This window comes from Salmo salar, chromosome ssa15 (assembly GCF_905237065.1).
Source record: "Salmo salar chromosome ssa15, Ssal_v3.1, whole genome shotgun sequence".
Taxonomy (NCBI): Eukaryota; Metazoa; Chordata; class Actinopteri; order Salmoniformes; family Salmonidae; genus Salmo; species Salmo salar.
The window spans coordinates 107,840,901-108,060,900 of record NC_059456.1 but is presented as its reverse complement, the minus strand read 5'-3'; the positions used below and the strand labels follow the sequence as shown (position 1 = coordinate 108,060,900).

The 220,000-nt window shown below is 44.6% G+C and overlaps 4 protein-coding genes across 4 annotated transcripts in view; all 4 read left to right on the top strand.

The window, feature by feature from the left end:
* The first annotated feature begins 11,255 nt into the window (after positions 1–11,255).
* On the top strand, positions 11,256–136,206 carry LOC106572974 (caM kinase-like vesicle-associated protein). Its single transcript, XM_045696564.1, has 11 exons — positions 11,256–11,479; positions 59,246–59,352; positions 93,989–94,120; positions 95,388–95,462; positions 97,047–97,185; positions 99,743–99,863; positions 103,238–103,313; positions 121,083–121,219; positions 122,951–123,029; positions 123,463–123,550; positions 135,226–136,206. The coding sequence occupies exons 2-11, from the start codon at positions 59,258–59,260 to the stop codon at positions 136,204–136,206; spliced, it is 1,923 nt and encodes a 640-aa protein (XP_045552520.1). The 5' UTR covers positions 11,256–11,479; positions 59,246–59,257.
* A 92-nt stretch (positions 136,207–136,298) lies between these two features.
* Positions 136,299–137,832, top strand: LOC123727385 (cyclic AMP-dependent transcription factor ATF-5-like). The gene has a single exon (XM_045696566.1). The coding sequence runs from the start codon at positions 136,299–136,301 to the stop codon at positions 136,944–136,946; it is 648 nt and encodes a 215-aa protein (XP_045552522.1). The 3' UTR covers positions 136,947–137,832.
* Positions 137,833–162,034: 24,202 nt separating this feature from the next.
* LOC106572971 (ubiquitin-like modifier-activating enzyme 1) overlaps positions 162,035–220,000 on the top strand; it is a 76,330-nt gene continuing 18,364 nt past the window's right edge. Inside the window, 22 exon segments of the mRNA XM_045696562.1 lie at positions 162,035–162,323; positions 166,679–166,795; positions 168,367–168,425; positions 171,324–171,492; positions 173,087–173,221; positions 175,710–175,907; positions 177,030–177,162; positions 179,718–179,815; positions 180,132–180,278; positions 186,836–186,889; positions 186,891–187,013; positions 194,735–194,845; positions 196,377–196,594; positions 199,815–199,996; positions 204,972–205,009; positions 205,011–205,043; positions 205,045–205,099; positions 205,102–205,169; positions 214,331–214,395; positions 214,874–215,069; positions 217,547–217,621; positions 218,359–218,548. Coding sequence (XP_045552518.1) covers positions 166,679–166,795; positions 168,367–168,425; positions 171,324–171,492; positions 173,087–173,221; positions 175,710–175,907; positions 177,030–177,162; positions 179,718–179,815; positions 180,132–180,278; positions 186,836–186,889; positions 186,891–187,013; positions 194,735–194,845; positions 196,377–196,594; positions 199,815–199,996; positions 204,972–205,009; positions 205,011–205,043; positions 205,045–205,099; positions 205,102–205,169; positions 214,331–214,395; positions 214,874–215,069; positions 217,547–217,621; positions 218,359–218,548 — 2,464 coding nt within the window. The 5' untranslated portion in view covers positions 162,035–162,323.
* On the top strand, positions 164,102–165,422 carry LOC123727384 (tetra-peptide repeat homeobox protein 1-like). The gene is made up of 2 exons (XM_045696563.1): positions 164,102–164,862; positions 165,031–165,422. Exons 1-2 carry the CDS (start codon positions 164,282–164,284, stop codon positions 165,227–165,229), a joined length of 780 nt encoding a protein of 259 aa, XP_045552519.1. The 5' UTR covers positions 164,102–164,281; the 3' UTR covers positions 165,230–165,422.

Genomic DNA, 220,000 nt, shown 5'->3' with positions numbered 1-220,000 from the left:
CCATACTATTCTCTATGTAATAACCCCATGTTCCAAACCATACTATTCTCTATGTAATAACCCCCATGTTCCAAACCATACTATTCTCTATGTAATAACCCCCATGTTCCAAACCATACTATTCTCTATGTAATAACCCCATGTTCCAAACCATACTATTCTCTATGTAATAACCCCATGTTCCAAACCATACTATTCTCTATGTAATAACCCCATGTTCCAAACCATACTATTCTCTATGTAATAACCCCATGTTCCAAACCATACTATTCTCTATGTAATAACCCCATGTTCCAAACCATACTATTCTCTATGTAATAACCCCATGTTCCAAACCATACTATTCTCTATGTAATAACCCCATGTTCCAAACCATACTATTCTCTATGTAATAACCCCATGTTCCAAACCATACTATTCTCTATGTAATAACCCCATGTTCCAAACCATACTATTCTCTATGTAATAACCCCCATGTTCCAAACCATACTATTCTCTATGTAATAACCCCCATGTTCCAAACCATACTATTCTCTATGTAATAACCCCATGTTCCAAACCATACTATTCTCTATGTAATAACCCCATGTTCCAAACCATACTATTCTCTATGTAATAACCCCATGTTCCAAACCATACTATTCTCTATGTAATAACCCCATGTTCCAAACCATACTATTCTCTATGTAATAACCCCATGTTCCAAACCATACTATTCTCTATGTAATAACCCCATGTTCCAAACCATACTATTCTCTATGTAATAACCCCATGTTCCAAACCATACTATTCTCTATGTAATAACCCCATGTTCCAAACCATACTATTCTCTATGTAATAACCCCATGTTCCAAACCATACTATTCTCTATGTAATAACCCCATGTTCCAAACCATACTATTCTCTATGTAATAACCCCATGTTCCAAACCATACTATTCTCTATGTAATAACCCCCATGTTCCAAACCATACTATTCTCTATGTAATAACCCCATGTTCCAAACCATACTATTCTCTATGTAATAACCCCATGTTCCAAACCATACTATTCTCTATGTAATAACCCCATGTTCCAAACCATACTATTCTCTATGTAATAACCCCATGTTCCAAACCATACTATTCTCTATGTAATAACCCCATGTTCCAAACCATACTATTCTCTATGTAATAACCCCATGTTCCAAACCATACTATTCTCTATGTAATAACCCCATGTTCCAAACCATACTATTCTCTATGTAATAACCCCCATGTTCCAAACCATACTATTCTCTATGTAATAACCCCCATGTTCCAAACCATACTATTCTCTATGTAATAACCCCATGTTCCAAACCATACTATTCTCTATGTAATAACCCCATGTTCCAAACCATACTATTCTCTATGTAATAACCCCATGTTCCAAACCATACTATTCTCTATGTAATAACCCCATGTTCCAAACCATACTATTCTCTATGTAATAACCCCCATGTTCCAAACCATACTATTCTCTATGTAATAACCCCATGTTCCAAACCATACTATTCTCTATGTAATAACCCCATGTTCCAAACCATACTATTCTCTATGTAATAACCCCATGTTCCAAACCATACTATTCTCTATGTAATAACCCCATGTTCCAAACCATACTATTCTCTATGTAATAACCCCCATGTTCCAAACCATACTATTCTCTATGTAATAACCCCATGTTCCAAACCATACTATTCTCTATGTAATAACCCCATGTTCCAAACCATACTATTCTCTATGTAATAACCCCATGTTCCAAACCATACTATTCTCTATGTAATAACCCCATGTTCCAAACCATACTATTCTCTATGTAATAACCCCATGTTCCAAACCATACTATTCTCTATGTAATAACCCCATGTTCCAAACCATACTATTCTCTATGTAATAACCCCATGTTCCAAACCATACTATTCTCTATGTAATAACCCCATGTTCCAAACCATACTATTCTCTATGTAATAACCCCATGTTCCAAACCATACTATTCTCTATGTAATAACCCCATGTTCCAAACCATACTATTCTCTATGTAATAACCCCATGTTCCAAACCATACTATTCTCTATGTAATAACCCCATGTTCCAAACCATACTATTCTCTATGTAATAACCCCATGTTCCAAACCATACTATTCTCTATGTAATAACCCCATGTTCCAAACCATACTATTCTCTATGTAATAACCCCATGTTCCAAACCATACTATTCTCTATGTAATAACCCCATGTTCCAAACCATACTATTCTCTATGTAATAACCCCATGTTCCAAACCATACTATTCTCTATGTAATAACCCCATGTTCCAAACCATACTATTCTCTATGTAATAACCCCATGTTCCAAACCATACTATTCTCTATGTAATAACCCCATGTTCCAAACCATACTATTCTCTATGTAATAACCCCATGTTCCAAACCATACTATTCTCTATGTAATAACCCCCATGTTCCAAACCATACTATTCTCTATGTAATAACCCCATGTTCCAAACCATACTATTCTCTATGTAATAACCCCATGTTCCAAACCATACTATTCTCTATGTAATAACCCCATGTTCCAAACCATACTATTCTCTATGTAATAACCCCATGTTCCAAACCATACTATTCTCTATGTAATAACCCCATGTTCCAAACCATACTATTCTCTATGTAATAACCCCATGTTCCAAACCATACTATTCTCTATGTAATAACCCCATGTTCCAAACCATACTATTCTCTATGTAATAACCCCATGTTCCAAACCATACTATTCTCTATGTAATAACCCCATGTTCCAAACCATACTATTCTCTATGTAATAACCCCATGTTCCAAACCATACTATTCTCTATGTAATAACCCCATGTTCCAAACCATACTATTCTCTATGTAATAACCCCCATGTTCCAAACCATACTATTCTCTATGTAATAACCCCCATGTTCCAAACCATACTATTCTCTATGTAATAACCCCATGTTCCAAACCATACTATTCTCTATGTAATAACCCCATGTTCCAAACCATACTATTCTCTATGTAATAACCCCATGTTCCAAACCATACTATTCTCTATGTAATAACCCCATGTTCCAAACCATACTATTCTCTATGTAATAACCCCCATGTTCCAAACCATACTATTCTCTATGTAATAACCCCATGTTCCAAACCATACTATTCTCTATGTAATAACCCCATGTTCCAAACCATACTATTCTCTATGTAATAACCCCATGTTCCAAACCATACTATTCTCTATGTAATAACCCCATGTTCCAAACCATACTATTCTCTATGTAATAACCCCATGTTCCAAACCATACTATTCTCTATGTAATAACCCCATGTTCCAAACCATACTATTCTCTATGTAATAACCCCCATGTTCCAAACCATACTATTCTCTATGTAATAACCCCATGTTCCAAACCATACTATTCTCTATGTAATAACCCCCATGTTCCAAACCATACTATTCTCTATGTAATAACCCCATGTTCCAAACCATACTATTCTCTATGTAATAACCCCCATGTTCCAAACCATACTATTCTCTATGTAATAACCCCATGTTCCAAACCATACTATTCTCTATGTAATAACCCCATGTTCCAAACCATACTATTCTCTATGTAATAACCCCATGTTCCAAACCATACTATTCTCTATGTAATAACCCCATGTTCCAAACCATACTATTCTCTATGTAATAACCCCATGTTCCAAACCATACTATTCTCTATGTAATAACCCCATGTTCCAAACCATACTATTCTCTATGTAATAACCCCATGTTCCAAACCATACTATTCTCTATGTAATAACCCCATGTTCCAAACCATACTATTCTCAATGTAATAACCCCATGTTCCAAACCATACTATTCTCTATGTAATAACCCCATGTTCCAAACCATACTATTCTCTATGTAATAACCCCATGTTCCAAACCATACTATTCTCTATGTAATAACCCCATGTTCCAAATCATACTATTCTCTATGTAATAACCCCATGTTCCAAACCATACTATTCTCTATGTAATAACCCCCATGTTCCAAACCATACTATTCTCTATGTAATAACCCCCATGTTCCAAACCATACTATTCTCTATGTAATAACCCCATGTTCCAAACCATAATATTCTCTATGTAATAACCCCATGTTCCAAACCATAATATTCTCTATGTAATAACCCAGTTATTACACAGGTCCATTATTAAAGAGATGTTTTCATACAGTAGAATAGCAGCAGCCTCAATGTCTCTGTGTGAATGTGTGTGGGCAAGAACTGAAGTCAGTGTTAGGACAAAAGGCTATGTCGCACTGTGTGTGTGTGTGTGTGTGTGTGTGTGTGTGTGTGTGTGTGTGTGTGTGTGTGTGTGTGTGTGTGTGTGTGTGTGTGTGTGTGTGTGTGTGTGTGTGATACCAGTTGAGATACAGCAACATCTACAGTAGAAATCATTACATTTCATATTAGCGAAAGAAGAAGAGAGATGCAGAGAGAGAGAGAGAAAGAAAGATTAATGGATTATACAGGTAAATCAAAAGATCATGTTTCTATCAAATATTTAAACCTGGATTCAATATAGTTGTCTTTAGCATATACAGAACCAGTACAGTTGGACTCTCTATATACAGAACCAGTACAGTTGGACACTCTATATACAGAACCAGTACAGTTGGACTCTCTATATACAGAACCAGTACAGTTGGACTCTCTATATACAGAACAAGTACAGATGGACACTCTATATACAGAACCAGTACAGTTGGACTCTCTATATACAGAACCAGTACAGTTGGACTCTCTATATACAGAACCAGTACAGTTGGACACTCTATATACAGAACCAGTACAGTTGGACTCTCTATATACAGAACCAGTACAGTTGGACACTCTATATACAGAACCAGTACAGTTGGACTCTCTATATACAGAACCAGTACAGTTGGACACTCTATATACAGAACCAGTACAGTTGGACTCTCTATATACAGAACCAGTACAGTTGGACACTCTATATACAGAACCAGTACAGTTGGACTCTCTATATACAGAACCAGTACAGTTGGACTCTCTATATACAGAACCAGTACAGATGGACACTCTATATACAGAACCAGTACAGTTGGACTCTCTATATACAGAACCAGTACAGTTGGACTCTCTATATACAGAACCAGTACAGTTGGACTCTCTATATACAGAACCAGTACAGATGGACACTCTATATACAGAACCAGTACAGTTGGACTCTCTATATACAGAACCAGTACAGTTGGACTCTCTATATACAGAACCAGTACAGTTGGACTCTCTATATACAGAACCAGTACAGATGAACACTCTATATACAGAACCAGTACAGTTGGACTCTCTATATACAGAACCAGTACAGATGGACACTCTATATACAGAACCAGTACAGTTGGACACTCTATATACAGAACCAGTACAGTTGGACTCTCTATATACAGAACCAGTACAGTTGGACTCTCTATATACAGAACCAGTACAGTTGGACACTCCTACACATTCATGTTTTTATTTATTTATTTAGACTATTTTCTACATTGTAGAATAACAGTGAAGACATCAAAACTCTGAAATTAAACCCTCGGGAGGTTCCCGAGTAGTGCAGTGGTCTAAGACACTGCATCTCAGTGCTACAGGCATCACTACAGACTCTGGTTCGATTCCAGGCCGTATCACAACTGGCCGTGATTGAGAGTCCAAGAGGGCGGCGCACATTTGGCCCAGCGTCGTCCAGGTTTGGCCGTCACTGTAAATAAGAATTTGTTCTTATTAACTGACTTGCCGAGTTAAATAAAAGGTTACATTAAAACATGTTATAAATAAAATAAAATATGGAATCATGTAGTCACCAAAAACGTGCTTCCATAAGCCTGTTATTGTGTTAGTTCTACCGTTAACTTTAATCAGGTTGTCCCAGTGTTTGTAACGGTTGTCGTATGTAGTAGACCAAGGCGCAGCGGGTTGAGTGCTCGTCTTAAAATTTTATTGAACACTTAATCACAAAACAAGAAAAACAAACGCACAGTATTGCAGGATAAACACAGCAGTGCAAAAACAACTTCCCACAAAAGACAGGTGATAAAAGGGCTACCTAAGTATGACTCCCAATCAGTAACAACGATGTACAGCTGTTCCTGATTGAGAGCCATACCAGGCCAACAAAGAAATACACAACATAGAAAAACCATAGAAATACAAAACATAGAACATAGAACAATACCCCAAAACCCCGGAACACATAAAACAAACACCCCTCTTACATAAATACATATCCCAACAAACCCCGAACCACATAAAACAAACACCCCCTGCCACGTCCTGACCAAACTACAATAACAAATAACCCCTTATACTGGTCAGGACGTGAAAGTGTTAGCCAGCCCACCACACACTAACTGAGACAACAACCCTGCTGATAATACCTAATCCATTTGCCGGTGTGTATCGGGAAAAATAATATGTCCTTTACATTTTTAATATCGTGATTTATTTTTAAATATAAAAGGATAATGACACATTTTTATTTTACGATCGTATAGGCCTTTCTCCAATAGAGAACCTAGGCAGATTTTTATCATTCTATATTCCTATATTCCTATATCCCAACATTAGATAATTAATAATTAATTAATTAATTATCATTAATCAACCTAGCCGTCTTGATTACTTCCTGGTCTCGTTCTTGCTGGCATCAAAAGTAAACAAAATATTAATAGAAGTCCGATCGAACCAACAGCTAATTGGACCTTCATGTCACTCTTACAGAATTTGGAAATGTCATCAAAGCCAATTGGATGACAATTTTGTTCTTAATAACTAAGAAAAAAGTATTCATAATTGACAGCAGATCTCCTTATTGTATGAGACACTTTTTAAATGTACTTTCAGAGGCCATTCAATACAAAACTCATCATTAAAACAAAAGCAGTTTAGGTTAAAAGAGATGAGACTAATATAGGAAATAGAGGAAGTAACAAAGCAGGTAGATGGTAATGGAAACTGTGCTATAGAGGCACAAAATAGGTTAGAGGAAAAACCAAAAGAAAATGGAGGAACTTATTCAAGAACAATCAAGTGTAACGTTTTACAAAAATAAAGCGAATTGGATGGAAAAATTGTGAAATTAATGCACACCATTTTTCTTGAATCTTCAACTCCGAAAATAATTGACAGAAACTCATTACAAACGATGGAGTCATCCATGATTCACCAAATTACATTTTGAAAGAGGAAGCTAAATATTTGAATATGTTTTCTTTTCAGTCTCCTCCATTTCCACTGAATGATGTAAACTGTAAGGATTTCTTTCATAATAATAATAATAATAATAATTTCAAACTAACAAATGCACAGAGAGACCTGTGTGAAGGCCAAATTACAGAGGAACTTTATGAGGCAATAAAATATTTTCAGTCTGTAAAACACAGAGGCTTGATGGTAAAATGCCAGGGCTTGATGGTAAAACCAGGGCTTGGTTGTAAAACCCCAGGGCTTGATGGTAAAACACCAGGGCTTGATGGTAAAACCCCAGGGCTTGATTGTATAATCCCAGGGCTTGATGGTATAATCCCAGGGCTTGATGGTAAAACCCCAGGGCTTGATGGTAAAACACCAGGGCTTGATGGTAAAACCCCAGGGCTTGACGGTAAAACACCAGGGCTTGATGGTAAAACACCAGGGCTTGATGGTAAAACACCAGGGCTTGATGGTAAAACACCAGGGCTTGATGGTAAAACACCAGGGCTTGATGTAAAACACCAGGGCTTGATGGTAAAACCCCAGGGCTTGATTGTATAATCCCAGGGCTTGATGGTATAATCCCAGGGCTTGATGGTAAAACCCTAGGGCTTGATGGTAAAACCCCAGGGCTTGATGGTAAAACACCAGGGCTTGATGGTATAACCCCAGGGCTTGATGGTAAAACCCCAGGGCTTGATGGTAAAACACCAGGGCTTGATGGTAAAACACCAGGGGTTGATGGTAAAACCCCAGGGCTTGATGGTAAAACCCCAGGGCTTGATGGTAAAACCCCAGTGTTGTCACAATACCAGACTTCGATATCAATACCAGGTTTAGTATCACAACTATTTTCAAGTATTGTGGCGGCAGCATCATGTTATGGGTATGTAGTGTGGTGGCAGCATCATGTTATGGGTATGTAGTGTGGTGGCAGCATCCTGTTATGGGTATGTATTGTGGTGGCAGCATCATGTTATGGGTATGTAGTGTGGTGGCAGCATCATGTTATGGGTATGTACTGTGGCGGCAGCATCATGTTATGGGTATGTATTGTGGTGGCAGCATCATGTTATGGGTATGTAGTGTGGTGGCAGCATCCTGTTATGGGTATGTATTGTGGTGGCAGCATCATGTTATGGGTATGTACTGTGGCGGCAGCATCATGTTATGGGTATGTATTGTGGTGGCAGCATCATGTTATGGGTATGTATTGTGGTGGCAGCATCATGTTATGGGTATGTATTGTGGCGGCAGCATCATGTTATGGGTATGCTTGTCATCGGCAGGGACTGGGGAGTTTGTCAGGATTGAAATAAATATGAAAGGTAAAATGTTAAAAGGAAATCCGCCTCAGTCTTCCAGTAACCTAAACCTGGGATAATTGTATATTTTTTTTTTCAGAGAGACAATTACACACTTTTTTTAACCAAAGTTACAAAAGGGTTTTCAAAAGGTGTTGAGTGGTCTCAGTCCTGACTTAAATCTTCTTATAAATATCAGAGACAAGGTTTAATTATTGCTGTTCATCAATGAGTCCCAAGCAAATTGAATGAGCTTTAGCAATTTTGAAGAAGAAAAACAAACAATGACTCATGTTGCCCTAAGAGTTGGTAAAATATTATTCCAAATTATTCACAGCAGTAATGGAAGCCAAAGGTGCTGCTACCAATTATTAACTCTGGGGGGTGGAGATCAATAAGATCCAATTATGATATTTCAGTTTATTCTTTTTTTTTTTACTTTAAAAATGTCAAGTATGTACACTACCGTTCAAAAGTTGGGGGTCACTTAGAAATGTCCTTGTTTTTGAAAGAAAAGCAAACATTTTTTATGTCCATTAAAATAACATCAAATTGATCAGAAATACAGCGTAGACATTGTTAATGTTGTAAATGACTATTGTAACTGGAAACGGCAGATTGTTTATGGAATATTTTTTTATGGAATTTCAGAGGCCCGTTATCAGCAACCATCACTCCTGTGTTCCAATGGCACGTTGTGTAAGCTGATCCAAGTTTATTATTTTAAAAAGGCTAATTGATCATTAGAAAACCCTTTTGCAATTATGTTAGCACAGCTGAAAACTGTTGTTCTCATTAAAGAAGCAATAAAACTGTCCTTCTTTAGACTAGTTTAGTATCTGGAGCATCAACATTTGTGGGTTTGATTACAGGCTCAAAATGGCCAGAAACAAAGAACTTTCTTCTGAAACTCATCAGTCTATTCTTGTTCTGAGAAATTAAGGCTATTCCATGTGAGAAATTGCCAAGAAACTCAAGATCTCGTACAACACTGTGTACTACTCTGTCACGTCCTGACCAGCAGAGGGAGCAATTGTATTAGTTTTGGTCAGGACGTGGCAGGGTTTTTGTGTGTTAAGTGGTGATTGGACTCCCAATTGAAGGCAGGTGTGTTGAGTTGCCTTTGATTTGGAGTCCTATATAGTAGTGTGTGTTTTTCTTTGGGGTTGTGGGTAGTTGTTTTTGCACTGCGTTTTGTGAGCCTGCAAAACTGTTCCTGTTGTCGTGAGTACTGTTTATTGTTTTTCCTGTGGATGCTTTGTGTGTTTTCATTAACAGAATATGAGTATCCACATACCCGCTGTGATTTGGTCTATTCAACACGGCTACACCTGTGACATACTCCCTTTAAAGAACAGTGCAAACTGGTTCTGGTATATACCAGAATAGAAAAAGGAGTGGGAGGCCCCGGTGCACAACTGAGCAAGAGGACAAGTACATTAGAGTGTCTAGTTTTGAGAAACAGATGCCTCACAAGTCCTCAACTGGCAGCTTCATGAAATAGTAACGGCAAAACACCAGTCTCAACGTCAAAAGTGAAGAGGCGACTCCGGGATGCTGGCCTTCTAGTCAGAGTTGCAAAGAAAAAGCCATATCTCAAACTGGCCAATAAAAAGAAGAGATTAAGATGGGCAAAAGAACAGACAGAGGAACTCTTCCTAGAAGGTCAGCATCCTGGAATGTGCTTTTCTTTGCAAAAGGGTTTTCTAATGATCAATTAGCCTTTTAAAATTATGAACTTGGATTAGCTAACACAATGTGCCATTGTTATTGGTAATTCACTATGTATTTGTTCCTCGTTCCACTATTTCTATTATTATTTATTAATGTTTTATCGTTAACTATTCATTGTTGAAAAAGGACCCGTAAGTAAACATTTCACTGTTTGTCTTTAAGAAGAAACTTCAGGAGAATAATAGAAGTGAATGGATGGCCGTGAGCAGCGAGATGCCAGATTTACAGAGAGAGAGAGAGAGAGAGAGAGAGACAGAGAGAGAGAGACAGAGAGAAGAGACAGAGAGAGAGAGACAGAGAGAGACAGAGAGAGAGAGAGAGAGAGAGAGACAGAGAAGAGAGAGAGAGAGAGAAACAGACACAGAGAGAGAGAGAGACAGACAGAGAGAGACAGAGAGAGACAGAGAGAGACCGAGAGAGAGAGACAGAGACAGACAGAGAGAGAGAGACAGAGACAGAAACAGAGAGAGGACAGAGAGAGAGAGAGACAGACAGAGAGAGACAGACAGACAGACAGACAGACAGACAGACAGACAGACAGACAGACAGACAGACAGACAGACAGACAGACAGACAGACAGACAGACAGACAGACAGACAGACAGACAGACAGACAGACAGACAGACAGACAGAGAGAGAGAGACAGAGACAGAGACAGACAGAGAGAGAGACAGAGACAGACAGAGAGAGAGAGACAGAGACAGAAACAGAGAGAGGACAGAGAGAGAGAGAGACAGACAGAGAGAGACAGACAGACAGACAGACAGACAGACAGACAGAGAGACAGAGAGAGACAGAGACAGACAGAGAGAGACAGAGACAGAGACAGAGAGACAGAGACAGACAGAGAGAGAGACAGACAGAGAGAGAGAGTGAGAGGAAAGGGGGCTGTTAGAGCGCGCGCTGAAACACACCAATCAGAGAAACAGACGGCATCAGTCGTGTCTGGGCTCCAGCGAGCTGCACTGTTGGTTCTTTACCAAGTGGTGAGATCAGATGATACCGAAAATATTTTATTTTTTGAAAATAACTGAACCCGAAACACCGCTACGTCCAAGGTTTGTGTTGCGGTAAAGTTTGGATTTTAGACAGCGAGTGAAGCTCCTACCGTCTCTCCCTACACCGTGTACACAGCAGGTAAAGTTCAGTCTATCTGTACCTTTTTATTCATGGTCTATCGACTTCTCTGTGATGCGTTCTGGCAGAGAGAACAAAAAGATCATCCTACCTCATCTTAAACCGCAACAGTTTGTGTCACGAACTGCGACGCAGCTGGGTTTTTCACGCTCAACAGTTCCCCGTGTGTATCAAGAATGGTCCACCACCCAAAGGACATCCAGCCAACTTGACACAACTGTGGGAAGAATTGGAGTCAACATAGGCAAGCATCCCTGTGGAAAGCTTTTGACACCTTGTAGAGTCCATGCCCCGACGAATTGAAGCTGTTCTTAATGTTTTGTGCACTCAGCTGAATGTGGTTTTATTTAGGTGAATGGGGTATTATTCAGCTGTATGGGGTATTATTCAGCTGTACGGGGTAGTATTCAGCTGTACGGGGTATTATTCAGCTGTACGGGGTATTATTCAGCTGTACGGGGTATTATTCAGCTGTACGGGGTAATATTCAGCTGTATTGGGTATTATTCAGCTGTACGGGGTATTATTCAGCTGTACGGGGTATTATTCAGCTGTATGGGGTATTATTCAGCTGTACGGGGTATTATTCAGCTGTACGGGGTATTATTCAGCTGAATGGGGTATTATTCAGCTGAATGGGGTATTATTCAGCTGTATGGGGTATTATTCAGCTGTACGGGGTAATATTCAGCTGTATTGGGTATTATTCAGCTGTTCGGGGTATTATTCAGCTCTATGGGGTATTATTCAGCTCTATGGGGTATTATTCAGCTGTACGGGGTATGGTGAATTGTTCAGCTGTACGGGGTATTATTTAGCTGTATGGGGTATTATTCAGCTGTATGGGGTATTATTCAGCTGTACGGGGTATTATTCAGCTGTACGGGGTATTATTCAGCTGTACGGGGTATTATTCAGCTGTATGGGGTATTATTCAGCTGAATGGGGTATTATTCAGCTGTATGGGGTATTATTCAGCTGTACGTGGTATTATTCAGCTGTACGGGTTATTATTCAGCTGTACGGGGTATTATTCAGCTGTACGAGGTATAATTCAGCTGTACGGGGTATTATTCAGCTGTATGGGGTATTATTCAGCTGTACGGGGTATTATTCAGCTGTACGGGGTATGGGAGATTGTTCAGCTGTACGGGGTATTATTTAGCTGTATGGGGTATTATTCAGCTGTATGGGGTATTATTCAGCTGTATGGGTTATTATTCAGCTGAATGGGTTATTATTCAGCTGTACGGGGTATTATTCAGCTGTACGGGGTATTATTAAGCTGTACGGGGTATTATTCAGCTGTACGGGGTATTATTCAGCTGTATTGGGTATTATTCAGCTGTACGGGGTATTATTTAGCTGTATGGGGTATTATTCAGCTGTATGGGGTATTATTCAGCTGTATGGGTTATTATTCAGCTGAATGGGTTATTATTCAGCTGTACGGGGTATTATTCAGCTGTACGGGGTATTATTAAGCTGTACGGGGTATTATTCAGCTGTACGGGGTATTATTCAGCTGTATTGGGTATTATTCAGCTGTACGGGGTATTATTCAGCTGTATGGGGTATTATTCAGCTGAATAGGGTATTATTCAGCTGTATGGGGTATTATTAGTATAAACGGGGTATTATTCAGCTGTATGGGGTATTATTCAGCTGTACGGGGTATTATTCAGCTGTACGGGGTATTATTAAGCTGTACGGTGTATTATTCAGCTGTACGGGGTATTATTTAGCTGTATGGGGTATTAATCAGCTGTATGGGGTATTATTCAGCTGTATGGGGTATTATTTAGCTGTATGGTGTATTATTCAGCTGTATGGGTTATTATTCAGCTGTACGTGGTATTATTCAGCTGTACGTGGTATTATTCAGCTGTACGGGGTATTATTCAGCTGTACGGGGTATTATTCAGCTGTACGAGGTATAATTCAGCTGTACGGGGTATTATTCAGCTGTATGGGGTATTATTCAGCTGTACGGGGTATTATTCAGCTGTACGGGGTATGGGGAATTGTTCAGCTGTACGGGGTATTATTTAGCTGTATGGGGTATTATTCAGCTGTATGGGGTATTATTTAGCTGTATGGGTTATTATTCAGCTGAATGGGTTATTATTCAGCTGAATGGGTTATTATTCAGCTGTACGGGGTATTATTCAGCTGTACGGGGTATTATTCAGCTGTACGGGGTATTATTCAGCTGTACGGGGTATTATTCAGCTGTACGGGGTATTATTCAGCTGTACGGGGTATTATTCAGCTGTACGGGGTATTATTTAGCTGTATGGGGTATTATTCAGCTGTACGGGGTATTATTCAGCTGTATGGGGTATTATTCAGCTGTATGGGGTATTATTCAGCTGTATGGGTTATTATCAGTTGTATGGGGTATTATTCAGCTGTACGGGGTATTATTCAGCTGTACGGGGTATTATTCAGCTGTACGGGGTATTATTCAGCTGTACGGGGTAATATTCAGCTGTATTGGGTATTATTCAGCTGTACGGGGTATGGAGAATTGTTCAGCTGTACGGGGTATTATTTAGCTGTATGGGGTATTATTCAGCTGTATGGGGTATTATTAAGCTGTACGGGGTATTATTCAGCTGTACGGGGTATTATTCAGCTGAATGGGGTATTATTCAGCTGTACGGGGTATTATTCAGCTGTACGGGGTATTATTCAGCTGTACGGGGTAATATTCAGCTGTATTGGGTATTATTCAGCTGTACGGGGTATGGAGAATTGTTCAGCTGTACGGGGTATTATTTAGCTGTATGGGGTATTATTCAGCTGTATGGGGTATTATTAAGCTGTACGGGGTATTATTCAGCTGTACGGGGTATTATTCAGCTGAATGGGGTATTATTCAGCTGTACGGGGTATTATTCAGCTGTACGTGGTATTATTCAGCTGTACGTGGTATTATTCAGCTGTACGGGGTATTATTCAGCTGTACGGGGTATTATTCAGCTGTACGAGGTATAATTCAGCTGTACGAGGTATAATTCAGCTGTACGGGGTATTATTCAGCTGTACGGGGTATTATTCAGCTGTACGGGGTATTATTCAGCTGTACGGGGTATTATTCAGCTGAATGGGGTATTATTCAGCTGTACGGGGTATTATTCAGCTGTACGTGGTATTATTCAGCTGTACGTGGTATTATTCAGCTGTACGGGGTATTATTCAGCTGTACGGGGTATTATTAAGCTGTACGGGGTATTATTCAGCTGTACGGGGTATTATTCAGCTGTATTGGGTATTATTCAGCTGTACGGGGTATTATTCAGCTGTATGGGGTATTATTCAGCTGAATAGGGTATTATTCAGCTGTATGGGGTATTATTAGTATAAACGGGGTATTATTCAGCTGTATGGGGTATTATTCAGCTGTACGGGGTATTATTCAGCTGTACGGGTATTATTCAGCTGTACGGGGTATTATTCAGCTGTACGGGGTATGGTGAATTGTTCAGCTGTACGGGGTATTATTTAGCTGTATGGTGTATTATTCAGCTGTATGGGTTATTATTCAGCTGTACGGGTTATTAGTCAGCTGTACGGGGTATTATTCAGCTGTACGGGGTATTATTCAGCTGTACGGGGTATTATTCAGCTGTACGGGGTATTATTCAGCTGTACGGGGTATTATTCAGCTGTACGGGGTATTATTCAGCTGTACGTGGTATTATTCAGCTGTACGGGGTATTATTCAGCTGTACGGGGTATTATTCAGCTGTACGAGGTATAATTCAGCTGTACGGGGTATTATTCAGCTGTATGGGGTATTATTCAGCTGTACGGGGTATTATTCAGCTGTACGGGGTATGGGGAATTGTTCAGCTGTACGGGGTATTATTTAGCTGTATGGGTTATTATTCAGCTGAATGGGTTATTATTCAGCTGTACGGGGTATTATTCAGCTGTACGGGGTATTATTCAGCTGTACGGGGTATTATTCAGCTGTACGGGGTATTATTCAGCTGTACGGGGTATTATTCAGCTGTACGGGGTATTATTCAGCTGTACGGGGTATTATTCAGCTGTACGGGGTATTATTCAGCTGTTCGCGGTATTATTCAGCTGTTCGGGGTATTATTCAGCTGTACGGGGTATTATTCAGCTGTACGGGGTATTATTCAGCTGTACGGGGTATTATTCAGCTGTACGGGGTATTAATCAGCTTTACGGGGTATTATTCAGCTGTACTGGGTATTATTCAGCTGTACGGGGTATTATTCAGCTGTATGGGGTATTAATCAGCTTTACGGGGTATTATTCAGCTGTATGGGGTATTAATAACCTGTATGGGGTATTATTCAGCTGTACGGGGTATTATTCAGCGGTACGGGGTATTATTCAGCTGTACGGGGTATTATTCAGCTGTTTGGAGTATTATTCAGCTGTACGGGTGTCACGGTTGTCGTCGGTAGAAATGGACCAAAACGCAGCAGGCATGAAGTTGTTCATTTTGAACATTTATTCCATCAGTACCCCCCCCCTTAAAGGTGCTAACCCCGGAAGCACCTTAACAAAATAACCCCAAACAACAAAACCAAAATTCCCCTCTACTAAAGGGAGGGAAGGGAGGGTGGCTGCCGTCAACGACGGCACTGTGCTACACCCCCCCCTCCCCAACCCACCTATATCTGGAGGTGGCTCTGGTTCCGGCCGTTCCAGGCTGTCGGGCCACTCTGGCATCGCCGGGGGGCAGTCGGGGCAGTCTGGCAACTCGGGGCAGTCTGGGCAGTCTGGCAACTCGGGGCAGTCTGGGCAGTCCGGCAACTCGGGACAGTCTGGGCAGTCCGGCAACTCGGGACAGTCTGGGCAGTCCGGCAACTCGGGACAGTCTGGGCAGTCCGGCAACTCGGGACAGTCTGGGCAGTCCGGCAACTCGGGGCAGTCTGGGCAGTCCGGCAACTCGGGGCAGTCTGGGCAGTCCGGCAACTCGGGGCAGTCAGGGCAGTCCGGCAACTCGGGGCAGTCAGGGCAGTCCGGCAACTCGGGGCAGTCTGGCCACTCCGGCAGTTCAGGGCAGTCTGGCCACTCCGGCAGTTCAGGGCAGTCTGGCCACTCCGGCAGTTCAGGGCAGTCTGGCCACTCCGGCAGTTCAGGGCAGTCTGGCCACTCCGGCAGTTCAGCGCAGTCTGGCAGCTCCGACGACTGTTGACTGGCGGGCAGCTCCGGCGACTGTTGACTGGCGGGCAGCTCCGACGACTGTTGACTGGCGGGCAGCTCCGACGACTGTTGACTGGCGGGCAGCTCCGACGACTGTTGACTGGCGGGCAGCTCCGACGACTGTTGACTGGCGGGCAGCTCCGACGACTGTTGACTGGCGGGCAGCTCCGACGACTGTTGACTGGCGGGCAACTCCGACGACTGTTGAGTGGCGGGCAGCTCCGACGACTGTTGACTGGCGGGCAGCTCCGACGACTGTTGACTGGCGGGCAGCTCCCACGACTGTTGACTGGCGGGCAGCTCTGACGACTGTTGACTGGCGGGCAGCTCCCACGACTGTTGACTGGCGGGCAGCTCTGACGACGACTGTTGACTGGCGGGCAGCTCTGACGACGACTGTTGACTGGCGAGGCTGGGTTGACACACTAGACTCCTGGTGCGTGGTGCTGGTACTGGGCGTACCAGATTGCGAACACGCACCTCCATGCTAGTGCGGGGAGCTGGCCTGGGGCTCCATTCTTGCCCCGCAAAACTCCCCTTGTGCCCCCCCCTAAATAATTCTTGGGGGTGCCTCCCGGTCTCCCTTACCTCGCCAGCCTTCTTCCGCTGCTTGGTCCTTTTTTGGTGGGAGATTCTGTCACGGTTGTCGTCGGTAGAAATGGACCAAAACGCAGCATCCAAAATGAACACAAAAATAACAACAGAGAACGAACGACAAAATGACAGCCTTGAAGGCAACACAGCAAATCCAAAGACAATCTCCCACAATTAGACAAACAAACACACCCAACTAATATAGGACTTCCAATCAAAGGCAACACCACACAGCTGCCTTCAATTGGAAGTCCACCCCAATTAACCAAACATAGACATACAACTAACTAGATAACACATAGAAATACATACACACAGACCATAAACCAAAAACCCGGAAACACTAAATCAAACACCCTATTTTCCAAAACACCACCCCGAACCACATAAAACAAATACCCTCTGCCACGTCCTGGCCAAACTACAATACCAATTAACCTTATACTGGCCAGGACATGACAAGGGGGTATTATTCAGCTGTACGGGGTATTATTCAGCTGAATGGGGTATTATTCAGCTGTACGGGGTATTACTCAGCTGTATGGGGTATTATTCAGCTGTATGGGGTATTAATCAGCTTTACGGGGTATTATTCAGCTGTACTGGGTATTATTCAGCTGTACGGGGTATTATTCAGCTGTATGGGGTATTAATCAGCTTTACGGGGTATTATTCAGCTGTATGGGGTATTAATCACCTGTATGGGGTATTATTCAGCTGTACGGGGTATTATTCAGCTGTATGGGGTATTATTCAGCTGTATGGGGTATTATTCAGCTGTATGGGGTATTATCAGTTGTATGGGGTATTATTCAGCTGTACGGGGTATTATTCAGCTGTACGGGGTATTATTCAGCTGTACGGGGTATTATTCAGCTGTACGGGGTAATATTCAGCTGTACTGGGTATTATTCAGCTGTACGGGGTATGGAGAATTGTTCAGCTGTACGGGGTATTATTTACCTGTATGGGGTATTATTCAGCTGTATGGGGTATTATTCAGCTGTACGGGGTATTATTCAGCTGTACGGGGTATTATTCAGCTGTATTGGGTATTATTCAGCTGAACGGGGTATTATTCAGCTGTACGGGGTATTATTCAGCTGTACGGGGTATTATTCAGCTGTACGTGGTATTATTCAGCTGTACGTGGTATTATTCAGCTGTACGGGGTATTATTCAGCTGTACGGGGTATTATTCAGCTGTACGGGGTATTATTCAGCTGTACGGGGTATTATTCAGCTGTACGGGGTATTATTCAGCTGTACGAGGTATAATTCATCTGTACGGGGTATTATTCAGCTGTACGGGGTATTATTCAGCTGTATGGGGTATTATTCAGCTGAATGGGGTATTATTCAGCTGTACGGGGTATTATTCAGCTGTACGGGGTATTATTCAGCTGTACGTGGTATTATTCAGCTGTACGGGGTATTATTCAGCTGTACGGGGTATTATTCAGCTGTACGAGGTATAATTCAGCTGTACGGGGTATTATTCTGCTGTATGGGGTATTATTCAGCTGTACGGGTTATTATTCAGCTGTACGGGGTATGGGGAATTGTTCAGCTGTACGGGGTATTATTTAGCTGTATGGGGTATTATTCAGCTGTATGGGGTATTATTTAGCTGTATGGGTTATTATTCAGCTGAATGGGTTATTATTCAGCTGAATGGGTTATTATTCAGCTGTACGGGGTATTATTCAGCTGTACGGGGTATTATTCAGCTGTACGGGGTATTATTCAGCTGTACGGGGTATTATTCAGCTCTACGGGGTATTATTCAGCTGTACGGGGTATTATTCAGCTGTACGGGGTATTATTCAGCTGTACGGGGTATTATTCAGCTGTATGGGGTATTATTCAGCTGTATGGGGTATTATTCAGCTGTATGGGGTATTATTCAGCTGTACGGGGTATTATTCAGCTGTACGGGGTATTATTCAGCTGTACGGGGTATTATTCAGCTGTATTGGGTATTATTCAGCTGTACGGGGTATGGAGAATTGTTCAGCTGTACGGGGTATTATTTACCTGTATGGGGTATTATTCAGCTGTATGGGGTATTATTCAGCTGTACGGGGTATTATTCAGCTGTACGGGGTATTATTCAGCTGTATTGGGTATTATTCAGCTGAACGGGGTATTATTCAGCTGTACGGGGTATTATTCAGCTGTACGGGGTATTATTCAGCTGTACGTGGTATTATTCAGCTGTACGTGGTATTATTCAGCTGTATGGGGTATTATTCAGCTGTACGGGGTATTATTCAGCTGTACGGGGTATTATTCAGCTGTTCGGGGTATTATTCAGCTGTTCGGGGTATTATTCAGCTGTACGAGGTATAATTCAGCTGTACGGGGTATTATTCAGCTGTACGGGGTATTATTCAGCTGTATGGGGTATTAATCAGCTGAATGGGGTATTATTCAGCTGTACGGGGTATTATTCAGCTGTACGGGGTATTATTCAGCTGTACGGGGTATTAATCAGCTTTACGGGGTATTATTCAGCTGTATGGGGTATTAATCACCTGTATGGGGTATTATTCAGCTGTACGGGGTATTATTCAGCTGTATGGGGTATTATTCAGCTGTATGGGGTATTATCAGTTGTATGGGGTATTATTCAGCTGTACGGGGTATTATTCAGCAGTACGGGGTATTATTCAGCTGTTTGGAGTATTATTCAGCTGTACGGGTGTCACGGTTGTCGTCGGTAGAAATGGACCAAAACACAGCAGGCATGCGGTTGTTCATTTTGAACATTTATTCCATCAGTACCCCCCCCTTAAAGGTGCTAACCCCGGAAGCACCTTAACAAAATAACCCCAAACAACAAAACCAAAATTCCCCTCTACTAAAGGGAGGGAAGGGAGGGTGGCTGCCGTCAACGACGGCACTGTGCTACACCCCCCCCTCCCCAACCCACCTATATCTGGAGGTGGCTCTGGTTCCGGCCGTTCCAGGCTGTCGGGCCACTCTGGCATCGCCGGGGGGCAGTCGGGGCAGTCTGGCAACTCGGGGCAGTCTGGGCAGTCCGGCAACTCGGGGCAGTCTGGGCAGTCCGGCAACTCGGGACAGTCTGGGCAGTCCGGCAACTCGGGACAGTCTGGGCAGTCCGGCAACTCGGGACAGTCTGGGCAGTCCGGCAACTCGGGACAGTCTGGGCAGTCCGGCAACTCGGGACAGTCTGGGCAGTCCGGCAACTCGGGACAGTCTGGGCAGTCCGGCAACTCGGGGCAGTCTGGGCAGTCCGGCAACTCGGGGCAGTCTGGGCAGTCCGGCAACTCGGGGCAGTCAGGGCAGTCCGGCAACTCGGGGCAGTCTGGCCACTCCGGCAGTTCAGGGCAGTCTGGCCACTCCGGCAGTTCAGGGCAGTCTGGCCACTCCGGCAGTTCAGGGCAGTCTGGCCACTCCGGCAGTTCAGGGCAGTATGGCCACTCCGGCAGTTCAGGGCAGTCTGGCCACTCCGGCAGTTCAGCGCAGTCTGGCCACTCCGGCAGTTCAGAGCAGTCTGGCAGCTCCGACGACTGTTGACTGGCGGGCAGCTCCGGCGACTGTTGACTGGCGGGCAGCTCCGACGACTGTTGACTGGCGGGCAGCTCCGACGACTGTTGACTGGCGGGCAGCTCCGACGACTGTTGACTGGCGGGCAGCTCCGACGACTGTTGACTGGCGGGCAACTCCGACGACTGTTGAGTGGCGGGCAGCTCCGACGACTGTTGACTGGCGGGCAGCTCCGACGACTGTTGACTGGCGGGCAGCTCCCACGACTGTTGACTGGCGGGCAGCTCTGACGACTGTTGACTGGCGGGCAGCTCCCACGACTGTTGACTGGCGGGCAGCTCTGACGACGACTGTTGACTGGCGGGCAGCTCTGACGACGACTGTTGACTGGCGGGCAGCTCTGACGACGACTGTTGACTGGCGAGGCTGGGTTGACACACTAGACTCCTGGTGCGTGGTGCTGGTACTGGGCGTACCAGATTGCGAACACGCACCTCCATGCTAGTGCGGGGAGCTGGCCTGGGGCTCCATTCTTGCCCCGCAAAACTCCCCTTGTGCCCCCCCCTAAATAATTCTTGGGGGTGCCTCCCGGTCTCCCTTACCTCGCCAGCCTTCTTCCGCTGCTTGGTCCTTTTTTGGTGGGAGATTCTGTCACGGTTGTCGTCGGTAGAAATGGACCAAAACGCAGCATCCAAAATGAACACAAAAATAACAACTATAGAACGAACGACAAAATGACAGCCTTGAAGGCAACACAGCAAATCCAAAGACAATCTCCCACAATTAGACAAACAAACACACCCAACTAATATAGGACTTCCAATCAAAGGCAACACCACACAGCTGCCTTCAATTGGAAGTCCACCCCAATTAACCAAACATAGACATACAACTAACTAGATAACACATAGAAATACATACACACAGACCATAAACCAAAAACCCGGAAACACTAAATCAAACACCCTATTTTCCAAAACACCACCCCGAACCACATAAAACAAATACCCTCTGCCACGTCCTGGCCAAACTACAATACCAATTAACCTTATACTGGCCAGGACATGACAAGGGGGTATTATTCAGCTGTACGGGGTATTATTCAGCTGAATGGGGTATTATTCAGCTGTATGGGGTATTATTCAGCTGAATGGGGTATTATTCAGCTGTATGGGGTATTATTCAGCTTTACGGGGTATTATTCAGCTGTACGGGGTATTATTCAGCTGTACGGGGTATTATTCAGCTGTACGTGGTATTATTCAGCTGAATGGGGTATTATTCAGCTGTATGGGGTATTATTCAGCTGTATGGGGTATTATTTTGCTCTACAGGGTTTCAGTGGTGCTCAGCGCACAGCATAGCTCAGTGATCCTCTCAGCAGCCATGACACACACACACACACACACACACACACACACACACACACACACACACACACACACACACACACACACACACACACACACACACGTCTACAGAGAGAGAGAGACAATATGATGTCTACATCTGCAGGCTGTAGGTTGTATACCATGCTAGGCTGTAGTTTGTAGAATACGCTAGGATGTAGTTTGTAGACCATGCTAGGCTGTAGTCTGTAGACCATGCTAGACTGTAGACCATGCTAGGCTGTAGACCATGCTAGGTTGTAGACCATGCTAGTCTGTAGACCATGCTAGACTGTAGTTTGTAGACCATGCTAGGCTGTAGACCATGCTAGGCTGTAGTCGGTAGACCACGCTAGGCTGTAGACCATGCTAGGCTGTAGACCATGCTAGGCTGTAGACCATGCTAGGCTGTAGACCACGCTAGGCTGTAGACCACGCTAGGCTGTAGTTTGTAGACCATGCTAGGCTGTAGACCATGCTAGGCTGTAGACCATGCTAGGTTGTAGACCATGCTAGGCTGTAGACCATGCTAGGCTGTAGACCATGCTAGGCTGTAGTCTGTAGACCATGCTAGGCTGTAGACCATGCTAGGCTGTAGACCATGCTAGGCTGTAGACCACGCTAGGCTGTAGACCACGCTAGGCTGTAGTTTGTAGACCATGCTAGGCTGTAGACCATGCTAGGCTGTAGTCTGTAGACCACGCTAGGCTGTAGACCATGCTAGGCTGTAGACCATGCTAGGTTGTAGACCATGCTAGGCTGTAGACCATGCTAGGCTGTAGACCACGCTAGGCTGTAGTTTGTAGAATACGCTAGGATGTAGTTTGTAGACCATGCAAGGCTGTAGTCTGTAGACCATGCTAGACTGTAGACCATGCTAGGCTGTAGACCATGCTAGGTTGTAGTTTGTAGAATACGCTAGGATGTAGTTTGTAGACCATGCTAGGCTGTAGTCTGTAGACCATGCTAGACTGTAGACCATGCTAGGCTGTAGACCATGCTAGGTTGTAGACCATGCTAGTCTGTAGACCATGCTAGACTGTAGTTTGTAGACCATGCTAGGCTGTAGACCATGCTAGGCTGTAGTCTGTAGACCACGCTAGGCTGTAGACCATGCTGGGTTGTAGACCATGCTAGGCTGTAGACCACGCTAGTCTGTAGACCATGCTAGGCTGTAGACCACGCTAGTCTGTAGACCACGCTAGGCTGTAGACCACGCTAGTCTGTAGACCACGCTAGGCTGTAGTTTGTAGACCATGCTAGGCTGTAGTTTGTAGAACATGCTAGGCTGTAGTTTGTAGACCATGCTAGGCTGTAGTTTGTAGACCATGCTAGGCTGTAGTTTGTAGACCATGCTAGGCTGTAGTTTGTAGACCATGCTAGGCTGTAGTTTGTAGACCATGCTAGGCTGTAGACCACGCTAGGCTGTAGTTTGTAGACCATGCTAGGCTGTAGTTTGTAGACCATGCTAGGCTGTAGTTTGTAGACCATGCTAGGCTGTAGTTTGTAGACCATGCTAGGCTGTAGTTTGTAGACCATGCTAGGCTGTAGTTTGTAGACCATGCTAGTCTGTAGGTTGTATACCATGCTAGGCTGTAGTCTGTAGACCACGCTAGGCTGTAATTTGTAGACAGCATGTGGCCCTAGAGGAGACTAATACAGTTTTAAGAGGTTCTTGTTTTATAGTGTATATTTGTGTGTTACAGAGTATATTTGTGTGTTATAATGTGTATACATTTTTGTTAGTGTATATTTGTTTGTTATAGGGTATCTTTGTGTGTTACAGTGTATCTTTGTGTGTTACAATGTATCTTTGTGTGTTACAATGTATCTTTGTGTGTTACAATGTATCTTTGTGTGTTACAATGTATCTTTGTGTGTTACAGTGTGTCTTTGTGTGTTACAGTGTATCTTTGTGTGTTACAATGTATCTTTGTTTGTTACAGTGTATCTAGCTAATTTTCCCCCAACATCGGACACTCTCTAGCGGTTAGAGGATTAAATCACCTCGAACTCAACATTTAAATGGACTGGAAAATAACGGTAAGTTTTGCGACTAAAGAAACCTTTCCAGCTAGCTGAAAACTGATTATAATTGCAATTTATGTAAGTTAAGTTAAGTTTTAGGGGTTTTCAAGTTATGTATATACACAATTTGTGGGACACGCTGTATATTGTAAAATTTGACTGCGCGACACACCATACATAATTTAATATCCAACAATTTACCTCTGAAATATAGCTAACGAATTTCAGGGAAGTCATTTTATTTATTTTTTTACCGGAAGGCTAGCCAACTAACGTTAGTCAACTACCTTGTAAACACTTTGGATATGAGGTTGGTGTCTCTTTTTTTGAACAAAATTAAACATATATATCTTGTAATTGAACAAAATAGTAAGATGGCCAATAACTGGGGACCGTATAACGATAATACGGGATGTGTTTTTTTTTTGCTAAACCGCTTATCAAAAAGCTGATGGTAGAATTTCCACTGAAATGTCAAACATACTAATTGCTAACCCGTTAGCTAACATTTTTACGACACTAATAATCACAAAACATTGATGGCTTGATCACAAGATAACACTGTTGAAGGTAATATATTTCATAAACGATGTTTAATATGCCGATAATAAGGGGTTCTACACTATATTTGTTTGTTATAGCGTATATTTGTGTGTTTTAGTGTATATTTGTTTGTTATAGTGTATATTTGTGTGTTTTAGTGTATATTTGTTTGTTATAGTGTATATTTTTGTGTTTTAGTGTATATTTGTTTGTTATAGTGTATATTTGTGTGTTATAGTGTATATTTCTGTGTTATAGTGTATATTTGTGTGTTTTAGTGTATATTTGTTTGTTATAGTGTATATTTGTGTGTTTTAGTGTATATTTGTGTGTTATAGTGTATATTTGTTTGTTATAGTGTATATTTCTGTGTTATAGTGTATATTTGTGTGTTTTAGTGTATATTTATGTGCTTTAGTGTATATTTGTGTGTTATAGTGTATATTTGTGTGTTATAGTGTATATTTGTGTGTTTTAGTGTATATTTGTGTGTTTTAGTGTATATTTGTGTGTCATAGTGTATACTTTGGTGTTATATCAATCAATCAAATGTATTTATAAAGCCCTTTTTACATCAGCCGATGTCACAAAGTGCTCTACAGAAACCCAGCCTAAAACCCCAAACAGCAAGCAATGCAGGTGTAGAAGCACAGTGTCTAGGAAAAACTCCCTAGGAGGGCAGGAACCTCTTCTGGCTGTGTCGGGTGAAGATTATAACAGTACATGGCCAAGATGTTCAAATGTTCATAGATGACCAGCTGGGTCAAATAATAATAATCCCAGTGGTTGTCGAGGGTGCAACAGGTCAGCACCTCAGGAGTAAATGTCAGTTGGCTTTTCATAGCTGATCATTCAGAGTATCTCTACCGCTCCTGCTGTCTCTAGAGAGTTGAAAACAGCAGGTCTGGGACAAGGTAGCACATCCGGTGAACAGGTCAGGGTTCAATAGCCGCAGGCAGAACAGTTGAAACTGGAGCAGCAGCACGACCAGGTGGACTGGGGACAGCAAGGAGTCATCATGCCAGGTAGTCTTGAGGTATGGTCCTAGGGCTCAGGTCCTCCGAGAGAAAGATGGAAAGAGAGAAAGATAGAAAGAGAGAGAGAGAGAATTAGAGGGAGCATACTTAAATTCACAAAGGACATCGGATAAGACAGGAGAAATACTCCAGATATAACATAACGACCCTAGCACCCCGCCACATAGACTATTGCAGCATAGATACTGGAGGCTGAGACAGGAGGGGTCGGGAGACACTGTGGCCCCGTCCGACGATACCCCTGGACAGGGCCAACCAGGCAGGATATAACCCCACCCACTTTGCCAAAGCACAGCCCCCACACCACTAGAGGGATATCTTCAACCACCAACTTACTACCCTGAGACAAGGCTGAGTATAGCCCACAAAGATCTCCCGCACGGCACGAATCCGAGGGGGGGCGCCAACCCGGACAGGAAGATCATGTCAGTGACTCAACCCACTCAAGTGACGCACCCCTCCTAGGGACGGCATGGAAGAGCACCAGTACGCCAGTGACTCAGCCCCTGTAATAGGGTTAGAGGCAGAGAATCCCAGTGGAGAGAGCTGGCCAGGCAGAGACAGCAAGGGCGGTTTGTTGCTCCAGTGCCTTTCTGTTCACTTTCACACTCCTGGGCCAGACTACACTCAATCATAGGCCCTACTGAAGAGATGAGTCTTCAATAAAGACTTATTAAAGGTCGAGACCGAGTCTGCGTCTCACATGAATAGGCAGATCATTCCATAAAAATTGAGCTCTATTGGAGAAAGTCCTGCCTCCAGTGTATTTTGGGTGTTATAGTGTGTTTGGGTGTTATAGTGTATTTCTGGGTGTTATAGTGTATATTTGGGTGTTATAGTGTATTTCTGGGTGTTATAGTGTATTTTGGGGTGTTATAGTGTATTTCTGGGTGTTATAGTGTATTTCTGGGTGTTATAGTGTATTTCTGGGTGTTATAGTGTATATTTGTATGTTATAGTGTATATTTGGTTGTTCTGGTCTATTTTTGGGTCTTATAGTGTATATTTGTTTGTTATAGTGTAGATTTGGGTGTTATAGTGTATATTTGGGTGTTATAGTGTATTTCTGGGTGTTATAGTGTATATTTGTATGTTATAGTGTATATTTGGGTGTTATAGTGTATTTCTGGGTGTTATAGTGTATTTTGGGGTGTTGTAGTGTATTTCTGGGTGTTATAGTGTATTTCTGGGTGTTATAGTGTATTTCTGGGTGTTATAGTGTATATTTGTATGTTATAGTGTATATTTGGTTGTTCTGGTCTATTTTTGGGTCTTATAGTGTATTTCTGGGTGTTATAGTGTATATTTGTATGTTATAGTGTATATTTGGTTGTTCTGGTCTATTTTTGGGTCTTATAGTGTATATTTGTTTGTTATAGTGTAGATTTGGGTGTTATAGTGTATATTTGGGTGTTATAGTGTATTTCTGGGTGTTATAGTGTATATTTGTATGTTATAGTGTATATTTGGGTGTTATAGTGTATTTCTGGGTGTTATAGTGTATTTTGGGGTGTTGTAGTGTATTTCTGGGTGTTATAGTGTATTTCTGGGTGTTATAGTGTATTTCTGGGTGTTATAGTGTATATTTGTATGTTATAGTGTATATTTGGTTGTTCTGGTCTATTTTTGGGTCTTATAGTGTATATTTGTTTGTTATAGTGTAGATTTGGGTGTTATAGTGTATATTTGGGTGTTATAGTGTATTTCTGGGTGTTATAGTGTATATTTGTATGTTATAGTGTATATTTGGTTGTTCTGGTCTATTTTTGGGTCTTATAGTGTATATTTGTTTGTTATAGTGTAGATGTGGGTGTTATAGTGTATAGTTGTTTGTTATAGTGTATTTCTGGGTGTTATAGTGTATTTTTGGGTGTTATAGTGTATTTCTGGGTGTTATAGTGTATTTCTGGGTGTTATAGTGTATTTTGGGGTGTTATAGTGTATTTTTGGGTGTTATAGTGTATTTTGGGGTGTTATAGTGTATTTCTGGGTGTTATAGTGTATTTCTGGGTGTTATAGTGTATTTCTGGGTGTTATAGTGTATATTTGGGTGTTATAGTGTATTTCTGGGTGTTATAGTGTATATTTGTATGTTATAGTGTATATTTGGTTGTTCTGGTCTATTTTTGGGTCTTATAGTGTATATTTGTTTGTTATAGTGTAGATGTGGGTGTTATAGTGTATAGTTGTTTGTTATAGTGTATTTCTGGGTGTTATAGTGTATTTGTGGGTGTTATAGTGTATTTCTGGGTGTTATAGTGTATTTCTGGGTGTTATAGTGTATTTTGGGGTGTTATAGTGTATTTTTGGGTGTTATAGTGTATTTTGGGGTGTTATAGTGTATTTCTGGGTGTTATAGTGTATTTCTGGGTGTTATAGTGTATATTTGGGTGTTATAGTGTATTTCTGGGTGTTATAGTGTATTTCTGGGTGTTATAGTGTATTTTGGGGTGTTATAGTGTATTTCTGGGTGTTATAGTGTATTTCAGGGTGTTATAGTGTATAGTTGTTTGTTATAGTGTATTTCTGGGTGTTATAGTGTATAGTTGTTTGTTATAGTCTATATTTGGGTCTTATAGTGTATTTCTGGGTGTTATAGTGTATATTTGGGTGTTATAGTGTATTTCTGGGTGTTATAGTGTATTTTGGGGTGTTATAGTGTATTTCTGGGTGTTATAGTGTATTTCTGGGTGTTATAGTGTATATTTGGGTGTTATAGTGTATTTCTGGGTGTTATAGTGTATTTTGGGGTGTTATAGTGTATTTCTGGGTGTTATAGTGTATTTCTGGGTGTTATAGTGTATAGTTGTTTGTTATAGTGTATTTCTGGGTGTTATAGTGTATAGTTGTTTGTTATAGTGTATATTTGGGTCTTATAGTGTATTTCTGGGTGTTATAGTGTATATTTGGGTGTTATAGTGTATTTCTGGGTGTTATAGTGTATTTCTGGGTGTTATAGTGTATTTCTGGGTGTTATAGTGTATTTTTGGGTATTATAGTGTATTTCTGGGTGTTATAGTGTATTTATTTTCTGGGTGTTATAGACCTTGTCCCATCACGCACTAGCGACTCCTGTGGCGGGCCGGGTGCATTGCACGCTGACACGGTCGCCAGGTGTACGGTGTTTTACTGCCAGGGCCCAATTATGGCAATATTGCTCTAGAATGTTAAGGTTCTGTTGAAGACCTTCTTTAGTTGATGATAGAAGAACCAAATCATCAGCAGGTATTTTACCTCTGTGTCGAATAGTGTGAGTCCTGGGGCTGGAGAATGGTCCAACGTCTGCTAATTCACTGATATAAATGTTGAAAAGGTTTGGACTCAAACTGCAGCCTTGTCTCACACCTCGACCTTGTGAAAATATTTTCAGTTCTTTTGGTTTTTGGGATTTTTATTGCACACTTGTTTTCTGTGTACATACATTTTATTAAGTCATACACCTCACCACCAAGCCCACTTTGGAGAATTTTGTAGAATAGCCCTTCGTGCCAAATAGAATCAAATGCTTTTTTAAAGTCAATAAAGCAAGCAAAGAATTTTCCCTCTTTTTGGGGAGAAAGACAATTTGAACATTTACTTATAATATTTATTTCTTGAAGAAAGGTTTGAATTCTTGAGTTCTGATTTGTCTCCACTTATGTGGATAGGGGAGATGAGTCCCTGGTTCCAGACATCAGGGAAGCAGCCAGAAGTTAATACCATGTTGAACAATTTAAGCACAGCATTTTTTACAACTCAGGTGTGCTGTTTTTCAGCATTTTCATTTCTGATGTTATCTAAGACCACAAGCCTTCTTTGATTTTTATAGATTTGAGCTTTGCATTTAGTAAACCGAACTAAAGAGTCCCCTTTGATTGAGGCCTAAGGCTCGACAGAGATGCACTAACTCCTTCCTTTTTTTGTTCAGTATTTGGTCAGGACTGTTTCTATTATTTATAATAGGGCTACTGTACAAGGAGGGGTGTCCAAATATGTGGTGGTTACCTCCCGCATCAGTGTAGTCAGGCTCAGAACCTGTTCTCGCATTGAAATCTCCACAAAGAAGCACTTTACCCTCTGCCTGAAATTGAATGATCTCTGTATGGAGATTAATATCATGAATCTGAAGGAGCACAAGCTGCACATATGTATACATCATTGTCACAGTAGATTGTACCTTTTTGTTACGTTTTAGCCAAACGTGTTTAGTACCTTTTTTTCATTTCATTCAGTGCTAAATCCTGCTTATACAAAACGATGATTCCACCTGTGTCCCGGCCCCATTTAACATTCCATGTTTGATTGATGGTAGTAAACGTTCTCTATAATCTGAGGGATACTGACTATCTATGTCTCCACGACACCATGTTTCCAGTAGGATTATGATGTCCTGTCCCTTGATGTTTTTAATCCATTCTGGATTTGTTGTTTGATAAACAACATGTGAAGAGGTCCTGGATATTCCTAGAGTGTAACGATCGTCGTGCAGGAAGGAAGAAGTGGACCAAGGCGCAGCTGGGAGCGAACTCATGTTATTTATTACAGACTGAAATAACACGGTCAAAACAGAGAATAAACGTATCGCTACTGCTCCAACAAAAAGAGACAACAACCCACAAACATCGTGGGGGGAAAAGGAACTTAAATATGATTCCCCAATCAGAGGCAACTAGTGACAGCTGTCTCTGATTGGGAATCGACAGAACCCAACATAGAAATACGCCCCAAAGCAAGGCTATAGCAAAAACATAGAAAATAAACTATAGAAATGCCACACCCTGACCAAAATAGAAGAGTTCACCTGGTCAGGGCGTGACATAGAGCTGATAGTTAATGATCTACTTTAGAAATGGTGATATTCACTGGTTTGAATAAAGTACATAAAAATATAAATAAATTGTTATATATATATATATATATATATATATATATATATGTATATATATATATATGTATATATATATATATATTGTCGTGGACGAATCAGAATTAGTTGGGTAACATAGATAATTAAGATGTTTTATTAGTATAATATGCTTATTTGAGGTACTTGTCATTAGAAAGTGTCCATTGGACTCTGGTGTCTTTTCAGTTGCACGTCTACCTTAGCTGGGGCTCAGACACTTGGGGCCCAGAGAGGGGAGAGGTCAGACTTGTCGTCATGGGAATGTGTCTTTACCTATTTCTTAAACCATGTGAAGGGATATGTGATTAATGGGGAACCAATGACTTGTCTCCACAATGTCTGTGAGCAAGTCACTCCCTCCTTTTCTTTATTGTGGGGAGGATTATGGCAGTAAATGGACCCTTGTATGTCCTCTCTTAGATCTCGCACTTATCCTGTGATAATATATGGCCTAGAGGCTCACTCCCCAGTGAGCCTGTCCAGGAGTGGGGTCAAGAGGGGGTTTGCTTGAGATGGGAGTATCTAGAGTTGACAATTGATATATGCCATTGGATGAAATAGTTCTGTTCAATACCGTACCAGGGAGGGAGGGTTCTAAGGAGACCAGATACTGGGCTATTCAATGAACCAGGTTGACATAGCAGTTACTGTCTGATGTGTTTTATGGATATCTGTCATACAAAACTTAACATTTGTGAACTGTTACTAAGTATCTGTGGTTTGTCAATGTACGTTGAAGGGGGTGTATCGTTGCTATAAAAGATCCCTGTAGCCATTGGGTAATCACCTTGTTCAATGGTTCATTCGAGAGAGTGCATTATTGGGGGTCAAGAACTTTTGCAAAAGTATCTTAATTAAATATTAAAGATGTAGTTTAACTCGGACTGGTGTGTTTGTAACTCTTCTCATTTGGTAATGCAGAAATTAGCCACCACAATATATATATATACACTGCTCAAAAAAATAAAGGGAACACTAAAATAACACATCCTAGATCTGAATGAATGAAATAATCTTATTAAATACTTTATTCTTTACATAGTTGAATGTGCTGACAACAAAATCACACAAAAATAATCAATGGAAATCCAATTTATCAACCCATGGAGGTCTGGATTTGGAGTCACACTCAAAATTTAAGTGGAAAACCACTCTACAGGCTGATCCAACTTTGATGTAATGTCCTTAAAACAAGTCAAAATGAGGCTCAGTAGTGTGTGTGGCCTCCACGTGCCTGTATGACCTCCCTACAACACCTGGGCATGCTCCTGATGAGGTGGCGGATGGTCTCCTGAGGGATCTCCTCCCAGACCTGGACTAAAGCATCCGCCAACTCCTGGACAGTCTGTGGTGCAACGTGGCGTTGGTGGATGGAGTGAGACATGATGTCCCAGATGTGCTCAATTGGATTCAGGTCTGGGGAACGGGCGGGCCAGTCAATAGCATCAATGCCTTCCTCTTGCAGGAACTGCTGACACACTCCAGCCACATGAGGTCTAGCATTGTCTTGCATTAGGAGGAACCCAGGGCCAACCGCACCAGCATATGGTCTCACAAGGGGTCTGAGGATCTCATCTCGGTACCTAATGGCAGTCAGGCTACCTCTGGCGAGCACATGGAGGGCTGTGCGGCCCCCCAAAGAAATGCCACCCCACACCATGACTGACCCACCGCCAAACCGGTCATGCTGGAGGATGTTGCAGGCAGCAGAACGTTCTCCACGGCGTCTCCAGACTCTGTCACGTCTGTCACATGTGCTCAGTGTGAACCTGCTTTCATCTGTGAAGAGCACAGAGCGCCAGTGGCGAATTTGCCAATCTTGGTGTTCTCTGGCAAATGCCAAACGTCCTGCACGGTGTTGGGCTGTAAGCACAACCCCCACCTGTGGACGTCGGGCCCTCATACCACCCTCATGGAGTCTATTTCTGACCGTTTGAGCAGACACATGCACATTTGTGGCCTGCTGGAGGTCATTTTGCAGGGCTCTGGCAGTGCTTCTCCTGCTCCTCCTTGCACAAAGGCGGAGGTAGCGGTCCTGCTGCTGGGTTGTTGCCCTCCTACGGCCTCCTCCACGTCTCCTGATGTACTGGCCTGTCTCCTGGTAGCGCCTCCATGCTCTGGACACTACGCTGACAGACACAGCAAACCTTCTTGCCACAGCTCGCATTGATGTGCCATCCTGGATGAGCTGCACTACCCGAGCCACTTGTGTGGGTTGTAGACTCCGTCTCATGCTACCACTAGAGTGAAAGCACCGCCAGCATTCAAAAGTGACCAAAACATCAGCTAGGAAGCATAGGAACTGAGAAGTGGTCTGTGGTCCCCACCTGCAAAACCACTCCTTTATTGGGGGTGTCTTGCTAATTGCCTATAATTTCCACATGTTGTCTATTCCATTTGCACAACAGCATGTGAAATGTATTGTCAGTCAGTGTTGCTTCCTAAGTGGACAGTTTGATTTCACAGAAGTGTGATTGACTTGGAGTTACATTGTGTTGTTTAAGTGTTCCCTTAATTTTTTTGAGCAGTGTATATACACCTTTAAGGGTATGTACTATCTCTCTCTCTATATATATACACCTTTAAGGGTATGTATTATCTCTCTCTATATATATATATACCTTTAAGGGTATGTACTATCTCTCTATATATATATATACACCTTTAAGGGTATGTACTATCTCTCTCTATATATATATATACACCTTTAAGGGTATGTACTATCTCTCTCTCTATATATATATACACACCTTTAAGGGTATGTACTATCTCTCTATATATACACCTTTAAGGGTATGTACTATCTCTCTATATATACACCTTTAAGGGTATGTACTATCTCTCTCTATATATACCTTTAAGGGTATGTACTATCTCTCTCTATATATATATATATATATATATATATATATATACACAGCTTTAAGGGTATGTACTATCTCTCTCTATATATACACAGCTTTAAGGGTATGTACTATCTCTCTCTATATATATACACCTTTAAGGGTATGTACTATCTCTCTCTATATATACACCTTTAAGGGTATGTACTATCTCTCTCTATATATATACACACCTTTAAGGGTATGTACTATCTCTCTCTCTATATATATACACACCTTTAAGGGTATGTACTATCTCTCTCTATATATATACACACCTTTAAGGGTATGTACTATCTCTCTATATATATACACAGCTTTAAGGGTATGTACTATCTCTCTCTATATATATACACCTTTAAGGGTATGTACTATCTCTCTCTATATATACACCTTTAAGGGTATGTACTATCTCTCTCTATATATACACCTTTAAGGGTATGTACTATCTCTCTCTATATACACACCTTTAAGGGTATGTACTATCTCTCTCTATATATATATACACACCTGTAAGGGTATGTACTATCTCTCTCTCTATATATATACACAGCTTTAAGGGTATGTACTATCTCTCTATATATATACACAGCTTTAAGGGTATGTACTATCTCTCTATATATATACACAGCTTTAAGGGTATGTACTATCTCTCTCTATATATACACACCTTTAAGGGTATGTACTATCTCTCTCTATATATACACACCTTTAAGGGTATGTACTATCTCTCTCTATATATACACACCTTTAAGGGTATGTACTATCTCTATATATATACACCTTTAAGGGTATGTACTATCTCTCTCTATATATACACCTTTAAGGGTATGTACTATCTCTCTCTATATATATACACCTTTAAGGGTATGTACTATCTCTCTCTATATATATACACCTTTAAGGGTATGTACTATCTCTCTCTATATATACACCTTTAAGGGTATGTACTATCTCTCTCTATATATACACACCTTTAAGGGTATGTACTATCTCTCTATATATATATATATACACACCTTTAAGGGTATGTACTATCTCTCTATATATATATATATATACACCTTTAAGGGTATGTACTATCTCTCTCTATATATATACACCTTTAAGGGTATGTACTATCTCTCTCTATATATATACACACCTTTAAGGGTATGTACTATCTCTCTCTATATATATACACACCTTTAAGGGTATGTACTATCTCTCTCTATATATATACACACCTTTAAGGGTATGTACTATCTCTCTCTATATATATACACACCTTTAAGGGTATGTACTATCTCTCTCTATATATACACCTTTAAGGGTATGTACTATCTCTCTCTATATATATATATACACACCTTTAAGGGTATGTACTATCTCTCTCTATATATATATATACACACCTTTAAGGGTATGTACTCTCTCTCTCTATATATATATATACACACCTTTAAGGGTATGTACTATCTCTCTATATATATATATATACACACCTTTAAGGGTATGTACTATCTCTCTATATATATACACAGCTTTAAGGGTATGTACTATCTCTCTCTATATATACACAGCTTTAAGGGTATGTACTATCTCTCTCTATATATATACAGCTTTAAGGGTATGTACTATCTCTCTCTATATATATACACCTTTAAGGGTATGTACTATCTCTCTCTATATATACACACCTTTAAGGGTATGTACTATCTCTCTCTATATATACACACCTTTAAGGGTATGTACTATCTCTCTCTATATATACACAGCTTTAAGGGTATGTACTATCTCTCTCTATATATACACAGCTTTAAGGGTATGTACTATCTCTCTCTATATATACACACCTTTAAGGGTATGTACTATCTCTCTCTATATATACACACCTTTAAGGGTATGTACTATCTCTCTCTATATATACACACCTTTAAGGGTATGTACTATCTCTCTCTATATATACACACCTTTAAGGGTATGTACTATCTCTCTCTATATATACACACCTTTAAGGGTATGTACTATCTCTCTCTATATATATACACACCTTTAAGGGTATGTACTATCTCTCTCTATATATATACACACCTTTAAGGGTATGTACTATCTCTCTCTATATATATACACACCTTTAAGGGTATGTACTATCTCTCTCTATATATATACACACCTTTAAGGGTATGTACTATCTCTCTCTATATATATACACACCTTTAAGGGTATGTACTATCTCTCTCTCTATATATACATACCTTTAAGGGTATGTACTATCTCTCTCTATATATACACCTTTAAGGGTATGTACTATCTCTCTCTATATATACACCTTTAAGGGTATGTACTATGTCCATCTCCTCTCTCTCTCTCTATATATATATATATATATATATATCCCTCTCTATCTCTCTCATTAGTTCAGTGTCCTATCATTATGTGTATGTACTATGTCCATCCTCTCTCTCTCTCTCTTCCTCCCTCTCTCATTAGTTCAGTGTCCTGTCATGTAGGTCAGTGGCCTGTGGGGATGGGGCAGTGAGGAGCAGTCATCTGTGTGTGTAAGGTGTGTGTGTGTGTGTGTGTGTGTGTGTGTAAGGTGTGTGTGTGTGTGTGTGTAAGTGTGTGTGTGTGTGTGTGTCACGGGAGTGTTGATCAGTGGCTGACAGGCCTAAAACCAGAACAGCCTGAGGCAGGGCCTGCAGGCACACCCACACACACCCACACACACCCACACACACACACACACACACACACTACACACACACCCACACCCACACACACACACCCACACACACACACACACACACACCTCACACACACCCCCACGCTCACACGCACCCTCACACACACACACACACACCCTCACACACACACACACACACAACACACACACACACACTCACACACACACACACACACACACACACTCACACCCCCCACACACATCCCCCCACACACACACACACCCTCACCCCCACACACACACCCTCACACACACACACACACACACCCCCACACACACACCCCCCCACACACACACACACACACACCTCACCCCCACACACACCCAAACACACACACAATTCTCAAGATACAGAGCACCACAGGGAGTATGTTCACAGCTGGAAGATGAGAGCAGTGTGTGTACACTATCAATAAAAAGTTTGGACACCTACTCATTCAAGGGGTTTTCTTTATTTTACTATTTTCTACATTGTAGAATAATAGTGAAGACATCAAAACTATGAAATAACACATGTGGAATCATGTAGTAAAAAAAAAAGTGTTAAACAAATCCAAATATATTTGAGATTTGAGATTCTTCAAAGTAGCCACCTTTTGCCTTGACAGCTTTGACAGCTTTGCACACTCTTGGCATTCTCTCAACCAGCTTCGTGAGGTAGTCACCTGGAATGCATTTCAATTAACAGGTGTGCCTTGTTAAATGTTAAATGTTTAATGAGTTGAACAAATTTCCTGTCAAAATGTTTTTTATTTTTTTATTTCACCTTTATTTAACCAGGTAGGCCAGTTGAGAACAAGTTCTCATTTAATTTGTGGAATTTATTTCCTTCTTAATGCGTTTGAGCCAATCAGTGTTATGACAAGGTAGGGGTTGTATACAGAAGATAGCCCTATTTGGTAAAAGACCAAGTCCATATTATGGCAAGAACAGCTCAAATAAGCAAAGAGAAACAACAGTCCATCATTACTTTAAGACATGAAGGTCAGTCAATCCGGAAAATGTAAAGAACTTTGAAAGTTTCTTCAAGTGCAGTCGCAAAAACCCATCAAGCGCTATGATGAAACTGGCTCTCATGAGGACCGCCACCGGAAAGGAAGACGAAGAGTTACCTCAACTGCGGAGGATAAGTTCATTAAAAAGGTACCAGCCTCAAAAATTGCAACCCAAATAAATTCTTCACAGAGTTCAAGTAACAGACACATCAACATCAACTGTTAGTTAGCCTAGTTTTGGTATAGAACGCGGCCTGCGTGTTGGCGTGGAAACGCGGCCTGCGTGTTGGCGTGGAAACGCGGCCTGCGTGTTGGCGTGGAAACGCGGCCTGCGTGTTGGCGTGGAAACGCGGCCTGCGTGTTGGCGTGGAAACGCGGCCTGCGTGTTGGGTTATAGTAATATGGATGCAGTGCTTCTGTCATGAGCATCACTTCATGAAAACCATTCATATATCAAATCAAACTTTATTTGCCACATGCGCCGAATACAACAAGACCTTCACCATGAAATGCTTACTTACAAGCCCTTAACCAACAGTGCAGTTCAAGAAGGAGAAAATATTTACCAAGTTCGCACTACCCTCTGTAGCGCCTTACGGTCAGATGGCGAGCAGTTGCCATAACTACCAGGCGGTGATGCAACCGATCAGGATTTTATTTATTTATTTATTTTCACCTTTATTTAACCAGGTAGGCTAGTTGAGAACAAAATCTAATTTGCTACTGCGACCTGGCCAAGATAAAAAGCAAAGCAGTTCAACATATACAACAACGCAGAGTTACACGTTGAATAAACAAACGTACAGTCAATAGACACAATGAATAAAGAAAAAAAATACAGTCAATAATACAGTAGAAAAAAAAGAAAACAAAAAGTCTATATACAGTGAGTGGAAATGAGGTAAGATAAGGAAGTTAAGGCAATAAATAGGCCATGGTGGCGAAGTAATTACAATATAGCAATTAAACACTGGAATGATAGATGTGCAGAAGATGAATGTGCAAGTAGAGATACTGGGGTGCAAAGGAGCAAAAAAAATACCTGTATGGGGATGAGGTAGTTGGATGGGCCGTTCACAGATGGGCTATGTACAGGTGCAGTGATCTGTGAGCTGCTCTGACAGCTGGTGCTTAAAGCTAGTGAGGGAGATATGAGTCTCCAGCTTCAGTGATTTTTGCAGTTCATTCCAGTCATTGGCAGCAGAGAACTGGAAGGAAAGGCGGCCAAAGATGAATTGGCTTTGGGGGTGACCAGTGAGATATACCTGCTGGAGCGCGTGCTACGAGTGGGTGCTGCCATGGTGACCAGTGAGCTGAAATAAGGCGGGGCTTTACCGAGCAGAGACTTGTAGATGACCTGGAGCCAGTGGGTTTGGCGACGAGAGTGAAGCGGGGACCAGCCAACGAGAGCGTACAGGTCGCAGTGGTGGGTAGTATATGGGGCTTTGGTGACAAAACGGATGGCACTGTGATAGACTGCATCCAATTTGTTGAGTAGAGTGATGGAGGCTATTTTGTAAATGACATCGCCGAAGTCGAGGATCGGTAGGATGGTCAGTTTTACGAGGGTATGTTTGACAGCATGAGTGAAGGAGGCCGATTCTATATTTAATTTTGGATTGGAGATGCTTAATGTGAGTCTGGAAGGAGAGTTTACAGGTATTTGTAGTTATCCAGGATGCTCTTGATGGTGCAGCTGTAGAACCTTTTGAGGATCTGGGGGCCCATGCCAAATCTTTTCAGTCTCCTGAGGGGAAAAGGTTTTGTCGTGCCCTCTTCATGACTGTCTTGGTATGTTTGGACCATGATACTTCGTTGGTGATGTGGACACCAAGGAACTTGAAACTCTCAACCCGCTCCACTACAGCCCCGTCGATGTTAATGGGGGCCTGTTCGGCCCGCCTTTTCCTGTTGTCCACGATCAGCTCCTTTGTCTTGCTCACATTGAGGGAGAGGTTGTTGTCCTGGCACCACACTGCCAGTTCTCTGACCTCCTCCCTATAGGCCGTCTCATCTTTGTCGGTGATCAGCCCTACCACTGTTGTGTCGTCAGCAAACTTAATGATGGTGTTGGAGTCGTGTTTGGCCACACAGTCGTGGGTGAGCAGGGAATACAGGAGGGGACTAAGTACACACCCCCTGAGGGGCCCCAGTGTTAAGGATCAGCGTGGCAGACGTGTTGTTTTGCGCGGCAGGTGTTCCTTTTGTCCAGGTGAGAAAGGGCAGTGTGGAGTGCGATTGAGATTGCGTCATCTGTGGATCTGTTGGGGTGGTATGCGAATTGGAGTGGGTCTAGGGTGTCTGGGAGGATGCTGTTGATGTGAGCCATGACCAGCCTTTCAAAGCAATTCATGGCTACCTACGTGAGTGCCACGGGGCGGTAATCATTTAGGCAGGTTACCTTCGCTTCTTTGGGCACAGGGACTATGGTGGTCTGCTTGAAACATGTAGGTATTACAGGCACGGTCAGGGAGAGGTTGAAAATGTCAGTGAAGACACTTGGCAGTTGGTCCGCACATGCTCTGAGTACATGTCCTGGTAATCCGTCTGGCCCAGCGGCTTTGTGAATGTTGACCTGTTTAAAGGTTTGATCACATCAGCTATGGAGTGCGTTATCACACAGTCGTCCAGAACAGCTGGTGCTCTCGTGCATGCTTCAGTGTTGCTTGCCTCGAAGCGAGCATAAAAGGCATTTAGCTTGTCTGGTAGGCTCGTGTCACTGGGCAGCTTGTGTCTGGGTTTCCCTTTGTAGTTCATAATAGTTTTCAAGCCCTGCCACATCCGACAAGCGTCAGAGCTAGTGTAGTAGGATTCAACCTTTATCCTGTATTGACGCTTTGCTTGTTTGATGGTTTGTCTGATGGCATAGCGTTTTTTCTTATAAGCGTCCGGATTAGTGTCCTGCTCCTTGAAAGTGACAGCTCTAGCCTTTAGCTCAATGTGGATGTTGCCTGTAATCCATGGCTTCTGGTTGGGATATGTACATACAGTCACTGTGGGGACGACATCATCGATGCACTTATTGATGAAGCCGATGACTGAGGCGGTGTATTCCTCAATGCCATTGGATGAATCCCAGAACATATTCCAGTCTGTGCTAGCAAAACAGTCCTGTAGTGTAGCATCCGCGTCATCTGACCACTTCCGTACTGAACGAGTCACTGGTACTTCCTGCTTTAGTTTTTGCTTGTAAGCAGGAATCTGGAGGATAGAATTGTGGTCAGATTTGCCAAATGGAGGACGATGGAGAGCTTTGTATGTGTCTCTGTTTATGCATTTCCCCTGCTACAGACAGGAGGGTAGAGGCTGTGGAGGAAAACCTGGACTCGCTGTGAGTCGTCAGGCTAAGGAAAACCTGGACTCGCTGTGAGTCGTCAGGCTAAGGAAAACCTGGACTCGCTGTGAGTCATCAGGCTAAGGAAAACCTGGACTCACAGTGAGTCGTCAGGCTTAGGAAAACCTGGACTCACAGTGAGTCGTCAGGCTTAGGAAAACCTGGAGTCGCTGTGAGTCGTCAGGCTAAGGAAAACCTGGACTCACTGAAATTGTTTTAATGTTCTTTAGCAGTAGCAGATGTTCAACAAACGGTCACATTTCAGCGACAGCCTGTTTTGGACCATGAAACTGCACCGTACACACACACACACACACACACACACACACAGAGAGAAAACCTTTGACAGCACGGTGTAAAATATTCATGTCAATTATCATATTCTTGGTATAATGCAGCTAGATGAAAACCGCTGTCACTCATACAGACTGGCACTTAGGTTAGCGTCCCAAATGGCACCCTATTCCCTACATAGTGCACTACTTTTAACCAGAGCCCTATACACCCTATTCCCTACATAGTGCACTACTTTTAACCAGAGCCCTATACACCCTATTCCCTACATAGTGCACTACTTTTAACCAGAGCCCTATACGCCCCATTCCCTACATATTGCACTACTTTTAACCAGAGCCCTATACACCCTATTCCCTACATAGTGCACTACTTTTAACCAGAGCCCTATACACCCTATTCCCTACACAGTGCTCTACTTTTAACCAGAGCCCTATACACCCTATTCCCTACATAGTGCACTACTTTTAACCAGAGCCACAGGTGCTATAAAGGGTGCCATTTGAGACGCAGCTATACAGTAGTCTTATACTGCTGCTGTCACTGGGGGTCACTTGGTACGTACAGCAGAATATAAAACAGACGTCAGAAATAGGGCCATGATCAGGACCTCGGTTTAGAGACAGACGTCAGAAATAGGGCCATGACTTTAATCTGTTGTACTGAGAGATTCAGGACCTCGGTTTAGAGACAGACGTCAGGAATAGGGCCATGAGGTTTAACGTCAAATCTGAAAGACAGATTGAGTTTTTCCTGGTGGGTTTTTTTAATGTATTCAGTTATGCCCACAACTCTCTTTCCTCGAGACAGAAGCTTCTCAGTGGGTTTGTTGTGAACTTTGAACTCAGAATGACATGTAGTATTGTAGTACTGTTGATCTGAATACTTCAAAGCTTTAAAGGGCACAGCCATAGTGTGCAAGGACTTAGATGAACACACTCCCCACACACACACACACACACACACCACACTATAAATATATTTCTAGTCACTGGGAGACTGGGATTCATGAAGAGAGGGAGTGTGATGGTGTGATTTCTGGCGCTTTCTCACCTTCTAAAGTAACTCAGGGAACTGATGATTCAACCATGTAGCCGTCGGCAACCACCGCTGATGAAGTCACTGAAACGCAGAACAAAGAGTTGCAGTCTGTTTTGGAATGGATAACCAGTAATAAACTGGTCCTTGAACATCTCTAAAACTAAGAGCATTGTATTTGGTACAAATCGTTCCTTAAATTCTAGACCTCAGCTGAATCTGGTAATGAATGGTGTGGCTGTTGAACAAGTTGAGGAAACTAAATTACTTGGCGTTACCTTAGATTGTAAACTGTCATGGTCAAAACATATAGATTCAATATGTGTAAAGATGGGGAGAGGTCTAGCCGTAATAAAGAGGTGCTCTGCTTTTTTGACACCACACTCCAGAAAGGAAGTTCTGCAGGCTCTAGTTTTATCTTATCTTGATTATTGTCCAGTCGTACGGTCCAGTGCTGCAAGGAAAGACCTAGTTAAGCTGCAGCTGGCCCAGATCAGAGTGACACATCTTTCTCTTCATTGTAATCAGAGGGCTGATATTATTACTATGCATGCCAGTGTCACGGCTGTCGAAAGGAGCGGACCAAAGTGCAGCGTGGTTGTAGTGCCACATTTGATTAAATCCGTGAAACTTTGCAAAACATAAATAACTGAATTGACAAAAACAACAAACCGTGACGCAGAGAGAAACAAACACTACTCAAAATATAATAACCCACAAAAACCCGGGAAGAAAAACCCCTACTTAAATATGATCTCCAATTAGAGACAACGAGGACCAGCTGCCTCCAATTGGAGATCATCCCAAACAAGCCAACATAGAAATACAAAAACTAGAACCTAAGAACATAGAAATAGAAAACATAGTAAAACACAAAACATCCCCTGTCACGCCCTGACCTACTCTAGCTAGCGGACTGTGGGGTTGTGAAGCTGGAGGACTGTGGGGTTAAGAAGCAAGATGACTGTGGGGTTGTGAAGCTAGCAGACTGTGGGGTTGTGAAGCTGGAGGACTGTGGGGTTGTGAAGCAAGATGACTGTGGGGTTGTGAAGCTAGCGGACTGTGGGGTTGTGAAGCTGGAGGACTGTGGGGTTGTGAAGCAAGATGACTGTGGGGTTGTGAAGCTAGCGGACTGTGGGGTTGTGAAGCTAGAGGACTGTGGGGTTGTGAAGCTAGAGGACTGTGGGGTTGTGAAGCTAGAGGACTGTGTGGTTGTGAAGCTAGCAGACTGTGGGGTTGTGAAGCTAGCGGACTGTGGGGTTGTGAAGCTAGCGGACTGTGGGGTTGTGAAGCTAGCGGACTGTGGGGTTGTGAAGCTAGCGGACTGTGGGGTTGTGAAGCTAGCGGACTGTGGGGTTGTGAAGCTAGCAGACTGTGGGGTGGTGAAGCTAGCGGACTGTGGGGTTGTGAGTTTAGGGGACTTTAGGCTTGTGAAGCTGGAGGATATGTGGGATTCTGTCTTTCACACTTTCTCCTGCTCTCACTTTTACTGTGTCACTAACTCACTCAGTCACTGTTTGGTAGTTGGTAGAATGTTTCGTCTATATGCAGGCAGCATCGCCTAGCTTCAAAGACACACACGTATGTATACACACACACATATACACACACATATACACACACACACACACACAGAGACATACACAGACACCACTGCCCCAATCTCATTATTCAGTGTAACTATATTCTGGTTGATGTCCACACCATGGCCACAACACTAAAACAATGTTATGGAACCATCAATTTACGTAATAGTCTTAAATAATCTAGGCTTCTGTAGGCCATTGTCCCCTCCCCCCTCACACACACACACACACACCCATCACATCCCCCCACAACTCCACACATCATATGACTACACACATTCCTATGAATAAACACACACACACACACACACACACACACACACTCCATCCCAGTAGCAGCACTCTGGATTAGAGATTAGAGATTAGGGCAGCGGGTGGGATTAAATGTTCCTCTGATGCTACGCCCCTAACCTAGTTGACCACCCTGTGTGTGTGTGTGTGTGTGTGTGTGTGTGTGTGTGTGTGTGTGTGTGTGTGTGTGTGTGTGTGTGTGTGTGTGTGTGTGTGTGTTTTGTAGGATTGTGGTTAACTGGGAGTCGTATAAAAACATTTTTTTTAAAACATTTTGACAGTATGTAATTCATAAACCTTCTTCATGTCCATCGGTCATTTCCATATAAAGCTAAGTGTTTTTTTTTTTAGGGCTTCAGAAATGTGACTGAAAAAGTGCCTCAGGTCCTGGAAAAAATAAAATTAATTTAATTGATTGAAAGTATAAAAGGGATATGAGTGAACATACCCGTGGTCAAGGCTACGACGGCGCCAGTGAAATGACCTGACTCAGGTGTTCCTGTATAGGAAGCTCTGGAGACAGGACGTCTGGATACCGGGCAGCCAATAAACTGCCAGATGCTCATATTCAACACAACAGTTAAGGGCCTGAACAACAAAAAAAGCGGATTGTGATTTCGTTCACACTGGGCAACCGACGGTTTGCTGTATCGACAGTCCCTCGTCTATTGGTATATATCTCGGCATCCATCATTCAAGAGCAATGGACATTTAATGAACAATGTCTCATACTGAGAACAGGAAACAGTCTGGGTTGGAGATACTCAGTACAGGAAACAGTCTGGGTTGGTTATACTCAGTACAGGAAACAGTCTGGGTTGGTTATACTCAGTACAGGAAACAGTCTGGGTTGGTTATACTCAGGAAACAGTCTGGGTTGGTTATACTCAGTACAGGAAACAGTCTGGGTTGGTTATACTCAGGAAACAGTCTGGGTTGGAGATACTCAGTACAGGAAACAGTCTGGGTTGGTTATACTCAGTACAGGAAACAGTCTGGGTTGGTTATACTCAGTACAGGAAACAGTCTGGGTTGGAGATACTCAGTACAGGAAACAGTCTGGGTTGGTTATACTCAGTACAGGAAACAGTCTGGGTTGGTTATACTCAGTACAGGAAACAGTCTGGGTTGGTTATACTCAGTACAGGAAACAGTCTGGGTTGGTTATACTCAGGAAACAGTCTGGGTTGGAGATACTCAGTACAGGAAACAGTCTGGGTTGGTTATACTCAGTACAGGAAACAGTCTGGGTTGGTTATACTCAGTACAGGAAACAGTCTGGGTTGGTTATACTCAGTACAGGAAACAGTCTGGGTTGGTTATACTCAGTACAGGAAACAGTCTGGGTTGGTTATACTCAGTACAGGAAACAGTCTGGGTTGGTTATACTCAGTACAGGAAACAGTCTGGGTTGGAGATACTCAGTACAGGAAACAGTCTGGGTTGGAGATACTCAGTACAGGAAACAGTCTGGGTTGGAGATACTCAGTACAGGAAACAGTCTGGGTTGGAGATACTCAGTACAGGAAACAGTCTGGGTTGGTGATACTCAGTACAGGAAACAGTCTGGGTTGGAGATACTCAGTACAGGAAACAGTCTGGGTTGGAGATACTCAGTACAGGAAACAGTCTGGGTTGGAGATACTCAGTACAGGAAACAGTCTGGGTTGGAGATACTCAGTACAGGAAACAGTCTGGGTTGGAGATACTCAGTACAGGAAACAGTCTGGGTTGGAGATACTCAGTACAGGAAACAGTCTGGGTTGGAGATACTCAGTACAGGAAACAGTCTGGGTTGGAGATACTCAGTACAGGAAACAGTCTGGGTTAGAGATACTCAGTACAGGAAACAGTCTGGGTTGGAGATACTCAGTACAGGAAACAGTCTGGGTTGGAAACACACAGGAAACAGTCTGGGTTGGTGATACTCAGTACAGGAAACAGTCTGGGTTGATGATACTCAGTACAGGAAACAGTCTGGGTTGGACACACACAGGAAACAGTCTGGGTTGGTGAGAGTCAGTACAGGAAACAGTCTGGGTTGGTGATACTCAGTACAAGAAACAGTCTGGGTTGCAGATACTCAGTACAGGAAACAGTCTGGGTTGGAGATACTCAGTACAGGAAACAGTCTGTGTTGGAGATACTCAGGAAACAGTCGATACAGGAGCAGCAAAATCCCTTTGAAATTAGACGTTTTGGAGAACCTTTGATGAATGTTTAATTCAGCGGTGAGACTGTTAGAGCTTGTTGAAAATGCAAGGCAACTCAGAAGAGCCTCAATTCGTCGGGGCATGGTGTCGAAAGCGTTCCACAGGGACGCTGGCCCATGTTGACTCCAATGCTTCCCACACTTGTGTCAAGTTGGCTGGATTTCCTTTGGGTGGTGGACATATCTTGATTCACACAGGAAACTGTTGAGCATGAAAAACCCAGCAGCATTGCAGTTCTTGACACAAACAGTTGCGCCTGGCACCTACTACCATACCCCGTTCAAAGACACTTAAATCTATTGTCTTGCCCATTCATCCTCTGATTGGCACACATACACAATCCATGTCTCAATTGTCTCAAAGCTTAAAAATCCTTCTTTAACCCTCCCCTTCATCTACACTGATTGAAGTGGATTTAACATGTGACATCAATAAGGGATCGTATCTTTCACCTGGATTCACCTGGTCAGTCTATGTCGTGAAAAGAGCGAGGTGTCCTTAATGTTTTGTACACTCAGTGTATACACTGTGGCTAGTTTATTAGGTACACCACCCCATTCACGAAAATGGTTATCTCCTACAGACAGTGAGTCCTATGGCCTTGGCTTACTATATAAAGCATGCAGACAGGCATCAAGGCATTCAGTTACTGGTCGATTGAACGTTAGAGTGGGAAAAACAAGTGACCTAAGCAACTAGGATCGTCGGTGCCAGGCTCGCCGGTTCTAGTATCTTAGAAATGGTCGGCCTCCTGTGCTTTTCAAAACACGACAGTGTCTAGGTTTTTTGCAACAAAAAAAATCGTTCGACAGACAAAAAACATCCAGTCAGCGGGCAGTCCTGTGGGCGAAAACAGCTTGTTGATGAGTGGTCGAAGGAGAATGGCAAGAATCGTGGAAGCTAACAGGAAGGCCATAAACAGGCAAATAACGACGCAGTACAACATTTGTGTGAGGAACGGCATCTCCAAATACACAACTCGTTCGTCCTTGCCGCGGATTGGCTATTGCAGCAAACGGCCACACTGGGTTCCACTCCGATCAGCTAAAAACAAGAAGAAGGGCAATTGAAGAGTGGAGGGGGGGGGGGGGGGGAAATCACCTGGTCTGACGAATCTGGATTACTGCAACTCGCTGTTGGCTGGGCTCCCTGCCTGTGCCATTAAACCCCTACAACTCATCCAGAACGCCGCAGCCCGTCTGGTGTTCAACCTTCCCAAGTTCTCTCACGTCACTCCACTCCTCCGCTCTCTCCACTGGCTTCCAGTCGAAGCTCGCATCCGCTACAAGACCATGGTGCTTGCCTACGGAGCTGTGAGGGGAACGGCACCTCCGTACCTTCAGGCTCTGATCAGGCCCTACACCCAAACAAGGGCACTGCGTTCATCCACCTCTGGCCTGCTCGCCTCCCTACCTCTGAGGAAGCACAGTTCCCGCTCAGCCCAGTCAAAACTGTTCGCTGCTCTGGCACCCCAATGGTGGAACAAGCTCCCTCACGACGCCAGGACAGCGGAGTCAATCACCACCTTCCGGAGACACCTGAAACCCCACCTCTTTAAGGAATACCTGGGATAGGATAAAGTAATCCTTCTAACCCCCCCTTAAAAGATTTAGATGCACTATTGTAAAGTGGTTGTTCCACTGGATATCATAAGGTGAATGCACCAATTTGTAAGTCGCTCTGGATAAGAGCGTCTGCTAAATGACTTAAATGTAAATGTAAATGTATTGTATAGTTGTCTAGGATTCCGGAGGACACAAAACCAGAACAAGCAGACACCAACCCAAACTTCCTGCTGATAAATGAAGGGGAAGTACGAGCATGCCTCTGTCCACATCCGGAAACCAAACAGGAAGACAGTCCCCAGACACCAGTGACACAGTCAGCCATAAGGGGAAGATTGGGAGGAAATCCAGAAAATGTAACAAGGTGATCCCACAGTAAGTCCAGTCTACACAGCAGTCAAGAATAAAGTGAGAACAGCGAGAGACCAGCTTAGGATCATGGAAGCTCCTGGCAGGAAACTTCTAGGTGAATGGGAAAGGCTGTGTTTACACCAAGGGTTTCTCTTCAGAATGCTCCTAGATCCTAGAGATTAAGAGGAAATGTGACATTTGGTAGTGCCAGAACCACTGCAGTTCCAGGCGTTTGAAGCAAAGTACGACCATGGAGGTCAATTTGAAGAAAGGAACGCCATTTCGGTGATGCGTCAGAGTTACTACTGGCCTGGTATTCTGAAGAATATCCAGACATGGGTGAAACAATGTAAACGATGTGCTTTGGCTAGAGACATGTTCCCTATGGAAAGGGAACCCATGACTTGCAGCAATGTGACGGCACCAAGAGGTTGTGGCCCTGTATTTCACGCTGTTGGAGAGGACAGCAGATGGATTTGAGAATGGCTTGGTCTTAACAGACATGTTTACCAGGTTCACCATAGCGGTTTCGATGAAGAACCAGACAGCTCGCACTACGTCTAATGCCGTGTTGCAGTATCAGATCAAATATTATGATTGTCCAGCAAGATTACATTCTGACCAAGGGAGGAGTTTTCATGGAACTATGCAATCTCTATGGTATCGGTAAAAGTTGCACTAGCCCCTACCACCCTCAGGGAAATGGTCAGTGTGAAAGGTTCAACCGTAAAATGCATGACATGTTGAGAACACTGCCCCAGGACAAGAAGCGGAAGTGGAAGGATCACACTCCGGAGTTGGTGATGGCATACAATAATCAGAACCACTCATCTACTGGATAATCCCCGTTCTACCTCATGTTCGGGACTGATGCTCACAGTTGATAATCAGGATGACTGGGTACGGGAGCACTACAAAAGGTTTAGCTCGTGCCACAGCCAAAAGAATCTTCAAGGAGGAGGAAAATAACTTACGATAGAGGGACCTCAGGGGCCCTGATCGGGCCAGGGGACCACGTGCTGCTTTGTAATCGGAAACACAGAGGCAGAAACAAGATCCAGGATAAGTGGGAATTGATGCCCTACATTGTGGTGAAGAGGAACAGTGCAGAGCTGCCGGTATGTGTTCAACCAGAGGGACGAGGAAACCCCAAGATGGTCCACAGGGAGCAGATCAAACCCTGCACTTTCAACATCCCAGCAAGGAGACAGGGGCAAAGACTCCAGATGGGCACAGAGTGCACAGAGGAAAATGAGGTTGACCCTATCGACTCCATTTGGATTTTGCATTCTGACGGTCATGTGGTTGTGCCAGCAGGGGTGCTGCAAACGTAGGTAGGCATAGAAGAGCCTGAGTTGATGTCAGGGGAGGAGGAGGAACCCCTTAAGGAGAAAGAAATCATGCACACAGAGACTGAGGCATTGCATGGTCACCGACGGTCAGTGAGGAGCTCTAGGGGTACATTGCCTGTGAGGTTCAGGGAAGGGTATGTCTTATCCTTATCCTGTGATACCGAAACTTGAAACCTGTAGAAGTTAAGTTGATGTGCACTGCAAGGTCAAGCATTTGAATTGTTAATTTCTGTGTTCAGAGGTACTCAGGCTTGGCAGGGTTTTGCAGGGGGGAATGTGGCGGAAGACTTGGCAGGGTTTTGCAGGGGGGAATGTGGCGGAAGACTTGGCAGGGTTTTGCAGGGGGGAATGTAGTGGAAGGCTTGGCAGGTTTTGCAGGGGGGAATGGGGTGGAGTCTAAGGATAGGGTCTGTTCTGTTCCGGGACTTTCCAAGACTACTATGAGCCAGGTGACGTCACGGCCGGCTCTAAACAGGGCCTGGGGAGAGGTGGCGCGAGGGAGTGCGCAGGCAAGTGTGTTGCAAAAGGAGGAGAGAGTTAGAGAACGATAAATAGAGGAGGAGCCAAATTCAGAAAGTAACTTACGTTGGAGTATCATTGGAGAAACGTTCCGGAAGAAGATTGTTCCATAGCACCGAACGACTGTCATTTTCGCCTTCGGGATTAACGTGAATTCAATCGATGCTAGCTAGCTACCATCCAGAGTGATGCTAGCTAGCTACCATCCAGAGTGATGCTAGCTAGCTACCATCCAGAGTGATGCTAGCTAGCTACCATCCAGAGTGATGCTAGCTAGCTACCATCCAGAGTGATGCTAGCTAGCTACCATCCAGAGTGATGCTAGCTAGCTACCATCCAGAGTGATGCTAGCTAGCTACCATCCAGAGTGATGCTAGCTAGCTACCTACCGGAGTGATGGATGTAAAAGAATTGTTACTGACACCAGAGAAGAGCCGTGAGTTGAAGTGATTTAGTTATAAAAGATTCCCGTGGAAGTAATCGAACTTTCTGTTTATGTCCTGAAAGAAGAGGACATCTAAAGTTTGTGGACTTTTCAGTTGTTTTGACATTACATAGTAGTGCAAATATAAGAAGGGACACTGTTAATAAGGAACATTTAGGCCTAATTAGCCATTTAAAGGAGCAGAATATTACAGTGACAACGTTGCAGGCTAGATCTATTATTTCAGTCCTTGCTGGACCTCATACAGACTCCATGAACACAGTAATGGCTGTCATTCATTTTTCTGTTTTTGTTTGTTATTGGGATATCTGATATAAATGCTGTAAGACTGCTAGGTTGTATTGTTATGTTTTCATTTGTTGTATTCAAGCTAGGCTACATGTGAGGTAGATACAGTAGGCTATTCTGTGAAATTGTGCCTGTTGTTGTCACGTTGTCTAATGATTGGAGACAGGCGCCGGACTACGTAATAGGGGGTTTTAATACTCCAACCAAAATATACAACATGCCATGAAAGGCATGGGATGAAGCCCAAAACAAACACATATAGAAAAACACAGGGATGTAAACCCAAAGAAAAGAGCGAGGTTAAACAAAACAGCCTGTTGCAGCGGCTTCGGACGGGCCAGTTGCAGCTGCAGAAGTTGCGGCAGTGTGGAAGGAACGGTTGCAGCGGCGTCGGACAAGCCAGTTGCCGCTGCCGAAGTTTGGGCGCTAACTGTTATTCAGTTTCACTTGCGTTCGCAAATTCACTCTGGCTATCTATTCCGATTTCAGAGCACTCTCATCTGAGTGTGTCAGAGCGCAGAATAACTGAGGAATTTACGAACGCTCAACACCCACTAGATATGACCGGGGTCAGTAAACATAGGCAAAAAAAAAAGTACGAGTTAGTCAAGAATGCTCTGGAAAACATGAAAACAGCCTAACCAGCTATGTTAACTAACCATGCTATGCTATGGCGAGTAAAATGGTCAGAGTGAGGTGTTCTCTCATTTGTGTCTGGAAGTAGCTAGCTTAGACAACTTTAGCCAGTTAGCTTGGGTGCTTGGTTGGGACAAGCATGCGTTGGCGCAAGCAAGTTGCTGAAGGAGGAGGAGGCTACAATTCCTCATAGTTTATTTACTGCGGTGTCTATTAATTGTCCAAACACACAGCCACTTTTTCCACTCTATATTGCTATAGAATTTTCACAAATACCTTGGTATACGTAATTCCCAAATGTGTTAAGAATTTTTGAAAATGTGAAAATGACCATATCTACGTGGTCGCTTGTTAGAAAATGTTTAATAAAGTGTCATTCTTCCTGGGGCTCTATATGAACAGATCTTAATAAGATTTCATGTTGCTAAAATTCTGTCAGTTCCACTTTAAATGTAACAATGTTTCTCACACAAGTTATTTAACAATAGCAAGCGTGCTGCAATAAAAAAAAAAAAAACAGTTTCACTCACCAGATGATCATTTGAAACATAACTTTTTTGTTCAAAGTTATTCTTGAAAATGGAGAAGCTAACAAATTAGCATTTAACATCCTCTTTTATAACAGCTGCTGCAGACTAGCCTACAACAAATGCTAGCTAGACCATGGGAAAACTACTGCTCGCTGTTGGCCTTCAAGATGGCTGAAGTGTCTATACGTTTTTGTTAAAACGGTCCCACCCATTAGGTCAAAATGTGATTGGTTGATTCCACTGTCACTCACAAATTTTGTCCTAATACAGTTGAATGGCAGATGCCTTTATCTAGATTCTGATGGCTTGGATTTATCTCCCCAGAGACCAGCAAAGAGAAATCCTGTTAACCCTTTCTTTTCCAACATGAACTGAAAAGATTAAATCAGAACATCATTGAACATCATTGAAAATTATAATATATTATAATCATTCTTTTATAAATCCTTAGCCCTTCTCTGAAGGCGTGTAGAATGCCCATTGTTCCACAGTGTTTTGGTTAGTAATAATTTGTAGAGTGGCTCTGTTTTCCCCCCAGAATGCATTTTATTTTACTATTTAGAATGTCTAATGAATCCATATGTTGTTCTGAAAATATAATTGGACAAAATTACAGTCATGGTGTTGATCTGAATTGGACTCATGCTTTTCTTCTCTCGGTCTGCCCCCCCTCAGTCTCGGTCTTGACTCGGTCTGCCCCCCCTCAGTCTCGGTCTTGACTCGGTCTGCCCCCCCTCAGTCTCGGTCTTGACTCGGTCTGCCCCCCTCAGTCTCGGTCTTGACTCGGTCTGCCCCCCCCTCCGGTCTTGGTCTTGACTCGGTCTGCCCCCCCTCAGTCTCGGTCTTGACTCGGTCTGCCCCCCCCTCCGGTCTTGGTCTTTACTCAGTCTCACCTCCCCTCCGGTCTCAGTCTTGACTCGGTTTTGCCACCCCTCGGCCTCGGTCTTGACTCGGTCTCACCCCCCTCCGGTCTTGGTCTTGACTCGGACTTGATTTGCTCCGGTCTTGGTCTTGGTCTCGCTTTAGGTGTTCTCAATCACAACACTGCTGAAATGTCTTGAGTCAATAAGTATTCAATCCTTTTGTTATGGCAAGCCTAAATAAGTTCAGGAGGAACGTTTTTGCTTAACAAGTCACATAATAAGTTGCAATCCGTCTGGATTATTGCAACTCGCTGTTGGCTGGGCTCCCTGCCTGTGCCATTAAACCCCTACAACTCATCCAGAACGCCGCAGCCCGTCTGGTGTTCAACCTTCCCAAGTTCTCTCACGTCACCCCGCTCCTCCGCTCTCTCCACTGGCTTCCAGTCGAAGCTCGCATCCGCTACAAGACCATGGTGCTTGCCTACGGAGCTGTGAGGGGAACGGCACCTCCGTACCTTCAGGCTCTGATCAGGCCCTACACCCAAACAAGGGCACTCCGTTCATCCACCTCTGGCCTGCTCGCCTCCCTACCTCTGAGGAAGCACAGTTCCCGCTCAGCCCAGTCAAAACTGTTCGCTGCTCTGGCACCCCAATGGTGGAACAAGCTCCCTCACGACGCCAGGACAGCGGAGTCAATCACCACCTTCCGGAGACACCTGAAACCCCACCTCTTCAAGGAATACCTGGGATAGGATAAAGTAATCCTTCTAACCCCCCTTAAAAGATTTAGATGCACTATTGTAAAATGGTTGTTCCACTGGATATTATAAGGTGAATGCACCAATTTGTAAGTCGCTCTGGATAAGAGCGTCTGCTAAATGACTTAAATGTAAATGTAAATGTAAATGCATGGACTGATTTTTGAATGACTACCTCATCTATGTAACCCACACATACCAATCCTGTAAGGTTCCTCAGTCAAGCAGTGAATTTCAAACACAGATTCAACCACAAAGACCAGGGAGGTTTTCCAATGCCTCACAAATAAGGACATTGAATTGAATGGCTGTGATAGGAGAAAACTGAGGTTTTATCAACAACATTGGAGTTACTCCACATTAACTAATTAACAGAGTGAAGAGAACATGCATCCTGTGTGCAACAAGGCACTACAGTAATACTGCAACAAATGTGGCAAAGCAAATAACTTTTTGTGCTAAATACAACATGTTATGTTTGGGGCAAATCCAATACAACACATTATTTAGTACCACTCTCCATATTTTCAAACATAGAGGTAGCTGCATCATGTTATGGGTATGCTTGTAATCGTTAAGGACTGGTGAGTTTTTCAGGATAAAAAAAAGAAACAGAATGGAGCTAAGCAGAGGGAAAATACTAGAGGAAAACCTGGTTCAGTCTGCTTTACACCAGACACTGGGAGGTTAATTCACCTTTCAGCAGGACAATAACCTACAACACAAGGCCAAATCTACGTGGCAAGAAAAAGTATGTGAGCCCTTTGGAATTACCTGGATTTCTACATAAATTGGTCATACAATTTGATCAGACTTTCATCTAAGTCACAACAATAGACACACACAGTCAGCTTAAACTAATATCAAATTTCAAATCAATCTAATTTATTTATATAGCCCTTCGTACATCAGCTGATATCTCAAAGTGCTGTACAGAAACCCAGCCTAAAACCCCAAACAGCAAGTAATGCATGTGAAAGAAGCACGGTGGCTAGGAAAAACTCCCTAGGAAAAACTCCCTAGAAAGGACAAAACCTAGGAAGAAACCTAGAGAGGAACCAGGCTATGAGGGGTGGCCAGTCCTCTTCTGGCTGTGCCGGGTGGATATTATAACAGAACATGGTCAAGATGTTAAAATGTTCATAAATGACCAGCATGGTCAAATAATAATAATCATAGTAGTTGTCGAGTGTGCAACAAGTCAGCAACTCCAGAGTAAGTGTCAGTTGGCTTTTTCATAGCCGATCTTTGAGAGTATCTCTACCGCTCCTGCTGTCTCTAGAGAGTTGAGAACAGCAGGTCGGGGACAGGTAGCACGTCCGGTGAACAGGTCAGGGTTCCATAGCCGCAGGCAGAACAGTGGAATAACACACAAATTATTGTATTTTTCTTGTCTATATTGAATACATAATTTAAAAATTCACAGTGTAGGTTGGAAAAAGTATGTGAACCCCCTAGGCTAATGACTTCTCCAAAAGCTTATTGGAATCAGGAGTCAGCTAACCTGGAGTCCAATCAATGAGATGAGATTGGAGATGGTTAGAGTTGGTTAGAGTTGCTCTGCCCTGTACAAAACAATCACAAAATTTGAGTTTGCTATTCACAAGAAGCATTGCCTGATGTGAACCATGCCTCAAACAAAAGAGATCTCAGAAGACATAAGATTTAGAATTGTTGACTTGCAAAAAGCTGGAAAGGGTTACAAAAGTATCTCTAAAAGCCTTGATGTTCATCAGTCCACTGTAAGACAAATTGTCTATAAATTGAGAAAGTTCAGCACTGCTGCTACTGTCCCAAGGAGTGGTCGTCCTGCAAAGATGACTGCAAGAGCACAGCGCAGAATGCTCAATGAGGTTAAGAAGAATCCTAGAGTGTCAGCTAAAGACTTACAGAAATCTCTGGAACATGCCATGATCTTATCCCGGTATAGGGATTTATTGTCAAGAGACCATTGCGGGAAATTCAAAATTCAAAACTGCAAGAATCTAATAATTTCAATTTCTCAAACAATCAACTATTTCTCACAATTTGAAAGATAAACATCTCCTAAATCCAACCACATTGTCCGATTTCAAAGAGGCTTTACGGCGAAAGCATAAAGTTAGGTTATGTTAGGAGAGTACATTGAAAATAGCTGTGTGTAATGTTTTGTCAATTCAAAGACAGGCGTCACCAAAAGCGGATAACCAGCTAGAATTATGCACTAACCTTTGACAATCTTCCTCAGATGACACTCCTAAGACATTATGTTATACAATACATGCATTTTTTGTTCCATCAAGTTCATATTTATATCCAAAAACAGCATTTTACAGTAGCGGTGAAATTCCGATTTTTTTTTCTCTCTCAAATGCTTCCGGTGAACAACGTCACAAATTACAAAATTACTATTCGATAACATTGGTAAATTATAATATTGTCATTCTAATATTCATAGTTTAACATTTCGTAAATGCTACTGCATTGCCAGATTTCAAAATAACTTTACTGGGAAATCACAATTTGCAATAAACCGGTTGCTGTGCTAAGAACAATAGGCTAGGCTATACAGGTTAGCACCATCTTGTAACCATGTAATATCAAAATTACTATTGTCAATATTCCCTTACCTTTGATTATCTTCATCCATTGGCACTTCCAGGAATCCCATGTTCACAACAAATGTGGTTTCTTTCAACAAAGTTCATAATTGATGTCCCAATAACTCCAAGTTGTTAGCGCTTCGGTAGGCTACTAAAAAGTAGCGCGGGGGGGAGTCACGGCGAAAAGTAAAAAAAATAATCTATTTACGTTCGTTCAAACATGTCAAACGTTGTTTAGCATCAATCTTTAGAGCCATTTTTAACGTGAAACATCAGTAATGTTTCAACCCGACCTCTCCTGTGTCTTGAAAAACGTCTTTGAAAAATGTATCGCATCACATGATCGCGCAGGTGCAGCAAATAATGAAGTGACGACATCCCAGGGAGGTCAACTTCCCTTCCTTGTCATCCGGTCTCTGTTGATCATAGACGCTTCAAACAACTTTATAAAGATCGTTGACATCTAGTGGAAGCCGTAGGAAGTGCGAAATGAATCCTTTCTCACTGTGGTATCTAATAACAATGACTAAAAAAAAGTAGTACAGCCACAAAATTATTTTTTTTTCTCAGGTTTTTGCCTGCCATATGAGTTTTGTTATACTTACAGACACCATTCAAACAGTTTTAGAAAATTCAGAGTGTTTTCTATCCAAATCTGGTAATAATATGCATATCCTAGCTTCTGAGTTGGTGTAGGAGGCAGTTAAAAATGGGCACATATTTTTTTCAAAATTCTCAATACTGCCCCCTAGCCCCAACAGGTTAAGAAGAATCCTAGAGTGTCAGCTAAAGACTTACAGAAATCTCTGGAACATGCCAACATCTCTGTTGACGAGTCTACAATACGTAAAACACGAAACAATAATGGTGTTCATGGGAGGACACCACGGAAGAAGCCACTGCTGTCCAAAAAAAAACATTACTGCACGTCTGAAGTTTGCAAAAGAGCACCTGGATGTTCCACAGCGCTACTGGCAAAATATTCTGTGGACAGATGAAACTACAGTTGAGTTGTTTGGAAGGAACACACAACACTATGTGTGGAGGAAAAAAAGGCACAGCACACCAACATCAAAACCTCATCCCAACTGTAAAATATAGTGGAGGGAGCATCATGGTTTGGGGCTGCTTTGCTGCCTCAGGGCCTGGACAGATTGCTATCATCGACGGAAAAATGAATTCCCTAGTTTATCAAGACTTTTTGCAGGAGAATATAAGGCTATCTGTCTGCCAATTGAAGGTCAACAGAAGTTGGGTGACGCAACAGGACAACGACCCAAAACACAGAAGTAAATCAACAACAGAATGGCTTCAACAGATGAAAATACGCCTTCTGGAGTGGCCCAGTCAGAGTCCTTACCTCAACCCGATTGAGATGCTGTGGCCTGACCTCAAGAGAGCAGTTCACACCAGACATCCCAAGAATATTGCTGAACTGAAACAGTTTTGTAAAGAGGAATGGTCCAAAATCCCTCCTGACCGTTGTGCAGGTCTGATCCACAACTACAGAAAGCGTTTTGTTGAGGTTATCGCTGCCAAAGGAGGGTCAACCAGTTATTAAATCCAAGGGTTCACATACTTCTCCCACCCTGCACTGTGAATGTTTACACGGTGTGTTCAATACAGACATGGAAACGTTGTTTGTGTGTTATTAGTTTAAGCAGTCTGTGTTTGTCTAATGTTGTGACTTAGATGAAGATCAGATCAAATTGTATGACCAATTTAAGCAGAAATCCAGGTAATTCCAAAGGGTTCACATACTTTTTCTTGCCACAGTACACTGAAGTTGCTTACCAAGAAGACAGTGAATGTTACTGCATAGCGGAGTTACAGTTTTGACTTAAATCCATTTGAAAATCTATGGCAAGACCTGAAAAATGGTTGTCTAACAATAATTAACAATCAATATGACAGAGCTTGAAGAATTGTGAAAAGAATAATGAGTAAATGTTGCACAATCCAGGTGTGTAAAGCTGTTAGAGAATTACCCAGAAAGACTCACAGCTGTAATCGCTGCCAAAGGTGATTGTAACATGTATTGACTCAGGGGTGTGAATATTTATTGAATAATAGTGTTGTTTTTTTATGTTCAAATTTTTCTTTTGACATTAACCGTATTTTGTGTAGATCAATGACCCCAAAAAAATGACAATTCAATCCATTTTAATCCCACAACAGAATGTGAAACAGTTTCTGTAGATCCTGTAACTGTTTTTCATTCCAAGAACAGATGGATATTCATCTGCTTAGGCATTAATCATGCAAAAAAAAACATTTTGTATTTTTTTTGGCATAGCTTCAGTAAGATTCAAACCTATGATCTTCTGTTCTCTATCCATGGAATTAGATTACTGCACCAACAGGATGGAGCTGGCACGCCATGTTTTTATAACTCATACCAAAGCTGTTCATTTTAGTCTATTCAAACAGACCTCGTTTTAAAAGAAACAAGCACTTATTAAGATCAGGTGTAGTGTCTTCCTACCACAGAAAGAAACATGGTTCTCAGAACGTTATGCGCTAGCTGGGTATCCTTGCACCATTTTACAGAATGTAGTGTGAAAGGTTGTATGCAAAATAACAGTAGGACAACCACGCTCTAAGAAACATATGGTTCTCAGAACGTTATGTGCTAGCTGGGGTGTCACTGACTGACTGTAGTGGGAGAAAAGTTATGAGACTAGTGTGATGATCCCAAGATGGTGGGTCCATAGGATTAGTATGGAATTACAACTCGAGTTATGAGACCAGGGACTTAGTGAAGGGATCCCAAGATGGTGGGTCCATAGAATTAGTATGGAATTACAACTCGAGTTATGACATATAATATAATCACAGCTGGTTCCTTTTCATTCTGAAGACTTCAAACTCCTGGACGGAGAGATTGGTTGGGTTTGGGTCACTAACTACTGCTGGCTCGTGAATAGTGTGCACAACAAACACTACAGAAAGGAAATTATTCACTATAAAGTGCATTTCTATCAGAAACTTTGTCTGAACTTTTTACTTTACTTGTCTGTTTTAAAGGAGTTGATTGACGCTGTAATGCTGGTTTCTTAGGAGGATGCTGTAATGCTGGTTTTGTTTCTTATTGTAGATGTGTTGATGGATGCTGTAATGCTGGTTTCTTATTGGTAGATGTGTTGATTGACGTTGTAATGCTGGTTTCTTATTGGTAGATGTGTTGATGGATGCTGTAATGCTGGTTTCTTATTGGTAGATGTATTGATTGACGCTGTAATGCTGGTTTCTTATTGGTAGATGTGTTCAATTGAAGCTGTAATACTACTCTGTGATAGGTTAATGGATTGACTGAGTGTAAATCTTGTCTCTGATAGGTGGATGCCGTCATGCCATTTGGGTGCCTTGCCCTGCGGGATGGGCGGAACTTAGACAACATCTATGATGTCACCGATAAGTATGAGATGGGACAAGTCCTTAAAGCGTAAGCGTCATTTACATATATAATCAGTAAAGACCATAGTCATTACTGCTATTCCTTCATATGATCAGTAAAGACCATAGTCATTACTGCTATTCCTTCATATGATCAGTAAAGACCATAGTCATTACTGCTATTCCTTCATATGATCAATAAAGACCATAGTCATTACTGCTATACCTTCATATGATCAATAAAGACCATAGTCATTACTGCTATTCCTTCATATGATCAATAAAGACCATAGTCATTACTGCTATTCCTTCATATGATCAATAAAGACCATAGTCATTACTGCTATTCCTTCATATGATCAATAAAGACCATAGTCATTACTGCTATTCCTTCATATGATCAATAAAGACCATAGTCATTACTGCTATTCCTTCATATGATCAGTAAAGACCATAGTCATTACTGCTATACCTTCATATGATCAGTAAAGACCATAGTCATTACTGCTATTCCTTCATATGATCAATAAAGACCATAGTCATTACTGCTATTCCTTCATATGATCAGTAAAGACCATGGACTGCTATTCCTTCATATGATCAGTAAAGACCATGGACTGCTATGCCTTTTAATGTTATACGTTGCTGATCCCTATGGGCCCTGGTCAAAAGTAGTGCATTACATTTGGGACGCAGCCTTAATGTAATGAAATCCTCCCCATATGCAGCTGTTCCACAAACAGTTTTTAATTTCATTCAGTTTCCCACGTCCTCCCCCTCTCCTCTTCTCTTCTCCCTGCTCTCCCCCTCTCCTCTTCTCTTCTCCCTGCTCTCCCCCTCTCCTCTTCTCTTCTCCCTGCTCTCCCCCTCCCTTCTCCCTGCTCTCCCCCTTTCCTCTTCCCTTCTCCCTGCTCTCCCCCTCTCCTCTTCTATTCTCCCTGCTCTCCCCCCCCTTCTCCCTGCTCTCCACCTTTCCTCTTCTCTTCTCCCTGCTCTCCCCCTCTCCTCTTCCCTTCTCCCTGCTCTCCACCTCTCCTCTTCTTCTCCCTGCTCTCCCCCTTTCCTCTTCCCTTCTCCCTGCTCTCCCCCTCTCCTCTTCTCTTCTCCCTGCTCTCCCCTCTCCTCTTCCCTTCTCCCTGCTCTCCACCTCTCCTCCTCCCTTCTCCCTGCTCTCACCCTCTCATCTCTTCCCTTCTCCCTGCTGTCCCCCTCTCCTCTTCCCTTCTCCCTGCTCTCCCCCTCTCCTCTTCCCTTCTCCCTGCTCTCCCCCTCTCCTCTTCCCTTCTCCCTGCTCTCCCCCTCTCCTCTTCCCTTCTCCCTGCTCTCCCCTCTCTTCTCTTCTCTTCTCCCTGCTCGCCCCCTCTCCTCTTCTCTTCTCCCTGCTCTCCCCCTCCCTTCTCCCTGCTTTCCCCCTTCTCTTCCTTCTGCTCTTCTCCCTGCTCGCCCCCTCTCCTCTTCTCTTCTCCCTGCTCTCCCCCTCCCTTCTCCCTGCTTTCCCCCTCTCCTCTTCCCTTCTCCCTGCTGTCCCCTCTCCTCTTCTCTTCTCCCTGCTCTCCCCCCTCCCTTCTCCCTGCTCTCCCCCTCCTTCCCTTCTCCCTGCTCTCCCCCTCTCCTCTTCCCTTCTCCCTGCTCTCCCCCTCTCCTCTTCCCTTCTCCCTGCTCTCCCCCTCTCCTCTCCCCCTCTCCTCTTCCCTTCTCCTTCTCTCCTCCTCTGCACTGCAGCTCCAGGCTCCGCTTCTTTAAACTAAAGCAGTGAAAATCTGATGCCTCCTGCACTCCACGAGTTATGACCAACACACACACACCATATGGCAACACCACCATCTGGACTTAGAGCGCTATGCCCCTGTTTTATATAACACACACACACACACACACACACACACACACACACACACACACACACACACACACACACACATACTACACACACACACACACTGCAAACATCCCATATTGTGTCATTATCCAAACTATTTCATAAACTAAAAACAAAGTGAAAACTATTATTTTGAATAATTTATGAATACTGTAGTTACAAACATACAGTGAGATTAACTCACAATGCTTTATAGTGGAGGTAGTCCATGTTTTATTGACCGTGTTTTATAGTGGAGGTAGACCATGTTTTATAGTGGAGGTAGACCATGTTTTATAGTGGGGGTAGACCATGTTTTATAGTGGTGGTAGACCATGTTTTATAGTGGGGGTAGACCATGTTTTATAGTGGGGGTAGACCATGTTTTATAGTGGGGGTAGACCATGTTTTATAGTGGGGGTAGACCATGTTTTATAGTGGAGGTAGACCATGTTTTATAGTGGGGGTAGACCATGTTTTATAGTGGAGGTAGACCATGTTTTATAGTGGTGGTAGACCATGTTTTATAGTGGGGGTAGACCATGTTTTATAGTGGGGGTAGACCATGTTGTATAGTGGGGGTGGATAGACCATGTTTTATAGTGGTGGTAGACCATGTTTTATAGTGGTGGTAGACCATGTTTTATAGTGGGGGTAGACCATGTTTTATAGTCCATGTTTTATAGTGGGGGTAGACCATGTTTTATAGTGGGGGTAGACCATGTTTTATGAAGACCATGTTTTATAGTGGAGGTAGACCATGTTTTATAGTGGGGGTAGACCATGTTTTATAGTGGGGGTAGACCATGTTTTATAGTGGTGGTAGACCATGTTTTATAGTGGGGGTAGACCATGTTTTATAGTGGGGGTAGACCATGTTTTATAGTGGGGGTAGACCATGTTTTATAGTGGGGGTAGACCATGTTTTATAGTGGTGGTAGACCATGTTTTATAGTGGAGGTAGACCATGTTTTATAGTGGGGGTAGACCATGTTTTATAGTGGGGGTAGACCATGTATAGACCATGTTTTATAGTGGGGGTAGACCATGTTTTATAGTGGGGGTAGACCATGTTTTATAGTGGGGGTAGACCATGTTTTATAGTGGTAGCCTGTTTTATAGTGGGGTAGACCATGTTTTATAGTGGGGGTAGACCATGTTTTATAGTGGAGGAAGACCATGTTTTATAGTGGAGGTAGACCATGTTTTATAGTGGAGGTAGACCATGTTTTATAGTGGGGGTAGACCATGTTTTATAGTGGAGGTAGACCATGTTTTATAGTGGAGGTAGACCATGTTTTATAGTGGAGGAAGACCATGTTTTATAGTGGGGGTAGACCATGTTTTATAGTGGGGGTAGACCATGTTTTATAGTGGGGGTAGACCATGTTTTATAGTGGGGGTAGACCATGTTTTATAGTGGGGGTAGACCATGTTTTATAGTGGGGGTAGACCATGTTTTATAGTGGGGGTAGACCATGTTTTATAGTGGGGGTAGACCATGTTTTATAGTGGGGGTAGACCATGTTTTATAGTGGGGGTAGACCATGTTTTATAGAGGACGTAGACCATGTTTTATAGTGGGGGTAGACCATGTTTTATAGTGGGGGTAGACCATGTTTATAGACCATGTTTTATAGTGGGGGTAGACCATGTTTTATAGTGGGGGTAGACCATGTTTTATAGTGGGGGTAGACCATGTTTTATAGTGGGGGTAGACCATGTTTTATAGTGGAGGTAGACCATGTTTTATAGTGGGGGTAGACCATGTTTTATAGTGGTGGTAGACCATGTTTTATAGTGGGGGTAGACCATGTTTTATAGTGGGGGTAGACCATGTTTTATAGTGGAGGTAGACCATGTTTTATAGACCATGTTTTATAGTGGGGGTAGACCATGTTTTATAGTGGGGGTAGACCATGTTTTATAGTGGGGGTAGACCATGTTTTATAGTGGGGGTAGACCATGTTTTATAGTGGGGGTAGACCATGTTTTATAGTGGGGGTAGACCATGTTTTATAGTGGGGGTAGACCATGTTTTATAGTGGGGGTAGACCATGTTTTATAGTGGTGGTAGACCATGTTATATAGTGGGGGTAAACCATGTTTTATAGTGGAGGTAGACCATGTTTTATAGTGGGGTAGACCATGTTTTATTGGTAGACCATGTTTTATAGTGGAGGTAGACCATGTTTTATAGTGGGGGTAGAACATGTTTTATAGTGGGGGTAGACCATGTTTTATAGTGGGGGTAGACCATGTTTTATAGTGGGGGTAGACCATGTTTTATAGTGGAGGTAGACCATGTTTTATAGTGGGGGTAGACCATGTTTTATAGTGGGGTAGAACATGTTTTATTGTGGGGGTAGACCATGTTTTATAGTGGGGGTAGACCATGTTTTATAGTGGGTAGACCATGTTTTATAGTGGGGGTAGACCATGTTTTATAGTGGGGGTAGACCATGTTTTATAGTGGAGGTAGACCATGTTTTATAGTGGGGGTAGACCATGTTTTATAGTGGGGGTAGACCATGTTTTATAGTGGGGGTAGACCATGTTTTATAGTGGGGGTAGACCATGTTTTATAGTGGGGGTAGACCATGTTTTATAGTGGGGGTAGACCATGTTTTATAGTCGGGGTAGACCATGTTTTATAGTGGGGGTAGACCATGTTTTATAGACCATGTTTTATAGTGTGGGTAGACCATGTTTTATAGTGGGGGTAGACCATGTGTAGACCATGTTTTATAGTGGGGGTAGACCATGTTTTATAGTGGGGGTAGACCATGTTTTATAGTGGGGTAGAACATGTTTTATAGTGGGGGTAGACCATGTTTTATAGTGGGGGTAGACCATGTTTTATAGTGGGGGTAGACCATGTTTTATAGTGGGGGTAGACCATGTTTTATAGGGGAGGTAGACCATGTTTTATAGTGGGGTAGACCATGTTTTATAGTGGGGGTAGACCATGTTTTATAGTGGGGGTAGACCATGTTTTATAGTGGGGGTAGACCATGTTTTATAGTGGGGGTAGACCATGTTTTATATTGGGGGTAGACCATGTTTTATAGTGGAGGTAGACCATGTTTTATAGTGGGGGTAGACCATGTTTTATAGTGGAGGTAGAGCATGTTTTATAGTGGGGGTAGACCATGTTTTATTGACCATGTTTTATAGTGGGGGTAGACCATGTTTTATAGTGGGGGTAGACGATGTTTTATAGTGGGGGTAGTCCATGTTTTATAGTGGGGGTAGACCATGTTTTATAGTAGGGGTAGACCATGTTTTATAGTGGGACCATGTTTTATAGTGGGGGTAGACCATGTTTTATAGTGGGGGTAGACCATGTTTTATAGTGGGGGTAGACCATGTTTTATAGTCCATGTTTTATAGTGGAGGTAGACCATGTTTTATAGTGGGGGTAGACCATGTTTTATAGTGGGGTAGACCATGTTTTATAGTGGGGGTAGACCATGTTTTATAGTGGGGGTAGACCATGTTTTATAGTGGGGGTAGACCATGTTTTATAGTGGGGGTAGACCATGTTTTATAGTGGAGGTAGACCATGTTTTATAGTGGAGGTAGACCATGTTTTATAGTGGGGGTAGACCATGATTTATAATGGGGGTAGACCATGATTTATAGTGGGGGTAGACCATGTTTTATAGTGGGGGTAGACCATGTTTTATAGTGGGGGTAGACCATGTTTTATAGTGGGGGTAGACCATGTTTTATAGTGGAGGTAGACCATGTTTTATAGTGGGGGTAGACCATGTTTTATAGAGGAGGTAGACCATGTTTTATAGTGGGGGTAGACCATGTTTTATAGAGGGGTAAACCATGTTTTATAGTGGAGGTAGACCATGTCTTATAGTGGGGGTAGACCATGTTTATAGACCATGTTTTATAGTGGGGGTAGACCATGTTTTATAGTGGAGGTAGACCATGTTTTATAGTGGGGGTAGACCATGTTTTATAGTGGTGGTAGACCATGTTTTATAGTGGAGGTAGACCATGTTTTATAGTGGGGGTAGACCATGTTTTATAGTGGAGGTAGACCATGTTTTATAGTGGGGGTAGACCATGTTTTATAGTGGGGGTAGACCATGTTTTATAGTGGGGGTAGACCATGTTTTATAGTGGGGGTAGACCATGTTTTATAGTGGTGGTAGACCGTGTTTTATAGTGGTGGTAGACCATGTTTTATAGTGGAGGTAGACCATGTTTTATATTGGGGGTAGACCATGTTTATAGTGGGGGTAGACCATGTTTTATAGTGGGGGTAGACCATGTTTTTTAGTGGGGGTAGACCATGTTTTATAGTGGGGGTAGACCATGTTTTATAGTGGGGGTAGACCATGTTTTATAGTGGGGGTAGACCATGTTTTATAGTAGGGGTAGACCATGTTTTATAGTGGGGGTAGACCATGTTTTATAGACCATGTTTTAAAGTGGAGGTAGACCATGTTTTATAGTGGGGGTAGACCATGTTTTATAGTGGGGGTAGACCATGTTTTATAGTGGAGGTAGACCATGTTTTATAGTGGGGGTAGACCATGTTTTATAGTGGTGGTAGACCATGTTATATAGTGGGGGTAGACCATGTTTTATAGTGGGGGTAGACCATGTTTTATATTGGGGGTAGACCATGTTTTATAGTGGGGGGTAGACCATGTTTTATAGTAGGGGTAGACCATGTTTTATAGTGGGGGTAGACCATGTTTTATAGACCATGTTTTATAGTGTAGGTAGACCATGTTTTATAGTGGGGGTAGACCATGTGTTTTATAGACCATGTTTTATAGTGGGGGTAGACCATGTTTTATAGTGGGGGTAGACCATGTTTTATAGTGGGGTAGACCATGTTTTATAGTGGGGGTAGACCATGTTTTATAGTGGGGGTAGACCATGTTTTATAATGGGGGTAGACCAAGTTTTATAGTGGAGGAAGACCATGTTTTATAGACCATGTTTTATAGTGGAGGTAGACCATGTTTTATAGTGGGGGTAAACCATGTTTTATAGAGGAGGTAGACCATGTTTTATAGTGGGGGTAAACCATGTTTTATAGAGGACTTAAACCATGTTTTATAGTGGAGGTAGACCATGTCTTATAGTGGGGGAAGACCATGTTTTATAGACCATGTTTTATAGTGGGGGTAGACCATGTTTTATAGTGGAGGTAGACCATGTTTTATAGTGGTGGTAGACCGTGTTTTATAGTGGTGGTAGACCATGTTTTATAGTGGAGGTAGACCATGTTTTATAGTGGTGGTAGACCATGTTTTATAGTGGGGTAGAACATGTTTTATTGTGGGGGTAGACCATGTTTTATAGTGGGGGTAGACCATGTTTTATAGTGGAGGTAGACCATGTTTTAGTAGACCATGTTTTATAGTGGGGATAGACCATGTTTTATAGTGGGGGTAGACCATGTTTTATAGTGGGGGTAGACCATGTTTTATAGTGGGGGGTAGACCATGTTTTATAGTGGGGGTAGACCATGTTTTATAGTGGGGGTAGACCATGTTTTATAGTGGAGGTAGACCATGTTTTATAGTGGGGGTAGACCATGTTTTATAGTGGTGGTAGACCATGTTATATAGTGGGGGTAGACCATGTTTTATAGTGGAGGTAGACTATGTTTTATAGTGGGGGTAGACCATGTTTTATTGTGGGGGTAGACCATGTTTTATAGTGGGGGTAGACCATGTTTTTTGTGGGGGTAGACCATGTTTTATAGTGGAGGTAGACCATGTTTTATAGTGGGGGTAGACCATGTTTTATAGTGGGGGTAGACCATGTTTTATAGTGGGGGTAGACCATGTTATATAGTGGAGGTAGACCATGTTTTATAGTGGGGGTAGACCATGTTTTATAGTGGGGGTAGACCATGTTTTATAGTGGGGGGTAGACCATGTTTTATAGACCATGTTTTATAGTGGAGGTAGACCATGTTTTATAGTGGGGGTAGACCATGTTTTATAGTGGGGGTAGACCATGTTTTATAGTGGAGGTAGACCATGTTTTATAGTGGGGGTAGACCATGTTTTATAGTGGTGGTAGACCATGTTTTATAGTGGGGGGTAGACCATGTTTTATAGTGGAGGTAGACCATGTTTTATAGTGGTGGTAGACCATGTTTTATAGTGGGGGTAGACCATGTTTTATAGTGGGGGTAGACCATGTTTTATAGTGGGGGTAGACCATGTTTTATAGACCATGTTTTATAGTGGAGGTAGACCATGTTTTATAGTGGGGGTAGACCATGTGTTATAGACCATGTTTTATAGTGGGGGTAGACCATGTTTTGTAGTGGGGGTAGACCATGTTTTATAGTGGGGTAGACCATGTTTTATAGTGGGGGTAGACCATGTTTTATAGTGGGGGTAGACCATGTTTTATAGTGGGGGTAGTCCATGTTTTATAGTGGGGGTAGACCATGTTTTATAGTGGGGGTAGACCATGTTTTATAGTGGGGTAGACCATGTTTTATAGTGGGGGTAGACCATGTTTTATAGTGGGGGTAGACCATGTTTTATAGTGGGGGTAGACCATGTTTTATAGTGGGGGTAGACCATGTTATATAGTGGGGGTAGACCATGTTTTATAGTGGGGGTAGACCATGTTTTATAGTGGGGGTAGACCATGTTTTATAGTGGGGGTAGACCATGTTTTATAGTGGGGGTAGACCATGTTTTATAGTGGAGGTAGACCATGTTTTATAGTGGGGGTAGACCATGTTTTATAGACCATGTTTTATAGTGGAGGTAGACCATGTTTTATAGTGGGGGTAGACCATGTTTTATAGTGGTGGTAGACCATGTTTATAGTGGGGGTAGACCATGTTTTATAGTGGGGGTAGACCATGTTTTATAGTGACCATGTTTTATAGTGGGGGTAGACCATGTTTTATAGTGGGGGTAGACCATGTTTTATTGTGGGGGTAGACCATGTTTTATAGTCCATGTTTTATAGTGGGGGTAGACCATGTTTTAATGGGTAGACCATTTTTTATAGTGGGGGTAGACCATGTTTTATAGTGGAGGAAGAAGATAGACCATGTTTTATAGTGGAGGTAGACCATGTTTTATAGTGGGGGGTAGACCATGTTTTATAGAGGAGGTAGACCATGTTTTATAGTGGGGGTAGACCATGTTTTATAGAGGACTTAAACCATGTTTTATAGTGGAGGTAGACCATGTCTTATAGTGGGGGAAGACCATGTTTTATAGACCATGTTTTATAGTGGGGGTAGACCATGTTTTATAGTGGAGGTAGACCATGTTTTATAGTGGGGGTATACCATGTTTTATAGTGGTGGTAGACCATGTATTATAGTGGAGGTAGACCATGTTTTATAGTGGGGGTAGACCATGTTTTATAGTGGAGGAAGACCATGTTTTATAGGGGGGGTAGACCATGTTTTATAGTGGGGGTAGACCATGTTTTATAGTGGAGGTAGACCATGTTTAGTAGACCATGTTTTATAGTGGGGATAGACCATGTTTTATAGTGGGGGTAGACCATGTTTTATAGTGGAGGTAGACCATGTTTTATAGTGGGGGTAGACCATGTTTTATAGTGGAGGTAGACCATGTTTTATAGTGGGGGTAGACCATGTTTTATAGTGGAGGTAGACCATGTTTTATAGTGGGGGTAGACCATGTTTTATAGTGGTGGTAGACCATGTTATATAGTGGGGGTAGACCATGTTTTATAGTGGGGGTAGACTATGTTTTATATTGGGGGTAGACCATGTTTTATTGTGGGGGTAGACCATGTTTTATAGTGGGGGTAGACCATGTTTTTTTGTGGGGGTAGACCATGTTTTATAGTGGAGGTAGACCATGTTTTATAGTGGGGGTAGACCATGTTTTATAGTGGGGGTAGACCCTGTTTTATAGTGGAGGTAGACCATGTTATATAGTGGAGGAAGACCATGTTTTATAGTGGGGGTAGACCATGTTTTATAGTAGGGGTAGACCATGTTTTATAGTGGGGGTAGACCATGTTTTATAGACCATGTTTTATAGTGGAGGTAGACCATGTTTTATAGTGGGGGTAGACCATGTTTTATAGTGGGGGTAGACCATGTTTTATAGTGGAGGTAGACCATGTTTTATAGTGGGGGTAGACCATGTTTTATAGTGGTGGTAGACCATGTTATATAGTGGGGGTAAACCATGTTTTATAGTGGAGGTAGACTATGTTTTATATTGGGGGTAGACCATGTTTTATAGTGGGGGTAGACCATGTTTTATAGTCGGGGTAGACCATGTTTTATAGTGGGGGTAGACCATGTTTTATAGACCATGTTTTATAGTGTAGGTAGACCATGTTTTATAGTGGGGGTAGACCATGTGTTATAGACCATGTTTTATAGTGGGGGTAGACCATGTTTTGTAGTGGGGGTAGACCATGTTTTATAGTTGGGTAGACCATGTTTTATAGTGGGGGTAGACCATGTTTTAAAGTGGGGCTAGACCATTTTTTATAGTGGGGGTAGGCCATGTTTTATAGTGGGGGTAGACCATGTTTTATAGTGGAGGAAGACCATGTTTTATAGTGGGGGTAGACCATGTTTTATAGTGGGGGTAGACCATGTTTTATAGTGGAGGTAGACCATGTTTTATAGTGGGGGTAGACCATGTTTTATAGTGGTGGTAGACCATGTTATATAGTGGGGGTAAACCATGTTTTATAGTGGAGGTAGACTATGTTTTATATTGGGGGTAGACCATGTTTTATAGTGGGGGTAGACCATGTTTTATAGTAGGGGTAGACCATGTTTTATAGTGGAGGTAGAGCATGTTTTATAGTGGGGGTAGCCGACCATGTTTTATAGTGGAGGTAGACCATGTTTTATAGTGGGGGTAGACGATGTTTTATAGTGGGGGTAGTCCATGTTTTATAGTGGGGGTAGACCATGTTTTATAGTGGGGGTAGACCATGTTTTATAGTAGTCCATGTTTTATAGTGGGGGTAGACCATGTTTTATAGTGGGGGTAGACCATGTTTTATTGTGGGGGTAGACCATGTTTTATAGTCCATGTTTTATAGTGGGGGTAGACCATGTTTTATAGTGGGGGTAGACCATGTTTTATAGTGGAGGTAGACCATGTTTTATAGTGGAGGTAGACCATGTTTTATAGTGGAGGTAGACCATGTTTTATAGTGGGGGTAGACCATGTTTTATAGTGGAGGTAGACCATGTTTTATAGTGGAGGAAGACCATGTTTTATAGTGGAGGTAGACCATGTTTTATAGTGGAGGTTGACCATGATTTATAGTGGGGGTAGACCATGATATATAGTGGGGGTAGACCATGTTTTATAGTAGGGGTAGACCATGTTTTATAGTAGGGGTAGACCATGTTTTATAGTGGAGGTAGACCATGTTTTATAGTGGAGGTAGACCATGTTTTATAGTGGGGGTAAACCATGTTTTATAGAGGAGGTAGACCATGTTTTATAGTGGGGGTAAACCATGTTTTATAGAGGAGGTAAACCATGTTTTATAGTGGAGGTAGACCATGTCTTATAGTGGGGGAAGACCATGTTTTATAGACCATGTTTTATAGTGGGGGTAGACCATGTTTTATAGTGGAGGTAGACCATGTTTTATAGTGGGGGTAGACCATGTTTTATAGTGGGGGTAGACCATGTTTTATAGTGGAGGTAGACCATGTTTTATAGTGGGGGTAGACCATGTTTTATAGTGGAGGTAGACCATGTTTTATAGTGGAGGTAGACCATGTTTTATAGTGGGGGTAGACCATGTTTTATAGTGGGGGTAGACCATGTTTTATAGTGGGGGTAGACAATGTTTTATAGTGGTGGTAGACCATGTTTTATAGTGGTTGTAGACCATGTTTTATAGTGGAGGTAGACTATGTTTTATAGTGGGGGTAGACCATGTTTTATAGTGGGGGTAGACCATGTTTTATAGTGGGGGTAGACCATGTTTTATAGTGGGGGTAGACCATGTTTTATAGTGGGGGTAGACCATGTTTTATAGTGGGGGTAGACCATGTTTTATAGTGGGGGTAGACCATTTTTTATAGTGGGGGTAGACCATGTTTTATAGTGGGGGTAGACCATGTTTTATAGACCATGTTTTATAGTGGGGGTAGACCATGTTTTATAGTGGGGGTAGACCATGTTTTATAGTGGGGGTAGACCATGTTTTATAGTGGAGGTAGACCATGTTTTATAGTGGGGGTAGACCATGTTTTATAGTGGTGGTAGACCATGTTATATAGTGGGGGTAAACCATGTTTTATAGTGGAGGTAGACTATGTTTTATATTGGGGGTAGACCATGTTTTATAGTGGGGGTAGACCATGTTTTATAGTAGGGGTAGACCATGTTTTATAGTGGGGGTAGACCATGTTTTAGGTAGACCATGTTTTATAGTGTGGGTAGACCATGTTTTATAGTGGGGGTAGACCATGTGTTTATAGACCATGTTTTATAGTGGGTGTAGACCATGTTTTATAGTGGGGGTAGACCATGTTTTATAGTGGGGGTAGACCATGTTTTATAGTGGGGGTAGACCATGTTTTATAGTGGGGGTAGACCATGTTTTATAATGGGGGTAGACCAAGTTTTATAGTGGAGGAAGACCATGTTTTATAGACCATGTTTTATAGTGGGGGTAGACCATGTTTTATAGTGGGGGGTAGACCATGTTTTATAGTGGGGTAGACCATGTTTTATAGTGGGGGTAGACCATGTTTTATAGTGGGGGTAGACCATGTTTTATAGTGGGGGTAGACCATGTTTTATAGTGGGGGTAGACCATGTTTTATAGTGGGGGTAGACCATGTTTTATAGTGGAGGTAGACCATGTTTTATAGTGGGGGTAGACCATGTTTTATAGTGGGGGTAGTCCATGTTTTATAGTGGGGGGTAGACCATGTTTTATAGTGGGGGTAGACCATGTTTTATAGTGGGGGTAGAACATGTTTTATTGTGGGGGTAGACCATGTTTTATAGTGGGGGTAGACCATGTTTTATAGTGGGGGTAGACCATGTTTTATAGTGGGGGTAGACCATGTTTTATAGTGGAGGTAGACCATGTTTTATAGTGGGGGTAGACCATGTTTTATAGTCCATGTTTTATAGTGGAGGTAGACCATGTTCTATAGTGGGGGTAGTCCATGTTTTATAGTGGGGGTAGACCATGTTTTATAGTGGAGGTAGACCATGTTTTATAGTGGGGGTAGACCATGTTTTATAGTGGAGGTAGACCATGTTTTATAGTGGGGGTAGACCATGTTTTATAGTGGGGGTAGACCATGTTTTATAGTGGAGGAAGACCATGTTTTATAGTGGGGGTAGACCATGTTTTATAGTGGAGGAAGACCATGTTTTATAGTGGAGGTAGACCATGTTTTATAGTGGGGGTAGACCATGTTTTATAGTGGGGGTAGACCATGTTTTATAGTGGGGGTAGACCATGTTTTATAGTGGGGGTAGACCATGTGTTATAGACCATGTTTTATAGTGGGGGTAGACCATGTTTTATAGTGGGGGTAGACCATGTTGTATAGTGGGGGTAGACCATGTGTTATAGACCATGTTTTATAGTGGGGGTAGACCATGTTTTATAGTAGGGGTAGACCATGTTTTATAGTGGAGGTAGACCATGTTTTATAGTGGGGGTAGACCATGTTTTATAGTGGGGGTAGCCCATGTTTTATAGTGGGGGTAGACCATGTTTATTAGTGGAGGTAAACCATGTTTTATAGTGGAGGTAGTCCATGTTTTATAGTGGGGGTAGACCATGTTTTATAGTGGGGGTAGACCATGTTTTATAGTGGGGGTAGACCATGTTTTATAGTGGGGGTAGACCATGTTTTATAGTGGGGGTAGACCATGTTTTATAGTGGTGGTAGACCATGTTTTATAGTGGAGGTAGACCATGTTTTATAGTGGGGGTAGACCATGTTTTATAGTGGGGGTAGACCATGTGTTATAGACCATGTTTTATAGTGGAGGTAGACCATGTTTTATAGTGGGGGTAGACCATGTTTTATTGACCATGTTTTATAGTGGAGGTAGACCATGTTTTATAGTGGGGGTAGACCATGTTTTATAGTGGGGGTAGTCCATGTTTTATAGTGGGGGTAGACCATGTTTTATAGTAGGGGTAGACCATGTTTTATAGTCCATGTTTATAGTGGGGGTAGACCATGTTTTATAGTGGGGGTAGACCATGTTTTATAGTGGGGGTAGACCATGTTTTATAGTGGAGGTAGACCATGTTTTATAGTGGGGGTAGACCATGTTTTATAGTGGGGGTAGACCATGTTTTATAGTGGGGGTAGACCATGTTTTATAGTCCATGTTTTATAGTGGGGGTAGACCATGTTTTATAGTGGGGGTAGACCATGTTTTATAGTGGAGGTAGACCATGTTTTATAGTGGGGGTAGACCATGTTTTATAGTGGGGGTAGACCATGTTTTATAGTGGGGGTAGACCATGTTTTATAGTGGAGGTTGACCATGATTTATAATGGGGGTAGACCATGTTATATAGTGGGGGTAGACCATGTTTTATAGTGGGGGTAGACCATGTTTTATAGCGGGGGTAGACCATGTTTTATAGTGGGGGTAGTCCATGTTTTATAGTGGGGGTAGACCATGTTTTATAGTGGGGTAGACCATGTTTTATAGAGGAGGTAGACCATGTTTTATAGTGGGGGTAAACCATGTTTTATAGAGGAGGTAGACCATGTTTTATAGTGGAGGTAGACCATGTCTTATAGTGGGGGTAGACCATGTTTTATAGACCATGTTTTATAGTGGGGGTAGACCATGTTTTATAGTGGGGGTAGACCATGTTTTAATGTAGACCATGTTTTATAGTGGAGGTAGACCATGTTTTATAGTGGGGGTAGACCATGTTATATAGTGGGGGTAGACCATGTTTTATAGTGGAGGTAGACCATGTTTTATAGTGGGGGTAGACCATGTTTTATAGTGGGGGTAGACCATGTTTTATAGTGGGGGTAGACCATGTTTTTTTGTGGGGGTAGACCATGTTTTATAGTGGGGGTAGACCATGTTTTATAGTGGGGGTAGACCATGTTTTATAGTGGGGGTAGACCCTGTTTTATAGTGGAGGTAGACCATGTTATATAGTGGAGGAAGACCATGTTTTATAGTGGGGGTAGACCATTTTTTATAGTAGGGGTAGACCATGTTTTATAGACCATGTTTTATAGTGGAGGTAGACCATGTTTTATAGTGGGGGTAGACCATGTTTTATAGTGGGGGTAGACCATGTTTTATAGTGGAGGTAGACCATGTTTTATAGTGGGGGTAGACCATGTTTTATAGTGGTGGTAGACCATGTTATATAGTGGGGGTAAACCATGTTTTATAGTGGAGGTAGACTATGTTTTATATTGGGGGTAGACCATGTTTTATAGTGGGGGTAGACCATGTTTTATAGTAGGGGTAGACCATGTTTTATAGTGGGGGTAGACCATGTTTTATAGACCATGTTTTATAGTGTAGGTAGACCATGTTTTATAGTGGGGGTAGACCATGTGTTATAGACCATGTTTTATAGTGGGGGTAGACCATGTTTAATAGTGGGGGTAGACCATGTTTTATAGTTGGGTAGACCATGTTTTATAGTGGGGGTAGACCATGTTTTACAGTGGGGCTAGACCATTTTTTATAGTGGGGGTAGACCAAATTTTATAGTGGAGGAAGACCATGTTTTATAGACCATGTTTTATAGTGGGGGTAGACCATGTTTTATAGTGGAGGAAGACCATGTTTTATAGTGGGGGTAGACCATGTTTTATAGTTGGGGTAGACCATGTTTTATAGTGGAGGTAGACCATGTTTTATAGTGGGGGTAGACCATGTTTTATAGTGGTGGTAGACCATGTTATATAGTGGGGGTAAACCATGTTTTATAGTGGAGGTAGACTATGTTTTATATTGGGGGTAGACCATGTTTTATAGTGGGGGTAGACCATGTTTTATAGTAGGGGTAGACCATGTTTTATAGTGGAGGTAGACCATGTTTTATAGTGGGGGTAGACCATGTTTTATAGTGGGGGTAGACCATGTTTTATAGTGGGGGTAGACCATGTTTTATAGTGGAGGTAGACCATGTTTTATAGTGGCGGTAGACCATGTTTTATAGTGGAGGTAGACCATGTTTTATAGTGGGGGTAGACCATGTTTTATAGTGGGGGTAGTCCATGTTTTATAGTGGGGGTAGTCCATGTTTTATAGTGGGGGTAGACCATGTTTTATAGTAGGGGTAGACCATGTTTTATAGTCCATGTTTTATAGTGGGGTAGACCATGTTTTATAGTGGGGGTAGACCATGTTTTATAGCGGAGGTAGACCATGTTTTATAGTGGAGGTAGACCATGTTTTATAGTGGGGGAAGACCATGTTTTATAGTCCATGTTTTATAGTGGGGGTAGACCATGTTTTATAGTGGAGGTAGACCATGTTTTATAGTGGGGGTAGACAATGTTTTATAGTGGAGATAGACCATGTTTTATAGTGGGGGTAGACCATGTTTTATAGTGGGGGTAGACCATGTTTTATAGTGGAGGTAGACAATGTTTTATAGTGGAGGTAGACCATGATTTATAATGGGGGTAGACCATATTATATAGTGGGGGTAGACCATGTTTTATGTTGGGGGTAGACCATGTTTTATAGTTGGGGTAGACCATGTTTTATAGTGGAGGTAGACCATGTTTTATAGTGGGGGGTAAACCATGTTTTATAGAGGAGGTAGACCATGTTTTATAGTGGGGGTATACCATGTTTTATAGAGGAGGTAAACCATGTTTTATAGTGGAGGTAGACCATGTCTTATAGTGGGGGTAGACCATGTTTTATAGTGGGGGTAGACCATGTTTTATAGTGGAGGTAGACAATGTTTTATAGTGGAGGTAGACCATGATTTATAATGGGGGTAGACCATGTTATATAGTGGGGGTAGACCATGTTTTATGTTGGGGGTAGACCATGTTTTATAGTTGGGGTAGACCATGTTTTATAGTGGAGGTAGACCATGTTTTATAGTGGAGGTAGACCATGTTTTATAGTGGGGGTAAACCATGTTTTATAGAGGAGGTAGACCATGTTTTATAGTGGGGGTAGACCATGTTTTATAGAGGAGGTAAACCATGTTTTATAGTGGAGGTAGACCATGTCTTATAGTGGGGGAAGACCATGTTTTATAGACCATGTTGTATAGTGGGGGTAGACAATGTTTTATAGTGGTTGTAGACCATGTTTTATAGTGGGTGTAGACCATGTTTTATAGTGGGGGTAGACCATGTTTTATAGTGGAGGAAGACCATGTTTTATAGTGGAGGAAGACCATGTTTTATAGTGGAGGAAGACCATGTTTTATAGTGGAGGTAGACCATGTTTTATTGTGGGGGTAGACCATGTTTTATAGACCATGTTTTATAGTGGGGGTAGTCCATGTTTTATAGTGGGGGTAGACCATGTTTTATTGTGGGGGAATAGACCATGTTTTATAGTGGTGGTAGACCATGTTTTATAGTGGGGGTAGACGATGTTGTATAGAGGGGGTAGACCATGTGTTATACGGGGGAAACCATGTTTTATAGTGGGGGTAGACCATGTTTTATAGTGGGGGTAGACCATGTTTTATAGTGGGGGTAGACCATGTTTTATAGTGGGGGTAGACCATGTTTTATAGTGGGGGTAGCCCATGTTTTATAGTGGGGGTAGACCATGTTTATTAGTGGGGGTAGACCATGTTTTATAGTGGGGGTAGTCCATGTTTTATAGTGGAGGTAGTCCATGTTTTATAGTGGGGGTAGTCCATGTTTTATTGTGGGGGTAGACCATGTTTTATAGAGGAGGTAGACCATGTTTTATAGTGGAGGTAGACCATGTCTTATAGTGGGGGTAGACCATGTTTTATAGACCATGTTGTATAGTGGGGGTAGACAATGTTTTATAGTGGTTGTAGACCATGTTTTATAGTGGGTGTAGACCATGTTTTATAGTGGGGGTAGACCATGTTTTATAGTGGAGGAAGACCATGTTTTATAGTGGAGGTAGACCATGTTTTATAGTGGAGGAAGACCATGTTTTATAGTGGGGGTAGACCATGTTTTATAGTGGGGGTAGACCATGTGTTATAGACCATGTTTTATAGTGGGGGTAGACCATGTTTTATAGTGGGGGTAGACCATGTTTTATTGTGGGGGTAGACCATGTGTTATAGACCATGTTTTATAGTGGGGGTAGACCATGTTTTATAGTGGGGGTAGACCATGTTGTATAGTGGGGGTAGACCATGTGTTATAGACCATGTTTTATAGTGGGGGTAGACCATGTTTTATAGTGGGGGTAGACCATGTTTTATAGTGGAGGTAGACCATGTTTTATAGTGGGGGTAGACCATGTTTTATAGTGGGGGTAGACCATGTTTTATAGTGGGGGTAGACCATGTTTAATAGTGGAGGTAAACCATGTTTTATAGTGGAGGTAGTCCATGTTTTATAGTGGAGGTAGTCCATGTTTTATAGTGGGGGTAGTCCATGTTTTATAGTGGGGGTAGACCATGTTTTATAGTGGGGGTAGACCATGTTTTATAGTGGGGGTAGACCACGTTTTATAGTGGTGGTAGTCCATGTTTTATAGTGGAGGTAGACCATGTTTTATAGTGGGGGTAGACCATGTTTTATATTGGGGGTAGACCATGTGTTATAGACCATGTTTTATAGTGGAGGTAGAGCATGTTTTATAGTGGGGGTAGACCATGTTTTATTGACCATGTTTTATAGTGGAGGTAGACCATGTTTTATAGTGGGGGTAGACGATGTTTTATAGTGGGGGTAGTCCATGTTTTATAGTGGGGGTAGACCATGTTTTATAGTAGGGGTAGACCATGTTTTATAGTCCATGTATTATAGTGGGGGTAGACCATGTTTTATAGTGGGGGTAGACCATGTTTTATAGTGGGGGTAGACCATGTTTTATAGTGGAGGTAGACCATGTTTTATAGTGGGGGGTAGACCATGTTTTATAGTGGGGGTAGACCATGTTTTATAGTGGGGGTAGACCATGTTTTATAGTGGGTAGACCATGTTTTATAGTGGGGGTAGACCATGTTTTATAGTGGGGGTAGACCATGTTTTATAGTGGAGGAAGACCATGTTTTATAGTGGAGGTAGACCATGTTTTATAGTGGAGGTAGACCATGTTTTATAGTGGGGGTAGAACATGTTTTATAGTAGGGGTAGACCATGTTTTATAGTGGGGGTAGACCATGTTTTATAGTGGGGGTAGCCCATGTTTTATAGTGGGGTAAACCATGTTTGATAGAGGAGGTAGACCATGTTTTATAGTGGGGGTAAACCATGTTTTATAGAGGAGGTAAACCATGTTTTATAGTGGAGGTAGACCATGTCTTATAGTGGGGGAAGACCATGTTTTATAGACCATGTTTTATAGTGGGGGTAGACCATGTTTTATAGTGGGGATAGACCATGTTTTATAGACCATGTTTTATAGTGGAGGTAGACCATGTTTTATAGTGGGGGTAGACCATGTTATATAGTGGGGGTAAACCATGTTTTATAGTGGAGGTAGACTATGTTTTATATTGGGGGTAGACCATGTTTTATAGTGGGGGTAGACCATGTTTTATAGTGGGGGTAGACCATGTTTTTTTGTGGGGGTAGACCATGTTTTATAGTGGGGGTAGACCATGTTTTATAGTGGGGGTAGACCCTGTTTTATAGTGGAGGTAGACCATGTTATATAGTGGAGGAAGACCATGTTTTATAGTGGGGGTAGACCATGTTTTATAGTAGGGGTAGACCATGTTTTATAGACCATGTTTTATAGTGGAGGTAGACCATGTTTTATAGTGGGGGTAGACCATGTTTTATAGTGGGGGTAGACCATGTTTTATAGTGGGGGTAGACCATGTTTTATAGTGGGGGTAGACCATGTTTTATAGTGGTGGTAGACCATGTTATATAGTGGGGGGTAGACCATGTTTTATAGTGGAGGTAGACTATGTTTTATATTGGGGGTAGACCATGTTTTATAGTGGGGGTAGACCATGTTTTATAGTAGGGGTAGACCATGTTTTATAGTGGGGGTAGACCATGTTTTATAGACCATGTTTTATAGTGTGGGTAGACCATGTTTTATAGTGGGGGTAGACCATGTGTTATAGACCATGTTTTATAGTGGGGGTAGACCATGTTTAATAGTGGGGGTAGACCATGTTTTATAGTTGGGTAGACCATGTTTTATAGTGGGGGTAGACCATGTTTTACAGTGGGGGTAGACCATTTTTTATAGTGGGGGTAGACCAAGTTTTATAGTGGAGGAAGACCATGTTTTATAGACCATGTTTTATAGTGGGGGTAGACCATGTTTTATAGTGGAGGTAGACCATGTTTTATAGTGGGGGTAGACCATGTTTTATAGTGGGGGTAGACCATGTTTTATAGTGGAGGTAGACCATGTTTTATAGTGGGGGTAGACCATGTTTTATAGTGGGGGTAGACCATGTTATATAGTGGGGGTAGACCATGTTTTATAGTGGAGGTAGACTATGTTTTATATTGGGGGTAGACCATGTTTTATAGTGGGGGTAGACCATGTTTTATAGTAGGGGGTAGACCATGTTTTATAGTGGAGGTAGACCATGTTTTATAGTGGGGGTAGACCATGTTTTATAGTGGGGGTAGACCATGTTTTATAGTGGGGGTAGACCATGTTTTATAGTGGGGGTAGACCATGTTTTATAGTGGGGGTAGACCATGTTTTATAGTGGAGGTAGACCATGTTTTATAGTGGGGGTAGACCATGTTTTATAGTGGGGGTAGTCCATGTTTTATAGTGGGGGTAGTCCATGTTTTATAGTGGGGGTAGACCATGTTTTATAGTAGGGGTAGACCATGTTTTATAGTCCATGTTTTATAGTGGGGTAGACCATGTTTTATAGTGGGGGTAGACCATGTTTTATAGCGGAGGTAGACCATGTTTTATAGTGGAGGTAGACCATGTTTTATAGTGGGGGAAGACCATGTTTTATAGTGTACCATGTTTTATAGTGGGGGTAGACCATGTTTTATAGTGGAGGTAGACCATGTTTTATAGTGGGGGTAGACAATGTTTTATAGTGGAGATAGACCATGTTTTATAGTGGGGGTAGACCATGTTTTATAGTGGGGGTAGACCATGTTTTATAGTGGAGGTAGACAATGTTTTATAGTGGGGGTAAACCATGTTTTATAGAGGAGGTAGACCATGTTTTATAGTGGGGGTAAACCATGTTTTATAGAGGAGGTAAACCATGTTTTATAGTGGAGGTAGACCATGTCTTATAGTGGGGGTAGACCATGTTTTATAGTGGGGGTAGACCATGTTTTATAGTGGAGGTAGACAATGTTTTATAGTGGAGGTAGACCATGATTTATAATGGGGGTAGACCATGTTATATAGTGGGGGTAGACCATGTTTTATGTTGGGGGTAGACCATGTTTTATAGTTGGGGTAGACCATGTTTTATAGTGGGGGTAGACCATGTTTTATAGTCCATGTTTTATAGTGGGGTAGACCATGTTTTATAGTGGGGGTAGACCATGTTTTATAGCGGAGGTAGACCATGTTTTATAGTGGAGGTAGACCATGTCTTATAGTGGGGGAAGACCATGTTTTATAGACCATGTTTTATAGTGGGGGTAGACCATGTTTTATAGTGGAGGTAGACCATGTTTTATAGTGGGGGTAGACAATGTTTTATAGTGGGGGTAGACCATGTTTTATAGTGGAGGTAGACCATGTTTTATAGTGGAGGTAGACCATGTTTTATAGTGGGGGTAGACCATGTTTTATAGTGGGGGTAGACCATGTTTTATAGTGGGGGTAGACCATGTTTTATAGTGGGGGTAGACCATGTTTTATAGTGGGGGTAGACCATGTTTTATAGTGGGGGTAGACCATGTTTTATAGTGGGGGTAGACCATGTTTTATAGTGGGGGTAGACCATGTTTTATAGTGGGGGTAGACCATGTTTTATATTGGGGGTAGACCATGTTTTATAGTGGGGGTAGACCATGTTTTATAGTGGAGGTAGACCATGTTTTATAGTGGGGGTAGTCCATGTTTTATAGTGGGGTAGACCATGTTTTATAGTGGGGGTAGACCATGTTTTATAGTGGGGGTAGACCATGTTGTATAGTGGGGGTAGACCATGTTTTATAGTGGGTAGACCATGTTTTATAGTGGGGGTAGACCATGTTTTATAGTAGGGGTAGACCATGTTTTATAGTGGAGGTAGACCATGTTTTATAGTGGGGGTAGACCATGTTTTATAGTGGTGGTAGACCATGTTATATAGTGGGGGTAAACCATGTTTTATAGTGGAGGTAGACAATGTTTTATATTGGGGGTAGACCATGTTTTATAGAGGGGGTAGACCATGTTTTATAGTAGGGGTAGACCATGTTTTATAGAGGAGGTAGACCATGTTTTATAGTGGGGGTAGACCATGTCTTATAGTGGGGGTAGACCATGTTTTATAGTGGGGGTAGACCATGTTTTATAGTGGAGGTAGACAATGTTTTATAGTGGAGGTAGACCATGTTTTATAATGGGGGTAGACCATGTTATATAGTGGGGGTAGACCATGTTTTATGTTGGGGGTAGACCATGTTTTATAGTTGGGGTAGACCATGTTTTATAGTGGGGGTAGACCATGTTTTATAGTCCATGTTTTATAGTGGGGTAGACCATGTTTTATAGTGGGGGTAGACCATGTTTTATAGCGGAGGTAGACCATGTTTTATAGTGGAGGTAGACCATGTTTTATAGTGGGGGAAGACCATGTTTTATAGTCCATGTTTTATAGTGGGGGTAGACCATGTTTTATAGTGGAGGTAGACCATGTTTTATAGTGGGGGTAGACAATGTTTTATAGTGGAGATAGACCATGTTTTATAGTGGGGGTAGACCATGTTTTATAGTGGGGGTAGACCATGTTTTATAGTGGAGGTAGACAATGTTTTATAGTGGAGGTAGACCATGATTTATAATGGGGGTAGACCATATTATATAGTGGGGGTAGACCATGTTTTATGTTGGGGGTAGACCATGTTTTATAGTTGGGGTAGACCATGTTTTATAGTGGAGGTAGACCATGTTTTATAGTGGGGGTAAACCATGTTTTATAGAGGAGGTAGACCATGTTTTATAGTGGGGGTAAACCATGTTTTATAGAGGAGGTAAACCATGTTTTATAGTGGAGGTAGACCATGTCTTATAGTGGGGGTAGACCATGTTTTATAGTGGGGGTAGACCATGTTTTATAGTGGAGGTAGACAATGTTTTATAGTGGAGGTAGACCATGATTTATAATGGGGGTAGACCATGTTATATAGTGGGGGTAGACCATGTTTTATGTTGGGGGTAGACCATGTTTTATAGTTGGGGTAGACCATGTTTTATAGTGGAGGTAGACCATGTTTTATAGTGGAGGTAGACCATGTTTTATAGTGGGGGTAAACCATGTTTTATAGAGGAGGTAGACCATGTTTTATAGTGGGGGTAAACCATGTTTTATAGAGGAGGTAAACCATGTTTTATAGTGGAGGTAGACCATGTCTTATAGTGGGGGAAGACCATGTTTTATAGACCATGTTTTATAGTGGGGGTAGACAATGTTTTATAGTGGTTGTAGACCATGTTTTATAGTGGGTGTAGACCATGTTTTATAGTGGGGGTAGACCATGTTTTATAGTGGAGGAAGACCATGTTTTATAGTGGAGGAAGACCATGTTTTATAGTGGAGGAAGACCATGTTTTATAGTGGAGGTAGACCATGTTTTATAGTGGGGGTAGACCATGTTTTATAGACCATGTTTTATAGTGGGGGTAGTCCATGTTTTATTGTAGGGGTAGACCATGTTTTATAGTGGAGGTAGACCATGTTTTATAGTGGTGGTAGACCATGTTTATAGTGGGGGTAGACGATGTTTTATAGAAGGGGTAGACCATGTTTTATACTGGGGGTACACCATGTTTTATAGTGGGGGTAGACCATGTTTTATAGTGGGGGTAGACCATGTTTTATATTGGGGGTAGACCATGTTTTATAGTGGGGGTAGACCGTGTTTTATAGTGGGGGTAGACCATGTTTTATAGTGGGGGTAGACCATGTTTTATATTGGGGGTAGACCATGTTTTATAGTGGGGGTAGACCATGTTTTATAGTGGAGGTAGACCATGTTTTATAGTGGGGGTAGTCCATGTTTTATTGTGGTGGTAGACCATGTTTTATAGTGGAGGTAGACCATGTTTTATAGTGGGGGTAGACCATGTTGTATAGTGGGGGTAGACCATGTGTTATAGACCATGTTTTATAGTGGGGGTAGACCATGTTTTATAGTAGGGGTAGACCATGTTTTATAGTGGAGGTAGACCATGTTTTATAGTGGGGGTAGACCATGTTTTATAGTGGGGGTAGCCCATGTTTTATAGTGCGGGTAGACCATGTTTATTAGTGGAGGTAAACCATGTTTTATAGTGGAGGTAGTCCATGTTTTATAGTGGAGGTAGTCCATGTTTTATAGTGGGGGTAGACCATGTTTTATAGTGGGGGTAGACCATGTTTTATAGTGGGGGTAGACCATGTTTTATAGTGGGGGTAGACTATGTTTTATAGTGGAGGTAGACCACGTTTTATAGTGGTGGTAGACCATGTTTTATAGTGGGGGTAGACCATGTTTTATAGTGGGGGTAGACCATGTGTTATAGACCATGTTTTATAGTGGAGGTAGAGCATGTTTTATAGTGGGGGTAGACCATGTTTTATTGACCATGTTTTATAGTGGAGGTAGACCATGTTTTATAGTGGGGGTAGACGATGTTTTATAGTGGGGGTAGTCCATGTTTTATGGGGGTAGACCATGTTTTATAGTGGGGGTAGACCATGTGTTATAGACCATGTTTTATAGTGGGGGTAGACCATGTTTTATAGTGGGGGTAGACCATGTTTTATAGTGGGAGTAGACCATGTTTTATAGTGGGGGTAGACCATGTTTTATAGTGGGGCTAGACCATTTTTTATAGTGGGGGTAGACCAAATTTTATAGTGGAGGAAGACCATGTTTTATAGACCATGTTTTATAGTGGGGGTAGACCATGTTTTATAGTGGAGGAAGACCATGTTTTATAGTTGGGTAGACCATGTTTTATAGTGGGGGTAGACCATGTTTTACAGTGGGGCTAGACCATTTTTTATAGTGGGGGTAGACCAAATTTTATAGTGGAGGAAGACCATGTTTTATAGACCATGTTTTATAGTGGGGGTAGACCATGTTTTATAGTGGAGGAAGACCATGTTTTATAGTGGGGGTAGACCATGTTTTATAGTTGGGGTAGACCATGTTTTATAGTGGAGGTAGACCATGTTTTATAGTGGGGGTAGACCATGTTTTATAGTGTGGTAGAATGTTATATAGTGGGGGTAAACCATGTTTTATAGTGGAGGTAGACTATGTTTTATATTGGGGGTAGACCATGTTTTATAGTGGGGGTAGACCATGTTTTATAGTAGGGGTAGACCATGTTTTATAGTGGAGGTAGACCATGTTTTATAGTGGGGGTAGACCATGTTTTATAGTGGGGGTAGACCATGTTTTATAGTGGGGGTAGACCATGTTTTATAGTGGAGGTAGACCATGTTTTATAGTGGCGGTAGACCATGTTTTATAGTGGAGGTAGACCATGTTTTATAGTGGGGGTAGACCATGTTTTATAGTGGGGGTAGTCCATGTTTTATAGTGGGGGTAGTCCATGTTTTATAGTGGGGGTAGACCATGTTTTATAGTAGGGGTAGACCATGTTTTATAGTCCATGTTTTATAGTGGGGGTAGACCATGTTTTATAGCGGAGGTAGACCATGTTTTATAGTGGAGGTAGACCATGTTTTATAGTGGGGGTAGACCATGTTTTATAGTCCATGTTTTATAGTGGGGGTAGACCATGTTTTATAGTGGAGGTAGACCATGTTTTATAGTGGAGGTAGACCATGTTTTATAGTGGGGGTAGACAATGTTTTATAGTGGAGATAGACCATGTTTTATAGTGGGGGTAGACCATGTTTTATAGTGGGGGTAGACCATGTTTTATAGTGGAGGTAGACCATGTTTTATAGTGGGGGTAGACCATGTTTTATAGTGGGGGTAGACCATGTTTTATAGTGGGGGTAGACCATGTTTTATAGTGGGGGTAGACAATGTTTTATAGTGGAGATAGACCATGTTTTATAGTGGGGGTAGACCATGTTTTATAGTGGGGGTAAACCATGTTTTATAGAGGAGGTAGACCATGTTTTATAGTGGGGGTAGACCATGTTTTATAGTGGGGGTAGACCATGTTTTATAGAGGAGGTAGACCATGTTTTATAGTGGGGGTAAACCATGTTTTATAGAGGAGGATGGGTAAACCATGTTTTATAGTGGAGGTAGACCATGTCTTATAGTGGGGGTAGACCATGTTTTATAGTGGGGGTAGACCATGTTTTATAGTTGGGGTAGACCATGTTTTATAGTGGAGGTAGACCATGTTTTATAGTGGAGGTAGACCATGTTTTATAGTGGGGGTAAACCATGTTTTATAGAGGAGGTAGACCATGTTTTATAGTGGGGGTAAACCATGTTTTATAGAGGAGGTAAACCATGTTTTATAGTGGAGGTAGACCATGTCTTATAGTGGGGGAAGACCATGTTTTATAGACCATGTTTTATAGTGGGGGTAGACCATGTTTTATAGTGGGGTAGACAATGTTGTATAGTGGGGGAAGACCATGTTTTATAGACCATGTTTTATAGTAGGGGTAGACCATGTTTTATAGTGGGGGTAGACAATGTTTTATAGTGGTTGTAGACCATGTTTTATAGTGGAGGTAGACCATGTTTTATAGTGGAGGAAGACCATGTTTTATAGTGGAGGAAGACCATGTTTTATAGTGGAGGTAGACCATGTTTTATAGTGGGGGTAGACCATGTTTTATAGTGGGGGTAGACCATGTGTTATAGACCATGTTTTATAGTGGGGGTAGACCATGTTTTATTGTAGGGGTAGACCATGTTTTATAGTGGAGGTAGACCATGTTTTATACTGGGGGTACACCATGTTTTATAGTGGGGGTAGACCATGTTTTATAGTGGGGTAGACCATGTTTATATAGTGGGGGTAGACCATGTTTTATAGTGGGGGTAGACCATGTTTTATAGTGGGGGTAGTCCATGTTTTATAGTGGGGGTAGACCATGTTTTATAGTGGGGGTAGACCATGTTTTATAGTGGGGGTAGACCCTGTTTTATAGTGGGGGTAGACCATGTTTTATAGTGGGGGTAGTCCATGTTTTATTGTGGTGGTAGACCATGTTTTATAGTGGAGGTAGACCATGTTTTATAGTGGGGGTAGACCATGTTTTATAGTGGGGGTAGACCATGTGTTATAGACCATGTTTTATAGTGGGGGTAGAGCATGTTTTATAGTAGGGGTAGAGTTTTAGACCATGTTTTATAGTGGAGGTAGACCATGTTTTATAGTGGGGGTAGACCATGTTTTATAGTGGGGGTAGTCCATGTTTTATAGTGGGGTAGACCATGTTTTTTAGTGGAGGTAGAATTGTATAACCATGTTTTATAGTGGGGGTAGTCCATGTTTTATAGTGGGGGTAGTCCATGTTTTATAGTGGGGGTAGACCATGTTTTATAGTGGGGGTAGACCATGTTTTATAGTGGGGGTAGACCATGTTTTATAGTGGGGGTAGACTATGTTTTATAGTGGGAGAGTAGACCATGTTTTATAGTGGGGTAGACCATGTGTAGACCATGTTTTATAGTGGAGGTAGACCATGTTTTATAGTGGAGGTAGACCATGTTTTATAGTGGAGGTAGACCATGTGTTATAGACCATGTTTTATAGTGGGGGTAGACCATGTTTTATGTGGTGGTAGACCATGTTTTATAGTGGGGGTAGACCATGTTTTATGGTGGGGGTAGACCATGTTTTATAGTGGGGAAGACCATGTTTTATAGTGGAGGAAGACCATGTTTTATAGTGGAGGAAGACCATGTTTTATAGTGGGGGTAGTCCATGTTTTATAGTGGGGGTAGACCATGTTTTATATTGGGGGTAGACCATGTTTTATAGTGGAGGAAGACCATGTTTTATAGTGGGGGTAGACAATGTTGTATAGTGGGGGTAGACCATGTTTTATAGTGGGGGTAGTCCATGTTTTATAGTGGGGGTAGTCCATGTTTTATAGTGGGGGTAGACCATGTTTTATAGTGGGGGTAGACCATGTTTTATAGTGGGGGTAGACCATGTTTTATAGTCCATGTTTTATAGTGGGGGTAGACCATGTTTTATAGGGGGGTAGACCATGTTTTATAGTGGGGGTAGTCCATGTTTTATAGTGGGGGTAGACCATGTTTTATAGTTGGGGAAGACCATGTTTTATAGACCATGTTTTATAGTGGGGGTAGACCATGTTTTATAGTGGGGGTAGACCATGTTTTATAGTGGGGGTAGACCATGTTTTATAGTGGGGGTAGACCATGTTTTATAGTGGGGGTAGACCATGTTTTATATTGGGGGTAGACCATGTGTTATAGACCATGTTTTATAGTGGGGGTAGACCATGTGTTATAGACCATGTTTTATAGTGGAGGTAGACCATGTTTTATAGTGGAGGTAGACCATGTTTTATAGTGGAGGTAGACCATGTTTTATAGACCATGTTTTATAGTGGGGGTAGACCATGTTTTATAGTGGTGGTAGACCATGTTTTATAGTGGGGGTAGACCATGTTTTATGGTGGGGGTAGACCATGTTTTATAGTGGAGGAAGACCATGTTTTATAGTGGAGGAAGACCATGTTTTATAGTGGAGGAAGACCATGTTTTATAGTGGGGGTAGTCCATGTTTTATAGTGGAGGAAGACCATGTTTTATAGTGGGGGTAGACCATGTTTTATAGTGGGGGTAGACAATGTTGTATAGTGGGGGTAGACCATGGGGGGAGTCCATGTGTTATAGTGGGAGTCCATGTTTTATAGTGGGGGTAGACCATGTTTTATAGTGGGGGTAGACCATGTTTTATAGTGGGGGTAGACCATGTTTTATAGTCCATGTTTTATAGTGGGGGTAGACCATGTTTTATAGTAGTGGTAGACCATGTTTTATAGTGGAGGTAGTCCATGTTTTATAGTGGAGGTAGACCATGTCTTATGTTGGGGGAAGACCATGTTTTATAGACCATGTTTTATAGTGGGGGTAGACCATGTTTTATATTGGGGGTAGACCATGTTTTATAGTTGTGGTAGACCATTGTTTATAGTGGGGGTAGACCATGTTTTATAGTGGAGGAAGACCATGTTTTATAGTGGGGGTAGACCATGTTTTATAGTGGGGGTAGACCATGTTTTATAGTAGGGGTAGACCATGTTTTATAGTGGGGGTAGACCATGTTTTATAGTGGGGGTAGACCATGTTTTATAGTGGGGGTAGACCATGTTTTATAGTGGAGGTAGACCATGTTTTATAGTGTTTTATAGTGGGCGTAGACCATGTTTTATAGTGGAGGTAGACCATGTTTTATAGTGGAGGTAGACCATGTTTTATAGTGGGGGTAGACCATGTTTTATAGTGGAGGTAGACCATGTTTTATAGAGGAGGTAAACCATGTTTTATAGTGGAGGTAGACCATGTCTTATGTTGGGGGAAGACCATGTTTTATAGACCATGTTTTATAGTGGGGGTAGACCATGTTTTATATTGGGGGTAGACCATGTTTTATAGTTGTGGTAGACCATGTTTTATAGTGGAGGTAGACCATGTTTTATAGTGGGGGTAGACCATGTTTTATAGTGGAGGTAGACCATGATTTATAGTGGTGGTAGACCATGTTTATAGTGGGGGTAGACCATGTTTTATAGTGGGGGTAGACCATGTTTTATAGTGGAGGTAGACCATGTTTTATAGTGGGGGTAGACCATGTTTTATAGTCCATGTTTTATAGTGGGGGTAGACCATGTTTTATAGTGGGGGTAGACCATGTTTTATAGTGGGGGTAGACCATGTTTTATAGTGGGGGTAGACCATGTGTTATAGACCATGTTTTATAGTGGGGTTAGACCATGTTTTATAGTGGGGGTATACCATGTGTTATAGACCATGTTTTATAGTGGGGGTAGACCATGTTTTATAGTGGTGGTAGACCATGTTTTATAGTGGGGGTAGACCATGTTTTATAGTGGGGGTAGATCATGTTTTATAGTGGGGGTAGACCATGTTTTATAGTGGGGGTAGACCATGTTTTATAGTGGGGGTAGACCATGTGTTATAGACCATGTTTTATAGTGGGGGTAGACCATGTTTTATAGTGGGGGTAGACCATGTGTTATAGACCATGTTTTATAGTGGGGGTAGACCATGTTTTATAGTGGGGGTAGACCATGTTTTATTGTGGGGGTAGACCATGTTTTATAGTGGAGGTAGACCATGTTTTATAGTGGGGGTAGACCATGTTTTATAGTCCATGTTTTATAGTGGGGGTAGACCATGTTTTATAGTGGGGGTAGACCATGTTTTATAGTGGGGGTAGACCATGTTTTATAGTGGGGGTAGACCATGTTTTATAGTGGGGGTAGACCATGTTTTATAGTGGTGGTAGACCATGTTTTATATTGGGGGTAGACCATGTTTTATAGTGGGGGTAGACCATGTTTTATAGTAGGGGTAGACCATGTTTTATAGTGGGGGTAGACCATGTTTTATAGTGGAGGAAGACCATGTTTTATAGACCATGTTTTATAGTGGGGGCAGGCAGAATGTGAAACAATAAGTTCTTCCCAAATTTCACCTTATTGATAAATATAGTATAGTGCACTATTTTTGACCCAATTGTACCTGTTCAAAGGTTGTATACTTAGGAATAAGGTGCTATTATATAGCACTGTTCTTCCATCTTGAGACGCCTTAGCCAATATACACTTCCTCAAAATAGTGAATGCACCAATTTGTAAGTCGCTCTGGATAAGAGCGTCTGCTAAATGACTTAAATGTAATGTAAATGTAAATGTTTCTACAACTTGATTGGAGTCCACCTGTGGTAAATTAAATTGATTGGACATGATTTGGAAAGGCACACGCCTGTCTATATGAGGTCCCACAGTTGACAGTGCATGTCAAAGCAAAAACCAAGCCATCAGGTCGAAAGATTTGTCGTTAGAGCTCAGAGACAGGATTGTGTCGAGGCACAGATCTGGGGAAGGGTACCAAAAATGTCTGCAGCATTGAAGGTCCCCAAGAACACAGTGCCCTCCATCATTATTAAATGGAAGAAGTTTGGAACCACCAAGACTCTTCCTAGAGCTGGCTGCCTGGCCAAACTGAGCAATCAGGGGAGAAGGGCCTTGGTCAGGGAGGTGACCAAGAACCCGATGGTCACTCTGACAGAGATCTGTAGTTCCTCTGTGGAGATGGGAGAACCTTCCAGAAGGACAACCATCTCTGCAGCACTCCACCAATCAGGCCTTTAAGGTAAGGTGGACAGATGGAAGCCACTCCTCTGTAAAAGGCACATAACAGCCCACAGCCCAAAGACACCTAAAGGACTCTCAAAGAAACAAGATTCTCTGATCTGATGAAACCAAGATTGAACTCTTCGGCCTGAATGCCAAGCGTCACATCCGGAAGAAACCTGGCACCATCCCTACGGTGAAGCATGGTTGTGGCAGCATCATGCTGTGGGGATGTCTTTCAGCAGCAGGGACTTGGAGACTAGTCAGGATCGAGGGAAAGATGAACGGAGCAAAGTACAGAGAGATCCTTGATGAAAACATGCTTCCGAGCGCCCAGGACCTCAGACTGGGGTGAAGGTTCACCTTCCAACAGGACAACGACCCTAAGCACACAGCCAAGACAACGCAGGAGTGGCTTCGGGACAAGTCTCTGAATGTCCTTGAGTGGCCCAGCCAGAGCCCGGACTTGAACCCTATCGAACATCTCTGAAGAGACCTCAAAATTGCTGTGCAGCGACGTTCCCCATCCAACCTGACAGAGCTTGAGAGGATCTGCAGAGAAGAATGGAAGAAACTCCCCAAATACAGGTGTGCCAAGCTTGTAGCGTCATACCCAAGAAGACTCGAGGCTGTAATCGTTGCCAAAGGTGCTTCAACAAAATACTGAGTAAAGGGTCTGAATACTTATGTAAATGTGATATTTCATTATTATTATTTTTTTTATACATTTGCAAAAATTGCTCTGTCATTATGGGGGATTGTGTGTAGATTGAGGGGAAAATGTACTTAATCCATTTTAGAATAAGGCTGTAAAGTAACAAAATGTGGAACAAGTGAAGGTGTCACGTCCTGACCAGTATAGAGTATATTTGGTTATTGTAGTTTGGTCAGGACGTGGCAGAGGGTAGTTGATGTATGTATTATGGGGTTTGTCACTGGTCTATGTCTGTGTTTCTATGTCTAGTTGATTGGGGTTGGACTCTCAATTGAAGGCAGGTGTGTTGAGTTGCCTTTGATTGGGAGTCCTATATAGTAGGGTGTAACGACCGTCGTTAGGAATGGACCAAGGCGCAGCGGGAATGTGGATACTCATGTTTATTGATAAAAAACAAGTAAAGTATCCACTGGAAAACCAAAAAAACAATACTCACAACGGCAACAGTGTGCTAAAACAAACGCAGTGCACACAAACAACTACCCACAATCCCAAAGAAAAACACACCCTTCTATATAGGACTCCCAATCAAAGGCAACTCAACACACCTGCCTTCAATTGGGAGTCCCATCCCCAACACAAACCGTTAACATACAAACAACCTGCCACATCCTGACCACAACTGATACAATACCTCCCTCTGCTGGTCAGGACGTGACAGTGTGTTTGTCTTTGTTTTTCGTGGGTAGTTGTATTTGCACTACTTGTAGTTATAGCCTGCAAATCTGTTAGCTGTCGTTCTTTGTTTATTGTTTTCCCGTGTTCGCTATAATAAATATAATTATGAGCACGCAACCCGCTGCGCCTTGGTCTCTACATTACGACACCTGTGACAGAAGGGGTCTGAATAGTTTACGAATGCACTGTACGTGTGTGTGTGTGTGTGTGTGTGTGGGTGTGCATATATGTGTATATATACACACACACTGTTAATACACACACACACAATACACACACACACACACACACACACACACACACACACACACACACACACACACACACACTGTTAATACACACACACACACACACTGTTAATACACACACACACACACGTACACACACACACACACACACACACACACACTGTTAATACACACACACACACACACTGTTAATACACACACACACACACACACTGTTAATACACACACACACACACTGTTAATACACACACACACACACACACTGTTAATACACACACACACACACAGCTCTGGAAAGAATTAAGAGCCCACTGCAAAACTATCAGTTTCTCTGGTTTTACTATTTATAGGTATGTGTTTGGGTAAAATGAACATTTTTGTTTTATTCTATAAACTACTGACAACATTTCTCCCAAATTCCAAATAAAAATATTGTAATTTAGAGCATTTATTTGCAGAAAATGACAACTGGTCAAAATAACAAAAAAAAGATGCAGTGTTGTCAGACCTCGAATAATGCAAAGAAAATAAGTTCATATTCATTTTAAAACAACACAATACTAATGTTTTAACTTAGGAAGAGTTCAGAAATCATATTTGGTGGAATAACCCAGATTTTCAATCACCAAATAAATGCTAATAAATGTTCTAAATGACAATATTTTTATTTGGAATTTGGGAGAAATGTTGTCAGTAGTTTATAGAATAAAACAATATCGGACAGGCCCTGCAAAACCTTTTTCCTTATGATTCATTGTTTTACTGTCTGTTTTGCCATTTATGAATGTGTTATTCATTTTGTTTCTATGGCCTATAGCAGTAAAGGACAAATTCAATATTTTATCCCCCAAAAAAATGACATGTTTTTTGTTACCTAAAATTCTAAATGAAATAGATAAATGATCCATGGTGTCCTCACTCTCTCTCTCTCCTCTTTCTCTCCTCTCTCTCCGTCTCTCTCTCTCCATCTCTCTCTCTCCCTCTCTCTCTCTCCCTCTCTCTCTCTCCCTCTCTCTCTCCCCCTCTCTCTCTCTCCCCTCTCTCTCTCTCTCTCTCCCCTCTCTCTCTCTCTCTCTCCCCCTCTCTCTCTCTCTCCCCCTCTCTCTCTCTGTCTCTCACTCCTCTCTCTCTATCCATCTCTCTCTCTGTCTCTCTCTCACTCCCTCTCTCTCCGTTTCTCTCTCTCCATCCCTCTCTCTCTCCGTCTCTCACTCCTCTCTCTCTATCCATCTCTCTCTCTGTCTCTCTCTCACTCCCTCTCTCTCCGTTTCTCTCTCTCCGTCTCTCTCTCTCCCCCTCTCTCCCCCTCTCTCCGTCTCTCTCCCTCTCTCCCTCTCTCCCTCTCCGTCTATCTCCCTCTCTCTCCGTCTCTCTCCGTCTCTCTCCTCTGTCTCTCTCTCTCTGTCTCTCTCTCTCCGTCTCTCTCTCTCCGTCTCTCTCTCTCCGTCCCTCTCTCTCTCTCCTCCCTCTCTCTCCTCTCTCTCTCTCTCTCCTCTCTCTCTCTCTCTCTCCATCTCTCTCTTCTCTCTCTCTCCATCTCTCTCTTCTCTCTCTCCCTCTCCGTCTCTCTCCATCTCTCTCCTCTCTCTAGGAAGGAGTTCTGTGAGCTGTGTATGGCTAAAGACCGACAAACCAACAAGGTGTTCGTCTGTAAGAAGTTTCTGAAGAAGGACGGGAGGAAAGTACGCAAGGCTGCCAAGAATGAAATCCTGATCCTCAAAATGTATGCGATCCTGTTTAAATGAGTCTTTCTTCATGTATCCGAGTGAGAGTAGAAAGCCTGACAGAACATTTGAATGCAGGCTTATCAAAGTACAGCTGACGGTTTTTGTTGACTGTTTTCTACATTGATAAGCCAGGGAGTCCACACACCTGGCATCCCAAATGAAACCCTGTGCCCTGTAGAGTCTGCTACTTTCAACGCTGGTACAGGGAACGATTTGAGATGTCCTCCTAAAGCAGGGAACCATTTGAGATGTCCTCCTAAAGCAGAGAGCCATGTGAGATGTCCTCCTAAAGCAGGGAACCATGTGAGATGTTCTCCTAAAGCAGGGAACCATTTGAGATGTCCTCCTAAAGCAGGGAACCATTTGAGATGTTCTCCTAAAGCAGGGAACCATTTGAGATGTTCTCCTAAAGCAGGGAGCCATTTGAGATGTTCTCCTAAAGCAGGGAGCCATTTGAGATGTTCTCCTAAAGCAGGGAACCATTTGAGATGCAAACCTGTTCTCCGGATCTAAAGCAGACATTCATTTAAAGGAAAAAACTGTGGTCCTAAACCTCAGCCAGTAGACCCTGTGGTCCTCAGTCCTCAGCCAGTAGACCCTGTGGTCCTCAGTCCTCAGCCAGTAGACCCTGTGGTCCTCAGCCAGTAGACCCTGTGGTCCTCAGTCCTCAGTCAGTAGACCCTGTGGTCCTCAGTCCTCAGCCAGTAGACCCTGTGGTCCTCAGTCCTCAGCCAGCAGACCCTGTGGTCCTCAGTCCTCAGCCAGCAGACACTGTGGTCCTCAGTCCTCAGCCAGCAGACACTCTGGTCCTCAGTCCTCAGCCAGCAGACACTGTGGTCCTCAGTCCTCAGCCAGCAGACCCTCTGGTCCTCAGTCCTCAGCCAGCAGACACTCTGGTCCTCAGCCAGCAGACACTCTGGTCCTCAGCCAGCAGACACTCTGGTCCTCAGTCCTCAGCCAGCAGACACTCTGGTCCTCAGTCCTCAGCCAGCAGACACTGTGGTCCTCAGTCCTCAGCCAGCAGACACTGTGGTCCTCAGTCCTCAGCCAGCAGACACTGTGGTCCTCAGTCCTCAGCCAGCAGACACTGTGGTCCTCAGTCCTCAGCCAGCAGACACTGTGGTCCTCAGTCCCCAGCAAGGCAGACACTCTGGTCCTCAGCCAAGCGTAGTCAATAGAACCCAGTTTAAGTGTCTGAATGCCTCCTCTGGTTACTGTTAATAGAAAGCTGTGTCTGAATGCCTCCTCCTCTGGCTGTTCCAGGGTCAAACATCCAAACATCCTCCAACTGATCGACACGTTTGAGACGCGGAAAGAGTACTTCATCATCCAGGAGCTGTGAGTGTGTTTCTACTGTATTCATGACCTCCAAGGCCACAGTAGGTTATTACTCTGCTCCTCTCTGCAACAGAAGAGACACACTATTTTAGCTAGAGCAGATATTTACCCTTCATAAAGTTGCTGTATTGGTGACTGCGCACACGCCCACCACTGTGTTCCTAAAGCAGTGCTCATGGATGGGTGTTAGGCAGAGACTCTCCGTGAAAATAAAAGGTTAATTTATTTATTTTTAATTGAAAATAAAAGAATAACAATCGTTATGAAAAAATCAGCATGAGCTCGCGTCTTACAGCTCATTGGCTTAGCTCTGGGCTCGGACGGCTCTTATTGGATAACTGCGATTAGTTTAAAAACAGATTGCAACAGATATAAAACAGGAGGAGTGAGACGGGAGGCGGGAGGCGTGAGGAGTGAGACGGGAGGCGGGAGGCGTGAGGCGTGAGACGGGAGGAGTGAGACGGGAGGAGTGAGACGGGAGGAGTGAGACGGGAGGCGGGAGGCGTGAGGCGGGAGGCGTGAGGAGTGAGGAGTGAGACGGGAGGCGGGAGGCGTGAGGAGTGAGACGGGAGGCGGGAGGCGTGAGGCGTGAGACGGGAGGAGTGAGACGGAAGGCGTGAGACGGGAGGAGTGAGACGGGAGGAGTGAGACGGGAGGCGGGAGGCGTGAGGAGTGAGACGGGAGGCGGGAGGAGTGAGACGGGAGACGGGAGACGGGAGGAGTGAGATGGGAGGAGTGAGACGGGAGGAGTGAGACGGGAGGAGTGAGACGGGAGGCGTGAAACAGGAGGAGTGAAACTGGAGGAGTGAGACGGGAGGCGTGAAACTGGAGGAGTGAGACGGGAGGAGTGAGATGGGAGGAGTGAGACGGGAGGAGTGAGACGGGAGGAGTGAGACGGGAGGTAATATAAAAGTAGAGTGACACAGATGCAAGCATACTAATGATGATAGAGAGACCAGGGGTCTGTTGGACCAGGGGTAATGAGAGAGAGACCTTGGGTAATCATAGAGACCAGGGGTAATGAGAGAGAGACCAGGGGTAATGAGAGAGAGACCAGGGGTAATGATAGAGAGACCAGGGGTAATGAGAGACCAGGGGTAATGAGAGAGAGACCAGGGGTAATGAGAGAGAGACCAGGGGTAATGAGAGAGACCAGGGGTAATGAGAGAGACCAGGGGTAATGATAGAGAGACCAGGGGTAATGATAGAGAGACCAGGGGTAATGAGATACACTCATCTTGCAGTCCTTGTGGACTGGGCTCCCGAGTAGCACAGCGGTCTAACTCACTGCATCTCAGTGCTTGAGGTGTCACTACAGACACCCTGGTTTGAATCCAGGCTGTATCACATCCGGCCGTGATTGGGAGTCCCATAGGGAGACTTAGATAGGATATGGTCCGGGGTAGTCCGTCATTGTAAATAAGAATTTCTTCTTATTAACTGACTTGCCTAGTTAAATAAAGGTTACATTTAAAAAAATTTAACGGACAAATAACAAGGTGTGTGTGTGTGTGTGTGTGTGTGTGTGTGTGTGTGTGTGTGTGTGTGTGTGTGTGTGTGTGTGTGTGTGTGTGTGTTTTGCAGGGCTACAGGCGGCGATGTGTTTGACTGGATTCTGGACCAGGGGAATTACACAGAGAGAGATGCTTCCAACGTGATCAAACAGGTTCTAGAGGCCGTATCCTACCTACACTCACTCAACATCGTCCACAGGAACCTCAAGGTAGGTAAAAGGGGTTTGTGTGTGTAAAACCAAGAGAGCTAACCTTGAGGAGTCCCCTCCTAACATTAAAGTATCCCTCCCCTCACAAGGACTATGGTTACATACAAACAATAATATGATTATTGTGAATAGTCCGATTAATATAATCATTTGTTTAAAAACGTTTATATTCTTTGCAAGAAGAACGATTTCCCTAGTAATTGATGACATGGACATATTCTAAAACCAGGCTACCTAAAAGGAGTTAAAAATCAGGCTACCTAAAGGGAGTTAAAATCAGGCTACCTAAAGGGAGTTAAAATCAGGCTACCTAAAGGGAGTTAAAATCAGGCTACCTAAAACATCAGGCTACCTAAAAGGAGTTAAAATCAGGCTACCTAAAAGGAGTTAAAATCAGGCTACCTGAAGGGAGTTAAAATCAGGCTACCTAAAGGGAGTTAAAATCAGGCTACCTAAAACATCAGGCTACCTAAAAGGAGTTAAAATCAGGCTACCTAAAAGGAGTTAAAATCAGGCTACCTAAAGGGAGTTAAAAATCAGGCTACCTAAAAGGAGTTAAAATCAGGCTACCTAAAGGGAGTTAAAATCAGGCTACCTAAAACATCAGGCTACCTAAAGGGAGTTAAAATCAGGCTACCTAAAGGGAGTAAAAAATCAGGCTACCTAAAGGGAGTTAAAATCAGGCTACCTAAAACATCAGGCTACCTAAAACATCAGGCTACCTAAAAGGAGTTAAAATCAGGCTACCTAAAGGGAGTTTAAAATCAGGCTACCTAAAGGGAGTTAAAATCAGGCTACCTAAAGGGAGTTAAAATCAGGCTACCTACAGGGAGTTAAAATCAGGCTACCTAAAGGGAGTTAAAATCAGGCTACCTAAAGGGAGTAAAAAATCAGGCTACTAAAGGGAGTTAAAATCAGGCTACCTAAAAGGAGTTAAAATCAGGCTACCTAAAGGGAGTTAAAATCAGGCTACCTAAAGGGAGTTAAAATCAGGCTACCTAAAACATCAGGCTACCTAAAGGGAGTTAAAATCAGGCTACCTAAAGGGAGTTAAAATCAGGCTACCTAAAACATCAGGCTACCTAAAGGGAGTTAAAAATCAGGCTACCTAAAGGGAGTTAAACATCAGGCTACCTAAAACATCAGGCTACCTAAAGGGAGATAAAATCAGGCTACCTAAAGGGAGATAAAATCAGGCTACCTAAAGGGAGTTAAAATCAGGCTACCTAAAGGGAGTTAAAATCAGGCTACCTAAAGGGAGTTAAAATCAGGCTACCTAAAGGGAGTTAAAATCAGGCTACCTAAAACATCAGGCTACCTAAAACATCAGGCTACCTACAGGGAGTTAAAATCGCCACTCTAAATAAACGTTCTACCACAGCAACCATGTGAAAACAATTTCAAAAGAGGCATACTTTCAGTTTTTCCGAACTCACTTCCCTCGTTCATAAGAGGGAGGCTAGCGGTAACACACAGCTGGAACAACGACTAAGCTGTTCACGTCCTAATCATTTGAAAGATGGCTCAGAAAGCCAGGGGTTTTAAACAGCGTTACGCTCACTTTGATTTTGACCTTAACGCCTATTAAGATCAGCAGAGTAAAGTGTTTACATGACTAGTGCCATACTCTGCCTTCTGCCATAATCGGTTTAATGTCTAATTATTAGTGTGCATGTAAACGTGCTCAGTCTCTTTTGGGACACATAGAAGAGAGATGCTATTACTTACACACACACAAACACCACACACATACACACACACATACACACACACACACACACACACACACACACACACACACACACACACACACACACACACACACACACACTCACACTCACACTCACACACACACACATACATCCCGCTATGCCCTCCGACAAACCATCAAACATACAAAGCGTCAATATGGGACCAAGATCGAATTTCGAGGCTAGCAACACTGAACCATGCATGAGAGCACCAGCTGTTCCGGACGGCTGTGTGATCATGCTTTCCGTTAGATGATGTGAGTAAGACCTTAACATTCACAAGGCCGCAGGGCCAGACGGATTACCAGGGTGTGTACTCAGTGTCTTCACTGACATTTTCAACCTCCCTGAGGGAGGGTTAGGGTTAGGGTTAACCCTAACCCTAATACCTATATGTTTTACCAGCAGACCACCATAGGCCCAAGAACGCCAAGGTAACCTTTCTAAATGACTATCGCTACCATAGCACTGACATCTGTAGTCATGAAATGCTTTGAAAGGCTGGTCATGGGCTCACATCATCCCAGACACCCTGGACCCACTCCGATTTGCATACCGCCCCAACAGATCCATGGTAAAGATATGAAGCTCTCTACCTGCTCCTGTGTGTGTGTGTGTGTGTGTGTGTGTGTGTGTGTGTGTGTGTGTGTGTGTGTGTGTGTGTGTGTGTGTGTGTGTGTGTGTGTGTGTGTGTGTGTGTGTGTGTGTGTGTGTGTGTGTGTGTGTGTGTGTGTGTGTGTGTGTGTGTGTGTGTGTGTGTGTGTGTGTGTGTGTGTGTGTGTGTGGTGTGTTTTGTGGTTCTACAGTTGGAGAACCTGATGTACTACACAGAGAACAATCACAACAAAGTGGTTCTGCGGGATTTCTACCTGTCCAAGTTTGAGAACGGTTCCATCACAGAACCCTGTGGAACACCGGAGTACCTGGGTAAGGTACCTCTCTCTCTCCCCCCTCTTTCTGCTCTCCTCCTCTCTGTATCTCCCTTCTCTCCTCCCTCTCCTCTCCTCCTCCAGTCCTCTATCTACAATAAAGGGAAGCTCAGTCATTCACACCAGAGACTAATTACATTGCCAACAAGGGTTTTGCCACCAAGTACTAAGTCATGTTTTGCAGAGGGGTCAAATACTTATTTCCCTCATTAAAATGCAAATCAATTTATAACATTTTTGACATGCGTTTTTCTGGATTTCTTTGTTGTTATTCTGTCTCTCACTGTTCAAATAAACCTACCATTAAAATTATAGACTGATAATTTCTTTGTCAGTGGGCAAACGTACAAAATCAGCAGGGGATCAAATACTTTTTTCCCCTCACTGTACGTTGATCAGATAAATAATGAGAGCTGGAGAAAGAGAGGGAGGGAAATAAATGAACTGAACTGAAACAAAGAAGTGCGGAAATAAAGGAGGGACGAGAGAGAAGAGAGAGAGGGAAGAGAGACAGGGAAGAGAAAGAGGGAAGAGAGAGAGGGAAGAGAGAGAGAGAGAGAGAGAAGAGAAATGGAAGAGAGAGGGAAGAGAAAGGGAAGAGAGAGAGGGAAGAGAGAGAGAGGGGAGAGAGGGAAGAGAGAGGGAAGAGAGAGGGAAGAGAGAGGGAAGAAAGAGAGAGAAGAGAAAGGGAAGAGAGAGGGAAGAGAGGGAGGAGAGAGGGAAGAGAGAGAGGGAAGAGAGAGGGAAGAGAGAGGGAAGAGAGAGAGGGAAGAGAGAGAAGGAAGAGAGAGAAGGAAGAGAGAGGAGAGAGAGAGGAGAGAAAGGGAAGAGAGAGGGAAGAGAGAGGGAAGAGAGAGGGAAGAGAGAGAGAGAGAGAGAGGGAAGAGAGAGGGAAGAGAGAGGGAAGAGAGAGGGAAGAGAGAGGGAAGAGAGAGAGAAGGAAGAGAGAGAAGGAAGAGAGAGAAGGAAGAGAGAGAAGGAAGAGAGAGGAGAGAGAGAGGAGAGAGAGAGGGAAGAGAAAGAGAGGGGAGAAAGGGAAGAGAGAGGGAAGAGAGAGGGAAGAGAGAGGGAAGAGAGAGGGAAGAGAGAGGGAAGAGAGAGAGAAGGAAGAGAGAGAAGGAAGAGAGAGGGAAGAGAGAGGGGAGAGAGAGGGAAGAGAGAGAGGGAAGAGAGAGAGGGAAGAGAGAGAGGGAAGAGAGAGAGAGAATAGAAAGGGAAGAGAGAGGGAAGAGAGAGTGAAGAGAGTGAAGAGAGAGGGAAGAGAGGGAAGAGAGGGAAGAGAGAGGGAAGAGAGAGGGAAGAGAGAGGGAAGAGAGAGTGAAGAGAGAGAGAAGGAGGATGCAGACTGATTCATCTAGCTGATGATTAATTAAGCAAGTGTGTTGTTTTACTCTCTGTCCCTCCCCCTCTCCATCCCACCTTAACCTTCTCTCTGTTCCTCCACCTCTCCATCACCCCTTAACCTTCTCTCTGTTCCCCCACCTCTCCATCACCCCTTAACCTTCTCTCTGTCCCTCCACCTCTCTATCACCCCTTAACCTTCTCTCTGTTCCCCCACCTCTCTATCACCCCTTAATCTTCTCTCTGTCCCTCCACCTCTCCATCACCCCTTAATCTTCTCTCTGTCCCTCCACCTCTCTATCACCCCTTAACCTTCTCTCTGTTCCTCCACCTCTCTATCACCCCTTAACCTTCTCTCTGTCCCCCCACCTCTCCATCACCCCTTAACCTTCTCTCTGTCCCTCCACCTCTCCACCTCTCCATCACCCCTTAACCTTCTCTCTGTCCCTCCACCTCTCTATCACCCCTTAATCTTCTCTCTGTCCCTCCACCTCTCCATCACCCCTTAATCTTCTCTCTGTCCCCCCACCTCTCTATCACCCCTTAACCTTCTCTCTGTTCCTCCACCTCTCCATCACCCCTTAACCTTCTCTCTGTCCCTCCACCTCTCCATCACCCCTTAACCTTCTCTCTGTTCCTCCACCTCTCTATCACCCCTTAACCTTCTCTCTGTCCCTCCACCTCTCCATCACCCCTTAACCTTCTCTCTGTTCCCCCACCTCTCTATCACCCCTTAACCTTCTCTCTGTCCCTCCACCTCTCCATCACCCCTTAACCTTCTCTCTGTCCCCCCACCTCTCTATCACCCCTTAACCTTCTCTCTGTCCCTCCACCTCTCCATCACCCCTTAACCTTCTCTCTGTTCCCCCACCTCTCTATCACCCCTTAATCTTCTCTCTGTCCCCCCACCTCTCCATCACCCCTTAACCTTCTCTCTGTTCCCCCCACCTCTCTATCACCCCTTAACCTTCTCTCTGTCCCTCCACCTCTCCATCCCCCTTAACCTTCTCTCTGTTCCCCCACCTCTCTATCACCCCTTAATCTTCTCTCTGTCCCCCCACCTCTCCATCACCCCTTAACCTTCTCTCTGTTCCCCCACCTCTCTATCACCCCTTAACCTTCTCTCTGTTCCCCCACCTCTCCATCACCCCTTAATCTTCTCTCTGTCCCTCCACCCACCTCTCTATCACCCCTTAACCTTCTCTCTGTCCCTCCACCTCTCCATCACCCCTTAACCTTCTCTCTGTCCCCCACCTCTCCATCCCCCTTAACCTTCTCTCTGTCCCTCCACCTCTCTATCACCCCTTAATCTTCTCTCTGTCCCCCCACCTCTCCATCACCCCTTAACCTTCTCTCTGTTCCCCCACCTCTCTATCACCCCTTAACCTTCTCTCTGTCCCCCACCTCTCTATCACCCCTTAATCTTCTCTCTGTCCCCCACCTCTCTATCACCCCTTAATCTTCTCTCTGTTCCTCCACCTCTCCATCCCCCTTAACCTTCTCTCTGTCCCTCCACCTCTCTATCACCCCTTAACCTTCTCTCTGTCCCCCCACCTCTCTATCACCCCTTAATCTTCTCTCTGTCCCTCCACCTCTCCACCTCTCTATCACCCCTTAACCTTCTCTCTGTTCCCCCCACCTCTCCATCACCCCTTAATCTTCTCTCTGTCCCCCCACCTCTCCATCACCCCTTAACCTTCTCTCTGTTCCCCCACCTATCTATCACCCCTTAACCTTCTCTCTGTCCCTCCACCTCTCTATCACCCCCTTAATCTTCTCTCTGTTCCCCCACCTCTCCATCACCCCTTAACCTTCTCTCTGTTCCCCCACCTCTCTATCACCCCTTAACCTTCTCTCTGTCCCTCCACCTCTCCATCACCCCTTAATCTTCTCTCTGTCCCCCCACCTCTCTATCACCCCTTAATCTTCTCTCTGTTCCCCCACCTCTCTATCACCCCTTAATCTTCTCTCTGTTCCTCCACCTCCCCATCACCCCTTAACCTTCTCTCTCTCTCTCTCACTCTCTCTCAGCTCCTGAGGTTGTGGCCAGACACCGGTACGGTCGACCAGTGGACTGTTGGGCTGTCGGGGTCATCATGTATATACTGTGAGTGTTCATAAAGGAGTAATAACATGTCGGCTACATACTGTGAGCGTTCATAGAGGAGTTATAACATGTCGGCTACATACTGTGAGCGTTCATAGAGGAGTTATAACATGTCGGCTAATATGAAGGGAAACATGTCGGCTACATACTGTGAGTGTTCATAGAGGAGTTATAACATGTCGGCTACATACTGTGAGCGTTCATAGAGGAGTTATAACATGTCGGCTACATACTGTGAGCGTTCATAGAGGAGTTATAACATGTCGGCTACATACTGTGAGCGTTCATAGAGGAGTTATAACATGTCGGCTACATACTGTGAGCGTTCATAGAGGAGTTATAACATGTCGGCTACATACTGTGAGCATTCATAGAGGAGTTATAACATGTCGGCTACATACTTTGAGCGTTCATAGAGGAGTTATAACATGTCGGCTACATACTGTGAGCGTTCATAGAGGAGTTATAACATGTCGGCTACATACTGTGAGTGTTCATAGAGGAGTTATAACATGTCGGCTACATACTGCAATTATTCAGCTAATTTGTTGTTATTTTAAGTCTTGGTTTCAAAAGTTAATATTTTTTCTTAGAGGTTGTCAGTTGAATAGGCTCTCTGAAAGGTTTTGTATGTCTTGCCTATCATATAAGTATCCTTTTCTGACTCAAATAGAAATTATTTCAGATAAAATTTTCACTTTTAAGTTGCACGCACTTGAAAATATCTACATTGGTCAAATTGCTTTTTAATTCTGTCATGGGAAAAATTGTATTTCCTGTTACCAAGTAATTTAATGTTTCTAAATGACTTGGCCACATAGACGACGCGAGACGGAGAACTGAACACAGCTATGTAGAGCACCTCAAGATAAAAACCTAATATTCAATATCCTAAGTTCGACAAAAAATTAGCACTACACAATCTGGTGGGTAATAACCTTCAATCTGGATAACAACACAAAACAAATCGTAAGACTAGAGAAATGTATCGACAAATATTACGGAAACAAGCAACACTCAAACACGACGGAGGGTAAGACAGGGGAACCCGTCTCAACATGACGGAGGGTAAGACAGGGGAACCCGTCTCAACATGACGGAGGGTAAGACAGGGGAACCCGTCTCAACATGACGGAGGGTAAGACAGGGGAACCCATCTCAACATGACAGAGGGTAAGACAGGGGAACCCATCTCAACATGACGGAGGGTAAGACAGGGGAACCCGTCTCAACACGACGGAGGGTAAGACAGGGGAACCCGTCTCAACATGACGGACAGTAAGACAGGGGAACCCATCTCAACACGATGAGAGGGTAAGACAGGGGAACCCATTTCAACATGAAAATGTGACTCTTCTACAGACACAGACGATTTCATATTTTCACCACCGGGAATGGTAAAGGTCGAAACCGATCTGTTAAAATCAATAAATGACAGACTGGGTATACTTGAATTAGTCAGTAAGGATATAAAAGAGTTGGAGGCCTCGAGATGAGTGACGAAAAAGCTGCGACATCGGAGAAGGAAACACACAAGCTAAAAGGGACAGTCAATAAGATTGAAACCGAAGTGAATGAACTTAAAAAGGAGAACACCGTTCTGAGAGAAGCCTTACCGGACATACAGACTAGATCCATGAGAGAGAATCTGGTACTAACAGGTATCCTTACTGGACATACAGACTAGATCCATGAGAGAGAATCTGGTACTAACAGGTATCCTTACTGGACATACAGACTAGATCCATGAGAGAGAATCTGGTACTAACAGGTATCCTTACTGGACATACAGACTAGATCCATGAGAGAGAATCTGGTCCTAACAGGTATCCTTACTGGACATACAGACTAGATCCATGAGAGAGAATCTGGTACTAACAGGTATCCTTACTGGACATACAGACTAGATCCATGAGAGAGAATCTGGTACTAACAGGTATCCTTACTGGACATACAGACTAGATCCATGAGAGAGAATCTGGTACTAACAGGTATCCTTACTGGACATACAGACTAGATCCATGAGAGAATCTGGTACTTACAGGTATCCTTACTGGACATACAGACTAGATCCATGAGAGAGAATCTGGTACTTACAGGTATCCAAGAGAAAGAAGGTAGAAGTTCCTGAATGTGTAGTTAGAGAGTTCCTCCTTACAGCGCTTCAGATTCCACACGAAGCTATCGACAAAATCCAACTCGAACGTGTACACCGCTTCGGACAGAAAGGGCAGAGGTATGAACGCCCAATCGTTGCCAAATTTGCTTTCTTTAAAGATAAAATAATGGTTAAAATCCTGGGTAAAAGACTTACTGGGACCAAAATAGACTGATCAGTTCCCGAAGGAAACTGCAGAACGGCGTAAAGTTCTGCATCCAATTTTCAAGGAAAATAGATTGAAAGGGAAACTGTCTGACAGGGTTGGTCCTGCAGTGGTTCTGAGCCTGTCTGGCTGGGTTGGTCCTGTAGTGGTTCTGAGCCTGCCTGGCAGGGTTGGTCCTGTAGTGATTCTGAGCCTGCTTGGCAGGGTTGGTCCTGCAGTGGTTCAGAGCCCGCTTGGCAGGGTTGGTCCTGTAGTGATTCTGAGCCTGCTTGGCAGGGTTGGTCCTGTAGTGGTTCTGAGCCTGCTTGGCAGGGTTGGTCCTGTAGTGGTTCTGAGCCTGTCTGGCAGGGTTGGTCCTGTAGTGGTTCTGAGCCTGCCTGGCAGGGTTGGTCCTGCAGTGGTTCTGAGCCTGCTTGGCAGGGTTGGTCCTGCAGTGGTTCTGAGCCTGCCTGGCAGGGTTGGTCCTGCAGTGGTTCTGAGCCTGTCTGACAGGGTTGGTCCTGTAGTGGTTCTGAGCCTGTCTGACAGGGTTGGTCCTGCAGTGGTTCTGAGCCTGCTTGGCAGGGTTGGTCCTGCAGTGGTTCTGAGCCTGCTTGGCAGGGTTGGTCCTGCAGTGGTTCTGAGCCTGTCTGGCTGGGTTGGTCCTGCAGTGGTTCTGAGCCTGTCTGACAGGGTTGGTCCTGCAGTGGTTCTGAGCCTGTCTGGCTGGGTTGGTCCTGCAGTGGTTCTGAGCCTGTCTGACAGGGTTGGTCCTGCAGTGGTTCTGAGCCTGCTTGGCAGGGTTGGTCCTGCAGTGGTTCTGAGCCTGCCTGGCAGGGTTGGTCCTGCAGTGGTTCTGAGCCTGCTTGGCAGGGTTGGTCCTGCAGTGGTTCTGAGCCTGTCTGGCTGGGTTGGTCCTGCAGTGGTTCTGAGCCTGTCTGGCAGGGTTGGTCCTGCAGTGGTTCTGAGCCTGTCTGGCAGGGTTGGTCCTGCAGTGGTTCTGAGCCTGCTTGGCAGGGTTGGTCCTGCAGTGGTTCTGAGCCTGCTTGGCAGGGTTGGTCCTGCAGTGGTTCTGAGCCTGCTTGGCAGGGTTGGTCCTGCAGTGGTTCTGAGCCTGTCTGGCAGGGTTGGTCCTGCAGTGGTTCTGAGCCTGCCTGGCAGGGTTGGTCCTGCAGTGGTTCTGAGCCTGCCTGGCAGGGTTGGTCCTGCAGTGGTTCTGAGCCTGAACTAGAATGTATTGGCCTGAACGTTACACTGTCTCCCCAAATGTATTTTACCCTTATTGGAATGTATAGACCACCTTCCACCGAAAGTGTGTTTTTTGATCAGTTTAATAACATGCTTAGGGAATGTGATTTTGGGAAGGAGGTCATCTTAATGGGAGATTTTAATATTAATTATGAAGACAAGTCTTGTAGGAAAACCCTCAAACGGATCACTAATACCTTTGACCTTACACAGCTCGTTAAAGGTCCAACCAGGGTGACTTGTTGCTCTAAAACACAGATTGATTTGGTGTTCAGTAATAAACCAGAGAGAGTGACTAAATCATTCAATATGGTTACTGGGCTATCTGATCATAATTTGACACTTATAGCCAGAAAGTTGTCTAAGAGCAGGTTTAAGCTCTCTACTGTTAGAAAGCCGGATCAACTAAGAATACCTAAGAGTGAATTAAACTATTTTGAAAAAGCAATTAATGGAATTAACTGGAATGATCTCTTGTCCTATACAGACGTGGAAGCTGATAGTGAGGTTTTTCTATCCACAATCCAGGCTACAATAAATGGTTTCCTAAAGAAAATCAAATCCAAACCTGGCCAAAAGAGCACTCTTCCTGGGCTAAATGGAGAAATGTGGAAATTGATGAAAGAACGAGATTATGCTCTTAAAAACAGCCCTAAAATCCAAATTAGAGCATGACAGACGTAGGTTTACCATGTTGAGAAATAAGGTGATGAAAGAAATCAGACATGCCAAGGCAAACTTTTTTTATTAACATAACTGGTGAGGCAAAGGGAAATTCTAAATTGATCTGGGAGAATATAAAAAAGTTAACAGGGAAAGACCATAGTAACACCGCAAAAAGACTAGAAATCGTGGTGAATAACAATCTAACACAGGATGCAGTCGAAATAGCAATAGCCTTCAATTCCTACTTTATTGACTCTGTCAGGGTACTGACACAGAACCCCTCCACTGGTTTCTTGGGCTCAGTGCTAGTGAATGACGCTCAACCCGTCTTCATCATAAGGGATGTTTCTGAGTCAAAGGTGAACAAGGTGATTAGCTCACTAAAGAACTCTAAATCCAAAGATGTGTTTGGGCTGGACTCTACCTTTCTTAAAAACTACAAAGAGTCACTCATTGGCCCCATTACTAAGGTCACCAACACATCTATTGGTCTGGGGGTGTTTCCAAGGGTATGGAAGTCAGCCATAATAACGGCCATCTTTAAATCGGGCGACCCTGCTGACGTAAGTAACTACAGGCCCATTAGTATACTACCTGTGGTGTCGAAGGTTGCTGAAAAGTGTGTAGCAGAACAACTGATTTCCCACCTCAACAACAGCCCCTTCACATTACACTCCATGCAGTTTGGCTTCAGAGCGAAACACTCCACAGAAAAAGCCAACTGCTTTCTTCTGGAAAATGTGAAGTCCAAGATGGACAAAGGGGGCGTTATTGGGGCTGTGTTTCTGGACCTAAGGAAGGCTTTCGATACTGTTAACCATGAGATTCTCATCACAAAATTGTCCAAGTTCAACTTTTCCCCCGATGCCTTGAGATGGATGAAATCATACCTTGAAGGCAGAACTCAGTGTGTCAGAGTGAGCAATGAGCTGTCGCCCACTCTTAGCTATGATGTGGGCGTGCCCCAAGGGTCAATACTGGGGCCCCCCTGTTCAGCCTGTACATTAATGATCTGCCTTCCGTCTGCACTGGGTCTGAAGTTCAAATGTATGCAGATGATACAGTGATATATGTGCATGCAAAGAGCAAACAACAAGCTGCACAAGAACTCACTACTGTAATGGTCCAGGTTACAAAGTGGCTCAGTGACTCGTGTTTGCATCTCAATGTGAAAAAAACAGTTTGCATGTTCTTCACAAAGAGGGCAACAGATGCTACTGAGCCAGATGTCTGTGTGTCAGGGGAGAAGCTCCAGGTGGTATCTGATGCTACTGAACCAGATGTCTGTGTATCAGGGGAGAAGCTCCAGGTGGTATCTGATGCTACTGAACCAGATGTCTGTGTATCAGGGGAGAAGCTCCAGGTGGTATCTGATGCTACTGAACCAGATGTCTGTGTATCAGGGGAGAAGCTCCAGGTGGTATCTGATGCTACTGAACCAGATGTCTGTGTATCAGGGGAGAAGCTCCAGGTGGTATCTGATGCTACTGAACCAGATGTCTGTGTATCAGGGAGAAGCTCCAGGTGGTATCTGATGCTACTGAACCAGATGTCTGTGTATCAGGGGAGAAGCTCCAGGTGGTATCTGATGCTACTGAACCAGATGTCTGTGTATCAGGGGAGAAGCTCCAGGTGGTATCTGATGCTACTGAACCAGATGTCTGTGTATCAGGGGAGAAGCTCCAGGTGGTATCTGATGCTACTGAACCAGATGTCTGTGTATCAGGGGAGAAGCTCCAGGTGGTATCTGATGCTACTGAACCAGATGTCTGTGTATCAGGGGAGAAGCTCCAGGTGGTATCTGATGCTACTGAACCAGATGTCTGTGTATCAGGGGAGAAGCTCCAGGTGGTATCTGATTTTAAGTACCTTGGCATCATACTTGATTCCAACCTCTCTTTTAAAAAGCAGGTGAAAAAGGTCATTCAAATAACCAAATTCAACCTCGCTAATTTCCAGATTTATACGAAATTGTTTGACCACAGAGGTAGCAAAACTGTATTTCAAATCGATGATACTCCCCCACTTAACATACTGCTTGACTAGTTGGGCCCAAGCTTGCTGTACAACATTAAAACCCATTCAGTCTGTCTACAAACAGGCTCTCAAAGTGCTTGATAGGAAGCCCAATAGCCATCATCACTGTTACATCCTCAGAAAGCATGAGCTCCTGAGTTGGGAAAATCTTGTGCAGTACACCGACGCATGTCTTGTATTCCAGATCCTAAATGGCCTGGCTCCCCCTCCACTCAGTATTTTTGTAAAACAGAAAACCCAAACATATGGCAGCAGATCCACAAGGTCTGCTATGAGAGGTGACTGTATAGTTCCCTTAAGGAAAAGCACCTTTAGTAAATCCGCTTTCTCTGTGAGAGCTTCCCATGTCTGGAATACACTGCCATTAGACACACATAACTGCACCACATATCACACTTTCACAAAATGCATGAAGACATGGCTAAAGGTCAATCAGACTTGTGAACATAATCCCTAGCTGTGTATTGCCACTTTCCATGTTGTCTGTTGTCTGGAGCTTGTGAGGTGTGGAAACACTTTGTTGCTTTTATGGATTTTGTCTTGTTGCTTTTTGTTCTATGTTGCTCTGTCTGTATGCTACATCTTGCTTGTCCTATGTTGCTCTGTCTGTATGCTACGTCTTGCTTGTTCTATGTTGCTCTGTCTGTATGCTACATCTTGCTTGTCCTATGTTGCTCTGTCTGTATGCTACATCTTGCTTGTTCTATGTTGCTCTGTCTGTATGCTACATCTTGCTTGTTCTATGTTGCTCTGTCTGTATGCTACATCTTGCTTGTCCTATGTTGCTCTGTCTGTATGCTACATCTTGCTTGTTCTATGTTGCTCTGTCTGTATGCTACGTCTTGCTTGTTCTATGTTGCTCTGTCTGTATGCTACGTCTTGCTTGTTCTATGTTGCTCTGTCTGTATGCTACATCTTGCTTGTCCTATGTTGCTCTGTCTGTATGCTACATCTCGCTTGTCCTATGTTGCTCTGTCTGTATGCTACATCTTGCTTGTCCTATGTTGCTCTGTCTGTATGCTACATCTCGCTTGTCCTATGTTGCTCTGTCTGTATGCTATGTCTTGCTTGTCCTATGTTGCTCTGTCTGTATGCTACATCTTGCTTGTCCTATGTTTCTCTGTCTGTATGCTATGTCTTGCTTGTCCTATGTTGCTCTGTCTGTATGCTATGCACTGTTCAATGATTGTCTATATTGTAATTGTTTTTAATAACCTGCCCAGGGTCTGCGGTTGAAAATTAGCCGGCTCGCTAAAACCGGCACTTTTACTGAAACGTTGATTAATGTGCGCTGTCCCTGTAAAAATAAAATAAACTCAAACTCACTCAGCCTGCCTGGCAGGGTTGGTCCTGCAAAGCCCCCTAAAGGGAAAGCATAATATACAAGGAAATTCTCAAAGCTGCTAATGAGAACCTTGACGACCTTGTACCTAGCCGGTGGGAATTCCGGTGGGGTGCCCCCCCACCCAGGCAGTGGCAGTGTTGGTAACACTATCTGCAGTAACACATGGGGAGGGGGGTCACACTCTGACATTCAGAGAGGGGGTATAGTATTGTGGCCCTGGTGGCACAAAATCAAAGGTCTGACTGCATGGAGATGCTTGGGAATATGGTCACTACGGGGGACCGTGTTGTGGGTGTTTCTGGGGAAAGGGGGTTATATCTGACCTCCATCATCTAGGATGTGACAATGGTTAATAAAATCTCCCCATTTTGTTGCACAGTCTTGCAGGGCTTCTCATACAGCTGCGACTGTATATGCATTAGTAAATCAAGACCTTTTCTTGAGTTGGGCTCTGGGATGGTACAACTGTTGAGAATCCGAGTCTATGGTTGTTGTGGGGGAAAGGTGTTGAGTGTGTATGAGTGTCTGGGTAGTATGTGCGTATCCCACAACTGTTGCGAGGGAGTAAAAGATGTTAGGGACAATATAGGATGATTCACAATAATTGTTTGCTAATATAATAATTGCTTGCAATCATGTAATTTTGGTAATGGCGAGAGGTAAAATCCTTTGCATAAATTGTCTACATTACTACAAATATTAATAGCTAATTATGGAAAATAAGAAACAGTATTTTGGAAATATATATATTTTATTTTTGATGGCTATATATAATACAAATTGAGGTAAGGGCGGTTTGATCTACATTGGCGGTTGATCTACTTCTGTTCTGTGGGTGTCTGTAACGGGCGTCGTCGGGGATAGAGGACCAAAACGCAGCAGGAATGTGGATGCTCATCTTGTATTTATTTTTAAATAAAGAGAACACCAAAATAACAAAAAAAACTAAGAACTCACGAACAACAAAACAGTCTTGTCAGGCTCACGCAGGCAAAACAAGAAACAATCTCCCACAACACTACACCAAACAATTACCCATATATAGGACTCTCAATCAGAGGCAACGAGAAAGCACCTGCCTCCAATTGAGAGTCCAACCCCCCATTAACCTACACATAGAAATACCAAAAACCAGAAAGAACATAGAAATACAAAACATAGAACATAGACCAAAACCCGGAAATAATCAATCAAACACCCTACTACATAAATCACCACCCCGAACCACATAAACAAAATACCCCCTGCCACGTCCTGACCAAACTACAATAACAAATAACCCTTATACTGGTCAGGACGTGACAGTGTCACGATTGTCGTAAGGAGTCGACCAAAACGCAGCGGGAAAATGTATACTCATCTTCTCTTTTTATTTGAAGAAGGAAAAACAAAATAAACACGTGTACAAAAACAAACGACTCCAAACAGTCCCGTCAGGTGCAACAAACACTAAACCAGGAAATAACTACCCACAAACCCCCATCGAACAAACACCCCTATAAATAGGACCTTCAATCAGAGGCAACGAGAAGCAGCTGCCTCCAATTGAAGGTCAACCCAATAAACACCACATAGAAATAGACCAACTAGAAATAACATAGAAATACACTAACATAGAACATAACCCAAACCCAAACAACCCCGAACCACACTAAATAAACACCCCCTGCCACGTCCTGACCAAACTACAATAACAAACAACCCCTTTTACTGGTCAGGACGTGACAGTGGGTTTCACTGTGTGCTCTTTTCGAAGGATGGATTCCCAGTCCGTTCAGGGCCCTGGGATACGGGGTGTCGGGGGTGGTCTGCCGGGCATTGGGATGACAACCCAACTCGGGATGAGGAGGGCTTTTTAGCAGGTGGAATTAGTAGGGACCAATTGAAGGTTTTATTTAGTAGCAATGCAAATATCATGGTACAGCTCTATAGACACTCAATCATCATGTTACTTTGTAATGGTACGTTTAGAAACATATATTTTGATAAATAGAATTGAAACTTGTGTCTCATTATGGTAAGTGGAGAAATAAGTATAGCCAGTTATAATTGTAATGTTTTAGCAGATAATAAGAAAAGACGTTCAGTATTTACCTGGCTAAAAGAGAAGGAATATAATATCTATTGTTTACAGGAAACCCATTCAACAATTTTAGATGAAGTTTTGTGGAAAAAGGACTGGGGGGGGCGAAATATATTTCTCCCATGGGGCAAAGAAATTCACAAGGGGTGATGATATTAACAGTTATTTTGATCCAAATGTGCAAATTGTCCAAACAGATGATCAAGGTAGATGGATGATTTTAAATATGTTATTGGACAATAAACAGATATGGTTTATTAACCTATACGGTCCAAATGATGATGATCCATTTAACCAGGTGGGCTAGTTGAGAACAAGTCCTTTATTTAACCAGGTAGGCCAGTTGAGAACAAGTCCTTTATTTAACCAGGTGGGCCAGTTGAGAACAAGTCCTTTATTTAACCAGGTGGGCCAGTTGAGAACAAGTTCTCATTTACAACTGCGACCTGGCCAAGATAAAGCAAAGCAGTGTGACACAAACAACAACACAGAGTTACACATGGAATAAACAAAAGTAGAGTCAATAACAGAATAGAAAAATCTATATACAGTGTGTGCAAATGGCGTGAGGAGGTAAGGCAATAAATAGGCCAATAGTGGCAAAGTAATTACAATTTAGCAGATTTAACACTGGAGTGATAGATGAGCAGATGATGATGAGCAGATGATGATGAGCAGATGATGGTAAGTAGTGATACTGGTGTGCAAAAGAGCAGAAAAGTAAATAAAAACAATATGGGGATGAGGTAGTTGGTAGATTGGGTGGGCTATTTACAGATGGACTATGTACAGCAACAAGCAACACTAGACACTATTATTATGGTGGGAGATTTCAATACGGTCTTAAATGCCTCTATGGACCGGAAAGGAAATCACACTACAAACTATCACCCTCAGGCACTGAAGGAAATCATGAATGTCATGGATATATTGGAATTAGTGGATATATGGAGACTTAAATACCCTGACCTAGTGAGATATACATGGAGGAGGTTTAATATCCTGACCTAGTGAGATATACATGGAGGAGGTTTAATATCCTGACCTAGTGAGATATACATGGAGGAGGCTTAAATATCCTGACCTAGTGAGATATACATGGAGGAGGTTTAATATCCTGACCTAGTGAGATATACATGGAGGAGGTTTAATACCCTGACCTAGTGAGATATACATGGAGGAGGTTTAATACCCTGACCTAGTGAGATATACATGGAGGAGGTTTAACATCCTGACTTAGTGAGATATACATGGAGGAGGTTTAATACCCTGACCTAGTGAGATATACATGGAGGAGGTTTAATATCCTGACCTAGTGAGATATACATGGAGGAGGTTTAATATCCTGACCTAGTGAGATATACATGGAGGAGGTTTAATATCCGGACCTAGTGAGATATACATGGAGGAGGTTTAATATCCTGACCTGGTGAGATATACATGGAGGAGGTTTAATATCCTGACCTAGTGAGATATACATGGAGGAGGCTTAATCAAGCTAGTGGTCTTGATTACTTATGTCATTCTCTCTGGCACCAAAAGTTTAAAAAGTGTTGATAGGGGACAGAATGCGCTCGGATCATCATAATAATTGGCATATATATCACTCTTACAGAATTTCCACGTGGGCGAGGATATTGGAAATTTAATCAAAGCCTACTCGATGATAAATTGTTTAGAACTCGGACAGAAGAATTTAAAACGGACTTTTTCAGACATAACACAGGTACAGCAGATCCCCTTATTGTATGGGACACTTTTAAACGTGCCTTTCGAGGCCATGCAATTCAGTACTCATCTAAACTCAGCAAAAAAAGAAATGTCCTCTCACTGTCAACTGCGTTTATTTTCAGCAAATTTAACATTAATATTTGTATTTGTATGAACATAACAAGATTCAACAACAGACATAAACCGAACAAGTTCCACAGATGTGACTATCAGAAATTGAATAATGTGTCCCTGAACAAAGAGGGGGGGGGGTCAAAAGTAACAGTCAGTATCTGGTGTGGCCACCAGCTGCATTAAGTACTGCAGTGCATCTCCCGTGGTGGCTAATTTCTGCATTACCAAATGAGGAGAGTTACAAACTTCACACACCAGTCAGAGTTATACTTAAACTACATCTTTAATAATAAGAGCTTTGCATTAGCACTTGACTTTCAATAATGCGCCATTGAAAAGTGACAACAGAAAAGTACAAAGATCTTTTATAGCCAAGATACACCCGTCTCAACGTACATGACGAACCACAGATCTTAGGAACAGTTCACAAAGGGGACTTTATATAATTGAGAAAGGAGTATCCCTTAGCCAGATAGCATATTCGCTATAAATTATCGTTCAGTTTGGTCCCTAAAACGAAGTTCTAATCTTGTTCCTGGTACGGTATAGAACAGAACCATTAGCTCTATGTCCTCTGGAATGCTCTTTAGGTTTTATCACCCAAAGACATCGTAAATCTCCTCCCTCAGTGTTATCGCTCAGAGGCCCATCCTCAGTAGAACACACACAATAGTTTAACAGAATACTCTATTCTGTCGAATAAACCAACCATTATAACATAATCTCGCAATTTTCCACGACACTCCTCCTCGTGGACTGCAACAGATTTGCCAGTTCTTGCTGTGAAATGTTACCCCATTCTTCCACGAAGGCACCGGCAAGATCCTGGACATTTCTGGGGGGAATGGCCCTAGCCCTCACCCTCCGGCCCAACAGGTCCCAGACGTGCTCAATGAGATTGAGATCCGGGCTCTTCGCTGGCCATGGCAGAACACTGACATTCCTGTCTTGCGTGATTTTCTGCACAGAACGAGCAGTATGGCTGGTGGCATTGTAATGCTGGAGGGTCATGTCAGGATGAACCTGCAGGAAGGGTACCACATGAGGGAGGAGGATGTCTTCCCTGTAATGCACAGCGTTGAGATTGCCTGCAATGACAACAAGCTCATTCCGATGATGATGTGACACACCGCCCCAGACCATGATGGACTCTCTACATCCAAATCGATCCCGCTCCAGAGTACAGGCCTCGGTGTAACGCTCATTCATTCGATGATAAACGCGAAGCCGACCATCACCCCTGGTGAGAAAAAAAAGCGACTCGTCAGTGAAGAGCACTTTTTGCCAGTCCTGTCTGGTCCAGCGACGGTGGGTTTGTGCCCATAGGCGACGTTGTTGCCGGTGATGTCTGGTGAGGACCTGCCTTACAACAGGCCTACAAGCCCTCAGTCCAGCCTCTCTCAGCCTATTGCGGACAGTCTGAGCACCGCTGGAGGGATTGTGCGTTCCTGGTGTAACTCGGGCAGTTGTTGTTGCCATCCTGTACCTGTCCCGCAGGTGTGATGTTAAGATGTACTGATCCTGTGCAGGTGTTGTTACACGTGGTCTGCCACCGCGAGGACGATCAGCTGTCCGTCCTGTCTCCCTGTAGCGCTGTCTTAGGCGTCTCACAGGACAGATATTGCAATGTATTGCCCTGGCCACATCTGCAGTCCTCATGCCTCCTTGCAGCATGCCTAAGGCACGTTCACGCAGATGAGCAGAGACCCTGGGCATCTTTCCTTTGGTGTTTTTCAGAGTCAGTAGAAAGGCCTCTTTAGTGTCCTAAGTTTTCATCACTGTGACCTTAATTGCCTACCGTCTCTAAGCTGTTAGTATCTTAACGACAGTTCCACAGGTGCATGTTCATTAACTGTTTATGGTTCATTGAACAATCATGGGAAACAGTGTTTAACCCCTTTACAATGAAGATCTGTGAAGATATTTTGATTTTTATGAATTATCATTGAAAGACAGGGTCCTGAAAAAGGGAAGAAAAAAAATAATAATTATGTCTCGCTCTCTTAAAACATTTAAAAAGAAAGATCTCGTCCTGTCCCCAGTAATAACTCATCATAATGATTAGTCCCCAGTAATAACTCATCATAATGATTAGTCCTGTCCCCAGTAATAACTCATCATGATTAGTCCCCAGTAATAACTCATCATAATGATTAGTCCCCAGTAATAACTCATCATAATGATTAGTCCTGTCCCCAGTAATAACTCATCATGATTAGTCCCCAGTAATAACTCATCATAATGATTAGTCCCCAGTAATAACTCATCATAATGATTAGTCCCCAGTAATAACTCATCATAATGATTAGTCCCCAGTAATAACTCATCATAATGATTAGTCCCCAGTAATAACTCATCATTATTAGTCCCCAGTAATAACTCATCATCATGATTAGTCCCCAGTAATAACTCATCATTATTAGTCCCCAGTAATAACTCATCATAATGATTAGTCCCCAGTAATAACTCATCATAATGATTAGTCCCCAGTAATAACTCATCATGATTAGTCCCCAGTAATAACTCATCATAATGATTAGTCCCCAGTAATAACTCATCATAATGATTAGTCCCCAGTAATAACTCATCATAATGATTAGTCCCCAGTAATAACTCATCATAATGATTAGTCCCCAGTAATAACTCATCATGATGATTAGTCCCCAGTAATAACTCATCATGATTAGTCCCCAGTAATAACTCATCATAATGATTAGTCCTGTCCCCAGTAATAACTCATCATAATGATTAGTCCCCAGTAATAACTCATCATGATGATTAGTCCCCAGTAATAACTCATCATAATGATTAGTCCCCAGTAATAACTCATCATAATGATTAGTCCCCAGTAATAACTCATCATAATGATTAGTCCCCAGTAATAACTCATCATGATTAGTCCCCAGTAATAACTCATCATAATGATTAGACCTGTCCCCAGTAATAACTCATCATAATGATTAGTCCCCAGTAATAACTCATCATAATGATTAGTCCCCAGTAATAACTCATCATGATTAGTCCCCAGTAATAACTCATCATAATGATTAGTCCCCAGTAATAACTCATCATAATGATTAGTCCCTAGTAATAACTCATCATAATGATTAGTCCCCAGTAATAATTCATCATAATGATTAGTCCCCAGTAATAACTCATCATAATGATTAGTCCCCAGTAATAACTCATCATAATGATTAGTCCCCAGTAATAACTCATCATAATGATTAGTCCCCAGTAATAACTCATCATAATGATTAGTCCCCAGTAATAACTCATCATAATGATTAGTCCCCAGTAATAACTCATCATAATGATTAGTCCCAAGTAATAACTCATCATAATGATTAGTCCCCAGTAATAACTCATCATAATGATTAGTCCCCAGTAATAACTCATCATAATGATTAGTCCCCAGTAATAACTCATCATAATGATTAGTCCTGTCCCCAGTAATAACTCATCATAATGATTAGTCCCCAGTAATAACTCATCATAATGATTAGTCCCCAGTAATAACTCATCATAATGATTAGTCCCCAGTAATAACTCATCATAATGATTAGTCCCCAGTAATAACTCATCATAATGATTAGTCCCCAGTAATAACTCATCATAATGATTAGTCCCCAGTAATAACTCATCATAATGATTAGTCCCCAGTAATAACTCATCATAATGATTAGTCCTGTCCCCAGTAATAACTCATCATAATGAATTAGTCCCCAGTAATAACTCATCATGATTAGTCCCCAGTAATAACTCATCATAATGATTAGTCCCCAGTAATAACTCATCATAATGATTAGTCCCCAGTAATAACTCATCATGATTAGTCCCCAGTAATAACTCATCATAATGATTAGTCCCCAGTAATAACTCATCATAATGATTAGTCCCCAGTAATAACTCATCATAATGATTAGTCCCCAGTAATATCTCATCATGATTAGTCCCCAGTAATAACTCATCATAATGATTAGTCCCCAGTAATAACTCATCATAATGATTAGTCCCCAGTAATAATTCATCATAATGATTAGTCCCCAGTAATAACTCATCATAATGATTAGTCCCCAGTAATAACTCATCATAATGATTAGTCCCCAGTAATAACTCATCATAATGATTAGTCCCCAGTAATAACTCATCATAATGATTAGTCTCCAGTAATAACTCATCATAATGATTAGTCCCCAGTAATAACTCATCATAATGATTAGTCCCCAGTAATAACTCATCATAATGATTAGTCCCCAGTAATAACTCATCATAATGATTAGTCCCCAGTAATAACTCATCATAATGATTAGTCCCCAGTAATAACTCATCATAATGATTAGTCCCCAGTAATAACTCATCATAATGATTAGTCCTGTCCCCAGTAATAACTCATCATAATGAATTAGTCCCCAGTAATAACTCATCATGATTAGTCCCCAGTAATAACTCATCATAATGATTAGTCCCCAGTAATAACTCATCATAATGATTAGTCCCCAGTAATAACTCATCATGATTAGTCCCCAGTAATAACTCATCATAATGATTAGTCCCCAGTAATAACTCATCATAATGATTAGTCCCCAGTAATAACTCATCATAATGATTAGTCCCCAGTAATAACTCATCATAATGATTAGTCCTGTCCCCAGTAATAACTCATCATAATGATTAGTCCCCAGTAATAACTCATCATGATTAGTCCCCAGTAATAACTCATCATAATGATTAGTCCCCAGTAATAACTCATCATAATGATTAGTCCCCAGTAATAACTCATCATGATTAGTCCCCAGTAATAACTCATCATAATGATTAGTCCCCAGTAATAACTCATCATAATGATTAGTCCCCAGTAATAACTCATCATAATGATTAGTCCCCAGTAATATCTCATCATGATTAGTCCCCAGTAATAACTCATCATAATGATTAGTCCCCAGTAATAACTCATCATAATGATTAGTCCCCAGTAATAACTCATCATAATGATTAGTCCCCAGTAATAACTCATCATAATGATTAGTCCCCAGTAATAACTCATCATAATGATTAGTCCCCAGTAATAACTCATCATAATGATTAGTCCCCAGTAATAACTCATCATAATGATTAGTCCCCAGTAATAACTCATCATAATGATTAGTCTCCAGTAATAACTCATCATAATGATTAGTCCCCAGTAATAACTCATCATAATGATTAGTCCCCAGTAATAACTCATCATAATGATTAGTCCCCAGTAATAACTCATCATAATGATTAGTCCCCAGTAATAACTCATCATAATGATTAGTCCCCAGTAATAACTCATCATAATGATTAGTCCCCAGTAATAACTCATCATAATGATTAGTCCCCAGTAATAACTCATCATAATGATTAGTCCCCAGTAATAACTCATCATAATGATTAGTCCCCAGTAATAACTCATCATAATGATTAGTCCCCAGTAATAACTCATCATTATTAGTAAATCAATCGGTTACATCAATATATGTACAGTTTGAGAATGACTTTGCAAATGTGTCTGATGGAAACGATCTGTGTATTTCATGTTTTGTCTCCGTTCTCAATCTCCCTCTCCACCCCTCCCCCTCTCCCACTCCCCTCTCCACCCCTCCCTCTCTCCCCCTTCCCTCTCCATCCCTCCCTCTCTCCCCCTCCCTCTCCACCCCTCCCTCTCCACCCCTTCCCCCCTCCCTCTCCACCCCTCTCTCTCCATCCCTCCCTCTCTCCCACTCCCCTCTCCACCCCTCCCTCTCCACCCCTTCCCTCTCCATCCCACCCTCTCTCCCCCTTCCCTCTCCATCCCTCCCTCTCTCCCCTCCCTCTCCACCCCTCCCTCTCCATCCCTCCCTCTCTCCCACTCCCCTCTCCATCCCTCCCTCTCTTCCCCTTCCCTCTCCATCCCTCCCTCTCTCCCTCCCTCTCCACCCCTCCCTCTCCATCCCTCCCTCTCTCCCCCTTCCCTCTCCATCCCACCCTCTCTCCCCTTCCCTCTCCATCCCTCCCTCTCTCCCCCTCCCCTCTCCCCCTCCCTCTCCACCCTCCCCTCTCCACCCCTCCCTCTCTCCCCTCCCTCTCCACCCCTCCCCTCTCCACCCCTCCCTCTCTCCCCCTTCCCTCTCCATCCCTCCCTCTCCACCCCTCCACTCTCCACCCCTCCCTCTCTCCCTCTCCACCCCTCCACCCCTCCCTCTCCACCCCTCCCTCTCCCCTCCCCCTCCCTCTCTCAGTCTGTCGGGGAATCCTCCGTTCTACGACGAGACAGAAGAAGAGAACACAGACCTTCACAACCGGATCATCTTCTGTCGTATCGTAGCCGGGGAGTTTGAGTTTGACGCTCCTTACTGGGACGACATCTCTGTTCCAGGTACACAACTCTGAAGAAAGAAAAACTGCTTCTTACTGTGGCACCTGATGGCACCTGATGGCACCTGATGGCACCTGATGGCACCTGATGGCACCTGATACCTAACACTGATGTCCCTGATAGCTGTTTTATTGACGAACGTTTTTACCTGCCAGAACTGACTGTGATATGTGGTTGTCTTGCCTACCTTAGTTCCGCGATTAGTCGCTCTGGATGAGACGAATGTCTGCTAAATCAGTGTTTCCCCAACTCCGGTCCTCCAGTACCCCCAACAGCCCAACTCCGGTCCTCCAGTACCCCCAACAGCCCAACTTCGGTCCTCCAGTACCTCCCCAACAGCCCAACCCCGGTCCTCCAGTACCCCCCAACAGCCCAACCCTGGTCCTCCAGTCCCCAGTACCCCCCCCAACAGCCCAACCCTGGTCCTCCAGTCCCCAGTACCTCCCCAACAGCCCAACCCTGGTCCTCCAGTCCCCCAACAGCTTAACTCCGGTACTGGAGAACCAGGGTTGGAAACCCCTGTGATAAATTACCAAAATGTTAAATGTAGAGACAACCACTAGAGGGGGTAATGTAGTGCAGGTCCACTAGAGGGGGTAATGTAGTGCAGGTCCACTAGAGGGGGTAATGTAGTGCAGGTCCACTAGAGGGGTAATGTAGTGCAGGTCCACTAGAGGGGGTAATGTAGTGCAGGTCCACTAGAGGGGGTAATGTAGTGCAGGTCCACTAGAGGGGGTAATGTAGTGCAGGTCCCTTAGAGGGGGTAATGTAGTGCAGGTCCACTAGAGGGGATAATGTAGTGCAGGTCCACTAGAGGGGGTAATGTAGTGCAGGTCCACTAGAGGGGGGTAATGTAGTGCAGGTCCACTAGAGGGGGTAATGTAGTGCAGGTCCACTAGAGGGGGTAATGTAGTGCAGGTCCACTAGAGGGGGTAATGTAGTGCAGGTCCACTAGAGGGGGTAATGTAGTGCAGGTCCACTAGAGGGGGTAATGTAGTGCAGGTCCCTTAGAGGGGGTAATGTAGTGCAGGTCCACTAGAGGGGATAATGTAGTGCAGGTCCACTAGAGGGGGTAATGTAGTGCAGGTCCACTGGAGGGGGTAATGTAGTGCAGGTCCACTAGAGGGGGTAATGTAGTGCAGGTCCACTAGAGGGGGTAATGTAGTGCAGGTCCACTAGAGGGGGTAATGTAGTGCAGGTCCACTAGAGGGGGTAATGTAGTGCAGGTCCACTAGAGGGGGTAATGTAGTGCAGGTCCACTAGAGGGGGTAATGTAGTGCAGGTCCACTAGAGGGGGTAATGTAGTGCAAGTCCACTAGAGGGGGTAATGTAGTGCAGGTACATAATGACTTACTGTACTGCACATCCTCTCTCTCTCCTCCCACTCTACTGCCCCCTCTCTCTCTCCCACTCTACTGCCCCCTCTCTCCTTTCTGCTCTCTTGCCCCCTCTCTCTCTCCTGCCCCTCTCTCCCTCTTGCCCCCTCTCTCCCTCCTGCCCCCTCTCTCCCTCTTGCCCCCTCTCTCCCCCTGCCCCCCCTCTCCCTCCTGCCCCCTCTCTCCCTCCTGCCCCCTCTCTCCCTCCTGCCTCCTCTCTCCCTCCTGCCCCCTCTCTCCCCCTGCCCTCTCTCTCCCCCCTGCCCCCTCTCTCCCTCCTCCCCCTCTCCCCTCCTACCCCCTCTCTCTCTCCCTCCTCCCCCTCTCCCTCCTGCCCCCTCTCTCTCCCTCTCAGCTAAGGAGTTAGTGTGTAGGCTGATGGAGGTGGACCAGATGCTGAGAATCACAGCTGCAGATGCTCTGTTACACAAGTGGTGAGTACACACACACACACACACACACACACACACACACACACACACACACACAACACACACACACACACACACACACACACACACACACACACACACACACACACACCACACACACTAACAGACACACACACACACTAACACACACTAACACACACACACACACACACACACACACACACTAACAGACACACACACACACTAACACACACTAACACACACACACACACACACACACTAACACACACACACTAACACACACACACACCACACACCACACACCACACAGACACACACTAACAGAGACACACACACACTAACACACACTATTTAGTAAACAGAGCCTCATCATGAAAACATAAGAGCCTGTATGTGGGAAGCAGTCTAACTCAATGAATGTTGTCATTAACATGTTTATTGTTCTGTCCGTCAGGATTGCTGGTAACGGGGCCTCGGAGAAGAACCTGAAGGATGGAGTGTGTGCCCAGTTTGAGAAGAACTTTGCTAAATCCAAGTGGAGGGTAAGAATCCTCCTCTTATGTTTAATCTCTATTGGTGCTTTCAAGACAACTGGGATCTCTAAGAAACAAGGTCGAATCATGACGTCAGTGATCTTCAGGTTGAAAGGTCGGCGCTCTAGGATGATCGTTCAGAAAGGTTTTTCCAAGTCGGAACTAGTTTTTTCCCCAGAGTTCCCAGTGGTCTTGAATGCAGCATTAGTCCTAATGTATGTTCTCAGTTTTAATCCCTTTAGTTCAGGCCTGGGCTCCTCCAGTCCTCTAGCTGGTCCAGTTTATATCCATCTAGTTCAGGCCTGGGCTCCTCCAGTCCTCTAGCTGGTCCAGTTTATATCCATCTAGTTCAGGCCTGGGCTCCTCCAGTCCTCTAGCTGGTCCAGTTTATATCCATCTAGTTCAGGCCTGGGCTCCTCCAGTCCTCTGCTGTTCCAGTTTATATCCATCTAGTTCAGGCCTGGGCTCCTCCAGTCCTCTAGCTGTTCCAGTTTATATCCATCTAGTTCAGGCCTGGGCTCCTCCAGTCCTCTAGCTGGTCCAGTTTTAATCCCTTTAGTTCAGGCCTGGGCTCCTCCAGTCCTCTAGCTGGTCCAGTTTTAATCCCTTTAGTTCAGGCCTGGGCTCCTCCAGTCCTCTAGCTGTTCCAGTTTATATCCATCTAGTTCAGGCCTGGGCTCCTCCAGTCCTCTAGCTGTTCCAGTTTATATCCATCTAGTTCAGGCCTGGGCTCCTCCAGTCCTCTGCTGTTCCAGTTTATATCCATCTAGTTCAGGCCTGGGCTCCTCCAGTCCTCTGCTGTTCCAGTTTATATCCATCTAGTTCAGGCCTGGGCTCCTCCAGTCCTCTAGCTGTTCCAGTTTATATCCATCTAGTTCAGGCCTGGGCTCCTCCAGTCCTCTAGCTGGTCCAGTTTTAATCCCTTTAGTTCAGGCCTGGGCTCCTCCAGTCCTCTAGCTGTTCCAGTTTATATCCATCTAGTTCAGGCCTGGGCTCCTCCAGTCCTCTAGCTGTTCCAGTTTATATCCATCTAGTTCAGGCCTGGGCTACTCCAGTCCTCTGCTGTTCCAGTTTATATCCATCTAGTTCAGGCCTGGGCTCCTCCAGTCCTCTGCTGTTCCAGTTTATATCCATCTAGTTCAGGCCTGGGCTCCTCCAGTCCTCTAGCTGTTCCAGTTTATATCCATCTAGTTCAGGCCTGGGCTCCTCCAGTCCTCTAGCTGTTCCAGTTTATATCCATCTAGTTCAGGCCTGGGCTCCTCCAGTCCTCTAGCTGTTCCAGTTTATATCCATCTAGTTCAGGCCTGGGCTCCTCCAGTCCTCTGCTGTTCCAGTTTATATCCATCTAGTTCAGGCCTGGGCTCCTCCAGTCCTCTGCTGTTCCAGTTTATATCCATCTAGTTCAGGCCTGGGCTCCTCCAGTCCTCTAGCTGTTCCAGTTTATATCCATCTAGTTCAGGCCTGGGCTCCTCCAGTCCTCTAGCTGGTCCAGTTTTAATCCCTTTAGTTCAGGCCTGGGCTCCTCCAGTCCTCTAGCTGGTCCAGTTTTAATCCCTTTAGTTCAGGCCTGGGCTCCTCCAGTCCTCTAGCTGTTCCAGTTTATATCCATCTAGTTCAGGCCTGGGCTCCTCCAGTCCTCTAGCTGTTCCAGTTTATATCCATCTAGTTCAGGCCTGGGCTCCTCCAGTCCTCTGCTGTTCCAGTTTATATCCATCTAGTTCAGGCCTGGGCTCCTCCAGTCCTCTGCTGTTCCAGTTTATATCCATCTAGTTCAGGCCTGGGCTCCTCCAGTCCTCTAGCTGTTCCAGTTTATATCCATCTAGTTCAGGCCTGGGCTACTCCAGTCCTCTGCTGTTCCAGTTTATATCCATCTAGTTCAGGCCTGGGCTCCTCCAGTCCTCTAGCTGTTCCAGTTTATATCCATCTAGTTCAGGCCTGGGCTCCTCCAGTCCTCTAGCTGTTCCAGTTTATATCCATCTAGTTCAGGCCTGGGCTCCTCCAGTCCTCTGCTGTTCCAGTTTATATCCATCTAGTTCAGGCCTGGGCTCCTCCAGTCCTCTAGCTGTTCCAGTTTATATCCATCTAGTTCAGGCCTGGGCTCCTCCAGTCCTCTGCTGTTCCAGTTTATATCCATCTAGTTCAGGCCTGGGCTCCTCCAGTCCTCTGCTGTTCCAGTTTATATCCATCTAGTTCAGGCCTGGGCTACTCCAGTCCTCTGCTGTTCCAGTTTATATCCATCTAGTTCAGGCCTGGGCTCCTCCAGTCCTCTAGCTGTTCCAGTTTATATCCATCTAGTTCAGGCCTGGGCTCCTCCAGTCCTCTGCTGTTCCAGTTTATATCCATCTAGTTCAGGCCTGGGCTCCTCCAGTCCTCTAGCTGTTCCAGTTTATATCCATCTAGTTCAGGCCTGGGCTCCTCCAGTCCTCTGCTGTTCCAGTTTATATCCATCTAGTTCAGGCCTGGGCTCCTCCAGTCCTCTAGCTGTTCCAGTTTATATCCATCTAGTTCAGGCCTGGGCTCCTCCAGTCCTCTGCTGTTCCAGTTTATATCCATCTAGTTCAGGCCTGGGCTCCTCCAGTCCTCTGCTGTTCCAGTTTATATCCATCTAGTTCAGGCCTGGGCTCCTCCAGTCCTCTAGCTGTTCCAGTTTATATCCATCTAGTTCAGGCCTGGGCTCCTCCAGTCCTCTAGCTGTTCCAGTTTATATCCATCTAGTTCAGGCCTGGGCTCCTCCAGTCCTCTAGCTGTTCCAGTTTATATCCATCTAGTTCAGGCCTGGGCTCCTCCAGTCCTCTAGCTGTTCCAGTTTATATCCATCTAGTTCAGGCCTGGGCTCCTCCAGTCCTCTAGCTGTTCCAGTTTATATCCATCTAGTTCAGGCCTGGGCTCCTCCAGTCCTCTGCTGTTCCAGTTTATATCCATCTAGTTCAGGCCTGGGCTCCTCCAGTCCTCTAGCTGTTCCAGTTTATATCCATCTAGTTCAGGCCTGGGCTCCTCCAGTCCTCTGCTGTTCCAGTTTATATCCATCTAGTTCAGGCCTGGGCTCCTCCAGTCCTCTAGCTGGTCCAGTTTATATCCATCTAGTTCAGGCCTGGGCTCCTCCAGTCCTCTAGCTGTTCCAGTTTATATCCATCTAGTTCAGGCCTGGGCTCCTCCAGTCCTCTAGCTGGTCCAGTTTATATCCATCTAGTTCAGGCCTGGGCTCCTCCAGTCCTCTGCTGTTCCAGTTTATATCCATCTAGTTCAGGCCTGGGCTCCTCCAGTCCTCTAGCTGTTCCAGTTTATATCCATCTAGTTCAGGCCTGGGCTCCTCCAGTCCTCTAGCTGGTACTATTGCTCATAAATATTTGAATTGATTTAGCTGGATTAAATTGATGATGATGATGATGATGATTATGCAGATTATTCAATTGTTGTTTCCAGAGAAGGCTAGTGGGCAAACATTTAGGAGGACATGCTCATGTCAAACACGATCAAACACGATGAGCCTGTCCTCCCAGATTACACGTTACAATGAGCCTGTCCTCCCAGATTACACGTTACAATGAGCCTGTCCTCCCAGATTACACGTTACAATGAGCCTGTCCTCCCAGATTACACGTTACAATGAGCCTGTCCTCCCAGATTACACGTTACAATGAGCCTGTCCTCCCAGATTACACGTTACAATGAGCCTGTCCTCCCAGATTACACTTTACAATGATCCTGTCCTCCCAGATTACACTTTACAATGATCCTGTCCTCCCAGATTACACGTTACAATGAGCCTGTCCTCCCAGATTACACGTTACAATGAGCCTGTCCTCCCAGATTACACTTTACAATGAGCCTGTCCTCCCAGATTACACGTTACAATGAGCCTGTCCTCCCAGATTACACGTTACAATGAGCCTGTCCTCCCAGATTACACATTACAATGAGCCTGTCCTCCCAGATTACACGTTACAATGAGCCTGTCCTCCCAGATTACACGTTACAATGAGCCTGTCCTCCCAGATTACACGTTACAATGAGCCTGTCCTCCCAGATTACACTTTACAATGAGCCTGTCCTCCCAGATTACACCTTACAATGAGCCTGTCCTCCCAGATTACACTTTACAATGATCCTGTCCTCCCAGATTACCACTCACCAGCCTCCTTTGGTTGTTTGTAAGGATGATGATGATGATGGCGGTTATGATGAAGGATATCCAGGAGGATGTACTATAGAAGCAGCATGATTAACCCCCTTAATAACCCCCTTAATAACCCCCTTAATAACCCCCTTAATAACCCTTTTGTCTCCCCTGCATGTGGGTTCCCAGGACCTGAAGGTAGAAAGTTCTCTATGTATGTGGAGAGACCGAGAGTCACACACACACACACACACACACACACACACACCAAATCAACCTTCACTCATTTCTGACGGCCTGCTAATCTCACGGATAATCGTGTCATTATTGTAAAAGAGATATCGGTGTTTAGAATCACCTGTCTGAACACGGTAGGGATTGTGTCCCAAATGCTGCCCTATTCGCTTGCACTGCTTTTGACTAGAGCACTATAGGCCCCTAGACAAAAGTAGTGCACTATATAGGGAATAGGGCTCTGGTCTAAAGTAGTGCACTATATAGGGAATAGGGCTCTGGTCTAAAGTAGTGCACTATATAGGGAATAGGGCTCTGGTCTAAAGTAGTGCACTATATAGGGAATAGGGCTCTGGTCTAAAGTAGTGCACTATATAGGGAATAGGGCTCTGGTCTAAAGTAGTGCACTATATAGGGAATAGGGCTCTGGTCTAAAGTAGTGCACTATATAGGGAATAGGGATCTGGTCTATAGTAGTGCCCTATATAGGGAATAGGGCTCTGGTCTATAGTAGTGCCCTATATAGGGAATAGGGCTCTGGTCTATAGTAGTGCCCTATATAGGGAATAGGGCTCTGGTCTATAGTAGTGCCCTATATAGGGAATAGGGATCTGGTCTATAGTAGTGCCCTATATAGGGAATAGGGCTCTGGTCTATAGTAGTACCACTATATAGGGAATAGGGCTCTGGTCTATAGTAGTGCCCTATATAGGGATTAGGGTGCATGCCTAGGAGTCTCAAAGGATATTCAGATGAACACCATCAGATTGTTTATGTTACCATGAGAGAGAGGAACACAGAGAGAGAGAGAGAGAGAGAGAGAGAGAGAGAGGAACACAGAGAGAGAGAGAGGGGAACACAGAGAGAGAGAGAGAGAGAGAGAGAGAGCGAGAGAGAGAGAGAGAGAGAGGGGGGAACACAGAGAGAGAGAGAGAGAGAGAGGGGAACACAGAGAGAGAGAGAGCGAGAGAGAGAGAGAGAGAGAGAGAGAGAGAGAGGGGGAACACAGAGAGAGAGAGAGAGAGGGGAACACAGAGAGAGAGAGAGAGCGAGAGAGAGAGAGAGAGAGAGAGAGAGAGAGAGGGGGGAACACAGAGAGAGAGAGAGAGAGAGAGGGGAACACAGAGAGAGAGAGAGAGAGAGAGAGAGAGAGAGAGAGAGAGAGAGAGAGAGAGAGAAGGGGGAACACAGAGAGAGAGAGAGAGAGAGAGGGGGAACACAGAGAGAGAGAGAGAGAGAGGGGAACACAGAGAGAGAGAGAGAGAGAGAGAGCGAGAGAGAGAGAGAGAGAGAGGGGGAACACAGAGAGAGAGAGAGAGAGAGAGAGGGGAACACAGAGAGAGAGAGAGAGAGAGGGGAACACAGAGAGAGAGAGAGAGAGAGCGAGAGAGAGAGAGAGAGAGAGAGAGAGAGAGAGGGGGAACACAGAGAGAGAGAGAGAGGGGAACACAGAGAGAGAGAGAGAGAGAGAGAGAGCGAGAGAGAGAGAGAGAGAGAGAGAGAGAGAAGGGGAACACAGAGAGAGAGAGAGAGAGAGAGAGGGGAACACAGAGAGAGAGAGAGAGAGAGCGAGAGAGAGAGAGAGAGAGAGAGAGAGAGGGGAACACAGAGAGAGAGAGAGAGAGAGAGAGAGAGAGGGGGGAACACAGAGAGAGAGAGAGGGGAACACAGAGAGAGAGAGAGAGAGAGAGAGAGAGCGAGAGAGAGAGAGAGAGAGGGGGAACACAGAGAGAGAGAGAGAGAGGGGAACACAGAGAGAGAGAGAGAGAGAGAGAGAGAGAGAGAGAGAGAGAGAGAGAGAGGGGGGGGGACACAGAGAGGAAATGTGTTGATAATGTCTGATTGGTGAGATGAAGTCTCTCTTCCCTAAGCCCATCCCACTCTGATCCAGCCCACCGTCACTCAGCCAATCCCAGAAGAGTTCCATCTGCTCTGCCCTGCTCCTCTTCTTCGGGGGCATCTCAAGTGACTTCCTTTCCTTGAATCCTTTCCTTGAATCCTTTCCTCCATCTGCACTGATCTAGGGAACACAGATTAGATGAACGGCTGGAGACAATGAAGGGGATTTACTTAGAGGGTAGGGCCACGGTTTGAGTTTTAGTATAGATTTTCTCAGGTCTCAAACCCAAGTTTAGGGGTCTCTCTCTCTCTCTCAGTTGCAGACCGTAGTCTGGCTTTTTTATGGCGGGTTTGGAGCAGTGGCTTCTTCCTTGCTGAGCGGCCTTTCAGGTTATGTTGATATAGGACTCGTTTTACTGTGGATATAGATACTTTTGAACCCATTTCCTCCAGCATCTTCACAAGGTCCTTTGCTGTTGTTCTGGGATTGATTTGCTCTTTTCGCACCAAAGTGCGTTCATCTCTAGGAGACAGAATGCGTCTCCTTCCTGAGCGGTATGACGGCTGCGTAGTCTCATGGTGTTTATACTTGCGTACTATTGTTTGTACAGATGAACGTGGTACCTTCAGGCATTTGGAAATTGCTCCCAAGGATGAACCAGACTTGTGGAGGTCTACAATTCTTTTTCTGAGGTCTTGGCTGATTTCTTTTGATTTTCCCATGATGTCAAGCAAAGAGGCACTGAGTTTGAAGGTAGGCCTTGAAATACATCCACAGGTACACCTCCAATTGACTCAAATGATGTCAATTAGCCTATCAGAAGCTTCGAAAGCCATGACATCATTTTCTGGAATTTTCCAAGCTGTTTAAAGGCACAGTCAACTTAGTGTATGTAAACTTCTGACCCACAGGAATTGTGATACAGTGAATTATAACTGAAATAATCTGTCTTTAAACAATTGTTGGAAAAATGACTTGTGTCAAGCACAAAGTAGATGCTCTAACCGACTTGCCAAAACTATAGTTTGTTGACAAGAAATTTGTGGAGTGGTTGAAAAACGAGTTTTAATGACTCCAACCTAAGTGTATGTAAACTTCCGACTTCAACTGTACACTACAAAAGTATATGGACACCTGCTCATCACATTCCAAAATCATCTGCATTAATATGGAGTTGGTCCCCCCCTTTGCTGCTGTAACAGCCTCCACTCTTCTGGGAAGGCTTTCCACTAGATGTTGGAACATTGCTGCGGGGGACTTTCTTCCATTCAGCCACAAGAGCATTAGTGAGGTTGGGCACTGATGTTGGGTGATTAGTCCTGGCTCTCAGTTGGCGTTCCAATTCATCTCAAAGGTGTTCGATGGGGTTGAGGTCAGGGCTCTGTGCAGGCCAGTCAAGTTCTACCATACAGATCTAAACAACCTTTTCTGTATGGACCTCGCTTTGTGCACGGGGGCATTGTCATGCTGAAACAGGAAAGGGCCTTCCCCTTTCTATGCTTGCCACAAAGTTGCAAGCATAGAATCGTCTAGAATGTCATTCTATGCTGTAGTGTTAAGATTTCCCTTCACTGGAACTAAGGGGCCTAGCCCGAACCATCAAAAACAGCCCTAGACCATTATTCCTCCTCCACCAAACTTTACAGTTGGCACTATGCATTCGGACAGGTAGCGTTCCGCTGGCATCTGCCAAACCCAGATTCGTCCATCAGACTGCCAGATGGTGAAGCGTCGTTCATCACTCCAAAGAACGCATTTACACTGCTCCAGAGTCCAATGGCGGCGAGCTTTCCAGCCGATGCTTGCACATGGTGATGTTAGGCTTGTGTGCGGCTGCTCGGCCATGGAAACCCATTTCATAAAGCTCCCGATGAACAGTTCTTGTGCTGATGTTGCTTCCAGAGGCAGTTTGGAACTCGGTAGTGAGCTTTGTAACCGAGGACAGATGATTTTCACACGCTACGCGCTTCAGCACTCGGTGGTCCCATTCTGTGAGCTTGTATGGCCTACCACTTCACGGTTGAGCCGTTGTTGCTCCTAGACGTTTCCACTTCACAATAACAGCACTTACAGTTGACCGGGGCAGATCTAGCAGGGCAGAAATTTGAGGAACTGACTTGTTTGAAAGGTGGCATCCTATGATGGTGCCACATTGAAAGTCACTGAGCTCTTCAGTAAGGCCATTCTACTGCCAATGTTTGTCTGTGGAGATTGCATGGCTGTGTGCTCGATTTTATACACCTGTCAGAAACGGTGTGGTTAAAATAGCGGAATCCACAAATTTTAAGGGGTGTCCACATACTTTTGTGTATATATATAGTGTACAGTCGTGGCCAAAAGTTTTGAGAATGACACAAATATTAATTTCCACAAAGTTTGCTGCTTCAGTGTCTTTAGATATTTTTGTCAGATGTTACTATGGAATACTGAAGTATAATTACAAGCATTTCATAAGTGTCAAAGGCTTTTATTGGCAATTACATGAAGTTGATGCAAAGAGTCAATATTTGCAGTGTTGACCCTTCTTTTTCAAGACCTCTGCAATCCGCCCTGGCATGCTGTCAATTAACTTCTGGGCCACATCCTGACTGATGGTAGCCTATTCTTGCATAATCAATGCTTGGAGTTTGTCAGAATTTGTGTGTTTTTGTTTGTCCACCCACCTCTTGAGGATTGACCACAAGTTCTCAATGGGATTAAGGTCTGGGGGGTTTCCTGGCTATGGACCCAAAATATTGATGTTTTCTTCCCCGAGAAACTTAGTTATCACTTTTGCCTTATGGTAAGGTGCTCCATCATGCTGGAAAAGGCATTGTTCGTCACCAAACTGTTCCTGGATGGTTGGGAGAAGTTGCTCTCGGAGGATGTGTTGGTACCATTCTTTATTCATGGCTGTGTTCTTAGGCAAAATTGTGAGTGAGCCCACTCCCTTGGCTGAGAAGCAACCCCACACATGAATGGTCTCAGGATGCTTTACTGTTGGCATGACACAGGACTGATGGTAGCGCTCACCTTGTCTTCTCCGGACAAGCTTTTTTCCGGATGCCCCAAACAATCGGAAAGGGGATTCATCAGAGAAACTGACTTTACCCCAGTCCTCAGCAGTCCAATCCCTGTACCTTTTGCAGAATATCAGTCTGTCCCTGATGTTTTTCCTGGAGAGAAGTGGCTTCTTTGCTGCCCTTCTTGACACCAGGCCATCCTCCAAAAGTCTTCGCCTCACTGTGCGTGCAGATGCACTCACACCTGCCTGCTGCCATTCCTGAGCAAGCTCTGTACTGGTGGTGCCCCGATCCCACAGCTGAATCAACTTTAGGAGACAGTCCTGGCGTTTGCTGGACTTTCTTGGGCGCCCTGAAGCCTTCTTCACAACAATTGAACCGCTCTCCTTGAATTTCTTGATGATCCGATAAATGGTTGATTTAGGTGCAATCTTACTGGCAGCAATATCCTTGCCTGTGAAGCCTTTTTTGTGCAAAGCAATGATGACGGCACGTGTTTCCTTGCAGGTAACCATGGTTGACAGAGGAAGAACAATGATTCCAAGTACCACCCTCCTTTTGAAGCTTCCAGTCTGTTATTCGAACTCAATCAGCATGACAGAGTGATCTCCAGGCTTGTCCTCGTCAACACTCATTTGCATGGCAAAGAGGGACTTTGCAATTAATTGCAATTCATCTGATCACTCTTCATAACATTCTGGAGTATATGCAAATTTCCATCATACAAACTGAGGCAGCAGACTGAAAATTAATATTTGTGTCATTCTCAAAACTTTTGGCCACGACTGTAGTTACAGCCTTGCGGATCTCTACGGGTCAGACGAAGGAAAGGAGAACGGTAGAAACGGTAGGTAGCCTAGCGGTTAGAGCAACAAAGTGAAAAATCTGTCGACTAGACAAGGAAAGGAGCTGAGGAAAAGAAGGAAACCACATTTGACTATTGAGATGCGGCCCCGTCTCATTCCTCTACAGTGGCTCCTGGTTCATTGACCCATACATGTGGTGCTTGAGGAAGAAATCACACACACACACACAGAATCCCAATCCCACAGGTCTAAAAGTTAGAGAAAGGTGACTCTGTGTCTGCAGTGTTGATAACTGCTTTACTTCGGTGATATCAGTGTTTCACTGATCAGTATTTGGTCTTAGACACACAGTTTATCCCAATAAGACTAATGTTTTTCTCCCCCCCCAAAAATTTGTAAAATGTACAGTCCAGTTCTGGGATGTATTGTCTGATTACATCTTTCTCCCCCCCGGTCACCCTCCCTCCTACCAATGTTCCCCGCTCTCTCTCTCTCCCGCTCTCTCTCCCCCCTCACTCTCTCCCCCCTCTCAATCCCCCTCTCTCTCTCTCTCTCTCTCCCCCCTCTCAATCCCCCTCTCTCTCTCTCTCTCTCTCTCCCCCTCTCAATCCCCCTCTCTCTCTCTCTCTCTCTCTCCCCCTCTCAATCCCCCTCTCTCTCTCTCTCTCTCTCTCCCCCTCTCAATCCCCCTCTCTCTCTCTCTCTCTCTCTCCCCCCTCTCAATCCCCCCTCTCTCTCTCTCTCTCTCTCCCCCCTCTCAATCCCCCTCTCTCTCTCTCTCTCTCTCCCCCTCTCAATCCCCCTCTCTCTCTCTCTCTCTCCCCCTCTCAATCCCCCCTCTCTCTCTCTCTCTCTCTCCCCCTCTCTACTCCCCCTCTCTCTCTCTCTCTCTCTCTCCCCCTCTCAATCCCCCTCTCTCTCTCTCTCTCTCTCCCCCCTCTCAATCCCCCTCTCTCTCTCTCTCTCTCTCCCCCTCTCAATCCCCCCTCTCTCTCTCTCTCTCTCTCTCCCCCTCTCAATCCCCCCTCTCTCTCTCTCTCTCTCTCCCCCCTCTCAATCCCCCTCTCTCTCTCTCTCTCTCTCCCCCTCTCAATCCCCTCTCTCTCTCTTTCTCCCCCTCTCAATCCCCCTCTCTCTCTCTCTCTCTCTCCCCCCTCTCAATCCCCCTCTCTCTCTCTCTCTCTCTCTCCCCCTCTCAATCCCCTCTCTCTCTCTCTCTCTCTCTCCCCCTCTCAATCCCCCTCTCTCTCTCTCTCTCTCTCCCCCTCTCAATCCCCCTCTCTCTCTCTCTCTCTCTCCCCCCTCTCAATCCCCTCTCTCTCTCTCTCTCTCTCTCCCCCTCTCAATCCCCCTCTCTCTCTCTCTCTCTCTCTCCCCCTCTCAATCCCCCTCTCTCTCTCTCTCTCTCTCCCCCTCTCAATCCCCTCTCTCTCTCTCTCTCTCCCCCTCTCAATCCCCCCTCTCTCTCTCTCTCTCTCTCCCCTCTCAATCCCCCTCTCTCTCTCTCTCTCTCTCCCCCCTCTCAATCCCTCTCTCTCTCTCTCTCTTCCCCCTCTCAATCCCCCTCTCTCTCTCTCTCTCTCCCCCTCTCAATCCCCCTCTCTCTCTCTCTCTCCCCCCTCTCAATCCCCCTCTCTCTCTCTCTCTCTCTCCCCCCTCTCAATCCCCCTCGCTCTCTCTCACAGAAAGCGATCAGAGTCACCACCTTCATGCAGCGTCTTCGTGCGTCTGAGACTGCTGCAGCTGAAGTGGAGGCAGGAAGACACGGGGAAGGAAGGGGTGAGGACCAGGGGGGAGGAGGGCAGAGTGAGCGGGGAGTGGGGGAGAGTGAGGGAGGAGGGGTGACACCAGAGGTGACAGTTGGAACTAATCCGGAGCGTGAGGAGAGGAACGGGGGAGTAGGGGTGAGGAGGTGGGGAGAGGAGAGGGGAGGAGGGGGGAGAAGCTCTTTGAGTCCCTCTGTAGGGATTTCTCCTTCCGCCGATAACGAACCGCTCTCCCAACCTCCCAATCAATCAAATGCCAGCTCCAAACCTCTGGGGGACGAGCCAAAGAAGCCAGCCGTGAAGAAGACGTCAGGCAAAATGGCCGCCGCATTGGGTCAAACCAAAACAACAACAGAGACCAAAACACCTCCTACCCCCATCGTAACCCGTGACCTCACCAAGCCCCAGGAACCCGTCACTGTCTCTGACCACGACACAGCAGCATCATCGTTGCCTAGCAATGCCAAGAAGAAGCAACCAACCTATGTCACTCCTGAGACTCCAACGACTCAACGACACAAGATGGACGCCCAACTCCACAACATGGGCCCAGGCCCTGCTGCTGCTACTACTACTACTACTACTACTACTACTACTGCTACTACTGCTGCAGCCATAGCCCCACCTGCTCCTGCTGACAGGAAGCCGGCAGTGCAGGCTCCGGTAGAGGAGAAGAAGCAGGATGACAGTTGCTGGTGTCAGACCCAGCTCCCTGAGTCTGTAGCTGAGAGGCCTGCTGGAGGTGGGGGAGTGGGGGGAGGAACTGGGCTTGGTGTGGTGTCCATGGGGGGAGGAACTGGGCTTGGTGTGGTGTCCATGGGGGGAGGAACTGGGCTTGAGATGGGAGGGGAGGGGCAGGTACATTTGGAGCAGGGTCAGGGGTACTTGGAACAGGGCTAGGATCAACAGTAAGAACTGGGATAGGGCCAAGAGGTGACGCGAGCCCCATCGGTAGAGACCAGAGGGTAGACAGTCACAGTGTAGAGTTCAGCATGTCCAGGGGGGAACCCAAACCGTCCGAGGGGGGTTACAGTTATTCCATAGGGTCCCTGGGAAGCTCCCGTAGTCTAGGCCGACACACCACCGCATACGGCCAGGAGGTAGAGCTGGGGGGGTACGGGGGTTCCTACTGCTCCACTCTGTACGGCAGCGGGGGTGGAGGAGGGATGTATGGGGGACTGGGGCACGGAGGGGTCAGGGTCAGAGGTCATGGTAGTAGTACTGCTGATTGGCAGATGGACAGCGTGATCGAACAGATTGAGAAGCAAATGGCGGCGGTGCTGGAGAAGATCGAGGGGGACATGCCCTCTCTCCTGGAACAGATCAGTGACTGCCCCCCGCCTCCCGAACCCCCACGCAGCACACACACCTCCCCTTCCTCACGTTCCCGCTCCTCCCAACACCAACCATCTCACTCCTCCACCTCCTCCCGCACCTCCACTGCTACACCCCCACCCCTCCCCACATCCCCCAGACCACCTCTTCCCTCCCTCCCCCACCTCACCATCCCCCCTCCATCTTACCCGCCTCCTTCCTTGCCCACCCGCTCCCCTGGTCAGCCAATCGGTGAGCACAAGGAGAGAGACAGACAGAGGGGAGCAATCCAATCCCCATCCCTGAGGCCAGGGAAGGGCCTATGAGGTGGGCAGGATGGGGTTTGGGGTTGTTATGACGTTCCAATATCCCCACTAGAACACCTCGTTGATTCTAGAATGTCTAAGTTGTATGCCAGTGGATATTGAACACTAGAACACCTCGTTGATTCTAGAATGTCTAAGTTGTATGCCAGTGGATATTGAACACTAGAACACCTCGTTGATTCTAGAATGTCTAAGTTGTATGCCAGTGGATATTAAACACTAGAACACCTCGTTGATTCTAGAATGTCTAAGTTGTATGCCAGTGGATATTGGAACAGAGCAACAGATGGGTTATCCAATCGAACGAGCGTTCATACTAGACACACTACACCAGAAACATGACATACGGATTGTTCAATTAAATTGAAGGATCAGAAATTACATTTAATTGAAATGAATCTCCTGTATTGATTGGATTTAAATGGAATTGATCCCACCCCTGATTCACTTTCTCATAGTTCAGTAATCTCAGTCTTGCGTAATTGGTCAGATGCTCTATGTAATTCTGGGTCCACAAGTGTTAAGAGATCCACTCTCTCTCTTTGCAAGTTATGGGCAAGTCTATGTCCCTATATGTACCCTTCTCTTACGGGCAAGTCTATGTCCCTATATGTACCCTTCTCTTACGGACAAGTCTATGGCCCTATATGTACCCTCCTCTTACTGGCAAGTCTATGGCCCTATATGTACCCTCCTCTTACGGGGAAGTCTATGGCCCTATATGTACCTTCCTCTTACAAAATTTGAAAGATACTAACACCTGCAAAAGATTTGTCCAAAGCACAGGAACGAATTCTACTCATTATTTCATGCATCCCGTTGTATCATCATGACAGATCTACGGTACCATTTGTTTACGTAAAGATGTTGGATCTTAACTTGATCTCTCGTCACAGAGTATTATCCTGACGCATCAGGAAATTCAAATGAGCCTTGTGAGTAGGATTGCAAAATTCCAGGAACTTTCAATAATTTCCCTGATTTTCCAGAAATCCCAATTGGAGGATTCACAGAATCAAGGGGAAATAAGCAGAAAATCCAAAATCCTCCAACTAGGATTTCAGGAAAACCAGAGAATTTATTGAAAGTTCACAAAATTTTGCAACCTTACTCGTGAGTGGTTGAAAATGAGTAGTTCTCTTTCTCTCCATGTGTGGGCAGTCTAGTCTTTGGGATCAGGGCCTGCTATCAAAATAATGTTCTCTCTCGCTCACTCAAATACTAGGTCCTACTTCTGCAACATTCAAATGTACAAAATGTATATCTGAATGCAGCCATACACATCAACAACAACTGCTATTTTATATTAGCTTAATAACACTGCAAAAAATAACTTAACAAAACCTATATCCCTAATTTCTTCAGACTTCCATAGCTCCCAGGCTCCGGGGCGTTAGAGCGCCTCATGTAACTCCTTCCCTGAGAAATCTTTTAGTCCCAGGAACCGCTCTTCCGCGTCCACAATAATGTTCATCTTCCTGGACTTTCCCTCCAGTCCACTTTCTTTACAAGTAACATCCCTGAATCCTGCTGGATGGAAGCCAACTCTATAGCCTGCATTGAAGACCTTCACAGCAACATGGAGTCCTCAAGAGTGACTTTCAATCCCTCCACTCTTTTCGACAACCATATGAAATGTTCTGGACGGCCCTGATTTTGGTGACCTTGTTCAAAGATGTAGCTTCATGCTTTTCACCAGGGTTGCAACACTTCACAGCTTCTTCATAACCATGACTTTCTTTTCCACAACTTCTCCATCTTCCGCAGACTCTCCCTTCAAAGATGTAGCTTCATGCTTTTCACCAGGGTTGCAACACTTCACAGCTTCTTCATAACCATGACTTTCTTTTCCACAACTTCTCCATCTGGGATTCTTCCGCCTGCAGACTCTCTCTAAATGTCCAAACACTCTACACCATTTAGCAACGACCTGGAAATACAATTTCTTACAGTAAAGTATACATAGCCCAGCTTCACTCGGGTAGGGAAGGACTCCACATTAAAAAAAAAAACACAAGAATAGACACAAGCTCCACTCCAGGAATACTCTTCAGCTCCTCGATACCCACTTTCTCTGAGACTCCAGCTCTCCCTTGACAGGTGCTCTTCTCCTTAGCTTAAAGCATGATGCAGCATGGTCATCAATTCACCTGATACCCAACAGACGCTTCCTCTGTTCAGCGGAAATGCAAAGAAATCAAGATCAGCTCACTCCTCATGACCCACAACGACTTCACTCTACCCACACCTCTCTCCACTATCTTGGATACATCCAACAGATTTGGCAATTCAGGCCCCAAATTGTCCCAGAAACTGGACTCTAGCCAGAAACCAGGTATTCTCCATAGTAGGAGTCTTCATTCCCATCCCAACTTTGCTTATTTTCCCGTTATTTTGGGCAGAGGTCCATTCTTCCTTACTTCCACCGCCATCTGATTCATATTCCACATCCTTCTTTCATCCGAGTTCTGGTGACCTCGACTCCTAACCCCTCCCGTCTCCATAAACCTCTGCCTGGAGTCTTTGACACTCAACAAAATGAGAACTGCTCGTCGTCGTGGGAACCTCCCTATGAAATTAGTCCAGACACAGACATCATCTTTTAGGGAGCTGTAATGAGGTGACCAAAAATGGTTGCAAGTGCGAGTGAATTTAGCGCCGTATTGATGGTTTAACAAGACATCACATGGCGATAATAAGGATCCTGCCTTATAACAGGCTGACTGCAAAATACATTTAGAAATCTATATTATTCAATTATTGCACCCACACTGCTCATGCGCGCCAACGAGCGTCTGCATTGCCAAGGGCTAAAATAGAAGTCAGTTCTATTTGTGGCGCAGATTGCGCTGCAAATCCTGCCTCTCCCATCTCCTCATTGGTCTATAGAAGCAAGTGCCCACGTGCCATCTCCTTATTGGTTATACCCACGTGGGTGACTGAAAGACGAATGAGGTCAGTGGCGATAATGCACCTAATTTATGAAAGTTGCCAATCGCCATATAAAGTCAAGAGAAGAAAAAGCCTAGAAGGAGGAGAGATGACTTGAAACAATTCGTTTGACCGTTTTGTGTGTGGATTAATTGTCAGAGTAGAGGACCTTGTGCATTTCAGGTAAAATAACAACTCAATGTTTATATCCCAGGACAAACTAGTTAGCAACAGCAAGCTAGCTAAATAGGACAAATTAGTTAGCAAGTGCAAGATAGCTAGCTAAATTGCCATAAAGGTTTAATGCTTTTCGACCTGTCCCCAAATTAATATAATTGGTTAAGAGTTTGTTTTGATATTTTAACCTGCGTGTCGTGATGGCGTTTGGTGTAGGGGGACAAAATACATCTATGCACGATGACGCGCGATGGTGCACGATGGTGCGCACGCACAGCCGGTTTGGGTTCTGCGTTATGGGGCAGAATTTCTAGGCAGGACGTCAGAATTGCAGCATTGCATTAGTGGAAACCAAGACTGTTTTCAGGACAGGCCTGGTGCAGCTAGATTGAGACACGTCAAGGACAATTTTTGCATTTTAGCAAACGCCTCGATCAGACCGACAGTGTTATTGCATTCCATGCTGCATAATAATTAGTGCCGTCAAAACTTTTTTCATTATGTAATCCATCATTTTTTTTTTGTGGATATGTGTACAACAAACGTTTAACATTCACCTGTTATTACTAGTTCTGTCAAGTCTACACGTACAACATTGGATAAATCCAACGTGCAACTGCCTCTGCAACGCAATGCTGCAAGGCAAAAGCAGCTTTCCATTGAAAATGAATGTACTTCTGGTGTACCAAAAAAAGCAAGGCGATATCGATGTGATGGAGATGCAACTCTAACCCTTTTCCTAACCTTAACTTTAATTAGCCTAACCTGTCACCATAAAACCTGCCACGTAAATTCCCCTAACCTGATACAAGAAGTTACTTCTGCTAAGTCAAAACCAGGCAGACCTTCCCTGAGAACAGTCTTGGTTTCCACTAACGCGATACAGCGTCTACATTGGGATGTTCCTTTGCCATGTATCTTTCGCCGGGGAGACTATCCCCCCCATTACACCTTACGGTGCACCCGTTTTTTTTATCTGAATTATTGGCATACAGAAGTCCCCGCTTGGGATAACATTTTCCAGATTAATAAGGAATAACTCCTCCTTTCGACGAAATGGGTCATATTAAGATCCAACATCTGTAGTTTGTCCACGAGAGATTAAAAGTGACCGGATGATGTTAAGAAAATTCCCAGAACACACGTTGTTCACATTCCCAGAATTCCCAGAACACAGAGTCTTGTACCTTTTCCAAACTGTCAATAAAAGAAACCGACTGGATTCATGCTCTACTCCTCCTTGTCCTCCTGAAAGGGTTTTCAACCAACACCTGTCCCCTATAGAAAGGCTACACCGAGTGGACAAAACATTAAGAACACATTTCTAATATTGAGTTGCACCCCCCCCTTTTTACCCTCATAACAGCCTCAATTCGGTGCGGCTGGTAGCCTTGTGGTTAGAGCGTTGGGCCAGTAACCAGCAGGTAGCCTTGTGGTTAGAGCGTTGGGCCAGTAACCAGCAGGTAGCCTAGTGGTTAGAGCGTTGGGCCAGTAACCAGCAGGTAGCCTAGAGGTTAGAGCGTTGGGCCAGTAACCAGCAGGTAGCCTTGTAGTTAGAGCGTTGGGCCAGTAACCAAAAAGGTTGCTAGATCGAATCCCTGAGCTGACAAGGTAAAAATCTGTCTTTCTGCACCTGAACAAGGCAGTTAACCCACTGTTCAAAGGCCGCCATTGTAAATAAGAGTTTCTTAGTTCTTAACTGTCTTGCCTAGTTAAATAAAGGTTCAATAAAAATACAATAAAAATTTGTTGGGGCATAGACTCTACAAGTTGTTGAAAGCGTGCCACAAGCATGCTGGCCCACAGTTGTGTCCAGATGGCTGGATGTCCTTTGGGTGGTGGACCATTCTTGATACACACGGGAAACTGTTGAGAATATTTTGAATGATACACATCCATAATCCATGTCGCTTAAAGAAATCCTTCTTTAATGAACCTGTCTCCTCTTCATCTACTCTGATTGAAGTGGATTTATCAAGTGACATCAATAAGGGATTTGGTATTTTACTATTATTATTATTATTATTATTATTATTATTATTATTATTATTATTATTATTATTATTATTATTATTATTATTATTATTGCAAAAGCAGCAGCTACTCTTCCTAGGAAGGGATCAACAGGAAGATTAGCTGCTGCTTTTGCAACGGCTAAATGGGGATCCTAAGACAAATCTTAATGTTTTGTAAACTCAGTATATGTACAGTATATTTACAGTGAGGGGGGGAAAAAAGTATTTGATCCCCTGCTGATTTTGTACGTTTGCCCACTGACAAAGAAATGATCAGTCTATGATTTTAATGGTTTATTTGAACAGTGAGAGACAGAATAACAACAAAGAAATCCAGAAAAACGCATGTCAAAAATGTTATAAATTGATTTGCATTTTAATGAGGGAAATAAGTTTAAAAAAAATTAAAAATCCCCCTCACTGTAACTATTATTTATCCGTTGTCCCATGACTACCTAAAACAACAGCTCATAAGCTTTCACCTGGATTCACCTGGTCAGTCTATGTCGCGGAAAGAGACGGTGTTCTTAATGTTTTGTAAACTCAGTATATGTACAGTATATTTAACTATTATTTAACCGTTGTTCCCTGTGTCATGACTAGTATGTACACGAGTACAGAAGATTTTTACATGTTATCTGACAGAATTGGGAATTAATCTTGAGAAAGCCTGTTGGGTGTGTTGATATTTACACCCCCCCAAAAAAAATAAAACTTAAGTAATACTTACAAGTATTTTTACTTAAGTACTTTACACTACCGGTATTTAAAATTCACTGTCTGACCTTTTAGGTATGTACTGTATACACACTGTGTCCGTCTGCAAGACACTTCCACAGTCCCAAAAACTATTTCACACACATTGTTCCCTTTTCTCTTTGATTTGGTGTTGATTCTACTGTCTACTGAACCTCTCCTTCTCATGTGAATACTAATCTTTGTTTTCTTTCTGGAGACTGTATGTGATCCCTCCCTCTCTGTCTGGCACCCTATTGCCTGTATAGTGCACTACCAGGACCTATTGGTCACACGTAGTGTACTAAATAGGGAATAGAGTACAATTCGGAACGTAGTCTCTGAGTTGTGTATCCGTGTGACGGAGTAGACTGGGTTTTGTGTTTCTCTCCTCTAGACCTTATCAGATATTGCCCTGTTACTATTTTCAGATGTCTGGCTGCCAAGTCTTTCAATAAAAAGTCTAAAACACTTCTTCTTTTTTTTTTTAGGTGCTGTGGCTGTCTGATTCTTATGTGCTCTCTGCATGTCGTGTTTACCCTTAACACGACTGTATGTACACACACAATAGATCATTTGACAGTTATAGTATTTATGGATCATTGCAAGACTGCAGTGACCGAGAAAAGGTCACAGTGACCGAGAAAAGGTCAAAGCCCCCCCCCCAAAAAAATGTTGAGGGTTTTGGGATAAACATTTAAAATAAGTTCTGAGGTAAACACAGGCTTAGAAGATCTTATACGATTTGCATATTAGCATTCCCAGTCACGTGAAATCCATAGATTAGGGCCTAACGAATTTATTTCAGATGACTGATTTCCTTACATGAACTGAACCTCGGTAAAATCTTTAAAATTGTTGCGTTTTATATTTTTTTTCAGTGTTGTTGATCCATCCCTCGTTTTCTCCTATCACAGTCATTAAACTCCGTAACTGTTTTAAAGTTACCATTGGTGAAATTCCTGAGCGGTTTCCTTCCTCTCCAGCAACTGAGTTAGGAAGGACCCCGGTATCTTTGTAGTGACTGGATAGCTACCTTTTGAGTTTGGATCCCGTGAGGCGGTTGGCATCAGTTGCTGGGACCGCTACTATCTATCCAGTGATCCTGCCGACCAAGCCCGGGTCTGAGGAGCTGCTTGGTGTAGCAGCTAGCCAAATGGGTCTTCCAAATGGACAATGACCCCAAGCATACTTCCAAAGTTGTGGCAAAATGGCTTAAGGACAACAAAGTCAAGGTATTTGAGTGGCCATCACAAAGCCCTGACCTCAATCCTACTAGAACATTTGTGGGCAGAACTGAAAAAGCGTGTGCGAGCAAGGAGGCCCACAAACCTGACTCAGTTACACCAGCTCTGTCAGGAGGAATGGGCCAAAATTCACCCAACTTATTGTGGGAAGCTTGTGGAAGGCTACCCGAAATGTTTGACCCAAGTTAAACAATTTTAAGGCAATGCTACCAAATACTAATTGAGTGTATGTAAACTTCTGACCCACTGGGAATGTGATGAAAGAAATAAAAGCTGAAATAAATCATTCTCTCTACTATTATTCTGACATTTCACATTCTTAAAATAAAGTGGTGATCCTAACTGACCTAAGACAGGGAATTTTTACTAGGATTAAATGTCAGGAATTGTGGAAAACTGAGTTTAAATGTATTTGGCGAAGGTGTATGTAAACTAACAACTTCAACTGTACGTACATACACACATAGTGCATTCTGAAAGTATTCAGACCCCTTGACTTTTTCCACATTGTTACTTTACAGCCTTATTCTAAAATTGATTAAATTGTTTTTTTCCCCCTCAATCTGCACACAATACACCATAATGGCAAAGCAAAAACAGGTTTTTAGAACTTTTTGCAAAGATATTACAAATAAAAAAATTATGACATTTACATAAGTATTCAGACCCTTTACTCAGTACTTTGTTGAAGCACCTTTGGCAACGATTACAGCCTGGAGTCTTCTTGGGTATGACGCTACAAGCTTGGCACACGTTTTTTGGGGAGTTTCTCCCATTCTTCTCTGCAGATCCTCTCAAGCTCTGTCAGGTTGGATGGGGAGCGTCGCTGCACAGCTATTTTCAGGTCTCTCCAGAGATGTTCGATAGGGTTCAAGTCCGGGCTCTGGCTGGGCCACTCAAAGACATTCAGAGACTTGTCCCGAAGCCGGTACTGCGTTGTCTTGGCTGTGTGCTTAGGGTCGTTGTCCTGTTGGAAGGTGAACCTTCGTCCCAGTCTGAGGTCCTAAGCACTCTGGAGCAGGTTTTCTTCAAAGATCTCTCTGTACTTTGCTCTGTTTAACTTTCCCTCGGTCCTGACTATTCTCCCGGGAATACCATCACCACAGAGGAATTCTAGAGCTCTGTCAGAGTGACCATCGGGTTCTTGGTCACCTCCGACCAAGGCCCTTCTCCCCTGATTGCTCAGTTTGGCCGGGCGGCCAGCTCTAGGAAGAGTCTTGGTGGTTCCAAACTTCTTCCATTTAAGAATGATGGAGGCCACTGTTTTCTTGGGGACCTTCAATGCTGCAGAAATTTTTTTGGTACCCTTCCCCAGATCTGTGCCTCGACACAATCCTGTCTCAGAGCTCTACGGACTATTCCTATAGAGCAGGTATTCCCAAACTGGAGCAATGCCGTAGGGGGTTACGCCAAATAAAAATGTGATTCACGTTTTCAAGCGGTCCAATGGGTCTATACATTTGGGTGAGTTTTTTTTTTTTCCTCGCCTGAGTAGCCTCGTTTCACTGCCAAAAATAAAATGAAACCATCTGGTGTTCAGCGAAATAACAACACAATGTGAAATACAGGATAGCCTAGTCAAATAATTAACATCCAATCACATTAATCGTTTCCCTCGAGAATTCCACTAACAGTCTGTATGTAGCCAAACGTAGCTGCTGCTCATGTTGGTATCTGTACTGATGGAGCAAAAGCCATGACAGGGAGACATAGTGGAGTGGTAACGCGCCTGCAAGCAGTTGCTCCCGACAACACTTGGGTCCACTGCAGCATCCACCAAGAGGCTCTTACTGCCAAGGGAATGCCTGACAGCTTGAAAGATGTTTTGGACACTACAGTGAAAATGGTTAACTTTGTTAAAGCAAAAGGCCCCTGAACTCTCGTGTATTCTCTGCACTATGTAATGATATGGGCAGCGACTATGTTACGCTTTTACAACATACAGAAGTGCGCTGGTTATCAAGGGGCAAAGTATTGACAATTTTTTTTTTTTATTGAGAGACGAGCTTAAAGTTTTCTTTACAGACCATAATTTGCGCTTGTCTGACCGCTTGCATGATGACGAGTTTCTCACAAGACTGGCCTATCTGGGTGATGTTTTTTTCTCTCCTGAATGATCTGAATGTAGGATTACAGGGACTCTCAGCAACTATATTCAATGTGCGGGACAAAAATGAGGCTATGATTTAGAAGTTGGAGCTCTTCTCTGTCTGCATTAACAAGGACAACACACAGGCCTTTCCATCATTGTAGGATTTTTGTGTGCAAATGAACTCAAGCTTACGGACAATGTCAAGTGTGATATAGCAAAGCACCTGAGTGATTTGGGTGCACAATTACGCAGGTACTTTCCCAAAACGGATGACACAAACAACTGGATTTGTTATCCCTTTCATGCCCTGCCTCCAGTCCACTTACCGATATCTGAACAAGAGAGCATCATCGAAATTGCAACAAGCGGTTCTGTGAAAATTGAATCAGAAGCCACTGCCAGATTTCTGGATTGGGCTGAGCTCAGAGTATCCTGCCTTGGCAAATTGCTCTGTTAAAACACTGATGCCATTTGCAACCACGTACCTATGTGAGAGTGGATTCTCGGCCCTCACTAGCATGACAAACTAAATACAGGCACAGACTGTGTGTGGAAAATGATTTAAGACTGAGACTCTCTCCAATACAACCGAACATTGCAGAGTTCTGAGCATCCTTTCAAGCACAACCTTCTCATTAACCTGCGGTGAGTTATTCACCATTTTCATTTTCACCATTATTCACCATAATGTTTAATAAATGTATCGTATAGTGTGTGTGGGGCAGGCTTACAATGATGGCAAAAAAACAACATTTGAGAGTGCGCTGACCCTGGTGCTAGAGGGGATACACGCAGCTGGAGGTTGAATGTTTGAAAGGGTACGGGACTATAAAAAGTTTGGGAATCACAGCGTATAGAGAATAATAGAGGCCTCTAGTGGCCAAAAGGCCGTATTAGAATGGGCAGCGCCATTCAAATTTCAAATCAAATTTATTTTTATATAGCCCTTCGTACATCAGCTGATATTCTCAAAGTGCTGTACAGAAACCCAGCCTAAAACCCCAAACAGCAAGCAAAGCATGTGAAAGAAGCACGGTGGCTAGGAAAAACTCCCTAGGAAAAACTCCCTAGAAAGGCCAAAAACCTAGGAAGAAACCTAGAGAGGAACCAGGCTATGAGGGGTGGCCAGTCCTCTTCTGGCTGTGCAGGGTGGATATTATAACAGAACATGGTCAAAATGTTAAAATGTTAAAATGTCCATAAATGACCAGCATGGTCAAATAATAATAATCATAGTAGTTGTCGAGGGTGCAACAAGCACGTCCGGTGAACAGGTCAGGGTTCCATAGCCGCAGGCAGAACAGTTGAAACTGGAGCAGCAGCACGGCCAGGTGGACTGGGGACAGCAAGGAGTCATCATACCAGGTAGTCCTGAGGCATGGTCCTAGGGCTCAGGTCCTCCGAGAGAAAGACAGAAAGAGAGAAAGAGAGAATTAGAGAGAGCATATTTAAATACACACAGGACACCGGATAAGACAAGAGAAATACTCCAGATGTAACAGACTGACCCTAGCCCCCCGACACCATTGAGGGCTTCACCATTTTAATGTAGTCAACTGGGTGGGACTTCCAACTTCATTGGCTGATCCCTCCTGGTGACCCTGTTGGAGTCATGTCCAACCAGGTCAGCCAATCGCGAAGAAGAAGAAAATGTACTATTTCAAAACGTGTTGGAACCGAAATTATAGTTTAGTTCTGAACATAACAATTGTTTATTACGTTCCACTGTTTCTACATTTCTTAACCGGTTCGAACCTTAAAAAAAAAGTACTGGTTTATATCAAATCAATGGTATTTATATAGCCCTTCTTACATCAGCTGATATCTCAAAGTGCTGTACAGAAACCCAGCCTAAAAAAACCCAAACAGCAAGCAATGAAGGAGTAGAAGCACGGTGGCTAGGAAAAACTCCCTAGGGGAAAAACTCCCTAGAAACTCCCTAGAAAGGGGGAAAACTCCCTAGAAAGGTTCCTCCCTAGAAACGTTCCTTTCTGTTCCTTTTTAAACCTCAAACTTTTTTTGAGACATTCAGCTTGACATTAAATTACTTCACCAATCAGTGAGGATAGTGCAGCTTGCCATGGAGATATAGGTTGTTTACATGCGCAATGGATAGACAAGTGTAGGGTGTGAGATTCGACTGACATTTTGATGGTGGGGAGAGAGCAAGAGAGGGTGGAGGAGGAGGCTTGACTTGGAAGAGCTGGGTATCTTACTAGGAGATGTGTTATCTGAATTAGACCCACAGAATTATACCTACGGAGGACTGGCTTCTATGGAGGAACTTCTGAGAGTTGGTTTAACGTTGGACCAGAGCAAATGTTAACTAGCTAGCTAACAAGCTTTTGTGAGCAGAGCAGCAATATAATTAAAAACACATTTTTTTGATTGTTAATAAAAACGGTGAAATGTGATAACTGTAGTATCCTTAAGTAGCATTGAAAAAGTTAAGATTCTTCAGTCATTAAAAATCTCTCAGTAGGCTACAGTAGCCTATCCTTCAGAATTAAGCTGGTAAGGTCAATAGCCTATGGTTCAGAGAGGCTACAGTAGCAGTGACAAAATCCAATGAACAAGATTACAGGAAGACTGAATGACACCCAGATTACAGGAAGACTGAATGGCACCAAGATTACAGGAAGACTGAATGACACCCAGATTACAGGAAGACTGAATGGCACCAAGATTACAGGAAGACTGAATGGCACCAAGATTACAGGAAGACTGAATGGCACCAATATTACAGTAAGACTGAATGACACCAAGATTACAGGAAGACTGAATGGCACCAATGTTTGGAGGGGTTGGGGAAGGTAGCCTACACACAGACACACACTGGCAAAGATTTTCAGCCGGCAGCCAGACACTGGAATAGGTTTCTGAGTGACAGAGAGGGCTTTGCATTGTCATTTTTTGTTGTTGTTGAAAACAAATTAGGTTCCAATGCTTTTAAAATAACTGTTCTGTTCTGGAACCGTATAGATCACTTTCGTTCATGGTTCTGATTCTGTTCCTCGAACAATTTCTTTATTTTCCAGTTTTCGGTTCTGTTCCCTGAACCGGTTCCAGTCAGCTTCCAGCTTCAAAATAGAAATTGTCTGAAAACATTGTTTTTTTTATTTGACATATACAATTTCAAGACAAACTCAAACATAACATAAAACAAATAAAATACAACACAACACAAATATTCAAGAAATACAATTACATTCTTAAATTCTTCAATAAGGAGGTCCCTGGCACCAGAACATCCAATTGTAATGTATTTTGTAGTTGGTTCCAACAATCAGGTGATTTAAAACTAAAAGTGTATTTACTTAGTTCAGTTGAGACACGATGAACACCAAGAGTTAGCCAACTTTGTGAAGGGGTTTGGTATCTCAATGTTTTTATATTTTAACAGCAAAGTTAATAAGTCTAAATCTTGTGTAGTTGTCACGACTTCCGCCCAAGTCCTCTCCTTGTTCGGGCGGCGCTCCGCGGTCGCCGGTCTTCTAGCCATCATCGATCCATTTTCCATTTGTTTTGTCTTGTTTTTCCTCACACCTGGTTTCAATTCCCTCATTTACTTGTTGTGTACTTAACCCTCTGTTCCCCCCCCCCATGTCTTTGTGTGGGATTGTTTATTGTAGTGCTTGTGCACGTTCCCCTTGAGCGCACGACGGGTTATTTTTGTGCCCATTTATCTTGTTGTTCTGGACGCCTTTGGTTTTGCTTAATAAATCTCTGGGTTATTACCCAGTTCTGCTCTCCTGCGCCTTCTCTGCCGCCAATTACGCACCCCGCTACAGTAGCAGAGCTTTGTAAACAAAAAAGAGAATAATGAAGTGATCTACTGGACTTTCATGAGGACCAGACAACATTTTTGATACAGGACGCAGTGGTGAATATTGAAACTGTCACCTGTGATAAAGTGAAGGACCGTCATCCAAAGGTTTGTGGCTGTTGAAATTTAGTAAATGGTGTGTCACGGTTTTCGTCGGTAATGGAGGACCAAAACGCAGCAGGTATGTGTAAGCTCATCTTGACGTTTATTAACTTCCCAAAATGAACACCAAAATAACAAAACAAGTGAACGAACGATATACAGACAGTCTGGCAAGGCACAAGGCTAAACACAGAACAACTAATATAGGACTTCCAATCAAAGGCAACACCACACAGCTGCCTTCAATTGGAAGTCCACCCCAATTAACTCTACATAGAAACACACTTACTAGACTACACATAGAAATACATAAACATAGACCATAAACCAAAAACCCGGAAATACTAAATCAAACACCCTTTTACCAAAACACACCACCCCGGACCACATAAAACAAATACCCTCTGCCACGTCCTGACCAAACTACAATAACAATTAACCCTTTATACTGGCCAGGACGTGACATGGTGTCACCATAGTCAACAAATGGCAGGAAATTTGACGGTACAATCTGCTTCCTGCTATGTCGGGACAGGCGTGATCTATTTCCAAAAAAAATAAAAATAAAAGCTTTAAATCTGCATTTTTTTTTTTAACTAGAGCTCATCTGTATGTTTGTTTTTTAAACATGAAATACTTTTTCAAGCCAAATGGCCAGATGTTTATAGGCGGGAACCCGATCAATGGGATAACCATCCAATTAATAAATATTTAGTCATTTTTTGCGAGAATTAGAAAAACAACATACAGTGCCTTCAGAAAGTAGACTTTCCCCATTTTTTATTTTGTTGTTGTTGTACAGACTGAATTTAAAATGGATTAAATTGAGAAAAAAAAATTTGCCACTGGCGTAAACACAATACCCCATAATGTCAAAGTGGAATTATGTTTTTAGACAATTTTGAAAATGAATTAAAAATGGAAAAAGGTGAAATGTCTTGAGTCAATAACTATTCAACCCCTTGTATTATGGCAAGCCTAAATAAGTTCAGGAGGAAACATTCGCTTAACAAGTCACATAATAAGTTGCATGGACTCTGTGTGTTCAATAATAGTGTTTAACACGATTTTTAAATGACTACCTCATCTCTGTACCCCCACACATACAATTATCTGTAAGGTCCCTCAGTCGAAGCAGTGGAATTTCAAACACAGATTCAACCACAAAGACCAGGGAGGTTTTCCAATGTCTCTCAAAAGGGCAGATATTGGTAGATGGGTTAAAAGAAAGAAGCAGACACTGAACATCCCTTGGGCTTTGAATGGTGTTTATTTGTTATTGTATTTGTTTTTCATTAGGATCCTCATTAGCCGACGCTAATGGCGACAGCTAGACTTACTGGCGTCTGACATATAACGAAAAAGACAAACAAAATACTTTCCACATTTACATACATTTGAAAACATGAACATTTAGTGTGTATCTATCAGTTCCACATACAGGTCATTACATACAACCAGTAGGTCATTACACACACACAACCAGTAGGTCACATCATTACATACTCACAACCAGTAGGTCACATGTCATTACATACACACAACCAGTAGGTCACATCATTACATACACACAACCAGTAGGTCACATGTCAGTACACACAACCAGTAGGTCACATCATTACATACACACAACCAGTAGGTCACATCATTACATACACACAACCAGTAGGTCACATCATTACATACACACAACCAGTAGGTCACATCATTACATACACACAACCAGTAGGTCACATGTCAGTACACACAACCAGTAGGTCACATCATTACATACACACAACCAGTAGGTCACATGTCAGTAACACAACCAGTAGGTCACATCATTACATACACACAACCAGTAGGTCACATGTCAGTAACACAACCAGTAGGTCACATGTCAGTAACACAACCAGTAGGTCACATGGGGGAGAGGCATTGTGAGGTGTTGCTTTATTTGTTATTTGAAACCAGGTTTGCTGCTCACTTGCGCTATATAAGATGGAAGGGAGTTCCATGCACTCATGACTCTTTACATTTCCTTGAATTTGTTCTGGATTTGGGGACTGTGAAAAGACCCCTGGTGGCATGTCTGGTGGGGTAAGTGTGTGTGTCAGTGCTGTGTGTAAGTTGACTGTGAAAAGACCCCTGATGGCATGTCTGGTGGGGTAAGTGTGTGTGTCAGTGCTGTGTGTAAGTTGACTGTGAAAAGACCCCTGGTGGCATGTCTGGTGGGGTAAGTGTGTGTGTCAGTGCTGTGTGTAAGTTGACTGTGAAAAGACCCCTGATGGCATGTCTGGTGGGGTAAGTGTGTGTGTCAGTGCTGTGTGTAAGTTGACTGTGAAAAGACCCCTGATGGCATGTCTGGTGGGGTAAGTGTGTGTGTCAGTGCTGTGTGCAAACAATTAGGAATTTCCAACACATTGTTTCTTATAAAAACAAGAAGTGACGCAATCAGTTTTTTTCTCAACTCTTAGCCAAGAGAGACTGGCAGCATAGTATTAATATCAGCCCTCTGATTACAATGAAGAGAAAGAGATGTCACTCTGTTCTGGGCCAGCTGCAGCTTAACTAGGTCTTTCCTTGCAGCACTGGACCGTACGACTGGACAATAATCACGAAGAGCATCTCTTTATTACAAACAGACCTCTCCCCGTCTTTACAACCATTTAATCTATATGTTTTGACCATGACAGTTTACAATCTAAGGTAATGCCAAGTAATTTAGTCTCCTCAACTTGTTCAACAGCCACACCATTCATTACCAGATTCAGCTGAGGTCTAGAACTTAAGGAACGATTTGTACCAAATACAATGCTCTTAGTTTTAGAGATGTTCAAGGACCAGTTTATTACTGGCCACCCGTTCCAAAACAGACTGTAACTCTTTGTTAAGGGTTTCAGTGACTTCATCAGCTGTGGTTGCTGATGCGTATATGGTTGAATCATCAGCATTCATGGACACACATGCTTTGTTTAATGCCAGTGGCAGGTCATTTGTAAAAAATAAATTGAAAAGAGTAACTGAAGCGCCCTGCGGAACACACAAAGGTAAAAATAAAAAAAAAGAGGAGGCGGTAATGCAGCATTTATTGTATGCCAACCGCCGTTAACCTCTATGGGCTAGGTGGTGCACTCCATCAACAGCCAACCGCCGTTAAACCTCATCGCAGAAGAAGAAAAACAGACCCCGAGCGTCACAGCGAGATTATATTTCTCGCGCCTGCGCGGAGAAACGCTGGTAAAATTAAACGAATACAAATTAAACGAATACAAACGAATATTACATGACTCTTTTGTGGAAAATGAATTGTAATTATCTTCCCTGTGCTAAGTAGACTTAAAGATGTATTCAAAAATGTATTGGGCTGTAAGCGAAGGTTTATCAGTCAAATAGGTTAGATATTTTTTTTAACAACTGCAGCCTACATATGTTTATTTCCATCGTAGGCATAAAGCCTAGGCAGACAACGGCTGGCTCAAATCCAGTACTGTTCATGTAGAAGTACGACACTAGTTTTATAAACGACAAGTCCAGTACTGTTCATGTAGAAGTACGACACTAGTTTTATAAACGACTCGGGTTTTATTATTATTATGAGCTAGCAAAGTAACACCACTTTAGCACAGGAACGGTGTTTCCCGTAGGAGATCTAAGGTGAGTCAAAAGGACCTCACAACAATAACTCCCAGGGGCTAAATAGCTAACAAATACAAAATGTTTATTATGGATGTATGACAAATTACGTTGGCATACTCTATGCAGTGTATCCGAATTGACTCTCGCAAGCTAATTTCACGCCTTTTTTGACGGGCGTCTCCGTGTGATTTGAGAAAGTTGCAATTCGGGGCGTTCCTGCATCTGCACGAATCTCTTCATACTTTTTCGGGTCAATTTTTAAGCTACAACTCCATTACAGAGCGTTGGACTAGTAACCGAAAGGTTGCTGGATCGAATCCCTGAGCTGACAAGGTAAAATACTGTCGTTCTGCCCCTGAACAAGGCAGTTAACCCACTGTTCCCTGGTAGGCCTTCATTGTAAAAAAATTATTTGTTCTGAACTGACTTGCCTGGTTAAATTAAAACACAGGCAGGGGTGCTCCAGGACAGTAGATGGCGGTAATGCACCATAACGATGGATGCCAACCGTAGCTATTTATTTGGTATTAGTATTTTGGTATTTTATTAGGATCCCCACACAAAACATAATACAGAACATCATTAAACAAGAACAGAACTACATAAAAAAAATTATTAAAGCCACACATTAGTCTACATATCAATGTATACACACAAACTATCTAGGTCAAATACATTAACATTATAGTCATTTATCAGACGCTCTTATCCAGAGCGACTTACAGTAGTGAATGCATACATTTAATTTCATGCATTTTTTTGTACTGGCCCCCCGTGGGAATCGAACCCACAACCCTGGCATTGCACACACCATGCTGGCGTTGCAAACACCATGCTCTACCAACTGAGCCACAGGGAAGACCTATAGGGGAGAGGCGTTGTGCCGCAAGGTGTTGCTTTATCTGTTTTATGAAACCAGGTTTACTGTTTATTTGAGCAATATGAGATGGAAGGAAGATCCATGCAATAATGACTCTATATAATAACCTTTTATTAAACTAAGCAAGTCAGTTAAAAACAAGTTCTTATTTACAATGACGGCCAACCCCAGCCAAACCCTAACCTGAACGATGCTGGGCCAATTGTGCACCAACGCCCTATTGGTCGGGGTAGTGTCCTTCGCCCCACCTGTCACGCACTGTTTTCCCACATTTCTGTTAGCGACGGCGGGGGAAGGCATTTGGCAAGTGGGAGTGAAGTACACTGTGCTAGCTTAGCCAGCTAGTCCACGGTGTCGCCCCCCTGCCTCCCACCTGCTGTGTACCTGAATAGCTAGAGGAAGGCAGGGGGGCGACACCGGTAGACAGTGTCCTTCGCACCCAGTGTGGTTTTCTCCAGTACACAGCAGGTGGGAGTCGGGGGCGACACTGTGTGCTAGAATACTAGCAAGCTAACACACGGTGTCACTAGCTAGTTATCTAACACACTGCGTCGCTAGCTAGTTATCTAACACACTGCGTCGCTAGCTAGTTACCTAACACACGGTGTCGCTAGCTAGTTATCTAACACACGGTGTCGCTAGCTAGCTATCTAACACACTGTGTCGCTAGCTAGTTATCTAACACACTGTGTCGCTAGCTAGTTATCTAACACACTGTGTCGCTAGCTAGTTATCTAACACACTGCGTCGCTAGCTAGTTATCTAACACACTGCGTCGCTAGCTAGTTATCTAACACACGGTGTCGCTAGCTAGTTATCTAACACACGGTGTCGCTAGCTAGTTATCTAACACACTGTGTCGCTAGCTAGTTATCTAGCACACTGTGTCGCTAGCTAGCTATCTAACACACTGTGTCGCTAGCTAGTTATCTAACACACGGTGTCGCTAGCTAGTTATCTAACACACTGTGTCGCTAGCTAGCTATCTAACACACGGTGTCGCTAGCTAGTTATCTAACACACTGTGTCGCTAGCTAGTTATCTAACACACGGTGTCGCTCCAGCCTGCTGTACTAGCATGAGGCGGGGGCGACCGGTAGACGGTGTCCTTCGCCTGTCGGGCACTGTTTTCCCGCAGTTCTGTTAAAGACGGTGAGGGCAGATGTTCGGGCAGACGGGTGCGCGAACGACACTGTCTTGCGGCTTCTGCTAGCTAGAAAAGAGGACTCCGGTAAACAGCAGGTGGGGTGAAAATGCAATACTTTTATTTCCCCTTTGACCCACAGTCAAAAGTGTCACAAGCATGAAGATGTCGTGCTTGAGGGGGGGATGTTCATGCAGGAACCAATGGGATGCTCGAGGGGGGTCATGCAGGAACCCTGAATTGTGGACTGCAGTTGCACACTTGTGTATTTATTTGCTTGTGATGGTCAGAAATGTATTATTAGAGTGCGCCAGTGGACTTCTGGTAAGTATGCTTTAGTGGGGGCCTCCTGAGTGGCGCAGTGGTCTACGGCACTGCATTGCAGCGCTAGAGGAATCACTACAGATCCGGGTTCGATCCCGGGCTGTGTCGCAGCTGGCTGCGAGACCCAGGAGGCGGCGCACAATTAGCCCAGCGTCGTCCGTGTTAGGGTAGGGTTTAGCCCGGCCGGGTTGGCCTTGTTCCATCGTGCTGTAGCGATTCCTGTGGCGGGCCGGATGCCAGTTGGATGGTGTTTCCTCCAACACATTGGTGCGGCTGGCTTCCGGGTTAAGCGAGCAGTGTGTCAAGAAGCAGTGCGGCTTGGCAGGGTCATGTTTTGGAGGACGCATGGCTCTCGACCTTCGCCTCTCCCGAGTCCGTATGGGAGTTGCAGCGATGAGACAAGACAAGACCCATGGACATCATGAAATTGGGGGGTAAAAAATATATAAAATAACAGTTTTTAATTCTAAGATTTAAAAAATATATGTATGCTTTAGTGAGAAAGTGTTGGGATCAGGTACATCTACATTTATCCACCCCCAAAATGAATATTTATGATGAATTATCCCCACCCACAACTTCTCACCTGAATGCATTTTAAAAAATAATAATTTAATGGGCTGGGAAAAGCTGAATTTGGGGTTGAGAGTTACCCTTTATTAAGAAGATAAATTGCTGGAATGGGTAGGGTTTATGACTTTGCAGTGGTGCAGAGGAGACTAAATCACTTTTGTCAAGTCGGTGACCATTGGTCAAGACCAGATCACTTTTGTCAAGTCCTTTCAAAGTGTGTTGCATTATGGGGATAAAAATTGTCCGACTTTGATCACTAAAGTTCATGCAGTGAACAGGCAAAGGTCATGAAGATTTGACTGCAGGTTTCTGTCGTTTTTTGTTTGACCCATGCAAACGTGACCGAAACAGAAACCAATTTAGCAACAATTTATGTAGGCCTATACAGTGGAAATTTACGAATGAATGTGATGAGGCTCTCTCACCAATTGATTGTACACATATTTTCAGTTTGAGTGAGTGATATGTTGGTTGGAGAGGTGTTTATTGCGACATTATAAAACATGTTTGCATCGAGCATTGCTGTTGGAAAACCACATTAGTGTCCGACTTTTCGGCTATTGCACATGTACCTCCTCCGCCTTACCACTCAAACAAGCCCGATGTCTCGACTAAATTCCAGTCTTTCTTGTGCCTACAGGTCCCATCAGGCAGTCATTGCATCATGACACTTCTGGGCCAGACTAATGTATTCCAAAAATAGGGGGTGGTGAAATATTTAATACATTTCCCCCTCCCCAAAAAATACAATTTAAATGTTCATAGCGGAGTGAAAAAAAAAAAAAAAAAGTTTAATTTGTCAGTGTTCTAATCAATTAGTTTAATTTCAATTTACTAGGTAAGATACCCTACTGGGTTTTTTTTTTCTTCCCCACCATGCAGTCCACGTTTTGGACATGGGCGGCGGTTCATTGTACCGTGCACATGTTGCTGCTCTGCTTTTCCAACTGAAGAAATACTAAAGCGGTGTTGGGAATAGCCCTAATGTCTCTATGGGAATAGCCGGCCAGGCAACCGTCCAGCAGTGCGAAAACAACTCACTCAGAATCACGCAACTTTTCACACACATTTGTCTGCTTTTTGATCGTTGAGATTAGTTGTCAGCCTTTTTTTTTTTTACCTAGACAAGGTTGTTTTTTTGTTTTGTTTTTGATACTACGGATCAAGGCCTGAATAATATCGGATGTGGTGAGTTAATGCTAATGCTAGCTAACTGTGGTGATGAAAAATGTCGTTGGAATTTGATTTTGCCCACAGTTGATTATTATTATTTTTTTAAGTTAGCTTAGAGGTAGCTAACTTGCTAACTACACACGTCAATGTATCAACGTTAAACTGATCAATTAACGGTTAGTTACTTCGCTAAAATTTACATTTATAGTGGTTATTTTGGCTATGGCGACAGTCCTTTCTTGAAAACCTGTTTTTATTTTATCTTTATTTAACTAGGCAAGTCAGTTAAGAACAAATTCTTATTTTTAATGTATGTCGCGAGCTGGCTAACGTCAACTACTTCGCCAACTTATTATAACTAACGTCGTTAGCAAACCACTGGTTAGCCAACGTTAAATCTAACTACGTTACCGTTGGCTATGTTAGCTAGCACGTCGCTAGCTTGAGTCCATTGCCAGCCAGCTCGGAACGACGGATTCAGTTAAAACTAGCTAGCCAGATTGAAATGGGTTAGCTTGTGGCTACATCGTCGGCTTTGTTACAACATGAAGCCATGGGGCCAGCTAGACCTAGTTAGCTATCCATGTCGTTCATTTAACGTTTAATTAACCAACGTTATACAGGAACATTCACAAGTCGCGTGTGTAATGAATGTTTTTATTAACGCTTGTAGAAAGTGAAGGTTTGTGATTTTTAGTCTCACTTACATAAAGGAGGATATTTGAATTCGTGCTGCGACAGAGATCCGAACCCTTTTGCCACGGCCTCTTTTCCCCCCCTCTGTACCCGAGAAGAAGCGGCCCACTTGGGCCTTTGTCATTTGCCAACCACCCCCCCCCCAACATTAATTCTCCTCAATTATACTAAGGATGCTCACCCCATAACCCTAAAAAATATGGCTAAGTACTTCCATATTCACTTGGCTTGTGAGCCATCTATCATTGCAATAGCATGTAGAAAAAACATTAGACCACACGGCAAATCAAGTACCGTATCAATTCATTTCGACCCAGTGATGTGTGGTCTTTTACCTTGATGCACATCCCTGCACCCATACTAGGTAGCAAGCACTGCAACCTTCCGGTGACAGTCTTAACGGTACTTTCTTACAGTTTCCTTTTGTATCCTATCAGTTGACTTTCAGTTCATCATCTGTCACACATGTCCCTTATCTTTTGTGTAGTACCGGCGACTTCTGCCTATTAGTGATGTGGAGTCCGAAAACGACTCGTTCTTTTTTTACTGACCAGTCAGGATTCATTTTTCTGAGTGACACGTTCATTTGTATCGTTCATTTGACCTGCTAGTGCTGGCCGCAGTGAGTCCCACAGAAGGATTTACCTCTCCTCCGGCTGTCAATTCAACTTCATTAGTGCTCTGGGCATTAATTCAATATCCCATTGGAATGTTCATAGCGGAGGAAAAAAACTTTTAATTTGTCAGCTTTCTAATCAATATATTTCGATTGAATTAAACTAATCTACTAGTTTAGATACATACTGTTCAAGCAGTCCACGTTTTGGGGGATGGGTGGTTTTTCAATCTCTGTCCACATGTTGCTGCTTTGCTTTTCAGTTGGTAAGGAGTCCTGTGCGCTCTGGGCATTAATGACTCGAAAGATAAGTTATTTTTACTGAACGAGTCGAAAAGGGTCGTTTTTAAATTGAAGAGATAATAGGTCATTAATATCAGTCAGTGCTTTTCTAAGGTTGAACTATGCAAGTCTAAAATTAGATTTATCAACATTAATGATTTGGTGTATTGACTCAGTCAAATGAATAGTTGTGAATCTGTTATTCATAGCTACTGTTATGAGGTAGACAGAGCACACAATATACACTGCTCAAAAAAATAAAGGGAACACTTAAACAACACATCCTAGATCTGAATGAAAGAAATAATCTTAAATACTTTTTTCTTTACATAGTTGGATGTGCTGACAACAAAATCACACAAAAATAATCAATGGAAATCCAATTTATCAACCCATGGTGGTCTAGATTTGGAGTCACACTCAAAATTAAAGTGGAAAACCACACTACAGGCTGATCCAACTTTGATGTAATGTCCTTAAAACAAGTCAAAATGAGGCTCAGTAGTGTGTGTGGCCTCCACGTGCCTGTATGACCTCCCTACAACGCCTGGGCATGCTCCTGATGAGGTGGCGGATGGTCTCCTGAGGGATCTCCTCCCAGACCTGGACTAAAGCATCCGCCAACTCCTGGACAGTCTGTGGTGCAACGTGGCGTTGGTGGATGGAGCGAGACATGATGTCCCAGATGTGCTCAATTGGATTCAGGTCTGGGGAACGGGCGGGCCAGTCCATAGCATCAATGCCTTCCTCTTGCAGGAACTGCTGACACACTCCAGCCACATGAGGTCTAGCATTGTCTTGCATTAGGAGGAACCCAGGGCCAACCACACCAGCATATGGTCTCACAAGGGGTCTGAGGATCTCATCTCGATACCTAATGGCAGTCAGGCTACCTCTGGCGAGCACATGGAGGGCTGTGCGTTCCCCCAAAGAAATGCCACCCCACACCATGACTGACCCACCGCCAAACCGGTCATGCTGGAGGATGTTGCAGGCAGCAGAACGTTCTCCACGGCGTCTCCACTCCACGGCGTCTCCAGAAAGCAGTGTGAACCTGCTTTAATCTGTGAAGAGCACAGGGCGCCAGTGGCGAATTTGCCAATCTTGGTGTTCTCTGGCAAATGCCAAACGTCCTGCACGGTGTTGGGCTGTAAGCACAACCCCCACCTGTGGACGTCGGGCCCTCATACCCCCCTCATGGAGTCTGTTTGTTTCTGACCGTTTGAGCAGACACATGCACATTTGTGGCCTGCTGGAGGTCATTTTGCAGGGCTCTGGCAGTGCTTCTGCTCCTCCTTGCACAAAGGCGGAGGTAGCGGTCCTGCTGCTGGATTGTTGCCCTCCTACGGCCTCCTCCACGTCTCCTGATGTACTGGCCTGTCTCCTGGTAGCGCCTCCATGCTCTGGACACTACGCTGACAGACACAGCAAACCTTCTTGCCACAGCTCGCATTGATGTGCCATCCTGGATGAGCTGCACTACCTGAGCCACTTGTGTGGGTTGTAGACTCCGTCTCATGCTACCACTAGGGTGAAAGCACCGCCAGCATTCAAAAGTGACCAAAACATCAGCCAGGAAGCATAGGAACTGAGAAGTGGTCTGTGGTCCCCACCTGCAGAACCACTCCTTTATTGGGGGTGTCTTGCTAATTGCCTATAATTTCCACCTGTTGTCTATTCCATTTGCACGAAAGCATGTGAAATGTATTGTCAATCAGTGTTGCTTCCTAAGTGGACAGTTTGATTTCACAGAAGTGTGATTGACTTTGAGTTACATTGTGTTGTTTAAGTGTTCCCTTTATTTTTTTGAGCAGTATATTTAAGGCATGCCTATCTCAATGATTAAACTGTTTATCACTCTTGTTTTCCTGCACAGCTTTGCTCCATATTCTAGTGTTGTCCAGGGCTCAAAGCTGACCTTTTTTTACAAGGAGGACATGTGCGCCTAAGTATACAAATAAATGTAGGAGCACAGTGAAAAATTAGAGGTAAAAAAAAGTGAGAATCCTTACATTTTATTTCTAGGTGCACCGCTGCTCCTAAATTAAAATTCCAGGTACCACAACAAAATATTTAGAGGCATATGCCAGTAAATGGTTGCTCTAGAGTCCTGTTGTCACTCAAATCTTTCCAAGTTCATGAAATGGTCTACATCCTCCCAACTAGTATTTTATTTATTAACATGTCCAACACCGATGTGAGTTTACTATGACCATATGTCCAGAGTAAAAATGCATGAATGAAATCTCTTCCGGAGTCAAATGGGGACTATTTACTCCAGTTCATTCATTATACAGTATTTTAGGGAACGACATAGCCACGCACCTTCCCTGACCAGTGGGAGAGATCTAGAGATGAGGCTTCCGTAGCTAACGAGGGACGGAGTGGGAGACGGAGCGTGTTCCACACGGAGGTTTAATAAGAACTGGTACCGAGGCCAGCCTTTCCTGTTGCAGTTTTAACCGTCTTCCGCACCGGGTTCCACTACTTACCACAGCTACAGTCAAATTTGGCTATATCGTTACAATGAATGAAAACAAAACTATTTTTTTGCTTTTTGGTTATAATTTAAGGTTAGCAGAGTGGTTATTTCTTCAATTTCTGTTAATAAAATCAGATTTGTTTTTTTTTTTCTCCAACCTAACGTTTTTAAAAAGTGATTTGTAATACCAGAAAGGGAAGGCGGTGTTTCTGACTGTGGTAACTAGTGACGACCTCCTCCGCTCTGCCATTTTGGTTTTGTTCACCGTCTTGCAGTCAGCAACGCGATTACACACGACTCATCCAGTGACTCGACATTATAGCCCGAAGCCTTTCAACCCGCACTCTCTTTCTAACAATCATCCAACTACAATCATCATCATCATCGTTGTAATTATTGCCGTTTAAAACGAGCCGCACTAGAGGAGCGGTTTGCACTGAGAAGGGGACAGAGAAGGATTATTGGTAAGGCAGGCAAATCAATGGACACGACTGCTAGCTACTTCTCCTAGCTAACGTTATAGTAGCCACTCGCTAATGTAGCTACACACGGTTATTTCACGTCGATGCATTTTCTTTTTTTTAATGCCAGCTGCTTAGTCATAGCCAATACATTTCCCTCAGAGGGTCAGATGTTTGCTAGCTAACGTTGTTACTGAGAGGCTTTAAAAAAATAAATAATCCAACGTTAGCATTCACAGCCATAACTTCAGTTCCGCACTTCGGGTGCTAGCTAGGCCGCTGTTCTCCAGTCACAGACAGGGAGGCAGTCTGGTACTAGATCGTTAATTAATCATGTTCCCACCGTGAACCGCTTGACAAAATCACTTGTGATTATCTGTACACTGTCTAAGTGACTTAGCTTTTGACCTGTTGCTGCTGTTCACTAATATTTTACGTCCTTGTTGTCTGGGCTAGCTAGCTAGCTGGCTAGCTTGTTTTATTCACAACTAGAGCGATTCGTTGTTGGTCAAGTGCTTACTTTGTTGTTAGCCAGTGAATATTCACTCGAAATAACACCGTTAATAAGTCACATATTATTATGACTTGAGTTTTGCTGTATCATTGTGGTATTTTCATGTTTAGCTTTAGATTGACCGGGCATTAATTTAGCTACCCGTGTCCACATTTTTGACGATTGAATTCCCCCAATTTAAGTTTAATAGTTGTCATTCCCGATCAGTCGTTGTTTGTGTGATCATATTCTATGTGCTAAGTACAGTGTTAGGTAGCCTCAGTGGAGGAAACCTTTCCGACTCTTGTTGGCTAGTTGTCATGAATCTAGAAGTTACTGTCCCGGAATGAGTGGTAGCTCAGTGGTAGCTTCATAGTTATTTACCGGTAGATTCGTTCATCGTTTTTACACGTGTAGTTTTTGTATGTGTAGCTATAACGTTTTATTATGTCTCTACTTGTAGAAATAATAATGGACTTTGTAAACAAACTTTGACCATTCTCTTTAGGTTTCGTTTCCTGGTGTGATGGCTACACTGTCATCAATAACCTGACATGCTAGAGTTAAATAGCGTTTTATATCCTGTTGTTCTGTAAGGCCTTGGTTACAGCCCCCAACCACGAGGCCCCTATAGTTCACTGCAGTAAAAGGTTAATGAATCAGCGTTTTTATAGTGTTTGAGGCAGAGATGGGGTGTGGCTTTACAGATGATAAATGGTACTGGAAAAGTCAGGGCTGCCATTTCCTATAGTATAGTAAACAATACCGTAACATAAACAACACGCCTTGTTCTTACTCTCTCTCACTGCGTCTGAAAGGAGCTGATAATGCCACTATTCATATCCGTTCCTAGGGCCCGGCTTGTCCGTGTTCTACCACATTGTGTTTGGCTAGAGGCCACTGTAGCTGCTCGCCTAGAAATCTCTTTCTCCCCCTGGATGAGAAGGATTCAATGACCTCTAGTTGATGGAGGGAGAGATGGAAAGAAGGATGGATGGATGGGTGGAGGGAGTGAGTAAGGGATAGAGGGAGGGAGGGAGTAAGGGATAGAAAGAGGGAGGGAGGGAGTAAGGGATAGAAAGAGGGAGGGAGGGAGTGAGTGATAGAAAGAGGGAGGGAGGGAGTGAGTAAGGGATAGAAAGAGGGAGGGGTAGAGGGGTGGGAGGGGTAGAGGGGTGGGTGGAGGGATGGATGGATGGATAGGTGGATGGAGGGATAGAAATAGGGAGGGGTAAAGGGAGGGCTGGGTGGAGGGGGTGAGTAAGGGATAGAAAGAGGGAGGGGGAGGGCTGGGTGGAGGGAGTGAGTAAGGGATAGAAATAGGGAGGGGTAGATGGAGGGAGTGAGTAAGGGATAGAAATAGGGATGGGTGGGTAGATGGAGGGTGTTGTACTCTAGAAGTGTAGATGTGTGGACAGACACCACCAGTCCTTGTTCTGTAGGTACAGACTGTTTTCAGTTACTTGGAATGGTGTTACCTCAGCCCTACAGGCCTCCATTACCTCAGCCCTACAGGTCTCCATTACCCCTACCCATGGTGTTACCTCAGCCCTACAGGTCTCCATTACCCATGGTGTTACCTCAGCCCTACAGGTCTCCATTACCTCAGCCCTACAGGTCTCCATTACCTCTACCCATGGTGTTACCTCAGCCCTACAGGTCTCCATTACCCATGGTGTTACCTCAGCCCTACAGGTCTCCATTACCTCAGCCCTACAGGCCTCCATTACCCCTACCCATGGTGTTACCTCAGCCCTACAGGTCTCCATTACCCATGGTGTTACCTCAGCCCTACAGGTCTCCATTACCTCAGCCCTACAGGTCTCCATTACCTCAGCCCTACAGGCCTCCATTACCCCTACCCATGGTGTTACCTCAGCCCTACAGGTCTCCATTACCCATGGTGTTACCTCAGCCCTACAGGTCTCCATTACCTCAGCCCTACAGGTCTCCATTACCTCAGCCCTACAGGCCTCCATTACCCCTACCCATGGTGTTACCTCAGCCCTACAGGTCTCCATTACCCATGGTGTTACCTCAGCCCTACAGGTCTCCATTACCTCAGCCCTACAGGTCTCCATTACCTCAGCCCTACAGGTCTCCGTTACCTCAGCCCTACAGGTCTCCGTTACCTCAGCCCTACAGGTCTCCATTACCTCAGCCCTACAGGTCTCCATTACTTCAGCCCTACAGGTCTCCGTTACCTCAGCCCTACAGGTCTCCATTACCCCTACCCATGGTGTTACCTCAGCCCTACAGGTCTCCATTACCCATGGTGTTACCTCAGCCCTACAGGTCTCCATTACCCCTACCCATGGTGTTACCTCAGGGCTCCATTACCCCTACCCATGGTGTTACCTCAGGGCTCCATTACCCCTACCCATTGACATTACCTGGTCAGACGAGGGCTTATTGAGTTCTTTAGCCAGACAGTAAATCGCTGTACACACCATGGTCAACTATTTCAGTGTTGTTATTTTTATAATATTAGCCTGGTTGTCAGTGGAACTGTCCAGTGCTGCAGCATGTTAGTGTACAGACCACTGTTATGTCAGCTGTTATACCAGCTGTGTGTGCTGTTATACCAGCTGTGTGTGCTGTTATACCAGCTGTGTGTGCTGTTATACCAGCTGTGTGTGCTGTTATACCAGCTGTGTGTGCTGTTATACCAGCTGTGTGTGCTGTTATACCAGCTGTGTGTGCTGTTATACCAGCTGTGTGTGCTGTTATACCAGCTGTGTGTGCTGTTATACCAGCTGTGTGTGCTGTTATACCAGCTGTGTGTGCTGTATACTCGGCCGTGTGTGTGTGTGTGTGTGTGTGTGTGTGTGTGCTGTATACTCGGCTGTGTGTGTGTGTGTGTGTGTGTGTGCTGTATACTCGGCTGTGTGTGTGTGTGTGTGTGCTGTATACTCGGCTGTGTGTGCTGTATACTCGGCTGTGTGTGCTGTATACTCGGCTGTGTGTGCTGTATACTCGGCTGTGTGTGTGTGTGTGTGTGCTGTATACTCGGCTGTGTGTGCTGTATACTCGGCTGTGTGTGTGTGTGCTGTATACTCGGCTGTGTGTGTGTGTGTGCTGTATACTCGGCTGTGTGTGTGTGTTCTATACTCGGCTGTGCGTGTGTGTGTGTGTGTGTGTGTGTGTGCTGTATACTCGGCTGTGTGTGTGTGTGCTCTATACTCGGCTGTGTGTGTGTGTGTGTGTGCTCTATACTCGGCTGTGTGTGCTCTATACTCGGCTGTGTGTGTGTGTGTGTGTGTGTGCTCTATACTCGGCTGTGTGTGCTCTATACTCGGCGTGTGTGTGTGTGTGTGTGTGTGCTCTATACTCGGCTGTGTGTGTGCTGTATACTCGGCTGTGTGTGTGTGTGTGCTGTATACTCGGCTGTGTGTGTGTGTGTGCTGTATACTCGGCTGTGTGTGTGTGTGTGTGTGTGCTGTATACTCGGCTGTGTGTGTGTGTGCTGTATACTCGGCTGTGTGTGTGTGTGTGTGCTGTATACTCGGCTGTGTGTGTGTGTGCTGTATACTCGGCTGTGTGTGTGTGTGCTGTATACTCGGCTGTGTGTGTGTGTGTGTGTGCTGTATACTCGGCTGTGTGTGTGTGTGTGTGTGTGTGTGCTGTATACTGGGGTGTGTGTGTGTGTGTGTGTGCTGTATACTCGGCTGTGTGTGTGTGTGCTGTATACTCGGCTGTGTGTGTGTGTGTGCTGTATACTCGGCTGTGTGTGTGTGTGTGTGTGTGTGTGTGTGTGTGTGTGCTGTATACTCGGCTGTGTGTGTGTGTGCTGTATACTCGGCTGTGTGTGTGTGTGTGTGTGTGTGTGTGTGTGTGTTGTACACTCAGCTCTGTGTGTTTTCAGATGTCCAGCTCGCCGCTGTCCAAGAAGCGTCGCGTGTCAGACTCCGAGACGAAGACGGGATCCCACTGCTCCTCCTCTAACTCTGTCAGAACTGAACTGTCTCACACCCCCACCAACGTACGTACACACACCAACGTACACACACACACCAACGTACACACACACACACACACACACACACACACACACACACACACACACACACACACACACACCAACGCACACACACACACACACACACACCAACGTACGCACACACACACCAACGCACGCACACACACACACACACCAACGTACGCACACACACACCAACGTACGCACACACACACACACACACACACACCAACGTACGCACACACACACCAACGCACGCACACACACACACCAACGCACACACACACACACACACCAACGTGCACACACACACACACACCAACGTGTACACACACACACACACACCAACGTGTCACACACACACACACACCAACGTACACACACACACACACACACACGCACACACACACACGCACACACACACCAACGTACGCGCACACACACACACCAACGTACACACACACACACACACCAACGTACACACACACACACACACACCAACGTCACACACACACACACACACCAACGCATACACGCACACACACCAACGTACACACACACACACCAACGTACACGCACACACACCAACGCATACACGCACACACACCAACGTACACACACACACACACCAACGTACACACCACACGCACCAACGCACACACACACACACACCAACGTACACACACACACACCAACGTACACACACACACACACACCAACGTACACACACACACACACACACACACACACCAACGTGCACACACACACACCAACGTGTACACACACACACACACCAACGTACACACACACACACACCAACGCATACACACACACACACACCAACGTACACACACACACACACACCAACGTACACACACACACACACACCAACGTACACACACACACACACCAACGTACACACACACACACACCAACGTACACACACACACACACCAACGTACACACACACACACACCAACGTACACAGACACACACACCAACGTACACACACACACACACACACAACGACGCACACACACACACACACACCAACGTACGCACACACACACACACACACCAACGTACGCACACACACACACACACACCAACGCACGCACACACACACACACACACCAACGTACGCACACACACACACACACACCAACGTACACACACACACACACACACACACACCAACGCACGCACACACACACACACACCAACGTACACCAACGTACGCACACACGCACACCAACGTACACGCACACCAACGTACGCACACACGCACACCAACGTACGCACACACACACACCAACGTACGCACACACACACACACACACACCAACGTACGCACACACACCAACGTACACACACACACCAACGTACACACACACACCAACCGACACACACACACCAACGTACGCACACACACACCACCGTACACACACACACACACACCAACCTACACACACACCAACGTACGCACACACACACGCACACACACACGCACACACACACACACACTGCTCCTCTGTCTGTTTTACCTGATCTTTCTGACTGGTTGTTTTCTCCAGGGCATGGCTAAGAATGGCAATGATGCTGAGATCGATGAAGGCCTGTACTCCAGACAGCTGTAAGTACCATATCTATAGCCCAATAACACAACCTGGGGTACCATATCTATAGCCCAATAACACAACCTGGGGTACCATATCTATAGCCCAATAACACACACTCAACCTGGGGTACCATATCTATAGCCCAATAACACACACTCAACCTGGGGTACCATATCTATAGCCCAATAACACACACTCAACCTGGGGTACCATATCTATAGCCCAATAACACACACTCAACCTGGGGTACCATATCTATAGCCCAATAACACACACTCAACCTGGGGTACCATATCTATAGCCCAATAACACACACTCAACCTGGGGTACCATATCTATAGCCCAATAACACACACTCAACCTGGGGTACCATATCTATAGCCCAATAACACAACCTGGGGTACCATATCTATAGCCCAATAACACACACTCAACCTGGGGTACCATATCTATAGCCCAATAACACAATCAACCTGGGGTACCATATCTATAGCCCAATAACACACACTCAACCTGGGGTACCATATCTATAGCCCAATAACACACACTCAACCTGGGGTACCATATCTATAGCCCAATAACACACACTCAACCTGGGGTACCATATCTATAGCCCAATAACACACACTCAACCTGGGGTACCATATCTATAGCCCAATAACACACACTCAACCTGGGGTACCATATCTATAGCCCAATAACACACACTCAACCTGGGGTACCATATCTATAGCCCAATAACACACACTCAACCTGGGGTACCATATCTATAGCCCAATAACACACACTCAACCTGGGGTACCATATCTATAGCCCAATAACACACACTCAACCTGGGGTACCATATCTATAGCCCAATAACACACACTCAACCTGGGGTACCATATCTATAGCCCAATAACACACACTCAACCTGGGGTACCATATCTATAGCCCAATAACACACACTCAACCTGGGGTACCATATCTATAGCCCAATAACACACACTCAACCTGGGGTACCATATCTATAGCCCAATAACACACACTCAACCTGGGGTACCATATCTATAGCCCAATAACACACACTCAACCTGGGGTACCATATCTATAGCCCAATAACACACACTCAACCTGGGGTACCATATCTATAGCCCAATAACACACACTCAACCTGGGGTACCATATCTATAGCCCAATAACACACACTCAACCTGGGGTACCATATCTATAGCCCAATAACTCAACCTGGGGTACCATATCTATAGCCCAATAACTCAACCTGGGGTACCATATCTATAGCCCAATAACTCAACCTGGGGTACCATATCTATAGCCCAATAACTCAACCTGGGGTACCATATCTATAGCCCAATAACTCAACCTGGGGTACCATATCTATAGCCCAATAACACACACTCAACCTGGGGTACCATATCTATAGCCCAATAAACACACTCAACCTGGGGTACCATATCTATAGCCCAATAACACACACTCAACCTGGGGTACCATATCTATAGCCCAATAACACACACTCAACCTGGGGTACCATATCTATAGCCCAATAACACACACTCAACCTGGGGTACTTGGGAAGACCCATGACAGCGTCCGGTAGGCCTTGTGACGGGGTTGACTACTGCGACCAAAATAGTCTGACCGTTTGAGGTGGCAATGCGACATTTTTAATTGTTTGCGTTTTAGTTTTCGGTTCATAATTAGCTTTTTAGTTGTTTTTTAAAAATCATGATATAATGTGCAATTGACCAAAAAGAAACCAACTTTCTGAAGTAGAAACATGTGCAGGGGAATGTCCCTGTGTGTGTGGGGGGGGGGGTGGCGCGTATGGTCTATGGGATGTCTGAAGGAACATGTGCAGGGGAATGTCCCTGTGTGTGTGTGGGGGGGGTGCGTATGGTCTATGGGATGTCTGAAGGAACATGTGCAGGGGAATGTCCCTGTGTGTGTGTGGGGGGGGGGTGCGTATGCTCTATGGGATGTCTGAAGGAACATGTGCAGGGGAATGTCCCTGTGTGTGTGTGGGGGGGGGTGGTGCGTATGCTCTATGGGATGTCTGAAGGCACTTACAGGCAACGTTATTCAGTCTGCTGTCCAACAGACACTGGGAGACAAATCCACCTTTCAGCAGGACAATAACCTAAAACACAAGGCCAGATCTACACTGGTGTCGCTTACCAAGATGACATGGAATGTTCCTTAGTGGCCTAGTTACAGTTTTGACATGAATTGTCTGGAAAATCTATGGCAAGACTAGAAAATGTCTGTCTAGCAATGATCAACAACCAGCTTGAGAGCTTAAAGAATTTTAAAGAGAAAGCTTTAAGACGTACCCAGAAACGCTCACAGCTGTAATCGCTGCCAAAGGTGATTTTAACATGTAATGACTCATGGGGTTAAATATTTATCTATATCAAGATATATTAGTTTATTTTCCATAAAACATTTTTTTTGTCGCAAATGTTTACATTTTTCCCCCACTTTCACATTAGAGTATTTTGTGTAGATCGCTTTCAAATTCTAAAAAAAATAAAATCCATTTTAATCCCACCTTGCAACGGAAAGTGGAAGCAGTCAAGGGGTGTACATACTCTCTGAATGCACTGTAGCATTAGACATGGGAAAATGTGTAGAATTGCAGGATTTTTACTTAAAAATGGAAACATTTCTCTTCACCACCAAAATAGGGTCCTCTAATTTGTTAAAAATAATCAGCCAGGCTGCCCACGCCCACCACCTAAGCCCTCTTGATGCAGGAAAAACCCTGGCCTGTATTCTCTCCTCCGTAGCTACGTGTTGGGCTATGAAGTGCATGCAGAGCTACAGCGTCTTGGTCTCAGGGCTGAGAGGGCTGACGTAGTGTTATAAAGGTGTTATGTAGTCTTATAAAGCCTGTATTTTCTCCTCCGTAGCTACGTGTTGGGCCATGAAGCTATGAAGCGCATGCAGCGCTCCAGCGTCCTGGTCTCAGGGCTGAGAGGGCTGGGCGTGGAGATCGCTAAGAACGTCATCCTGGGAGGAGTGAAGAGTGTTACCCTGCACGACCAGGGACAGGCCGAGTGGAGAGACCTCTCCTCACAGGTACACTGCGGGACCTCACTCTCTCACTCTCACTCGTTCTGCATCCTCTTCTGTATGAAGTAAGCAGTGTATCATGAGTTGGAAGTGGTGGGCCACTCAACCCCAGTCCCAGGCCGGTATGGGATTGTTTTAATCACTGGCTATGTTGTCAGGTCCACTCACATTGTTTGTTATTTAGCTCCATGTTCATCCTGTTTGCAACAAGGAACTAAAGTAATACTGAAAAAAAAAAAGTGGCAAAGCAATTCACAAAGTGTTATGTTTGTGAACAACACCATACTGGTTGCCACCCTCCATATTTTCAAGCATAATGGTAATTGCATCATGTTATGGGTGTGCTTGTTACCATTAAGGACTGGGCAGTTTTTCAGGATAAATGGCGCTAAGCACAGGTTAAATCCTAGAGGAAAACCTGGTTGTCTGCTTTCTACCAGACACTGGGAGATGAATTGACCTTTCAGCAGGACAATAACCTAAAACACAAGGTCAAATCTATGGCAAGAACTGTAAATGGTTGTCTCACAATAATCAGCAACCAATTTGACAGAGCTTGAAGAATTTTGAAAAGAATAACGGGCAAATGTGAGGAGGACCCATCCCTGCGTGAGGAGGACGTATCCCTGTATTAACGTTGTCTCTCTCCTGTCTCCAGTTCTACCTGCGTGAGGAGGACCCATCCCTGTATTAACGTTCTCTCTCCTGTCTCCAGTTCTACCTGCGTGAGGAGGACCCATCCCTGTATTAACGTTGTCTCTCTCCTGTCTCCAGTTCTACCTGCGTGAGGAGGACCCATCCCTGTATTAACGTTGTCTCTCTCCTGTCTCCAGTTCTACCTGCGTGAGGAGGACCCATCCCTGTATTAACGTTGTCTCTCTCCTGTCTCCAGTTCTACCTGCGTGAGGAGGACCCATCCCTGTATTAACGTTGTCTCTCTCCTGTCTCCAGTTCTACCTGCGTGAGGAGGACCCATCCCTGTATTAACGTTGTCTCTCTCCTGTCTCCAGTTCTACCTGCGTGAGGAGGACCCATCCCTGTATTAACGTTGTCTCTCTCCTGTCTCCAGTTCTACCTGCGTGAGGAGGACCCATCCCTGTATTAACGTTGTCTCTCTCCTGTCTCCAGTTCTACCTGCGTGAGGAGGACCCATCCCTGTATTAACGTTCTCTCTCTCCTGTCTCCAGTTCTACCTGCGTGAGGAGGACCCATCCCTGTATTAACGTTGTCTCTCTCCTGTCTCCAGTTCTACCTGCGTGAGGAGGACCCATCCCTGTATTAACGTTCTCTCTCTCCTGTCTCCAGTTCTACCTGCGTGAGGAGGACCCATCCCTGTATTAACGTTCTCTCTCTCCTGTCTCCAGTTCTACCTGCGTGAGGAGGACCCATCCCTGTATTAACGTTGTCTCTCTCCTGTCTCCAGTTCTACCTGCGTGAGGAGGACGTATCCCTGTATTAACGTTCTCTCTCTCCTGTCTCCAGTTCTACCTGCGTGAGGAGGACCCATCCCTGTATTAACGTTCTCTCTCTCCTGTCTCCAGTTCTACCTGCGTGAGGAGGACCCATCCCTGTATTAACGTTCTCTCTCTCCTGTCTCCAGTTCTACCTGCGTGAGGAGGACCTGGGGAAGAACAGGGCTGAGGTATCTCGGACTCGCCTGGCTGAACTCAACAGCTATGTACCTGTAGTAGCCTACACTGGAGCCCTCGTCGACGACTACCTGACTCAGTTCCAGGTAAAACTATTACCCATCACCCCCTTACCTAGTTAAAGTGAAACTGACAGTGAAATAATCATATCAGTCAAAAATATCTCCTTCCTAGTTCATGCTACAAAAAGCAACTTTATGAGGTTTTAAAAATAGGTTCTATTTGACTCAATATGACATGATGTACAGTAAGGCATTGTTGGCAGAATAGGATTCACCAATACATTTCTTGGTAGTCCAAAACATGTTGTTGTCAGGTTGTAAATCCCAGCTGGTCTGGTATCTTGTTTGCTGTCTCCATTCAGGATACACTGTTTCAGTTTCAATATTTTGGGACCAAAAAACGGAGAAATGTATCTAAGGCTGGGAATGTCAATACAGTTAAACTAGCAAGGTCAATGATCACAAGTCAGTCGTAAGGTGGCTAGTATGCCTAGCATGTCTTTATGTAGCTCATTTCCGGACTATTAAGCGCACCTGAATATAAGCCGCACCCACTGAATTTAAAAAATATATATTATTTTGAACATAAATAAGCTGCACATGTCTATAAGCCGCAGGTGCCTACCGGTACATTGAAACAAATGAACTTTACACAGGCTTTAACGAAACACGGCTTGTAACAAAAATAAACAGGCTTTAACGAAACACGGCTTGTAACAAAAAAAAAAAAATTAGCAATAAGCTTTAGTTGTCTTTTTGCACTGAGTCAATTCCTCACGCTGCTGTTTCCAACGTCTTATCATCGACTCATTAAGACCAAGCTCCCGTGCAGCAGCTCTATTTCCTTTTCCAACAGCCAGATCAATCGCCTTCAACTTGAAAGCTGCGTCATATGCATTTCTCCATGTCTTTGCCATGATGAGGGTGACAAAATGACTACCGTAATCAGATTGATGGGAAGTTTGAGAGCGCTCGATTTAGTCTAAACAGTAAACAAAAAAGTTGTTTGACCTTAACCTGTTCGGCAATTTCATTGGTCTAATGAAAGCATCATGCCGCCCAAAAAACTGAGCACATCACAGAATGTGTTTTTTTGGAGGGAAAAAAACATTGAAAGCGGGAAAAATCCATATATTAGCCGCGTCATTGTTTAAGCCGCGAGGTTCAAAGCCTGGAAAAAAGTTGCGGCTTATAGTCCTGAATTTACGGTAGCTAATTATCAAGCTAAAAACACAGAGGCTAATGTAAGCTAGAAGAATGCCATGTCATTGGAAGTGTGGGTGAGTGACCAGCTTTTTGGTCACCCATCAAGTTAGCTATGGTCAAGTAATCATCTGGCCAAATAGGTTTTTCTTTATTTTACTATTTTCTAGAGTTACCAGCCTCAGAAATTGCAGCACAAATAAATGCTTCACAGAGTTCAAGTATCAGACACATCTCAACATGAACTGTTCAGAGGAGACTGTGTCAATCAGGCCTTCATGGTTGAATTGCTGCAAAGAAACCACTACTAAAGAACACTAATGAGAAGAAGAGACTTGCTTGGACCAAGAAACACGAGCAATGGACATTAGACCGGTGGAAATCTGTCCTTTGGTCTGGACTCCAAATGGGAGATTTTTGGTTCCAACTGCCGTGTCTTTGTGAGACGTGGTGTGGGCGAACGTATGATCACTGCATGTGTATTTCCCACCGTGAAGCATGGAGGAGGTGGTGTGGTGGTGCTTTTCTGGTGACACTGTCAGTGATTTATTTAGAATTCAAGGCACACTTTTAACCAGCATGTCTACCACAGCATTCTGCAGCGATACGCCAGTCCCACTATGCGCAAACCAGATGGGATATCATTTGTTTTTCAACAAGACAATGACCCAAAACACTTCTCCAGGCTGTGTAAGGGCTATTTTACCAAGAAGGAGAGTGATGGAATGCTACATCAGATGACCTGGCCTCCACAATCACCCGACCTCAACCAAATTTAAATGGTTTGGTATTAGTTGGACCGCAGGGTGAAGGAAAAGCAGCCAACAAGTGCTCAGCATATGTGGGAACTCCTTCAAGACTGAAAAAGCATTCCAGGTGAAGCTGGTTGAGAGAATGCCATGAGTGTGCAAAGCTGTCATTAAGGCAAAGGGTGGCTACTTTGAAGAAACTCATAGTCAATGCGCTAGGCCTTTCTATCGGCAATCAAAAGCTGCAATCTTGCAACTTCAGAAAAGCATGGCCATTCGCCACTGAATAGGCTAGGAAATTCTACATGCGACAGATTGATGACTGAACACACACTATCATCGTTAGCAAAGAGAAAGAGCAGGGGCGTAATCATTAGTTCATTTTAGTCATTTAGCAGACGCTCTTATCCAGAGCTCTTATCCAGAGCGACTTACAGTAGTGTATGCATACATTGCATACATTTTATTTTTTCTTCTAATCCGTACTGGTCCCCCGTGGGAATCGAACCCACAACCCTGGTGTTGCAAACACCATGCTCTACCAACTGAGCCACAGGGAAGACGTACATAGTAGTTCCTTACTATTGTGTGTGTGTGTGATTTTTGTCTCTGTGTTGTAGGTTGTGGTCCTCACCAACTCCCCTCTAGAGGAGCAGCAGCGCGTTGGAGACTTCTGTCACAGTAACGGCATCAAGCTGGTGGTCGCTGACACGCGGGGACTCTTCGGACAGCTCTTCTGTGACTTCGGAGAGGAGATGCTGGTGATCGATACCAACGGAGAGCAGCCTCTCTCTGCCATGATCTCCATGATCACCAAGGTTAGTACCCTCCTACGGCCCTAGCTCCTACGACGCCCTAGCTCCTACGCCCTAGCTCCTACGCCCTAGCTCCTACGCCCTAGCTCCTACGACGCCCTAGCTCCTACGACGCCCTAGCTCCTACGACGCCCTAGCTCCTACGACGCCCTAGCTCCTACGACGCCCTAGCTCCTACGACGCCCTAGCTCCTACGACGCCCTAGCTCCTACGACGCCCTAGCTCCTACGACGCCCTAGCTCCTACGACGCCCTAGCTCCTACGACGCCCTAGCTCCTACGACGCCCTAGACTAAGATCTGATTGGACCTAAGGCGTTAAGTTGGTCCACACCTAGATGTTTGGAACCCCGCCGCTGCTAAACCGTGTTCGTCACTTTTTAATTTTTTTTTTATTTGTGGTCATTTTTAGGGTTGGTAAATGAAACAAGTAAAACCCAGATATATAGATATATATATCATCACCCAGGGTGGTGTCCTACCAGATAGACCCTGAGTGGTGTCATCACCCAGGGTGGTGTCCTACCAGATAGACCCCGAGTGGTGTCATCACCCAGGGTGGTGTCCTACCAGATAGACCCCGAGTGGTGTCATCACCCAGGGTGGTGTCCTACCAGATAGACGCCGAGTGGTGTCATCACCCAGGGTGGTGTCCTACCAGATAGACCCCGAGTGGTGTCATCACCCAGGGTGGTGTCCTACCAGATAGACCCCGAGTGGTGTCATCACCCAGGGTGGTGTCCTACCAGATAGACCCCGAGTGGTGTCATCACCCAGGGTGGTGTCCTACCAGATAGACCCCGAGTGGTGTCATCACCCAGGGTGGCGTCCTACCAGATAGACCCCGAGTGGTGTCATCACCCAGGGTGGCGTCCTACCAGATAGACCCCGAGTGGTGTCATCACCCAGGGTGGTGTCCTACCAGATAGACCCCGAGTGGTGTCATCACCCAGGGTGGCGTCCTACTAGATGGATAATATCTGATTGGTGTTGTACTCCTATCTGATTACCACTCATCTGGGTTTTTCTATGTTGTGCTGATCTCATACCTGCTTCAGAGTAGTTTCTCTGTCTTTGTAGGGGGACATTTTGTGCCTCTCAAATCCCTCTCTTGTCGTTGTGTGTAGGATGCTTCAGGCGTGGTGACATGTCTAGACGAGGCTCGCCACGGGTTTGAGAGCGGAGACTTTGTGACCTTCACCGAGGTCCAGGGCATGACGGAGCTCAACGGCTGCCAGCCAGTAGAAATCAAGACCCTGGGTGAGTCATATCCTTTATATCAATACTTAGTACCGTCATAGCCTGGTCTCAGATCGTTATGCTACGAAGTAAGCTAGATCTACTCTGGTTTTTCTAAAGCTGGCCAGCTTCAAGTTAGCTTCACATTCCAGCTCAGGCTTCATCCATACTACTACAGTGCTCATCCACCTCCTGTTAAGTCTAGCAGACGTGTAACTGCGCGTGCACGGCCCTAGTCGAATGCCAAATTCTTCTTTTTGAGACGATGCTGAAACAGCAAGCCATGGGCGAGTCAGGGCCACATTTCCATTTGTGCCAAAATGAGAGAGAGAAGTTATCTTGTAAATTCAGCAGGCTGTGGAAGTCTTTTTTTTAAAAAGGTGAGCCACTTTCATATGACCGTTTAACCCGAGTTGATCTCAGTTGGATGAAGTTACCTCGGAAACCACTCAAACCTGCTTCGTAGGATGCCCCTCACTTTGTGTCGTCGTGGGTTGGGGAACCAGGCTACTGTCGGGGTCTGGGGAACCAGGCTAGCTACTGTCGGGGTCTGGGGAACCAGGCTAGCTACTGTCGGGGTCTGGGGAACCAGGCTAGCTACTGTCGGGGTCTGGGGAACCAGGCTAGCTACTGTCGGGGTCTGGGGAACCAGGCTAGCTACTGTCGGGGTCTGGGGGAACCAGGCTAGCTACTGTCGGGGTCTGGGGAACCAGGCTAGCTACTGTCGGGGTCTGGGGAACCAGGCTAGCTACTGTCGGGGTCTGGGGAACCAGGCTAGCTACTGTCGGGGTCTGGGGAACCAGGCTAGCTACTGTCGGGGTCTGGGGAACCAGGCTAGCTACTGTCGGGGTCTGGGGAACCAGGCTAGCTACTGTCGGGGTCTGGGGAACCAGGCTAGCTGCTGTCGGGGTCTGGGGAACCAGGCTAGCTGCTGTCGGGGTCTGGGGAACCAGGCTAGCTACTGTCGGGGTCTGGGGAACCAGGCTAGCTGCTGTCGGGGTCTGGGGAACCAGGCTAGCTGCTGTCGGGGTCTGGGGAACCAGGCTAGCTGCTGTCGGGGTCTGGGGAACCAGGCTAGCTGCTGTCGGGGTCTGGGGAACCAGGCTAGCTGCTGTCGGGGTCTGGGGAACCAGGCTAGCTGCTGTCGGGGTCTGGGGAACCAGGCTAGCTGCTGTCGGGGTCTGGGGAACCAGGCTAGCTGCTGTCGGGGTCTGGGGAACCAGGCTAGCTGCTGTCGGGGTCTGGGGAACCAGGCTAGCTACTGTCGGGGTCTGGGGAACCAGGCTAGCTACTGTCGGGGTCTGGGGAACCAGGCTAGCTACTGTCGGGGTCTGGGGAACCAGGCTAGCTACTGTCGGGGTCTGGGGAACCAGGCTAGCTACTGTCGGGGTCTGGGGAACCAGGCTAGCTACTGTCGGGGTCTGGGGAACCAGGCTAGCTACTGTCGGGGTCTGGGGAACCAGGCTAGCTACTGTCGGGGTCTGGGGAACCAGGCTAGCTACTGTCGGGGTCTGGGGAACCAGGCTAGCTACTGTCGGGGTCTGGGGAACCAGGCTAGCTACTGTCGGGGTCTGGGGAAGCAGGCTAGCTACTGTCGGGGTCTGGGGAAGCAGGCTAGCTACTGTCGGGGTCTGGGGAAGCAGGCTAGCTACTGTCGGGGTCTGGGGAAGCAGGCTAGCTACTGTCGGGGTCTGGGGAAGCAGGCTAGCTACTGTCGGGGTCTGGGGAAGCAGGCTAGCTACTGTCGGGGTCTGGGGAAGCAGGCTAGCTACTGTCGGGGTCTGGGGAAGCAGGCTAGCTACTGTCGGGGTCTGGGGAAGCAGGCTAGCTACTGTCGGGGTCTGGGGAAGCAGGCTAGCTACTGTCGGGGTCTGGGGAAGCAGGCTAGCTACTGTCGGGGTCTGGGGAAGCAGGCTAGCTACTGTCGGGGTCTGGGGAAGCAGGCTAGCTACTGTCGGGGTCTGGGGAAGCAGGCTAGCTACTGTCGGGGTCTGGGGAAGCAGGCTAGCTGCTGTCGGGGGTCTGGGGAAGCAGGCTAGCTGCTGTCGGGGTCTGGGGAAGCAGGCTAGCTGCTGTCGGGGTCTGGGGAAGCAGGCTAGCTGCTGTCGGGGTCTGGGGAAGCAGGCTAGCTGCTGTCGGGGTCTGGGGAAGCAGGCTAGCTGCTGTCGGGGTCTGGGGAAGCAGGCTAGCTGCTGTCGGGGTCTGGGGAAGCAGGCTAGCTGCTGTCGGGGTCTGGGGAACCAGGCTAGCTGCTGTCGGGGTCTGGGGAACCAGGCTAGCTACTGTCGGGGTCTGGGGAACCAGGCTGCTGCTGTCGGGGTCTGGGGGAACCAGGCTGCTGCTGTCGGGGTCTGGGGAACCAGGCTACATCTTCTAAAGGCATTCCATTCATCCCTCCCTCTCTCTCTCTGTCCCCCTCTCTCTGTCCCCCTCTCTCTGTGTCCCTCTCTCTCTCTGTGTCCCTCTCTCTCTGTGTGTCTCTCTCTCTCTGTGTCCCCCTCTCTCTCTCTCTCTCTCTCTCTCTCTCTCTCTCTCTCTCTCTCTCTCTGTGTTCCCCCCCCTCTCTCTCCGTCCAGGCCCCTACACCTTCAGTATCTGTGACACCACAGGGTTCTCCGACTACGTGAGGGGAGGCATCGTCTCTCAGGTCAAGATGCCCCAGAAGGTGACCTTCGTAAGTACCTCCACGTTGTCCTGATGTCGTGGTGTGGTGGCCAGGTTCTCATTAGAACGTTTTGGCTGCGTTTACACAAGCAGTCTAATTCTGATCTTTTGCCCTATTATTTGCAAGAGTTGGATCTGATTTGGTCAAAAGAATAAAACGATCAGAGTTGGGCAACACAGCCTCTGTTACTGGGACCCATCTGAATGCATATGGCTATTGCACCAGTAGTTATCCTGTCAACTACTAGCCAGAAGCAACCCCCTGCCCTTTCTCTGGCTCTTATTTCTGTCGTTCTCCCCCCCCCCCCCTCTCTCTCTCTCTGTAGAAACCCCTGACTGCATCAATGGCAGAGCCAGAGTTTGTGCTCACAGACTTTGCTAAGTTTGAGCGACCAGCACAGCTTCACCTGGGCTTCCAGGCTCTACACAGCTACCAGAGGAAACACCGCAGGCTTCCCAAGGCCTGGTGCCAGGTACACATACACACACACACCTGTACCTGGGCTTCCAGGCTCTACACAGCTACCAGAGGAAACACCGCAGGCTTCCCAAGGCCTGGTGCCAGGTACACATACACACACACCTGTACCTGGGCTTCCAGGCTCTACACAGCTACCAGAGGAAACACCGCAGGCTTCCCAAGGCCTGGTGCCAGGTACACATACACACACACCTGTACCTGGGCTTCCAGGCTCTACACAGCTACCAGAGGAAACACCGCAGGCTTCCCAAGGCCTGGTGCCAGGTACACATACACACACACCTGTACCTGGGCTTCCAGGCTCTACACAGCTACCAGAGGAAACACCGCAGGCTTCCCAAGGCCTGGTGCCAGGTACACATACACACACACCTGTACCTGGGCTTCCAGGCTCTACACAGCTACCAGAGGAAACACCGCAGGCTTCCCAAGGCCTGGTGCCAGGTACACATACACACACACCTGTACCTGGGCTTCCAGGCTCTACACAGCTACCAGAGGAAACACCGCAGGCTTCCCAAGGCCTGGTGCCAGGTACACATACACACACACCTGTACCTGGGCTTCCAGGCTCTACACAGCTACCAGAGGAAACACCGCAGGCTTCCCAAGGCCTGGGTGCCAGGTACACATACACACACACACCTGTACCTGGGCTTCCAGGCTCTACACAGCTACCAGAGGAAACACCGCAGGCTGCCAAAGCATAACTTGTTATGCCTTTATTTTATTTTTCCCTTGTGTGAAAAAATGCAGAATTGTGTTTTAATGTAACCTGTAAGTTTAACTTGCTAGTTATCTAAGTGTCTGAATTAACAAGGTGACTGGGCATCCTACTGTGTTGGCTGTCTGCCGTGTTGGAGGAGGCATCTGTACAGATGCCAATGTCTTTGCATTTTTCTCTTCTCCATTCTTGGCCCGTCATCTCAGAGCAGGCAGGCCTGTTGCCCTAGCATGTGTACACACACACACACACACACACACACACACACACAGCGTGTACACATGCTGCTCCAGAGACAGTACTGTTCATTTCAAATCAAATGTTATTGGTCACATACACGTGCTTAGCAGATGCTATTGGTCACATACACGTGGTTAGCAGATGCTATTGGTCACATACACCTGGTTAGCAGATGCTATTGGTCACATACACGTGCTTATCAGATTCTATTGGTCACATACACGTGCTTAGCAGATGCTATTGGTCACATACACGTGCTTAGCAGATGCTATTGGTCACATACACGTGGTTAGCAGATGCTATTGGTCACGTACACGTGCTTAGCAGATGCTATTGGTCACGTACACGTGCTTAGCAGATGCTATTGGTCACGTACACGTGCTTAGCAGATGCTATTGGTCACGTACACGTGCTTAGCAGATGCTATTGGTCACGTACACGTGCTTAGCAGATGCTATTGGTCACGTACACGTGCTTAGCAGATGCTATTGGTCACATACACGTGGTTAGCAGATGCTATTGGTCACATACACGTGCTTAGCAGATGCTATTGGTCACATACACGTGCTTAGCAGATGCTATTGGTCACATACACGTGCTTAGCAGATGCTATTGGTCACATACACGTGCTTAGCAGATGCTATTGGTCACATACACGTGCTTAGCAGATGCTATTGGTCACATACACGTGGTTAGCAGATGCTATTGGTCACATACACGCGCTTAGCAGATGCTATTGGTCGCGTACACGCGCTTAGCAGATGCTATTGGTCGCGTACACGCGCTTAGCAGATGCTATTGGTCGCGTACACGCGCTTAGCAGATGCTATTGGTCGCGTACACGCGCTTAGCAGATGCTATTGGTCGCGTACACGCGCTTAGCAGATGCTATTGGTCGCGTACACGCGCTTAGCAGATGCTATTGGTCGCGTACACGCGCTTAGCAGATGCTATTGGTCGCGTACACGCGGTTAGCAGATGCTATTGGTCGCGTACACGCGTTTAGCAGATGCTATTGGTCACGCGGTTAGCAGATGCTATTGGTCACGCGGTTAGCAGGTGCTATTGGTCACGCGGTTAGCAGGTGCTATTGGTCACGCGGTTAGCAGGTGCTATTGGTCACGCGGTTAGCAGGTGCTATTGGTCACATACACGTGCTTAGCAGATGCTATTGGTCACATACACGTGCTTAGCAGATGCTATTGGTCACATACACGCGGTTAGCAGGTGCTATTGGTCACGTACACGCGCTTAGCAGATGCTATTGGTCACGTACACGCGCTTAGCAGATGCTATTGGTCACGTACACGCGCTTAGCAGATGCTATTGGTCACGTACACGCGCTTAGCAGATGCTATTGGTCACGTACACGTGCTTAGCAGATGCTATTGGTCACGTACACGTGCTTAGCAGATGCTATTGGTCACGTACACGCGCTTAGCAGATGCTATTGGTCACGTACACGCGCTTAGCAGATGCTATTGGTCGCGTACACGCACTTAGCAGATGCTATTGGTCGCGTACACGCGCTTAGCAGATGCTATTGGTCGCGTACACGCGCTTAGCAGATGCTATTGGTCGCGTACACGCGGTTAGCAGATGCTATTGGTCGCGTACACGCGGTTAGCAGATGCTATTGGTCGCGTACACGCGGTTAGCAGATGCTGTTGGTCGCGTACACGCGCTTAGCAGATGCTGTTGGTCACGTACACGCGCTTAGCAGATGCTGTTGGTCACGTACACGCGCTTAGCAGTTGCTATTGGTCACGTACACGCGGTTAGCAGGTGCTATTGGTCACGTACACGCGGTTAGCAGATGCTATTGGTCACGTACACGCGGTTAGCAGGTGCTATTGGTCACGCGGTTAGCAGGTGCTATTGGTCACGCGGTTAGCAGGTGCTATTGGTCACGCGGTTAGCAGGTGCTATTGGTCACGCGGTTAGCAGGTGCTATTGGTCACGCGGTTAGCAGGTGCTATTGGTCACGCGGTTAGCAGGTGCTATTGGTCACGCGGTTAGCAGGTGCTATTGGTCACGCGGTTAGCAGGTGCTATTGGTCACGCGGTTAGCAGGTGCTATTGGTCACGCGGTTAGCAGGTGCTATTGGTCACGCGGTTAGCAGGTGCTATTGGTCACGCGCTTAGCAGATGCTATTGGTCACGTACACGCGCTTAGCAGATGCTATTGGTCACGTACACGCGCTTAGCAGATGCTTTTGGTCACGTACACGCGGTTAGCAGATGCTTTTGGTCACGTACACGCGGTTAGCAGGTGCTATTGGTCACGTACACGCGGTTAGCAGGTGCTATTGGTCACGTACACGCGGTTAGCAGGTGCTATTGGTCACGTACACGCGGTTAGCAGGTGCTATTGGTCACGCGGTTAGCAGGTGCTATTGGTCACGCGGTTAGCAGGTGCTATTGGTCACGCGGTTAGCAGGTGCTATTGGTCACGCGGTTAGCAGCAGGTGCTATTGGTCACGCGGTTAGCAGCAGGTGCTATTGGTCACGCGGTTAGCAGCAGGTGCTATTGGTACACGCGGTTAGCAGCAGGTGCTATTGGTACACGCGGTTAGCAGCAGGTGCTATTGGTACACGCGGTTAGCAGCAGGTGCTATTGGTACACGCGGTTAGCAGCAGGTGCTATTGGTACACGCGGTTGGCAGCAGGTGCTATTGGTACACGCGGTTAGCAGCAGGTGCTATTGGTACACGCGGTTAGCAGCAGGTGCTATTGGTACACGCGGTTAGCAGCAGGTGCTATTGGTACACGCGGTTAGCAGCAGGTGCTATTGGTACACGCGGTTAGCAGCAGGTGCTATTGGTACACGCGGTTAGCAGCAGGTGCTATTGGTACACGCGGTTAGCAGCAGGTGCTATTGTGAGTGTAGCGAAATGCTTGTGCTTCTAGTTCCGACCGTGCAGTAATATCTAACAATTCCCAAACAACTACCAAATACACACACATCTAAAGGAATGAATACGAATATGTACATAAAAATATATAAATGAGTGATGGCTGAACGGCATAGGCAAGATGCAGTAGATGGTATAGAGTACACTATATACATATGAGATGAGTAATGTAGGGTATGAAAACATTATATAAAGTGGCATTGTTTAACCTCTCTGGGCTAGGCGGGACGAATTCGTCCCACCTACGTAACAGCCACTTGAAGCCTGTGGCGCGATTTTCAAAACCTTAAAAATCCTATTACTTCAATTTCTCAAACATATGACTATTTTACAGCTATTTAAAGACAAGACTCTCGTTAATTTAACCACACTGTCCGATTTCAAAAAGGCTTTACAACGAAAGCAAAACATTAGATTATGTCAGCAGAGTACCAAGCCAGAAATAATCAGACACCCATTTTTCAAGCTAGCATATAATGTCACCAAAACCCAGAAGACAGCTAAATGCAGCACTAACCTTTGATGATCTTCATCAGATGACAACCCTAGGACATTATGTTATACAATACATGCATGTTTTGTTCAATCAAGTTCATATTTATATCAAAAACCAGCTTTTTACATTAGCATGTGACGTTCAGAACTAGCATACCCCCCGCAAACTTCCGGGGAATTTGCTAACATTTTACTAAATTACTCACGATAAACGTTCACAAAAAAGCATAACAATTATTTTAAGAATTATAGATACAGACCTCCTCTATGCACTCGATATGTCCGATTTTAAAATAGCTTTTTGGTGAAAGAATATTGCAAAATGTGCTAAGTACATAGCCCAGGCATCACGGGCTAGCTATTTAGACACCCGGCAGGTTTAGCCTTCACCAAAATCAGATTTACTATTATAAAAGTTTGATTACCTTTTGTTGTCTTCGTCAGAATGCACTCCCAGGACTGCTACTTCAATAACAAATGTTGGTTTGGTCCAAAATAATCCATCGTTATATCCGAATAGCGGCGTTTTGTTCGTGCGTTCCAGACACTATCCGAAATGGTAAAGAAGGGTCGTGCGCATGGCGCAATTCGTGACAAAAAAAATCTAAATATTCCATTACCGTACTTCGAAGCATGTCAACCGCTGTTTAAAATCAATTTTTATGCCATTTTTCTCGTAGAAAAGCGATAATATTCCGACCGGGAATCTCCTTTTCGGCAAACAGAGGAAAAAATCACAAAGACGGGGGCGGTCGGGTCACGCGCCTAAGCCCAGAGTCCCTTGATCGGCCACTTGAGAAAGGCGATAATGTGTTTCAGCCTGGGGCTGGGATGACGACATTCAGGTTTTTCCCGGGCTCTGAGCGCCTATGGACGACGTAGGAAGTGTCACGTTAGAGCAGAGATCCTTAGTAAAAGATAGAGATGGAAAAGAAGTTCAAGAAATGGTCAGACAGGCCACTTCCTGTAAAGGAATCTCTCAGGTTTTGACCTGCCATTTGAGTTCTGTTATACTCACAGACACCATTCAAACAGTTTTAGAAACTTTAGGGTGTTTTCTATCCATATGTAATAAGTATATGCATATTCTAGTTACTGGGTAGGAGTGGTAACCAGATTAAATCGGGTATGTTTTTATCCAGCCGTGTCAATACTGCCCCCTAGCCCTAACAGGTTAAAGTGGCTAGTGATACATTTATTACATCTAATTATTAAAGTGGCCAGAGATTCGAATGTTGACAGCAGCCCCTCACTGTGATGGCTGTTAGATTTGAGTCTGTATGTTGACAGCAGCCCCTCACTGTGATGGCTGTTAGATTTGAGTCTGTATGTTGACAGCAGCCCCTCACTGTGATGGCTGTTAGATTTGAGTCTGTATGTTGACAGCAGCCCCTCACTGTGATGGCTGTTAGATTTGAGTCTGTATGTTGACAGCAGCCCCTCACTGTGATGGCTGTTAGATTTGAGTCTGTATGTTGACAGCAGCCCCTCACTGTGATGGCTGTTAGATTTGAGTCTGTATGTTGACAGCAGCCCCTCACCGTGATGGCTGTTTGCACAATGTCTCTCGATTACATTCGCTTGTAAATGACATTCGGTAGCTCCTACGTATTTATGTATAACTTTGTGCTGGACTTCCTGTCTTGGCAATTTTTATATATATTTTTTTTTCTGTTTGCGGTCGTTAGCATATTTAGCTAGCAGCCTCCATGGACATTTGCTATTACTTGTGCACATTTTGTTAGTTTTCTGGTAATAGACACCCAATGGCCTTTTTCTGCGTTTTCTGGCACCCCCTTGTGTACGAAGCGGGTAATACTGTAAATCCAAGGACGAAAGAAGGTAAATCTGGATAGCGCTCAACCCTACCTGACACACACTGATTATCCCATTCATTCCCATTGGACTGGTTATTTGTGAAAAGCTCATGCAGAATCTTGTGACTGAGTAAATATGTTAAGCTTATTTTCCTATTTCCCTAGTGTGTGTTTTTAACTTCTTTATTCTAGTTATCTAGCAACACCCACAGTGTCCTGCCTAGCTTTAAAAAAAATATATATATATATATTTTTTCAAACTATCAAATGCTAGTACAAATTGACTGTTTCCTTTTTTTAAGCTACCATTTTAAAAGTTAGTGAGTGCTTCTAATGTAATGGTTTGCTGTGTGTTCCAGGCTGATGGAGAGGAGTTGGTGTCCCTGGCTAAAGAGGTGAACTCCAGCCAGACCGGGGTCAGCCAAGGTGGACGAGCTGGATGACAAGCTCATTAAGAAACTAGCCTTTGTCTCCGCCGGCGACCTGGCACCACTCAACGCTTTCATAGGTGGACTGGCCGCACAGGAAGTTCTGAAGGTAAGGAGATGCTCCCTTCAGGTCTTGTCAGAACTGTTTCTGCTCTCTGATATGTTCGGACGTGTGAGGGGGGATGTGGTGCTTGTTCTTTGTTGTCCAACACTTTGTTATTGTGGGGGAGAGAATAGTGTCTGTACTCCCTCAATAAATCAAATTTTATTAGTCACATGCGTCGATTACAACAGTGAAATGCTGACTTACCAGCCCATAACCAACAGTGCAGTTCAACAAATACGAATAAGAAGTAAAAGGATCACATCATTTAAAAGCAGCAGTAAATAACAATGTGGAGGCTATATACAGGGTATTACGGTACAGAGTCAATGTGGAGGCTATATACAGGGTATTACGGTACAGAGTCAATGTGGAGGCTATATACAGGGGTATTAGAGGTACAGAGTCAATGTGGAGGCTATATACAGGGGGTACCGGTACAGAGTCAATGTGGAGGCTATATACAGGGGGTACCGGTACAGAGTCAATGTGGAGGCTATATACAGGGGGTACCGGTACAGAGTCAATGTGGAGGCTATATACAGGGGGGTACCGGTACAGAGTCAATGTGGAGGCTATATACAGGGTATTACGGTACAGAGTCAATGTGGAGGCTATATACAGGGTATTACGGTACAGAGTCAATGTGGAGGCTATATACAGGGTATTACGGTACAGAGTCAATGTGGAGGCTATATACAGGGTATTACGGTACAGAGTCAATGTGGAGGCTATATACAGGGGGAACCGGTACAGAGTCAATGTGGAGGCTATATACAGGGTATTACGGTACAGAGTCAATGTGGAGGCTATATACAGGGAACCGGTACAGAGTCAATGTGGATGCTATATACAGGGGGTACCGGTACAGAGTCAATGTGGAGGCTATATACAGGGGGTACCGGTACAGAGTCAATGTGGAGACTATATACAGGGGGTACCGGTACAGAGTCAATGTGGAGGCTATATACAGGGGGTACCGGTACAGAGTCAAATGTGGAGGCTATATACAGGGTGTTACGGTACAGAGTCAATGTGGAGGCTATATACAGGGCGTACCGGTACAGAGTCAATGTGGAGGCTATATACAGGGGGGTACCGGTACAGAGTCAATGTGGAGGCTATATACAGGGGGTACCGGTACAGAGTCAATGTGGAGACTATATACAGGGGGGTACCGGTACAGAGTCAATGTGGAGGCTATATACAGGGGGTACCGGTACAGAGTCAAATGTGGAGGCTATATACAGGGTGTTACGGTACAGAGTCAATGTGGAGGCTATATACAGGGGCGTACCGGTACAGAGTCAATGTGGAGGCTATATACAGGGGTACCGGTACAGAGTCAATGTGGAGGCTATATACGGGGAACCGGTACAGAGTCAATGTGGAGGCTATATACAGGGGGTACCGGTACAGAGTCAATGTGGAGGCTATATACAGGGGGTACCGGTACAGAGTCAATGTGGAGGCTATATCGGGGAACCGGTACAGAGTCAATGTGGAGGCTATACAGGGGGTACCGGTACAGAGTCAATGTGGAGGCTATATACAGGGGGTACCGGTACAGAGTCAATGTGGAGGCTATATACAGGGGGGTACCGGTACAGAGTCAATGTGGAGGCTATATACAGGGGGTACCGCTACAGAGTCAATGTGGAGGCTATATACAGGGGGAACCGGTACAGAGTCAATGTGGAGGCTATATACAGGGGGTACCGGTACAGAGTCAATGTGGAGGCTATATACAGGGGGTACCGGTACAGAGTCAATGTGGAGGCTATATACAGGGGTACCGGTACAGAGTCATTGTGGAGGCTATATACAGGGGGTACCGGTACAGAGTCATTGTGGAGGCTATATACAGGGGGTACCGGTACAGAGTCAATGTGGAGGCTATATACAGGGGGGTACCGGTACAGAGTCAATGTGGAGGCTATATACAGGGGGGTACCGGTACAGAGTCAATGTGGAGGCTATATACAGGGGCTACCGGTACAGAGTCAATGTGGAGGCTATATACAGGGGGTACGGTACAGAGTCAATATGCGGGGCCACCGGTTAGTTGAGGTAATATGTACATGTAGGTAGAGTTATTAAAGTGACTATGCATAGATAATGACACAGAGAGTAGCAGCGGTGTAAAAGAGGGGTGGGGGGGTGTCAATGTGAATAGTCTGGGTAGCCATTTGATTAGCTGTTCAGGAGGCTTATGTCTTGGGGGTAGAACTGTTAAGAAGCCTTTTGGACCTAGACTTGGCACTCAGGTACCGCTTGCCATGTGGTAGCAGAGAGAACAGTCTATGACTAGGGTGTCTGGAGTCTTTGATAATTTTTTGGGCCGTCTTCTGACACCACCTGGTATAGAGGTCCTGGATGGCAGGAAGCTTGGCCCCAGTGATGTACTGGGCCGTACGCGTTACCCTCTGTAGTGTCTTGCGGTCGGAGGCCGAGCAGTTACCATACCAGGCAGTGATGCAACCAGTCAGGATGCTCTCGATGGTGCAGCTGTAGAACCTTTTGAGGATCTGAGGACCCATGCCAAATCTTTTCAGTCTCCTGAGGGACAATAGGTTTTGTCGTGCCCTCTTCACCACTTCTTGGTGTGTTTGGACCACGTTAGTTTGTTGGTGATGTGGACACCAAGGAACTTGAAGATCTCAACCTGCTCCACTGCAGCTCGGTCGATGACAATGGGGGCGTGCTCGGTCCTCCTTTTCCTGTTGTTCACAATCATCTCCTTTGTCTTGTCCTGGCACCACACGGCCAGGTCTCTGACCTCCCTATAGGCTGTATCGTCGTTGTTGGTGATCAGCAAACTTAATGATGGTGTTGTAGTTGTGCCTGGCCGTGCAGTCATGAGTGAACAGGAAGTACAGGAGGGGACTGAGCACGCACCTCTGAGGTGCCCCTGTGTTGAGGATCAGCATGGCAGATGTGTTGTTACCTACCCTCACCACCTGGGGACAGGAAGTCCAGGATCCCGTTGCAGAGGGTGGTGTTTAGTCCCAGGGTTCTTAGCTTAGTGATGAGCTTTGAGGGCACTATGGTGTTGAATGCTGAGCTGTAGTCAATGAATAGCATTCTCACATAGGTGTTCCTTTTGTCCAGGTGGGAAAGAACAGTGTGGAGTGAGATTGAGATTGCATCATCTGTCGATCTGTTTGGGCGGTATGCAAATTGGAGTGGGTCTAGGGTTTTGGGATGATGGTGTTGATATGAGCCATGACCAGCCTTTCAAAGCATTTCATGGCTACAGATGTGTGTGCTACGGGTCAGTAGTCATTTAGGCAGGTTACCTTAGTGTTCTTGGGCACAGGCACTATGGTGGTCTGCTTAAAACATGTTGGTATTACAGACTCAATCAGGGACATGTTGAAAATGTTAGTGAAGACACCTGCCAGTTGGTCAGCACATGCCCGGAGCACACGTCCTGGTAATCCGTCTGGCCCCGCGGCCTTATGTATGTTGACCTGCTTAAAGGTCTTTCTCACGTCGGCTACGGAGAGCGTGATCACACAGTCGTCCGGAACAGCTGCTGCTCTCATGCATGCTTCAGTGTTGCTTGCCTCGAAGCGAGCATAGAAGTAGTTTAGCTCGTCTGGTAGGCTCGTGTCACTGGGCAGCCCTTTGTAGTCTGTAATGGTTTGCAAGCCCTGCCACATCACAGGAACCGGAGTAGTATGCCTCGATCTTTGTCCCGTATTGACGCTTTGCCTGTTTGATGGTTCGGAGGGCGTAGCGGGATTTCTTATAAGCGTCCGGGTTAGAATCCCGCTTCTTGAAAGCGGCAGCTTTTTAGCCTTTAGGTCAGTGCGGATGTTGCCTGTATGGCTTCTGGTTGCGGTATGTACGTACGGTCACTGTGGGGATGATGTCATCATTGTACTTATTGATGAAGCAAATGACTGATGTGGTGTCCTCCTCAATGCCGTTGGAAGAATCCAGGAACATATTCCCGTCTGTGTTAGCAAAACAGTCCTGTAGCTTAGCATCTGCTTCATCTGACCACTTTTTTTATAGACCGAGGCACTGGTGCTTCCTGCTTTAATTTTTGCTTGTAAGCAGGAATCAGGAGGATAGAATTGTGGTCAGATTTGCCAAATGGAGGGCGAGGGAGAGTTTTGTATGCGTCTCTGTGTGTGGAGTAAAGGTGGTCCAGAGTTCTTTTCCCTCTGGTTACACATTTAACATGCTGATAGAAATGAGGTAAAACAGATTCAAGGTTCCCTGCATTAAAGTCCCCGGCTACTAGGAGCGTCGCCTCTGGGTGAGCTTTTCTTGTTTGCTTATGGTGGAATACAGCTCATTCAATGCTGTCTTAGTGCCAGCCTCTGACTGTGGTGGTATGTAAACAGCTACAAAGAATATAGATGAAAACTCTCTAGGTAGATAGTGTGGTCTGCAGCTTATCATGAGAAACTCTACCTCAGGCGAGCAAAACCTCGAGACTTCCTTAGATATCGTCCACCAGCTGTTATTTACAAATACACACGTGCTAGAGGAGTCACCACAGTCCCTGGTTCAAGTCCAGGCCGTGTCACACCCGGCCGTGGTTGGGAGTCCCATAGGGCGACGCACAATTGGCCCAGTGTCCGGGTTTGTCTAGGGTAGGCCGTCATTGTAAATAAGAATTTGTTCTTAACTAACTTGCCCTAGTTAAATAAAAAATAAATAAATAAGCATTTCACTTAATGTCTTAACCTTTTTTGTATTCGGCGCATGTGACAAGTAACATTTGATTTTATTGGCCCTTATGGACCCTTATGGACCGTTCTGGCTCAGGCTAACTGTTGTACTGATCTTGTGTAAGTTAAACAACCCTCCCACCTAAGCCTCAGGACCCTGACTGTCTCCTCTCTCGGCATGTACAGGAAGTTGATGCAGTCGCTGTTACAGCGGTGTGTTCACGTTCTGAATCATTTTGGTGGTTTTTCAGGTCGGCTCGATTTATTACAAAAAAAATAATCCCCGTTTTTGGTTTCAAATTCTTTATTTTTTAACATATTATGAAATAATGACACTACTATGACTGTAGAGCTTCTTAATGGGGAATTCCAAATCTCAAAATGGTCAGCGTTCAATTGTCAAAACCATTTAAAATATTCCAGGTCTACATTGGGAAGACATCAATAGAACAACAGTAAATTACTAAAATAATATATTTCAATTTTCTATTACTTCGTTTTTCTTTGACTTTATGTTTCCTTCCTTAAAGTCATCTCATCTGTGCTCAGACAGTAGCAGCCAGATAACCAGCTCACGTTATCTCTGTTCTCCTCGTACTCTCTGTTTGTAGTCATCCCATTTAGCTAGCCTGCCTTAGTATGCTGCAGAGCTGTTCTTCAAATTAGATACGTTGTTGTGTACATAGCTAGCCTGCCTTAGTATGCTGCAGAGCTGTTCTTCAAATTAGATACGTTGTTGTGTACATAGCTAGCCTGCCTTAGTATGCTGCAGAGCTGTTCTTCAAATTAGATAGTTGTTGTGTACATAGCTAGCCTGCCTTAGTATGCTGCAGAGCTGTTCTTCAAATTAGATACGGCATACTTTCACAAACTCCCTCTCCCTCTCGTTGTTGTGTACATAGCTAGCCTGCCTTAGTATGCTGCAGAGCTGTCTGACTAAACCATTTTACTACTTCTTCAAAGTAGACAAACTGTCTCTCTCTCTCTCGATGTTGTGTATATTCCTCTCTCATGTGGTCTGTGTGTATCTCTATCCTAATGTAGCAGGTGTGTATCCATCCAGAGATATTCCTCATGTGGTCTGTGTGTATCTCTATCCTAACGTAGCAGGTGTAAACGTGTATCATCCAGAGATATTCCTCATGTGGTCTGTGTGTATCTCTATCCTAATGTAGCAGGTGTAAACGTGTATCATCCAGAGGTATTCCTCTCATGTGGTCTGTGTGTATCTCTATCCTAATGTAGCAGGTGTAAACGTGTATCATCCAGAGGTCTGTATATAATGAGGAGATGCTCATGTCTCTAACAATGGAAGTCGTTGTCCCAAAGACAGGGTGGTAGGCGACAGGCTGAGATCCAAAACAAGCCCAAAGAAACTCAATGATCTTATTTCGGACAGATTCTGATCAGTCTCTGAGCTGGACCATGTTTCTGCGCTGAATATTTACTTAACCTCTATGGGACCGGCGGGACCGAGTCGTCCCCACCTACGTAACATCCACTGCCAGCCTGTGGCGCGATTTTCAAAATCTTCCAAAATCCTATTACTTCAATTTCTCAAACATATGACTATTTTACAGCCATTTAAAGATAAGACTCTCGTTAATCTAACCTGTCGATTTCCAAAAGGCTTTGTGAAAGCAAAACATTAGATTATGTCAACCAGGTACCAAGCCAGAAATAATCAGACACCCATTTTTCAAGCCAGCATATAATGTCACCCAAAACCCAGAAGACAGCTAAATGCGGCACTCACCTTTGATGATCTTCATCAGATGACAACCCTAGGACATTATGTTATACAATACATGCATGTTTTGTTCAATCAAGTTCATATTTATATCAAAAACCAGCTTTTTACATTAGCATGTGGCGTTCAGAACTAGCATACCCCCGCAAACTTACGGGGAGTCGCTAACATTTTACTAAATTACTCACGATAAGCGTTCACAAAAAGCATAACAATTATTTTAGGCTATAGATACAGACCTCCTCTATGCACTTCGATATGTCCGATTTTAAAATAGCTTTTGGTGAAAGCACATTTTGCAATATTCTAAGTTATAGCCCAGGCATCACGGAGCTCGCCTATTGAAACATCCGGCAAGTTTAGCACTCACCATAATCATATTTACTATTATAAAAATGTCATTACCTTTTGTTGTCTTCGTCAGAATGCACACCCAGGACGTCTACTTCAATAACAAATGTTGGTTTTGGTCCAAAATAATCCATCGTTATATCCGAATAAGCGGCGTTTTGTTGCGTGCGTTCCAGACACTATTCGAAATAGTAAAAAAGTGTGCGCGCAATTCCTGACAATAAAATTCCAAATATTCAATTGCCGTCGATAGAAGCATGTCAACGCTGTTTAAAATCAATTTTTACGTCATTTTCGTGAAAGCGGTAAAATTCCGACAGGGAATCTCCTTTTTCGGCAAACAGAGGGAAAAAAATCCCAAGCGGGGCGGTCGAGGTCACGCGCATAAGCTAGTGTCTCTTGATGGGCCACTTGAGAAGAAAGCGATAATTGTTTCAGCCTGGGGCTGGAATGGCGACATTCTCTTTTTCCCAGGCTACGAGGCCTATGGACGGCGTGGGAAGTGTCCGTTAGAGCAGAGATCCTTAGTAAATGATAGAGATGGCAAAGAAGTTCCAGAAATGGTCAGACAGGCCACTTCCTGTAAAGGAATCTCTCCAGGTTTTGACCTGCCATTTGGGTTTCTGTTGTACTCACGGACACCATTCAAACAGTTTTAGAAAATTTAGGGTGTTTTTCTATCCATATGTAATAAGTATATGCATATTCTAGTTACTGGGTAGGAGTGGTAACCAGATTAAATCGACGGGTATGTTTTTATCCAACCGTGTCAATGCTGCCCCCTAGCCCTAACAGGTTAATGAAAACTACAACTCCCCTACAGGGAAGTTCATTCCCATAATTCAGTGGCTGTACTGTATTATAACGGTGTGTGTGTGTGTGTGTGTGTGTGTGTGTGTGTGTGTGTGTGTGTGTGTGTGTGTGTGTGTGTGTCCTAGGCGTGTACAGGGAAGTTCATGCCCATAATTCAGTGGCTGTATTTTGATGCTCTGGAGTGTCTGTCTGAGGAAGAGGGTGGAGCCATGCTCACTGAGGAGGACTGTGCCCCTGTGAGTATAACACACACCTACTGCACACACACCTACTGCCACACACACACCTACTGCACACACACCTACCGCACACACACCTACTGCGCACACACCTACTGCACACACACCTACTGCACACACACACCTACTGCACACACACCTACTGCACACACACCTACTGCACACACACCTACTGCACACACACCTACTGCACACACACCTACTGCACACACACCTACTGCCACACACACCTACTGCACACACACCTACTGCACACACACCTACTGCACACACACCTACTGCACACACACCTACTGCACACACACCTACTGCACACACACCTACTGCACACACACCTACTGCGCACACACCTACTGCACACACACCTACTGCACACACACCTACTGCACACACACCTACTGCACACACACCTACTGCACACACACCTACTGCGCACACACCTACTCCACACACACCTACTGCACACACACCTACTGCACACACACCTACTGCACACACACCTACTGCACACACACCTACTGCACACACACCTACTGCACACACACCTACCCCACACACACCTACCGCACACACACCTACCGCACACACACCTACCGCACACACACCTACCGCACACACACCTACCGCACACACACCTACCGCACACACACCTACCGCACACACACCTACCGCACACACACCTACCGCACACACACCTACCGCACACACACCTACCGACACACACACCTACAGCGCACACACCTACCGCACACACACCTACCGCACACACACCTACCGCACACACACCTACCGCACACACACCTACCCCGCACACACCTACCCCGCACACACCTACCGCGCACACACCTACCGCGCACACACCTACCGCGCACACACCTACCGCGCACACACCTACCGCGCACACACCTACCGCACACACACCTACTGCACACACACCTACTGCGCACACACCTACTGCACACACACCTACCCCACACACACCTACCCCACGCACACCTACCGCACGCACACCTACCCCACGCACACCTACGGCGGCGCACACACTAGATGGTAGCCCGTTGGGTCGCGGGGGCAGCAGGCTATACCGTGGGTCGCGGGGCAGTAGCCGGTTGGGTCGCGGGGCTACGGTGTGGGCCGGTGCGGTGTCGGAGGCGGTAGCCGGTTGGTGGGGGTAGGCGGTAGCCGTTGGGTCGCAGGCGGTAGCCGGTTGGGTCGCGTAGCGGAGCTTGGGCGGTAGAGGCGTAGCGGTTTCGCGGGGCTAGGCGGTAGCCGGTTGGGTCGCGATTATCATATGCGTAAAGTTGTTAAATATTTTGTTCTGTTTTGGTAGGTGTCAGACACTTAAATAAATCATATCAATAAAAAAAATCTCACAACGCGCGCACACACACACACAGTCACACACACACACACACACACACACACACACAGTCACACATCCAGACCCTGCAGATACAGAACACATGTTATAGAAGTTTAAACACCTGTTTCTCTAAACCCCCTCCTCCCCCCCTCCTCCTCCCTCTAGAGGAACAGTCGTTATGACGGCCAGATCGCTGTCTTTGGCTCCCAGTTGCAAGAGGAGTTGGCTAAACAGCGCTACTTCCTGGTTGGGGCTGGCGCTATTGGCTGTGAGCTGCTGAAGAACTTTGCCATGATTGGATTGGCCAGCGGGGAGGGTGAGGTCATTGTGACAGACATGGACACCATAGAGAAATCCAACCTCAACAGACAGTTCCTCTTCAGGTGAGAGAGGAGGAGGACGAGACTAATGAGGAGGTTTTAAATAATGTGTGAAAACCCCATCTCTTTTTATCTAAGGCCTTTAGTCAGTGTTTTGACTGTTTTAGACATTGGATGCATTCCTAATGACACCCTGTTTAATTTATAGTGCCCTTCTACTGATCTGGGGTCATTTCATAGTGCCCTACTACTGATCTGGGGTCATTTCATAGTGCCCTACTACTGATCTGGGGTCATTTCATAGTGCCCTACTACTGATCTGGGGTCATTTTCATAGTGCCCTTCTACTGATCTTGGGTCATTTCATAGTGCCCTACTACTGATCTGGGGTCATTTCATAGTGCCCTACTACTGATCTGGGATTCATTTCATAGTGCCCTTCTACTGATCTGGGGTCATTTCACAGTGCCCTTCTACTGATCTGGGGTCATTTCACTTAGTGCCCTTCTACTGATCTGGGGTCATTTCATAGTGCCCTTCTACTGATCTGGGGTCATTTCACTTAATTGCCCCTACTACTGATCTGGGGTCATTTCATAGTGCCCTACACTGATCTGGGGTCATTTCATAGTGCCCTACTACTGATCTGGGGTCATTTCATAGTGCCCTACTACTGAGTCTGGGGTCATTTCATAGTAAGTGCCCTACTACTGATCTGGGGTCATTTCATAGTGCCCTTCTACTGATCTGGGGTCATTTTCATAGTGCCCTTCTACTGATCTGGGGTGTTCATAGTGCCCTTCTACTGATCTGGGGTCATTTCATAGTGCCCTTCTACTGATCTGGGGTCATTTCATAGTGCCCTACTACTGATCTGGGGTCATTTCATAGTGCCCTACTACTGATCTAGGGTCATTTCATAGTGCCCTACTACTGATCTGAAGATTCCATTTCATAGTGCCCTACTACTGATCTAGGGGGTCATTTCATAGTGCCCTTCTACTGATCTGGGGTCATTTCATAGTGCCCTACTACTGATCTGGGGTCATTTCATAGTGCCCTACTACTGATCTGAGGTCATTTCATGAGTGCCCTACTACTGATCTGGGGTCATTTCATAGTGCCCTACTACTGATCTGGGGTCATTTCATGAGTGCCCTTCTACTGATCTGAGGGTCATTTCATAATTGCCCTTCTACTGATCTGGGGGTCATTTCACCAGTGCCCTACTACTGATCTGGGGTCATTTCATAGTGCCCTACTACTGATCTGGGGTCATTTCACTTGAGTATACTACTGATCTGGGGTCATTTTCATAGTGCCCCTACTACTGATCTGGGGTCATTTCATAGTGCCCTACTACTGATCTGGGGTCATTTCATAGTGCCCTTCTACTGATCTGGGGTCATTTCATAGTGCCCTTCTACTGATCTGGGGTCATTTCGCAGTGCCCTTCTACTGATCTGGGGTCATTTCATAGTGCCTTCTACTGATCTGGGGTCATTTCATAGTGCCCCTACTACTGTAGTCTGGGGTCATTTCATAGTGCCCTACTACAGGTCTGGGGTCATTTCATAGTGCCCTTCTACTGATCTGGGGTCATTTCTTGTTGCCCTTCTACTGATCTGGGGTCATTTTCATAGTGCCCTTCATGATCTGAAGGTCATTTCATAGTGCCCTACTACTGATCTGGGGTCATTTAGTTGTTTCTGTACCCCTTCTGATCTGGGGTCATTTCATAGTGCCCTACTACTGATCTGGGGTCATTTCATAGTGCCCTACTACTGATCTGGGGTCATTTCTAGTGCCCTACTACTGATCTGGGGTCATTTCATAGTGCCCTACTACTGATCTGGGGTCATTTCATAGTGCCCTACTACTGATCTGGGGTCATTTCATAGTGCCCTACTACTGATCTGGGGTCATTTCATAGTGCCCTACTACTGATCTGGGGTCATTTCATAGTGCCCTACTACTGATCTGGGGTCATTTCATAGTGCCCTACTACTGATCTGGGGTCATTTCATAGTGCCCTACTACTGATCTGGGGTCATTTCATAGTGCCCTACTACTGATCTGGGGTCATTTCATAGTGCCCTACTACTGATCTGGGGTCATTTCATAGTGCCCTACTACTGATCTGGGGTCATTTCATAGTGCCCTACTACTGATCTGGGGTCATTTCATAGTGCCCTACTACTGATCTGGGGTCATTTCATAGTGCCCTACTACTGATCTGGGGTCATTTCATAGTGCCCTACTACTGATCTGGGGTCATTTCATAGTGCCCTACTACTGATCTGGGGTCATTTCATAGTGCCCTACTACTGATCTGGGGTCATTTCATAGTGCCCTACTACTGATCTGGGGTCATTTCATAGTGCCCTACTACTGATCTGGGGTCATTTCATAGTGCCCTACTACTGATCTGGGGTCATTTCATAGTGCCCTACTACTGATCTGGGGTCATTTCATAGTGCCCTTCTACTGATCTGGGGTCATTTCATAGTGCCCTTCTACTGATCTGGGGTCATTTCGATAGTGCCCTACTACTGATCTGGGGTCATTTCATAGTGCCCTTCTACTGATCTGGGGTCATTTCATAGTGCCCTACTACTGATCTGGGGTCATTTCATAGTGCCCTTCTACTGATCTGGGGTCATTTCATAGTGCCCTACTACTGATCTGGGGTCATTTCATAGTGCCCTTCTACTGATCTGGGGTCATTTCATAGTGCCCTACTACTGATCTGGGGTCATTTCATAGTGCCCTACTACTGATCTGGGGTCATTTCATAGTGCCCTACTACTGATCTGGGGGTCATTTCATAGTGCCCTTCTACTGATCTGGGGTCATTTCATAGTGCCCTACTACTGATCTGGGGTCATTTCATAGTGCCCTTCTACTGATCTGGGGTCATTTCATAGTGCCCTACTACTGATCTGGGGTCATTTCATAGTGCCCTTCTACTGATCTGGGGTCATTTCATAGTGCCCTACTACTGATCTGGGGTCATTTCATAGTGCCCTTCTACTGATCTGGGGTCATTTCATAGTGCCCTACTACTGATCTGGGGTCATTTCATAGTGCCCTACTACTGATCTGGGGTCATTTCATAGTGCCCTACTACTGATCTGGGGTCATTTCATAGTGCCCTACTACTGATCTGGGGTCATTTCATAGTGCCCTATACAGGGAGAACAATACCATTTAATTATTCATCTTTTATTGGCACATATTTTGGAAAGTGTTGCGTGTTTTAAATAGCTGTGTTTTGGTTCAGGCCGTGGGATGTGACCAAGATGAAGAGCGAGACAGCGGCCGCGGCGGTGAAGCAGATGAACCCGTCTATTCGGATCACGGGACACCAGAACCGCGTCGGGCCCGACACAGAGCGAGTCTACGATGACGACTTCTTCGAGAGCCTCCACGGAGTCGCCAACGCTCTGGACAACGTCGACGCACGTAAGACACGCTCTAAAGACTTCCTGCTCCCATTTGTTGCTGTGTGTAACGTACGGAGGTAGAACAGACTGGCCTGTTTCTACACGATTAAACAGGGTGATATTTCTGGGCTTTACACGATTAAACAGGGTGATATTTCTGGGCTTTACACGATTAAACAGGGTGATAGATATTTCTGGGCTTTACACGATTAAACAGGGTGATAGATATTTCTGGGCTTTACACGATTAAACAGGGTGATAGATATTTCTGGGCTTTACACGATTAAACAGGGTGATAGATATTTCTGGGCTTTACACGATTAAACAGGGTGGATAGATATTTCTGGGCTTTACACGATTAAACAGGGTGATAGATATTTCTGGGCTTTACACGATTAAACAGGGTGATAGATATTTCTGGGCTTTACACGATTAAACAGGGTGATAGATATTTCTGGGCTTTACACGATTAAACAGGGTGATAGATATTTCTGGGCTTTACACGATTAAACAGGGTGAGATAGATATTTCTGGGCTTTACACGATTAAACAGGGTGAGATAGATATTTCTGGGCTTTACACGATTAAACAGGGGGAGATAGATATTTCTGGGCTTTACACGATTAAACAGGGTGAGATAGATATTTCTGGGCTTTACACGATTAAACAGGGTGAGATAGATATTTCTGGGCTTTACACGATTAAACAGGGTGAGATAGATATTTCTGGGCTTTACACGATTAAACAGGGTGAGATAGATATTTCTGGGCTTTACACGATTAAACAGGGTGAGATAGATATTTCTGGGCTTTACACGATTAAACAGGGTGAGATAGATATTTCTGGGCTTTACACGATTAAACAGGGTGAGATAGATATTTCTGGGCTTTACGATTAAACAGGGTGAGATAGATATTTCTGGGCTTTACACGATTAAACAGGGTGAGATAGATATTTCTGGGCTTTACACGATTAAACAGGGTGAGATAGATATTTCTGGGCTTTACGATTAAACAGGGTGAGATAGATATTTCTGGGCTTTACACGATTAAACAGGGTGAGATAGATATTTCTGGGCTTTACACGATTAAACAGGGTGAGATAGATATTTCTGGGCTTTACACGATTAAACAGGGTGAGATAGATATTTCTGGGCTTTACACGATTAAACAGGGTGAGATAGATATTTCTGGGCTTTACACGATTAAACAGGGTGAGATAGATATTTCTGGGCTTTACACGATTAAACAGGGTGAGATAGATATTTCTGGGCTTTACACGATTAAACGGGGTGAGATGGATATTTCTGGGCTTTACACGATTAAACGGGGTGAGATGGATATTTCTGGGCTTTACATGATTAAACGGGGTGATAGATATTTCTGGGCTTTACATGATTAAACGGGGTGAGATGGATATTTCTGGGCTTTACATGATTAAACGGGGTGAGATGGATATTTCTGGGCTTTACATGATTAAACAGGGGGTGAGATGGATATTTCTGGGCTTTACATGATTAAACAGGTTGATAGATATTTCTGGGCTTTACATGATTAAACGGGGTGAGATGGATATTTCTGGGCTTTACATGATTAAACGGGGTGAGATGGATATTTCTGGGCTTTACATGATTAAACGGGGTGAGATGGATATTTCTGGGCTTTACATGATTAAACGGGGTGAGATGGATATTTCTGGGCTTTACATGATTAAACAGCGGGAGATGGATATTTCTGGGCTTTGTGGGTTCGATTCCCACGGGGGACCAGTACGGGAACAAAAAAAATGTATGAAAACGTATGAAATGTATGCCTTCACTACCTTAAGTAGCTCTGGATAAGAGCGTCTGCTAAATGACTAAAATGTAAATGAAGTGAGGCTCGACCGCACCGGGTTATGTGTTGTGAAGCTAGCCACAATAAGGATTAAGCACAATAGTAGCGTTTGCGGTTTGCCTTCAAAATAAAAGTACCTCCTTTGAAAGTGACGCAGAAGGTTACAATTGGTGGAATTATGCCATGTTTAGACTAGATAGTGTTAAACAAGGTTGCAATGAAATGGGGTAACAGTCTACCCAAGACATGTTTTCCCAACGTCCTCAGTTTTCATACTCCAAAACATCCACTCAGTGTTGTTTTTCCTCTGGAATAGTGTTCAATACACATAGGTTGACAATAAATGTGGCTCAATTCACAGTTGTTTCAGATTCCCACAATAAGAGCTATGATGCTAATGTTCTCTGGGTGTCACTGAGTAGACTGATATCCCATGTCATTGATCCACAATCCATAGGTAAGGCTATACAGTGAAATGGGTATGGCCCCCAATGCAATTCTAAAGCATAATACATCGTGTGATTTCAACCGATTTTTGTCAAATTAACACATTTTTGTCTTTTGTTGATTTTATATAACAGCATTCCAACCTCGTTTAGCATGATCTATTTAATTATGGCATAATTTGTATTTGTATTCATTTGCATCACTGTCAATGACATACTTTTATTTTGAAGGCTAACCACAAAGTCCACTATTGTGGCTAATCCTTATTGTGGCTAGCTTCACATAGATGGGTCCTCCATTAATCAAATAAGAACCGTCTTATTTTAGATGATGACACCTAGCTAGATAGCTAGCTACTATAGCTACTGAAACAGATGTCGTTCTGCTGTGTTTTTGGGGAAGAACATTGTTTGTATCCATGAGCTAGCTAGCTACTATAGCTACTGAAACAGATGTCGTTTTGCTGTGTTTTTGGGGAAGAACATTGTTTGTATCCATGAGCTAGCTAGCTTTTTGTTAATGACCAGCACTGTAGGTGTGTGAGACAATGTTACCAGCATCATAGCAGACGTATCGATGAATCGTTGTGACATATGAAATATGAGTAGTGTAATCAATATGTAATAATACGTTAAAAAAAAATGTATGAACACGTTAAATTATTATGTGACGTGCAGTCATATTCAGGTCCTGATTGGTCAACAAGTTTATTTGACACTCAAATAGTGTTATTCGATGTTGATATGTGAAGACCCAAACGTTGTTCCAAAATGATGAGACCTGTGTTAATGTTCTATAGTCTATTGATGAGACCTGTGTTAATGTTCTATAGTCTATTGATGAGACCTGTGTTAATGTTCTATAGTCTATTGATGAGACCTGTGTTAATGTTCTATAGTCTATTGATGAGACCTGTGTTAATGTTCTATAGTCTATTGATGAGACCTGTGTTAATGTTCTATAGTCTATTGATGAGACCTGTGTTAATGTTCTATAGTCTATTGATGAGACCTGTGTTAATGTTCTATAGTCTATTGATGAGACCTGTGTTAATGTTCTATAGTCTATTGATGAGACCTGTGTTAATGTTCTATAGTCTATTGATGAGACCTGTGTTAATGTTCTATAGTCTATTGATGAGACCTGTGTTAATGTTCTATAGTCTATTGATGAGACCTGTGTTAATGTTCTATAGTCTATTGATGAGACCTGTGTTAATGTTCTATAGTCTATTGATGAGACCTGTGTTAATGTTCTATAGTCTATTGATGAGACCTGTGTTAATGTTCTATAGTCTATTGATGAGACCTGTGTTAATGTTCTATAGTCTATTGATGAGACCTGTGTTAATGTTCTATAGTCTATTGATGAGACCTGTGTTAATGTTCTATAGTCTATTGATGAGACCTGTGTTAATGTTCTATAGTCTAATGATGAGACCTGTGTTGATGTTCTATAGTCTAATGATGAGACCTGTGTTAATGTTCTATAGTCTATTGATGAGACCTGTGTTAATGTTCTATAGTCTATTGATGAGACCTGTGTTAATGTTCTATAGTCTATTGATGAGACCTGTGTTGATGTTCTATAGTCTATTGATGAGACCTGTGTTAATGTTCTATAGTCTAATGATGAGACCTGTGTTAATGTTCTATAGTCTATTGATGAGACCTGTGTTAATGTTCTATAGTCTATTGATGAGACCTGTGTTAATGTTCTATAGTCTATTGATGAGACCTGTGTTAATGTTCTATAGCCTAATGCCTGCTACAGTAAGTTAGCATTATCAGTGAATGTACATTATGCATTAGGTTCTGGGTACATTGGTACAATGTTTATAGACAGACCTGTTTAATATGACCAGGATGTTATCATTATTAGTGAATGTACATTATGCATTAGGTTCTGGGTACATTTATATTTAAAAAAAAGGGGCATTTTTATAAACAGAATTAAAAGCCAGTTCAGTGATTGTTGCAAATAAAGCAGGTTAAACTATTTTGATAAAATAATTAAATGATCCGTGGGTTTTATGGTTGTGGAAGTTTGTCACATTTGTCTGAGGTTCACAAGCCCTGAATTAATTCAATTACAGCTGTGTTTTAAAGGATTTTTCTTTCTGCTTCGATTGTACAACAGAACTTATTTAGAGAAAAACATCTATGTTTATCATGAATAGGACACTCATGGCAGATTTCCTTTTGGGTTATGGAGATTATGTGCCGAAATTGCTCATTTTTGAGTTGACTGATTTTCTACAGGGCCATTTTTGAGTTGACTGGTTTTGTACAGGGCCATTTTTGAGTTGACTGATTTTGTACAGGGCCATTTTTGAGTTGACTGATTTTGTTCAGGGCCATTTTTGAGTTGACTGATTTTGTACAGGGCCATTTTTGAGTTGACTGATTTTGTACAGGGCCATTTTGAGTTGACTGATTTTGTACAGGGCCATTTTGAGTTGACTGATTTTGTACAGGGCCATTTTGAGTTGACTGATTTTGTACAGGGCCATTTTGAGTTGACTGATTTTGTACAGGGCCATTTTTGAGTTGACTGATTTTGTACAGGGCCATTTTTGAGTTGACTGATTTTGTACAGGGCCATTTTTGAGTTGACTGATTTTGTACAGGGCCATTTTTGAGTTGACTGAATTGTACAGGGCCATACTTTCTTTTGTAGTCTTTGTCATATTCCTTGTCTCTCCTCCTGTAGGTATGTATATGGACCGGCGGTGTGTCTACTACAGGAAGCCCCCTGTTAGAGTCCGGTACTCTGGGCACCAAGGGGAAACGTTCAGGTGGTCATCCCCTTCCTGACAGAGTCATACAGCTCCTCCCAGGATCCCCGGAGAAGTCCATCCCCATCTGCACACTGAAGAACTTCCCCAACGCCATCGAACACACACTGCAGGTAACACACAAACACACACACTCACACTGCAGGTCAATACAGGAGATGAGTACTTGTCCATTGTCCCATAGCAGTTTGAGTGGCTCGAGCATAGCAGGCATATTTTCTCATCAGACCTGGGATTCAAACCGGCCATGCTCCATCCTTCTCTAACCTGGGGGACTGATGTCTCTCTCTCTCTCTCTCTCTCTCTCTCTCTCTAACCTGGAGGACTGATGTCCTCTCTCTCTCCCTCTCTCTCGCTCTAACCTGGGGGACTGATATCCTCTCTCTCTCTCTCTAACCTCTCTCTCTCTCTCTCTCTCTAACCTGGGGGACTCATGTTCTCTCTCTCTCTCTCTAACCTGGGGGACTGATTGTTAAGTTCATGTTTTAACTATCCCTATATTTCTGTTATTACGGGGCTGTCACTCAGTCAAGAGTGCGCCTGCGCAGGAAATTAGTTTGTGGATGCACCTAGCCGTGAGTGTAATGGCTACGTTGTAGTGTGTTCATACAGTATAGTAAACTTTGTTAAACTGGAACCTTGTCGTTGTGTCATTTCGAGTTAACATTGGTAGCAGAGGATGGCTAATAACTACAATGTGCCACCTCGCTTCGACGAGAAGAGGTCGTACGAAAGTTGGAAAAATGAACTTGGAATCTGGACGCGGGTTACTGATCTGGACGCGGGTTACTGATCTGGACGCGGGTTACTGATCTGGACGCGGGTTACTGATCTGGACGCGGGTTACTGATCTGGACGCGGGTTACTGATCTGGACGCGGGTTACTGATCTGGACGCGGGTTACTGATGGACGCGGTTACTGATCTGGACGCGGGTTACTGATCTGGAGGTGAAAAAGCAAGCACTTGCGGTGGTATTATCGCTCGAGGGAAGAGCGAGAGATACAGCACTGGAAATATCCCTGGAGGATTTCAACAATGATGATGGTATGGGAACTGATTAGAGCACTGGAAATATCCCTGGAGGATTTCAACAATGATGATGGTATGGGAACTGATCAGAGCACTGGAAATATCCCCGGAGGATTTCAACAATGATGATGGTATGGGAACTGATCAGAGCACTGGAAATATCCCTGGAGGATTTCAACAATGATGATGGTATGGGAACTGATTAGAGCACTGGAAATATCCCTGGAGGATTTCAACAATGATGATGGTATGGGAACTGATTAGAGCACTGGAAATATCCCTGGAGGATTTCAACAATGATGATGGTATGGGAACTTTGATCAGAGCACTGGAAATATCCCTGGAGGATTTCAACAATGATGATGGTATGGGAACTGATTAGAGCACTGGAAATATCCCTGGAGGATTTCAACAATGATGATGGTATGGGAACTGATCAGAGCACTGGAAATATCCCTGGAGGATTTCAACAATGATGATGGTATGGGAACTGATTAGAGCACTGGAAATATCCCTGGAGGATTTCAACAAGGATGATGGTATGGGAACTCTGATCAGAGCACTGGATTCTGTATTTCTTAAAGAAGAGAAAGACCGTGCCTACGAGGCATATTCAAACTTTGACAGTGTTTCGAGAGATATTTCGGTTGCAATGACGGACTACATCATTGATTTCGAACAAAGGTACAATAGGATGCGCAAGTACGACATGGTTCTCCCGGATGCAGTGTTAGCTTTCAAGTTGCTAGATACTGCCTGTCTAGATGGTAGGGAGAAACAGTTGGCTTTGACTGCTTGTACTGTACTGACTTTTGCATAAATGAAGTCGGCACTAAAAAGACGTCTGTCGCGCCGTTAACAGATGGAATGCAAGCGAGTGACGGAGCATATTACACTGAGCAGCAGAGAAAAGGCGCCAAAAAGTCACGTTCTCAAGACAACCTGAAGAGGGCGCCATTTCCCGGAACAAATCCACTGGACAAATATGGAAGGAGATCAAAATGTGCTGTTTGTCAAAGCACTTACCATTGGGTTAAAGACTGTCCTCATAAAAATGAACAAGTTAAACTAACAGAGGAAAATGTAAACACAGATATAGAGCAGTGTAACATTACACTGTTTTCAAAGATTTTTATAGTTGAATCCTTAGGATCTGCTGTGATTGATACTGCATGTACACGGACAGTGTGTGGTGCAAAATGGCTTGATAGCTATGTCAGTGAACTAAATATGAAAGAAGTACAAAATATGATTGACACACCAAGCAACAGAGCTTTCTAAATTTGGAGATGGGAGAATCGTCCATTCTACCAAGAGAGTTAAGATACCAGCAAAAATGTGTCAGACTAAGTGTCACATTGAAACAGAGGTGGTCCCTACAGAAATCCCCTTACTATTAAGCAAAGCTTCCCTCAAGAAGGCAGGGGCTGTACTAGACATAAAAAATGACAAGGCAGTGATGTTTAAACAACCAGTGACCCTTGAACTTACTACCTCAGGCCACTATGGTTTAAACATTTTAGACAAACATCACACAGAGTCCATGCAAAAATAAGATTCTGACGGACACAGAGAACATGGAGATTCTGACGGACACAGAGAACATGGGGATTCTGACGGACACAGAGAACATGGAGATTCTGAAGGACACAGAGAACATGGAGATTCTGACGGACACAGAGAACATGGAGATTCTGACGGACACAGAGAACATGGGGATTCTGACGGACACAGAGAACATGGAGATTCTGAAGGACACAGAGAACATGGAGATTCTGACGGACACAGAGAACATGGAGATTCTGACGGACACAGAGAACATGGAGATTCTGACGGACACAGAGAACATGGAGATTCTGACGGACACAGAGAACATGGAGATTCTGACGGACACAGAGAACATGGAGATTCTGACGGACACAGAGAACATGGAGATTCTGACGGACACAGAGAACATGGAGATTCTGACGGACACAGAGAACATGGAGATTCTGACGGACACAGAGAACATGGAGATTCGACGGACACAGAGAACATGGAGATTCTGAAGGACACAGAGAACATGGAGATTCTGACGGACACAGAGAACATGGTGGAGAGATTCTGACGGACACAGAGAACATGGAGAGATTCTGACGGACACAGAGAACATGGAGATTCTGACGGACACAGAGAACATGGAGATTCTGACGGACACAGAGAACATGGAGATTCTGACGGACACAGAGAACATGGAGATTCTGACGGACACAGAGAACATGGAGATTCTGACGGACACAGAGAACATGGAGATTCTGACGGACACAGAGAACATGGAGATTCTGACGGACACAGAGAACATGGAGATTCTGACGGACACAGAGAACATGGAGATTCTGACGGACACAGAGAACATGGAGATTCTGACGGACACAGAGAACATGGACTCAAAAGAAAAACACAAAGTGTTGTTAAAGCTTCACAAACAGTTTGGACATGCTACAGTTGACAGACTTCAGAAGTTACTCAGCAGTTCAGGGAATAATGATGATGAGAGTATTTCCATTCTACAGCAGATAGTTAATAATTGTGAGACATGTCAAAAATACAGTAAACCTAAGCCCAAACCAGCTGTTGGTTTGCCACTAGCTTCCAAGTACAATGAAACAGTGGCTGTAGATCTACATGAGTTAGTACCAAGTGTGTGGTACCTTCACATAATCGACCACTTCACACGCTTCAGCGCTGGAAGCATTGTGAATACAAATAAACCCAGTGACATCGTCAGGCACCTCATTCATTCCTGGGTAAGTGTGCAAGGCCCTCCCCAGAAACTGTACAGTGACAATGGAGGAGAATTCAATAATAATGAAATAAGAGAAATGGCAGAGAACTTCAACATGGAAGTAAAGACAACTGCTGCATACAGTCCATGGAGCAATGGACTTCTGGAGAGACGCAATCAAACACTCACAGAGATCATGCTGAAAGTGAAGCAAGACAATGGGATGTGACTGGAACACAGCCCTAGATTGGGCTTTGATGGCAAAAAACTCAATGCACAATGTTCATGGTTACAGCCCATACCAACTAGTGTTCTGGCAGAACCTTAATCTTCTCTCTGTACTGGTTGACAAGCCACCAGCACTAGAAGGGGCCAGTGTGAGTGCATGGGGGTATGACAGCACCTGTCAGCACTACATGCAGCGAGAAAAGCGTTCACTGAAGCAGAGTGCTCAGAGAGAATTCGCAGGGCTCTGCGTAAACAGCTACGACCCACCGACGAGAAGTACGAAACTGGAGACAAAGTGTACTAACGAGTGGAAAGGACCGGGAGTAGTCATTGGCCAAGATGGTGTGGTGATATTTGTGAGGCACGGAGGCATCATTGTCAGGGTGCATCACTCCAGATTGCGGAAAGTAAATGATCAACAAGATACAGGGGCTGTTGCTGAGAATCATCCTAATGAAAAGGAGACAGTAACAGACACAAACCTACCAGATGTCACATCCAATGATATGGACACTGAAACTGACACAGGAAATGAAGCAGAGACCTTCAACCATGCCACAGATAATACTGTTGAGCATTCAAATGAGGAAAACATTCAACAACAGCCACATGTGTTAAGAGAACATGGTTGTTCCAATCTGAAAACGGGACAAACTGTTTAATACATGGACAGAGAGAGTGGTATTCCACATACAGCAACCGTCATTGGACGAGCAGGAAAAGCCAAAGGAAAACACCAGAACTGGTACAACTTGCAGTACTCTGAACCAGCTACACTTCCTGGTACAACAGGGTCAGCTGACCTGTCACTTGTAGATCATCTCAGAATTGAACCAATGGAAAATCGAGAAAAAAACCAGAATGCCATTCAAAATGATGATGTACTTGAAACAAAGGACGTGTCATTTGACTCAGCTAAGCTAGATGAGCTCAGTAATTGGAGGGAAAATGGAGTGTTTGAGGAAGTTACAGACATTGGCCAAAAATGTGTCTCAATAAGGTGGGTGTGTACCCTTAAAGAGTCCTTAACTGGAATAGTGCCTAAAGCACGTCTAGTGGCTAGAGGTTTTGAGGAGCTGGCTGCTAAACAACTCCCAAACGACTCACCTAGTGGCTAGAGGTTTAGAGGAGCTGGCTGCTAAACAACTCCCAAACGACTCACCTAGTGGCTAGAGGTTTAGAGGAGCTGGCTGCTAAACAACTCCCAAACGGCTCACCCTAGTGGCTAGAGGTTTAGAGGAGCTGGCTGCTAAACAACTCCCAAACGACTCATCTAGTGGCTAGAGGTTTAGGAGGAGCTGGCTGCTAAACAACTCCCAAACGACTCTCTAGTGGCTAGAGGTTTTGAGGAGCTGGCTGCTAAACAACTCCCAAACGACTCACCTAGTGGCTAGAGGTTTAGAGGAGCTGGCTGCTAAACAACTCCCAAACGACTCACCTAGTGGCTAGAGGTTTAGAGGAGCTGGCTGCTAAACAACTCCCAAACGACTCACCTAGTGGCTAGAGGTTTAGAGGAGCTGGCTGCTAAACAACTCCCAAACGACTCATCTAGTGGCTAGAGGTTTAGAGGAGCTGGCTGCTAAACAACTCCCAAACGACTCATCTAGTGGCTAGAGGTTTAGAGGAGCTGGCTGCTAAACAACTCCCAAACGACTCATCTAGTGGCTAGAGGTTTAGAGGAGCTGGCTGCTAAACAACTCCCAAACGACTCATCTAGTGGCTAGAGGTTTAGAGGAGCTGGCTGCTAAACAACTCCCAAACGACTCATCTAGTGGCTAGAGGTTTAGAGGAGCTGGCTGCTAAACAACTCCCAAACGACTCATCTAGTGGCTAGAGGTTTAGAGGAGCTGGCTGCTAAACAACTCCCAAACGACTCACCGACATGCGCCTCAGAGTCACTCAGATTGCTGATGTCAGTGATCTGCCAGAAACAATGGAAACTTAATTCCATAGACATCAAATCTGCATTTTTGCAGGGAACAGAGCTGTCAAGGGACATTCACATCCGACCTCCGCCTGAAGCTAAATGCGAAGGAACACTGTGGAAACTAAAGAAGTGTGTGTATGGACTGGCAGATGCATCACTCTACTGGTACAACAAAGTCAAGGCAACAATGCTGAGTACAGGTGGAAAACTGTCACAAGTGGATCCTGCAGTCTTCTATTGGCTTGATCAAGACTGCAGTGTGACTGGAGTACTTGCCTGTCATGTTGATGACTTTATCTGGGGTGGCTCACAGACCTTTGCTACAACTGTGATTCCACACCTCAAATCTGTTTTCCAGGTCGGCCGTGAGGAGCATGATAATTTTTGTTATGTTGGCATAGAGTTTATTACAGTTGATGGGACAATACTGATGCAACAGGAGAGCTATATCAAGAATCTTCAACCCATTCACATGGATTCTTCAAGAGCCGTACAAAGGAATTCCCCTCTATGTGGATTTGAAGCTGATCAATTGAGGTCAAAGATAGGACAAATTTTATGGGTTGCTAGACAGAGTAGACCTGATGTAATGTTTGATGGTTGCAACTTGGCATCTAACACAAAACACGCCACTGTACAAACCATTCATGAGGCAAACAAAGTTGTTCGTAAACTGAAATCACAACAAGTGACTTTAAAGTTTCAGCATGTTGGAAAAGATGACTCTTTGAAAGTAGTTGTCTTCAGTGATGCTTCGCTAGGGAACCTTACAGATGGAGGCACACAAGGTGGACATCTAATCGTGTTAATGGGTGAAGGAGGAAGATTCTCACCTATCTGTTGGCAGTCAAAAAGGATCAGATGGGTTGTCCGAAGCACACCTGCTGGAGAAACACTTGCTCTTGCGGATGGAATTGACAATGCGATCTTTCTTGCAACTCTGTTCTCAGAGCTTACCACTGGTGAGACAAAACGGCACATTCTACCTGTAGTTTGTGTCACTGACAACTACTCATTAGTTGATGCTGTGAAGTCAACCAAGTCTGTCACAGAGAAAAGACTTGGTCTTGAGATTAGCAGCATCAAGGAACTTATTCAAGCACAGAGAATCCAGCGGATTCTGTGGTCGACCACAAAGGAACAGCTTGCTGACTGTCTGACTGAAAAGGAGCATCCGGTCTTATGCTCCTACAGGCTCTCCTCCTACAGGCTCTCCTCCTACAGGCTCTCACAGGCTCTCCTCCTACAGGCTCTCCTCCTACAGGCTCTCCTCCTCAGGCTCTCCTCCTACAGGCCCTCCTACAGGCTCTCCTCCTACAGGCTCTCCTCCTACTGGCTCTCCTCCTACAGGCTCTCCTCCTACAGGCTCTCCTCCTATAGGCTCTCCTCCTATAGGCTCTCCTCCTACTGGCTCTCCTCCTACTGGCTCTCCTCCTACAGGCTCTCCTCCTACTGGCTCTCCTCCTACAAGCTCTCCTCCTATAGGCTCTCCTCCTACAGGCTCTCCTCCTACAGGCTCTCCTCCTACAGGCTCTCCTCCTACAGGCTCTCCTCCTACAGGCTCTCCTCCTACAGGCTCTCCTCCTACAGGCTCTCCTCCTATAGGCTCTCCTCCTATAGGCTCTCCTCCTACTGGCTCTCCTCCTACTGGCTCTCCTCCTACAGGCTCTCCTCCTACTGGCTCTCCTCCTACTGGCTCTCCTCCTACTGGCTCTCCTCCTACTGGCTCTCCTCCTACAGGCTCTCCTCCTACAGGCTCTCCTCCTACTGGCTCTCCTCCTATAGGCTCTCCTCCTACTGGCTCTCCTCCTACAGGCTCTCCTCCTACAGGCTCTCCTCCTACTGGCTCTCCTCCTCACAGGCTCTCCTCCTACAGGCTCTCCTCCCTATAGGCTCTCCTCCTATAGGCTCTCCTCCTACTGGCTCTCCTCCTACTGGCTCTCCTCCTACAGGCTCTCCTCCTACTGGCTCTCCTCCTACAAGCCTCCTCCTACAGGCTCTCCTCCTACAGGCTCTCCTCCTACAGGCTCTCCTCCTACAGGCTCTCCTCCCACAGGCTCTCCTCCTACAGGCTCTCCTCCTATAGGCTCTCCTCCTACAGGCTCTCCTCCTACTGGCTCTCCTCCTACTGGCTCTCCTCCTACTGGCTCTCCTCCCACAGGCTCTCCTCCTACAGGCTCTCCTCCTACAGGCTCTCCTCCTACTGGCTCTCCTCCTACTGGCTCTCCTCCTACAGGCTCTCCTCCTATAGGCTCTCCTCCTATAGGCTCTCCTCCTATAGGCTCTCCTCCTATAGGCTCTCCTCCTACAGGCTCTCCTCCTACAGGCTCTCCTCCTACAGGCTCTCCTCCTACAGGCTCTCCTCCTACAGGCTCTCCTCCTACAGGCTCTCCTCCTACAGGCTCTCCTCCTACAGGCTCTCCTCCTACAGGCTCTCCTCCTACAGGCTCTCCTCCTACAGGCTCTCCTCCTACAGGCTCTCCTCCTACAGGCTCTCCTCCTACAGGCTCTCCTCCTACAGGCTCTCCTCCTACAGGCTCTCCTCCTACAGGCTCTCCTCCTACAGGCTCTCCTCCTACAGGCTCTCCTCCTACAGGCTCTCCTCCCACAGGCTCTCCTCCTACAGGCTCTCCTCCTACAGGCTCTCCTCCTACAGGCTCTCCTCCTACAGGCTCTCCTCCTACAGGCTCTCCTCCTACTGGCTCTCCTCCTACAGGCTCTCCTCCTACTGGCTCTCCTCCTACTGGCTCTCCTCCTATAGGCTCTCCTCCTACAGGCTCTCCTCCTACAGGCTCTCCTCCTACAGGCTCTCAGTAATGGAAAGTGGCAGCTGGAGTAATACAAATAAAAACTGTCACACAACCCATTTGTAATGGGGAGCTTAAATAATACTTGGACATTTAATTATGTGGTTGATGTTTAATTTGTCTTTAAAGAAAAGGGGGAGATTGTTAAGTTCATGTTTTAAGTATACCTATATTTCTGTTATTACGGGGCTATCACTCAGTCAAGAGTGCGGCTGCGCAGGAAGTTAGTTTGTGGATGCACCTAGCCGTGAGTGTAATGGCTACGTTGTAGTGTGTTCATACAGTATAGTAAACTTTGTTAAACTGGAACCTTGTCGTTGTGTCATTTCCAGTTAACACTGATGTCCTCTCTCTCACTCACTCACTCACTCTCTCTCACACACACACACACACTCACTCTCTCACACACACACCTGGGGACTGATGTCCACTCACTCTCTCACACACACACCTGGGGACTGATGTCCTCTCTCTGCAGTGTGTGATGTGTATTGTAACTCTGTCTCTTCCTCTCCAGTGGGCTCGTGATGAGTTCGAGGGTCTGTTTAAACAGCCATCAGAGAATGCCATGCAGTACCTCACGTAAGTCCTCCACGTTAGCATGTTTTAACATTTTACCTGCTGTGCTTGTGTTATCTACCATAGTTTGAATGCATTGTGACTGAAATGAATGAATACAGATGTTTATTTTCATGTCAAATCACCATTTGACAACCCATGGCTTATTGAGACATGAATATTACACTAGTTCAGTGATAATTATTCCGGTTTTCTGTGTGGAGCCACCGCATGGAGAAATACATCAATTATAAATACTGGTTTTCCAATGAACTCAGTCTCTCTGTAGGCGTCTGAAACTATTTCTAAGTTGTAGTAGTGTAGTGGATCTGATACTCTACCCAGATATGTGTTGGAGGCTGTCTAGACCAGTTTAATATGAGCTTGTATTGATGTTTTATGATCCAGAGATGCTAAGTTTCTGGAGAGGACCCTGAAGCTGCCCGGGGCCCAGCCTCTAGACCAGTTTAATATGAGCTTGTACTGATGTTTTATCATCCAGAGATGCTAAGTTTCTGGAGAGGACCCTGAAGCTGCCCGGGGCCCAGCCTCTAGAGGTGTTGGAGGCTGTCTATAAGAGTTTGGTGACTGACTGCCCTCAGAGCTGGGCGGACTGCGTCACCTGGGCTCGGCACCACTGGCAGTGCCAGTACAGCAACAACATCTGTCAACTACTGCACAACTTCCCCCCAGAACAGGTATATGGAACACTGTTACGCACACGCTGTTACGCACACGCTGTTACGCACACGCTGTTACGCACACGCTGTTACGCACACGCTGACTACGCTGCGCTGTAACGCACGCTGTTACGCACACGCTGTTACGCACACGCTGTTACGCACACGCTGTTACGCACACGCTGTTACGCGCTGTCGCGCTGTTACGCGACGCTGTTACGCGCACGCTGTTAAACACGCGCACGCTGTTAAACACGCGCACGCTGTTAAACACGCGCACGCTGTTAAACACGCGCACGCTGTTAAACACGCGCACGCTGTTAAACACGCGCACGCTGTTAAACACGCGCACGCTGTTAAACACGCGCGACGCTGTTAAACACGCGCACGCTGTTACACACACGCACGCTGTTACACACACACGCACGCTGTTACACACACACGCACGCTGTTACACACACACGCACGCTGTTACACACACACGCACGCTGTTACACACACACGCACGCTGTTACACACACGCGCACGCTGTTAAACACGCGCACGCTGTTAAACACGCGCACGCTGTTAAACACGCGCACGCTGTTAACCTCTATGGGACCGGCGGGACGAATTCGTCCCACCTACGTAACAGCCACTTGAAGCCTGTGGCGCGATTTTCAAAATCTTCAAAATCCTATTACTTCAATTTCTCAAACATATGACTATTTTACAGCCATTTAAAGATAAGACTCTCGTTAATCTAACCACACTGTCCGATTTCAAAAAGGCTTTACAACGAAAGCAAAACATTAGATTATGTCAGCAGAGTACCAAGCCAGAAATAATCAGACACCCATTTTTCAAGCCAGCATATAATGTCACCAAAACCCAGAAGACAGCTAAATGCAGCACTCACCTTTGATGATCTTCATCAGATGACAACCCTAGGACATTATGTTATACAATACATGCATGTTTTGTTCAATCAAGTTCATATTTATATCAAAAACCAGCTTTTTACATTAGCATGTGACGTTCAGAACTAGCATACCCCCGCAAACTTCCGGTGAATTCGCTTAACATTTTACTAAATTACTCACGATAAACGTTCACAAAAAGCATAACAATTATTTTAAGAATTATAGATACAGACCTCCTCTATGCACTCGATATGTCCGATTTTAAAATAGCTTTTTGGTGAAAGCACATTTTGCAATATTCTAAGTATATAGCCCAGGCATCACGGGCTCGCTATTTAGACACCCGGCAAGTTTAGCACTCACCATAATCATATTTACTATTATAAAAATGTCATTACCTTTTGTTGTCTTCGTCAGAATGCACACCCAGGACGTCTACTTCAATAACAAATGTTGGTTTGGTCCAAAATAATCCATCGTTATATCCGAATAGCGGCGTTTTGTTCGTATGCGTTCCAGACACTATCCGAAATAGTAAAGAAGTGTCGCGCGCGGCGCAATTCCTGACAATAAAATTCAAAGTATTCAATTGCCGTACGTCGAAGCATGTCAACCGCTGTTTAAAATCAATTTTTACGTCATTTTTCTCGTAGAAAAGCGGTAAAATTCCGACAGGGAATCTCCTTTTCGGCAAACAGAGGAAAAAAATCCCAAAGGCGGGGCGGTCGGGGTCACGCGCATAAGCTAGTGTCTCTTGATGGGCCACTTGAGAAAGGCGATAATGTGTTTCAGCCTGGGGCTGGAATGACGACATTCTCTTTTTTCCCGGGCTCTGAGCGCCTATGGACGACGTGGGAAGTGTCACGTTAGAGCAGAGATCCTTAGTAAATGATAGAGATGGCAAAGAAGTTCCAGAAATGGTCAGACAGGCCACTTCCTGTAAAGGAATCTCTCAGGTTTTGACCTGCCATTTGAGTTCTGTTATACTCACAGACACCATTCAAACAGTTTTAGAAACTTTAGGGTGTTTTCTATCCATATGTAATAAGTATATGCATATTCTAGTTACTGAGTAGGAGTGGTAACCAGATTAAATCGGGTATGTTTTTTATCCAGCCGTGTCAATGCTGCCCCCTAGCCCTAACAGGTTAAACACGCGCACGCTGTTAAACACGCGCACGCTGTTAAACACGCGCACGCTGTTAAACACGCGCACGCTGTTAAACACACACACGCTGTTACGCGCACGCTGTTACGCGCACGCTGTTACGCGCACGCTGTTACGCGCACGCTGTTACGCGCACGCTGTTACGCGCACGCTGTTAACGCGCACGCTGTTAAACACGCGCACGCTGTTAAACACGCGCACGCTGTTAAACACGCGCACGCTGTTAAACACGCGCACGCTGTTAAACACGCGCACGCTGTTAAACACGCACACGCTGTTACACACACACACGCTGTTACACACACACACACGCTGTTACGCGCACGCTGTTACGCGCACGCTGTTAAACACGCGCACGCTGTTTGAATGTGGTTTTGTTGTATTAATATCAGTGCTGTTGTCTGTAATATTAATATCCCTCTCAGCTGACCAGCTCTGGCGCCCCCTTCTGGTCCGGTCCAAAGAGATGTCCTCACCCTCTAGAGTTCAGTACCAGCAACGTGAGTCCTTTATCCTCTCTCCCCCCCGTCCACGTCTCTCCCCCCTGTCCACGCCTCCCCCCTGTCCACGCCTCTTCCCCCCCGTCCACGCCTCTCTCCCCCCTGTCCACGCCTCTCTCCCCCCGTCCACGCCTCTCTCCCCCCTGTCCACGCCTCTCTCCCCCCCTGTCCACGCCTCTCTCCCCCCTGTCCACGCCTCTCACCCCCCGTCCACGCCTCTCACCCCCCGTCCACGCCTCTCCCCCCGTCCACGCCTCTCTCCCCGTCCACGCCTCTCTCCCCCCGTCCACGCCTCTCCCCCCTCCGCCTCTCTCCCCCCGTCCACGCCTCTCCCCGCCCACGCCTCTCCCCCCGTCCACGCCTCTCCCCCACGTCCACGCCTCTCCCCACGTCCACGCCTCTCCCCCACGTCCACGCCTCTCCCCCACGTCCACGCCTCTCCCCCCGTCCACGCCTCTCCCCCCGTCCACGCCTCTCCCCCGTCCACGCCTCTCCCCCGTCCACGCTCCCCCCGCCACGCCTCTCCCCCCGTCCACGCCTCTCTCCCCCCGTCCACGCCTCTCTCCCCGTCCACGCCTCTCTCCCCCGCCCACGCCTCTCCCCCCGTCCACGCCTCTCCCCCGTCCACGCCTCTCTCCCCCCGTCCACGCCTCTCTCCCCCCGTCCACGCCTCTCTCCCCCACGTCCACGCCTCTCCCCCCTGTCCACAGTTGGAGACGTCTCCTCTCTCTGTCCAGGACCTCCACATGGACTATGTGATGTCAGGAGCCAACTTGTTTGCCCAGTCGTACGGCATGCAGGGCTCCACCGACCGTGTCGCCGTGGCTCAGATCCTGGACAGCCTATCGGTGCCCACCTTCGTCCCCAGGTCAGGGGTCAAGATCCACGTTTCCGACCAGGAGATGCAGAGCGCCAACGCCAACGTCGGTGAGGGTTGATTTGATTTGATAAACGTTTATGGAAGGCTGCACCAGACAATGGATATCTAGAGATAGTCAGTCTTCTCCCTGTAGGGATGGATATCTAGAGATAGTCAGTCTTCTCCCTGTAGGGATGGATATCTAGTGATAGTCAGTCTTCTCCCTGTAGGGATGGATATCTAGTGATAGTCAGTCTTCTCCCTGTAGGGATGGATATCTAGTGATAGTCAGTCTTCTCCCTGTAGGGATGGATATCTAGAGATAGTCAGTCTTCTCCCTGTAGGGATGGATATCTAGAGATAGTCAGTCTTCTCCCTGTAGGGATGGATATCTAGAGATAGTCAGTCTTCTCCCTGTAGGGATGGATATCTAGTGATAGTCAGTCTTCTCCCTCTAGGGATGGATATCTAGAGATAGTCAGTCTTCTCCCTCTAGGGATGGATATCTAGAGATAGTCAGTCTTCTCCCTGTAGGGATGGATATCTAGAGATAGTCAGTCTTCTCCCTGTAGGGATGGATATCTAGAGATAGTCAGTCTTCTCCCTGTAGGGATGGATATCTAGAGATAGTCAGTCTTCTCCCTGTAGGGATGGATATCTAGTGATAGTCAGTCTTCTCCCTCTAGGGATGGATATCTAGAGATAGTCAGTCTTCTCCCTCTAGGGATGGATATCTAGAGATAGTCAGTCTTCTCCCTGTAGGGATGGATATCTAGTGATAGTCAGTCTTCTCCCTGTAGGGATGGATATCTAGTGATAGTCAGTCTTCTCCCTGTAGGGATGGATATCTAGTGATGGTCAGTCTTCTCCCTGTAGGGATGGATATCTAGTGATAGTCAGTCTTCTCCCTGTAGGGATGGATATCTAGTGATAGTCAGTCTTCTCCCTGTAGGGATGGATATCTAGAGATAGTCAGTCTTCTCCCTGTAGGGATGGATATCTAGAGATAGTCAGTCTTCTCCCTGTAGGGATGGATATCTAGTGATAGTCAGTCTTCTCCCTGTAGGGATGGATATCTAGAGATAGTCAGTCTTCTCCCTGTAGGGATGGATATCTAGTGATAGTCAGTCTTCTCCCTGTAGGGATGGATATCTAGTGATAGTCAGTCTTCTCCCTGTAGGGATGGATATCTAGAGATGGTCAGTCTTCTCCCTGTAGGGATGGATATCTAGTGATAGTCAGTCTTCTCCCTGTAGGGATGGATATCTAGTGATAGTCAGTCTTCTCCCTGTAGGGATGGATATCTAGTGATAGTCAGTCTTCTCCCTGTAGGGATGGATATCTAGTGATAGTCAGTCTTCTCCCTGTAGGGATGGATATCTAGAGATAGTCAGCCTTCTCCCTGTAGGGATGGATATCTAGTGATAGTCAGTCTTCTCCCTGTAGGGATGGATATCTAGAGATGGTCAGTCTTCTCCCTGTAGGGATGGATATCTAGAGATAGTCAGTCTTCTCCCTGT

What these genes read in the sequence shown, in the direction of transcription:
- LOC106572974 (XM_045696564.1), top strand. Translation starts at nt 59,258, where the DNA reads ATGCCATTTGGGTGCCTTGCCCTGCGGGATGGGCGGAACTTAGACAAC. An exon ending in TCGTCCACAGGAACCTCAAG is followed by an intron (nt 97,186 to 99,742) that starts GTAGGTAAAAGG and finishes GTGGTTCTACAG; the next exon opens with TTGGAGAACCTGATGTACTA. An exon ending in GGGGTCATCATGTATATACT is followed by an intron (nt 103,314 to 121,082) that starts GTGAGTGTTCAT and finishes TCCCTCTCTCAG; the next exon opens with TCTGTCGGGGAATCCTCCGT.
- LOC123727385 (XM_045696566.1), top strand. Translation starts at nt 136,299, where the DNA reads ATGTCCAGGGGGGAACCCAAACCGTCCGAGGGGGGTTACAGTTATTCC.
- LOC123727384 (XM_045696563.1), top strand. Translation starts at nt 164,282, where the DNA reads ATGGTGTTACCTCAGCCCTACAGGCCTCCATTACCTCAGCCCTACAGG. An exon ending in GTGTTACCTCAGCCCTACAG is followed by an intron (nt 164,863 to 165,030) that starts GTCTCCATTACC and finishes TCAGCCCTACAG; the next exon opens with GTCTCCATTACCCCTACCCA.